The sequence below is a fragment of the Schistocerca gregaria genome, chromosome 1, assembly GCF_023897955.1.
Source record: "Schistocerca gregaria isolate iqSchGreg1 chromosome 1, iqSchGreg1.2, whole genome shotgun sequence".
In the NCBI taxonomy this organism is placed as follows: Eukaryota; Metazoa; Arthropoda; class Insecta; order Orthoptera; family Acrididae; genus Schistocerca; species Schistocerca gregaria.
Genome location: NC_064920.1, coordinates 967,203,955 through 967,428,957, shown reverse-complemented (window position 1 = coordinate 967,428,957; position 225,003 = coordinate 967,203,955). Strand labels below are relative to the sequence as shown.

Below are 225,003 nucleotides of genomic sequence, written 5' to 3'. Positions count from 1 at the left end.
CCAGTGTCCATTGCAAGCTTAATTACATTTTGACGCAAGAGACCAATCAGTGGAACGAACCAGCAGAGTGACTTGCCTAGATTGGCATTCTTCGCTCACAGTAGCCTGTTTCATCTGCACGTAAATTCCACTTAGGTTCCCAAAGTCTACTGTCAACCCACCTGAGTTCCTGTTAATGAAATGTTATACAGCTGAAGTTTCTGTTTATGTGTTTGTTCTCTCTTGACCTTGATATTAGCTATCTCTTTGTGATATCACAGGTCCTGGTTATTAATTTTTCAGCAGCACCGTTTCTCATTCCCTATGATGTAATTTATTTTGTTGTGGGTTTGAAGGCATTAAATTAATTTTATGTCAAGTTAGTCAGCTCATTAGGTGATCCACACAGGGGCCACCATTTAACAAATGTCAGATTTCTTTGCACTGTTGATAACTGTGGCACCTCTTGGGTGTGGTGGTTATGACTTTTTAGTCGTTTGGCAGTCCAACAACTCCCACCACCATAGGCTAGCTTGCAATGAAATGAAATGGTCACATAGGTTAAGTTGTGGAGATAGCAGATGGTAGACTTTGGTTCATTGGTAGAATTCTGGAGAATTGAAAGCAGTCTACAAAGGAGATTGCTTACAAATCTCTCACGTGACCAGTTATAGCAAGACGCATATAAGATGAACATCAACAAAAGCAAAATGAGGATAATGGAATGTAGTCTAATTAAATCAGATGATGCTAAGGGCATTAGACAAGGAAATGAGACACATAAAGAAGTAGATGAGTTTTGCTATTTGGTGAGCAAAATAACTGATGATGTTCGAAGTAGAGAGGATATAAAATGTAGACTGACAATGGCAAGAAAAGCGTTTCTGAAGAAGAGAAATTTAAGTGTTAGGAAGTCTTTTCTAAACGTATTTGTTGGAGTGTAGCCACGTATGGTTGTGAAACATGGACGATTAATCATTTGGACAAGAAGAGAATAGAAGCTTTCGAAATGTGGTGCTACAGAAGAATGCTGAAGATTAGATGGGTAGATCATGTAACTAATGAGGAGGTACTGAATAGAACTGGGGAGAAGAGGAGTTTGTGGCACAACTTGACTAGAAGCAGTGATTGGTTGGTAGGACATGTTCTGTGTCATCAAGGGATCACCAATTTAGTGATGGAGGGAAGTGTGGAGGGTAAAAATCATAGAGGGATACCCAGAGATGAATACACTAAGCAGATTCAGAAGGATGTAGGTTGCAGCAGTTACTCGGAGATGAAGCAGCTTGCACAGGATAGAGTAGCATGCAGAGCTGCATCCAACCAGTCTCTGGACTGAAGACCACAACAATAACAACAACAACAACATTATATGTGGGACCCGTAATAGATAGGACTAACAGGGGATATCGGATGTATACAGAGAAGGGCAGCACAAATGGTCACAGGTTTGTTTAATCTGAGGGAGAGTTTCACAGAGAAACTTAAGGAACTGAACTGGTAGACTCTTAAACATAAATGTAAACTATCCTGAGAAAGTCTGTGAACAAAATTTCAAGAACCAGCTTTAAATGATTGATCTAGGAATGTACTACAACCCCATATGTATCACTCACATAGGGATTGTTAGGAAAAGATTAGAATAATAATGCACAGAGGCATTCAAACAATCATTCTTCCCACATTCCTTACATCAATGGAACAGGAAGAAATGCTAATAACTGGTACAATGGGACATATCCTTTGCTGTGCACCTCATCGTGGTTTGCAGAGTACAGATGTAAATATAGATGTAGACTATTGCAGACTATGAATGGTTATAGACCAGGTGGATGGTTCCAGTTCTAGAATTGGTTCAGTGTTCATGGCAGTGAGAATCTTCCAAAAGAAATTTTCAGTATTGATGGTACACAACTCATACTAAATGGTTTGTAATCAGACAAGGAAACACAGAATTTACATGGACAAGGAAGTAAATTTACTGGTGGTAATTATTTAGTTTGGGTGGTGTCTGATCATAGCTTTGTGTGATTCATCTATATTCTTTGGAGTTACTGTAAAGGCACGGGTTAATCTCAACACATTTGGAAAACTGATTTTTTCTATGTAATGTGAGCCTTGAATATCATATTGGAGTATGTGATACACAGCTTTTAATATATTACTACATACACAGTATCAAGTCTTGTACTATCTTATGACCATATTTCATATTTTTTAATGTTGTATGGAAGAATTGTAAATTATGTACATATTGATGCTTAGCATCCATGTCATCAACAAAATTACACAATAATAATTTGTAATAATGTATTTGTAAGTCTATAATTTGCCACAACAGAGTCTCAAATTTAAAGGCACATTGATTGAGTTTTGCAGTGCAGTAATTTCCAATGAACTTATTGTTTTTAAAAATCCAGAATATCAGCATAGAAATATCATAACCATTTAGTAGTGCATAACGTAAAGTACAAAGTAAATTGTTGAACTAGTAAATGTTAGAAATCGAAATATATTATGTTATTTAGTAGAAAATTACAGCTTTTTAGTACTATTGTTTATAGACTCTGCATGTTACGAAACTACAATCCAAAATATATTTATATTTTCTGTGAGATTATTGTAAGGCATAAATAATTTTGTACAAAACAATAAAATACAATGTACTGTTAAGATGTTATACAAGGACCACAGCTGCGACCTCAGCAGTGGCAGTGGGAGCTGGTAGCTATTAATGTTATTTAGAAAAAGCAGTTTCTTGTAGTATGAGTTGTACAAGAGTGTACCAGATGTTCAAACAATTGAGGGCTGCAGGAATAATTCAGGTTTTAACCAAAGTTCTCGTAGTTTGTTTTCGGAAGGAAATTCAGTTTCTGATCATTTGATGAGGGAGATGAACAGTTTAAGAAATGTACTGAGTAGTAAGATAACAGAAAACAATGACAAAAGTGACAAATTTAAAAGTGAACTATGTAGTTGAATATTAGAAACACGAATGAAACTGGGTTATCAGATAACAGTAAAAATGTCAAAAATGACAAATCAATTAAAAAAACTCAGTTATAAAAATGAACAATTAAAAAATGAAACAAATGACAGTATTTCACAAATAACTAGCAAAATAAAAAATGAATTTCTGAATAATAGTGTTCAGTTTGCAGAAATTAAATTACAAATTTGAGAATTAAATGTCTCTGTCTAGCTCATTTATACAAACAGTCAAATGTTTTGGTGGTTTAGAAGTCGAGAAAAGTACTGTTGCTAATGCTGAAAGTGTTCAAGAGTTAAACAATTTTGTTTTGACAGCTTATTCATGGGAAAGACTTGTAGTACAACATGAAAGTAACTTTCTGTATAGTTATGAGATGGTAATGAAAAAAAATATATTAATTAAGAGTGTCAAAAAACCGCCAGATGGATTTATGTATGACAGAAAATCAATCAGTAATGTACACAAATTTGTCTCTGAGGGAGAACTGAAAAAAATTATCTTGACTTCATTTGATTTTATGCTGCACCGTGCACTTGATCATCATTTTATTTTGTAGTGAGATTGATGTTGTATTATGAATACTTAATATTTCTGACTATGATATAACTTTCACTGGGAAATATGAATTATTATGCTGATTGACATTAATTTTGTTATATAAGATTTTATACTAGGGGCTGGGATGCATTATGACGACTTGATGGTCCAATAATTATGTTATGAAACTTCCTGGCAGATTAAAACTGATTGCTGGACTGGGACTTGGGACTTGAAACCTGAACCTTTCCCTTTCGCAGGCAAGTGCTTTACCAAATAAACTATCCAAGCACAAGTCTCGGCCTGTTCTCACAGTCTGCTATATCTCAGCTCCTACCTCAGTCGGTAGGCCATTTGCCTGTATAGGGCAAAGGTCCTGGGTTCAAGCCCTGGTCCCGCACACAGTTTTAATATGCTATGAAGATTCATATTAGCACACTCTCCACTGAAGAGTGAAAAATTCATTCTGGAAACTATGGTATGATTCATATTTTGGTAGGGTATGAATTGAACTACTTTGCAGTTTCTTTGTTGCTGCACAATGTCTAATTTTTTGCTATGTTTAAATCTTCAGAGGAACATACACAATTTGTATGTTATTGTCTTGGTGTGCACAGGGCCTCAAGCTGTAGCACGTAGCATTAATTTGTTTTGTGCTACATTTTTCTTCTTCTAACCCTTTGACCTGTCAAAGTTGTCTCTTGCTGTCATTGCTGTCCATTCCCCAAAAGTCTGTAGTTGTCACTTAATTACATTGCAGATTACATGGCATAAGACAGTATGATCTCACAGTTATTAAAAAATTGAAATACATTATGTTTAACTAATGACTATTTTTTTGTATAAATCTAGCCGTAGGAATGCTTCAGTGTGTTGACACAATATGATCAAAAAATTGGTTAGAAGATTTACAGATAGTATGCTTAATTAATGAAAACCAACCTGTAACTTCTGAGTGTATTCCAAAATATTTGTTTCCTTTTGAAGTGATAAATATCTTTACACTGTAATTACACTTCGTATGACTTTTTAGCACATTTTGCTACTTATTTGGGTTACATTTAGATAATTATTTTGCTGTGTCTTCTAAAATTGATATATTATTGTAAAGCCAATTAATGGAAAGAAAGCTTGGGGGGATGGGGGTCAGTATCACTGGAGTCATGTGGAGAATTCTGATTATTATGGAATAATCTACACAGTAATTTTTTACAGTGTGTATTGTGAAGTCATGTTTCTTAGCTAGATTACAACTTGTTTTCACATTTCATAATATTAACAATTAAATGTTATTTCTAGGATTCTGCTAGAGTGTGTTTCTGTACATTGCTACAATATGTACATGAGAAAGACACACAAATTTTATAAACTCTGTTTCAATCTGCCATTAAAATGCTTTATAGTGAAGAACTAACTTATATGTACAATGATGGATATGGGAAAGTTTCTGAGAGAAAATGTATGTAGTAGGGATGGAAATCAACTAACAGAAAGACAAATGAGTAAAATAATGATCAGTTTTTTCTTCCTCTGTTCCTACTAAACATACTAATCAGTTACTTTATTTTGATAAGATAATCTGTACACAAAGATGCTCTAACTTCTTTTATAGCAATCATGAATCTACTCCAGATATGTAATGAGAATGCCTAAGTATTGCAGAGATGCTGTCTGGCTTAATGATTACAACTGTCAAATAATTTTGTATAAGTTTTTTCTTGTCTTTTAGATTACGCCAGTAACACCCCATGCCCCTCCCTCAAAACCCCCATCAACCTACCCTGTTTCCGCAAAGAATCAAACTCCCATATATAAAAGAGCTTCAAATGTTTGATACACAATTTCCAACTTCAATATTAGTTGTATTGTACGAAACATTTAATGTAAGGCTGTACCTCATAATGAAGGATTATGAAAGCAGTTTAAATTTTTAAATTCAGCTAATAATTACACTATACAACAAAAAACTTTTTTTCGGGTACAGAGATAAAACATGGCGGAACTAACTAATCTGGATTTGCTGAATCTGAAAATGCAGTTAGATTTTTGTCATCACCCTCCAATTTTTTGTTACAGAGGTTTTTAAATGCCTATATCTAAAAACAGAGACTAGGGTGGTCTACACTAAATTTAGACAACATATAACATACTTAATGCCATAAAACTATCTTACTCTAATGTCCTGGGCCTAATGTACATTTTTACAAGAAAAATTGCAACATCCAATCCGTCAATGATGATGTTAATGATGGAGGGTTGAGTCCTTTGTATGTCAATTTCCTTCAATGTGATATATATCCTTCATGCTTTAAAAACCAACAGTAGTCACTTAACACTGAAGGGTTCCATCTACCTTTATCATGGCTTTCCACTTGCAAAATGTACTGATGGAACCTTTCTCCATGTTCATCACTAACCGCTCCGAATTTGGTGGGGAAGAAATCTAAATGAGAATGAAGGAAATGCATTTTTAGTGACATTCTGCATCCAAGATTTTTATAGTTCTCTAAAAGAATTCCCACTAATATGTCACTGTTTTCTGCTCTTGTATTTCCTAGGAAAACTTCAACGACGTCCTTAAAAGAATGCCAGGATGCAAGTTGTAACTGACTTAATTTTTCTTCGAAGTTCTTATGATGCATTAACTTCCTAATTTGAGGCCCAAAAAAATCCCCTCTTAAAATTTGCCATCACTTTATTCAGGGAACACTTCACATAGATACATGAAACCATTAGCATTTTTGTCCATTCTCTTGACAAAATTCTTCATAAGGCCAAGTTTACTATGCGGTGGGGGAACGAAAACATTTCGAGACTCCACCAAAGGTACATATTCCACATTTGCTCTCCCTGGAGCCAATTTCTCTTGTAGTGGCCACTGTATAATGTTTATCTGTTGCACTGCTGTCCCAAAGACAAAGGAAAATGTGGAAACACTTTGTAGACCAGTTAGTAAACCAGTCATCTTGAGATCACCACATATTTTCCAATTTCCTTCCTTATATGTAATAGCTTCAGTATTCCTGATAAATTAATGTAGTTATCTATAAGCACAAACATTGTCCATCATAGGGTAATATGTCATCAGATCATTTTTACATTGCCTAATGTGAGTAATTCTTGTTTCTTCATGAAGTAAGTTCCATTCCCTAAAACATGAAGATAAAATTTCTGCATGCTCCTTGGATAAGTATAAATCATTAATTAGGTCATTCAAACCTACTTGTGTAATTAAATGTGGTCTTTGTTCTGGAAAGTTCTCTTCTTCACTTGATTGTCATTGTGCTCCCTCAGCATTTGTAGATTTGTGATTGGAATTAGGAACTTCTTCCCACACTAGTGGAGGAGTTGGAACTGGCACGTCTTTACTGTAGGGAACAGGTCTAATTGCTGAGGGCAGGTTAAGGTACTTAATATTCTTCGTATTCTTTGAGGAAAAGCCAGTTACATTAGTCAAACAGAAGTAGCAACCATCAATATAATTTTGAAGCACTCACCAGACCATTTGTATGCCACATGGTAAGTGCTCTTTTTTTTTCCTTTTAGCCATTGTGTTAGTTATGTGAGGTGCCGAATCTTTATCCTGATCTCCCAGTTGGCATGTGAAGTATAAATGATATGACGCCTTCAGTAAGTTAGAAATTGGTCATCTTTGTTTCCTTGTCATGAATTCACCACACACATGACAAAATGAATCAGGATGGTTTGTACATGCACATTTTGATTTCTACATGTTGTATTTTCAATGTCTACAAAACACTTTTCTTTCAAATGAGCTAAGCCAGATCAATTCCTGAAAAAGAAAAGAAAAATTTAAAGACTTGAAATAATATAGAAGAAAGAGTAAGCAAATGTATGTGACAGGAGGGCTTAAATACACAATGGAAAATACATTAATGTTATATATTACATTTAAAAAGTAGTTCACACTAACATTAAGAACAAAATAGGTCACTGCATTAGCTTTATCACACTCCTCTCAAACACAAAGCACTTAAAAATTATACAGTAAAATTAACTATGTTATATAACTTGCAGGTCATAACTTTTAATCCTGACATGATGTACACTTTGTGATTTCACATTTTATGTCACATTATAATATAGAATTAAGTTTTATATGTACTTTGTCTGTACCAAAACCACTATTGACCAGTGTTATATAAAATACTGAAAATTAAATTTTTGTTAGCCCTGGACAGCATTAGACAGGCAACCTGCAACTGAAATTGAGTGACATTACAGCAGTTTAGTAAGATAGAGGCTTCCCTCTCTTGAATAATACAGTATTTGTCACACATGCCACTCACAGTTGACACAAATGTATTTGTAACTTAAACGACGTAATCACGTAACTACATTAGACGAACACAAATGAAAAGGAATTTGCAAAAAAAAAAAAAAAAAAAAAAAAAAAAAAATACATTTCCTAAATTATGGCACTGAGCACATTCTATTCACACTGTACCTACATTTTTATGTAGTTAGTAATATTTTATATATTTTATCTATTTACGATTTTGTCATGCATAAAGTGTTTGATTTAACACCAATGACACCTGTACAATTTGTAGGAAAGAAAAAAGATATCTCCAATGTGGAGTTTAAGCAAGAATTCAAGTTAAAGAGACAAACACAAAGCAATGATTTAAAGATACAAGAAACAAGAAAGAAGGCGAGGAGGTTCAGCTTGTGTCAGCACAATTCTGACACTATTTTTTTCTGTTACATGCACATTCAGGCAGAATCTAATGCATAAAATTTGTGCCTGAAGTTCTAGTGTTTGTATAATGCAACAGCCTTCAAACCCACATTGGAGTATGCGATACGCAGCCTTCAGTGTCTTAATCAATACACGATACTGAGCATCGCACTATCTTATGACAACATTTCACATTTGTTATTCATTATTTAATACTTTATGGAAGGATTGTAGATTATACACCTGTTGATATGAAACACACTGTGCCAACAACAAAATTTAAAATAACCTCAAACAAAATAGTCAAATTTCCAGGAATATTATGTAACATATTTATGTTACATATGTCTACATTTCCCACTGAGTGTAGTATTACACACAAATGATTTTGTACATGTTTTCTCCATTTTAAATAATATAAAGAATTAATTATAATAACACTGTAAGTACCACATATTCTTGAAATATTATATAAATGATCACAGCTGTAACAACACAGAAGTCACAGTGCCAGTTGGTAGTTGTTAATGTTATGGCACTCAAAGGAAGCAGTTCAGCACAGTGCCAATTGTGGAAGATTGTTAATGGCAGTAAGCTGGATTGAATAAGTGAAGAAGTTACAAGGTATTTCATTTTAATAAAAGTTACACTTTGTGAACTGCGAAAAGGATATAGGATTTTCAGTAAGTGATGACAACAGGTGTCAGCTGCATTTTCTTTAATGTTTTGGCAGTTATTTGCAATATTTTGTTTACAAAATGTGTAGATGCAGTCAGCCCAGAACACATACTGCTCATCACGCCTTCCATGTGAAGCCCGGGGTTGAAGGGGAGAGGGGTGGTTTTCTTCAGTTACAAACAAAATTATTACTAAAGAGGGGTCTAGTGCAGTATTTGTTTTATCAGTAAGTAGCTTGTTTATTTACAATATGCTCCATTACACAAGATTTACTACATTACATATGCTCACTTCATGAGACACTGCGGAGGGGTTTGGTATTTAAACCATGATATTGGTGCAATGTCTGGTGGTCAGGAACTTTACACCACCACCTCTCCTCCCCTTGCCGGCGAAACACTGGTGGTAAAAATCTAATAGGGAGACTAAAATGCAATGGCTAACCAGTGCTCCAGTAGAAACAGCACCACCCTTGCTCGTAGCCAGTGCTACCGATGTAGGGCACCACTGCTCAGCCGCTACTGGAGTACTGGTTATTGTTCATGTTGTACTATCCTTGTTGATACATATCAATAAAACATGTTCCACACTACACTAATCTGACACTGCTATGTCAAACGATCACATAAAATTCCGCTTTAAAAATATATATATATATATATATATATATATATATATATATATATATATATATATATATATATATATATATATATATATTTTATAATAGGGAAAAAAAACACTTTCTGTTGAAACTGCCCATCACCTGAAAGACATGATGAGCTGTATTTGTCTGAGCTGACTACAAATTTCAAAAATTAGATTGCAAATATTTGCCAAAACCTCAAAGAAAATTCATCTGTTGATTCTGAGGGAGGGTACCTGGTATATATCAACAACCAGTTCTTAAAAATCACACTTTCCTATTCTAACAGTGGAAGATCCATGATGGAATGACAATATAATTTAAAGGACAGTTGCTAGTCACCATACATCAAAGATGCTGAGTCACAGATAGGCACAACAAAAAGACTGTCAAACAAAGCTTTCAGCCAATCTGACCCCCCCCCCCCCCCCCCCCGCCGTCCACACACACACACACACACACACACACACACACACACACACACACAAATATGCAACTCACACACATATGACCACAGTCTCTTCTTTCAGTTGTAGAAACACACCTACCAACTTTTCTGTGTTGCTCACAACTTCTCCTTGATGCTGTAATGCGTTTCCATCATCATAGTTCTGATATCTAACAATCTGTAGAAATGGAAGACTTGAGCTGCTTCAGAAATCTTGAAGCCCTAGCTATAAGCAAAACTTCAGCACAAGATGGATCTTAGTGTTGTAATGCTTGAGCACACACTCCGCTATACATTGCTAATCTTTAAGGACTCAAAGATGGGGTTTGTGGTGATTACTTTTGAATGGAACCATTCCATGGTCCCATTGTGGCAGGTTTTCAGTTTTCTTTTGACTGTCCCTTTAATTGCCATATAATGTATTATGGACTCTGCATATGATAGGTCACAAGAACATGTGAAGCTGCAATTTCCTCTCATACTTTGTACATTTGCAATCTATGATGCACAACTGTCTGCTGTTAGCTTACGATTTTAAATAATAGGTTGGTATGTAAGTTCGTAGCGTTTTTGTTTTACGTGTTGGTATTCTGGTTGCTATGGATTTATTTTCTATTGTCATTTTTTATTTGTAGTTCATTGTTGCTATTTGAGTTTACATATTATCATTTTGTTATTTGGAGATAGTAAGTAGAGATGTGGATGCTTAATGGAGTGCCAAGTGGAGAAATTGGAACATTTCCAACATACTCTTCTGTTTGAGTTCAACAGATGATGACAGCAGCAGAGACAGCCAGAAACATTTGCGCCATGCAAGGGCATAATGCCATTGACAGTGCATGGCAAGTAAATTGATTTCTCATTTTAAGGAGGATCATTTTGACATTAGTGACTCTCCATATTCAGCAAGACATCTACAGTTTGATAAAGATCGTTTAAACTCATTAATCAACTATGCTCCCTGGCAGTGTACCCAAGAAATATCAAATGTGATGACCTCTGATCATTCTACCATCGTGCAACCTTTGTGTACAATGCGGAAAGTTCAGAAATCAGGTATATGGGTACTACAAGCCAAAATCACAAAAATCAGTGGGTAATCAAATGTGCATCTCTCTTTGCTCGTCATCAATTGGCTCCTGAATAACACTGACTATTCCTATACTGTATCATTACTGGTGATGAGAAATGGTGTCTTTATGTCAACATAAGGTAATGGAAGGAATGGCTGAATCCAAACAAAGCAGCAACTCTCTGTACAAAGACCTGTGTGCATCCATAAAAGATAAGACTATGCATCTGGTGGAAGAGCAATGCTGTGGTGTACTACAAATTGCTTCCCCAAGAGGAAAATTCACTGCTGACGTTTATTGTCAACAACTGAGACATCTTGCAGATGCAGTGTAAGAACAATGATCAGGAAGACTGCATGAAGTGATGCTACTCCATGATAGCACCTACCCACATTCTGCTCGACTGACAAAAAACATTACACAGGAGTTGGGTTGAAAAGTCATTTCATATGCAAGTGGTTTGCACCTCAGATTTTCACATTTCCTGCTCTCTATCAAACAACCCTCAAGGCACTTCTTTTCTGAATTACAATACCTTCTGAAAAGGGCTCAATGAGTTCGTTACCTCAAATCCATATGATTTCTACAGTAGAGGAACTGAAAAGTTACCCCAGCATTGGTAGACCCTTGTAAATAGTGAAGGAGAATATATTACTGATGAGTAAATTATATGTTATGTGTATTTGTTGTGTTTATTAAACTTATGGAAAAATGCTACAAACTTATGCACAAAGCAAATAAACAAACAAATAAAAGGTTTTCCACCACATGCATTTCTGTAGCAAAATGTTCACTTAAAAGTGAATGAATAGTGGTGAAGGGAAGCACTGATGGTCCAGATAAAGGGTCCAGTTTTTGTACAAGATAACAGAGCTCTGGGTTTGTATGTAATAGAAATGTTCACTGTCTGGTGGTACATTTAATGCATTTGTACAGAAATGATGTGCTAAATACATTTGATACAATTGGCAGATCTGTTGAGCTTCATCGAACAGTTAGAAAGCCAAGACTGCAGGAAGGAATTGAGGACAATCTAATCTATCAGCTTTTATACCAGCTCTTGCTGCTGCTCGAACTATGGCAGAAACACTCTGGGGAATGGGGTTGAGGGAGAAGTTCGGGTTGGTTACATCAAATGACAGCCATTTTGCAGTAGTTCATTTATTCACCTAAACACATGCAAAGCTCACAAAGAACTGAACATGGCGGAACATCCCAAAGACAATGCTCAGAGTCCAAAGATGATGCTCAGAGTCTAAAGACGAACGCATATCGATGCTGATGTCGACCTCATTGGCACCACATAGTCCCCCCCCCCCCCCCCCTGCAGTATGGAGTACTCTTGAAAGGAGGCCGGGGGGGGGGGGGGGGTGACTAAGGTGTCAGCTTGGGTGGTCCGCGGGAGCTGGACCACGGTCAGCTCGCAGCGTCATTGGGGAGCTGTGTGGGTACATGTTGTGAAAGAAGGTTCGGCCACCGTACCTGGAAGTCATTGAAGCGAGCCGGGTGTCATACAGGACATGCTGGTCGTGCAGCCTGGCCAGTTGTGCAGGAGTAGAGGGTGAGGTCAGAGGAGAGCTCGATGATTGGAGCTGGAAGTCACACGATCAATTGTGTAAGTCCAACATGGAGGAATTGGTTGGAGTGTCATGAGCCACAACAGTGAGTGGCGTGGTTGTGGCCTGAAGGGGAGTAGAAGAAGGCTTGACATGAGCAGGCTTAAGTCTGATGAGAGAGACTGTAACAGCTGAATCTTTCATCTGGATGTCATATGTGTTGTCTGAGCGCCAGAGAACTCAGTACGGGCCAGTATATGGAGGTTGGAGGGGAGCATGGGCAGTGTCATCTCGCAGCATGACATACTTGCAATTGTCCAGAGATTTTGGGATGTGAACCTTAGGGCAGGAACGGCTGGTGGGCGGAGGGATATGGAGGTTGATGAAGTGGCATCTGACGCAGTCCATGAAGGAAGGTAAGTCAGACTGAGGGAGAGAAGCAGAAGGGCTCACAAGTTCGGCAGGGAGAACAATGTTCTGGCCATATACGAACTCGGCCATAGTGCGTTTGAGGTCTCCCTTATAGATCGCATGAATACCGAGCAGCACAAGGGGAAGGGCCTCTGTTCATAGAGAGTCATGGCATCGAAGAGCCACCTTGAAAGTGCGGTGCCAGCCCTCGACTAGCCCGCTACTTTGTGGGTGATATGCTGTGGTATGGACGTGCCGGATGCCGCAAATGTTACAAATCCCGCTGCGCAGAGCCGACTCAAATTGTCTGCCCTGGTCAGTTGTGATGATAGCTGGACATCCGAAACGCGATACCCATGACTCAACGAAAGCTCAAGCAACAGTTTCTGCCGTAATATTGGGGAAGGGGACAGCCTCGACCCAGCGAGTTGTTCGGTCAATAGACGAGAGAACATAACGAAAGCCATTAGAGGGGGAGGAGGAATGACAATGTCAATATGAATATGCTGGGAACGCCCAGGAGGGATCGAAAAGGCGCCGAGGGGGGGTGAAGTGTCCTTGTGTACTTTGCAGCATTGGCATGCGACGGAGGAGCGTGCCCATTGCTGGCAGTCCTTGTTGACATTTCTCCACACAAAGCGCTCCACTACGAGGCAGGTGGACAAACGAACACCGGGGTGGGCTAAATTATGCAATGTGTTGAAGACAGCTTGACGGAGCGTGGTTGGGATGAGGGGGCATAACATGCCCGTACTGTCATCACATCATATCTCACTAGAAATGCCAGGGAAGGTGGTGCGGACGAAGTGTAGTGAAGAAGTAGGAGGTTTGAGGTTAGCCAATTCAGAGAGGTCTAACAGCGAATGGACGGCGTCGACACATGAAAGAAAATCAGCAACTACATTGTCAGCAACCTTTCTGTGTCTACATCAGTGGTGAACTGAGATATGAACTCCATGTATCTGAAGTGGTGTGGAGGTGGGTCAGCTGGCGGGTTTGTAATGGCCGCAGCCAGGGGTTTGTGGTCTGTTAAAACATAGAAAGGACGTCCCTCAACATCAGTCTTAATGCTTAATTGCTTCGTAGACCGCGAGCAACTCCCTGTCAAACGCAGAATATTTCCGTTGTGTATCGGTGAGCTTGCGGGAGAAGAACTACAGAGGCGAAGTTTGGCCATCGATTGTCTGGCTAAGGACAGCGCCAATGGCAGTATCGCTCACTTCTGTGGTGAAGAAAAGCTGCACATTGGGGTGACAATGTGTGATGCTGCAGGCCTCGGCAAGAAGATTTTTGAGGGCAGTGAAAGAGTAAGTTGTAGCAGGGGTCCATGGAACGGGCCCGAGATCCAGAAGTGTTGGGCCTGCCAAGGCATCCATCAGTGGAGCCTGAATCTCCACAGCCCAAGGTAGATGTCGGTGATAATAATTAACCAACTCCAGAAAGCGCCAGAGATCTTTGAATGATTAAGGTCTGGGTAGGTTTAGTATTGTTTGTACTTTCTCAGGGGGCAGTGAAATGCCGTCGGCAGAGACCCAAAAACCAAGAAAAGTGACAGTGGGTTGATGTAACTGCAATTTGTTCTGGTTAGTCTCAATGCCTGCTGCCATGAGAGTGTTCATAATAGTTTGCACATGTTGAATGTTGTCCTTGACAGAGGAGCTGAACACAAGAAGGTCATCAAGATATGTAAAGCAGAATTTTACGTCGAATAACACTTCGTTGATAAAGCGTTGCCAGGTCTGGGTTGCGTTTTTTAGCCCGAAGGGTATGAATCGAAAATGAAATAACCCGATCGGGGTGGTGATTGCTGTCTTCTCGATGTCTTCAGATGCCATGGGGATCTGGTGGTAGACCGGTTTGCAATCAACAACGGAGAACGTGGTCGCACCTACGAGGGAACTGGTAAAGTCGGTAATGTTGTGTACGGGGTAGGTGTCCATAATTGTTCGCGCGTTTAGTCGACGGTAGTCTCCGCACATGTGCCACGACCCATCTTTCTTGAGTGTCATATGTATGGGTGGAGACCAGCTACTGGCAGAGGGTTCAGTGATGCTGGAGCTTAGTAGTTCAGAAATCTGATTTTTAAGGTCAGAGAGGCGCTCGGGACAAAGTTGATGTGGTTTACTGGAGATTGGGGTACCTGTTGTGAGGTGAAGCTTGTGAACCATGCTGTTGGTGATGACAGAAATGTTGCCGGCAGTATGGGAGGCGGTTTGTTTACATTGTGTGGTGGGTGGGGCAGGCGAGGCGTAGTCCTCATGTTCGAAGCCACACGGCGGATCCGACGGGAGCCGAGGCGGCGAAGTGTCCCAGGAGTCAATATGACAAGATGGCCACTGGCCTGAAGCAGTGGCACCATGGTCGGGTGAACTCGGTATAGCTTGTGAGCCCTTAGTGAGTCCATTGTCTGAGGGTGCAGCCTGTCGCAGCACGGTCGCGGGCAAAACGCTTGGTGCAAGTGCACTGTTTGTGTTGTCAGTGGCGGTCGCACGGTAGTGTGCAGGAGCTGAAGTTGCATAGTTTGAGGAGTTGTCCACGAGGGGCGGGGTAGGAGCCGTCAGTTCGGGAACATGTGACGCTTGTCGCACATGAGCACTTGTGTCCGGCCGAGTGTCAAACGCTGCCATGTTAGGAGGGTGTGGCCCTGCGGAACTGTCAGAACGGCACACTTACTGACCTTGCTTTGTCCTTGCTGTAGTGCCTGTAATTCCTTTGTTGCATTGGAGAGCTGGAGCTGTGTTTCGAGGAGCTGGAGGGAGAGCTCGAAGTTTTCCTAGTGTAGGCGAGCAACATGTTCAAGCTCGACAAGGCACTTGTGCGTTGTTTCTTATAATTTCATCGACAGAGACAAGCATGTATGGATGAGATGAGTCTGGACCAATGTGTCAAGTGGGGTTTTCCTCAATGGGGCACAGGGGAAGTGAGTCTTGGACAGATGATGAAACACGGTGTTTCACACTAGATCCGGTGAAAGTTTGCGGTGTCGCAAGAAGTCAGTGCCAAGTATAGGTTCATCAATTTTGCACACTATAAAGTCCACTGGAGTTTGCAGTTTGCAGATAGTGAGATGACGTGGGAAGTTGAACTCGAACATTGTAGTTTAGTTGAATTCATGGCTTGCAGTGAAGTATGATGAGGGTGGATGTTCAATGAAACTAAGGACATAGGCAGCAGGGAAACATCTGCACCTGTGTTCACTAGGAAAAAGTATCCCGACAAAATGTCTTTAATATAAAGTAGTCCGTAATTATCCGGTTGTTTCCAGACAAAATGGAGCACTGGGGGTGCCGAACCTACCTGCAATTGGCGTTTGGAAAGTAGCAGGGTGGTCTGCAGTTCCGTGCAGCCTCACCAAACAGTGTGTGGAAGTAACAGTATGGGTAGTGCAGTTGCATTTCCTGAGGAAAGTTCATTGCCAGAGGCGGTGGCCGAGGTTCGGTGGCCGCAGCAGGTTCAGTTGCAGGAGATGGAGTGCCGTGGGTGGAGCCGGTGACATCCCAGCTGCTTGTTTACTGCTTCCCAGAGGGAGCGGAACGGTCGGTACAGTATGGTCCCAGCCGCAGGGCGATGAGCCTGAGCCTGAGACTTGTCAGGTAGGCAGTGGCTGGCAAAATAGAACATTGAAGCATCGTGAAGCTTGTCAGCAATTGTCATTCTTTGCTTGACAGGTTCAGGAGACCTTTGAGCCACAGCAAAGAGGATGGGTGGAGATAGTTTATGTGACCAGATGGCGAAGAGAGCTGTGTCAGAGAATAGATCGGCGCTGACCAGGGCATGTAGCCGTCTCCAGAGCTGGGAGGGTTTATCGTTGCCTAGTTGCTTGACATGGAGCACTTGCCGTATTGCTGCTCCAGTTGAGCGTGCAAGCCAACGTAGAACTGTCTTTTTGGGTAGAGTGTACCAGGTAGATGAGTCCAGGGCATCGACCAGGTCAGCAGTCAAGTCCTCCTGGTCGTACAGGTGGGTGATGAGGCACAGACACCTGGGTGACTCGTCAAGTTTGTGATGGTCGAACACTTCATCCACAATTCTGAACCAGGTTGTTGCTCTGTCGGGATTAAACGGCGGCACCGTTGGTAAGTGTTGTAGAATGTTCAGAAGAGCAGGTTGAGTTGAGTTCGTCGGGGCACTGCCTGAATTGAGCTGTTGTTGCTTTAGTATTCCAGGACAGTGTGCCTCCAGGGGATGTGGCAACAACGGCTGTTCGGGTGGGAGTGTGAAAGTGACACGTCGTGGTTGAGTGCGATCTGTCGCGACGCAGAAGGCCGACATGCGTGAGACACCGTAATGTGTCGATTGCAGTTGTGGAAGCTCAACACGTTGTGGGTGTGTTCGGATTGACACGTCGTGGAAGACCGATGTGGATGAGGCACCGAGATGTGCCGAGAACGGTAGCGGAAGTTCGACTGGAGTCGGCGCAGGGGCGACAGGTGAGAAAAAGTTCAAAGTTTGAGAATGCGTGTTAGTCCATGGGAAGCTTGACGTATGATCAGAGCTGGGGGCACCTGTGTTGCAGGGAGGCTGCGGAGGTGCGAGCTGTCCAGAAGCACAGTGTGGGAAATGATGTCGAATGTGGGACAGAATGTGTGAATGTTCACTGTTCATAGTTACTCCACTCAAAACGGTGTGTGGATAACGTGAATGTCATTGCACCAAACACTGAGGCGTAGCAGTGGCATGGAGGTGGAGATCAGGCACAGATAACAAGTTATTGTTCCTGTTACAGGCCGAGGTATCAAAGTAGGAAGGCATGTGCTGATGCTGAACCGAGGCAGGCATGGGTGTGATCAGATGTTGAGGAGGTAGACCTGTGAAAGAAGCAGTTCTGGTCATGTGGCAGGTATCCGCGTGGTCCTGCGGCATGGCAAATCATTGTCCTGGTGGTGGTAGGTTGCCCAACAAAGCAATTGCAGATATCGGCATTGGTCCCAGTCCGTAAGAGGTAACTGCACAGTTGATGAGGGAGGGCACATTTGGTGGGAAAAAAGGCGTTTGCTAGCTGGAGTCATGTGCACTCCTAACCTCACTTATTGTTGCAGGCTCGAAAACGTCCAGCGAAATCGGCGTGATCGGCGAGTGAGAGGCATCGTGTTGCAGACCTGGCGGGTGTACATCGCCCGCAACACGATGTATGTCAATCATAAAATCTGGGGTAAAGTGCAGGGCCAAAGTCATTGTTGAAATGCTGTGTTGATATAATACGTGTGAAAATAACTGACGCAGAGGTCGCGGACACAGTAAAACGGCAAAAACGGTAGACATTACAACTTGGGATCACCAGTGAGGGAGAAGTTCGGGTTGGTTACGCCAAACAACACCCATTATGCAGCAGTTCATTTATTCACCTAAACACATGCAAGGGTCACAATGAACTGAACATGGCAGAACAGCCCAAAGACAAAGCTGAGTCCAAAGACGATGCTCAGAGTCTAAAGACGAACGCATATCGATGCTGGTGTCGACCTCATTGGTGTCACAGCCTGACAAGTCCTATTCCATTACAGGGTGGGTCACATTTCCAAAAACGCCCTCATTGCCACTGTTTTAAGTCTGCTTCTTCAACAACACAGATTCCATTATGCACAAATTATTTATGAATAAATCAGAGAAAGTAATAGTTCCCCACTCTTCTGGAAATAAATGAAATGAAAAAATCTGGAGGAGGATACCTCATAGCCACTACTGTATTCAGGAAATTTGTTGCATAACTCACAAATCAGTGCAAAAGAACACTGTTCACACATTCAACTTGGGAACACTGAAACCCGAACCACACTCTCATTGCACCCAAACATTGTTGGATCATTCACTAAAAACACATCTGATGGGCAAACCGTGAGTGTAGACAGTAGTGCATTAGGCAAACGGGCAAGTGAGTGTGGCAACCAAATGTTTGTGGTAGCTAACAATGAAGCCCAAAACACAGTCCAGGAAGAACCACGTAGTCCAATGTCTCTATCCATGGGTACACTGAAGAAGCCTATTATGCTGCATCTGGTGACCTCACCGGATGTATGCAAATGATATCAACTGAATCACTGATACATCTGGCAGAAATACAAAATGTCAATACTTGTGTTCCTAATGCGGACCATAATGGCACAATAATGTTGAATCTGAGGACTGTGGAGATTAGGGAATACATTTCATTTTAATTTTTCAGATGGTGTCATTATGGGCATTACAAAAAATGAATAAACATGGTCGTCTACAATGGTTTCACACACCTAACAATATCTCTCCTGTAACTGTGACCAAAGGACCTACTGAAATACATCAGATCATCTGGCAATTGTAATGATTATTTATCAGAATTGTAAACAAAAGGAGGATATAATAGAAAATTCAGTTGTTTCAGATCCTAAGGGTTTATCATGGTTGAATCCACAGACCACTAAGAATATATGTGTAGAGTCAACAGCGTAAAAGAAGGGTTGCCAGACCAAATAACATGTACAGGTTATGTATTCCTTACACCATTAAAATGCAGAATGAGATTTTCACTCTGCAGAGAAGTGTGCGCTGATATGAAAATTCCTGGCAGATTAAAACTGTGTGCCGGACCGAGACTCGAACTCAGGACCTTTGCCTTCTGCAGGCAAGTGCTCTACCTTCTGAGCTACCCAAGCATGACTCATGCCCCGTTCTCACAGCCAGTACCTCGCCTCCTACCTTCCAAACTTTACAGAAGGCAAAGGTCCCGAGTTCGAGTCTCGGCCCAGCACACAGTTTTAATCTGCCAGGAAGTTTCACCATTAAAGTGTTTTCTTCAAACAGACTTAGCTTAGATGAAGTTGACAATATGAGTCCTTAACATTCTTTATTCATACCGGTTGAAGGATATCCATAACACCATTATTTAATTGCACAACAGTATTTTTCATCATAAATGAAAGCAGCCATTCAAAAGTATTCAGAAAGTATTTCACACAGCAGAACGTGCACTAGACAGCCAACCAGTTGCAATAAATGGTGGTTTTCAGATAACCTTTACCATGGTTTCAACAGTATTATGCCTGTCTTCCTCAGAAGGACAACAAATTTCACATCAGCAATCAGTCAGTAAAGCTTTCTCTACATGGTATGTATCAGCAGTGGTCCGTATGTCCACAAGTAAAAGTTAAGGCCCCTAGAATCAAGAGCTTGTCACATCAATAAAACCAGTCTTTTAAAATAATCACCTTTTATTGCAACTGGTTGGCTGTCTATTGCAACTGTTGTTCTGTAACAGTTGCTGTAGTGCTGCCATGTTCAAAATATTGCATCTGAGAATGGTATAACTGCTGAAGCTGGCTGTGGTGAAGTATACATTTAAGCAACTAGAACTGTGTTTTAGTCACAGTAGTTCAGTACTTTATGTTTTGTTAATGTAGTGCCCACTGCACTGATTTTGTTGACCATGTACCTTCTGCTGTGTCTGTGGCTGTTGTCTCTATCACGATATAGCGTCCCCGTGTTAAACTGTGTAAAAAGCCATCAACAAGAATAAGAACATTGTGTATGAGGTGTACAGTATATCATGTGTTGTGCAAAATATGTGACATTACATGCATTAATCCTTGTCCCATAGATCATGAATCCGAGATTTTGTAATGCTGTGGAACATGTCATTTTCACATAAGTTTTCTTTACACAAAATAATTAATTAATTAATTCTTTTTACAGTTACTACTTCATATCTAAGAATTATTCTGTTGAGTAGAAGGAGTTGTCTTTCAGAAAATCTTTTAATTTGCTTTTAAATGTTGATTGGCTATCTGTCAGACTTTTGAAACTATTCGGAAAATGGTCAAAGATTTTTGCGGCAGCATAATTCATACCTTTCTGTGCCAAAGTGAGATTTAATCCAGAATAGTGAAGGATTATTAATGACAAATTTCATAAGAGAATATATGTATTGCAAAGGTACTGTGAATATCTCGAGTACCTTAAATAAATGTCTGCAAGGTGATCTTGTGTGGGCTCCAGCTATTATTATGATTACACACTTTTGTGCAATAAATACTTTCTCTCTTAATGACGAATTGTCCCAAAATGTGCTGCCATACGAAAGTGATGAATGAAAATAGGCATAGTAAGCTAATTTATTGACATTTTTCTCACCAAAATTGGCAATAACATTAATAGCATAAGTAGCTGAACCTAACCGTTTCAGCAGATCATCGATGTGTTTCTCCCAGTTCAATTTCTCACCAATGCACACACCCAGTAATTTTGAATATTCTGCCTTAGCAACAGACTTCTGTTCATCGTCTATATTTATCAATGTTATGCCATATACTGTACAGAATTGTATAAATTGTCTTTTCTCAAAATTTAGTGAGAGTCCAGTTGCAGAGGACCACTTAATAATTTTCTGAAAGTCATTATTTACAATTTCCTCAGCTGATTCTTGCTTGTTGGTTGTGATTACAATACTTGTATCATCAGCAAAAAGAACTAGTTTTGAATCTTCATGAATACAGAGTGGCAAGTCATTACTGTATACTTAGAATAATAGGGGACCCAAGACTAAACCCTGTAGGACACTATTCTTGATACCTCCCCAGTGAGGGGACTCTGATGATTTTTGCAGACTATTTGTACTGTTAATGTCAACCCTCTGCAATCTTCCAGTTAAGTATGAATTAAACCATTTGTGAACTGTCCCACTCATACCACAATACTTAAGATTATCTAGAAGAATTTCGTGATTCAAACAATAAAAAGCCTTTGAGAGATCACAAAATATCCCAATAGGTAATGTTTGGTTATTCAGTGCATTTAATATTTGATCAGTGAAAGCATATATAGCATTTTCTGTTGAAAAGCCCTTCTGAAAACCAAATTGACCTTCTGTTAGTACTTTCATTAGTAATACGAGAGATGCTTTTGTGTAATAATAATGATAATGATGATGATGATAATAATAATAATAATAATAATAATAATAATAATAATAATAATAATGTCAGAAAAAAAACAAAAAAGGTTAGGTAAAATCTCACAACATGAAGCGATAGAGCAATTAGATGAAAAGAAGCAGAAACTACAAGCATTGGCCAAACGACTTAGAAGATACAAAAAAATGAAAATAGAAGGAAACAAAACCAAACATTCAACACAAACCAAAAGAAATTTTACCAGACAATAGATAATACACACATTAAAATAGACAATCCACCAAACATAACAGACATGGAACACTTCTGGAGCAACATATGGTCAAACCTGGTACAACATAACAGGCATGCACGGTGGATAGAAGCAGAAACAGACAAATACAAGATGATACCACAAATGCCTGAAGTGATAGTTTTGCAACATGAAGCCACCAAAGCAATTAATTCTACTCACAATTGGAAAGCCCCTGGAAAAGATAAAATAGCAAATTTCTGGCTAAAGAAGTTCACCTCAACACATTCACATCTAACTAAATTATTTAACAGCTACATTGCAGACCCATACACATTCCCTGATACACTTACACATGGAATAACTTATATGAAACCTAAAGATCAAGCAGACACAGCAAACCCAGCTAAATACCACCCCATAACATGCCTGCCAACAATATACAAAATATTAACTTAAGTCATTAAACAGAAATTAATGACACATACAACACAGAACAAAATTATAAATGAAGAACAAAAAGGCTGTTGCAAAGGAGCACGAGGATGTAAAGAGCAACTGATAATAGATGCAGAGGTAAGATATCAAGCTAAAACTAAACAAAGGTCACTACACTACGCATACATTGATTACCGAAAAGCTTTTGATAGTGTACCCCACTCATGGTTACTACAAATATTGGAAATATACAAAGTAGATCCTAAATTGATACAGTTCCTAAACATAGTAATGAAAAATTGGAAAACCACACTTAATATCCAAAGAAATTCAAATAATATCACATCACAGCCAATACAGATTAAGCGTGGAATATACCAAGGAGACTCACTAAGTCCTTTCTGGTTCTGCCTTGCTCTGAACCCACTATCCAACATGCTCAATAATACAAATTATGGATACAATATTACTGGAACATACCCACACAAAATCACACATTTGCTATACATGGATGATCTAAAACTTCTGGCAGCAACAAATCAACAACTCAACCAATTACTAAAGATAACAGAAGTATTCAGCAATGATATAAATATGGCTTTTGGAACAGACAAATGTAAGAAAAATAGCGTAGTCAAGGGAAAACACACCAAACAAGAAGATTACATATTGGATAACCACAGCGACTGCATAGAAGCGATGGAAAAAACAGATGCCTATAAATATCTAGGATACAGACAAAAAATAGGAATAGATAATACAAATATTAAAGAAGAACTAAAAGAAAAATATAGACAAAGACTAACAAAAATACTGAAAACAGAATTGACAGCAAGAAACAAAACAAAAGCTATAAATACTTATGCTATGCCAATATTGACCTACTCATTTGGAGTAGTGAAATGGAGTAACACAGACCTAGAAGCACTCAATACACTTACACGATCACAATGTCACAAATATAGAATACATCACATACATTCAGCAACAGAAAGATTCACATTAAGCAGAAAGGAAGGAGGAAGGGGATTTATCGACATAAAAAACCTACATTATGGACATATATATCTAAAAACAAAGATGTAAATAAAATAGAAAGAAACTTCCACATGGAAAAAATATATTAAAAACATAGATTCCAAGACTTACCAAGCGGGAAAGCGCCGGCAGACAGGCACATGAACAAAACACACAAACACACACACAGAATTACTAGCTTTCGCAACCGATGGTTGCTTCTTCAGGAAGGAGAGGGAAAGACGAAAGGATGTGGGTTTTAAGGGAGAGGGTAAGGAGTCATTCCAATCCCGGGAGCGGAAAGAATTCCCTTAGGGGAAAAAAAGGACAGGTGTACACTCGCACACACACATATATCCATCCGCACATACACAGACACAAGCAGACATATTTAATATAAATAAATTTTTAATATAAAAACAAAGATGATGTGACTTACCAAACAAAAGCACTGGCAGGTCGATAGACACACAAACAAACACAAACATACACACAAAATTCGAGCTTTCACAACCAGCGGTTGCTTCGTCAGGAAAGAGGGAAGGAGAAGGAAAGATGAAAGGATGTGGGGTTTAAGGGAGAGAGTAAGGAGTCATTCCAATCCCGGGATCGGAAAGACTTACCTCAGGGGGAAAAAAGGATAGGTATATACTCGCGCGCGCACGCACACACACACACACACACACACACACACACACACACACACACACATCCAACCATACATATACAGACACAAGCAGACATATTTAAAGTCAAAGAGTTTTGGCAGAGATGTCAGTCGAGGCGGATGTGCAGAGGCAAAGATGATGTTGAATGACAGGTGAGGTATGAGTTGCGGCAACTTGAAATTACCGGAGATTGAGGCCTGGTGGATAACGAGAAGAGAGGATATATTGAAGGGCAAGTTGCCATCTCCTGAGTTTGGATAGGTTGGTGTTAGTGGGAAGCATCCAGATAACCCGGACGGTGTAACACCGGTGTTTTTAGATATATTTTTCCCACGTGGAATGTTTCCGTCTATTATATTCACTACATTATGGACAGGTAGACAATTTAAGAAAATTCTTTCTAGAATGAGCAGAAACTAGCAAAATACACAAAGCAAACACTCATATAAATACATCGGCTACACCACTGCAATTTCATAACCACTTCTACAACCCTTTAGATCACATAACATCAACAGATACAAAGAAAGTAAATTGGAAACAGAAAACACTACACGGCAAACACCTGTATCATCTAACACAGCCACACATCGATCAAGACGCATCCAACACATGGCTAAGAAAAGGCAATATATACAGTGAGACGGAAGGATTCATGAAACTTCCTGGCAGATTAAAACTGTGTGCCCGACCGAGACTCGAACTCGGGACCTTTGCCTTTCGCGGGCAAGTGCTCTACCATCTGAGCTACCGAAGCACGACTCTCGCCCGGTACTCACAGCTTTACTTCTGCCAGTATCCGTCTCCTACCTTCCAAACTTTACAGAAGCTCTCCTGCGAAACTTGCAGAACTAGCACTCCTGAAAGAAAGGATATTGCGGAGACATGGCTTAGCCACAGCCTAGGGGAGGTTTCCAGAATGAGATTTTCACTCTGCAGCGGAGTGTGCGCTGATATGAAACTTCCTGGCAGATTAAAACTGTGTGCCCGACCGAGACTCGAACTCGGGACCTTTGCCTTTCGCGGGCAAGTGCTCTACCATCTGAGCTACCGAAGCACAACTCTCGCCCGGTACTCACAGCTTTACTTCTGCCAGTATCCGTCTCCTACCTTCCAAACTTTACAGAAGCTCTCCTGCGAAACTTGCAGAACTAGCACTCCTGAAAGAAAGGATATTGCGGAGACATGGCTTAGCCACAGCCTGGGGGATGTTTCCAGAATGAGATTTTCACTCTGCAGCGGAGTGTGCGCTGATATGAAACTTCCTGGCAGATTAAAAGTCTCGGTCGGGCACACATTTTTAATCTGCCAGGAAGTTTCATATCAGCGCACACTCCGCTGCAGAGTGAAAATCTCATTCTGGAAGGATTCATGATTGCAATACAGGATGAAACAATAAACACCAGATATTACAGCAAGCATATTATTAAAGATCCCAATACCACAACAGATAAATGCAGACTTTGCAAACAACAAATAGAAACAGTAGATCACATCACAAGTGGATGTACAATACTAGCAAATACAGAATACCCCAGAAGATATGACAATGTAGCAAAAATAATACATCAACAGCTTGCCTTTCAGCATAAACTTATACAACAACACATTCCCACATACAAGTATGCACCACAAAATGTCCTGGAGAATGATGAATACAAATTATACTGGGACAGAACCATTATAACAGATAAAACAACACCAAATGACAAACCTGACATCATACTCACCAATAAAAAGAAGAAATTAACACAACTAATTGAAATATCCATACCTATTCCAACAAATATACAAAAGAAAACAGGAGAAAAAATTGAAAAATACATCCGACTGGCTGAGGAAGTCAAGGATATGTGGCATCAGGATAAAGTTGACATTATACCAATTATACTATCAACTACAGGAGTCATACTACACAATATTCACCAGTACATCAATGCAATACAGCTACATCCAAACTTAAAAATAGAACTACAGAAATCCGTAATTATTGATACATTTTCAATTACCCGAAAGTTCCTGAATGCAATATAACATATACCGTACAGTTAAAAGGAAGTCACGCTTGATCAAGGTCCGCGTCACTTTCTACTTTTGACCAGACATAACGTCTGAGATAAGAAAGAAACAATAATAATAATAATATTTACTGTGGGCTATAACAAAAAATAAGACTTGTACTGGTGTGAGCTCTGTCAAGGTGGTGTCCCCCGGAGAGGAGTATACCCTTTCTCGAGGAATATCTGAGAAGTTTCTCACAATCACCTTCTAATTCGACCTAAATGAGGATCTTGAGCCTGCTGATTCCTGAGATCAGAAAATAATTGTGGTATCTCAGTTAGGATGTTAAAACCAGAAGATCTGATGGCTGAACAACACTTCCTGGATTTGTGGGCAACCTCCTCAAACATGCTGCTGAGAACATTGGCCACGTGGTTATCTGAACCCCTGATATGGAAAACCTTGAAACGAAAGGCAGATATAAGGATCGTCCACCTTGAAAATCCTGCCTGTCTTTCTTAGGCAAGCCAAAACCCAACTTAAGGCCTGGCTATCAGTCTCTAGGTCAAATTCTCTGTGTTCATGATAAAAATTAAACTTTTCAATGGTGAACAGAATAGCCAGAGCCTCACACTCTTACACCAAATACTTAAGTTCAGGACCCACCAACCTTCGCGAGGAAAAGGCAATAAGTCGTTTCTCACCTGCATCTTCTTGTAAAAGGACTGTGGCTACCCTAGCAGTACACTTGTCGGTCTGGGAAACCAGCACATCAAAGCCTCAATAAGACCTATTGAAGATGCAAAAGATGGCCAGAAAAAGTCTGACTATACACAACAACATTATCAAGATAATTAGAAACACAGTTGAACTTTAAATCCCTCAAAAAACGGTATAAAAGCTATGAAAACATGGCAGCTCCGGTGGCCAGGCCAAAGGGTACACGTCTGAGTTCATACAAATCTCAGTCTGTACAGAAGGCTGTAACGGACTTGGAATCCTTACTCAAGGGTATGTGATAACAAGCCTTATTTAAATCAAATACACAAAAATAGGAGGCTTCAGCAAACCAAGTAAAACAGTTATGGAGACCCAGAAGGGGAAATGATTCTTTTCATTGAGGATCCTATAACGAAAAACCAGTCTAAATTCTTTGCACCGTCCCTTAGTCATCAAAAATATAGATGAGGCATATGGAGAAGCTGAAGGTTTAATCACTCCTTTACTGGCATGGTCTCGAACCTTTTGCCTTAAAATCTTCATTTTGTGTGCTGACAGATAAGGAGCCTGGCAAATTGGAAAATCATCCACTAAATGGATCTTGTATTGAATCTTGTTGGTCACCCCAACTGATCAGTTAGCACATCAGGAAACTCACTCAAATGATCACTTAACAGAATAGCATCAGGCTAACTAAGATGGCCAAGATACACCTTTGTCTGTGACATATTAATGCTAACACTACTAGTGGAACAGGGACAGAAACCGACTGTGAACATGAGTGGCATGCACCAGGTCCAGGATTATGCTAGTGCAGCCACCAACTGTGACTGCAGCCAATACCAACCTTGTCTGCAGCAAAGTCACTTATGGTGACAGACTGTGTGCTTTCTCTCACGCGTTCCTGAATCTTTATTGAATGAGTTGCAGTTATTCTATTTAGATCACGATGATCTCTTATGTTTCTTTCGTGGTGAATCTGTTTTCTGTTGTTCATATTTTTTTGTTTACTTTCTTGTAAAAATAAACTTCCATTCTCAATAATACATGGGCACCTTCTTTTTTACTGCACACATCATCCCACAACAGGATGCTTCAATTGCGACAAGGGTAAACTTTTCATGACTCCTTTTCTTCAGAACTTTGTTCCAGTGTCTGTGCTCAACACTCAACCAAATAGCCCTCTCTCCGCATTGTGCACTTCCACACACATTTGGCTGATGCGCTTCTGGTCTCTTTTCACTTAGTCTTTTATGAAGGCTTCTTCTGCACCAGAACTTTTGCTTCTGCAGCTTTTTGAGTTGCAGGGTCAGCAGTTGCTTCAGAGGGGTGCTACAGCAACAACATTACCACTTCTGCTTTGTACTAGGCACTTCCTATGAATCTCAGAGCTCCTACGTTGGCACCTCACCTGTCCTGACACTCTCCTGGCAAAGCTTGACATGTCATTATCCCCGATTCCATCCAACTTCAATGGGGTTGTGGATTCTTGGCCTGCATTCCTTGCTGCGCTGGACCACCTGACCTGCTTTTTCAGATGCTTCTAGACTGGCCGCCTTGGCCCTGGCCACCGACCTACACCTGCTCTGCCACTTTCTGCTGCGACTCCAAAGTCTAACCTGGCACCTCCCAATGTGGCGTCTACACCTGCTCTGACCCTCCCAATGCAGCTCAAGTGCCCATTCCGGTGCCTCTCAGTGCAGCTCCTGCCCCCACTCTGGAACATCCCAGTGGGGAGCATCAGTCTGCTCCTGCACCTCCACCCAATGGGGTACCCACCTGATGCAACGGTACTGGCTCTCATGCTCATGGCACCCTCCCAGAGAACCTCATTGCCATCGCCTCTGATGTCACTGGCTCCTGTGCTGCAACCAGCCCAATTGGCATCCCTCTCTCTCTAACTCCTGTCCTCCTTGTGTCCTCGGTGCCCACCCATTATGTGGCCTTTCTTGCTCTTTCGCTCCCACCATGGGTCATCCTTCTTCTGTTTTCGCAGCTAAGGGGCTTGTCTCCTCCTGATGGGTCTTCCTTCACTCGGCCTTCAGTGGGGTCCTGGACGGTGTGCTGACTCATCAGTTGTCTTTCCTCATGGCCTTCGCTGGCAGCCTCGTAGACTTCCCTGTTTTCCCATACATGGCGTGTGGAAGTTACACCACAAGGCTTGGCCACACGTTTGGGTGCCTGCATGTGCCTCTTGATGATGACTAAGTATTTTGTTTTTCCAGGCCTTCTCCCAGACATCCTTCACCTGTTTTTTCCTGCAAACCTTGAGGCCCCATGCTGAGCTTCTCCCGTCACTTACTCCAGTGCCGTTGGTACACTTGCCGCTGACTCCAGTAATGCACTCCATGCCCGCTGCTGGCCTCCCTGTGCACTCCACAGCCATCATGAACAATGCACTGGCCACTGGCACCATTCGCATGCCCACATGGGTCACTCACCATCCTCCTTCCTTTGTGTTGCTAGTGTTCCACACATCCCCGGCCATCTACATCGACTCCCAGCCGTCTGCTTTCTCTCATGCACCATGTTTTCTTCCCAACAGGCATTGTCGTGGTGCACAATATGCCCTCTTCTGATTGCCGCTCTGAGCTGTTCAGCACCGGTCGTGGCCCCAGCCACCTCCTCATCCTCAAGGATCCTCTCTTCTCAGCAGAACACTGGCCTCTTCTCTTCATTGGCAATCCTGTTGTCCAGCTTGTTTCTCCCAGTTGATTGTGGTGTCTCCTCTGTGGAGAAGAAGATTGCTGGGTTCTTTGCTGTTCTTTCACCATGGCTTCCATCTACACATTGAGATAGCAAAGCTATCTCTCTCTGGAGGGGAGTTTATAGTGTATGGCTGGTGCCTGATGACTCAGCATACATCCCGCACACCACTGCCCTGCAGATTGCTACTCTGCCAGACACCTGCAGCTGACGCAGCTCCACTGGACTGAAACATCTGCTGCAATAATAAGGGTGCCACTATCAAATGACACAGCTAGCACTATCTCACATCTGAGAAGTCATGTTACATCAGATACTTCCTTGCATCCATACAAGCTTGGCCACCAATTGTAACCGCAACTGATTCTGATCTTGCACCTTCCTGGAGCTATACTGAATGAGTGACAAGTTATTCTATTGGATCAGGATGATCTCTCATGTTTCTTTTTGTTTTCTGTTGTTCAAGTTTGCTTTTTTGTAAATATCAACTTCCTTTGCTCAGTGCTACCTGGGCACCTTCTTATTTTGAACTATGGGATACTTTACTTTCTAGTTAGATATTAAACTCAGAAATCAATCTCAGGGTATTGATCTTCTCATGAAAATTAACTATGCCTTTTGATATCCTCCAGTCCCTATCCAAGCCTAACTATAGCTGACTATTGAGCTTTTTTATGATCACGTTTGTAATGCATTTCAAGTTCTGTCGTGCCACTAGAGAAACAATAGCTCAGGATACCTTAAGTTGCACAACAGGTGTCAACAATATGCAATATTTGGAAGTGTGTAATATCAGCTGAACACTACCGTGTGGCTAAGAACACTTTTTGAGATGTTATGATAAAAGGGAAAGAGAAAAACCTGCATTGTTATTGGATTAGGAAATCAAAAAAACGAACTACAGATACGAGTTTTCACATAAGTATTTATATTATTTTGCCCAGTCTCTGAATATAGTTCTATAAGAACATGTTTGCTCCCCTAATTTATTGTAACTCAGTTGTAAAGAGCTGCTCAGACCAAACTTAAAATTAATAAAAGATTATAATTTGTTGATACCATCAGTTAGTTTCATTTACATAGAAGAAGAGAGAATTTACATTATACTCAAATAGTTATCACAGTTTATTTCCTTATTTATGCAATTGGGCATCCATGTTAGAGCATGTAATATGATACAATATAATATACACAGAAAATACTGAAAGAAAACAAAACAAAATTATAAAACATGGAACTATAAATTGTAAGAATAAAAATAGCACCAATAATAGCGACAATAATATTGGAAAATGAAGCATAACAATTTACATCATTTCACAAATGGGTAATAAAAGTGGACACAGTTGGCCATAATCCTTCAGAGCATAGGATTTGCCTAGGATCATTTGGGACAAACCATGGAAAATGCAACTAAAGTGAGCTGGATCAGCTAAAAAGCATGTATTCTCTTTATACAAATAGCTTTCACACTCTGCAATGCATTTTAGTTATTTACAATTATAAAAACAATTCTAAAGACTCATATATCAACAATATCACCATTTCAATAAAAGGCATCCTAATAACATAATTAAATGGACTTACAATATTTCTGCACTGAAAGATAATACAGGCATTCTGGTTTGTTTTATCTGGTTTATTTTACACTATATTATGAATAGTTCAGTTTCCTCTTTGTAGACACTTTAGAATTAAAAGAGATCAAGAGTACCCATATGATAGTTTGTAGGCACGACCAAGACCAGGGGAGGGGAGGAGGGGAGAGGGGTATGGAGTATATTTAATATTTTGCAAGACGAGTGGTGACTTACAAGCAACTATAAAAAGTTCCAGTTCTGACACTGTTAAAAATCTGTGTTATTTCAACTTTTAAATCATTTTCTCAAAAGAAAGATACCTGCCTATACTATATTTTGTTCCTTTCCCTGAGAGCTGGGGTTGGGGGTAGGGAGCATGCCCCTTTCTTGCCCCAGGTATGGGCACTCTTGAAGGAGACCACTCACCAAAAAATAGAAGCGAAGTGTTGAGTTGTTGATACGCACACCCAGAAGGAAGAAACTTGCTAGCTTTCGGAGTTATCCTTTGATGAGCTAGAGTAAAATACACAAACACAACCGTGTCTATGACCCTGTACGGTGTCAGTTAGACTATCAGTACCAATGCTATTTTGAGGCTGGTGAGCTGTCGTCGTGGGTATAGTGTTGGGTGGGGTGGGTGGAGGGAGAGGGAGGCAGAGGGATGGACTGTGGTGGGTGGCTAGTACCACGGAGAGGCAGCCGGTTTTCCCACTAGGAATGCAAGAGGGAGGGGTTGCAGGTATATGGGCTAGCATGACTGTAGCAGCCAGTGGGAAGTGGCACACACTGAAGATGATATGCAGATGTGAAATGGGTGAGAGGGGGGGGGGGGGGGGGACAGGACAGAGGAAGAGGAAACTGTTGGGGGGGGGGGGGGGGTGCAGAGACAGTGGGTTACCTGGGTTTGAAGCCAGGATGAGATGCAAGGATAATCCCCATCTGTGTAGTTCAGAGAGGCTAGTGGTGAAGGGAAGATCCAGATAGCTCAGGTTGTAAAGCAGCCACTGAAATTTGAGTATATTGTGCTCAGCTGCAAGTTGTGCCACTGAGTGGTTGACTTTGTTCTTGACAACTGTATGGTGATGGCCATTCATGCTGGTGGACAGCTGCCTGGGAGTCATACCAACACAAACCGTTTGCAGTAGAGATGGTATATGACCTGGCTGCTTTCACAGGTGGCCAGCCTCTGATGGGGTAGGATAGTCCTCTGACACAACTGAAGTAGGAGGAGCTGGGTGAGTGGATCGGGCAGGTCTTCCAACTTGGTCTGGCACAGGGATATGATCCTTGTGGCAACAGGCTGGGAGTGCGAGTGGCATAGGGATAGACTAGGATGATGTATAGGTTGGGTGCATGATGGAACACAACTTCAGGATGGATATGAAGGATCTTGGGTAGGATGTCCCTAATTTCAGGGCAGGATGAGAGATCATCAAACTCCTGGTGAAGGATATAATTCAACTGTTACAGTCCACAGTGATATTGGGCGATGGGGGCACTCCTTTGCAGCTGATTCTTGGGTGGTGGTGGAAGGATTAGGGGTGTGTAGGATATGGCATGATGTGGGCTAGCTTTGAGGGGTATTGCCCTATAGTGGCAAGGGAATTCTCATCACTGCAAATCATTGTCCACAGGTGGATGAGCTGAATGGGATGGATTTTTTGGTCTGAGTGGGATGGCAGCTGTCAAAATGTAAGCATTGTAGTTGGTTCATGGATTTAATGTGAACAGAGTTGTGGATGGCGCCGTCACAGAGGTGGAGGTCAATGTCCAGGAAGGTGATGCCTAGCTATCCACCAGGATGAATGGCCATTGCCCCACACTCTCCACCCAACAGTTTTCCCTTCCTCTGTCCTGTCACTCACTCCAAATTCATGTTCCCACGTCACCTTCAGCATGTGCAGCTTCCCCCACTGGCTGCTACAGTCATGCCAGCCCACATACCTATGCCACCATTCCTTCCTGCATTCCTAGCTAGCAAATCCGTGTCCTCCCACCAAGCTGCAAGCCATCCCCTCCCAGACCCTCTCCCTCTACCTCTACCCACCCCACCCAATCCTCTGACACTACCCCGAATACAACTAGTCCACCTGCTGCAAAACAGTGTTGGCACTGTTAGTCTAGCTGGCACAATGTGTGTGTGTGTGTGTGTGTGTGTGTGTGTGTGTGTGTGTGTGTGTGTGTGTGTGTGTGTGTGTGTGTGTGTATTGGGGGGGGGGGGGGGGGGGGAGTTGGTGTATTTTACTCTAGCTCATCAAAGGATAACTTCAAAGGCTAGTTTTCTTTCTTGTGTGTGTTCTTATTGACAACTCAATTCTTCTGCATTTTGGTAAGTCGTCTCCTTTAATCCTGAAGTATTTTCATTCTACTAGAAATTCCTATAAGACTTATCAGTTCTCTCTTTTTTTATTCTAACGTTTTAAACGTAAAATAGTCATCTCATCTTTCTCAGCATTGTATCACACTGACTTCATTTTTTAAATATATAGTTGCATGATTCAAAATTTCTGTTTTGTTTGCCTGTGCACACTGTGTGTCACCTGAATGAGCTCCATGTGTAATACTGGCCCCACTGCAATTAGCTGCTCAACTTCAACTTGTGTGTGTTTCCACGTCCATGTGTTGGGTAACTGTATTTATATGCTGTGTTTTAGTGTTGAAACTACTGTCAGTCCCTTTTGGTTTGTACCGTGCGTTAATTCATGATAAAGACCTACAGTTCATATCAGAATCAAATATATTTTCATTTTGAGAAAAACCAAGAAACTAATCTGCAAGGGGTTCTTCAGATCTAAGTCTTTATGATGGAGACTTAGGACTAATGTTCATTTCCTCCATGATGTAAGAATTTTGGATGACATTAAAGACTCAGCCCCAAGCTTGGTTCCTGTAGTACGGATTTATGTTTCTTTGTTGGTATGGATTGTTACCACAGACTCATCTTTCATCCTGTCCCATCTACTATATGTCAATGAATTGGACCATACAGAGACTGTATAGCTTCTGCAGCTTAATGGATATATATTTATCGATGATGGAGTTGGATGCATTGACAAAGTGGCAACAGAACTGTGGAGGCTTTTCTTGAGATTTTATGGCCCTATGTAAGGCAAGATTTTATGGCCCTATGTAAGGTGACACACTTAGAATTCATTCCACAAAATGTCGAAAAGGAGGAAGGGGAAAATATAAATAAGTACCTGTGACATATTATGTGACAGGAACCATCTTTAATGTTCTAGAAAAAGTTGGTACATAGCATGTGAATAACAAAGAAGGGTTTACATGGATTATTATGTACAATTTGGAATTTTAGTAGGGATCTGACCTCATTGCCACATAACTTAACAGGGTTAAATCCGCCAATGTCAACAACATCATTTGGAACCACAAATGGGTCATGTAGTTGTCCAACACAACTGAAGGGAATATCCATAGTTTCCTACCTGACACTTTATACTGAAACCACTATTCTTGGTACTATACTGCTCTTCAACTAAATATTAAAGATGGCCAACTGTATTAATCACAGTCTTACAAAATCTATATGCTGTAACCATTTTTCATCTGACTGATCTGAGACATTGTCAGGTTAGTTGTATGTTAATTCATTAGTTGCAAAGTCATGCAACTCTAAGGCTTCTAACGTGTACATTTTATTTCAGTTTTTGTGCTTTGCTGTGATTACTCCCAGCTGCAAAATAGTTAAATGCTTAGCAAATTTTATGTGCAGTGTTACATGAATTCTGTGCTTTTATAATATATAAAATTTTATATAATTTATTACATATTTTACACATTACTCCATTTACATTTTAAACTCAAAGCAATAGTTTCACATGTCTAAAATATGTGGTTTTTTTGTTAACATATCAATAGTACATTTAATACTAGTCAGTTCAGTGCCAATGAGTTGTCATCAAACATATCAGTGGCACAGTTCCACATATTATTGATATCTCCAGTAAAATTCTAAAATAAACACATGTACAGTTCTTATATTTTTAGAGTAATAGCAAAACTATCTACCTCTAAAAATGATCAAATCATTTCAGTTAACATTTTACAATCATTAACAAAATAATACCAATGGATTGGTGATGATCCTCTAGGAAAATGGGAATCACAAGTGTAAGTGAATGAGATGCTTTAATATAATATAGAACATCTGTTACTTAAGTTATATGTACAAGCATACAAAAGCAGATCAAAGTACAGCCATACTTTTTAGCAATACACATTAGCAATCTCAAATTCGTTGTGTGTAAGACAAAAAAAAAATCTTGGAATGCATGTCAAGGTTCTATTACATATACTTCATGTCCTCACGGGCAATGTCACAAAAGTCACCCTGTCCAGAACAGCCGATAATCATACAAGAGACCAATAATCCGACAGCCTCTCTCCACTTGGTAATGAGAGAGATGTTGGTTTTTCAAAAGTTAATATGACGTCTTTAACTTTCTTCTTCAATTCTCTTTCGAACATCTAGAAAAAGAAAAGGAAAAACATAAGGGTTAGCGCAGTCTTATCATATTAACAGAATATTTATAATAATTTTCTTGTAGTGAATGATGTACATAACTTTTACGAACTATAATAATTCTGCATTTAGATACAACATTAACCATTTTGAATATAAGGAACAACAGAATTAACACCCAAAAGCCACAAAGATTAGTTCAGAGGATGGTACACTTAACATCCACTACTGAAAATGTCAACTTTTTGTTTCTTGATTTCCCAACAATTCATATTTACCTCTCATACAATGTTGTATTCCAGACTCATTGCTTCAGAAACACCTTTTGATGAGAAAGTTTTCTTTTTCGTGCCAATCTGTAGCTTCTCTTTACTTACTTAAGGCATATTCAGCAGTCATGCTTCTTATATAAAACAGTATCTGAGCAAATGTTTCTGGATATCAGTATTTAAAGTAGAATTGATCACTAGATGATTTGAGAGGGGGACCTGCAGGAAAAAAGGAGATGGGCAGTATTGTGTTGTTTGTAGAGAAGCAGTAACAGCATGGTGGATCAGTCAAGAGAGCTCAGTTGACTATGAATGTGGACTGATCACTAGATGTCACCTGAGTAGCAAATCTATAGGGACATTTCAGCACTTCTAAAGCTGCCCCATTCGACTGTTGAAGCAACTGTGAAGCAGAAACATAAAGAAACAAACACAGCTAAACCAAGATCAGGCAGACCTCACGTATTTCTATAACAATACTCTGTGGGTCAATGGCCTGGTGCAATCTTTTACTGATGGACAAGGACTGCCGAGCATTGCTGAAGGTGGTTGTAAAAAATGGTATGAAATCAGTGGAAGGATGACTCGGGAGTTCCAAAGTGCTCCCAGCAGTCCAGCTAGCACAACTATGTGCAGGAAGTAAAACAAGGGGATATCATGATTGAGCAGCTCCTCTTCAGCCACAAACTTCATTCATCAAAGGTAAGTGACATTTCATGTAGTGGAAAGAGCAATGCCACTGGACAACGGATGACTAGAAGCAAGTGATTTGGAGTGACATATCACCCTATACCCTGTAGTAACCCAATCGAAGGATATGAGTAAGGAGAACTCAAGTGAAGTGTGCAGGAGTTGGTGTTACAATATGGAGATATATTTTTCTTGGTTAAGGAGTGGTGCCCTTATTGCACTTACAAAAGTGCTAAAAGCAATGATACACAAACACATTTTATTTTATTGTGTACTGCCTGCAGTTGAACAGTTTGAGGCAATGACCAGTTGGATCAGTATGCAAACGCACGTGTCATAAAGCAGCGTCTGTGAGACAATGACACAAAGTAGCATCTTTGAGACAACGGATTGTGGAAAATAACATTCCTCAAATGGACTGGTCTGCCTAGTGTCCCAACCTGAACTCAACGGAACATCTTGGGGGTAAGTTAGAACTTTGACTTCACTCTAAACCCCAGCATCCAACATTACTATCTTGTCTGGTTTTGGCTCAAGGAAGAATAGGCTGTGATTCCTCTACATTCAGACACCTCACTGGAAGTGACCTCAACAGGGTTCAAACCATCAAAAAGGAGAAGAGTGGACACATCTCGTATTACTGCCAACTAATAGGTGTCTGGATACTTCTGATCAGATAGGGTGTAATCTTTCAGTATTAGTGTGTCTACCCTTGTTTTGCTATTAAACAAATTATTTTCCTTCCTCCTGATCTATATTTTAATCTTTGTTTTTATTATCTTCTGTCCAAATTCTGGTGTGAATTGTCAACTGTAATCAACAGTTCTTCAAAGCCTTCCTTACTCTTAGCCAGATGGACTATGTCATCTCTGAATCATAACTGGTGCCTGATCCCCCTTTTCTCTTGAAATTTTCTCTCTTCGTTGACTGCATGCTTGACAGACAAGCCAAACAACAGTGGCAATAAGTTACCACTTTTATTCATTCTGTCTCATATATTAAATGTGCCAGCTGCAATGGGTAACATTTCTAAATCTACATAACTACTCTGCAATTCACACATAAGTGCCTGACAGAGGGTTCTTCGAACCACCTTCACACTATTTCTCTACTGTTCCACACTCTAACAGCACATAGGAAAAATGAACATTTAAGTCTTTCTGTATGGAGTAGGATTTCTCTTACTTTATTATGATGATCATTTTTCCCTTGTAGGTTGGTAACAATATTGACAGGCTTTAGAGTTACGTGATTTATGATACGATCAAAATTCAATAGATTTCTTTTTGTACTCATGAATGACTTCACACTTTTCCATATCGAAAGACAACTGCCATTTTTCACACCATTCAGATCTCACATCTAAGTCATTTTGCAACTGGTTTTGATCTTCTGAGGACTTTACTGGATAGCAAATGATAGCATCATCTGCAAAGTATCTAGGAGGGCTACTCAGATTACCTTCTAAACCATTTATGTACATTAAGAACAGCACAGGGCCTATAACACTTCCTTGGGGAATGCTGGATATCACTTCTATTTTACTTGATGATTTTTCATCAACTACTATGTACTGCAACTTTCCTGAGAGAATCCAGTTGCACCTGACAGGGGCACAATTTTATTTAGTGTCTCTTGTGATGCTACGGTGTCTAAAGTCTTCTGAAAATCTAGAAACATGTCAATAGCACTCACTACGAATCCGTGCTGACTGTGTGTCAATAGACTGTTACCTTCGAGTAATTCGTAATGTTTGAAAATCCTACTACTAATCAATGTTAGTAATATGGGTCTGTAATTCAGCATATTACTCCTATTTCCTTTCTTGAGCTTTGGTGTGACCCATGGAGTGTTCTAGTCTTTAGGCACAGATCATTTTTTTGAGTGAGTGCCTGTATATTGTTGCTAAGTAAGGGCCTATTGCATCAGCATACTCTGAAAGGAACCTTACTGATATCCTGTCTGGACAGGAAGACTTGACTTTATTGAGTGCCTTAAGCTGCTTTGCTACACAAAGGATATCTACTTTTAAATTACTCATGCTGAAAGTTATTCTTAGTCAAATTCTGGGATATTTTCTTCATTGTCTTTGTCGAAGGAATTTCTGAGAATTCCACTTTAGTGGTGCTGCTATCGGTAACATTACCACTAGCATAGTGCAGTGAAGGGATTAAGTGTTTCTTAACACTGGTGTGCTTCACCTACAACCAGAGTGTCTTTTGTTTTTTCTGTCAGATAGTGAGACAGAGTTTAACTTTGGAAGTTATTAAAAGCACCTCACATTGAAGTCCACACTAAGTTTTGAGCTTCAGTAAAAATTGCCAATACTGGAGATTTTGTGATCTTTTAAAAATTGGCATGCTTTTTTTTGGTGCTTCTGTAACTGTGTTCTCATGTTTTTCATGTACTATGGGGGATCAACATCATCTTTTATTAATTTATTTGATATAAATCTTTCAATGCCTCACATACTCTTTCTCTGAACTTAAGCCTTATTTCATCTACATTTACATAGTTAGTTGGGAAGGAGTGTAGGCTCTCTCTTACTGCTTTTTTAGATAGATACTTTTTGCATTTAGTTTTGATGGATTTGGAAGTAGCTGTGGTCAGTCTTGATACAAAGATCTTGTTGTCATTAATCATGGTATGCATCATGATGCTCCCTATTTGCTCAGGATTATTTATTGTTAAGACATCAAGTACATTTTTGCAACCATTTACACTTTGAGTGGGCTCCTGAATGAACTACTCAAAATAACTTTCAGAGAAAGCAATTTAGTGAGTTTCTGATGATGTTTCATACCTACAATTACTGATAATGTTTTATACCTACAACCAGTTTTGAATACATATTTTGACCAACAAACTAAAGCTAGATTGAAATCACCCCCAACTATAATTGTATGCATCAGATACCTATTTGCGATGAAACTTGAGTTTTCTTTGAACTATTCAGCAACTTTATCATCTGAGTTTGTGGGGTGGGGGAGTTGGTAAAAGGAACCAACTATTATTTTATTCTGGTTGGCAAGTGTAAATTCTACTCATAACTCACAGGTACTATCTACTCCAATTTCACTACAAAGTAAACTACTTCTAACAGGAACAGAGATCAGAGATGCCACCACCAACTATATTTATATTTCTACATCTACATGGATACTCCGCAAGTCACATTTAAGTGCCTGGCACAGGGTTCATTGGATCGCATTCACAATTCTCTATTATTCCAATCTCGTATAGCACGTGGAAGTAATTAACACTATATCTTTCTGTAGAAGCTCTCATTTCCCTTATTTTATCATTGTGATCGTTTCTCCCTGTGTAGGTCAGCATCAACAAAATATTTTTGCATTTGGAGGAGAAAGTTGGTATTTGGAATTTCATGAGAAGATACCACCACAACAAAAAACGCCTTTGTTTTAACACTAGAATGGTGGAGTTTCTGACATTCCTAAAATGGTGGAAAGGGATCTTTTGACTGCACATAAAATATTTTCATATTTGATTTAAACCATCACTTTTTTAGTGTTTGTTAATGCATACTTTATTCCTAATAATCACAACAGTTATTTACAATTATACATAATAATTACTAACTCATTTCAACAACAATGTTTTATACAAACTTATTGTTGCTACTGCTACCAAGTTTCTTAACTATAGATTTTAATTTATTGAGTATTCATACAACCTTCTAGACACATTTAGTATATTTGGTCCATTTTACCCTCACATGTGTTTGACGAACAGCTCTGTATTACTTTTCACTTAAGTCATTTGAAGCTGCTAGATGCACTTAGCACAGGTGATTTCTGTTTTATGCGCACATTTTCTGCACGTGGCTTTTTGACACTTTACATAGTTTTTGCAGGTCTTGTCGTCTTTGCAGAGGCTGACTTGGCACTTCCTCCACTTTCTAGGTGATTTCAGTCCCATATGCTCTTCCTTTGCCTGATGTTCTTGCTCTTGCGTTCCATTGAGTTGAGTTCATTTGCCAGTTGAAGTATGAACTTCTTCCTTTCCATTTTATTGCTCATTACTATGTTATAGATGACCCATGCATTTATTATCACCATGTCTAGTATGTTGAAGAAGACATGCACTGGCAATCTCCTACATGCAACCTTCATAGTATCTATAGTATATTTACGGGTCATTCGATCACCCACGTCCACCCCATACTTTGTTGCATTGTTGAACATCATGGTTTCAGGTTTTTTCTTTCCTTCCTCTCTTATTGCTACTTCAACATGCAGCTTACTCAGAAGAATGACATTTTTATTCTTCTTTCCTTGGTATACAGTCAAGTTGCAGTCTGTTTTGTCACTACTGTGCAGTATTGTGGTAGAGTGTATTTCAGCATTCGGCTTCCTTACTTCATTGGGGATTTCACGGCGGATCTTGCTCATTGTACCAACTGTCTGCCCAAATAGCGGAATGGTAAGCATGACGGACTGCTGTCCTAAGGGGCCCGGGTTCAATTCCCGGCTGGGTTGGGGATTTTCTCTGCTCAGGGATTGGGTGTTGTGTTGTCCACATCATCACTTAATTTCATTCCCATTCAGCGCGGAGGTCGCCCAACGTGGCCAGACCTGCCCCGTAAGAGGCCTCCCGGCCAATGACGCCAAACGCTCATTTCCATTTTCCATTGTACCAACTAATGAAGTTTTCTTTTCTTTGAGTTTTTTAGCAAGTTGAAGAGACGTAAAGAAGTTGTCAGTGGTTACATTTCTTCCTTGATATACAAATGGCTCCACGAGATGCAAGCGGTTGTTTCTCTCTATGTGTGTCCTCTTTGCTGATGTATGGGACAGCATTACATACATACTTTGTCATTACATCAACAGCCAACCAGAATTTGAGATCATATTTATCTGGTTTGTTGGACATGAACTGAGTAAACCTGCATCTTGCTTTGCTCGGTAACAGTTGCTGATCAATGGTTAAATTTTCTCCAGGGCGGTAAGAGTGAATACTATTTTCAATTAACTTTCCCCAAATTTCAGGTACAAGAGCGTTTTTGTTGGCTGAAAGGTGTTCAGCCCAGGTTGATTTTTCATCAAAACGGAGAAATCTGAGAAACTCCTGAAATCTATCCCTTGGCATAATTTCCTTGATAAAATCAGTCCCCAAGAGTGTGACCAGAGATCAGATCATCCACAAACATACCTTTTATGCCCAAGTACATCCCGAACATACGTGATGACTATCAGTTTCTCCAGTTCCTCAGGTGATAAAGTCCATTCATCGTTTTTTAGTGCTTTGAGTACTTGATTCTGTGTATTTCTTCATAAGATGCAGTATTGCTTCATCAAAAATAAGAGAGAAGGCACTGATGGCAGAACTGTCTACTTGGTGGCAAGCATAAGCAGTTGGACCTCCTCTCTCCTTCAGAACATCACAGCTGACCGCCTTCCAGAAGATGAATAATTTCCAATCTCCCACATAGTTCCGTCCCTTAAAATCATCTTGGCACTTGGTTCAAACTGTATCTGATGTGATGAAAGAGGTGATAATTGACATGTATCAGCATCTGAATCCTCTTCCATTAATTGCCCCTCGTTCACAATGTCTTCATCTTCACTTGTGTCAGGTTTATAAGCATCATATCTTCAGTGAAATCAATTTCTGATTCAGCTTCGAAATTCTCTAAGAGATGTAACACCACTTCTTCAGAAAGTCCATGTTGACGGTACATGTTCGAAAACATGTTTCACGGACAAAGACTGCTTGAGTGACACAACATAAGCTATAGCGCACTGGAATGTACACCTACCAAGTTGCAACAATGAGGAGCAACTACTCTGTGTTACTGCTCACTGTTGCTACTGTATTGTTGGATAATTTACTTGTACTCAGAAGAGAAATTACAGTGGAGTCAAATTGAGCCCTTCTGCCGTTCTACATAGACTGAATGAAATGGTGAAGAAAATTAAAATATTTTGTAAATAGTAATACATCTTCAATATAATAGAGGGAAACATTCTACATGGGAAAAATATATCTAAAAACAAAGATGATGTAACTTATCAAATGAAAGAGTGTGTGTGTGTGTGTGTGTGTGTGTGTGTGTGTGTGTGTGCGCGCGCCTACCCTCTCCCTTAAAACCCACAGCCTTTCGTCTTTCCTTCTCCTTCCCTCTTTCCCAATGAAGAAACTGTGGGTTGCGAAAGCTTGAATTTTGTGTGTGTGTTTGCGTTTGTTAGTGTCTCTATCAACATACCAATGCTTTTGTTTGCTAATACACCTTCAGAAAGAAGAGAAAAAAATAGAAAAAGTAATAAAATTTCATTAACGAAGTAAATGAACTGGATATGACAATGAAGGAAAAATGTATGTAGGGGTAATTTTGACCCCTTTTGCTGTTCTAGTGTTAATGATGTCCATCCCAAATCCTGTATTATTTCATGATAATATGAAACATGCTGCCCTTCTTTGAACTTTTTCGATGTACTCTGTCAATCCTATCTGGGAAGGATCCACAGCGCGCAGCAGTATTCTGAAAGATGATGGACAAGCGTAGTGTAGGCAGTCTCCTTAGTAGATCTGTTACATTTTCTAAGTGTTCTGCTAATAAAACACAGTTTGGTTAGCCTTCCCCATAACATTTTCTATGTGTTTCTTTCAGTTAAAGTTGATCATATTTGTAATTCCTAGGTAATTAGCTGAATTTATGACCTTTAGATTTGACTGGTTTATTGTGTAACCAAAGTTAAATGGGTTCCTTTTAGCGTTCATGTGGGTGACCTCACATTTCTTGTTATTTAGGATCAACTGCCAATTTTTGCACCATACTGATATAGTTTCTAAATTGTTTTGCAATCTGTTTTGATCTTCTGATGACTTTACTAGTTGATAAATGACAGCATCATCTGCAAACAACCTAAGACGACTGCTCAGATTGTCTCCCAAATCATTTACACTGATAAGGAACAATGCCTATAATATTAACTTGGGGAATGCCAGAAATCACTTCAGTTTTACTCTATGACTTTCCGTCAATTACTATGAACTGTGACCTCTCTGGCAGGAAATCACGAATCCAGTCACATAACTGAGACGATATTCCATTTACTACAAGCCTTATAAGTGGTACAGTGTCAAAAGCCTTCTGGAAATCCTGAAATAAGGAATCAATTTGAAATCCCTTGTCATTAACACTCAACACTTCATGCGAGTAAAGAGCTGGTTGTGTTTCACAAGAACAGTGTCTTCTAAATCCGTGTTGACTGTGTGTCAATAGATTCTTTTCTTTGAGGTAATTCATAATGTTCAAACACAATACATGTTCCAAAATCCTGCTGCATATTGATGTTAATGATATGGGCCTGTAATTTAGTGGGTTACTCCTAATACCTTTCTTGAATGTTGGTGTGACCTGTGCAACTTTCCAATCTTTGGGTAGAGATCTTTTGTCGAGCGAATGGTTGTATATGATGTTAAGTAAGGAGCTATTGCATCAGCATACTATGAAAGGAACCTAATCTCATGTTGGCAGCTGTTCTTGATTTGAATTCTGGAATACTTATTTCATCTTCTTTTGTGAAGGCATTTCGGAAGGCTGTATTTAGTAACTCTGCTTTGGCAGCACTGTCTTCAATAGTATCTCCATTGCAATCATGCAGAGAAGGCACTGATTGTGTCTTGCCACCACTAGACCACTAGCATACTTAATGTATGACCAGAATCTCTTTGGATTTTCTGCCAGGTTTCAAGACAAAGTTTCATCATGGAAACTATTATAAGCATCTCACATTGAAGTCTGTGCTAAATTTCAAGCTTCTATACAAGATCGCTAGTCTTGGAGATTATACCTCTGTTTAAATTTGGCATGTTTTTTAATGCTGTTTCTGCAACAGTGTTCCAACCCATTTTTTGCACCAAAGAGGATCAGCTCCATTGTTTGTTAATTCATTTGGTATAAATCTCTCAACTGCTGCTGATACTATCTCTTTGAATTGAAACCACATCTGGTCAACACTTTTATTGTTAATTTGGAAGGAGTGGAAATTGTCTTTCATGAAGGTGCAAGTGAATTTTTATCTGGGTTTTTGACAGGCATATTTTTTGTTTATTTTTGGAGGATTTGGGGGTTACAATATTCAATCTAGCTATGACAACCCTGTGTTCACTAATCTCTGTATTTTTTTGATGCTCGTTATTGGCTCAGGATTATTTGTTGCTAAGAGGTCAAGTGTGTCCCCACAACTGTTTACTATTCGCATGGGCTCATGAACTAACTGCTTGAAATAATTTTCAGAGAATGCATGTAGCACAATTTCAGATGGTGTTATATGCATACCTCTGGAATTAAATATGTATTTTTGCCAACATATTGAGGATAAATTAAAGTCACCACCAACTATAATTGTATGAGCTGGGTAAGTGTTTGAAATCTAACTTAAGTTTCCTTTCAACCTTTCAGAAATTGCACCATCTGAATTGGGAGGTCAGTAAAAGGATCCAATTATTATTTTATTCTGGATGCCAACAATGACCTCTGCCCATACCAACTCACAGGAACTATCTACTTCAATTTTGCGACAAGATAAACTACTTCTAACTGCAACAAACACACCAGCACCAACCGTGTTTAGCCTATCCTTTCAGAACACCATTAAGTTCTTCGCAAAAATTTTGGCTGAGCTTATCTCCGGCTTTAGCCACCTTGAGCATCACTGCTTTCTATTAGGGCATGGAGCTCTGGCATTCCCCAATACAGCTATGACAATTTACAGTTGTTATACTGATGGTTCCTGTAACTATGTTCTTCCTGTGTTTTGCCTGCACCCTTTGTAACTTAAGCCGTTTTTGTGTTTTCACGAGACCCTTTAACCTTAAAAACCACCCAGTCCATGCCACACAGCCCCTGCTACCCGTGTAGCTGTTCCCTGTGTATAGTGGCTCCTTACCTATTCAGCGGAACACGAAAGCCAACTCTCCTATGACGCAAGTCGAGGAATCTACAGCTTACACGGTCACCTGAGCCTCTGCTTCCGACCCTCCACTTGGCTCTGAACCAGAGGTCTGCAATCGGTCCTGTTGACTATGCTGCAAATGATCAGCTCTGCTTTCATCTTGCAAGCAAGACTGGCAGCCTTTACCACTTCTGTTAGCTGCTCCAAAGTGACATACATCATTGGTATCAATGTGAGCCACCACCTACAGCTGGCTGCATCCTGTGCTCTTCATGGCATCTGCGAGAACCCGTTCCACGTTTGGAATGACTCCACCCAGTATGCACACTAGCTTTCTTCCCCTTCTTGGCAGCCATGTCCAAAAGGGGCCCTATAATGAGCCTAATGTTGAAGCTCCCAAATATCAATAATCCCATCCTCTGTCATTGGCCGGATCTACAGGCTGAGAGGTTTCCTCTGAAGCATGACAGGTGACAGCATCTGGCTGAGTGGCAGTGTCAGCCACAGACAGCACATACAACCTGTTTGTCAGACTAACCAGGGAGGCCTTATGAGCGGCCTTCTGGGAAGTCTTTCATCACCTGCTTTGCCCCAGGGCAGTCTCCCACTTGATCACAAGTGTGTGGTCAATCTCAGTATGAGCAGTAACTGGGATGGCCACCGGTGAGGACTGATCGGAGGACTCGGATGAGCTGGACGTCCGTTGGATCCCCACGGCCGGACCACAACAGTAGTGCCCATCCACTGCAACTTCAATGAGTGTAAATGAAGCCATCAAAGCCTGCAGCTGAGAGTGAAGTGTCACAAACTTGACTTGCATCCACACACAACAATCACAGTCCCTGTCCATACTAAAGACCGTGGAAAACTAAACTACCCAGATAAACGGACTGTCGGTACATGCTGCAGAACTCTACTGTAGACGGAGACAAAAATGCAGGAACTGTGTCTAATAAATTAGGTTGGTACACAGAGATTCAAAAACCTAACTACCGTAGCACTCAGGTGAAATTAAATAATTTTCCCCTGATTAGGAACTTGTAATTTGTCACGAAATTGGTTTACTTTCCAACGCAAACAAAAATGCGAGAATTGTGGCTATTAGATATTAAATTAACATGCAGAAACTCAAGAAACTACACTATTTAAGCACACAGATGATACTATACTATTTGCTCCTGGCTAGGAACTTGTAAAAATCACAAAATTGGTTACTTCCCTGTTACTGTGTCTGTCTTGGCTGGTTGCTGCTGCCTAAATTCCTAAACTCTGTTGTAAAAATTTTGGCTGAACTTATTTCCACCTTTAACTGGCTTTCGGTCCCTGTAATGATTTGAGCTTCAGTGCTTTCTATTAATGCTTGGAGCTCTAGTTCTTTTCCAACACAGCTACAACAGTTAGCAATTACAATACTGATTGTTGCTACATCTATGCTCTTCCTGTGTTTCCCTGTACCCTTTGAAACTAAAGCCCTTTCTGCACTTTCCCATGACCTTCTCACATAAAAAAAAAACACCCAGTCAATTCCAAATAGCTCCCACTACCCATGCAGCTGCAGCCTCCTGTGTGTTGTGGACACCTGACCTGTTAAGCAGAACAGAAATACCACCATCCTATGGTGCAAATCAAGAAATCTGCAACCTACACAGTTGCAGAATCGTATGAGCCTCTGATCTGCACCATCCACTCGGCTCTGTACCAAAAGTCCACATAGTTGGTCCTGTCAATGTTTCTGCAAATTGTGAGTTCTGCTTTCATCTCAAAAGCAAGACTGACCGTCTTCATCACTTCAACTACCTACCTGAATCTCTTCTGACCCAAAGTGACACACACTGTTAATACCAATGTGAGATACCACCTGCAGCTGGCTACAGTCTGTGCTCCTCATGGAATCTGGAAGCACTTGTTCCACATTTGGAATGACTCCTTTGGGTATGCACACAGAGTGCACAATGAGTTTCTCCCCTTTCTTGGCAGCCATATTCCTAAGTGGCCCCATTACGTGGCTGACACTGGAGTGCTCAACTACATGTAAACCTGCCCTCTGTGAATGCCCAGATCTTTCATGCCGAGAAGCTTCCTCTGGAACATGGCAAGCGACTACATCTGGATCAGGAACTTTGTCAGCCATCGACAGCACCCGAAACCTGTTCTTCAGATGAACCACGGAGGCCCTTCCATAACCACCTTCCCCCAAAAATCTTTCGCTACCTGCCAAACCTTGAAATTCCCAGTTGACCACAGGTGAAGGGTCATTCTCAACGTGGGCAGTACCCGGGAAAGTCACAGTAGTGGACTGATTCGGGGACACATGGGATATGCTGAACGTACCTTGCATCCCCATGTTCAGCCCCCACAGAGAAGCCCAGAGGCAATAGCCTCGAGCTGCATACCTGAAGCCAGCACCACCTGCAGCTGCGAGCAAAGGTTCACCAACTTAGTTCACATCTAAACACTTCAATCACAGTCTCTATCCATCCTAAAGGCAGAGGAACTATAGGTTAATCTGTAAGTAAAAAGTGGAACTCACAAACGAAACACTATGCTCTGAAGTGCTGCTGCCTAGACAGGAGCTGTTGACCAACTAACAAGTTCTACAGTTGATACTGTCTACTGAGATGAAATGAACACCTGATACAAAACAAATGGCAGAAATATACACTACACAGTGGTTAAAGCATTAAATTGTGGTCACTAGAAACACAAATACACAAGAAATTTAATATTTTAGACTGGAATATATACAGTAAATAAAAAGATAAGTTTCTTCTTGTTAATAGAAACTCGTTATAACTCACAAACTGAACTCTGTGCTCTGAACACTGCCTCCTGGATGGGTACTACTCACCAGCTAATTCCATCACAGACAAATAATGCATAGTGTGTCATAAACATATAATGTGCAATAGAGTGTTAATCCAGGAAGGATTAACTATGGCAGTCCTTTATTAATATTCCACATTACTTGCCTGCTCCGCTAGTCATGACCAAAGCTGCTCCGCTAGTCATGACCAAAGCCATAACTCAGATATAATACATCAACAACACTTCTAGCAATGCAATTACCATAGGTTGCATTAGCCAACATTGCCAGAGATGGTGGCCAACACAGCCAGAGATGGGTATGTCTCACGAGGTGCCATGAGCCATTGTTATAAATCAACTGTAGGAGAGGATAGGAATATAGGGTTGGTAACCCATCAACAACAAAACAGTTATAAGACCCATTTACAACATTTATATTGACTGTCACAATTTTCAGTTTCTCCAGCAGCTCAAAGGCCATATTTCGCAGTAACATGGTAGATGGTACAAACCTACTGTCATTTGTCAGTCACATATTGATCACGTAAGGGCCAATACTCTAGCTCATAATAAAACTCAAAACTTGCTTGATGACATGCACAACCTTGTTTTAGCACTAATACTTCAGACTGTCATAGGCCAACTGGTTTCATAAGCCATGCTATTAATTAGAGATACAATTTTAACATCCTTACCCTGCACTAATATACAGCTCACAACTATACACCCACAATTCTGCAAATTCAGACAAGTGTTGCCCCTGTCGAGTCTGGAGGGCAGCAGGTCTGCCAGTTGCCTGTGCTTAAAGAGGCTAGTTCTCCAGCATACACTCAGTGCTGTATTTACCATGAGTGTTGTCTATAACTTCTCGCTAAGCCATTAATGAGATCTCCACTAGTGTCTTATTTTCTCTTGATTGCTCTTTGGTATTACATTTTGTGCTATGGACTAGTTTTGCTTAAAATATTCCAAAAGCAGATTTCTCCTTAACCTATGATTGTACTGCTCTATTCTTATCAAAGTTTGTCTATCTATCTATTCCAATGGAGAGTCTAATGTGTTGTTGTAACAAAATGGCTTTAGCACAAACATAAAAATAATCATCCATATTTTCATTGTAATGAGTGAGACTTAGAACTGTCTAATGGATTGTATGAACAGTGAGATACTATAGAGGAAGCCAGCTCTGTTCCAAGTGACACATACCATTCAGCCATCAATCTTGGCAACTGCAGATACATTTTTCAAGCCAAATTACCCAGTTTGATTGTAAAAACACACTGATCACTCAAGAAGTTCAGATTGACAGGAAAGGTGGCAACAGCCTATATATGTATGAAACTATAGCATACCAGAAAGAACATTACTTCATACTGTGTGATCACCACATTAGCTCTTGACACTGTACATAAGCTATCAGGAGAATTGTTTACAACAATGATTTCAACTTTTTTTTAATAGTTTGGTCCTCATTCCTCACCCATTCACCCTGTGAATGGACAGGTGGCTGCTCCTTCAGAAGGGTCCGAGCAGGCACACAGGAGGAGGGGTTTACTAGTTACTGGAAGCTCCAATGGTAGGCGCGTTATGGAGTTAGCATTCAGGGCTGGAAAGAAAGCCAATGTGCACTCGGTACGTTTGCTGGGGTGCCTCATCTGAGATGCAGAGGAAGTCCTGCCTGAGGCTATCGAGCGTGCGGGCTACACTTGTCTCCAAGTTGTGGCACACGTCAGTACCAATGACGCCTGTTGCATGGATTCCGAGACAATCCTCAGTTCATACATGTGGCTGGCAGAGGTGGTTAAGACTGCTGGCCTTGTGCGTGGGATGCAAGCAGAGCTCGCAAGTTGCAGCATTGTTCCCAGAGTTTATCGAGGTCCTTTGGTTTGGAGGCGAGTAGAAGGTCTCAACCGCTTTGTCAACTCTGGGATGGTCTTGGCTGCAGATTTCTAGACCAATGTTATTCTGTGGGGATCTGTAGGACTCCCCCTGATAGGTCAGGGGTGCACTACAGAAAGGAAGAAAGCAAATACTTGGGTAGCAGAGTACTTGTGGAGTACACGAGTGTTTTTAGGCAAGGCAGTAGTTTGAGGTGCTCTAATGAACACTCACCAATCAATATCCAGCAAGGGAAGTGAAACAGTTTTCATAATAAGACACTTCAACTGTTATAATTTTATCGGTAAGCTATTAAAGTATTCGTAATAAAGTTACCGAATTTACTGCCCTCCAGGAAAGTTCTCGCACTCAAACTATTCTTAGGACTGAGAGCTGGATGAGACCCAAACTGAAAAGCTCCGTGATATTTAGCGAGTCATGGAACATATATTGGAAAGAGAGATTAGAAGATTAGAGACCTTTGGAGGGAGGGGGGGGGGGGGGTGTTCATTACTGTTGACAAAAATAATGTCTCTAATGAGGTCGAAGTGGAGTGTGACAGTGAAGTTACCTGGCCGCAATATCAGGTGTAGGTGAAACCAAATCAATTGTTGGATGTTTTTACCACCCACACGATTCTGCTTTGAAAGTTCTAGAGTCATTCAAAGGACGTCTATGGTCAATAGCATGTGAATAACCAGATCATGCAATGCTAGTTGGAGGCAACTTTAACCTACTGAGTGTAGACCGAGATGTCAACGTATTCATTTTGTTGCAGGGGGAAGAGAGAGGGTACAGACAGACAGTCAAACGAAATAGTTACGAACGTGTCTTCTGGGAACTATCTTGACCCGACGGATCGGCATCCCACACAAAATGAAAATATCTTAGACTCTGTAGTTACAAATAGGCCAGACCTTACTGATAATGTCAGTACAGAAATGGGGATTACCGATCATGATGTCATTATAACAACTATGATTACAAAAGTTAATAAATCAGTCAATAAGGCTAGGAGAATGCTTCTGCTACATAGAGCAGATAAGCAGGTCACTTAGACAGTGAATTGGCATCACTTAATTCCAGTAAGATGGATGTAAAGGAATTATGGGAAGGTTTAAGCAGACTGTAAATCCTGGTCTGAAGAGTTATGTGCCAAGTAAGTGGATAATGGGAGGAAGAGACCCACCATTCTTTACTAATGAAATTCAGAGGAAGCTAAGGAAGCTGAGGCTACTGAACTCTCCGATCAACAGGAAGAGCACAAATGATGACACACGAAGGTTAGTAGTAGAGAAACAGCTGAAAGATTTAAAAGTACATAAATCACCATGTCTGGATGGAATCCCAGTTTACAAAGAGTATTCTATGGCACCGGCCCCTTACTTGGCTTGCATTTATCGTTAATCTCTCACCCAGCACAAAGTCCCAGGTGACTGGAAAAAGGTGCAGGTGACTCCAACATATCAGAAGGGCAAAAATTACCAATCAATTTCCCTAACTTCTGTTTGCTGCAGAATTCCTGAATGTATTCTGACTTCAAATATAATAAATTTTCTTGAGACTGAGAAGCCTATGTCCATGAATCAGCATGATTTTAGAAAGCATCGCACGTGCGAAACTCAGCTTGCCCTTTACTCACATGATATGCTGTGACCTATGGATGTAGGGCAACAGGCAGATTTCATATTTCTGAAGTGTATTGTCCTTGACAGCAAGTGTTCATCAGAGTCAAGGTATTATCAGGAGTGCCCCAGGGAAGTGTGATAGGACCACTGTTGTTCTCTACATATGTAGATGATTTGGCAGACAGGGTGGGCAGCAATCTGCTGCTGTTTACTGATGATGCCACAGTTTAAAGGTGAGTAATTGCACGAAGATACAGGAGGACTTAGACAAAATTTCCAGTTGGAGTGATGAATGGCAGCTAGCCCTACAGGTGGAAAAAATGTAAATAATTGCGGATGAGTAGGAATATCAAACCTAGATACAGTATTAGTAGTGTCCTGCTTGACACAGTCAAGTTGTTTAAATATTTGGGCATAACGTTGCTAAGGGACATGAGATGGAACGAGCATGTGAGAACTGCGGTAGGGAAGGCGAAAGGTTGATTTCAGTTTATTGGGAGAATTTTGGGAAAGAGTGGTTCACCTTTAAAGGAGACTGCAAACAGGACACTGGTGCAACCTATTCCTGAGTACTGCTTGAATGTCTGGGATGCATACCAGGTCGATGAAAGGAAGACATTGAAACAGTTCAGAGGCGAGCTGCTAGATTTTTACCACTAGATTCGAACAACAAGTAAGTGTTACAGCGATGCTTCAGGAACTCAAATGGGAACTCCTGGAAGGAAAGTGACATGCTTTTTGGAAAACACTATTGAGAACCGGCGTATGAAGCTGACTGCAAAACAATTCTATTGCCGCCAACATACATTGCATTTAAGGGCCATGAAGATAAGGTACGACAAATTAGGGCTTATATGGAGGCATATAGACAGTTGTTTTTCCCTCACTCTATTTGGGGGTGGAACAGGAAAGGAAATGACTATTGGTGGTACAGGGTACCCTCCGGCAAGCCCTGTATGGTGGCCTGCGGTGTGTGTTTGTGTGTGTGTGTGTGTGTGTGTGTGTGTGTGTGTGTGTAATGTTTTATTTATTACCATCAGCCAATTTTAACACCAGGGTCATTATTAGGGCTAGGATTTTTATGACCTAAAAAATCCTCACAATACGCATCAAAACTGTTATGTCAAAAATTTTGCAAAAATATGCACATTAACAGAAAGAATACAACCTGTTGTTGTTGTTGTCTTCAGTCCTGAGACTGGTCTGATGCAGCTCTCCATGCTACTCTATCCTGCGCAAGCTTCTTCATCTCCCAGTACCTACTGCAACCTACATCCTTCTGAATCTGTTGAGCGTATTCATCTCTTGGTCTCCCTCTATGATTTTTACCCTCCACACTTCCCTCCATCACTAAAATTGGTATTCCTTGATGCCACAGAACATGTCCTACCAACCAATCACTGCTTCTAGTCAAGTTGTGCCACAAACTCCTCTTCTCCCCAGTTCTATTCAGTACCTCCTCATTAGTTATGTGATCCACCCATCTAATCTTCAGCATTCTTCTGTAGCACGACATTTTGAAAGCTTCTATTTTCTTCTTGTCCAAACTAGTTATCGTCCATGTTTCACTTCCATACATGGCTACGCTCCATACAAATACTTTCAGAAATTACTTCCTGACACTTAAATCTATACTCGATGTTAACAAATTTCTCTTCTTCAGAAACGCTTCCCTTGCCATTGCCAGTCTACATTTTATATCCTCTCTACTTCGACCATCATCAGTTATTTTGCTCCCCAAATAGCAACATTCCTTTACTACTTTAAGTGTCTCATTTCCTAATCTCATTCCCGCAGCATCACCCGACTAAATTAGACTGCATTCCATTACCCTCGTTTTGCTTTTGTTGATGTTCATCTTATATCCTCCTTTCAAGACACTGTCCATTCCGTTCAACTGCTCTTCCAAGTCCTTTGCTGTCACTGACAGAATTACAATGTCATCGGCAAACCTCAAAGTTTTTATTTCTTCCCCATGGATTTTAATACCCAATCCGAACTTTTCTTTTGTTTCCTTTACTGCTTGCTCAATATACAGATTGAATATCGGGGATAGGTTAAAACCCTGTCTCACTCCCTTCCCAACTACTGCTTCCCTTTCGTGCCCCTCGACTCTTATAACTGCCATCTCGTTTCTGTACAAATTGTAAATAGCCTTTCCATCTTGTATTTTACTCCTGCCACCTTCAGAATTTGAAAGAGAGTATTCCAGTCAACACTGTCAAAAGCTTCCTCTAAGTCTACAAATGCTAGAAATGTAGGTTTGCCTTTCCTTAATCTAGCGTCTAAGATAAGTCGTAGGGTCAGTATTGCCTCACGTGTTCCAATATTTCTACGGAATCCGAACTGATCTTCCCCGAGATCAGTTTCTACCAGTTTTTCCATTCGTCTGTAGAGAATACACGTTAGTATTTTGCATCCGTGACTTATTAAACTGATTGTTCGGTAATTTTCACATCTGTCAGCACCTGCTTTCTTTGGGATCGAAATTATTATATTCTTCTTGAAGTCTGAGGGTATTTCGCCTGTCTCATACATCTTGCTCACCAGATGGTAGAGTTTTGTCAGGACTGGCTCTCAAGGCCGTCAGTAGTCCTAATGGAATTTGTCTACTCCCGGGGCCTTGTTTTGACTCAGGTCTTTCAGTCAAACTCTTCACGCAGTGTCGTGTCTCCCATTTCATTTTCATCTACATCCTCTTCCATTTCCATAATATTGTCCTCAAGTACATCGCCCTCCACCTTCCTGCTTTCCCTTCTTTGCTTAGAACTTGGTTTCCATCTGAGCTCTTGATATTCATACAAGTTGTTCTCTTTTCTCCAAAGGTCTCTTTTCTTTTTCTATAAGCAGTATCTATCTTACCCCTAGTGAGATAAGCCTCTACATCCTTACATTTGTCCTCTAGCCATCCCTGCTTAGCCATGTTGCACTGCCTGTTGATCTCATTTTTAAGACATTTTTATTCCTTTTTGCGTGCTTCATTTACTGCATTTTTATATTTTCTCGTTTCATTAGTTAAATTCAATCTCTCTTCTGATATCCAAGAATTTCTACTAGCAGTCATCTTTTTACCTACTTGGTCCTCTGCTGCCTTCACTATTTCACCTCTCAAAACTACCCATTTTTCTTCTACTGTATTTCTTTACCCTATTCTTGTCACTTGTTCCCTAATGCTCTGTCTGAAACACTCTACAACCTCTGGTTCTTTCAGTTTATCTGGGTCCCATCTCCTTAAATTCATGCCTTTTTGCAGTTTCTTCAGTTTTAATCTACAGTTCATAACCAATAGATTGTGTCAGAGTCCACATCTGCCCCTGGAAATGTCTTACAATTTAAAACCTGGTTCCTAAATCTCTTTCTTACCATTATGTAATCTATCTGAAACCTGTCAGTATCTCCTGGCTTTTTCCATGTATACAACCTTCTTTTATGATTCTTGAACCAAGTGTTAGCTATGATTAAGTTGTGCTCTGTGCAAAATTCTATCAGGCAGCTTCCTCTTTCATTTCTTAGCCACAATCCATGTTCACCTATTATGTTTCCTTCTCTCCTTTTTTCTACTCTCTAATTCCAGTCACCCATGACTATTAAATTTTCGTCTCCCTTCACTACCTGAATATTTCTTTTATCTCATCATACATTTCTTCAATTTCTTCGTCATCTGCAGAGCTAGTTGGCATATAAGCTTGTACTACTGTAGTAGGTGTGGGCTTCGTGTCTATCTTGGCCACAATAATGTGTTCACTATGTTGTTTGTAGTAGCTTACCCATACTCCTATTTTTTTATTCATTATTAAACCTACTCCAGCATTACCCCTATTTGATTTTGTATTTATAACCCTGTATTCACCTGATCAAAAGTCTTGTTCCTCCTGCCACCGAACTTCACTAATTCCCACTACAGTGTCGTCTATTACTAACTAAAATATTATCTGTCAGAGAGAAATGGTCATGTATTTGCAAATATGATATAACAAATTACAGTAACTTATTTAGTTTTTTCACAACAAGCATTTACATGTGTTTAAGAAACATGTTAATCTTACCAAAAATATAAGCCCAATCATCAAAATTCTAGCCACAGTCATTACGAACTGTGATGTACATTACAGCTGCCACAGTTTTAATCTTACTGAAATAATACTGACTCCACTAACCCTATAAAACTGGCTAGCAGTATCACTTCACAAACCCTAAGTAGCGATGGTTATTTGCAAAAATGAACAGCAGTTTTCTCAATAGATTGACCTTGACTATATGATTCCTGGGACTATCTTATAAATCAAATCTCTTTCCGAGACTACAACAAGTGTTAAAAGTTCTCTGTGAATTGGCTCATACTGATGGGCAGGAAAGGAGTGGGCCTTTGCTTAACAATGCTCACCCTGGATCAGTTGCTGGCATAACCTCAAATTAGATAATGTCATGATCTACTGCAGTGGCATCAATTTAACACTCACCAAATTAGATAGTACCACTGTTAGAATTTGCGTTGAAGCAACAACTTTTACATCAACCAATGCTTTATTCTTGAAACCAGTTGAAGTACCTCTTCATATCTGGCCCAAGTTCCTTGTGGATAAATTTAAAACTCTAGAGCCCCTAATTATTCAGAAACTAGCAGCTCTGCAGGAGCTTCTTCAAATAAATAACTATCCTGCTACTGAAACAAAAAGTGTGCTACTGAATAGTAGTCACTACTCAATTAGAACATTTCTCTACTAATCATTTGTCAGATGAACCAGCAATTCAGATTACATTTTCTCAGCTTCCTGTTTTGTGCTGCATCCATTTTCTCCCCAAATGTGAACATTGAACATTTGCTATATATTCAAAACTACCATGCAAATTCAGTGTGGGCTCAGGCGGCTCATTTTTCCTTGCCACTATTGATAACCTTTAGCTGGCATCTCACCAGGGGGTGTGAGTTACTCGCTTGTGTGATTATTGCTGCCTCACCTCGTCTTTAAAATTGTCCGCTAGAATTGTGTCAAAGGAGGAGCCTCCAAAGAGGGCAGTGCAGGCAGTTTTACACAGTGCAGAGCCGGGAGCAGTAGCAGTGCTTAGAGCAACAGACACATGGCGTAGAACGGCATGACATCTTTTACAGGTGGTCTTTCACTCTTCTTCACCAGGACTGGGCAGAAGACAAAGGTGTGGTTTGCTTATGTTGTGTGCAACTAGTTGATCAACTTCATGCTCCAATTTCCCACTCTGCAAGCTGATTGAACAGATGTTAGTGTTTAGTTCACTGAGTCATCATGCACGCCTTGTTATTTGGTTCTGTGATTCTAGGAGCAGTGTACTGCCCTGTCTGCTCTGGTCTTTGAAGAAACTTGTCTTCATCACTGGCCAGCATTCTCTCTCACAACATTTGCCATGGTTGATGATGTTATGGTCATGTAATGAACCCAGATGTCAGACACAGCTATATCAGGGGCTTGCATCTTGTCTTTTTTTTTTAAAATTGTGTTTGTTTTAAAATTTTTATGTATGCGAAACATCTCTTCTAAGCTTTAATATTTGTTTTCATGATGTTTTAAACGCTGATGGGCTCTCTGGCAGTTAGATGCCCCTCTTAACAATCTTCATAAGAAGGGATGGGAATTTATCTGGGGAGACAGCTCTAAGTAACCTGCAAGTATTAGTGATTCCCAATTTCGAAAAGAGATTCATTCTCCGGACTGATGTGTGTAATGCTGGGATGGCCACAGTCCTTTTGCAGGAAGATGCAGGTGAGAGACGACCTTCTGCCTTTGCCTCGCGAGTATTGGTGGGACCTGAACTTAAGTATTCAATGTATGAGTGTGAGGCTCTGGCAGTTCTGTTCACTCTTCAAAAGTTTCAATTTTATCTTGAACAGAGAATTTGACCGAGAGACTAACAACCAAGCCTTAAGTTGGGTTTTGGCTCACCTAAGGAAGACAAGCAGGACTGCACCACCATATTAGTAGTTCAGATAAGCAGGTGGCCGATGTACTCAGCTGTATATTTGAGAAGGGTGCCCACGAATCCATTTTTAAAGTCTTGAGATACCTCAATTATTTTCTGACCTCAGGAATAAGCAGGACCAAGATCCTTATTTAGGTCCTATAAGGAGATGGTCGTTAATGGGTGAGCGACTTCCCAGTTATTCCTTGAGAAAGGGTATACTTCCTCGCGAACTTGGAAAAGCCAAAAATTTATTTACCTGTTGAACTCGTGCCATCTGTATCTTGTTATTTTTGTAGTCCCTTATTAGTGGTCATCTTGGCCTCTATAAAACACCTGCTCAAGTCCATGCTCATATTACATAGATATTTGATGATTGGTTCAGGAGTGTGAATCTTGCAAAATGGTGAAGCCCAGTTCCAACACACATTAAGTCTTACTGTGCTCTGAATGGGAACAAGGTCCCATGGATAAAGTCTTCACTGATTACGTGGGTCCCCTGCCTAGAAAAAGAGCTGGAAACCATTTTATGTCATTGTTGTGGATGACTTTTCTCATTTTGTGTGGCTTTTTCTAAATTGAGGGGTTACTGCCTTGCTAGCTATTTGCCATTTAACTCAAATATTTCCCTGTTTTGGTACACAAAAGGTGCTTGTCAGTGACAATGCCCCTGCATTTGTGTCACAAGAATTTAAGCAGTTTTGTTTTGCCTTTAAGCACTTTGCGATCATCCCCTATTACCCTCAGTCTTCCTTTTCGGAGAGGGTTAATTGTAATCTTAAGGCTGCCTTAATTATTTATCATGCTAAGAATCAGAACAAATGGGACATTTCCATCCCTTGGATGAATGGTGCCTTCAGTTCAGCACAGCATGAGGATTCACTCTTGGCTGATTTGTGGAGTATAAAGGATCTAGTTCCTGACTAGATTACCCCTTGCCTGATGAAGAAAAACTGGGAAGGACATCAACCTCGCCCATCACCATCAAGCGAGATGGTATGATCAGGGAAGTAGACCCTTTTGTGACTAAGATGGGAATAAGGTTTCTGTTTGGAATTTTAGCATGGGTGGTAATCAGGGTAATGCTATCACCAGGAAGCTTGCTCCTAAGTTTGTGGGATCAAGTGCAATTGTTAAGATCCTAAGTTCCGTTAAACTGCTAGTGCACAACCTGGGGACTGGGAAAATCTTGAAGGTACATGTGAGTGACATAAAAACTAGCTAAGTAATTCGTTTCTCTCCTATTCTTATTTATATATTTAAAAAAAAAAATGTAGGGCTTTATGCTTGAGAGTGAGAGACTGAGCCATGGCGGCTCATTTCTCTTTGTCACTATCAATAACTTCTAGCTAGTGTCTCACCAGGGGGTGTAGGATACTCCCTTGTGTAGTTACCATGCCTCACCTAGTCTTCAAAAGCATCTCCTAGAATCACACCTAAGGATGAGCCTTTGAAGATCACGGCACAGGCAGTTTTTGCACAGAGTGGAGCCGGGGGCAGCAGCAGTGCTTGGAGCAACGAATATGTGGCACAAACCAATAAGATATCTTTCCCGAGTCGTCGTTCACTCTTCTTTGCCAGGACTGGGCAGAAGGCCAAGGTACGGTTTGCTTATGTTGTGTGCAACTAGTTGATCAGCTCTATACACTGATTTCTCACTCCGCAAGCTGCTTGAATATATGTTTGTGTTTACTTCACTGAGTCATCATGGATGCCTTATTTGGTTCTGTGAATTAAGTTACTCTGTGGGCTAGCATTCTCTCTCAAAAAATTTGCCATGATTAATGTTGTTATGGTTATGTAATGTTCCCAGTTTTCATGCATAGCTATAATGAGGACCTACATCTTATCTAGTTAAAAAAGAAGTTTGTTTTAAAATTTTTATGCAAAAGAACCAGTTCTGGGTTTTAATATTTGTTTTCATGATGTTTTAGAAGCTGGTGTGTTCTGGTATTACTATTATCCAGTCCTTTTAAGCATGTTGTGAGCTTCAGCTAATGGTAAGACTGTAGCAAGTTGTTTCTTATATCCCTTTCCAGAAGAAATTACAGCTCTCTTTCTGTAGTTCTCTGTCAGTGAAGTTTATTTCCTATGGTATATCAACTTATTGGAAATACTCTAAAAGTGCAATTGTTGTTAAACCATAACTTTACTTGTAGTATAATCCAGTCATAAATTTATTTTTCTTGTTTGTTAATAGCATTTACTACAATGTAGGGAGTTTGTTCCATGTCAGTACCTTCTTGCTGCGTGGGCCTGGCTTACTTGTGGTCATGTGCATGGCTCTCGAGGATTTCCTAGTGTGGTTTGCTATTTGTTTGCAGTCAAGCGTCCTGGTTGTCTTTGCTAAAGTTGAGTATCTTATTTTATTTGACTTGCACTATAAACAAAATTTTGTTTCAGCTATTGATTAAGTGGCTTCACACAGGAAATTTTGTCTTAAATACATATTGTATTATTGTTCCAAATTTTGTTGAAATTTTTTTTTTTTTTTTTTTTTGTGTAAGCCTTTTGGGTAATTCCTGTGTTATCTTTGTTAATATTTATCATTTGGGGGTCTGCCTAATGTCTTAGACTTGAAATTGCTTGAAGAAATTTATCTAGAACTGTTGTAAATATTTTAATTGGCAGGTTTATTTAAAATTGTACAATTTAAAAATTTTTAAATAGCCAATATTATGAAGATCTTATTCCTTGAATGTCTTTGAGGTTATGATTATTGTAATTTAATGGCTGTCTCATTCACCATTTTGAATGCCTCTAATGTCATATTAACTTCAATTTTTTCTACCTGTTTAAAAAAAAATGTAAATGTAAATGTTGTTGTCCAAGGATAAATGACATTAGTTACAGGGGTCTAGTCTTTCCATTTCATTTTCCTGATCCTGGTAATTCCCGATTTCAGGTGTGATTAAAAAATTCACTGACAGATAGTAAAAAAAGTTGATCAACCTTATGTGGTTAAGACTTTTTTCTGTCCTAAAGTACAAGCAGTAACAAATTACTTCATTCCTTAGATGAGGTAAGTCTTTACCGCACAGGCAATAGCATAATGTCAGCTCCCCTTTTGTCAGGCCCTTATGAGTGAATGAGCTCCTGTCATATCTAACTTGTTAAGTGTACTATCAGTGCTCAATACCCAAACAATATGGAGAAACAATGATGTTAATCTTATGTATGTAATGCAGGTGATTGAGCTTCAGTGGTATAGAACTTTGGTGAACATTCTTTGGACACTAGTGGACCAATGCAGTCAAAAAAATTAGTTTATGGACCTTTCCACAAACAATACAAGTGACACAGGTCCATTTCAAAGTACCCAGCAATATCTATAAACTTAAATGAGGGCATATAACAGAGGGAATAGTGGGAAGAAACATGACAGCACAGAAACCAACAGTCCTCAACTATTGCTACAAATTGTTTATGGTTTAAAAAACTGGACATGCAACAGACAATTCTTAATGTCCACCATAAGGATGCACTAACATCTTGACAACTTACTTGGTCGTATCTGCAGGTGGGAGACCTCAAAATCACAGGGTGATTCAAATGCTATGAGCAGTATTGTAATCTGCAGGTCACTTTATCCATGAAACTACATCCACTTGTGTTACAATATCACATCATAAAAACTGGCCACGTGCAGGTACGACTCACACACTGAGGGTTCTGTACAAACTTAATTATATATATCGACAGTTCATCCATTCTGTGAATCGAGAATCTTGACCATTTTTCCTGTTATCAACAATGATACAAGCAAGATATCAGTCCCTGGGAATCCAAGATTTTCAATAAGGTTTTAATTTTAGTGATATAAATCTGACAAAAAGTCATGCAGTGCACAGGCAGTCATTATTATAATAATCGGTAGTACTCCAGTAAGGCTGACTGAGTTGCAGTGGTACCACTGAATGTGGAACGACCAATTATTGTAATCTCAAATTTGATGACACACAACAAAAGACAAAAAAAATTTGTTTCTTGTGTTATGTGACATAGATTGCCATATCTCTTAATTGCATTGACTCAGAAGCTTCAATATTTTACTCTGACAAGGAACCATGGACCTCAATATGCGACATACATTTCAACTTGATACGTGTAGCCATTCCTGAGAAAAAGGATTTTTAACTGACAGATAGACGGCAAAGCGGTCTTATAAGGCTTCTGTTTTTATGACTAAGATACGAAACCCTAAAAAGGAACAATTTACAGGATAAGAGTGCAATTAATAAGAGATTGTAAATCATATCAGTAATTTGTGTTTTCCCACAGAGCTTCTATGTCACTTCTAGATTTCTTATCAGAAGATAACACCACGAATGAAATATTGTTCTTGTCTTATTCTTTAGCTTTTGTGCCACTCAACAGTTTAAACTAATTGTGGTTGTGACAAGATATCGCAAATTGTTAACACTTATCTGCACTTTATGTCCTTAAAATTTTTCTTATCTTCAGATGTATTACTCATGTAACACAGTAATAGATGTATTTTGTGTATGCGTAATGGCAATTAAAATATATGGAACCAAAGAGGCATAGTCAAACACTTGCAGAAATCATTCATTGTCTTAAATGTGACCTACAATCAATGGATAAAATACTAACATGAAAAAAAAAAGAAAGAGTATTCATATTTGGTGTGTGTGTGTGTGTGTGTGTGTGTGTGTGTGTGTGTGTGTGTGTGAGAGAGAGAGAGAGAGAGAGAGAGAGAGAGAGAGAGAGAGAGAACTTACATCATCTGCTGACACCTCCAACACATCTGACAGATCCCACTCCAGAGATGGTAGAGGAAAGTTGATAAACCTAGCTGCAGATGCAATGCTAGGAATATGATGTGTTTGCAGAGCCTGGATTTCCCACAATGAGCTTTCAATTGCATGGCTTTTTACTGGATCACTTTCTTCCATAATGAAGGGATCACCTGTCACTTAAATGCAAGAGAAAATGAAAAAGGAGCGAACACAACAAGTAATTATTGGATGGTAACTTACAATATAAAAGATAATATGCACTAGAACTCAGTAAAGACAGATTATGAGTCAGCTGATAAACAATAAAGCAACAGAAAACATGAAACAGAAAATGAATTTTGTTTGATTAAACACAGAATCAAATTTATGCCAAACTGATGAGTGAAAGCACAACTCTCCTTTTGTACATTTTCCATTATTTGTTATTTTACTGTGGTTCTTAAGTGTTATCACGTACACCTATCAGAGAATAGGCAATAAAACTAGTCCCATAAGTTCAGCTGGGGGGGAGGGGGGGTTGGCTGGCTCTGAGCACTATGGGACTTAACATCTATGGTCATCAGTCCCCTAGAGCTTAGAACTACTTAAACCTAACTAACCTATGGACATCACACAACACCTAGCCATCACGAGGCAGAGAAAATCCCTGACCCCGCCGGGAAACGAACCCGGGCGTGAGAAGCGAGAACGCTACCGCACGACCACGAGATGCTGGCGGGGGGGAGGGGGGGGGGGGATTTTCATGAGTAATCTAAACATGCAACAAAATAGAAACACGAACATATAAAATCAAGCAAGTTAGTAAATTTAAATATATTGGAATAACAACACATCAGTACGAATTAGAAATATTTGCAATAGATGTAAACTTTAGTAAAATGGAATGAGCATACAGTATAACTAAAATAATCTACTACAAGAATTGCATCTCTAAAAATACAAAACTAAATCATTACACCATAGTGGTAAGACCAGTATGTTTATAATCATGTGAAAGCATAACAATGAACTATAAAGTATAGAGAATATAAATACTTGGAACATGGATTATTAAAAAGTAATGGGTGTATTACAAACTACACATGGCTGGAACATGAGAATACCAAGGAGCACTATCAAAATATATAGAAAGTAGTAGAAGTAATAGCAAAGTGCAGATTAATCTTCTCTGGAAACTCTACACTGAATGAATGAGAACACAATAGGAGTAGCAACAGCAAGGATTACAGAAACAAGAAAAGAACTAAATGGAAACAATTTCGCATAACTGGAAAAAACAGAAAGCGAACAGCAGCAACTGTTTTAAGAATAATATATTAGATTTAGAACACACAAAAAATAAGCAGTTGAAAATGACATGAATAGAAGAAAGGAAAATACAACAGGGGGTAGTAGTAAAATGTGGAACGACAAAGAAAGAAGAGAAGTTGAGGTTGATATGCAATCACTGTAGGCATAGAATAGTAAGCGTTAGTGGCAATTCATGTTTCATCTGACTACTACTTTTAAATCATGAATAAGTGCAGAATTAGAAGCTAAATAGTGGAAAATCCTCAACGGAATGTAACAATATAATGAAAAGGATAGTTGCTACTCACCAGATAGCGAAGATGCTGAGTCGCAGAAAGCCACAACAAAAAGACTGTCAGAAAGTTAGCTTTCAGGCAACTAGTCCTTTGTCAAAAATAGACAAAACACACACACACACACACACACACACACACGTGCGCACGTGCGTGCGCTCGCAAAACCCAACTCTCACACACACGACCACAGTCTCTGGCAGCTGGAGCCAAACTGCAAGCAGCAGGGCATTCTCCTATTCCTCCTCCTGCCCACCCTAGTCTCCTCCTTACTCCCACATCGTTGTCTCTCCTGTAACGCTCTGGTGCTTGCAGTCTGGTTTCAGCTGCGCGCATATATATGGTGTCTATTTTTGACAATGGCCTTGTTGGGCGAAAACTGACTTTCTGGCAGTCTTTCTGATGTGCCTTTCTGTGACTCAGCATCTGCTATATGGGTAGTAGCAACTATCCTTTTCACTGAATTTGAAGTTATATTATCATCAAGACAAGTGTCCAATTTATGGATTACTGGAAACTGAATAATGAGACAGGTGCTATTTTTTTTAAAGAGTTTACTGACACATAACAGTCTGCTCTGGATATCAGTGATTCTAGTGACTGGAAGTGTGCGTGTGCATATGCGTGTGTAAGATAGTAGTCACAAAACACAACTAGTAATACTTACTGAAAAATCAGTTGTAAAGTTAATACTGGCTACTGGAAAGAATCTTCCACTCTTTTGAAACTTCCTGGCAGATTCAGATTGTGTGCTGGACTGGGACTTGATTTCTCAACCTTGCCTTCAGGGGTCAATGCCTTTACCAATGGAGACACAAAGGCACTACTCAAAACATGACATGACCTGTTGGTTATAAGTTGTGTCTGCGTACCTCAGTTGGTAAGCACACTGCTCATGAAAGGAAAGGTCCTAGGTTTGAATCACAGTCCAGCATTCAGTTATAATTTGCCTGGAAGTTCTAATAGATTGGTTTGGTTGGTTTGTTGGGGGAAGGAGACCAGACAGTGAGGTCATCGGTCTCATCAGATTAGGGAAGGACGGGGAAGGAAGTTGGCTGTGCCCTTTGAAAGGAACCACCCCGGCATTTGCCTGGAGTGATGTAGGGAAATCACGGAAAACCTAAATCAGGATGGCCAGGCGCAGGATTGAACCGCCGCCCTCCCAGATGCGAGTCCAGTGTCTAACCACTGCGCCACCTCGCTCGGTGTGAAGTTCTAATACTATGTACTTTACAAAATTTACCAGATATCTTTCCACAGAAGTTAAGTTTAGCACAATATAATGTCCAGAGAATCAACTTCTTTTTAGCTGTACTGGAGGACATACAGAGAACAATTACTAAAAAATCATATGTTTCTGCACAGCCACCTAAATTTTTTTCAGTGAAGTGTTTTGTTGTTACAATACAACACTTGAATCAAGCAAACATTAAACAGCCAAATCTCCCATATGCAAAGAAATCCCACCATAAAAGTCTAATATGGACTCCTGTAGAAGTAAACTCAATATTTTTTCTACAGAAATGATATTTTGGCAGGCAAATACTGGAAAAGTTTTGGTAAATGCTACTGATTCTATTTCTTGTTGCTATAAGGTGAGAACTTCCATAAGAATTTCCAAGAATAGCTTTGTTTCATGGCAGGTCATATATGTCATGAATCAAGTGGCTCATTAACTTTTCACGTTGACCCTAGAGCACTATTTCGAAGATCCCTCATTTTAAGTGGAAGGAAAATGAATAGAAACTGGCATTCTGATATGGCTTCAAACATTATAAGCATAACAATTGCAATTTAAAACAACATAATGCTCTTTTTTACATTCAAATTAGAATTTCTTCAGACTTTACTGTGCTTTTATTTTCAATTTTTTAACCTTAAACTCAACACTTTTTTGTTTAACCACATTACACCATGTTATTTTCTAGTTTAACTCAGAGCCAAAGTTTGACATACTTTTACACCCAAATAACTGATCATTTTCAATCCCCTACATTAGAAGACAATAATCGCCTGCAACGAGGAATCAATTTGTGAAAACCTATGAACTGCCTTGAAAACAAAGTATATTGTGTAAAAAAACTGATAAAACAAAACATTACATTTACCTTTAACTGACAAACAAAGAGTTTTCACTGTCAGCTATATTAATTATTTTGGTAGTCATGTTTGCTATGAAGCTTATACATCGACAAGTAAATTTACTATTAGTGCATCACCAGCAAGCTTCTGTTCAATCATATGATTTCTAAGTGGATTTACCCAACATTCACTGGAGACTAACAAAACAATGCATATCAATAAATGCAGCATCTAGAACAAACTCTGCTTGTATACACAATTGACTCATTTTCTGCTTTAATGCATCTTCAAGATTGATAAGAGAAAGCCACAGTGGCGAAAAGAACTGGTTTTAACAGAGTACTACTAGAACTGTGCTGATGATAACAAACTGGAAATGACTGTTTCTGAATTTACAGCTGGAATAAGAAAATGACATTGACAGTGCACTTTAAGGAACTATCTTGCTACTCATGTCACATAATTTAGGAAAGTTATTCTAAAGCTAAATCACAAAATGGAAGATGTGGATCTCAGTCTCATTTCTCTCTAATAGTATCCAATGGTCTTAGTCAAGTAATTTAGGAACAAAGGCAACAATTCACCAAGCAGTAGGTGCATTGAGTTATCGGGAGGGAAATAAAAACATTGAAACTTTGCTAGTTTCAGTTCAGTAACTTGACAGAGTGTATTGGGTGGAGTGGGCAAGTGGAAAAGGAGGGAGGGAGGGAGGGAGGGAGAGGGCTAGGAATGTGACAATGGCATTGGTACAGGTGAACTTGAGAAGTGTTCAATGACAATGAACAGGAGAGTAAGTGTGTATGTGTGTGTGTGTGTGTGTGTGTGTGTGTGTGTGTGTGTGTGTGTGTGTGTGTGTGTGTGTGTGTGGGTGGGCGCGCGCGCGCGCACACATGCATGAATGCATGCGTGCTATTCAGTGAGCTGTAATTTACATTCCTAAATTATTTACATTCTACCAGGGCTTACCATTACTGGATCAAAATCACTAGCTTCAGGGATTGTCTTGTATCATGGCATGTGTCCAATGGCAAGTAAACTCCTGTAAGTCACTTGCAACAGCTGCTTCTGCAAGTTCTTTCATATGAAGATAGCACCAGCAAGTCAATTTATGCAAATTTTATCATCTTACAGAAGTAGCTTCTGTGAGTTAATGGAAACAGTTTCTTAACATCTTGCTGCAAGTAGTTGTCGAACTTGCCAGTTGCTAGAAGTTTTTCTTCAGCTTGCAGGAGTTGCACGAATTCCTTACCAGTATGGAATTGTCAGTGTCAAAAAGGAGAATGGTGCAAAGAGAGTTGGACCAAAGCAATTGTACCACTGGAGCCCTTAAACATAAATAGCTGACCACCAAAGGCAAGGCACTGCACTGCAGAATGAATTTGTCAATTACTTTGTTTTACCAGAAGAGAAAGTGGAATGGTAGTATAGATGTCTTTAAATGTTACCTGATTTTTGTTGTTGTTGTTGTTGTTGTTGTTGTTGTTGGCAGAAACATAAATGCGATACATTTGTCACAACATTAATAAATACTGTTTGTAAAAATCAAAGGGTACAGAAAAGGTCATCTCTTGGTGATAGAGCTTGCTGCAGTTCTGCATCCTGTTTTTGAACATTTGATTGTACAACAGGAAAGAGATGTTCAAAATTAGTACATGACGTTCTCAGAAGGCTTTCACAAGCTTAGTGATATTCTCTGATTTTATTCCATTCAATAGTGTCTCTTGACAACTTAAAATATGCAGAACTCTGTATCCATTTCTTCACCCAAGCAATTCTTTTTTTCTTAATTTTTTTTCATGATTTTTCCTCAATAATAATAATGCAACACCAGTGCCGCCAGCTCTTGTTTTTAAGCATCACAATATAAACTTTCACTTGCCTATCTTACAATGCAACTCTCGTGGAAACACTTCTGCATATGCTTGCTGCAAATTCCTGGGCTTAACTTTCTGAATTGACTCGCAGAAGGAAACTTGCACAAGCTTTTGTTCTAATGTAAACACCTCAGCAAATGCCTCATAAGTTATTTGCTAATGGACACACTCCTTTATAGGCCATATTTCTTCAGTCTTTCCAGGAGGAGGAGGAGGAGGAGGAGGAGGAGCAGGAGGAGGAGCAGGAGGAGGAGGAGGAGGAGGGGGGGGGGAGGAGAACACGAGCAGTAACTTCTCATTTGTTGGACATCCAGTATAGTGTAAATAACACTATGGTTCTTGAGCTATAGTCAAAATTTACACAACCTCTGAAATTACAGGGACTGAAAAATGTGGCACAAAATAAATGATGTTTTAGCATATTGCAACAGTAAGTATAATGCATACCTTGCTGTCCTTGCGTACAGTTCACAAGTATCTGCAAGCCTGGATGGCGTATTAACAAGTTTCCCACAAATCTTAATATGATCAAAATGTCCTGTGGTGGTGCCAGAAGAGCAAGCCTTGAGAGACGTTTCACAAATGCTGCAACTAAGTTCTCTGGAAGATGTCTAAATGGAGGCCAGAAAAGTAATATAATTTTGATTAATGAAAAAATAAAAGCACTTTGTAAACAGATAAAAGAAAAGTATTATCCTAATCAAGCTCAAATCAGCACTAAAAGAAGAAAGAAACAAAACAAATTTGGCCATACTTACGTCGAACTCAGAAAAATGTCTGATAAGTAGAATAACCGAGCCTTGTATTTAGTGTGGAATATCTCTGGCTCAAATAATGAATATAGCTTCTTGTAAATGTTAGGATACTCCCTATAAAAAATAAAATTCTGTTCTCATTACAGCACACAATATCAGCAACATAAAGTTGTTATAATGTAGTCACTTACAGATTATGATGTTGTATGAGAGTAAAAATTCCTTGCAGTGCCAGTAAACTAACAGGACCACCTAATAGAGAAGAGAAAAACAAAAAAAAACAAAATTAAAGCCATTTAAAAGAAAAGAATGCATGTGTGAGGCACATGGAACCATATAAGAAACAGCTTCATCAAACAAAATTATTTCAGCCTTCCCTCTTAGATGATATTAGAAAAATATTAAAAGATAATTATTATTTGGTCCAAGAAAGACAATTTAAGCTACAGAGGTAGTATTAGTACAGAAATCTAGTAACTGCAGATTTTTCATTGTATATCAGAATTCAATGGATTAAGCACATTTCATCTGAAAGAAATTACGAGAGAAAGGATCACAAACAAAGTATGAAATGAATAAATTAAAGTGAAATGAGCAGTAAGTCTCCCAACCAACTTATCAAGATATACTATGGATAGGAATGATAATTATAAGTTACCATGCTGGCAACGGCTGATCTAATTCTGAGACAGATTTCTGCTCTATTTTGACAAAATTAGTGCTTACAGGTTTTGAGAAGTTGATCACTTTCCACAATCCGTATCAGAAAGCACTCGAAAACTGTATGCAATTTATAAACTAAGATTGTTTACATAGTATATGACATTTTTCACTTCATACTTGCTATTTTTGTACAAAACTTTCATCCGCTCTCCTGATAAAACATAAGCCAGGATGGCTGGACAGAGCATGAGCCTTCTCATTCTCCCAAATTAAAGGCCTTTGTATCAAAAAATGCATTATCTCACTTGACTATATCAAACATTCAGCAGTCTTATGCCTTATATACTTGGAAAAAGTTAGCTCAATAGCATAAAAAACAATTATAAACTAATCATTAAGTCTCTTCAGTGCTCATATCAAAATGCCAAGGAAGAGAAGGAAAAACAGTAGCACTGAATGGTCTAAGTTAAGACAAGGCCCTTAGAGTAGATGACATTCCCTCAGAATTATAGACGTTCTTAGGAAATCCAGCCATGACAAAACTAATCCAAATGATGTGCAAGATATATGATACAGGCGAAATGTGCAAGATATATGAGACAGGCAAAACACCCTCATACTTCCAGTTGAATGTAATAATGTCAATTGATATCCATATTGTTCCATAAAAACACGGGAGAACTGCCGGATGTCAGTAACGTCCTGCCACAATATTTCAGTGCAGAGTCTTCTGAGCATCTTCAGTTGAGTACCACTGTAGTAGTACATGCTGAGTTCTGCTATTTAAAGCGACGCTGAGCAGCGCATGCACAATGTCACCTCAGTATGGCTTTAAATAGCAGAGCTCAGCGCTTACTCACCACTACTACTACTACTACTACTACTACTACTACAGTGGTACTCACCTGAAGATGGCCAGAAGACTCTGAGTTGAAATATCGTGGCAGAACGTTACTGACATCCGGCAGTTTTCCTGTGTTTTTATGGAACAATCAGTACGCCGGGAAAGCATTAAACATCACAATGATATCCACGTTTTTGGAGCCCTGAAGAAGACATTTGTGTACATCAATTTGCTTTGGACAAAGAGGTGCATGCTTGGGTACAATCATGGTTCAGTAGGCAAACTGCAAGTATTTTTCCATGAAAGCACTGACGATCTTGTCTCACATTGGGATTAATGTATTAACAATTATGATGGTTACTTTTGAAATAATACACAGTTTACTTACTTTTTTCCATACATTTCATTTTCATTTAACTACACATTATACACATACCGTATGAGTAATTTTTACTTTCAGTATAAGATCCTACATGTTATTTTTCAGTTATGATCTGCTTTTGTTTTGTCATATTTTTGTATGACTGTTACAACATTGATTTGTGGCAAGAGATATGGTTTTATATTAAAATATGTTTGATAAAAATTGATTTATGTTATCTGTAATTAAAATAAAAAGGCCTTTGTCAAAAGTACACACACACACGCACACACACACACACACACCTCCGTCCACAGTCTCTGGCAGCTGAAGCCATACTACGAACAGCAGAGCATGAGAGGAGAGGCCTCTCCCATCATGCACTGCTGTTCCTAGTCATAGTCTGGTACAGCTGCCAGAAACTGTGGTCATGTTTGATTTAGTCATTACATTTAATTTTATATATTCCTGATATTTTTTTAGCTTTGTCTGTTCCATTTCTTATTTTCAGCCTGTGTTTATTTTCATCTAGTTCTGCAGATCAATGGTCAGTTTGTCTGGCTGCTATGCTGAGGACTCTGGTTTAATTCTGGGTACTCTTATGAACTTTTCATTGGGAGGAGGACTGGAATGGAGCGCACTTAGGCTCTTGAAGCCAACATAGGAGTAACATTAATGAGAAGTGATGGCTGAAAGGCCATGAAAGCCAACAACTACTGGAAGACTGTGTGCTGACATCACATCCTCCATACTGTATTAAACGATGCCATTGGTAGAATGACTTGGCAACTGGTTGGTCACTACTTGCCCATCAGGGCCAGAATGTGGAGCTTTGCTTTGATAGATTATTTTCAGTGCAAGAGCTCATTTTAAATTACTATGACAAAATGTGTTTCTCATTTTTTGAGAAATATTTCTCAAAAGGTGATAGGGTAATGAAGTTTTCTTTCTTCTTTCGCTAATGCTATTTCATCATTTTCATTTGCAAATTTGGCCTTAATTTTCTTTCTGTATATTTTATCACCTACATTGGGATTTTAAGCATTATTTGTGACTACAATTTTAATTGTATCCAATTCCGTGTTCATGTTTTCTTTGGTAAGTGGAACTTGAATGATGCGATCTACCATGGCATGAAAATAAGCTGCTTTATGTGCTAGTGGGCGACATGAATTATATATTATACAGTCACTTGTGGTTGGTTTACAAAATGTGTCAGATTTATGGTTGCTATTCTCATTAGCTATTTTTTCGCATGACAAGTTTATGCTCTTGTCTGTTTCATATTCTACAGTAAATCTGATGCTATTTTCTTATGCTTCATTTATTGGGAAAATTCATTAACTTTGTCATTATGTCCACTAGAACGAATAAAGGCATCATCACCATAATGTCAATAATAAATGACTATTTTTATTTTTTAATTTTGTCATTATTTCCATTAAAAAGAATATCAGGGTATCATCACCATAACATTGGTAATAAGTGACTATTGGCCCACTACATTTGTTCTCTGAAAAATTTATTTTGTGTGTATCTAAGAAAAAACTTGCTTGGGTTTCTGCAAGGCAGCTCCCCAATGGCAACCCATCATTCTGTTTGTATATTTCTCTTTGGAAACTGAAGTAACTTTGTGATAGTTCTATTTCTGGTTGGCTGATTTGCCAAATTCTGGTACGTTATTTCTTGTGATTTCAATATATAGAACATTTGATTAGAGACTAATGACATCTAAAGAAATGAAATTTTCTCACTTACTGGTATTTTTTCACATTTTTTGGATTTTTTATTTCTTTATAACAATTGTAATTTTCTGAATAAAATGGTATATGTATCACTTACATGGGAAGTATTTTTTTTTTTTTTTTTAAATATTGCCTATATCGGTTGAAAATGTTAAAATTTTTACATGCATTACTCCAAGATCTAACAATATTGGTAACTTTTTATATACAATGTTGTGGATCACAGTGTTATAAAGGTGAAATAATGTTGTGTGAACTGGTAGCACTGTTGAAAACAGTATCATAGAATTTTGTAGTATAAACACACATTGTATGTGGAAATGCTAATGTTTTCTTGAGGAAAAGTGATGAATAAACAGGTACATCTCTAAAAAACTAAAATGTGACACCAAAATGGGGTATTTTTAAGAAACACGGGTTTCATGACAATATATTTTCAAAGAAAGGGAAACACTGTGTTGAACATGTGGTGTGCGAAGTTACAGAACACAGCCCAAATCATCAGTATCTAGAGAAGTACCCATTAGTGCTTTGAAGAATAAAATAAAACATTGTGAAACACAGTTTTCTGAAAAAGATATGTTAAGTTATATTCCAATAGAGTTAAACATACTAACAAAGGTGCTGGGTGAATGTGTGTGTGGTGAAGCATGGGAGGGCTAGTTAGTTTACATGAAGGCAGTGACGTATCAAACGGAGTAGCCAGGAAACATATCATTGATTGTTGAGCCATGTTGGTTTGTTTTCTGCTGTTATATGTTCGCTTACTGGCGCAATCCGTTTTCCTATCACACCAGTGGGTGGTGCTTTGGTCGTCTTGTAGTTGGGCTCTTTGGTTAGAGGGAGTTGGAGGCAGCTTGTTGATGGATGATGGAACAATGAGAGAGAGGAACGAGTGATGAACTTTAAGCATGCCATTACGGAGCCTGATTAGCAGTTGTTCGTCCAAGTGGATGACTACTTGTACAGGGCCGTGTTGGTGTGGAGTGCTGTGTTCTATACTGTTTCATCCAGTTGACTATCTGGATTTGGGAGTGGCAAACTGCTGATGTGGGTGTTGTGACCATGATGATTTCTCTGGCAACCACCTGCCCTACCCTATGGTACTACTGTTTATGGATTTTGGCACCTATGCACCGGTGAAGGACTTGCTCCTGTTAGGCTGGTTTGCAGGCTGTTCTTCATCACTCCATACTCAAGGTACTAAATACACCCTCTCTGTGTGAACTCCCTTTATGGATGATGTATTTGAATGTATTTAAACTGTGTTTTTCTTTTTACTGCAATTTGTTCAGGATTTCAATTTCCTTTGTCATTATTGCTTAGGTGTGAAATTAAATGGATTGTAATATGCTCTAGGGCATCACATATATATTAAGGACCACTGATGTCGAATATCGAGCCTGACCTTTAAGGTGGCTAGTTCTCGGTTGCCAGACTTGCATGAACTGTAACATCAGGCATGGTTATGATAAGCAAATACCAATGGCGCAATGATGTTAGCTCGTTTTCTGTACTCACATTGGATGGTCTTGGTGAGATCTGGTACTTCTCCTACATGGAGGAATTTATTGTTGTATATTTTACTACTACTGTGATCTGCAAATTGTCATATCTGGGCACCACTGTTAAACAATTAATTTGTTAATCACCTTTGTTTTAATTATGCAGTCACTGTAACACTTAGATTTCGGTTGGTGTCTGGGACGAGGTTTGCATTTTGTATTCTTGTGTTGGGCCTTGAGAATTTACTTATTTTTGAGGCTCAGTCTTGCACAAGCTTCCCAAGTTGTTTGTAGGACTGTTGCTGCTGGCCCCGGTGTGTTATCCTAAAATCAACAATTCATCGGGTACGACCAGCTCACATCGTCTGTGTATGTGTGTGCAGCATGGTGTTCCGTTCCGTCTTGCGGTAGCCACTGATACAGCACGGCGTCCTCACTTGCTATGGCATCTCTCTATAAGAAAGTTCTTAATCCTTATGGCATTCGGACTTAAGTTTAAATCAAACTGTCTGCTACTGTAAGTTATCCTAGCCAAGCCTTCCCTCCACCAGACTAGCTTTGTCTTGTTATTGATGCCTTAAAATTTGCTTTGATTGGAAGATCTTTTAGTTCTTTAGTTGTGGATGGCTGAAACTGTAAATTTTACAGTTGTTGTAACCTTTCTGTTCCAAAATTGCTAGTTCCCAAAGGGGCACTACAAACATTTCATCATAAATTTTAAAATATTTTTGCCTTTCCTTTTTGAAAAACTGCTTATGGCAAAGAGACTGGTGAAATACTGAACATGTACATCTTGAAAATTTTGAAACCATTCCTATTTGAGAAAGTGCTAATGCCTAAGGGGCTTCAGATGCTGAACTTACATTCCCATTTGGAAAGTTGCTAATGTCAAAGAGCTCCTCCAGTTTGTGAAATGCTGAACCTGTAAATTTTGAAAAAAAGGGGATTATCCTTCCGTTTCTAAATTGCTAGCACCAAAAGCACCCTCAAGTTATATTAATCATAATCTTAAACTTACAATTTTTTTCTAAATTAGGTCCACCTTCCATGTTTCAAAATTACTATCTGAAGAATGATTCTCAAATTGTTATAGTAATGCTCTTTCTCTAACTGTAGAGAAGTCGCATTTGCCTGGTTGAAATTTTGTGTGTACTAAAGGGCTCTCGAGTTGTATTTTTATGAATGTTGAACTTGTTATTTTATAGAGGCATTACTTGTCCCATAAAAACATATTGCAACTAATTAAAGGGGTTATTAAATTACCTTACGTAACTTGTGTTAACTTGCCTTAAACTTCCTGTTCTGTCGGGGTTACTTTGTTGTAAGTTTGGTCTTTCTGGTTTGTTGCCCTGAAATCAATCTCAAACAGTTACTATTCATTTGTATGATACTGGGGTTTTCAGTATATCTTGTTAATAAAGGATTACGAACTACTGTGAAGCAACAAATGACTCACCCTGCACCATCCTTTCGCCTGTTAAGTTATTGTCATATCTTGGGATGTCCACTGAGATAGCAATTGTGCTAGTTGTAAACATGCTCATTCATTTTGGAATTCTGATAAGTGTACAGATAATTTTTTTAAAGTAAATTTTAGGTTTTATGGATTGAGAGCTATTTGCAAAGGACACACTACAACAGAAATGATGTGTGCTGTGATGAATAAATCATGCCCACCTTGTAAAAGCAACAAATACACAGGATTTATTGGAGCTGCTGTGGAATCTGTTGCCTGTGGGTAAATGAAGGGTGCTGCAAATGAAGCAGTTGAAATAAATGATGGTATGACTCACATACCACCAGCTTTTGATGGCACTTAGCAGAAGTATGGCTACAGCTCTAAGAATTCTGTTGCTATGGTGAACAATGTGGATACTGGAAAGGTAATAGACTTCCAGGCTGTAACAAAACATTGTAATAAATGTAAATCACAAAATGAAGAAGATGTATCTGTGACAGAAATTATGAAGGAACAAGTGGAGGTGTGGAGGCTTCTGCAGCTACTGTTTTTTTTTTTTTTATCTATGAATGGAAGGGGTATCTGTTACACTAAGTTCTTAGGTGATGAGGGCTCAGAAGAATATAACAGTGTAATAGCCACTCAGCCTTATTGTGATACGAGTGTCACAAAACAGGAATGTGTTGGTAATGTCCAGAAGAGGATGGACACCAGGTTGACAAAGCTGAAATAAAGTTTGAAAGACAAGAAACTTTCTGATGGTAAAACCATAAGAGACTGGCTGGCAGACAAAATTACAGATGGACTACAGTACGGATATCTTCTTCCACAGACTGCAACAGATGAACAAAACCAATATATTAACTTTGCCCACCCAGACCAGATTCAAGGTGCAATTACCACAATGCCCAGTACTCAAACAGTTCACACAGCCAGAAACATTTAATCACAGCAGCTGTCATGAATGTCATAAAACATATTTACAGAGACCTGGCAAATCCTGAATTATCGCAAAGTGTCTGCGAGATCAGACTCAAAATCCAAATCAATCTTTCAGTAATCTCACATGGATTCACTTACCAAATTTTTTTTTGGTAGAATGAATACACTAAAATGGGGGGTGGGGTCAGTGATGCTATCATTGCTTTTAATGGTGGCAACATTGGTATGCTGAAAGTGCTACAGCATATGGGAATTAATCCTGGAGCAAACTGCATCAGAGAAATTGAATGGATGGACAAGGTTCATACCAATACAGCACATTATGCAGCACAATTGGCCACTAAGGAGTCCAGACAGTAGAAAACAGTAAGAAACTTGGAAAAAGATGAAGAATATGATACACAGTATGGTGCAGGGTGCTCCTAAATAAGTAAAATAATTTAAAAAAAAGCATATTTTAAGTAAGAGGATGCATCTGTGATCTAGAGGTAGTGTCCTTGAGTAGTAATCAGAATGTCCTTGGTCCCAGGTTCAAAACCCACCAACACTTAAATTTCGATTAATAATCAACATTGGTGGCCGAAAACACCCCGCACAATAAGTCATCCTCATTCTGCCTATGGCCTTGTCAAAGAGGTTGGAGGAGTGGACAGTGGTTCAGGGCACTCTTTTGTGCTTGGGATGGGAAGCTGCCCATAAAGGAGGAAGAATAAGCAATGATCAATGGCATGAGGATGGAGAAGCAACAGAAACCACTGCATTAAAGACACATAATGAGTACCCACAGGGCTCGTGGCCCGTAACTGAAAAAGTGTCATGATGGTCTCGCCACTGGTAAAAGATTCCTGAATAGTTCCACATTTGGATCTCTGAGAGCAGACAGGCAAGGATGAGGTGACTGTGAGAAAAAGATCGGATAACCAATGAAAGGATAATGTGCTAAGATTTGGGGAATGGTATATCAGAAGCTTGAACATTGTAGGGAAGCTAGAAAACCTGAAAAGAGAAATGCAAAGGCTCACTTTAGATGCAGTAGAGGTCAGTAAAGTGAAACGGAAAGAAGACAAGGAGTTCTGGTCAGATGAGTATAGGGTAATATCAATTACAGTAGCAGAAAATGGTATAAAAGGAGTAGGATTCATTGTGAATAGGTAGATAGGGCAGAGAGTGTGTTACTGTGAACAGTTCAGCGATAGTGTTACTACACTCCTGGAAATGGAAAAAAAGAACTAATTGACACCGGTGTGTCAGACCCACCATACTTGCTCCGGACACTGCGAGAGGGCTGTACAAGCAATGATCACACGCACGGCACAGCGGACACACCAGGAACCGCGGTGTTGGCCGTCGAATGGCGGTAGCTGCGCAGCATTTGTGCACCGCCGCCGTCAGTGTCAGCCAGTTTGCCGTGGCATACGGAGCTCCACTGGTAGCATGCCGCGACAGCGTGGACGTGAACCGTATGTGCAGTTGACGGACTTTGAGCGAGGGCGTATAGTGGGCATGCGGGAGGCCGGGTGGACGTACCGCCGAATTGCTCAACACGTGGGGCGTGAGGTCTCCACAGTACATCGATGTTGTCACCAGTGGTCGGTGGAAGGTGCACATGCCCGTCGACCTGGGACCGGACCGCAGCGACGCACGGATGCACGCCAAGACCGTAGGATCCTACGCAGTGCCGTAGGGGACCGCACCGCCACTTCCCAGCAAATTAGGGACACTGTTGCTCCTGGCGTATCGGCGAGGACCATTCGCAACCGTCTCCATGAAGCTGGGCTACGGTCCCGCACACCGTTAGGTCGTCTTCCGCTCACGCCCCAACATCGTGCAGCCCGCCTCCAGTGGTGTCGCGACAGGCGTGAATGGAGGGACGAATGGAGACGTGTCATCTTCAGCGATGAGAGTCTCTTCTGCCTTGGTGCCCATGATGGTCGTATGCGTGTTTGGCGCCGTGCAGGTGAGCGCCACAATCAGGACTGCATACGACCGAGGCACACAGGGCCAACACCCGGCATCATGATGTGGGGAGCGATCTCCTACACTGGCCGTACACCTCTGGTGATCGTCGAGGGGACACTGAATAGTGCACGGTACATCCAAACCATCCTGGAACCCATCGTTCTACCATTCCTAGACCGGCAAGGGAACTTGCTGTTCCAACAGGACAATGCACGTCCGCATGTATCCCGTGCCACCCAACGTGCTCTAGAAGGTGTAAGTCAACTACCCTGGCCAGCAAGATCTCTGGATCTGTCCCCCATTGAGCATGTTTGGGACGGGATGAAGCGTCGTCTCACGCGGTCTGCACGTCCAGCACGAACGCTGGTCCAACTGAGGCGCCAGGTGGAAATGGAATGGCAAGCCGTTCCACAGGACTACATCCAGCATCTCTACGATCGTCTACATGGGAGAATAGCAGCCTGCATTGCTGCGAAAGGTGGATATACACTGTACTAGTGCCGACATTGTGCATGCTCTGTTGCCTGTGTCTATGTGCCTGTGGTTCTGTCAGTGTGATCATGTGATGTATCTGACCCCAGGAATGTGTCAATAAAGTTTCCCCTTCCTGGGACAATGAATTCACAGTGTTCTTATTTCAATTTCCAGGAGTGGATTATCAGAATCGACAGCAAACCAACACTGACAACAATAGTTCTGGTAGACATGCTGATGTCGCAAGTTAAAGATGGAAGAGAGAGAGAAATTATATGAGGATATTCAAGGGGTAATACAGTATGTACAGCAAGAAGAAAATCTAATTGTCGTGGGGGACTGGAATGCAGTTGTAAGGGGAAGAGTAAAAGAAAGGGTTATGGGAGAATATGGGCTTGGGACAAGGAATGAGAGAGAAGAAAGACTACTTGAGTTCTGTAATAAATTTCAGCCAGTAATAGTGAATACTCTGTCATGAACCACAAGAGGAGGAGGTATACTTGGAAAAGGCCGGGTGATACAGGAAGATTTCAGTTAGATTAAATCACGGTCAGACAGAGATCCCGAAATCAGATACTGGATTGTAAGGTGTACCAAGGAGCAGATGTAGACTCAGATCACAATGTAGTAGTGATGAAGAGTAGGCTGAAGTTAAAGAGATTAATCAGGAAGAAGCAATACACAAAGAAGTGGAATACCGAAGTACTAGGGAATGACGAGATACACTTGAAGTTCTCTAAGGCTATAAATACAACAATAAGGAATAGTTCGGAAGGCAGTAAAGTTGAAGAGGAAGGGACATCCCTAAAAAGGGCAATCACAGAAGTTGGAAAGAAAAACAAAGGCAACGTAACTGCAAAGAAACCATGGGTAACAGAAGAAATACTTCAGCTGATTGATGAAAGAAGAAAGTACAAACATGTTGAGGGGAAAATCACGAATATAGGAATACAATTTGCTAAGGAATGAAATAAATAGGAAGTGCAGGAAAGCTAAGATGAGATAGCTGCTTGAAAAATGTGAAGAAATCTAAAAAGAAATGATTGTCGGAAGGACTGATTCAGCATATGCGGAAATCAAATAACCTTCAGTGTAATTAAAAGCAAGGGTTGTAACATTAAGAGTGCAATGGAAATTCCACTTTTAAATGCAGAGGAGAGAGAGGATAGACACGTTGAAGACCTTTATAAGGGGGAAGATTTGTCTGATGTGACAGGAGAAGAAACAGGAGTCGATTTAGAAGAGATAAGGAATACAGCACTAGAATCAGAATTTAAGAGAGCCTTGGAGGGCTTAAGATCAAATAAGGTTGAAGGGTTACATAACATTCCACCAGAATTACTAAAATCATTGGGGGAAGTGGCAACAAAATGATTATTCAGGTTAGTGTGTAGAAAGTATGAGACTGATGACACACCATCTGACTTTCAGAAAAATATCATCCATCAGTTCAAAAGACTGCAAGGGCTGACAAGTGTGAGAATTAGCATAAAATCAGCTTAACAGCCTATGCAATCAAGTTGCTTACAAGAATAATATACAGAGGAATTGAAATGAAAATTGAGGATGTGTTAGAGGACAATCAGTTTGGCTTTGGGAAAGGTAAAAGCACCGGAAAGGCAATTCTGAAGTTGTGATTGATAATGAAAACAATACTAAATAAAAATCAAGACACATTCATAGGATTTGTCAACCTGCAAAAGAGTTTGACAATGTAAAGTGGTGCAAGTTACTCAAAATCCTGAGAAAAATAGGTGTAATCTATAGGGAGAGGTGGATAATACACAATACGCACAAGAGCCAAGGTGGAAAACAAGAGTGGACAACCAAGAACAAAGTGCTCAGATTAAAAATGATGTAAGACAGGGGTGTTGTCTTTCACCCCAACTGTTCAATCCATACATCAAAGAAGCAGTGATGGAAATAAAAGAAAGGTTCAGGAGTGGAATTAAAATTCAAGGTGAAATGATATCAATTATACAATTCACCAATGACATTGCTAAACTGAGTGAAAATGAAGAAGAATTATATGATCTGCTGAATGGAGTGAACAGTCTAATGAGTACGGAATAAGGATTGAGAGTAAATTGAAGAAAGACGAAAGTAATGTGAAGTAGCAGAAATGAGAACAGTGTGAAACTTAACATCAGGATTGAGGGTCACGGAGTAGATTAGCTAAAGGAAATCTGCTACCCAGGAAGCAAAATAACCAATGATGGATGGAGTAAGGAGGACACCAAAAGCACACCAGCACTGGCTTAAAGGGCATTCCTGGCCAAGAGAAGGCTACTAGTATCAAACAAAGGCCTGAATTTTAGGAAGAAATTTCTGAGAATATACATTTTGAGCACAGCATTGTATGTCAGTGAAATATGGACTGTGGGAAAACTGAAACAGAAGAGAATCAAAGCATTTGTGATGTGGTGCTACAATGGGTGGACTGATACGGTAAAGAATGAGGACGTTCTGCGCAGAATTGGAGAGGAAAGGAGTATGTGGGAAACACTGACAAGGAGAAGGGACAGGATGTTACGGCATCTGTTAAGATATGAGGGAATGACTTCCATTGTACTAGATGGAGCTGCAGAGGGCTAAAACCCTAGATGAAAACAGAGACTGGAATATGTACAGCAAATAATTGAGGTCGTAGGTTTCAAGTGCTACTCTGAGACGAAGAAGTGGGCACAGGAGAGGAATTCACGGTGGGCCACTTCAAACCAGTCAGAAGATTGATGAAAGAAAAATAGGTTTTAGTGTTTGGAAACTTGAGAAGCCATTCCTGAAAATTGCAGTTTTCCCAAAGACTCAGAAAACCACTCTGAATAGAGGATTTATATTTTCAGAGAGTAGCAACGTACATATTCTCAGTCTACTGAGCTACAAGAAAAACATAATGTTAAGCATAAAATTATTTAGGAGAAAGTACAATTTTTTTAACTATGTAATGAAAAATTGTATATCCAGAAAGCGTGGCAGAGGGGCAATGACTGTAGTTCAGTAGACTTGGAATGTAACATCTAACATCCTCTAAAAGTTTTATTTCAATTGCTTCAATAGTTTCTGAAGTACAGCCAAATGACAAAATTTAAGATTCTCGAGCTAGGGCATTCCAACTCCCCTTAATCTTGGTCCATGATTTTTCTAATTTTGTATTTCTTGGTAGATGTACAGTATTGGTTTAGAAACTAATTTTTTTAAAAAGTAGATATGCTGCAATATTTATGTAATTTGCAACAGGTCTAAAGCAAATTCCTTGTTTGTGTATTTTACACTGTGCTCTTAGTTTAAGTGCTTCTGGTTTTATCATTATACAATTATTCATTTCCTTATCAGAAAGTAGAAAATCACATTTCTCCACTGCTGTTTAATAAGTGACTGAAAATTGTTTGTTGGATCTTTCTTTATGCTCACAATCTTACCTGTTCTAAATTCTTTGTTTGTTTTTGTAATATAGTCTTTACACATAACTTCAAATATATTGCCTTTGTCTGCTTTTACTGCAAAGCATTGTGTGGTTGCAATTTCTTGTTGATGTTTTTAAAAGCAAGCACTATTATTATTATCATCATTATTATTATTTCTCAAACCTTTGTTCTGCTGTAGTTCCTTGTCAAGAAAACCTGCAGTTTTGCTACCTATGAGATTTCGTTTAACTATTGTTGTTGTTGTTGTCTTCAGTCCTGAGACTGGTTTGATGCAGCTCTCCATGCTACTCTATCCTGTGCAAGCTGCTTCATCTCCCAGTACCTATTGCAACTTACATCCTTCTGAATCTGCTTAGTGTACTCATCTCTTGGTCTCCCTCTACGATTTTTACCCTCCACGCTGCCCTCCAACGCTAAATTTGTGATCCCTTGATGCCTCAAAACATGTCCTACCAACCGATCCCTTCTTCTAGTCAAGTTGTGCCACAAACACCTCTTCTCCCCAATCCTATTCAATACCTCCTCATTAGTTACGTGATCTATCCACCTTATCTTCAGTATTCTTCTGTAGCACCACATTTCGAAAGCTTCTATTCTCTTCTTGTCCAAACTAGTTATCGTCCATGTTTCACTTCCATACATGGCTACACTCCAAACAAATACTTTCAGAAACGACTTCCTGATACATAAATCTATATTCGATGTTAACATATTTCTCTTCTTCAGAAACGCTTTCCTTGCCATTGCCAGTCTACATTTTATATCCTCTCTACTTCGACCATCATCAGTTATTTTACTTCCTAAATAGCAAAACTCCTTTACTACTTTAAGTGTCTCATTTCCTAATCTAATTCCCTCAGCATCACCCGATTTAATTTGACTACATTCCATTATCCTCGTTTTGCTTTTGTTAATGTTCATCTTATATCCTCCTTTCAAGACACTGTCCATTCTGTTCAACTGCTCTTCCAAGTCCTTTGCTGTCTCTGACAGAATTACAATGTCATCGGCGAACCTCAAAGTTTTTACTTCGTCTCCATGAATTTTAATACCTACTCCAAATTTTTCTTTTGTTTCCTTTACTGCTTGCTCAATATACAGATTGAATAACATCGGGGAGAGGCTACAACCCTGTCTCACTCCTTTCCCAACCACTGCTTCCCTTTCATGCCCCTCGACTCTTATGAGTGCCATCTGGTTTCTGTACAAATTATAAATAGCCTTTCGCTCCCTGTATTTTACCCCTGCCACCTTTAGAATTTGAAAAAGAGTATTCCAGTCAACATTGTCAAAAGCTTTCTCTAAGTCTACAAATGCTAGAAACGTAGGTTTGCCTTTTCTTAATCTTTCTTCTAAGGTAAGTCGTAAGGTCAGTATTGCCTCACGTGTTCCAACATTTCGACGGAATCCAAACTGATCCTCCCCGAGGTCTGCATCTACCAGTTTTTCCATTCGTCTGTAAAGAATTCGCGTTAGTATTTTGCAGCCGTGGCTTATTAAACTGATAGTTCTGTAATTTTCACATCTGTCAGCACCTGCTTTCTTTGGGATTGGAATTATTATATTCTTCTTGAAGTCTGAGGGTATTTCGCCTGTCTCATACATCTTGCTCACCAGCTGGTAGAGTTTTGTCATGACTGGCTCTCCCAAGGCCGTCAGTAGTTCTAATGGAATGTTGTCTACTCCGGGGGCCTTGTTTCGACTCAGGTCTTTCAGTGCTCTGTCAAACTCTTCACGCAGTATCGTATCTCCCATTTCGTCTTCATCTACATCCTCTTCTATTTCCATAATATTGTCCTCAAGTACATCGCCCTTGTATAAACCTTCTACATACTCCTTCCACCTTTCTGCCTTCCCTTCTTTGCTTAGAACTGGGTTGCCATCTGAGCTCTTGATATTCATACACGTGGTTATCTTCTCTCCAAAGGTCTCTTTAATTTTCCTGTAGGCCGTATCTATCTTTCCCCTAGTGAGATAAGCTTCTACATCCTTACATTTGTCCTCTAGCCATCCCTGTTTAGCCATTTTGCACTTCCTGTCAATCTCATTTTTGAGACGTTTGTATTCCTTTTTGCCTGCTTCATTTACTGCATTTTTATATTTTCTCCTTTCATCAATTAAATTCAATATTTCTTCTGTTACCCAAGGATTTCTAGCAGCCCTCGTCTTTGTACCTACTTTATCCTCTGCTGCCTTCACTACTACATCCCTCAGAGCTACCCATTCTTCTTCTACTGTACTTCTTTCCCCTATTCCTGTCAATTGTTCACTTATGCTCTCTCTGAAACTCTGTACAACCTCTGGTTCTTTCAGTTTATCCAGGTCCCATCTCCTTAATTTCCCACATTTTTGCAGTTTCTTCAGTTTTAATCTACAGGTCATAACCAATAGATTGTGGTCAGAGTCCACATCTGCCCCTGGAAATGTCTTACAACTTAAAACCTGGTTCCTAAATCTCTCTCTTACCATTATATAATCTATCTGATACCTTTTAGTATCTCCAGGGTTCTTCCACGTATACAACCTTCTTTCATGATTCTTAAACCAAGTGTTAGCTATGATTAAGTTGTGCTCTGTGCAAAATTCTACTAGGCGGCTTCCTCTTTCATTTCTTAGCCCCAATCCATATTCACCTACTATGTTTCCTTCTCTCCCTTTTCCTACACTCGAATTCCAGTCACCCATTACTATTAAATTTTCGTCTCCCTTCACTATCTGAATAATTTCTTTTATTTCATCGTACATTTCTTCAATTTCTTCATCATCTGCAGAGCTAGTTGGCATATAAACTTGTACTACTGTAGTAGGTGTGGGCTTCGTATCTATCTTGGCCACAATAATGCGTTCACTATGCTGTTTGTAGTAGCTTACCCGCATTCCTATTTTCCTATTCATTATTAAACCTACTCCTGCATTACCCCTATTTGATTTTGTGTTTATAACCCTGTAGTCACCTGACCAGAAGTCTTGTTCCTCCTGCCACCGAACTTCACTAATTCCCACTATATCTAACTTTAACCTATCCATTTCCCTTTTTAAATTTTCTAACCTACCTGCCCGATTAATGGATCTGACATTCCACGCTCCGATCCGTAGAACGCCAGTTTTCTTTCTCCTGATAACGACATCCTCCTGAGTAGTCCCCGCCCGGAGATCCGAATGGGGGACTATTTTACCTCCGGAATATTTTACCCAAGAGGATGCCATCATCATTTAATCATACAGTAAAGCTGCATGTCCTCGGGAAAAATTACGGCTGTAGTTTCCCCTTGCTTTCAGCCATTCGCAGTACCAGCACAGCAAGGCCGTTTTGGTTAATGTTGCAAGGCCAGATCAGTCAATCATCCAGACTGTTGCCCCTGCAACTACTGAAAAGGCTGCTGCCCCTCTTCAGGAACCACACGTTTGTCTGGCCTCTCAACAGATACCCCTCCGTTGTGGTTGCACCTACGGTACGGCCATCTGTATCGCTGAGGCACGCAAGCCTCCCCACCAACGGCAAGGTCCATGGTTCATGGGGGGGGTTTAACTATTAGTAACTTTATTTACTACATCCAATGCTACTTTACCATGGCCAATTATGAATTTAACATTAGCATTATTAAATGATGCAGATAACATATTTGGCCACTGATTAATTATTAATCAAAATGAGTGTGGGCTAAAGCTTTCCTAATTTCATATGTGCTACATAAATCTGTTTATTTGAGAAATCTTTACATTTATATTTTTCAAGAATTTCTTCTCTCAGATACCACTGTTCACTTTTTTTATTTAACAGGTTTTGCCACATTTTCAGTGGCTTTAATATTGACAACTGCATATTTAGTTATCACTTTCTTGATTATACACAGCTGTTGAATTGAATACTTTTTATGTTTGTTTAGCTTGATTTTTCTTCACTGGCACAGCACTTACGGCCTGGTTGGGTAATACCTTGAATATTAAACTTCCTGGCAGATTAAAACTGTGTGGCAGACCAAGACTCGAACTCGGGACCTTTGCCTTTCGCGGGCAAGTGCTCTACCATCTCAGCAAGAGCACTTGTGTATGCTATACTGTAGCCTCAAAATACTGTATGAAACAGATACTACTGCAATAATAATCCACCAGAGCTGCCTTTTTATATTTACCACCACACACACACACACACACACACACACACACACACACACACACACACACACACACACACACACACACACACACCTTTTTTTGTATTTGAGTGCAACTATTACAATATCAATTTATATGTCAGAGATATGGTTTGTTACTAAATTTACATCTACGACGAAAATCGATTTATATTGTATGTAAATACAATGGCTCATAAAATCCATTATTACTGACATGATACTGGTGACACCATCATCTCTTTAATGGAAATAATGACAAAATTAATTAATTTAAACAACAAATTGATAAAATGAATAACAGCATCAAATTTACCCAAATTTACCATAATCTATGAAACATACAACAGCATCAACTTCTTGGATATAAAAGTAGCTAATCGTAATGGTATCCATAAACCCGACACGCACTGCAAGCCACTCACAAGTGCCCATGTAAGACACAATTCACCATGTCACCCACTAGTATATAAAGCAGTGTATTTTCATGCTATGATAAATCGCTTCACTGGAGTTCCCCTTACTAAAGAAAGCATGACTACAGGGATGGATACAGTTAAAACTGTAGCCACAAATAATAGCTACAATGCTAATATAGTCTATCAAGTATATAGGAAGACAATTAGGACCAAAACTGCAAATGAAAATGATGAAATAACATTAGTGAAAGTTACACACTGATGACGAACACAGAACATAACATGTTAATGCCATTCTATTTGGGAGTATCTCTGTGTGTACATTCCATGTAAACTGACAATCAACACTCAACCCTGTAATCTCTGCATTTGGTATACAATCTGCAGATTTATCATTTACGCTTAAAGTTATAGAGCGTTTTCCCTCTAAGCTGAAATTCATGCTGTTTCTTTCCTTTATATGCAGTATTAATTTATTACATACCATCCGATTGTACATATCCTTGAGGTTTTCATTTGCCTTCTCAGCTAAGAATTCTGATTTTTATTAGTCTCTATAATGTTGTTGAGATCATAAAAGAGATTTCTCGTCATGTGTTACATAATCTGGAATGTCACTGATATACATTGTCCAGTCACATTAATGTGACCACTGCCTATGTTCAATGTCAGTATGAATTAAACATTTACAGATGACAGGTGGCAGCACTAGCAATGGAGAGTATGTAAAGTGTGTTAGGCGAGGGGGTAGGGGGCAAGGGGATGGGAGGGGGGGGGGGGAGGGGAGAAAGACAGGACAGGACATGGAAAACAATGCAGTCATTGTCGTAAGAGGCCAAAAGGGCATGATCATTGGCTTTTGGGCCAATGGTGGAAGCATTTCAGAAATGTCTAAATCTGTAAATTGTTTGTGTGCTGCTGTGATTGAAGGACACCACGCATGGCAAAATGTTGCTATCTAAAACTGGTGCCAAGGCAACTGTGGTGCACCATGGACCACAGATGACAGGGGTGAACAACAGCTGCAGAGATGTATATAGGCAGAGAGACATGCAACTGTTAACTGTTGAGCAGCTGACTGTCCAGATGAAAAAAAGAATAACGAACAGTGTCCCCTCAATGACCATTCAGCGAACGCTACTGTGTATCTGCATCTAAAGCAGGCACCTGGTTCATGCACCCATGCAGTATGCTGTTCACTAGTCATGAAGGCTGGAATTTGAACAGCAGTACCACAATTGGATATCCACTGAGTGGCACCAAGTGGCCTTTTCAGATGTAACATGTTTCAGGTTCAATCAAACAGAAGGCCTTTGCTTGAACGGCTTGAAATGGCTGAAAGCAATCACCCTGTAATAATTGGCCGGAAGGGTCCAGGGCTGAGGAGGATACATTATGATCTGGGCACATTTTCATGGCATTCCCTGGGTGACCTTTGCATTGCACAATGGATCACACAAATATGCGTCTATTCTTTGGGACCACATCCGCTCCTATATGCAGTTTGTTTTTCCTCAGTATGATGGCATCTACCAGCACGACAATGCACCTTCTCACACACCCTACAGTGTACGTGCATGGTTCAAAGAGCACCAGGATGAGTTTACCATACTCCTCTGCCACCAAACTACCCGGACTTACACTCAATCGAGAATATGTGGGACGAACCTGATCGGGCTGCTCACACCATTGATTCTCAACCGAGAAACTTAGTGCAGCTGTCCACAGCACAGGAGTCAGCATGGTTCTATTGCTACCTTCCTGGACCTCCCTGTTTCTCTTCCTGCACATCTCACAGTGGTGCACACTGCACACTCAGGTTTTTGGCAGGTGGTCACATTAATGCAACTGGACAGTGCATGTTAAGAACAGAATTGGCCCCAATATAGTCCCCTAATAAACAACTATATTAATATGTTTGGGGCTTAATAAATGTTTCACTAAAAATCTTGAACAATTTAAAGTGTGGGATATGTCTACCTTTTGCACCCTCTTTCCAAAATATGACTGGAACCATTCTTTTACCATTTGTGTTATACTGAGCACTTGTATTTTGTTTATTAACTGGCCAAGAGTGTCAAAAGTCTTGGACAGGTCTAAAAATAAGTATATAACACAGCCACTCTGTAGAAATCTTCACATACCACTTTTGTGAACTTTGTTACAAACAATGCTGTACTTCTGCTAACTTGGAATTCAAACTGTACTTCGATAAGATGGCTGTATTTACAGAGATAATAAATTAGTGTGCCTTTCATAACTCATTCTTCTTCTTCTTCTACTACTACTACGAGTCTGATGAGATCAGGGAACCTAGTCTGTTGTTACAATATTTTCTACCACTGCCTTTCTTTAGTATGTGTGTTCTTTAAACACACATTTATCTTTGAATCTGATGATGGTGTAACAATCAAAAACTGGTTTGTAAAATATATAATAAATATTGTAGAATACTGTACAGTGTCATACATGTTTTCATTCACAATGTATAAAATATTCTACCAAAAGTGGACAAAACAGTCAATCAATGCAATTAAATGCCTAAACTAAAATACTCATTTATTATGTTTGGGAATGGAGTTACTAAGCTGTCCATTCAGTCCTTAGGACATACACTAGTAAGTCATCTACCCCTGTTGACTTCTTATTAAAATTTTTGTATTATCTTCCCAACTGTTGATGTTGTTGTGGTCTTCAGTCCTGACACTGGTTTGATGCAGCTCTCCATGCTGCTCTATTCTGTGCAAGCTTCATCATCTCCCAGTACCTACTGCAACCTACATCCTTCTGAATCTGCTTAGTGTATTCATCTCTTGGTCTCCCTCTATGATTTTCACCCTCCACGCTGCCCTCCAATGCTAAATTTGTGATCCCTTGATGCCTAAGAACATGTCCTACCAACCGATCCCTTCTTCTAGTCAAGTTGAGCCACAAACTCCTCTTCTCCCCAATCCTATTCAATACCTCATCATTAGTTATGTGGTCTACCCATCTAATCTTCAGCATTTTTCTCTTGCACCACATTTCAAAAGCTTCTATTCTATTCTTGTCCAAAGTAGGTATAGTCCATGTTTCACTTCCATACATGGCTACACTCCATACAAATACTTTCAGAAACGCTTCCTGACACTTAAATCAGTACTCGATGTTAACAAATTTCTCTTCTTCAGAAACGCTTTCCTTGCCATTGCCAGTCTACATTTTATATCCTCTCTACTTCGACCATCATCAGTTATTTTGCTCCCCAAATAGCAAAACTCCTTTACTACTTTAAGTGTCTCATTTCCTAATCTAATTCCCTCAGCATGACCCGACTTAATTCGACTACATTCCATTATCTTCATTTTACTTTTGTTGGTGTTCATCTTATATCCTCCTTTCAAGACACTGTTTATTCCGTTCAACTGCTCTTCCAAGATCTTTGCTTTCACTGACAGAATTACAATGTCATCGGCGAACCTCAAAGTTTTTATTTCTTCTCCATGGGTTTTAATACCTACTCCGAAATTTTCTTTTGTTTCCTTTACTGCTTGCTCAATATACAGATTGAATAGCATCGGGGAGAGGCTACAACCCTGTCTCACTCCCTTCGCAACTACTGCTTCCCTTTCATGTCCCTTCCCAACTACTTGCTCTCATTGTACCAGCTGCATAATTCATTTTCAATGCTACACCTATTTTAGTGACATTTACCTGCAGCTTCTTTGGCATAGCAGAAAAATGGTCATTATTCAGATTTGCTAGTTCTTGCATATTTTCTACCAATCTGGTACCATTTTTTTTAATTTTTATGTAACTGTACTTGGTTCTGCTTTTTTTGGTTTCTTGTTTTATTACGTCTCATACTACTTTATTTTTATTTTGTGCACTATACATAATTCATTTTTACTTATTTACTTATTTATTTATTTATTGCAGCAAGCAGTACCTTACTGTACAATTTTTGTAACTGTCAGTATAATTTAGGAACTATTGATTACACATTCTATTTTTTTTTAATGTCGGAGGCATATGAGAGTTTCAGAGGACTTTCTAATACCAGCAGTTATCCATTTACTCTCGTCTGTGGCGTGAAACAAACAATGGAAAATCCAGGACAGATTGTGACAACCTTATGTTAAATTGATACAGCCAGTATCATTATAAAATGATCATTGGACAAAAAAATTACTAATACTATTTTAGCAAAATTTTCTGCAAGATTGACTCACTTTTTTCTTCAAGAAGTTTCAGAATATCCAGTTTTAATATGCAAATTATATATAAAAAACAAGCCAATTTGCATCTATTTCTGTCCTATAAATTTTCCTCAAAAACATTAAACATTCATTTTTTTCTGCTACTTCATTTTCGCTCAATCGAGAATATGTGGGACAAACCTGAACGGGATAGTGGATTTAGTGAAGTTCGGTGGCAGGAGGAACGAGACTTTTGCTCAGGTGAATACAGGGTTATAAATACAAAATCAAATAGGGGCAATGCAGGAGTAGGTTTAATAATGAATAAAAAAATAGGAGTATGGGTAAGCTACTACAAACAGCATAGTGAACGCATTATTGTGGCCAAGATAGATATGAAGCCTATGCCTACTACAGTAGTACAAGTTTATATGCCAACTAGTTCTGGAGATGATGAAGAAATTGATAAAATATGTGATGAGATAAAGGAAATTATTCAGGTAGTGAAGGGAGACGAAAATTTTATAGTCATGGGTGACTGGAATTCGGAAGTAGGAAAAGGGAGACAAGGAAACATAGGAAGTGAATATGGATTGGGGGTAAGAAATGAAAGAGGAAGCCGTCTGGTAGAATTCTGCACAGAGCATAACCTAATTATAGCTAGCACTTGGTTCAAGAAACATAAAAGAAAGTTGTATACATGGAAGAATCCTGGAGATATTAGAAGGTATCAGATAGATTATATAATGCTAAGACAGATATTCAGGAACCAGGTTTTAAATTGTAAGACATTTCCAGGGCAGATGTGGATTCTGACCACAATCTATCGGTTACGAACAGTAGATTAAAACTGAAGAAACTGCAAAGAGGTGAGAATTTAAGGAGATGGGACCTGGATAAACTGAAAGAACCAAAGGTTGTACGAAGTTTCAGGGAGAGCATAAGGAAACAATTGACAGAAATGGGAGAAATAAATACAATAGAAGAAGAGTGGGTAGCTCTGAGGGATGAAATAGTGATCAAGTATGTAAAAGGACGAGGGCTAATAGAAATCCCTGGGTAACAGAAGAAATATTGAATTTAATTGATGAAAGGAGAAAATATAAAAATGCAGTGAATGAAGCAGGCAAAAAGGAATACAAACATCCCAAAAATAAGATCAACAGGAAGTGCAGAATGGCTAAGCAGGGATGGCTAGAGGACAAAGGTAAGGAAGTAGAGGCTTATCTCACCAGGTGCAAGACAGATACTGCCTACAGGAAAATTAAAGATACCTTTGGAGAAAAGAGAGCCACTTTTATTAATATCAAGAGCTCAGATGGAAACCCAGTTCTAAGCAAAGAAGGGAAAGCAGAAAGTTGGAAGGGGTATATAGAGGGTCTATAAAAGGGCAATTTACTTGAGGACAATATTATGGAAATGGAAGGGGATGTAGATGAAAATAAAATGGGAGACACGATACCGCGTGAAGAGTTTGAGAGAGCACTGAAAGACCTGAGTCGAAACAAGGCCCTGGGAGTAGACAACATTTCATTAGAACTACTGACAGCCTTGAGAGAGCCAGTCCTGACAAAACTCTACCATCTTGTGAGGAAGATGTATGAGACATGCGAAATTCCCTCAGACTTCAAGAAGAATATAATAATTCCAATCCCAAAGAAAGCAGGTGTTGACAGATTTGAAAACATCAAACTATCAGTTTAATAAGTCACAGCTGTAAAATACTAATGCAAATTCTTTACAGACGAATGGAAAAACTGGTAGAAGCCGACCACGGGGAAGATCAGTTTGGATTCTGTAGAAATATTGGAACACGTGAGGCAATACTGACCCTACAACTTATCTTAGAAGATAGATTAAGGAAAGACAAACCTACGTTTCTAGCATTTGTAGACTTAGTGAAAGCTTTTGACAATGTTGACTGGAATACTCTCTTTCAAATTCCGAAGGTGGCAGGGGTAAAATACAGGGACGGAAAGGCTATTTACAATTTGTACAGAAAGCAGATGGCAGTTATAAGAGTTGAGGGATATGAAAAGGAAGCAGTGGTTGGGAAGGGAGTGAGACAGGGTTGTAGCCTCTCCCTGATGCTATTCAATCTGTATATTGAGCAAGCAGTAAAGGAAACAATAGAAAAGTTTGGATTGGGTATTAAAATCCATGGGGAAGAAATAAAAACTTTGAGGTTCGCCGATGACATTGTAATGGAGAGTGTCTTGAAAGGAGGGTATAAGATGAACATCAACAAAAGTAAAATAAAGATAATGGAATGTAGACGAATTAAGTTGGGTGATGCTGAGGGAATTAAATTAGGAAATTAGACACTTCAAGTAGTAAAGGAGTTTTGCTATTTGGGGAGCAAAATAACTGATGATGGCGGAAGTAGAGAGGATATAAAATGTAGACTGGCAATGGAAAGGAAAGCGTTTCTGAAGAAGAGAAATTTGTTAACATCGAATATTGATTTAAGTGTCAGGAAGTAATTTTTGAAAGTATTTGTATGGAGTGTAGCCATGTATGGAAGTGAAACATGGAGGATAAATACTTTAGACAAGAAGAGAATAGAAGCTTTTGAAATTTGGTGCTACAGAAGAATGCTGGAGAAGAGGAGTTTGTGGCACAACTTGACAAGAAGGGACCGGTTGGTAGGACATGTTCTGAGGCATCAAGGGATCACAAATTTAGCATTGGAGGGCAGCATGGAGGGTAAAAATCGTAGAGGGAGACCAATAGATGAATGCAGTAAGTGGATTCAGAAGGATGTAGGCTGCAGTAGGTACTGGAAGATGAAGAAGCTTGCCCAGGATAGAGTAGAATGGTGTGCTGCATCAAACCAATCTCAGGACTGAAGACCACAACAACAACAACAACTTTATTTTTGTGTTCACAGAGTAAATTTAAGAGTATGCTTTAACAGATTCTTTTGAAAGGGGGATGTAACACAACTGTGAGCAAAGTAGTACTTGCAAGTAAATACCTGTAGGAAATACATGAGATACTACCTGGAAATGACATAGATTTGTATTCTGTCACTTCTTTGTAGCTCCATTTCTCTTTTGGTCTGTTGTCACACAGAATACAATTTTTTCCCTGGGGTGTGCTTCAGATACGAATTATTTATTTGTGGATGTATGAAATTATAAATGGCCATAAAATAATTTGTAGTTATTCAAAGTAATGAATGGCGTACTAACAACATTGCACAACTCACTTTATGCCCTCTGCATGAAAATAGAGGATTATGACTAATATTCTTCTGTTAAATTCTGATCTGTTTTTAGGTTTTCTCTATTACATACAGTTTCTTCTGGATATCAGATTTTTTTTTCTCTGGTACGGAAATAAGCTTTAATTTAATTGAAGGAAGTTTCAGTTCACATACAACATGGAATCTTTCTTCTAAACAAGTACTTCGATCTCTGTGTTTCTCCATATAGTGTTAGCCATCACACAGAAGTCACAATTGTGTTTCGTGCTGCCGCCTGGTAAGTTTTCCTGCAATTTCAAAGACAGAGAGTTGGTGCTACACTGCAATGGCAGTTCCTACTGTACTCCATGTTGTCATTATGTGAAGTTTGTGATATAAGAGTATATTTTGACAGAAACGTCTGCACAATGTCTAGACAAATATGTTTTATTACATTTGTGGGGAATATACAGTGTAGATTCAAAGGGATAACCTTACTTCCTTAGTTAAGAAGGCACATAAGTTGTATTTTGACTGTAGAGTTGGGAACCACAATAAGCCTTTTGCTCCGCATCTTTGTTGTAACACTTGTGCATGTAACTTGTGTGTATGCTGCAGAGTTCTTAAGCATCAGTGCCATTTATGGTATCAATGGTGTAGCACATCAGAAGGATCATGCCATTACTGCTATTTCTGCTTGACCAAAGTGAGAGTATTCTGCAAAATCAAAACAAGCTATTCAGTATCCATACCTGCCCTCAGCCATATGCAGCCAGTTCCTCATAATTCTTCTCCACCTCCTAAGCCACCAAGTGAGCAGTGAGAATGAAACAGCAGCAGCAACAGCAGCAGCAGCAACCAGCACAGCACTTACTGGCCCAGATTAGAGTGTAGCTACCACAATCAACATCACCTCATCACAATACTCAGGGTGAACTTAATGAACTCTGTAGGGACTTTAGGTTATCACACACACAACCTGACTTATTGCTTTTGCAATTGCAAAGACAGAATTTGCTCACTCAGGGTGTTAAAGCAACTTCACATACAAGGTGCCAGAGTGAGTTTGAAGCCTTTTTCTCTTCCTCCAATGAGACTGTGCTGTAGTGACATCAATAGTTTGTTTGGAGTACTATGTCATGTTTACAGCCCTGAGATTGGGGACACTTCACTGATTCTTCGAAATCAAGTTTAAAGGCAGTTGTCCTTTGTAATGGTGATAAATACCCCAGAGTTACAGTCAGATACTTGGTTATGAAGAAACAGACTTATGAAGCTATGCAAGATTTGATCATTACTTACACTATGATATGTATAACTGGAAATTGTGTGCAGATCTGAAAGGAATGGGGCTACTGGTGGGTAACCAACTAGATTACATGAAGAACTGCTGCTTCTTGTGCAAGTGGCACAACTGAAATGAGAAAGAAAAGTATGCACGTAAAGAGTGACCTAAGCAAAATGCCTGCATTCCAGGTAAAATGAGTGTGTCATATGAGATGTTGGTAAACCCTGAAGATGAATAGCGCCTACCCATTTATATTACAATGGGGTTAATGAAGATATCTGTAAAAGTGCTGGACAGAGAAGGGGAAGCTTTTGTGCACCTGAAGACAAAGTTTCCCAATATCAGTGGTGGAAGGGGAAGTGTATTTATTGGCCTCCAAATATTACAGCTTATGAAAGAAACAGAATTCACCAACTCACTGAGTGAGACTGAAACAGATGCATGAACATTTTTGTAACAATAGTGTAGCAATGGAAAAGGGGTTTATGAGGCGGTCTAACTACAGCATGTTGGCAGAATGTTATTCGTCCTTAATTAGACACACTGCAGCATATAAATACAAAAGAAAATGACCAAAAATATCCTTCTAAACTTATCATTGGGTGCAACATTTGACTCAAGGTTTCCATATTATGTATTTTTCATAAACAATAAAACCTCTTCTTTTGGAAAACAGTATGTAATAGGAAATTTTTATTCTTAAATCCTTGTGCCCGACAACCATGACAAGTGGACTACTATAATTTTATCTAGACAAAAAGTTTAAATGTGTTGTACAGTGTAATTGTAATAGGATATGATGTACCATGTATACTAGCTATTTTTATACATTAAGGATAGGAAAAATAATGTGAACACCTGTACTTACTTGGGAATCGTTTATTAATAAGAGATTGGACCCCCATTTGCCCATAATACAGCTGTGATTCTTCTTGGAACACTAGCATATAATGAACGTATAATCTCCAGTAATATGTTATGCCACTCTTCAATCAGAACCTCTTCTAACATGTGTAGTGACGAGGGAGGTGGAAATCTGCCCCGGAGTCTACACTCCAATACCGCCCACAAGGGTTTGATAATGTTCAAGTCCGGGGACAGTGTTGGCCAGAGAAGATGCTGCAGTCAGTCCAGTTGCATGCTCCTCATACCATGACTGTACTTTCCTGGCTGTGTGAAGGGACGCATTATCGTCTTTAAATATGGCATCATTGTTGGGAAACAACATCTGAATCATGGAGTGCACTTGATCACCTAAAATGTTCAGATAATCGCAGGATGTAAAACGGCTTTTGAGAGTAACAATGGAACAGCAGAACACTACGATATAGTCGCCCACACCATCAACTTCCATCTCCAGGCTTAATCACTGAAATCAAGTAATCAGGATTGCAGGCTTCTTTTGCGTTCTCCACATGAAAACCTGTCCCAATGTTGGAAATAACCAAAATGTTGATTCATCGAATGATATGACTTATTTCTACTGATCATCCATCCAGGATTTATGCCCTTACACCATGTTTTACACTACTTTGTGTTGGTTGTCGTCCCTAATGGTTTAGATATAGCAGCTCGTCCATGAATATTCACTTTATTGAGATCTCGGCAGACGTTTTCGATAGATACATGGAATCACAGATGGCTATTGAGCTCTGCAGTCACTTTAGCCGCCGTAGTTTTGTGTTGTTTTAACACAATTCATGTTAGTGTACAATGATCTCTGCCATTTAGTTTTGATTTGCACCCACTATTACGTTTACATAATGAGGTCTTTCCATGATTTGTGTAGATCATCATGACTGTTGAAACAGTTGCTCTTGAAACATTCAATAACTTGGCTGTCTTGGTTACTGATGTTCCAGCTAATCGGGCCTCCAGAATCTGTCCTCTTTGGAACTCTGTTAGGTCTTGTATTGCACATCGACCTTGGCCTCTGAATACAAATACGAAGTGTGCACTACTCATAAACAACCTGCACTGATGTGTAGTTCGTACTGAACATGCACAGTCCAGTGTGACACGTGCCTTACCTGCGTTGTTAACCATCAAACACAACCATCCCACGACTACTACTGTTTACATTATTTTGCCTATCCCCTGTATCAATAACACTTCATTTGAGCATGCAATCTCGATTACTTATATTTATATAATCAGTTAACATTTAAATCATGAAATAATAAAGTCTGATTCCAGCACATTGATCATTAGGAAGCCCTGAATACAGACATAAAAGATAAGTGGCAATGTAGGTATTGGCCCTTTTCTTAACTTATATCTTTGACTCTCAATTAAAAAAAAAACTTTATGGAGAAAGAAAGGTATGAATCAAAATCTGAGCTACGAAAGTTGTTACAAACATGGTACACATTCAGGAAAGAAAGAGTATGGGTAAGAATTTGTATATTATTGTGGTTCACTTATATATCCACTCAGACAGCACAGACAACTTATGTTTAGCAACATGCAACTCACCTTCCTCATACTGAAACAAGACAAATAGACAAACATGGAAATTGTGACAAAAATGAAGGTAGACAAGCCCATATTGCAAACAAATGGAAAATGATTTTCAGGGACAAATTCCATTCATTAACATAATTTCTTACAAGGCTAACTCCTCAAGAAAATTTATAACGAAAGCCATCAGCACTTTCATGGAATTGAAGTGAATGTCAATGGATCACTTATAAAAATTCTTCTCATCAACTGTTTAACTGACAGAGTTTGCAAAAATTGACAAAGTCCTTGGAGAAAAGTCTGAAATCTTTGGTTTTCAAACAGATTCATTATCTGTCTTGATTTGCATTAATTTTTTAAATGACTGTTATTGGTCCAACTTGAATGATCCTCACATCTGTATACAACAATAAAATAATTAATTACCAAATACTCTACAAAAATACGGAATGTTACCATACCATGCCAACATCAAATGCACCAGAATGTACCTGAATGTACTGGTTACAATGGGTTGTTCAACTATCAGAAAATTTACACACTGCATCACATAATAAAATAGTGATTTGGTAGAATCCATGTTTTAGCATAGCTCATAAGGATATTGCTGTCAGGTGGCTACTGGCACATTTGTCACACTTGAATAAAATGTATACACCCACACAGAATTAATAACAAAATTTTTTTGTTTGGTGGGAATATTGTTCTTGGAGGTGCATAATTAAAAACTGTGGTTTGTCAATGTTAAAAGACACTATAAAAATACCATAAACTATTTGTAATTTAAAAGGTGAGTGGTATCCATACACATGGTGTTGCTGTAGGCCTGTCATCATTGTGGTTTGCATCTTCATGTAAATGCTGCTTTGGTGTTTGTGCTGCGAGCGTACCAATTATCCACTAACCACCACCACACATTTTCCATCCCCTATTGTCTTGGACATCCATATGAGACAATCCTCACTGCAATAACTCCTCATAAATGTAAAAGTAGGCATTATGATTGAATTCACTCTGTTCATTCAGGATTATGTTTTGATATTGCTTTTGCGAGGTTAAATTTAAAGTTCCTCCAAGACATTAAGGAGTCACTCCTTTTGAGATCTGTGTAGGATGTCAAAATTTTGCTCAGTATTATTATTATTATTATTATTATTATTATTATTATTATTATTATTTACATGTCAAGTTCCATAGGACCAAACTGAGGAGCAAATATCCAAGGTCATGGAACATGTCAGTACATGAAATTACATGATTGAGTGCTTTAAGGTTCCCATATGTGCCCCAAATGCTGTTCTGTTGTGGCAGTATGTGTCCTCCCTGAATCTAGTTTCAAAGTTCCTTCCCATTTGTCCTATGGACTATCTTCAGCAGATATTGCATTTGACCATGTATGCATCTGAATCCTGAAACTTATTCGTACTATTACTGGTTTTATGGTCCACCGTGATAGCTAAGTGGTCAGCGCAGCAGTCTGTCATGCCAAGGCGCCCAGGAACGATTCCCGGCTGGGTCAGAGATTTTTTCTGCTCAGGGACTAGGTGTTGTGTTGTCCTCATTATCATTTCATCATCATCATTGGAAGACAACGTGAAATCACCATTGGAATCACTTCCCTAGATGCTCATGCGGTGGACCTCTCTGATGATGTAGTTGTGTCAGAGTGATCTCAGCATCAACAGGTCAAGGGCAACAGTAAGTTATTCTGGATGTGCAGCACCTGTGTACTGTAAACACCACACACCTGGTCACACAAGCACTACTTCAAGCTGTCAACATTATCTCTTGTACATTTACATGAAGAAGTATGCTAAAAATGGTATCTTTTAGATGCCTCCATTACTATACTCCATTAGTCACTAACAACAGTTTGTGTTTGTAATTTTGGGTCCAAAAGATACTCGATAGAGGAGTATTCGAACCAAACCTTTTTAGAGGTGCTTGTGGAAGAGAACAACTGTGTAGATATTGATGATTTTTGTTCTGATGGAGAGGATGAAGTAATATTATCATGTGATGATGTTAGTGACTCTGAAATTGAGTGTGATGGAACCTTACCTTCCTCTGATACTGAAAACAAGATATTTACTGGTAGAAACAAACAAACAAAATGGATGAAAACCGATATGCATAAAAAGACAGATTGTGTACCAGCAAAAAATATTGTCAAGATCATTCTAGGTCCTAAAATGGTAGTGTGAGGTAATGTACAGTAAATGTAATAATTCCATAAAATCATAAGTACTGATATGACAGATGAAACTGTGAATCTATACATTTGCAGAAAAAGTCAAGAAGAAAATTATTTTAGAGATACGGATACCACATTAACAGACTGAAACAAAATTTGTGCAGAATTAGACATTTTTTATTTGATTGGCCTCCAAAGTTGGAAAACACACAAATGAATTGGAATTTTGATCAAATGATAGAACAAGAATGATTGTTCTGAGGTACTGCATGAGTGACAAGATATTTTTACTGCTTCTCAGGTGTACTAGATTTGATGATAAAGAAATTAGCGATGTGAGACAGATAGATGAGTAGCTGTTAGGAGCTTTCTGGACGCATTTGTGAGAAATACATTCTAGGGTCTTTGCAGTTTCATACAATACATTTCCCAACAAGCCAGCTAAATATGACATAAAAATATTTGCTCTGCATTGTGTTAATTCATTTTACACTAGTGCGTCGAAAGTGTATTGTGGCAAAAAGAGACAAGAACCATTCTGTGTTTATAATAAGACATTTGATATGTAGACTAACCTAGCCGATAAAAAGGACAAATAAAAAAGTGAAAATAAATAACTGGTACACTAGCTCAATGATGGCTCTCTCTCTCTGCTGCAAAACTAAATCACTTTTGTTGTAACCCAAATAACGGATTAAAAAGAAATCCTGCCTGGGTGAGGTCACTAACAAACCTCATATTATACTAGTTTATGATATGACAAAGGGTAGAGTTGATGCCATTGATCAAATGCGCAATAATATCCAGTAACATGAATGAAAAGAAGATGGACAATAGCTATATGGTACACCTAGTTGAACGTGGCTCTTATTCAATGTGCAGATGTTTCAAACAAATCAAAAGAATGAGAAAAGGCCTTGCTGAGTTTTTCTAAAGAAAGTTTCTTCTCACATCTCATCTCATCTCATGAAAACACATTGTAACAAGAAATTTGCAATATCAAGTTTACCAGGTGATATTAGCATGTATGAGGTATGATAAAAAAGTAATGGGAATTTTTTAATTTTGTGGACTTTATAAATCATATTTTAGTTTTTTTGTTGTTGTTTTTTTTTTTTTTAAATCTTGTTGGTACAGATGTTCCTGATGTATTTTTGTCTTTTCAGCCATTTTAAATGTTAAATTTATGTTGACAGCCAAAAAAGTTATAGCTGTTCTCGAGTGCTCGACAAACTTTTATTTTCGAACAAGATTGATCAAAGAATTTGCATTAAATTTTGCCTGAAAAATGGAATCAAGTGCAACACCACATTCCAAATGTTGAATGTGCTTTTGGCAAATCTACTGTGAGTAAGACAACAATTTATGTGTAGCATAAAAGTTTCAAAGAGGATTGAGAAGACTTTAAAGATGAGGACTGTCCTGGACAGCACAGCACATTAATTACTGATGACAGCATAGAATTAGTAAAGAAATTGATTCTCGAAAATTGCCGAATCGCCATCAGAGATGTTGCTGATGATGCAGCATACCGTCTGGCTCACGCAAGCAATTTTTTGGGATGTTTTGGGCATGAAACGTGTAGCATCGAAGTCTGTTCTGAAATTCTAGAATTTTGACCAAAAACGTCATTGAATAGACATCGCTCAGGAATTGCTGAATGAAGTCGACAATGATCCACAACTTCTAAAGAAGATAGCAGCAGGTGACAAAACATGGGCATATGTGTATGAGGGCAAAAACCAAGTCCCTGTAAACTGCCTGGAGAGCCAAGACTGAAAAAAAACTTCACAAGTTCGATCACATATGAAAGTTCTTCTCAGTGTCTTCTTCGATAATAATGGTATAGTGCATCATGAGTTCCTGCCTTATGACTGTACAATCAAGAAGGTATACTACCTGGAACTTAATGTGGTTCGTGCGAAGCAATGCACAGAACTTAACGAGCTGAGGACCATAATGAAAAGCGAGTTCCAGAAGTGCTTTCAAGATTGCAAAAAGTGCTGGCACGAGTGAATTATATCTGAGGGGGGATTGCTCTGAAGGAGACAATGTTAATGATGATAAATAAATAAAGATACTTAAAAAAAATTCATGTGTATTTCAGATGATGACCTCCCACCTGCAATGTTTCAATGTTCAAGAGACACACATACAAGAGCAACTAAAGTAGAAAAAAGGTAAATGTGGAATTTGTGAAAGGGCACAAAATAGCACTATGGCAATAAGCTGCAGCTTTTGCAAAGATTTTGTTTGCAGAAATCATTCTACACAACAATTCTCTCATTCTAGGCAACAGTTCTCTGCCAAAAATGTAGTGTGCATTCATCCAAAGTCGAAGACAATTAATTTGTAAGTAAATTATTCCTATGTATGAAACTAGCATTTATAACATGTATGAATCAATTGTTGAGCATAAGCATAAATGTTACTATAAACTTCCAGCATGGTGGAATAGCTGTGGAACTTCTGTTAATCAGTGTGACAAAAACTCAGGCCAAAGTTGCAGATTAGAAAATCACTGTAATGTACTCCGAAATGGTATTTGCGAAAATGTAAAAACTCATGTCAAAAATGTGCAAATGAACAATTTGTATGTGCTGTAACTTTTTGTTTGCACATTTCTGACATGGTTTTTACATTTTCGGAAATACCATTTCTCACTATGTACAAAGATTTGAAAACATGTCTTGGCCTGAAACTAGTCATCGAGTGGATAAAAAAAAGTGAAATTTGCAACTTTGAACTGGTTTTTTGTTGTACTTAAATATTACTTGTATACATTAAATGATGTAATGGAAATTACTGCAATAAATGATGAAGCAATAGCAATAAATAGCTACTTATCATCAATGTGTACTTAATACACTACATGCCTGCTTCTGCAACACTAAAAAGCATGCATGTTCTAGGGATAATGTCACTTTTATCTCCTTTGTGTAATAAAATTGAATCATCTACATATTTCATGTAACACATGATATTTTGTAATTTTCATCAAAGAAATTGTTTTCTCAGTAGATTGCAAAAATATTGGCCAAGGTTCCAACTGAACTGTCATGCACAGTCAACCCACATTTCTGTTAAAAACAATTTACACTAGTCCAGTCACTTCACCTATTGCTATTTTTTGTATGTGAGGAGATTTTTTGGTGACTTCTATTATTTCTTTCACAGGAATGTCCTATGATGCTAGTCACACACCAACAAGCTCTGCCATCAAATTGGTAATATTAGGAATGAGTTTCAGGATTCAGGTGTGCTGAGGATTAAGTGCAATGATTACTGTAAACAGTACATAGGGCAAATGGGAAGGACCACACATACTCTCAGAACAAAACAGAATTTGGTGCGTATACAGAAACCTTACAGCACTCAATCACAAACACTGGGCAAAATTTGGAAATCATACACAGGTCCAAAAAGGGATAACTCCTTAATGTCTTGGAGGAACTTGAAAATTCCACTCGCAAAAAGCAAGATCAAAATACGATCTTGAATGAACAGACTGAATTCAATCGCAATGTCTATTTTAACATTTATGATGACTTACTACAGTGATGATTGTTGCATACGGATATCCAAGATGATAGGGGACAAGAAATGTGTGGTGGGACAGCTAGAATAATATGTGCTGCGCCTGACAATGGTGATGGGTGGGGGCCCTCCTATGTGGCCCTCTGCCTATGGTTGTCGTTGGCAGGCAACTGGCAGTCTCACAGCACAACACCAAAACAGTTATCACATGAAAAAGCAAACCATAAAGAAGAAAGTCCCACAGCAACACCATGGGAATATATCTTAATCTTGACAAGCCACAAGGATCAGCGTTGGGGCCACTCCTATTCGTTATTTATATAAATGATATGCCCTATAGTATTATGGGTAACTAAAATATTTCTGTTTGCTGATGACACTAGCTTGGTAGTAAACGATGTTTTGTGCAACATAGGCTTGGTTTCAAATAGTGCAGTTCATGACCTAAGTTCATGGCTTGCAGAAAATAAACTAACACTAAATCACAGTAGGACTCAGTTTTTACAGTTTCTAACACACAATTCAACAAGACCTGACATATTAATTTCAGATACTGGGCCTATGATTATACAAACCGAACAGTTCAAATTTCTAAGTGTTCAGATATATAGTAAACTGTCATGGAAAGCCCACGATTAGGAACTTGTTCGAAGATTTGATGCTGCCATTTTTACTATGCTAACAGTATCTGAAGCGAGTGATCATTCGACACGAAAATTAGTCTACTTTGCTTATTTTCATTCACTTATGTCATATGGTATTATATTTTGGGGTAACTGTTCCCATTCTAAAAGGATATTTTTGGCTCAGAAATGAATGGTTCAGGCAATAAGTGGTGTAAGTCCACGAGCCTCTTGTCGACCCCTGTTCATGAGTCTGGATGTTTTGACATTGGCCTCTCAACATATATATACCTTACTGTCATTTCTTGTTAACAATATTAGCTCATTCCCAAGAATAAGAGGCTTTCACTCAGTTAATACTCGGCAGAAATCAAACCTGCATTTGGACTGGACTTCCTTAAGTCTCATGCAGAAAGGTGTGCAGTATACTGCTGCAACCACTTTCAATAAGCTACCACTTGAATTCAAAAATCTTAGCAACAACCCATGCACTATCAACTCAAAACTGAAGAGTTTCCTCATGGGTCACTTCTATTCTGTCGAGGAGTTCCTTGAAAAATTAAGCAGATTCTTGTTGTATTGATGATTGCGTTTACTTAAAACTTGTGGATTGACTTTTTTCGGGTTCATTAACATTTTACTTTTATCTGTTATTAATTTTATGTTGTAATTTCATGTACTAACACGTTCCATGACCTTGGAGATTTGCTCCTAGATTTGGTCTTATGGAACTTGACATGTAAATAAAATAAATAAATTTCAATTGCGTACCTCCAAGAACACTATTCACACCAAACATCAAAATTTACTATTAATTCAGTATGGGTGTGTTATTCAAATGTGACAAATATACCATATGTCAGAAGCAACTTTATGGGCTATGCTAAAGTGTGGATTCTTCCAAGTCACTGTTTTATCATGTGGCTGCTGATAGTTGGACTCTTGTAACCAATACATTCAGGAAAGTTTCAATGCATTTGATGTTGGCATAGTATGGTAACATTTTGTATTTCATACAGTATTTGCTAATTAATTATTATATTGTTGTCTACGAATCTGAAAATGGTTCATGTTGAACCAGTACTGGTCATTTAAAAAAATTAATGCAATAAGAACAGGTAAGAAATTGTTTTAATTCACAGATATCATTCAAGAACAGCTGTTGACCTATTCATGTGCTGTGGTGAACTTATATTCTCTTCACTTCTATAGTATCGTATAACGAGGGATAGGAAAATTTTTCATCAACAATTAAGCAAAAATTCTTTGAAATCTCTGATTTATATAAACACAATGCAAAAATCAGCATTTTTTTTGTGAAATGTTACAAAATCTGGCTTTTCCCTATTTCCGGGAACAAAATGTAAATCTGAGGATAGCAGTTTACTAATATTGGTAACTGACAATTACTGAATGCTGAAAGTGGGTTTTGCTTCTTCTTGTGGATGCTAACAATTGTGTGTAATCAATGCTGACAATTGTGTATGATGACAGCTGATTTTCTGTGTAAAGAACTATGGCTTTAGGTGTGACCTCAAATGAAAATATTCAGTTTCCAACTATCACCATTCCAGTAACAGTTTTAGTTACTGCCATGAAATCTCCTGACTCTTTTGCATAGTCTGATAGCACAAAAAAGTCATATTGTTTTGACAAATTGTTAATGTGATGCATTAATTAAACTACATATTTACACAGTACACAAGTATAAATATGAAAAACACCAAATTCAGCACATTATTTATTGAATTATGTAAATCAACAAGGTATCTGATCACATTTCGACCTAACCCAGGCCCCTGTCTACCCAACAAATCATGCAGTCAACACTAACTTCATTCATTAAACAGTAAAAATAAAATTGGATACATATTGAAATAAACTTTGTTAGTGTTCTCTTTTACTGCCAGGAACACATTTGCATAATTGTGTGTGTCCAATTCTCTGAGTGGGTGAACGAACTAAAAGGTGTGGGTGTCATGTCGGGTAATTTAATAGTGAAGCTGAAGTGTTGTAATTGGTTATTTTCATTCTTATACTCACATATTACAAAAAGTGTGCAGTTCACCCTACAGATCTTCCCAGACTGCTTTGTTTGTGGTACAACCTGTCCCACAAAAATATCAGGAAATATGACTTTGCCAGGTCAAAACTTTATCTGTACTCCAAGTTACAAATGAAGACTATGGCATTATTGTGGAAAAGTTAAGTTTTGGCGATAAACCAGGAAACTTTTGAGAACTACGAAGGGACGAATACTTCAGGCAGAAGTGAAGGAAACAGTTGCACCTTCAAATTAGGCTAACAACTCTTGCTGCCACAGATCTATTAAACTGTGTTCACAGTTCTACATTTTTCTTTTAGTCACAGAATGATGATGATGAACTTTACTAAAGCTGACATGGCAGTGAGACTGTTATGCATACCTTGAATGGCAAATCTCAGCCATGTACGACTCCCTTCATAATTTAGCGAAACAGCAACTTCCCATATCAGAAGGGTATATGGGCATTGTCAAATGTCAGATGCTATGATGAAGGCAGTTTGTCTTCTGTGTTCAATTTTACACTCTGGTTAGCTGTTTCCAGACTACAGTGAAATGTTGACAGATAAGTAACATAATGTCTCAGAACAGAACTTTGCAGTTATAACAATGCTTTCTACTGAAATTGCAAATTAATACTTTCATTTAATTGATTATATCTAACATATATTACTCCTTTTTAATAATTTAAATAAATGTGATCTGTGATGTCAATAAATGCAATGAACTTGATTTGTAACATGTACTAGATTAAGTTTCTGGCTGTATTTTGTAATTTCTGTTTGAGGTATTCGTTGGCTTTCATGTACTGTTGTGAATGCAGTGGGTGATGCTATGACATGAGGACCAATGTAGAAGAGCAACCTCAAACACCATTGTCGCTGCAGGGAATCCTTTAAGCAGAAGCTTTCCACAGAAAAACACTGCTGGATATTACACAACAGAGTTGTTTGAGATCCTTTACATTGAAATGGTCTATTGCATCTGAATATGGCAATAAATTAGATTGTTACTCTCAAGTAATGACTATTTACTCAAGTAGGCTTGAGTAATACGTGTGTGGTTGTGTACTAAAGAATAAGGAGAATAAGGGTTCTGCAGAACCCTTACCAGTCATGTCGTTGTTGTGGTCTTCAGTCCTGAGACTGGTTTGATGCAGCTCTCCATGCTACTCTATCCTGTGCAAGCTTCTTCATCTCCCGGTACTTATTGCAACCTACATCCTTCTGTATCTGTTTGATGTATTCATCTCTTGGTCTCCCTCTACGATTTTTACCCTCCACGCTGCCCTCCGATACCAAATTGGTGATCCCCTGATGCCTCAGAATATGTCCTACCAACCAATCCCGTCTTCTAGTCAAGTTGTGCCACAAACTTCTCATCTCCCCAATCCTATTCAGTACTTCCTCATTAGTTATGTGATCTACCCATCTAATCTTCAGCATTCTTCTGTAGCACCACATTTCAAAAGCTTCTATTCTCTTCTTGTCCAAACTATTTATCGTCCATGTTTCACTTCCATACATGGCTACACTCCATACAAATACTTTCAGAAATGACTTCTTAGCACTTACATCTATTCTCGATGCTAACAAAATTCTCTTCTTCAGAAACACTTTCCTTGCCATTGCCAGTCTACATTTTACATCTTCTCTACTTTGGCCATCATCAGTTATTTTGCTCCCCAAATAGCAAAATTCCTTTACTACTTTAAGTGTCTCATTTCCTAATCTAATTCCCACAGCATCACCCAACTTAATTCGACTACATTCCATTATCCTCGTTTTTCTTTTGTTGATGTTCATCTTATACCCTCCTTTCAAGACACTATCCATTCCGTTCAACTGCTCTTCCAAGTCCTTTGCTGTTTCGGACAGAATTACAATGTCATCGGCAAACCTCAAAGTTTTTATTTCTTCTCCATGGATTTTAATACTTACTCCAAATTTTTCTTTTGATTCCTTCACTGCTTGCTCAATATAGAGATTGAATAACATCGGGGAGAGGCTACAACCCTGTCTCACTCATTTCCCAACCACTGCTTCCCTTTGATGTCCCTAGACACTTATAACTGCCTTTCGGTTTCTGTACAAATTGTAAATAGCTTTTCACTCCCTGTATTTTACCTCTGCCACCTTCAGAATTTGGAAGAGAGTATTCCAGTCAACATTGCAAAAAGCTTTCTCTAAGTCTACAAATGCTAGAAACGTAGGTTTGCCCTTCCTTAATCTAGCTTCTAAGATAAGTCGTAGGGTCAGTATTGCCTCACGTGTTCCGATATTTCTACGGAATCCAAACTGATCTTCCCGGAGGTCGGCATGTACCAGTTTTTCCATTCATCTGTAAAGAATTCGCGTTAGTATTTTGCAGCCGTGAGTTATTAAACTGATAGTTCGGTAATTTTCACATCTGTCAACACCTGCTTTCTTTGGGATTGAAATCATTATATTCTTCTTAAAGTCTGAGGGTATTTCGCCTGTCTCATACATCTTGCTCACCAGATGGTATAAGAAATAATAACAAATTTAGCAAAAAACAACACTGAAATTGGCAGAAAATAACACTGAAATTGGCACAAAATAACACTGAAATTGGCACAAAATAACACTGAAATTGGCACAAAATAACACTGAAATTGGCACAAAATAACACTGAAATTGGCAGAAAATAACACTGAAATTAGTCATGAAATCCAACAATATTTTCCTGTCCCTATCTATAACACATCACACAGTTGATTTCAACAACTGCTTCAAAATTTATGGCTACTAGGCTTCTAAGTAACCACTTCTCTTAAAGATGCAGGAGGAAATTGTACTTTCTGCACAGAATATGGTACCATTAACTTCCTTGTCTGAACATCCCAAAGTTATGTCCTGATCATGCCTATTCCCTCTTCCTCATCAACAAATTTCCTATCTTATCAAAGCAACAGTTTCTAATTTTGCTCATGCTAACATCTAAATAAAGAAGTCACCAGCTACCTGTAAACATTTTTTACAACTGCAGATATAATTTAAACACAGCTGCTTTCACTGAATTCTTAGTATTGTCTAACGTAAAGCAAACATAAGAGACAATTTACATTTTGTGTTGTTCCAGACCTAATTGCTTTGTGTCTAAAGAGTAGAAATACAGGTATTACAAACTTTCAAAGTGTTTTACTGTGATTTTTAACTGTAAAAAGTGTATTGGCAAGTGTGGGTGTCCCCCAACTTAGTTAAACATTCACAACACGTGCTTAGTTGTAAATAAAGGTACATACCTCAACAAATATAAATGGTGAAAGCTTACGCAAATATTGTATACATCTACTAAACAGTTTACTGGTCACTATTGAGGTAGTAAAAACTGACAGGGTTCCAGAGGGAAATCGGTGCCTTTAGGAAGAAAGGAATGTGGAGATACTTAATACGTGGACAAAATAAAACAGATGTAATGAAAACTGCACAGAAATATCTATCTGGCCACATAGAGTTATTGCTCAGACTGAAGTGCACAAACTTCACAACTACAATAAATCTAAGGGGAAAGTTTGTGTAAAGGCAAAAAATTTTCCCTGCCTAAAAAAAAAGGCTTGATTCATTCAACTTCATGGAGATAGTTAAGCAAACTGGACAAAAGGACAAAAGATTAGTCCCCCAAAAGGCATCCTGCTAATACCACATAAAACCACCTCAAGTCTTGATAGCAACTTAAATTTGGTGAGGAAAAAAGAGTCCAATAGTATTTTCCGGTAAAGCATATCTAGGTGAAGCCACACATTGATTATTAGGCCCTGTAGAACCACTAAATTGTGGGTATCTTGACTGCTACATTCACCTGTTGTTCCAAATAATACCCGTCATTTTCTATGGGATTAAGATTGAGCGATTAATTTGTGCATGTGTTTTTGTAAAACCATAAATGTATGTATGCACACTGCTGAACAAGGCTTTTATCATCTTGGAAGACAGGAGTGCCCATAACACAGTCATCATGAAGATACAAAAGAATGGGCAACACTAGAATGTTGTAATAAACACCCAGGTCCACATTCACGAAACCTGAATGACTGGGCCAGAAAACACCCTTAAAAAAAAGCACACTTCTGCCTGAACTACACACAACAAGTATTGTGGGTTAAATGCCCACTGGTGCACTCAATGCCTTGAAACATTTGAAAAGAAGGAAAAGAAAAACTAGTCCACACTTCATGCCTTCAGTCAGCTACATCCAATTTTTATGCTGTTTGGTCTACTGAACACATGCAACTTAATGTGTTGCTGTGAGCAATGGCCTTTTGAGGTATACCTGATTCCAAACACATGTTTCATGCAGTTCCATTAGCAAGTTTGCTCAGAAACTGGTTGAAATGGAGCTGCGTTCACTGACAGGTTTGAAACAGATAGTCATTGAAAAAAATGTCGTTCTGTGAAACTAAATTTGGTTACTTCACTTCAAATTAATTAACCAGATCACATGAGTTATTCATCAGGAAACGGTACACTTCAGATTTTTTTGTATACAAAACACAAAACAATAAAGACTTAATTATTAGAAAATAAATTTCTTGACGTGTCAAATGAGGTTGGTTATACCATGCACCCCCCACCCCCACCCCTCCCCCCATATACACAGTTGTCAACAGATAATATTCATTCTCATTCACATAGCTTTAACTCCACTGTCTGACACCAACTAGGATGCTAGAAGCAAAAGCACATTTCATATTAAAAGTACATTTGTATACTTACCCACATCCATAGAGTCAATAAAATAGTCTGTAAGAAGCAGTGGTTTTTCCAGATGTGGAAGGAGTTTCTCAAGCAAAACTACGAGCAAATGCCGCTGAGTTACTGGGGAGTAATTCCAGTACTCCCACTTGCTCATACAATTCCAAACTTTGTTAAGCCATTTCTGCATCAGTTGAGTTTTAGGCACAAAACAGTTCTGTTCTGAAACATGAAAAATTAATACTTCCTTTAACAAACACTTTTACATTATATAAGAAACTTCTTATTCTGACATTGTTCACTATCTCAATGTGTGAACATCTATTTGAATGGTTCTCAAGTCCTGTAATATTAATCAAAATAACATGTCAAGGGTTGAGATAACTGTAAATACCTTCTTTCCACATAACCTAGGTAATTTAATTCCACTATTCAATGAAATAATCCAAAGATAAAACATCAAGTGTGGCATTAAGGATGGAGATACTTCCTACGCAGTACTGTGAGACAGACACTGCTTTACTTACAGATGACACAATTTTATGGGAAATATCAGTAAGGGGGCAGAATATTTCCAGCACTGGAAGGCTTTAAAAACAATCCCGCACTATTGTTAATACAGAAACACTCACAAAATAATCAATAACGTTGCAACTGTAGTAGGAATTTATTTTCACGCTTAACCCATTATACTCTACTATATGGAAAGTAATCACAAGAGACAAACATGAATTAGGAGTGCCTTGTTCAAGAAAACAAGAAAGCTTCCAGTTTAACACGATTATGATACTGAAACTGATAGAGATTGAGTACTACTTTTGATGAACAATGGTGTAAGAAGGCCATGATCTCACTGAGAGAACCATCCTTGCTTTGCTTACGGCGACAGAGGGGAGCAGCAAGAAATCTACACAATGATGGCTTCATGTGGATATGATCCCCCTTCTTCCTGAACACAAATCAAATGTTTTGATCACTGTGCCACTCACAACATACAGGGTTAATTTTAAATGTTTTGCTACAATTCCTTCTCATTCTGTCTGGTAAGTCTTCCCTGTTCCCTGATCCACGGTTCTGGATGATGTTTGAAAAATCTGCCCCTTTTCTTAGACTTCTCCAGTCCTTTCCCTTCACCCCTCTTCCTTCACCTCCAACCCTTCTGCCGGAAGGAGGAGCCACTGGCTCTGAAAGCTTGCATAATTATTACTTCCTTTTAAGCACGAGTTCTGTGCCACTTGGTGAGTAGATTTTTTTATCTATTGAATTACATTATGTGTACTCCTTCAAGTTACACATACCAGAGCTTCCCTCATGATAAATAGATAGATAGATACATACATACATACATATGAATATAATAGAGGGAAACATTCCATGTGGGAAAATATATCTAAAAACAAAGATGATGTAACTTATCAAACAAAAGTGTTGGTATGTTGATAGACACACAAACACACACACACACACACACACACACACACAAACACACACACACACACACACACACACACACACACACACACACAAAATTCAGGCTTTCGCAACCAAAAGTTGCTTCATCAGGAAAGAGGAAAGGAGAAGGAAAGATGAAAGGATGTGGGTTTTAAGGGAGAGTGTAAGGAGTCATTCCAATCCCGGGAGCGGAAAGACATACCTTAGAGGGAAAAAGGGACAGGTATACACTTGTGCGCGTGCGCACACACACACACACACACACACACACACACACACACACACACACACACACAGACATATGTATTCCGTGACCTGATACAGGGCGAAGAGCTTTGCTGTAAATACTGAGCACTGTGCCGGAAGTCAATATTGAAAGACACGGGTGCCAATGATGATTGCATACCCAACCCTGTGGTCAGTCCGAGAGTCATCAGTGTATACAAAGGTACTATCGCACAGTTCCATGCGCAGGTCATGAAACTGAAGGTGACAGAGTGAGGCTGGAAGCGAATGAAGGCCAAAGTTAACATGGGCTGCATCACAAAGCCAAGTTGGTGAAGGGTTCACACCCACCAGGAAAGTTGCAGGTAGTGTGAAGTTAAGCCGCTGTATCACCAGGGTGTATACATGGTCAAGAAAAAAAGAATCCCGGATTTCCCAGTTAAAAATACACTTTCTCCTGGGTGACAGTATATTTTCCCTTATCAATCCTTTGGTTATAGTTTTATACACGGGCGTACAATTTCACGGCACTTTAGAAAATAAAACTCAGGGAAAAAGACAGGTTTTGGAAATATCTTTGATGTGCAGCAACATGTACACTTCGTATTTTCGTATTACAAAGCATACGTTGGAATTCCACCAAACACCGCAATGTTCCTTACTGAATCACTGAAATCGAGATTTCGAAGCATTTTTGTAAGCCATTCGTAGCACTGAAAAATCATGTGATCTCGCCAGCCAATGACAGCAGATATTCAGAGCAAAGAACACGTGATGTAGACAGCCAACAGCAACATCAATGTTAAGTAGCACGAACACACAAACAGGGAAAGTTAATAGTTTAAATTAGTATACATAGTGTTGCTACAAGAAAAGAAAAGATTTTACAAATAATATTGGTCTCAAGCTGCAAGAGAAACTAAGCTTTTGCATATACTGTTGATCTTTTTTGCGCGTGTCGCACTTTAAGATATATCACACAAATGTGCCAGTAAAATTTTTAATAATGACATAAATGTCTGCTCTTCAGGGTTTGAATTTCTTCTAAATGGCTCGTCATCAAAGAGTTGATTTTTAATTGAGAATCAAATGCTCTGTGATTTAATAAATTCATGGTACATTCTTGCACATAACTCAACTTACGTAAAAGGATATTTATTTTGAAAGTAATGCTTTTCAAACCACTATTCGCAATATTTTCCCGCAACCTGTTAGAAATAGGCTCGTTTCAGCAGTTGCCAGGGAGCGCAGATAACAGGCGACGCGCGCTTGCGCAGCTACCATGACATAGGAAGCCTGTATGCACGTATATGTAAAACATTGAAAGATCATACATTATGTCATAAAAGAAACAAGACATTAGAGGATACTGCAAGAGCATTGGAATTTTGTGAACCATATTAAAACATGCACATTTAAAATGCATACTTAAAGGGCACATTCATATGTCCAGATTCCCAATGAAGTAGACCTCAACCTGATATTAAGTTTTTCAGTGTAGTTTTCGGGATTTAAATTTTTTTGGAGCACCAGTACTGCATTATATCATGTTTGATTCTTTATTATGGCATAATGCCATACATGCTAGAAAATGAAAACGTGCACTTGAAATACAGCGAACAGTTGAAACTAGCCAGTACTGTGGAATTAAACATTTCATTTCAAATACATTGACTGCCTCTGCGGAAAAGGTTAACAAAAGTCAAATCTCTTAAGCAAACAGACAAAAATAACTTCATTGTTCCACAAGGCGATTAATGCTTGACTGTCAGAAAGGTGGAAATAAAATAAAATCTGAAAGTAATGACATATTTCAGCCTTCCGTAATTATGTGAATGTGTTTTAATTCACTTGATAGCTCCTGGCCACAGATACCCGTTTTGTTTTAATTTGACGTGAGAGTAAATGAAGGAGAAACATCAAAATCACTGAATGTAAACATGGGTCGCGTGGAGACTACCCTCTTTAACTCAGACTGCTCTGCACATCAGACCTGGATTTATGACATCGGTGAACCAGGTGCATTTTTCTACCCCACGTCCAAACTATATTCAGGAAAGTGAAAATTGAAATGTCCTGTGGTGCCTCTCCTGCTCCCAGTCGGCCGGTCTGATAGCCTGCCCCACTTTAAAAAAATTTCGCAATTAATAGCAGATGGGATTATCTGTAATCGAGAGAACAAGAACTCTTCAGAAAACCTGAACTCTTTATTGCTTATTAGTTAATAACTTGCTGCTTTGTGCGACATAAAATTAAATATAGGATATATAAAACCAATACTGACAAGAGATAAGCAAGAAATTACACATTTGTTCAAACTTTAGCTCCTAGCATTCTTCTCTCTCTAATCTTTCTGCAGCTTTACATGGCGTGCTTTCCTTTCTGCGAAAGAATCTATTACCTCATCAAAGTTCGTCAAACGTTTTGCTACATGAAAAGTAGAAATGCTGTTATCTAGTACTGAAAAATATGTTAATACAAATAATACTAAATGATTAATGGAAAATCTCATATAAAGATGTGAAACAAATACTAACAAAGAGAGAGAGGGGCTGGGCAGTACTTACCTCAGCTCAGTACAGCCGATAGATACACAAAAAACAGAACCGAAAATTTACGTTCCTAGCTTTCGGAACAAATGATCCTTCATCAGGGACGAGAGAGGGGAAAGAAAGGGGAGAAGGGAAAGTGGATTCAGTTACTCACAACCCAGGTTATGAAGCAACAGGGAAAGGAAAACAGGGAGGGTAGCAAGGATGGAGCCATGGTTGTCAGAGGGAAGCCAAAGATATTCTACTGTAAGTACTGTGCCAGCTTCAAACCAAAGAGGATGCATACAGAAGTAAAGAGGTATATAGTATAAAGATAAACACAACTATGTACGATGAAAAGATGAGTGAATGGCTAAAGAGGAAAGGGAAAGAGAAGAAGACTGAAGAGTAAATGGGAGTGAGGTTGTTTAATGTAGGTTCACAGTCCAGGGGGATGGCGGGATGAAAGGATGTGTTGGAGTGCAAGTTCCCATCTCAGCAGTTCAGAGGGACTGGTGTTGGGTGGGAGAAGCCAAATGGCACATACGGTGTAGTAGGTTCCTAGGTCCCTAAAATTGTGCTGGAGGGCATGCTCCGCTACTGGGTATTGGACATCTCCTAGGCGGACAGTTCGCCTGTGTCCATTCATGCGCTCAGCCAGTTTAGTTGTTGTCATACCGATGTAAAAGGCTGTGCAGTGCAGGCATGGCAGCTGATAAATGACATGTGTAGTTTCACACGTGGCCCTGCCTTGAATTGTGTATGTTTTACCAGTAGCGGGGCTGGAGTAGGTGGTTGTGGGAGGATGCATGGGACAGGTTTTGCAGCGGGATCAGTTACAGGGGTAGGAACCGCTGGGTAGAGAAGGTAGTCTGGGAATATTATAGGGTTTAACAAGGATGTTACGGAGGTTAGGGGGTGACGAAAGGCAACTCTGGGTGGTGTGGGGAGAATTTTGTCAAGGGATGATCTCATTTCAGGGGTTGACTTGAGAAAGTCATATCCGTCGCGGAGTAATTTGTTGATGTATTCGTGGCCAGGATAATACTGGGTAACAAGGGGGATGCTTCTGTGTGGTCTGGGGGTAGGAACATTGTTGTTGGACGAGGAGGAATGTATTGCTCGGGAGATCTGTTTGAGGACAAGGTCTGCAGGATAGTTGCGGGAGAGGAAAGCACTGGTCAGGTTATTGGTGTAATTGTTGAGGGATTCGTCACTGGAGCAGATACGTTTGCCATGAATACCTAGGCTGTAGGGAAGGGAGCATTTGATGTGGAATGGATGGCAGCTGTCAAAGTGAAGGTACTCTTGTTTGTTTGTGGGTTTGATGTGGACAGAGGTGTGGATGTGAGCTTCAACAAGATGAAGAAGGTCAACATCCAGGAAGGTGGCTTGGGTTTTGGAGAAGGACCAGGTGAAATTCAGATTCGAAAAGGAGTTGAGGTTATGGAGGAAATTAAGGAGTGTTTCTTCACCATGAGTCCAGACCACAAAGATGTCATCTATAAACCTATACCAGGTTAGGGGAAGCAGCTGTTGGGTCTTCAGGAAAGCCTCCTCCATGCGGCCCATGAAGAGGTTGGCATAGGACGGAGCCATCCTGGTTCCCATGGCCGTTCTCCTGATTTGTTTGTAGGTCTAGCCATCAAAAGTGAAGTAATTATGGGTGAGGATGAAGTTGGTAAGTGTGATAAGGAACGAGGTTTTTGGAAGATCTTCGGGTGGGCGTTGGGAGAGGTAGTGCTCAAGGGCAGAGAGACCATGGGTGTGTGAGATGTTTGTGTAACGGGATGTAGCATCTATGGTGACAAGAAAGGTTTCAGGTGGGAGAGGAGTGGGAATGGATTTGAGGCGTTCTAGGAAGTGGTTTGTGTCCTTGATGTAGGATGGGAGTCTACGGGTGATAGGTTGGAGGTGTTGGTCTACCAGAGCTGAGATACGTTCTGTTGGGGCTTTGAAGCCTGCTACAATGGGACGGCCAAGATGATTCTCTTTGTGGATTTTGGGTAATAGGTAGAAGGTAGGGGTATGTGGCTCAGGTGGAGTGAGTAAGTCCATGGAAGCCACTGTGAAGCCTTGTGAGGGACCTTGGATTTTTAGGATTTTCTGCAGCTCAGTCTGGATGGAGGGAATGGGATCCTGGGTAACAGCTTTGTAGGTTGAGGTGTCGGAGAGTTGACGCAGTCCTTCTGCCACATACTCCACACGATCAAGTACCACAGTTGTGGAGCCTTTATCCGCCGGGAGGATGACAATATACCGGTCTGTTTTCAGCTCCTTAATGGCACGGGATTCAGCTGGGGTGATGTTGGGGGCTGTTGGGATGTTCTTCAAGAAGGACTGGGAGGCAACACTGGATGTGAGGAATTCGTGAAATGTCTGCAAAGGATTGTTTTGTGGAAGGGGAGGATGATCCCTTTGAGAAGGCAGTCGGAACTGTTCTAGACAGGGTTCAACACTGGGTTTAGTATTTGGGGGCTGAACCTACATTAAACAACCTCACTCCCATTTACTCTTCAGTCTTCTCCTCTTTCCCTTTCCTCTTAAGCCATTCACTCATCTTTTCATCCTACATAGTTGTGTTTATCTTTATACTATATACCTCTTTACTTCTGTATGCATCCTCTTTGGTTTGAAGCTGGCACAGTACTTACAGTAGAATATCTTTGGCTTCCCTCTGAAAACCATGGCTCCATCCTTGCTACCCTCCCTGTTTTCCTTTCCCTGTTGCTTCATAACCTGGGTTGTGAGTAACTGAATCCACTTTCCCTTCTCCCCTTTCTCTCCCCTCTCTCGTCCCTGATGAAGGATCATTTGTTCCGAAAGCTAGGAACGTAAATTTTCGGTTCTGTTTTTTGTGTATCTATCGGCTGTACTGAGCTGAGGTAAGTACTGATCAGCCCCTCTATCTCTTTGTTAATACAAATAGTACTTAAAACTGATGTGGTTTCTCGAGCTGATTATGTCTATTTTGTCCCTGTCTGCTGGATAAAACAAAACAGGCCTTTCTAATATGGCAGCAATTTTGTAACACACCAAATAAACGAGACTGTATTGGCACAAATGGCAATTTTTATAAAACGACAGAATATAATCCAATAAGTACCAATATCAAATGCCTAATAGGCCTGCTACAAGCAAAAAGCTTTATGTTAGGAAATAGTTTCACATTTCATTCATACGCACCAGCTTCTCAAGCAGGAGATCGAAAAGTAGTATTACGAAATTTTTATATAAATTTGAAATTGTCTTATTCTTCCATAATTTGTGTAATATCTCCATTCCTTCCCATTCCTCGTTCTAACAAACAATCTTGTCATCACCAATTCTGTAGCAATTTCTGCTACTGTCAAAATTTGTTCACCGATTAACTTCACTAACCCTGCCAGCACCACAGGTTTAGTTATCCCGAGATTATTTCCCGGTTAGGCCTTATTAGGTGTTCGAACAACACGTTTTCCGTGTTACTAACAGAATAGAACTTACGCAGCTGCTGGCCGGGGACTGTACTACTGGTCCTTACTAGTGTAGCGATCTGGCCAAAACTTTTCTGTCAGTATTTCATTTTCGTGGATACACCGAGAAGGATATGTAATCTTTCTCACCTGTTATTCCTGTCAGTCGTTCATTTTCATTCTCGTAGTCTGAATCTACGGATTTCCCTAGTAATTGTAACAATGCTGATCTTTCGAAAACCCAATCAACCACATAATCAGACAGCAATTTGCATTCATCCGTTAGGCTTTACTCCCTTGGCTCGTATAGCACCGTCCCCTTTTGTCTGAGGAAAGTTTATTTCTAGATGCAACGAGGATTCTCCTGACAGAGACATCACGTACACTATGCTTGCATTCAAAAGCCAACTTATGATTCATTCAGGAATGAACTTAAAAGTTCAAAAATGTTCAAAAACCAACAGGGAAGCAATTCCAAATCATATGAATAATCGATAAGCAAAAGTGTGTTGGATGCTAGGTGCTTTGTGAAACAAGTTTTTTTCCTCAAGAATATGAATTTGGCACCCCCCTTTCCCACTGCAACTGCTTGCACAGCCAACAGCTACAGTCATGTTGCCAGAAGCAGGAGAATCTACTACTCAAACGTAACTCAACTGTGCATGCGCATGAGCCCACGCGTAACTGCTAAAACAGACCGAATGTAAACAGTTGCGACTTCACGCACATTGGAGGCAATTTGTTGTTATGAAGCACTGCATAGTCTTCCTATATCCTTTGACACATTTTCAATTGGCAGACGCTTGCATGAGAAATGTGTGTCGTCGTCGTATTTGTCCGACAAGGCAGAACCCACATGCACCTTCAAAACTCAGTCTTGCAATTTAAGTTATTTTCGTTTTTTTCTCTCATCTATGTTTTATTGTTGAAGTATTATTCTGCAGTAGTAGGATACAGTAATATCCTTTGTTAAAGTATCGGTTCTTACCAGACAAAATTACAAAAATTTAAATGAAAACTAAAACAATGAAAAATTCCCGGAATTCTAAAAATATCCCGGATTTTTCCTGGTTTTCTCCTGGATGAAAAAATTCCCGGGTTTTTCCCAGATCTCCCGGTTTATACACCCTGATCACGTGCCGAAAACCGACTCCAGGAGGTAACAGAGAAGAGGGATGCGCCCCATACTGGCAATCAAAGGAACCATCAAAGAAGGAGGCATAGGATGGTTGGCCATGCATGGCAGACAAACGACATGCATACCTGCTGAGGAGAAAGTCATGCAGGTAGGACGGTGGTAGTTCAGCAGCTTCAGCATACAGACTTTCAATTGGCAATCGGGCTAGTGTAAAAGGTGCCAGTGGGCAAACGGATGGTGGATAGTGTTGAGACACCGTTAGAGGGATGGACATACAGACACATAAACAAAGTACCCATAGTCGAGTTTTGAATGGACAAGGGACCAATACAAACTGAGTTGGGTGGTTCGATCGGCACCCCGGGAAGCACCATTGAGGACACGTAGGTGTAATGGATCATAAATGGTGAAAAACTTTGACTCAGGTGCAGCGAATTATTAATGCTGAGAGTAGAATAAACTGCCTGCAAGAACTGGACATTCCATGCTACGGATGCACCTCTTTGGAATAAGCAACCACAGATGTATATTTGGGGACTCTGTGTGAAGTGGTCGAATGTGTTTTACGTTGGAGAGATTTTGTTATTGTTGTGCGGCGCTATTAAGCTCCATTGTGAATGTTTAATTAGTCAAAGGCACAATAAACAAATTCAAGAAAATAATACGCATTCAAGGTGTGTATTTATCAATTTATAAAAGATTTGACAAACATTCTTCAGACATCACGTGACTTAGATCGATCGGAGGTGCAGTGTGGAAGGACAGTGCAAGCCTGTATCTTTTCACAGTCAATATTCTTCGAGAGACTATCTCTGAAGCAATAAACTTTTCATTGATAAAAAAGCTAGACACATCAATCCACACACATCATACAACATAGCACCTAGTTGTGCTGAACGATCTCCATAGCAAAATAAAAATTTTAGCAATTTCAGATGGAGCAGTTCTGACGAGTAGTATCAGTGAGACTGACGCTGCGGGACATATATCTAGATCTCCTGTGGAATTTAAAACCAAAGATTTATATTCTTCAGCTTTCAAAAGACTGAAGGTAAAACCTGAATAAAACCACTGTAAATCATAACTAAAAATACCAAAAATAAATAAGAAGCAGAGAATTTTCTTAAATAAATTAATTAATTAAAATATAATAAATAGGACACAGAGGAACCGCTTACAGCGGGCTGCCAGGTAAGGCACATGGGAGAACCAAGAGTGTTTCCTATTCAGCATGAGCCCCAGGAATTTCATATTTTCAATGAATGGCAGGGCAACAGGCCCAAAATGTAAATAAGGTGGGAGAGGCCAACTGCGCTGCCAGAGATTTATAAACATGGTTTTGTCAGTGGAAAAACAAAAGCCATTGTCAATGCTCCAGGAGGAAAGATGATCAAGACATTGCTGAAGATGCCACTCAGTGAGACAGGTCTGTAGAGAACAGCAACAATTGGAAAAATTGTCAACAAAAAGGGAGCTGGAGAAGCCTGATGGGAGACAGGCCATTATAAGGTTAACGGTGGAAGCAAAGAGGACAAAGCTCAGGATGGAGCCCTGAGGCATACCGTTTTCCTAGATAAAGGTGTCCAACAAGGCAGAACCCACATGCACCTTGAAAACTCAGTATTTTAAAAATTCCTGAAGGAAAGAGGGTAGCTGGTCATGGAAGCACCATGCGTAAAGAGTATGGAGGATACCAATTCTCCAGCAGGTGTTATAGGCCTTTTCCAAATCGAAAAACATGGCCACAGTCTGGGATTTCCACAGAAAACCATTCATGGTATGGTTGGACAAAGTAACAAGATGGTCAACTGCAAAACACCGCACTCAAAATCCACATTTGCGAGAGTCGAGCCACCATACCAGCTGGGTATGAATCATATCTTCCATCAACTTGCAAACACAGCTGGTGAGAGAAATGGGGCATGGCTCGAAGAAAGGTTTCTTTCCTTACCACGCTTAGGTATGGGTATGATGGTGGATTCACGCCAACGTCTGGGAAATTTGCCCTCTGCCCAGATGCGGTTGTATGTGTTAATCAGAAAGTGCTTGCCCGCAAGAGAAAGATGCTGCACCATCTGAATGTGGATGGTGTCTGGCCCAGAGGCGGAGGAATGGGATGAACTGAGAGCATGATCTAGCTCCCTCACAGTAAAGGCAGAATTCTAGCGCTCATGTTTCAGATAAGAGAAGGGTATCACCCTAGCTGCCTCCGCTCATTTCTGATGGAGGAGGGCAGGGCGATAGTGGGAAGAGCTCGAAATGTCCACAAAATGGTGGCCCAAGGTGTTGGAGACGGCAATAGGGTATACAATGACATTGTCTTCTACTGTCAGACCAGAAACTGGGGAATGGATCTTGGTCCCAGAGAGCCAGTGGAGGTTAGCCCACATAACAGGGGAAGGGGTGGAACTTGTAAAAGAACTAGTGAATGAAATCCAGGTAGCTCTTTTGCTATCCCGAAGAATGCAATGACACTTTGCACGCATTTGTTTATAATGAATGCAGTTTGGCATGGTAGGATGACAAGTAAAAATGCGGAGAGCACGTCCCTGTGCGCAAATTGCGTCATGGCCTGCCTCAGTCCACCAAGGGACTGGGACACAATGTGGTAAATAGGAAGAGCGAGGAATGGAACGTTCTGCAGCAGTAAGGATAACATTTGTGAGATATTCCACCTGGTCATTGCAACTTGGGAAACCTTGTTCTTCGAAGGTCGCCAAGGTCACCAGGGAGGAGTAAAGCTGCCAGTCAGCCTTAGTAAGCTGTCATTTGGGTGTGCACACACATGGGGTAGGAGTCAGCAAACATATAGCATGGGGGGAAATGTTCAGTCGAGTAGGTGTCAGAAAGAACAAGCCAATCAAGGGGAAGGGCAAGCTGGGCATTGCAGAAGGATAGGTCCAAATGGGAATAGGTGTGCGAGGAGTCAGAAAGGAAAGTGGGTGCCCCAGTGTTACGGCAGAAGAGGTTAAGTTGGTTAAGATGGTCAGCCACGAGGGCACCTCTTTGACAGGTCCTGGGAGAACCCCAAAGGGGATGATGCGCATTAAAGTCACCGCGTAGCAAAAATATGGGAGGGAGCTGTCCAATAAGCTGAAAGAAGTCTACCCTGGTGACACTGAATGATGGAGGGACATAAATGGTACAAGGGGAAAAGGTCAGTGGGAAGGAACAGGCGAACTGCCATAGCTTGAAGATGGGTAGTCAGGGAAATGGATTAACTATGAAAGTCATCCTGTACGAGCAGCATGACAACCCTATCAGGTGGAATGTGAACCTCAGGGGAAGGTCAAAATGAACCAATAAGAAATGTTAAAGCTGAAAGCAGTCGTAAGGGCACAATTTTGTTTCCTGAAGGCAGAATACAAGGAGATGCTGCAATGCTAAAACCAGCATTAAATCCTCTTTGTGGGACCAAAGGCCGCAAACATTCCATTGGAGGAGAGCCAAGATGATGAGATGTAGGGGTGTTAGCTCAGTGGCTGCCAAGTGCCAGACTGCGAAGAATCACCACTACAGGGCACAGAAGCAGGAGGATCCTGCTCCATGGGGTCTACAGAAGCATTGGCTTGCTTATGTGGTCGGTCTGTGGAGTCCAACGCTGAAAAATGGTTGGTGGTGTGCATCGGTGACACAGAGGCCGCCTGGGCTAAGTTATCACATAGCGACACCGTTGAAGAGGATCTTCAAGTCGGCAAAGAAGAAGACCGTTTGCCTTTGGTGGACTTCTTCGAGTCTTTCCGGTTAGAGGAAGATTCGGGTGGTGCTTGGCTGGAACGACGGAGGATGTCTTCATGGGAGTACTACTTCTGCCCTTTCCATTCGACCGATTGTGTAGCTGGTGGCTTCGCCTCTTGAGGCGAGAGTCTGATGGCTTGTTGCACAACTGAACAGGGAGATGGCAATGCTACCTTGACACTGGGCTTTTCACAACCTCAGAGCTGAACTGGACGTCACATGTCCGCAAGGCCATGTCCTTCATAGGTTGAGGAGTAACAAGAACAGAACTATAGGTGCCAGATGGGAGAACGCAGGGTTTGTGACTAGCCAATAACTTGCAAGTGACTGGGTAAGGCACTTTTTCCTTTAACCAGATCTCTTGGACCCCCCACTCATCAAGATACATAGGACAATCCTGAGAGGTGGCAACATGGCCGCCATTGCAGTTGATACAGCGGGGAGGAGGCTGCGGACAATCACCCTCGTGCACATCCCTACCACAGGTGATACATTTGGCTGGATGTCGACAAGACATTCTAGTGTGGTTGAAATGATGACACTGGTAGCGGCGTATAAGGTTCGGAATGTATGGCCGGACTGTGATAATTTCATAGCCTGTTTCGATCTTGGATGGAAGCACCACTCTATCAAAGGTGAGAAAAAGAGTGCGGTTGGGTACTAAGAAGGAATATACCATTTTCATTACACGATAGACGGCATTGACACTCTGATCAGATAGGTAAGATTGGTTCAGCCTCAGTTAGACCATCGAGCAGCCTAGTGTAAATGACACCACAGGAAGAATTAAAGTTCTATGGGCCTCCACGCGAACAGGGTAGCCATGGAGAAGCAAGGTGACAAGCAATTTTTGTGCTTGAGAATCAGTAGTAGTCTCCAAAAGCAAAGTGCCTTCCCATAAACAAGAGCAGGATTTCACAGGGCTGGCAATTGATTCAACATCTTTCTGAATAATAAACGGATTTACCGTGGCAAAGGACTGACCGTCTTCAGTATGTGGGACCACAAGGAACCGTGGTGCAGCAAGAAGGGTCTCTGAATCATTGGCCTCATTACCTTTACCTTTTGGAGATGTTGATTGTGAAGATGACTGAATCATTGCAAGAAAATACCCCATGATTGCCAGCGTCTCCAATGGGATGCTCCTTCCAACTGGGGGCTCCCCTTCACATGGGGGTGCATCTGCCTTAGGTGATTGTTCACACCTCCCGAACACCTGACAGAGGGACCAATTGGCAATTTCGTAAGGTTGCAGCTCAGGCAGTCACCCCTCCCTGGGCCTAGCCTGTACCACGGGGTACGTGTGAACCTTACCTGTCGACTTGGGGCTGAGAATTACGTGTTACCCAGACACTTGTTACACGTCAGATGTGTGGACCAACCTTCAGAAGCGCACATGTAGGAAGAAGAGAAAGAGGAACGTCAAACATCGAAGCGGATGAACGAGAGGAGAAGGGAAACAAAGAAAGGAAAATGGAGGGAAAATATAATGCTGAGACTGTTCTTATGTCCGTGACAGACATTGCAGAAAATTTCCAATAACACCCCAGACATGTTCCCCAAGGAAGGGGAAAGAGAATAGCAAAAGGGTAGACAAAGCTGGGGCCCTGTGGTAGCCAAGCACGAACCCGCCAGAGACTGGCGAGCCCCCTGGGTGATCCAGTGGTGGGGATAAGGAAAATGCACAGGGCAGGGAGGGGAAGGGATACCATGTTGGGGTAAGGAAATGTGTAGTGTAGCTTGTGGGAGCATACAGGGACATGGTGGGGATAGCATGGGGCTGTTAGAAGCAATAGAGTAGTTTGGGAGGAAGAAAAAGAAGAGATATTGAAAGGGAAAAGGACTAGTGGATGCGTTAGTGGAATGGAAGGCTGTGTTGTGCTGGAGTGGCAGCAGGGAAGGAGATGGGTAAGTGCAGGACAGGGACTAGTGATGGATGAGGACAGTGGGGTTATGGGAATGTAGGATATATTGCAAAACAATTTCCCACCTGTGCAGTTCAGAAAAGATGGTACTGGTAGGAAGGATCCACATGACACAGTCTTTGAAGCTGTCTCTGAACTGAAGCACATTGTATTGGACAGCATGTTCAGAAACTGGGTGGTCCAGCTGTTGCTAGGCCAGTTTGCTGGTGGCTATTCATGGAGACAGACAGCTTGTTAGTCGATCCTCCAGTCCATCTCCAACCCAAAATTTGCACCTCAACCTAAAGAATGGTCACATCAGTACCTCTGTTTGTATTCAATCTACCACCCATCCACTAGTAGTACCTCCACTTCCGAAAGCTGTCATCCATTCTGTACCGAGAAGCGCCTTGCATACAGCCTAGCCACCAGTGGTTGTTAGATCTGCAGTGACAAACGGTCTCTCCAAATACTGAGGCCTCTATAGACTGAAATTACACATCTAACCTTGTTCAGAAACAGATCTCCTGTGCCCTGTCTCTCCAGTCACCTACCACTTGTCACACACCCACCACCTGCCCACAAAGGAGTAGAACCATTGTGACTCAGTGCCGTCCAGGACTGGAGCAACTAAGCACATTCTCTGACAGGGTTTTCACTATCCCTTGTTGTGCCCTGAAATGGGCAATACCCCACCCACTATCTTTCCCACCCCTCCCACAGTTGTATTCCACCGCCCACCAAAACTACGCAATATCCTTGTCTATTATTGCTCTACCTCTGCCCCAAACCTCTTGCCTCATGGCTTGTGTCCATGCAGTAGATCAAGATGCAAGACATGCCCCATACATCCTCCCACTACCATGTACTCCAGTCCAGTCACAGGCATCTCCTATCCCATCAAAGGCAGCACTACCTGTGAAAGGGGTCATTTGATCTACAAACTAAACTGCACAATGAATAACAAGCTGTCTCTTAATGTGAATGGTCACTGACAAACTGTAGTCAAGAGACAGCTGGGCCACCCTTTGCTGAACACGCTGCCCAATACAATGTACCTCATTTCAATGACTGCTGGATCCTTCCTACTAACACCAGCTTTCCTGAGTTCTGCAGGGAGAGCTCTACCTGCAACATATTTTACAGTCCTGTAGCCCCCTGGCCTCATCTATCCCCTTCCCTGCTGCAACTCCAGCACAACATAGTGTTTCGTTCCACCAATGCATCCACTATTCCTTTTCACGTTCAATATGTCTCCTTTTCCTTCCTCTCACACCTTCCGACGGCATCTACCAGCATCTACCGTGCATGATACCTCAAGCTACACTATATGTTCCCCCACCCCACCTTGCTAGCCCTTCCTGTTCCTGCACCATGCCTTCTCCTTACCACCACCACCACCACCACCACCACCAGACTGCTGCTTACATCATGCACAGTTACAAATCAGTCTGGCTGCAGTGGCCAGAGACAGTGGTCACATGCACATTGTGCTTGTGTGACTGCGTGCGGGCTTTCTACTTCAGAAGAAGACCTTTCGGCCAAAAGCTAAAATGTATGGCAGTCTTTCTGCTGTGCCTGTTTGGGACTCAAAGTGTCTTCTCTATGGTAAGTAGCAATCTTTTTCATAAAATTGTTGCTAATGCGTGTTTTGTTACATTTACAGGCAAATAAATAAATAAAAGTAATTAAAAACAAAAGGACATTATTTTGATTAAAGATTACAATGAACACAAGACTTTTGGTGGTGCACTAGCTACAGGTGACTACATAAATAATTTATATTTTAGAGCTATGTTGTAATGCTTTAGGATATTGCTCTCTGGGCACCAAGCTTCAAATTCTCTAAGTACAAGGAAAATTGAAGAGAGCCAATCAGTAAGGTCCCCTTGTTACATCTGTTCTTTTAAAATATGGTATACCAAGTTCCTATGGTAACTGGTGCACCTCCCTGTCAAAGGAAAATACATCATACTTAATATCATTCACCTTTTAATCACATTGCAGTACGGAGTGCATATCTCGGTTGAATCTGTGTAGTTAGTTCCAGTAACTGTAACTTGTTGCTCTTCTGCTTTTATCAGTCTCTGTGTGAGGTGCACAACTCGCTGTAATTGATCCTATTGTGGCCAGGTGGTGCATTACCGAACAAAGACAATGGGCCACCACTGGTGTTACTGGTATTACATTTCGTCAGAGTTATCGACTCAGTCGGTGTCCAGCTTTTTGGCACTTCAACGTGCTTGCACATTGTGAGGGGTTGGGTCTCAAGTGGCAGCTGGACTTTGATTAGTTTAACAACAAATCATACATTTCCATATGAGATCTGTATTCTGCATTGTTTTTGGCCAGTGGTACATTACGCAGTCACAACAGCATGAATTACAGCATGTTGTGCGTCTCACATACAGAAGTAAGGAATGAAAGACACTGGCTCATCTGGATCTTGGGAGTCCAAAAAGTTTCTCAGATGTTTTCACATGGATCCAGAAAATATCCCTCCACCAATGATATCTGAACTCTATCGAAGACAGCTACACAAAACTTTCGTTGACAGACTTCACTCAATAGATTTTCCCCCTATCTCAATCATGAGAAGACCTATATTGGCACTCGTAGGTAAATTATCCTCAGGCAGCTTTTAACATGAGGCCCCTCTGACAACTTAAAACATTTCATTTAATAGAGAATTCGTAATTCCCTTTCTCTTTAAAACATGACAATGGTGCCCCACAGGGCATTCTTTGAAGTGTGCCCATTTTCCTTCCTTGCTTTTTAACTAACAACATAACATCCCCAGTGAAAAAACTATCCTCTGTACTTCAATTTGTGCATGATTTCTCTTTTTTCTGTTGTTTCTTACTTTCACACTAACACATCATCAATTGCAACTGACAATGAGCAGATTGGAAGAGTGGGTGAATAAGAAATGTTTTGAGTTCATGGTGTGATACAATGAGCAGTTTGTGATCCAAGTTGTGTTCAGATAACCATATACCTTCACACAGAGTGCATTATATATTTCAACTAGAGGTCAAAAGCAAATTCCAGTGGGGACCTGTCCCTTATTTTAGCTGATTGTGAGTTGAGTACATTAAAGCTTTCAAAATGTTATTTGCTTAAGTTTTTTGGCAGGAGGTTTTAGCATTGCAGACTGGTGAATTTCTTCTGTACTAGAATACTGAATAGTTAAGAGTACATAAAATTAGGTTACAATCCCTGCAGAATCACAGCTTTAATGTTCAACAAATTCAAAGCAGCTGTGGAACCGAACATACCGGGTGATCAAAAAGTCAGTACAAATTTGAAAACTTAATAAACCACGGAATTATGTCAATAGAGAGGTAAAAATTGACACACATGCTTGGAATGACATGAGGTTTTATTAGAAAACACACACACACACACACGTGATGATCGTGTGCTCAGCCACCACTTTCGTCATGCTTAGCCTCCCAGGTTCCCAGCCCTCAGTCTGTGTGATTATTGGCTTTGGGGTTACCTGAAGTCGCAAGTGTATCGTGATCGACCGACATCTCAAGGGTGGTGAAAGACAACATCTGACACCAATGCCTCACCATAACTCCACACATGCTTTTACAGTGCTGTTCACAACATTATTCCTAGACAACAGCTATTGTTGAGGAATGATGGTGGACATATTGAGCATTTCCTGTAAACAACATCATCTCTGCTTTGTCTTACTTTGTTATGCTAATTATCGCTATTCTGGTCAGTTGAAGCGCCATCTGTCGGACTTTTTTTGAATGTTTGTATTTTTTTGGTTCTAATAAAACATCATGTCATCCCAAGCATGTGTGTCTATCTACATTATTCCATAATTTATTCAGTTTTCAAATTTATACTGACTTTTTGATCACCTGGTACATAAATTGATTGCTATGCTCACTTGTTTGAAATCTGCAATGCTGTCAAAAATAAGAGGTAATGGATATTTGAGGACATGCAGTACTAGATAAGCAGACTTGTAGGTAATTGCTCCTCAATAAAGTAAGTGACAGAATTATAAACATGTTAAAAATTCACAAAGTCAATGTTACGAAAAAAAGGTAGTGAAAATATGCCACAGAAAAAAATTAAGCTACTAGAGCTCATCCGGATAAACAAGAATAGAGATGAATATAGAGAAGCCCGTTACATTTCCTAGCAAGACATTTTTCAACAACGTCTTCCACATATTATCTGAGAAAGGTGCATACAACTATCGACAGTCTGAAGACCTCTTTACTACAAGCAGGTATGCTTTGAGGAATATGAATAAGAGTACAGATGTAGAGGTACATGATATAATTAATGGCATTTCTGAACAGTTTGCAGGACATCTCTTCATATAATACTGATGCCGAGGTAAATGAAAACTTCTAGACTGCTTATCTTTATAAAAATAGCAGGTAAGGGTTTTAGAATTGTTAACTGAATTATAATTCTAGAAATAAGGACACAGGAAAGCAAACCTTCACTGCTGTATAGCAACAAAGTCATTTTTCCTTCCTCTTCCTTCCTTGGGATTGGAATTTTATCCAGTAATTCAATTAAGTTATTAAGAAAAATCTCGTTGGGTTTACTTTCCATAACAACTATTGAAGGAAGCACCTTCCAAGTAAACTGTAAGAAGTCTTTGCATGATGTATATTCAAGTAGCCTGGTAATTAGTTGACTGTTTGCCCTCTCATTTGACAGAAGTTTGCTGATGATAAACTGTAAAAGAAGAGCACATATTTTTAAAATTTAAACATAATTTTAAAAGTTTGGCTGCTACCCAACATTCATAATGCTCATTAAAAAAAAAAAGTTATCACTGTACTAAAATCTACCAAGAAGTAAGTCTGCTATTCATAGTGACAATTAAGTTTCACTTTTCTATATCTGAGAAGAAAGTATTTGGATAAATGAGTGTAGATAAAACAGTTAATATACAATGCGGAATGACAAAATCAGTTACACACATATTTCACAAAAATAAAATTATATAGATATCATTGACTTAATTGAACAAGGAACAGTAAAAAGATTCCAAAAAAATCTTTGTAGTATGCTGATCATGCAGTCTCCTTTTCTCTTCAAGAGAAACAGGATGAACCAAGCAATGTCTTCAGCACAGGTCTTTGGCAACCATTGTGGGAAAAATCCTGACAACACCAAAAACTTTAAAATATGTTCCACATTTTCTCATAAAATGTTTAAAATGAAGTATATGTCCCTCAGTACATCAACACACAAAAGAGGCCAGTAATATGCACACTTTGCAGCAAGGTAAAATAATGTTAAATTTGTGCCACTGAGATCAGGGAGTCATAAACAGTAAACACTTTTGATACTTTTCTTGAGCAAAAGCAAAAATCTATTGTCATGTATAGATTAAAAGAGAGCTTCCTCTTGTTATAGTGGGTGACTTCTCTTTGCCTCAAAGAATTCCTTCTCCTGATGACAAAAGAATCTCTTGATCATCAATAACTGCCTTGTCTGCAATGCTAGGTGCGCCAACTAACTCGACATGTGCTACCAAAATTTTCAGCTGATAATCTTGTTTCATTTGCTCTTGTGTTGTAAAAAATGAGTAAATCTGCACTAAAAATGGTAAGTTCATATTTCAAAAATCTGCTGAGTCTTTAGAATAAACAATTTATCAGACATGTTGGATCTTTCTGTGGACATTCATTAGTATGTACTGGCACACCATTACAATGTCAAATGAAGGACTTAATTGTTGTGGAAAGCAGTATTTTTGTAGTTTACACACACAAGTTAGGTCCTGAATGCTCCCAGAGCAACAATAGAAATCACTCTAGCTGAACAGACTATGACTTTCTCTTGTTAAAATGCTACTCTGTTGTGCTTTGCACAAATAACAAATGACCTCACTGCTCAATAACCACTTATGTAAATGGGACAGGGTTCTGTGCTTAGATTCTTCATTAAATATACAAATGAATGAATGAAAAACATTCTATAATTCATAGAGGAGGCATTGAGTAGCAGACATGCACATTTATAAGTAGAGTCTATTGGACAAAGTCCTTTGTCAGATATATAAAAACCCAGATGGCCATTAACATCTCTGGATGTGGAGGCTTATTCCATCCCGGATCTTCCATTGTTGGAAAAATTATATATTTATATGATTCAACTGTGACTGTTAAAAATGAAGAATACAGCAATCTCCCCCCCCCCCCTCCCTCCCAAAAAATATAAATGTAATCTCAAATCTGTTCTGGCACACAGACAGAAATATCAGTTTGAAGAAAGTCAAAAGATGTAATAGATGTTACCCTGTAACAAGTGTAGCAAGAAGCAGTTGTTGTAAAATCACAAAAATATTTTGCCATTCACCATGAATATAATATGAGTTGTACCTAACAACATTTACATACAATTACATGAAATGCATGGCACAGGGCACTTAGCACAATGGCATCAGGGGTCATCCTACTGGGTAGTTGCAGTTCTCTTGCAGAAGTTGTATAACACCACAACAAGTGTGCCATGATATTGGTCTTCCTGTGGGCAGTAACGAGCCACGAATGTTGTCCAACATAAATTGTGGCCTGACCTGTGTCACTTTAGCACTTCCACAACTGATGAACGAGACAGACAGACAGATCTGAAGCATACACGACAAAATGTCATTTATTGCCATTTAAAGTCATTTATTGGACTGAAGTGACTGCCTTTGTAGCTTGTAAGCTGTTGAAATGTCTACTATCTGTGCTTCATTGAATGCATTCACATTTTACAACTGCAGTCTCTGTGCCACAATGCAACACACTGAAACACTAATACTCAATCTGGGTGGAATGGGCCAGCTCATACAGTAATACAGGGCAACACTAATAGATGGAAATATCCTGGGGTTGTCGTGTATAATAGAGGTCTCAAGCTATGTAACATGGCAACTGTTATCCCCAGTATCTACACAGAGTTAAAACACCATACTTTTTCAGAAAAGTAATTCTCATTCTTTGAGAATCATATATATTACACCTTTCTATTATTTAATTTTAATGAGAGTTTCCCATGGAAATCAGAACAAGATTAGAATTTTAATTAGCATTGTTTATTACTTGTAGTAATGAAAACAAAAGTCTGCTTGAAGGAAACAATATGTCAAATATATCAGTCATCTATAATGCTTGACAGATTTTGTACTGTATGGCACAACAGATTTCCACTAGTTTTAGGTGTGAATTATAAGGGGTGATCAAAAAATGTCCACTTCAGAATCAGAACGCCAATCAGACAGAAGGTTTCATGTGCAATGAAGCAATCATCCAACCGATGCACAAGGTTGAAGATACTCATTTGGTAAAACACTGTGTCCTGCTGTGTGAAGAAAATTGTAACTGCCTGCTGCACATCTTTGTCCGACAGAAATCATCGACTCTTCAGGAATTTTTTTAACTGCATGGGGGAGATCACCCCTGTCGCACAATTCCACAACAGTGATTTTTCACAGATGTGCTCCTCCATACACATTCTTCATTCTCTACTGGATGTCTCCGATGTTTGTTCTTTAGCAGAAAATAATAATAGCACTTTGGTCCTGTATGGATGCATTTGGTAATAATGTCACCCTAATTCATGATTCTGGGTTTACCACATGCACATCAGAAAGACATGAATCACACGCTAATCCTCTGACTACTTGTCAGTGCTTATATACCCACATTAGAGTTACACTACATTGCATATACACTGCAGCAGCACCTTTAATGAAAACTTTTTGGTCACCCCTTACACAACATTTTACTTTTACTTACTTAAATACCTGAGTCAAACAAATAGACTATACAAGATCTAGTGTGAAAAGCGTAAAGAGAAAATCTTCCTAATTTCTCAGCATGACATACAAGATAAATATATATTCAGAAATAACAGTATCTCTTCACTAAGAAAGAAATTTGGGAGATTAATAGTACTTGCACAGCAAGCCACAAAAAGCAAAACAGTAGGTTTACCTTTAACCTGTTCAAAGGAAAATAGTATTCACTATTTATTGTATTCTCCAATGGGTATCTTCCTTCCAGTACAATGTAAAGTTTCACAGCACTCGACAGAGCTTGTAACTGTGCTGCAAGTTTTCCTTTCTCTATGGTCCACAACAACTTGTCGAAGTATTCCTCATATCTTTCTCGCAGCCACAATTTATATATTTGTTCTGCATCACTCTCTGCAATAAGACAGACAAATGTTAATACAGTAATTCAGAATCACTTGATGGGTGTTTAAGCATAGCCATTGCCCCCACACCTAGTCTGTAAAGATTTCCCACACCATATCCTCACACACCCCTAATCCTCCCATCACCCCCAAGAATCAGTTACAACAGAGTAGTTCCCTTGTCACCCATTATCACCCTCGATTGGAAAATCTGAACGATATCCTTCATCAGAGCTTTGATTATTAATCACGATGCCCTTAAATGGAGCATCATATCCAAAATCCTTCCCAGCATTCCCACAACCACCCAACCTACACAACATGCTAGTACATCTGTACGCCACTCCCAACCCCCTTGCCTCAAGGAACATGTCCTTGTGGAAGACCCAGGTGGAAGACCTGCCCAATTCCCCCACCCAGCACTTTCTACCAATCTGGCTACAGGCTTATCCTACCCCATCAGAGGCAGGACCACCTGTGAAAGCAGTCACTCTACTGCAATCACTCCACAGCTTTTTATGTTGGTATGATGAAACCAAGCAGCTTTCCACCAGAATGAATGGCCACTGCCAAACTATGGCAAAGAGCAGATTGGTTGGTTGGTTGTTTGGGGGAAGAGACCAAACTGCGAGGTCATCGGTCTCAGCGGATTACGGAAGAACGGGGAAGGAAGTCGGCCGTGCCCTTTCGAAGGAACCATCCTGGCATTTGCCTGGAGAGATTTAGGGAAATCACGGAAAACCTAAATCAGGATGGCCAGACGCGGGATTGAACCGTCGTCCTCCCGAATGCGAGTCCAGTGTGCTAACCACTGCGTCACGGCAAAGAGCAGAGCTGACAACTCAGTGGCACAACATGTAGCTGAGCACAAAATGCTCGATTACAAGGCAGCTTCACAAACTAGGTCTTCTGCATTCCTCCCTCCACCACCAGATTTTCTGAATTCTGCAGATGGGAGTTATCCTTGCAGTGCATCCTTCACTCCTGTAACCCTCCTGGCCTCAGTCTCTATTAACCGACTGTCCCCATACCCTCCACCCAACAGTTACCTATTTCTCTGTCCTAGCACTCTCTCCCAATTAATGTCACTATGGCATCTTCATCACGCACAACTCACCACTAGCTGGCTGCCGTGTATCACATGCCAACCTCAGACACTTGCCATTCTTCCCCCACGCTCCTGGACTCCTAGCCAGCAAACTAGCTACCTCGCCTTGAGCCACTAGCTACTCCGCTCCAACTTCTCCTCCTGCCTCCCACGTTCCTCTGCCTCTACCCACCCCACCTGATATAATATCCACTCCACCCAGACCACCTGCAAAAAGGCAGTCATGGCACTGTGCATCTAGATGGCACCATGTAGGGGCACAAATGTGTGTGTGCTTGCATGTGAGTATGTGTGGTTTTTGTGCATGTATTTGTACTCTAGCTCAAGACAGGATTGATTCCGAAAGCTAGTAAATCTTTCTTCTCTTTTTGTGTGCCTGTCAACAGCTCAATGCTTCTGCTATTTGTTGAATGGACTCCTAAACTACTTGAATGTGCCCAAGACTATTTGTGAATTATGGAAGTATTCGAGGACTTTTCTGCAAACTGTGTTAAAACTTGCAAAGAACACACAAAAAAATAACTGAAGTAGAATGATAGAGGAAACAGAAAATATTTATTTTTGTTCAAATGGACTACTGTATCAATCGCACAAGGTCACAGAATACACTTGCAACTTATTAAAAGAAAGATATCAGAATAATGAAATGCTCAATTATGAAATTACAGAGTGACAGTGATATAACAACAGGCATGCTAGCTTAAGAATTTATTTCAATTTAAAAGGGATACTGAAGTGGAATGTGCTGGCGATGGTCTATAAGTATGGACTATTTCATCATTCATCTGGAATGAATAGGAAAAAACTATGGATAAAAAAAAGGTCTGGATGGCTGGATCAAGTAAAAAAGTCTGTATTCACTTTACATTAGCAGTTTTTTCTACTTTCAGATTCATTTGAACAGTTACCATAACATAATCAAGTAGAGAAAATATTAATGCAATAAGTGTAATGCATACTCCTCCATTAATGGCAGTGAGTAACACTGCTGCAATACTATTCAGTGAACCTAAAGCATTGCTGTGAAAACAGATTATCAGGAGAAAAGCTTTCAACTTGGGTATGAAACCCTGTGGTCTGTCACTAAAAGCTCTGCTGGAAACAATTTAAAATGTAGGTTACATAGTGTTGCACTATTTTTTGAAAGGAATTTGATAATACTCATATGTCTTATATTTACTGTTTGCTGTGCCGTCTAAAAATTTCATGTTTTTAACAATCACTCTCATAGGTGGATGTATTGTACTTTGTGTACTTCAGTACATGGACAAAATGAATATCTCAACAGTATTTATCCAATATTTATTAATAATTATGCTAGTTACTGCCCAATTTTGGGAATACATTTGTCACTCAGCATACATGACTTACTAGAAAAAGATCAAGCCAATAAAATAAAAATTATTTGAAGCTATTAAGACGTGACAATACATGTCAACCACTTAAAGTGCTGTCTTTAATGCAGTGGCGGATACTTATGGGGGGGGGGGGGGCACCCCCATTGTTACCCATGCCGCCCTCATCAGTCATCCCACATGCTATTCGTTTGTTTCTCAATTCAGTCGACTCGACTGAATTGAGTTATCGAGTAGTTGTACTTTCCTATGTAGCACATGCATCATTGTATTTTAAACGTTTCTGTCTGGTAGCTAACACATACCTACGAGAAAAGCCACGGCCACTCTAGTGATCTCGATACGATATTCCGTCTGGCATTTGTTCGAGAGAAGTCATGAATATTTTACTGTTTTCTTGTACACAGAACCTTTGATACGTAGCATTATAAATATGAACTAATTGCAGATTAGGAAGCTAGTTTACATTCAGAAGCAGAAATATTTAGCACCATCTCCTTGAGTTTTTTCTGTATCTGCCACTGCTTTAATGTTTTTTGTTCGCTATCATGCACTGTCACCAACACATGTTTATTTTATGAGGAGTGACATATGATCTAACTGATCATGTTCACTTGACAATGACCAAGGTGTCAAAACTGACCTGTTGCTTGATTGTTAATAAATACAATCACGGCAGGATAAACGATCTCGTATTAGCTGCCAATGCAAGAATCCCCAACTCACTAGAGTGAAAATCTCATTTTGGTCACTAAATAAACATTCACAAACTTATTAACTAACATCACATACTCATTTTTCACCCCACATCCCGAAAAGTACCTTCATTCTACAAGCAGCAGTACTATTGTATATTGCAATTTATGATGATTATAATTTTCTCTCTTTTTCTTGTTTAGACGCTTCATCACTGAATATTTGTCTGTCTGGGAAAGTCTGTTTGAGAGCACAGGTTATACAAAGACCTAAATACATTGCTAAGGTAACATTTATAAATTACCCTGCCAATGAAGCACCCAGAAGACATGGTTGAATGTCAATGAAACTTCACCATCAGCGAATATGTAAATGATTAGAGTTGCAATTTTCTGTAACAGGTAGAGTGGCTACCAGTGTACATTAATGTTGTTTGTGTTTAGTGTTGCTGCTAGGCCTGGTCCAGTATATATGGGGCATGAACAGCATCAGATGTTGAGAGACCTCTGAGAAGGACGTGGAGGTGCCACATACCACGTGAGACAGTGTTACCAGCACCTGACAAAGTTTAAAAGGAGCCCCATTGTGTATCTCCATTTGGTCCAATGGGCAAATCCTGCAATACCCAGAATTCTGGGACATCCAGATGTGACAGACAGCCAATGTTGGACCTTATGGGTATGTGAGGGCAGGCATACTCATTATCAAGGGTCTGGTTGACAACATCTGATCAAGACAAGGGAGGATCGCTGTGCACCAAGCGCATTATAATCTCTTCTCATCTGCACCTTCCATCTCAAAGCAAGTAATAGACCCCTGGCAAAATTCTTTGTCATTCTGCACCGTCAATCAGAGACTAGCAGCAGCCGTACTATGGAATTACTGTCCAATACATAGATTGCCATTAATGTTGCAACACAAATGGTTGTGTTTGCAATGGTGTCATGACAAGAAAGCATGAATTGCTGATGAATGGCAGTGCACTGTGTTCATCGATGACGTTGTACACTACCCCACATGACCATTGCCAGCGAGGGCTGTGGCAACCTCGGAAGACGTCTCATTCGTCCATTGTCTTGGAGAGGCACAGACAGCAGTGTTACTGCCGACAAAATGTTGCGGTGAGCCACTGAGTATGAATTCTGGACATGGTTGGTAGTGATTGTGGTAATTCAGATGGCACAATCGTATGTCACATACATCTTGTATCCTTATGCGTTACCTCTCATGCAACAGTATTGTTATGTCATTTTTCAGCAGGATAATGCTTGTCCACAGACGGTACTTTCTCTGTGAACGTGATGTGGTACTCCTGTAGCCACCAAGATACCTATGTCTGTGTCCAATAGAACATGTGAGATCAGATTGGATGTCAATTACACCCCAGTTCCAATATACAGGATATCAAGGACCAAATACAACAGTTGTGGTAATGTTTTCATCAGGAGAAGATACAATGGATTTACTATGCACTTCCCAACCATACGTATTCATGGCAAAGGGAGTGTAACATAGTACTGATAAGTGGGCTCATACTGCCAAGTTCTTTGTAAATTTGACTCAATTTTGTAATCATTGACATAATATCACACATCCTCTAAATCTCGATGAAGCTTCACTTTGTTTCATAAAATACTGTAGCACCCTTTCCATACAGAAGACAAAACCTGATGGTTCCCACAGCAAAGTCCATGCAGAAAATGAAAAAAACTGTAGACACTCGATGTTGGTACATAAAAAAACACAACATACAAACTGCCATATCTCGGGCAACAATGTCATATGAATTTACAAACTTTATAATTCAGAAAAAGGTAATGTAGTTGTGCAGTGTTGGTAAATAAGTTGTACGGGTCATTACTTCTTGAACAGAACATAGTGAAGGGAATACTTTACCTCATAATATTCAGTGGGTAGTTGATGCTTCAATGCCAACATGATAATGCAGACTTTGTTTCTGCTTATGTGCTACTGAGTTCCAAGTTAGTAGCAAAGGAACCTCCCATAAATCTGCTTCAACAATGGACTGGTCATTCAGCAGCCCAATAAAAGGTTCCCCATTCAGAAAGCCATAACCCCAAACAATATTTTCATGTGGTACTTTACTGATGACAAGAGGTTTTGCTTTCCATTTCATGTAAATGTCATTGAGTTAATGAAACACACTTCAACAGCAGTCGCAAGAGTGTGATTTATATACCAAGTTCAAAAAGTTTATACTTAGGGTCAAATCATACTTTAATGGTAATGGGAGAAAACTACATTTTATACATGCTTCCTGTTTTTGCTGTCTTTGATATGAATGCAATGTAATACCCATTTATGGAGCACAACTATGTTGATTATATGCAGCATTTGTTTCATGATGTCAGAATGTAAGAAAAAAATATTCTCCGTAAAATTCATAAAAAAACTACAGAATAGGAAAAACAGTATTTGTAGCAGAATACAAAGTACCAGCACCAATTTTATTCAAGACACACAGGCTGACATATACAGTGGAATTCTGTCAAGTGTAATATCATACTACAATTTGTATTAAATTTTCTATTACACAGGAAAGATTTCTACAATTCGAGATGCAGATGTGCACGAAACAGCATCTATATTCAAAGTGTGGAGTGAATAATTTAAAATAATACAATGTGTACAACTTTGCTTTCGCCATTTTCCCCCTAACATTTGAGGCTTTAATGAAACAAATTGGTTACGCATGTATCATTCAAAGCATTTTCCATCACTGGCCACTACTTTCTCCCATCTTTCAGGCAGTGTACAAATCACGCATAAAAGAAATTGTTCATCTTTTGAAGCGATCCATGAATCGCTCCAATTTGTGACTTCTTCATGAGGTAGGAAGTGTTGGTCAGTCAGGCCACGCGATATTTATCTCAATACGTTATAGTCAGAGGGAGCAATGTCTGGAGAATACGGCAGCTGGGGTAGGACTTCCCATTTTAAAGTTTCCAAGTATGTTTTGACGTCTTTTTCAACATGGGGTCAAGCGTTGTCATGCTGCAAAATCACTTTACCATGGATCTCACTGTATTGCGGCCGTTTGTCTTTTACTGCTTTGAAATGGCTTGCTGTGTCACTACCACTAATCATGCCAATTCTTCTTGAGTTTGAAGCGAGTGGTTGGGAAGGGAGTGAGACAGGGTTGTAGCCTCTCCCCGATGTTATTCAATCTGTATATTGAGCAAGCAGTGAAGGAATCAAAAGAAAAATTCGGAGTAAGTATTAAAATCCATGGAGAAGAAATAAAAACTTTGAGGTTCGCCGATGACATTGTAATTCTGTCCGTAACAGCAAAGGACTTGGAAGAGCAGCTGAACGGAATGGACAGTGTCTTGAAAGGAGGGTATAAGATGAACATCAACAAAAGCAAAACGAGGATAATGGAATGTAGTCGAATTAAGTTGGGTGATGCTGTGGGAATTAGATTAGGAAATGAGACACTTAAAGTAGTAAAGGAATTTTGCTATTTGGGGAGCAAAATAACTGATGATGGTTGAAGTAGAGAGGATATAAAGTGTAGACTGGCATGACAAGGAAAGCGTTTCTGAAGAAGAGAAATCTGTTAACACTGAGTATAGATTTAAATGTTAGGAAGTCATTTTTGAAAGTATTTGTATGGAGTGTACCCACATATGGAAGTGCAACATGGATGAAAAATAGTTTGGACACGAATGAAATAGAAGCTCTCGAAATGTGGTGCTACAGAAGAATGCTGAAGATTAGATGGGTAGATCACATAACTAATGAGGAAGTATCGAATAGAATTAGGGAGAAGAGGAGTTTGTGGCACAACTTGACTAGAAGAAGGGATCGGTTGATAGGACATGTTCTGAGGCATCAAGGGATCGCCAATTTAGTATTGGAGGGCAGCGTGGAGGGTAAAAATCATAGAGGGAGACCAAGAGATGAATACACTAAACAGATTAAGAAAGATGTAGGTTGCAGTAGGTACTGGGAGATTAAGAAGCTTGCACAGGATAGAGTAGCATGGAGAGCTGCATCAAACCAGTCTCAGGACTGAATATAACAACAACAACAACAACATTCAGACATTAGTCAATCTGATAACATGAAAATCACAATAAATTGTGGTCAGAGTCCACATCTGCCCCTGCCAATTTAAAACCTGGTTCCTAAATCTCTTTCTTACCATTAGATAATTATCTGAAACCTTCCAGTGTCTCCAGGCATATATATATATATATATATATATATATATATATATATATATCCAGGTATATATATATATATATATATATATATATATATATATATATATATTAAAAACAAAGATTCCAAGACTTACCAAGCGGGAAAGCGCCGGCAGACAGGCACATGAACAAAACACACAAACACACACACAGAATTACGAGCTTTCGCAACTGGCAGTTGCTTCGTCAGGAAAGAGGGAAGGAGAGGGAAAAATGAAAGGATGTGGGTTTTAAGGGAGAGAGTAAGGAGTCATTCCAATCCCGGGAGCGGAAAGACTTCCCTTAGGGGAAAAAAAGGACAGGTGTACACTCGCGCGCACACACACACACACACACACACACACACACACACACACACACACACACACACATCCATCCGCACATACACAAATGTGGTGTCTGTGATGAAAAATAGTTTGGACACGAATGGAATAGAAGCTCTCGAAATGTGGTGCTACAGAAGAATGCTGAAGAATAGATGGGTAGATCACATAACTAATGAGGAAGTATCGAATAGAATTAGGGAGAAGAGGAGTTTGTGGCACAACTTGACTAGAAGAAGGGATCGGTTGATAGGACATGTTCTTAGGCATCAAGGGATCACAAATTTAGCATTGGAGGGCAGCATGGAGGGTAAAAATCGTAGAGGGCGACGAAGAGATGAATACACTAAACAGATTCAGAAGGATGTAGGTTGCAGTAGGTACTGGGAGATGAAAAACCTTGCACAGGATAGAGTAGCATGGAGAGCTGCATCAAACCAGTCTCAGGACTGAAGACAACAACAACATCATTTTGATCCTGAAAGCAAACAGCAAAGCTCACTGTGGAACTCTCCTTCAACAACAACCTCCAAAAAAGCAAAAGTGGTTGCTTTTGCTGGAAAAGTTATCATCATCTCATTCTTTGATATTCATGGAATGGTTTATCAGCATGTTGTGCCTGCACACACATCAGTAACTGGACAATACTACAGGGATGTCCTGAAAACATTGCAAGTCCATATCAGGTGTATAAGACCACATTTCCATGAAGCAGGCTGGATGTTGCACCACGAAAATGCGCAGCCACATATTGCCAATGTTGTTGCTGAATATCTTGCAAAAATAAACATGAAATGCATTCCTCACCCCCCCCCTATAGTCCGGATTTAGCCCCATGTGACTTTTTCTGTTCCCTAACATGAAGACACGCCTTCGTGGGAGGCATTATCAATCATCAGAAGCAGAGGTGAAGACTGCAGAGGCAATTCTGAAGGACCTCCCAAAAAATGGTTTCCAGTATGTATTTGAAAAATGTCAGAAATGCTGGGATAAGTGCATCACATCCATGGGAGACTACTTTGAGAAGGACCATCAAAATTATGAGGATGAGTGAAGGTATGTTGTCAAAAAAACACACATTCCACATGGCAAAAATATATTAAAAAATGCTGTGACTTACCAAACGGGAAAGCGCTGGTGGATGGACACAATGAAAAACACACAAACAAATATCAAGCTTTCGCAAAGGACTCATTCCAAATGGCGTTTACAAATGTCTGCTTGTGTGTGTGTGTGTGTGTGTGTGTGTGTGTGTGTGTGTGTGTGCGTGCGTGCGTGTGCGCGCACGTGCGTGCGTGTGCGCGCACGTGCGTGCGAGCGAGTGTACACCTGTCCTTTTTTACCCCCAATTCTTTCCGCTCCCGGGATTGGAATGACTCCTTACCCTCTCCCTTAAAACCCACATCCTTTTGTCTTTCCTCTCCTTCCCTCTTTCCTGAAGAAGCAACCGTCGGTTGTGAAAGCTAGAAATTTTGTGTGATTGTTTGTGTGTTTTATTTATTGTGCCTGTCTACCGGTGCTTTCCCGCTTGGTAAGTCTTGGAATCTTTGTTTTTAATATATTTTTCCCATGTGGAAGTTTCTTTCTATTTCTTTTACTAGGTTTTTTCTTTTATAAGACTTAATAGAGCACTTAAAAAATTGTATTTATTTCTGGGTGGTCAGAGTTTCATTGCATTTCTGAAATATTGACCACAAATGGAACGTAGCTGACAGTTATGGTGGAACTAGAGGCCAATCTCCAAATCCATGCTAACTTTGCCCACCCACAATTTTTTCCATTATTTCCTTTGCATTTTAGAAAATGTACTGTATTAATTAGTATGTAATCCTTACATAAAAGCTCTTATGTTCACTAACATAAATATCACAGAAGTTAAAAAAACAGTCACGATAATCACATCTGGATCTCAAAATCTGTCAAAGTATACACAGTTTATGGTACTGCACAATATTTGTAAAACAAAGCATAAGGTTACAGGTAGAGAGTTGCTGAATTACATGTGTTTAGCTGTCAAGGGTGCAATGCATGAAGCCATAAGTAACTACCTTAGCACAATATTATCAACAAACATTTCACAAAACTTGAAGAAATTTTGGTCGTATGTGAAGGCTGTTAGTGGCATCAGTCACTGAAGGATGAGACAGGAGCTGAAACTGAGGGAAGTGAAGAAAAGTGGAAATGCTTAACTCAGTTTTCCAATGTTCCTTCACAAAAGAACACCCAGCAGTAGTGTCCCTCTTTAATTTCCTTACCACAGCCAAGAAAAGAAAAGTAATTGTTAGAGTTGGCAAATTGAACAAAGCTCCAAGGCCTAAGGGAATCAAAATCAGAATCTATACCAAATTTGTGGCGTATTTAGCCCTCTTTTAACCATAATATACTGAAGATACCTTGTACAAAAAAAACTGTGCCCAGTAGTTAGAAGAAAACACAGGTCACACCAATCTACAAGAAGGCCAACAGAAGTGAGCCACAAAGCTAATGACAAATATCCTTGAAATCCATTTGTTACAGAATCTTAGAACACATTTTGAGCTCACATGTAATGACGTATCTCAAACGGGGATCTTCTCCATGTAATCCAGCATGGATTCTGAAATCATCAATAATGTGAAAGCTCACTCCAGCTTTTCTCATGTCACCCTGAAAGCAATGAATCAAGGTCTGTTTGTTGGTTTCTTGGAGTTAAAGGGGAAAAACAGGCAGTCCTGTGAAGCACTTTCGAACAAATTTTCTGTTAGCTGTCTCGAACAACTAGTTTTGCAGCCCACATGTAATGGAAATACTTTGGACCTTGTAGCTACCAGCAGGCCAGACCTTATAAATGGTGTCAGTGTAGAGACAGGGATTAGTGATCATGATATCATAGCAACTATGGTTATGAAAGTTAATAAATCAGTCAAGAGGACTAGGAGAGTGTTTCTGTTCGAAAGAACAGATAAGCAGTTGTTGGCATCTCACTCAGACAATGAACTACAATCATTTAGTTCCAGAAAGATGGACATAGAGGAATTACGGGCAAAGTTTAAACAGAATGTAAATTATACTCTGGGTAAGTATATGCCTAGTAAATGGATTAAGGGCAGAAAAGACCAACCATGGTTTAAAAGTGAAATTCGGAAAATGCTGAGGAAACAAAGGCTGTTCCAGTCTCGGTTCGAAAGAGGATGTGCAAATGACAACAGGAAAAAAATGGTAGAGATTTGTGGGTCTGTGAAAAGATGTATGTGCAAAGCATACAACAGCCACCACTGTCATACCGTGGCTAAAGATCTGGAGGAGGATCCAATAAAATTCTGGTTCTCTGTAAAATCACTAAGTGGGTCTAAGGCTTCCATCCAATCACTTATTGATTAGTCTGGTTTTACAGTGGAAGACACCAAAAGGAAGGCTGAAGTTTTGAAGACCACATTTAAGAAACCGTTCACACAGGCAAATCTTACAAATGTACCGTCATTTGATCACCACACAAAGTCCCATATGGATGACATAATAATAAGCATCCCTGGAACAGAGAAACAACTGAAAGAGATAAAAATAAATCAGTCACCAGGTTCCCTGGACGGAATTCCAAATTGGTTTTACAAAGAGTAGTCAATGTCACTGGCCCCCTTACTTGATATGAATTTATCGTGAATCTTTCCACCAGCATAAAAGGCCAATTGACTGGAAAGAAGTGTGAATGACTCCTGTATATGAAGGGTAAAAGAATGAACCCACAAAGTTACAGACCAAACTCCTTAAAATTGGTTTTCCGCAGAATTCTAGAGCATATTCTGAGTTTGGATGAAATAAATTTCCTAAAGATCGAAAAGCTCATGTCCATGAATCAACATGACTTTAGAAAGTATTGTTCATGCAAAACCCAGACTGCTCTTTTCTCTCAGATATACTGCTAACTATGGATGAAGGGCAACAGGTAGATTCCATATACATAGATTTCCAAAAAGCATTTAACACCGTATTCCATTGCCAACTGTTAACAAAGGTACGAGCATGCGGAACTGACTCCAAGATACATGACAGGCTTGAAGACTCCTTATATAATAGAACCTAGTATGTTGTCCTCAAGGACGAGTGTTCATTGAAGACAAGGGTAACATCACGGGTGCCCCAGGAAAGTGTGATAGGTCCGTTGCTATTTTCTATATACATAAATGATCTAGCAGGTGGGCAGCAATGTACAGTTCTTCACTGATGATGCTGTGGTGTACAAGAAGGTGTTGAAGATCAGTGACTGCAGGATGATATAAGATGACCTAGACAAAATTACTAGTTGGTGTGACGAATGGCTGCTGGCTCTAAATGTAGAAATATGTGAGTTAATGTGGATGAGTAGGGGGGGGGGGGGGGGGGGGGACTTTATTTTCAGATACAGCTTTAGTAGTGTCTTACTCGAAAAAGTCACATTGCTTAAATATCTGGGTGTAACGCTGAGAAGTGATATGAAATGGAATGAGCATGTGAGGATTGTGGTAGGGAAGGCGAATCGTCAACTTCAGTTTATTGGAAGAATTTCAGGAAAGTGTGGTTCATCTGTAGAGGAGACCGCATATCCGCATATAAGATACTAGTGTGACCATTTCAAGTGTGTGGGATCCGCACCAGGTTGGATTGAAAGAAGACTGTTAAGCAGTTCAGAGGCAAGTTGCTAGATTCAAACAGCAAGCAATTTTAACAGATACGCTTCAGGAAATCCTGGAGGCAAGAAGACATTCATTTCGAAGAACACTACTGAGAAAGTTCTAGAGGAGTGGCATTTGATGCTGGCTGCAGAGCAATCATACTGCCGCAAATGCACATTTTGATGTAGGGACCATGAAGATAGGATACAAGAAGTTAAGGTTCATACGGAGGCATATAGACAATCGTTTTTCCCTCACTCTATTTGTGAATGTAATAATAAAAAAAAATACAATTAGTGGTGGTACACAGAATCGTCTACCATGCACTATGCGGTGGCTTGCAGAGTAAGTATGTAGATGTAGAAATTGCGAGGTCATCAGCCTCTTCCTATATGTATCGAACTGTAACCAAAATACAAAAAGACACAGATAAAAGCAAGGAGATGCAGGAGAGGAGTGGGAGAGAGTAGAGTGGGTGAGGTGACCTGCCCAGAATGCAGCTGGAGGTCCCTGGGACACGGCATGCGGTGGGAGATGCACCCTCTTCATCCAACCACCAGTACCTCACCCTCCATTACCCCATAAAAACGAGCAGCTCACACAAGGTGATAATATTTTAGGATAGATAAAACATTAAAAACAACAACCATAAAAAAATAACAAGGACAAAAAGTTGAGAAGGTTATGAGCCAGGCCAGAGTCTCCAGGGCCAGAGCAGACGTGCAGTGGTCCCGCAACCCCTCAAGCAGTCAATGAGGCCTAACTGCCCCACCTCATAGGTTTGAATAGAAACCACCTTGGCAAGCAATACTTCCCATTCAGCACTGCAAGTCTAAACTTCCACTATTCCTTTCCCCCTCTGCCTTTCCATCGGGGGGGGGGGGGGGGGGGGGGGGGGGTCTTCCTCATGCATGGATCAAGGCAGTCAGAAAGATGCAGTGTTTCTTGACCCCCCCCCCCCCCCCCCCCAAAAAAAGTAATTTGACTCAGTACTGCACAAATACTTATTATCAAAAGTATGTTCATGTGGGATATCAAGTGATATTTGTGACTGGATTGAGGATTTATTGGAGGGGAGAGCATACGATGTTACGTCGGATGGAGAGTCATCAACAGATAGAAGTAACTTCAGGTGTGCCCCAGGGAAGAGTGCTAGCACCATCACTGTTTGTGTTGAATATTAATGACTTTGCAGACAATATTAATAGTAACTTCAGACTTTATGGAGATAACGAGGTACTGTCTGAGAAAAGTTGCACAAATTCAGTCAGATCTTGATAATATCCTATGACTACTATTTGTATGTAACAATTCTATTGCCCTCAGAACAATTTCATCCATCCTTTTCAATCCCCAAACTCACAGTCTGTTATCCAGAAACTTTTATAGCCACCTAAAGCTTTCATTTGTCCATTTCTCAATTTCCTAGCACCAACCTAACCCAAATGGACCCCTGCTCCATCTATCTGCACCTGTTCAGTAAAATGTCACTCCCCATAGCTAGACCCCAGTTCCACATTTTGTTTCTTAATTGCTGCCTAAGCAATGAACCACCACCCAAAAGCCTAACTATATATCCCATCCCTCCTCTCACAACAATCTTCATATCACCTTTTCCAATAATGGCAGTTCAGTACCCCTTAGATACCTGATACCGCAAAAACATATCTCCATGGCACAGGCATCCCAGAAACAACTTTGCTCCCTCTGCAAGATAATGTTACTATGCAATCCTAAACACATCTCCAAAATTGAAACCCTTACCCTCCAACACCTGGAAGAGCATTCCACAGACTACATCGATAAATTGTCCAACCTATTGACATCCCACTCCCTGCTTGGAGCACTGCTACCCATCAACACCCATTGCAAAGCTCTTCACCCACCCCTCGCAGCATCCAGGCCCTGCCTACATGACCTTTTCAATTTGCCATATCCTCTGAAACTGACTTCCAATGCCCAATGAAATCCAGAACCCAAACATGAAACACTGTTGTTAACCTTACCACCAGTAACATCAATCCTACTGAAGTTTCAGTCATAGCCAAATGCCTCACTCAGCCCCACACCCAAGTGTAATCACACTGGACTTGACAGATACCTATTCTCTTTCTCTCGATCCCGACAGTGGGAAAACATCTTTGTCACCAATCCTTCCAACTAATTATTTCAGATAATGGACCGCAATTCAGATCTGCTGTTTGGTCACGCATGCTTCGTAACCATAAAATCAAATCTGTTTTTATTTCATTGTACTCACCACATTGTAACCCGTCTGAACGGATTATGAAAGAAATCAATAAGCTTTGCAGACTTTATTGTCACAAAAAGCATCAGCATTGGGACAGATATTTACAGTTATTTCAAAACGTGCTGAATGAGATGCCTCACGACTCCACTGCTTTACCACCTGTTCTTGTACTGAAGAATAAAGAACCACCGAACAGAATCTGAGAGCTTGTACCTTTCCCGAATACACACACACTTCGACACAAAGACATAATTGATTTGGCTATTAAAAATATAAATTCTGCTGCAGACAAAAGGAGAAAATTACACGGTAAAGCAAATGCAAAGAAATTATATATTGGTCAGAAAGTTCTCATTAAAGCTCATTCATTGTCACATAAGAAGAAACACTTGAGTCACAAATTTTTTCTAGTTTACAATGAACCTTACAGAATCCGACGTATACCACATGATAATTGCGTTGAAGTTGAAACTCTTCGTATTAGGAAGAGTAAAGGTTTACACCACATTTCACATGTAAAACCATTTATTGAAAGATAATCTGCTTTTTAACTTTGTCTTTGCCATAAAGCTGTTCACATCACGTTACTAGTATACTTTGTCACACTAAGAATCTGTTAACATGCAACAATGTTTTGAAGTTAACTATCCGGTCTAGAACTTGGAGAACTTATTTAGACAGTATTTACGAGTGCATTGTTATAGTGAACAGACGTCACAGTGTTATTGTGTGTGTACATTCTTGCTTGTTAGTTGCACGATTACGTAACGGCTATGAGGCTCACATACTTAGAACATTTACCAGTACTGCTAATGACATTTTAATGCAACATTTTGGTTTACTTGAAAATACATTCTGGATTTCAAGTACTTTTTGTGAGATACCAGATGACACAGTGGTTAGTTTATGTGACAGCTACACGATTTTATCACGACGCTACTAATGAGTGACCATTTACAATGTTGCTTTTGCGGTGTTTCTGTTTTATATCTGCACAGTTTTTCTGAACTCTCCTGGAGAGTAAAACATGTTTTAGTAGTAAATTTTGTGGTATAGATACAATGAGACAGCCTTTTTCGTAGCACAATAATACGTTACATTATAGTACTTTTTCTTGATCACGGTAACTACAATATCTATACGCAAAGCATTTCACTTTCGTTTATGATGAGGTAAATACATTGACTTCAGCAGAACTTTGCTTACAGAGGACGATAACTACGACAGTTCCACAGAATTATCTTACAGCAAGACGCACATTTAGCGCTACAGCACATGCATTTGAGTGATTAATTTTGTATTTAAACCATTTATTTTTCAAGATTTTTGAATCACAAAGAAAGTTTTTTGTGATACATTTCTTTCCATTTCTGTAATCTGTAACACCTGAGGGTATAATTACATTAATCCTAAGGGGGGTACACACTTACTTTGTGTACCATGTGTCTGGCAAACACAAGGAGCCTTAGCTAATATGGTATTTACTTATACAACTTTACACATCGGTACCATATTTCTCTAACACATAAATTACACAGCTATCTGATCACTTAACTGAGAGAGACAAACATTTCTTTTTACTACGTCAGTGACAGATGTTTACGCAATTACACAGCTGGATAACTTCACACTCACGAAATTGTATTTTGTCTGTACTGTGTGAACCCTTCATATTTTTCAGAACCATTGTGATACTATGAGAGCTTTGATTGATGTATTTGGTATGGGATCAAGATTTTTAAAGTACTTTTGAGGCAGATGACACTTTTGACATGAGCAGAGAATTTTTTTAGGTTTTGAAATTATTGGAGGAAGCTACAACGTTTTTGAGAATTGACTGAGATGTTATGATATTATTACGACGACGATGTGTATTATGCTGTTGCGGTATGTTTATGATAAATAAACTGATGCTATTTGATTATGCTATGTATATGTTATGATGAAAAATTGAAGAAGTGTCTACGAATATGTGTATATGTAATAAAGGTAAGGAATAACGAGTAATGGTTAGGGACTCTGGTTTGTGAAAAAGGATGTTGGAAACCGAGAATCGTACTTTAAGTGTTATGAAATGTGTGTATATGCGTGAATGTATCACTATGCTGGTGAAAAGTTTTCTACAGAATTCTAACGCAAATTTTCAACCTGTGAAAATATTTTTATATGATACTGTCACTGTAGCAGAAACTGCTGTCTTAAGTTTTTCAGTAAGAAAGGTAAGTGACCACCTGCACGTAATGCGTCATGGGCACCCAGCTGCGCGACAACCACCTGACAAAAGAAAGCCATTAGTGTGTGCCTGTCAGAGGCACAGGTGGAGGAAAAAAAAAAAAGGGAAGCCATTATCCTCGGTATTGGCATTTCTTTGTAGAAAGCATCACAAATACGACACCTTCAAACTTGAAAACATGATTACACTGTAGAGTTCTTAATTTATGATATTTACTGAAATGAAATGATGAGAAACGTTTCATGTCTATTGTCTTGCTAGTTGAAAGATTGTTTACTGCACTATGAAACGCCATACGGCTAGCGAATGACGTTTCACGCCTTGCTTTGCCTATTTTGTTTAATATCTAGTTTATAGCTGCACTGCAGCATTGGTTACTATAAAATTTAATGGATGTACTAATATAAATATTTTATGCCTACAGATCCAGTAAATAATAACCTTATGATGCACTAAAAAAAAAAAAAAAAAAAAAAAAAAACGGAGCAGCTCAAAAAGACATTTCCCTTGACAGGAATTGCAAAAATAATTTTTTTTACGATTTGGTAACTTATCTGCTAGCGTATGTTCTCGTGATGCATCACTCTAGTGTTAAGATGTGATATAGGTATTAAACATTTTTACTGTAATATTTTTTCTGCTTCAGCTTTGTCATGTTTAGATATAAGTTATTGCATTTGCTGCTGCTTGCTTTCACAATTTCCATTTTTGTCATTGTTGTTTTTGTTAATTGTTTTGTGCTGCTGCATTCTGTCATCCATTAGTTTAGCATCTGAGCTCAGTCGCTTTAAGTTAGCTTAAGAGGGGGTAGACTATATAAGAAACTAACTATGATGAATTGGAAGGAAAGCATTGAGAAGCTATAAGAAAATGGTTTGGCCAAAAAAAGCAGTGTACAGTGGAGAAAAACTATTTTTGAAAGAGGATGTGAACAGAATACAGAAAGCAGGTTTAGATAGGACTTTTTGGGAATAATGATGAACTAAGGGAGATCTCTATGCAAAATACTGCAGTAAAACAAACCCTGTCCTTTCCTTGTGTTATCCCACTATGTGTTTGTGTATTTGTTTTCTTCCTGTCTCTGTGTGCTGTTTCATAGAATTTTTTCTCTTCTAATACTAAGCTACATTCACTATGATGAGGAATACTGTTATCCTCAAATATAATTTGTGTTAATAACATGTTATTTACTTCGTAAAGATGTTTACGCATTATTTATTCTGTTTTGTTCTAATGCTCATGTGTGAAGTTGATGTTTCAAAAGTTATTCTGATCTTTTATGTATGTACTTATATCATAATTTTTGTAACACTGATGTATTTGTTATTTCGATTCTTTTGAAAAGCCTGTATTACTGCAAAAGTTATCTGTACTGTTATGTTCTTTAATGATATATTTTGTACCTTGTTATTGTATTCTTATGTTATAAAATTGTAATTGACACCAGTTCATCAAATTAAGTAACTTGTAAGTTACATTTCACTGCACATGTTTATGTTGGTCATAGTATATGGACAGTATGTGAGAAGTAGGGACTGATAGTGTTTGCACATGTGTTAATAATGCAGTAAGGGACTGGATAACAGCATTGCTGGTTGTAAGGACATTTCAAAAACAATTTTTGTGAGTGCACAAGTGGTGGTTATGGATTTGCTATATTATCCGCAAGACTCTTCAATGGTGATTGTGCGCCTGCACAGTCAAACAGATGGCTGCTGGCCATCTCTACAAGGACTACAGTGGGTCTACACCTTTGATGACCCACCAATACCATTATTTCTACAAGGACTGCAGTGGGTCTGCACCTCTGGTGGCCCACCAATAGTAATCTCTACCAGGACTACAGTGGGTCTGCTCTGTGATGACCTACCTACCGATAGTCTTCAACGTCGACTGACTCTGCTGTGGCCCATTACCTGTCAGCATGTCAAGAGTCAGCACTGTCTTTTGTTGGAAGGACAACACTACTTCTTCAAGACTGCTTAGAAATCCACTACTTCCAAGTGCAATTTCTTTTATTGCTCAGACTTTGAAAAAAAAAACACTGCAATTTTACTGTGATGAACGATCAGGACTGTCTTTAAGGACTGAGAGAGAATTTTAGCTTCTGACCAACATTGTATTAATAAGTGTGTGCATTTGATATCTTTGTTATAGTAATTATGAAAAATTTTATCAAATCATTATTGGCCACTGCCCAAAACAATTTGTAAAAATTTTTTGTGGGGAGCATGGGGGCTATGTAAGTAGGCTGTTTAGGTTTTCTTATTGGTAACGCCGCTTAGCGCTCTGTATGAAAAATCACTGACTTTACTGTGTGAAGTCTGTGGCTGGTTTGCATTGTTGTCTGCCATTGTAGTGTTGAGCAGCGGCGGCTGGATGCTAACAGCGTAGCGTTGCGCAGTTGGAGGTGAGCCGCCAGCAGTGGTGGATGTGGGGAGAGAGATGGCGGAGTTTTGAAATTTGTAAGAATTGGTGGTGTCATGAAATGATATATATATATATTGACTATTAAGGTAAATACATTGTTTGTTCTCTATTAAAATCTTTCATTTGCTAACTTTGCCTCAGTAGTTAGTGACTTCCGTAGTTTGAATCTTTTAGTTAGCTGGCGGTAGTGGCGCTCGCTGTATTGCAGTAGTTTGAGTAACGAAGATTTTTGTGAGGTAAGTGATTTGTGAAACATATAGGTTAATGTTAGTCAGGGCCATTCTTTCGTAGGAATTTTTGGAAGTCAGATTGCGTTGCACCAAAAATATTGTGTTTCAGTTTAAGCACAGTCTTGTACAATTTTTCTAAGGGGACATTTCAGACTAAGTAAACAAAAGGCGCAGCTGCTTGGTTCAAGATTACAATGGTATAATCTACTGCACCAAAGTAATAAAATCAGTGTGTTCAGGCACAGAGAACGTGCCTTTATTTCTTATTTTTCAACTGACGAAACACTGACATTTTGCAATGACGTTGCTGGCCTGATGAAAATGCTGAACTTAACTTATATTTCACAGGAGTGGAGACTTTTCGTAGATGCATCGAAAACAAGTCTGAAGGGTGTTTTGCTCCATAACAGAAATAAAATACCCTCTGTTCCAGTAGCATACACTAGTTTGACAAAAGAGAATTACGAATTTGTACAAAGGATGTGAAATTCATTAAAATACAATGAACACAAATGGAAAATATGTGCAGATTTCAAGGTAATTGCTATGGTACAGGGAATGCAACAAGGCTACACAAAGTATGCCTGTTTTCTTTGCAAGTGGGATAGCCAAGACTGAAATTCTCACTACGTGAAAAAGAAATGGCCTAGGCGAAGGTGGAAAGTTGGAGAAAATAATATACAACGTCAAAGTCTGGTAGCTCCTGAATATATACTACTTCCACTGCTTCACATCAAACTTGGCCTGATGAAACAATTCGTGAAGGCCATGGATCCAACAGGCTGTGGGTTTGCATATCTAGCTACCAAATACTCCGTCTTTCAGCTTCAAAAATAAAGAAAGGTGTATTTGTGGGCCCACAAATCAAGGAGCTGCAGAAAGATGCAAATTTTGAAGCATGTTTAACTGATAAAGAAAAAACCGCATGGGACTGTTTCAAGATGGTGTCGGAAAACTTCCTTGGAAGAAGAAGAGCTACTAGCTACAAAGCAATGGTAAAGGATATGATCAAAGTATATCAGGATCTGGGGTGCAATATGTCTTTGAAGGTACACATGATGGACTCTCATCTGGACTACTTCCATAAAGATATTTCTCCATAGAAAGGCGCTATGAAGGGAAGTGAGTACCTTCTATGTTAGCAGATTATTGCTGGAATATCATTCGAGAGAAGAAAGATTCACAATACAAGAGAAAAAAGTCATGTGCATTACAAGGCAGTGGCTCATTATTTGTCAATTTTCTGTAATTTCTCATGTCAAATAAATGCTTTGAAGTGTATATGCAAAGGTTACCGTGTTATATGTTAGGTCCCACCCTCCTTTAATGTGATGAACTTATAACATCATAAAGATGTGCATTTGTTTGTCGAATTTCGCCTCACGTTTGCTGCACTATATCAGGAATTAAAAAGAGAAATAAAATTGTGATTACTCATAAACTATCCCTGACAGAAAAAAAACCAAAAACAGTTTTCAATTCAGCACTCAAAATACAACTAGGATCACAATATTTTTTATCAGAAATAGAAAAAAAGGTTTTTTTTTTTTTGTAGAACAGTATTATCAATCACCATGCCCTGAAATGAGGAACATCCTACCAAGATCCTTCCCACACCTCACTCACCCAAACCACACAACATCCTAGTCCATCCCTACACCATTCCCCTCTCCTAAACCGTTGCCTCTGGGATAATATACCTTTGGAAGACCCAGGTGCAAAAGCTCCCCAACCCACCCACCCTACGCTTCCTACTCCTGTCAGGCCAGAGGCTTATACTACCCCATCAGAGGTAGGACCACCTTTGAAAGCAACCTTGTCATCTACCAACTCTGCTGGTATTACTGCATAGCTTCTTATGGTGGTGGTGGTGGTGGTGGTGGTGGTGTTGTGTGTGTGTGTGTGTGTGTGTGTGTGTGTGTGTGTGTGTGTGTGTGTGTGTGTGTGTGAAGCTTATGGGTGCTCAACAGTGAGGTTATCAGTGCCCTTACACTCATCAAAACAGATGGATGTGACTAAAAACTCAAAAATTGTTCCACAATTAAAACTAACTATGCATCAGATTAAAATACAAGTAAAACTACATGGGAGGTAACAGAAAGCCACAAGCAAATGTCACTAGCTGACTATTTGGAAAAAATATGGGTGAGATAGTTACCCTGTTAATACATTAAAACCACCTCCCTAAAATCTTGGGAAAAACGTTGGACAATTCACAAGACTTTAAAACTAGAACATTTGTTTGAAAGTTACTTAAAACAGAGGGCAGATCCATCAGCAAACCAACCATGGCCCGCTGGTCAGAAAATAAAACTCAGGCCAAAAAAAAAATGTGATGCACAGAGATTTGTGCACCACACATTGGAAGGCCCTCCGCTGGAGCAAGAAGCCATGCATCATAGGGCTGTGACCTTCACAAAGACGAGTAACGAGGACCTTGTCCCATCGACATGGCTGGAAAGAGGTATGCCATGGCTGAGTTATGGATTTTACTACACAGAGCTTATTGTTTTTCACTTCCAATCACTCATCCTACCACTGATGCCAGACTCTGGAGCACAACAGCGAGACTACAGCATGCAGGGGATGGCATGCTGAAACAGCTGAGGATCATGACACAGTTCCTTGGTTGCTAGATCCGCCCTTTCATTCCTCACAATACCCATTTGCCCTGGTACCCAGCAGAAAGACACCACCTCCCCAACCATGGTAGTTTGAGCAGGGCATCCTGGATATTCTGGACTACTTTATCTGCTGGGTACATTGATTGTAGAGACTGAGGGGCACTCAGAGAATTAAAACAGACAAGAAATTTAGCAGTGGAAGAAAGTCTCATCTGCTCCAGTGTCCACAAGGTCACATACAGGGTGATTCACAAAGATATGCAAGTATTTTAGTATGTTACTCTACAAGTAAAATTTAAGAAAAAGTTCATATAAACAAAGGTCTGCAAATGTTGAGTTATGGAGTTACAGCTAATATAAGATTTTGTGTGAAATTTAGCAACTTCGCTAATATGAAACCATCACAAAACTGTACGAGGTTAAAGCAAAGCATGATTTCCATTTATTTTGTTGTTATTGGTCTGGTGAATCTAATAAAACATGTCCCAGATGTGTATCTGCAGCAGTTTTCCAGAATATCCAGAGAAGCAAAGATTATTATACAAGTAAATTTGTTTACTTTCCATTAAGAATGTAGAAACATGTATGTCATTATGGGCAACCATTGGCAAGTTGTTTCAGTTGTTTCCTGACCTTGAAACAGTTAGTTTTCTGTATCGTTCAGTGAAAGAACATAATAACGACAGTGTATTTAAGTGAAGTCACATACTAACTGTTGTAGTTTGTAGATTATTTATGAAATAGGGATGCCTCATTGGAGACTTTTTGAACATTTATTCTGAATGTATTGTGAAATTGTATGTACACTGTACAACTTCCTTAACACTGAGCTTTGTTTTTTCTGGTTTAACATGAATTCAAGTGTGCTATGGTATTAATAAAAACAGATTATCTGACACATTCATACAGTTACAGTTAATGTTATTACCATCATTTTTCCAAAATTAAATTCTCTACAACTTCTGTTGGAAACTTTATTGTCTGGAATTTAAAAAACAAATTGGGCCAAGTAGTTAATAAATTAAAATTTTTACAAAATTACGTTTTTGCTTCTCTGGATGTTGGAAAACTACTGCAGATACACGTCTGGGACATGTTTTATTAGATTCATCAGATCAATAACAACAAAATAAATGGGAATTGTGCTTTACTTTAACCTCGTACAGTTTTTTGATGGCTTCATATTAGCAAAGTTGCTAATTTCAGGAAAAATCTTTTATTAGACATAACTCTGTGACTAAATATTTGTGGGCCTATGTTAATATGAACTTTTTTATTTACTTTTACTTGTAGAATAACATATTAAAATATTTGCATATCTTCATGAATCAACCTGCATCGAAGACAGTAAAGTCATCAGGCAGTCAGACCTTGAGGACACAATCCGGCAAAAGACAGAGCAGCGAACTGAGGCCTCCTGATTAGACCCTCTGTAAAGACAGCTTCATAGTTGTGATGCTCATATAAAATGTCAGATAATATCATATGAAAAACAGAAGCAGGAGCGCAATCTCTCCTATACTGCACCAAATCTAAAATTACTCTGGGCCTCTGCCCTAACCTTGGTGGTAGACGGTTAAAAGCCTAGGTTTGACGTTGTACTTGCTCCACACCAAATGACTACAGCACATGTTGAACACAAATAAGTGGAGAAAAGGCTGACCCAATTCCCTCCTGGTGGACAGCGTCAATGATCAAATAAGAAGGCCTCACCAATCCAGACATTGTGCACCCACAGTCCAGAAGCGAATGCACATAAGTCCTGTAAAACTTGAACAGACGTACCCTGTCCGCTCCCCAAGATCTGTGACTAAGGCATTTTACAATGTTCAGTGCCTTGAGGGTTCTGTCTTTCAGGTCTCTCAGATGTGGCAGCCACGACAATCTAGAGCAAAAAATGAGTCCCAGAAACCTCACTGAGACTCAAGAATGTAGGGTAGTGTTCCTCATATGCAAGTTTGGTAAATTAAAAATATGACGAGAATGATTAAAATGAAAAAACACACACACACACACTTATCTGCAGAAAACTGAAAATCTGTCTTTGCAGCCTCCACAATATAAGCTGCAGCTGATTGCTTGCTGTTGCAATACCAGAGGAGGAAGAGAAAACAACAAAATTGTCGACAAATAAGGGGCACCGCACAAGAACCTTGCCATAGACATGAAGCTGTTTATGGCTATGGCAAAGAGGGCAGGACTTAAAAACACCGCCCTGAGGGATGCCATTCTCCTGTTTAATATGATTGGACAGTGTGTCACCAACTCGAGTCCTAAAATACTGCTAACACAGGAAAGACCATAGGAAGATGGGGAGGTGGTCATGAAAGCCCCACTGAAGCAGCTGCGTGAGAATACTGTGCCTCCAAGTAGTATCGCACACATTACTGATACTGAAGGACATGCTGATACAGTAATGGTTATGTAGGGAAGACTGATGAATGACCACCTCTAGCAAGGTCAGGTTGTCGACAGTGGACCGAAATCTCTGGAATCCACACAGAGTGGCTAAGGAGTTGTCTGGTCTCTAACAAAATGACAGACAACAGTTGAGCATTCACTCCAGGGCCTTTCCAACACAGTTCGTTAAGGTGATACTCCAGTAACTACTGATACACACGAGATCCTTTCCTGGTTTGAGGAGAGGTATCAAAACTGCCTTTCACCACGAGTTGGGGAAGTAACCTGGAGAAAGGGGAGTTGCAGGACTTAAAATTTTTGGGTCCAAAGTCCAACTTGCCCCTCTCTACATCACACGGTAGCAGTGAAGCATCTGTTGCTGGCTGGAATGGGCTGTAGTTTTTGCAAAATGCTCTGCCAGTGACTGAATGATGTCTCTGGGAGTTGTTTGGAGACACCTCTGTTTCAGGACTACTGCTATTGGTAAATGACTGCATTTATTGGAAATCCTCTGGCTGGCTCCCCAAACATTTGCAGAATAAGCAGAACCATTGACAAAGTCCAGGAATGCTTGCCATGAGCTCTTCCTAATCTCCTTAAATGTGTTGAGCCTTGGCTCTCAAGATTTGGAAGGCTATTATGTTATCTGCAGCTGGGCGGCATTTAAACCATCAAAGAACTGGATGCCTATACTGTATTGCCGAGGGCACTCATCAGTCCACCAACATATAAGTCGCCTCCTAAGATGATGTGAAGACTTCGGGATGGATAAGTCAAGAGCATGATTGATCATTCTCGTAATGTGGTCCACTCACTCTTGGATGCCGTAACGATGTTCAAACACAGCCAGCTGGCTGAAAAGATTCAGCTAGCCCTGCTGACCATCCACTGTGGTGGGTTCTGTTGAAGCAATCCTCCATCCAATACGTTAATGTGACAAGGAAAGTGGTCACTGGAATGAAGTTTGTCAATGACTTCCCACTGAAGAAAGTCTGTGAGGGCTGGAAAGCAGGGAGGTAGGTCGATGGTTGAGAATGACTCAGTAGCAGCACCCAACAGTTTAACATTCTTCTGTCCTATCAACCCACTCCCAATTAATACCTCCACACCACCATCATGTGTCACCTCCCATCATCTTCAACACCCATACATCCTGTGCCACACTTGTGCATCTGCCACCCCTCCCACACTCCTAGCCAACAAACTGGTTGTGTCTCTCCCAAACGCTAGCTATGTATCCCCAAACCATTCATCCTGCCTCTCACCTCTCTCCCCCCATCTATTCACCCACCCCTTACAACCTGCCACCTGCCAAACTGCAATCCTAGCATTGTCCATCCAGCCAGCACCATGTAGATGCCCAGTAGGTGTGTGTGTGTGTCATGAAATGGAACGATCAAATAATATTCTCTATCGTATGTAAAGCTAGTGGCAGACTGTGGCTCATTGGCAGAATACTAAGGAAATGTCATCAGCCTATGAAGGAGATAGCACACAAAACACTCAAGCAATCCATTCTAGAATACCGCTCATCTCTCATGCTCATACCATGTAGGAATAATGGGGTGGGAGATTCCACGGTAACTCATGTTACATTTTGAAATCACTGTTTTATTAGGTTGACTTGTTATCAATCTATAAACCCATATTTTCTTATGCAAATCATCATTATAAATTTAAGTGTTATTCAAGCAGGGCAGAGCATTAAAATTAAAGAATAACAATGTAATTTATGTTGTGACTCATGTTACAAATTTGGGACATCCTATTCCTAATGTGCATTTCAGGTCAAAAGTGTCCTCAAACTATTATGAGTATGGATATGGTTTTGATCACAGAAAATGCATATTAGGTTGGCATTCAAATGACAGAATTACAGATTTCTAAAAATATTTATACCATGTGAAATTTTGTAATATATTGAAAAAGGTGTGTGACTCAATGTCACGTGACTCATGTTACTTTTTGTTCGAAAAACTTTTTTCTTACTAGCAGAGAAATGAAAATATGACATTATGTGCAAAATAAGATAAACCTAACATTAACATTTCACTTTTCAAACATTATGAAAAATTATAAGAGCATGATATCTCGGAAAATAAACTGTAAATTCAATTAAAAATCAGAAAACTGAAAATGTCATCTTGCACTGATACCATCAAGTGGATTAATTTTCTTTACAATTTCAGCACATTTTACAGGCCATTTCCAATAGTAATCAGCACACTCCATTGCACTAATTAAGTAAGAATTTCCAAAAACTGCACATACTTCTCCAGCATTATATTTACTGTTATATTCTAATTTGTACCAGTCTCCAATTTTCATACTTTCTTTAGTTTCTTCAGTATGATGATCTGCAGCAGCACAATTCTTTGGAGACAGCAGACATGTTTGTAGTACTCATTTCTTGTAGTGAAAGCAGTGAATGCTTTTTATGTTTGGTACTCAGGTGCTGAAGAAAATATTTAAGCCAAATTAAGTTTTGTATCGATTCCTTGAATTTCATCAATACACACATGAAAAACCTGCATAGTTGTGATACTTGCAGCTACCTGAGCGAAAGTTGATGATCACCTACTATATATTTTTGCTTTTTTACTGCTTACCCCCAGCCGTTCTGCAACTGCACCAATTCCATCTATGGCTCCTTTACCATGGGTTGTAGCAAATAAGTTCCAATAGATTTCCACATTAAGATATGATTGAAATTGGGGTACAGCAGCAGTAACATATTTGTTTTTAAATTGTGAGGCAGGTCCATCTAACCAGGTTACTTTCACATTTTCAGGTATAGTTGACATTACATGATAATGTAAGCAATTGCAGCACTTGAGCCATGGTGTTATCCAGAGCACTATGTGGCTTATACAGAGACCAACTTGCTTTACTAGGTTGCTGATCTTGCATCTTATGCTGCCTATGTTTTCTAACTCTCTCCCTATTTTTAGCTTTTCTTTCTTCTAACAACAGGCCTTGCTTATGTTGACTCAATTGTAGAGACTTTTCTTTCTGCTTCTGCTGGATTTTTTGAGCTTCTTCCAGATGATTCTTAAATTCTTCATATTTTCTTTGACTCTTTAACTTTTCCCTCCTCTTACTCAGCCTTTCTGCTGTTGCTAAGAGCATCCTCCTCTTCTAACCTTAAAATAATAAAACTGTGACTCAGACTATGTGACTCATGATAGACATTTAATTTTCTGCTTTTACATTACTGGTTGAAATTGGGAAATTTTTAGTAGTGATATTAGTTACACATTCACACTAAGAAGTAAATTACTGAACAAGATTAAGTTACCTCTAACATCTCTCTTGGTATAAAAACTTAATTACATGAAAGTGACTCATGGTACATGAAAGTTCATGCTATTGTATTATATTATTTACCCCAACCTATAATTTACCTACTTCAGTTTTATACTCTTTATGCAATACATTAGGATATGTAACAGTAATACAAATAATGATATGCTCATTCTTACCTTCCAATTAGTTGAAATGAAGGTCCAAAATCTCCACCAATTCACACTCTCATCGCATGAAAAATATATGGCATTATAAAAATAACTGCAAATTATGGAGGGAAAGCAATAATGGATGACAAACCATTGTTGCCATACAGTAAAAAGTTCAGCCTTTTCAAAAAATTTATAAATAGTACCAAATTTTAAACTTTTACACATCGAAAGTGTGTCCTACTTTACATGAAATATCCCGGATACTAAACAGAGACAAAGAACAGCAGCACAACTGGTCACAGTTTTGTTTGACCCATGGGAGAGTGTCACAAGTTTCTAGAACCAACTTCAAAGAGATGAATTTAGAAACGTATTACAACCCACTATGAATCATTTCTATAGTGGCTGCGAAGACAAGATTGGACTAATTAAAGTGTGCACAGAGGATTTTAAGCAATCATTCTTCCTGCTCACCATGTGTGAGTGAAACAGCGGAAAAGCCCTTATATCTGGTACAACAAGATATACTCACTGCCATGCACCTCACAGTGGTTTGTAGAGTATCAATGTAGAATACTGTAATTGCTTGTTGTGCCACTGTACGAAAATGGATAATAAAGTGGTCCCTTTGCCTTTCTCATAACTGATGCAAAATATATGTAGGTCCTACTTAAGAAATACGCAACGAAAGGCTTCTCAGAGATTTGAATGCTACATAACACACTTTTTCTGGATTTATCTAGAATTTTTTACCAATGAGTATGTTAATTATGATGTAAACATAGACCACAGATTAGCCCTCATCACAAACTAAAGCAGAGGGCAGAATCAGCATTCAACCAGTCAAGCTGGACATACAATTTGGGGGTCACCAGAAGGGTCCGATACCACCCACCGGCTTTGACCCGTCACATAAGTCTGTTGTGTGTGACGTCACGACGGCACAGTGAGTGAGTGAGTGAGTGTCGCGTGTTTGTAGATGTCTTGTTGTGCTGTCGGTGGTGCTCTCTGGTGGCGAGTTCGTGGATTGCAGGTATAGTTTTGTTGTTGGTTTAGTGTGCACTTGTGATGTGTTTGTAGGTGGGGTGTGGTTGCGATTGGTGGTGCTCTCTGGTGGGGTTGGTGTGTTGTGTGTCATATAGGATTCATTGGAGTTGTTGACGTTGTCGGGTGTTGTTCTGGTGATTAGTGAAGTTCTAGTGGAATATTTTGCAGTGAGTTGATGGTTTAATTTTCAGTTATTTCTATGTTAATGTAGTATCGTATGTGGTGTGTCGCCTTTGAATTTTTTACATTACTTTCCTTATGTCGTTGTTAGCAATGGATATGACCAATAAAGTCAACAGTTTTCGGTTGTGGGGCATGATGGGCGACAGTACTACGTCGCTCATCAAATTCCTGCAACTGTTTGGACTTTTGGCCAAGCTGGTGAAATGAGCTGCATGTGGTGAATATATTAAGTTAAGAAAGTTCCGGTGTCTCGAGCCAGGGACGGCTATAAGTGGAGGTGCCGGCGTGATAACATTTGGTGCTCCATTCTATGTGTACCTGGTTCAGGAAGTCTAGGTTGGGCATGCGTGAAATTGTGTTGATGAGTTACCATTTTTGTTATCAGTCCTCTCACAGTTTTTGTGTGCATGAGGAGGGTGTGAGTGAGCAAACAGTCCTTGATTGGTATTCTTTTTGTCGTGAGGTTTGTTCAGAGTACTTAAATACAGGGGTAAGTTGGGTGGGCCTGGAGTAGTGGTTGAAATTGATGAGTCGCAGTTTGGTAGGAGGAAGTATGGGAGAGGGGTAAGCCTGTGGTTAAACGGGGGGGGGGGGGGGGGGGGGGGGGGGGGGGCTGTGGTATCGGGGGTCTGGGTCATCTCAATGTGTGTTTAGAGTTGCTGAACATCGTACAAAGAGGGAGTTAGTGGAGTTGATACAGGAGTATGTAGAACAGGGGAGCACTGTAGTTCTAATGGGTTAGCTTCTTATAGTGGGTTGAGTCGAGAGGGTTACAATTACTTAGTAGTCAATCACAATGTAGAGTTTAAGAATTATGAGAATGGGGCCTGTACAAATACTATAGAGGGGTCTGGGGGGGGGGGGGGGGGGGCTGTTAAATCTTAAATCTGTTATAGGGAGGGGGAAGAGGCAATCTTCCACTGAGGGGTATTTTATGTTTAGGGTTTCCTTAAGGGCTCTTACCAAGATGTACAGATCCCAGGTTGTGGGTTAGTTAGGTTTTGGGGGTGTGGTGGTGTTGGGGGGGCTGGCTGTGGCTCTGGGAAGGGGGAGGGGGGTGTTGGTGAGGTTTGGGGAGGTAGGTGGGTTGGTTGTGGTTTTTTGTTTTTTTGAGGAGGATTTTTTTTGGAGATTGTTTTGGGGTGAGAGTTCTCTCTTTTTTTATTGTTCATGTTTTTATCTGGTTAAATGATTTGTGGATTGTGTGTGGGTGTGGGGGGGGGGGGGGGGGGGGGAGGGGATTGCTGGTATTGGTGAGTTGTTTTTTTGTGTGTTGTTGTAGACCTGTGAGGTCAAGGGAAGTGTTCGATTCCAAATTTGGTGTTTTATTGGTTTTTGAGGTAGTGATGATTGTGGAAGTGGTTGTAGATTTGGGTTTTATGGATTGGTATTGGGAGTTTCCGTTGACCTCTTTGTACACCTGTTCCATGTACTGAGAACAACACGCAACTTATCATGGTCTGAATGTTAACATTTACATTTTTAAACATGATTTTATCTTGCCGAACCAGAAGTTTGGTAACAAAAGCCTCTTTCCCTACTAGGAGACTTCCTGTGTATTCTGAGCAGCATGGACTTAGCAAAGGACTGTCATTGTTATAGGATTTAATAAAGGACTTAAAATGACTACTGAGCCATCGGCCAGATTGGGGTTAACGGAAACGTCTGATTCCACACATCTACTTTGACCATTCACAACTACTCCCATATCGGACTATGACATCATTACGTGAACATGACAACAAACAAACATGAAAATAGATTAAAAAAACCATCAAACACATATTCCTCTAATAATATAATGACACTAACACAACAAGTGGGGGAAATTGGGGTTTTTGGGTGGGGACAAACAAAAAATAAAAACTGGTATAATAAAATGACCACAACCTTCACAAAATCAAGTAGAAACAATATCTACTGGAATCGAACACTTCCCTTGACCCATACAAAGTTATCACGAATCAGTATATTAGGCATTCATAATTTACAGTCACTTCCAAATATGGGGAAAGTATTTACCAAGGCTACCTTACCTCAATGTAATAGTGATAGAAAATCTGGTTATGGTGACAGCTTAACATTACAGGATAGACAGGAGGCTGACAATTTCGTTGGCACTGGGTGAAGCTTGTGAATGCGAATATGAAGGTTGTGGTAAAAGACTGGTTTGTTATACTGTCTGGGGTCTACACTCATCACTGACGACATTTACTAAGTATTTAATGCTACACATGATTACTATGACAAGTGATTCCTTTTTTTGTGGTTATTTCTAATTTCAGTGTGAATCTATATTAGTCAACATTCACTCCACATTTAATCGTCTTCACATTATAAATAAACAGCAGTACAGAGGGACTAAATTGAGAAATGCTGTATTATGCAGGGCTTTTATAGTGAATACTGGGGTTTTAACACTTTATAATATTTATGATATCAAACTTAGTTATAAATGATATATCAAATGAAAGAGCAACTTGAACAGTTTCACCACAAATCTTATAAATGTTCAATGTGAGCACCATTTGTCACACGGCACACATCAAGTCTATAGCCAAGTTTTTCCTAAACGTTGATAAGTATGCCTTCAGTGATTGTAGCAACAGCTGCTTCAATATGGTTTCTTAATTCAGGGAGGTCTGCTGGTAGCAGAGGCACATACACACAGTCCTTGATGAAGCCCCAAAGGAAAAAAATTGCATGGCATTAGGTCAGGTGAACGTGGAGGCCATGCATTGTGCCCCGTTTCAGCCTATCCAGCATTTGGGAAGAACTCTGTTATAGACTTGATGTGTGCCGTGTGACAAATGATGCTCACATTGAACATTTATAAGATTTGTGGTGAAACTGTGAGTTGCTCTTTCATTTGATATATCATTTATAACTGTAAGTTTGATATAATAAATATTATAAAGCGCTAAAACTCCGATATTCATTTATAAACACCCTGTATAATAGACCAATCTCTGGCAACTATTTTGAGCACATTATTTACATAATATATTGCACATAAATTACTAACAATGCAACACCGCCACAAAACTTCTCTAAACTTTCATTCTAAACCGAAGGTTCTATTATGCTGTTGCACATGTACAATGTTGAAGCAATTTCGATTCTCCACATTTTCAGTCAGCAGGATGTTTAGTTGTTATATGGCACACCACCTCAATTATCTAAACCATTCAATTATGTTGTATCTAAATGTTTATTGTTTTAAATAAACAAGTGAGCACAGAACAATTTACCACCCAGTGAAAATATTAAACCCTGAGCAAATTTGCTCTCATGCTTCTTACTAATGAACACACAGGATACTTCACAGAGGGATCAACTTCTGTCTCCTCTGATGACGTGACAGGTTCTAGCTCTTAGTGTATGCCTTTTCTCAAGTAGTGTGTAAATAACTAATGTGTCAATAAACAATGATAAGTAAGGGTACTACCACCTGTCCGTTCAGACTAATTCTGAACACTAGCTAAACTTACCATTTAGTGTAATATTCTGGGGCACATTATGCAAGTCTCCTCGTTTTAGTACTTCTGAAAATGCGAGCTCCAATGCAAGTATCGCTGCCTGTGATTTCTTCTCACTGCCCTGTAATACGAAAAACACAAATTTAAAAAATAAAATTATCACCACCTACACACAAACAACGCTCGAATCAGACATAATCTTGTACTAACATCTATTAAGGAAAGTATGTCGACGAGATTATTTGCATATTTTCTGTTCTCTAAAAAGAACAAAACTTTATTACGAAGCTCCTTCGAACACATGGTCTACGTTTTCAAAACAAACACTGACAGGCAATTCAGAGACTCTCAATCATAGTTCAATTGCACAGAGATCACACATCCCCTGCCCAAAGATATTAGAATATGAAGCCGAACTTCCATAGGCATGAATTTGAACGCCTAAATTATACACATAAGTAATGTGAAGCCACATACGAGACAGAAACTCGTGTAATATTCGAGCAAACAAAGTTGACACCGGACACAGTCGCTGATGGGAGGGACCGTAAATGGCAAATGCCTTTACGCTCACTCCCATCTGCCACCGCACCGAGTGTCAATTTTATGAACTATGGTAACATGCCTTTGGTTCACTGCCACGCCATCTGAAGCGATGCATGTTTACCAATCCATCATCTAGTTTTCTTATTGGCTGATTTTTAGTATTGCATGTTGGTTTCATCACAGTGTGCACCTGTTTAAGACTTCTCGTGTGTATTGCACACATCTGAATTGCGTTGTAAATATTTTACTCGTATTGTGGTTGCTTCCGTAATATTGGGTGAGGTAAACGATTCCAAACTTGTTTTTGTTTTATAAAAGAAGCTGCTTTCGTTGCATAGTGTTCTGTATCTGTTATGACTTACGAATCTGAGTGCGGATTGTTCTATTTAAATGCATTGCAAGTATATTACTAGTGTTCTACGCTATATTTTGTTTACGTCCACTGTCCGTACTTTTTCAAATTTAATGTAGAATTCACTGTTAGCAGCTTTTGACAGTACTGGTATTCAGCCTTATTATATCTTACTACGGAATGAGTATGTAATTCTGCTTTGAATGGTGTTGCTTTTTGCCATGAGCGCCATGCATTTCACAGTGGCTGGTGGAGTAAGGATGCAGATGTAGGTGAGTAGGCCCTACGCTTTGTTGTCTGGGTGAGTGGAGCAGTCTTTCTTGCAATCCTAAAAATGCGACAGTAATTACACAAGTGTTTTCACATTTTTTAACAGATACTTCAGTAAGTACACTTAAGCACAAGCCACTGAAAGTATCTATGGTCTCCCTTAAATCCTACAGTACGAAAAACGTGTGGTAACAAAAATTTAGAATACGATCACTCCACTTACAGTGTTTTTAAGTCTACCTATTCACACATGATACGTAACTAGTAAAAAAAAAGACACGAGTCCGTAGAATATCATGTGACAAAACAGTATCTATTTCAGAGGCGGGCAGGATTTCGGCTCGTGGGCTTTTCCTGGCGCGAGTCCCAAAGTGCTCAGCTTCGCTTCTCATTTCCCCCACTGCTCCGTCACGCTGTCAGAGCGCGAGGAGGAGGAATAGCGGAAAACTGCGAACGCTCGCAGTTAAATAGCAATGCAGTCCCACTACGTACTATTTGATCTTATAAACAAGTTTTCAGTATTATTTCATTATTTTTGGCGTACTGAAGACATAATATAATTTTCATCTGAAACGAACTGTAGGCATGAGTATTTATAGACACAGACTGTTTCAAAGAGTTTCCCACGTAGTCGTGACGTTTTAAGTTTCATAATCTAAAAAGTCTTTCACGCAAATACGTCCATCGGAATATTGTAGTACTTTTGCAGTCTCGTTATGGAGACTTGGAAACACTACCTGAGGAAAGCAATGTAGACGTCCTGGACAGTTTTGACGTGAAAATGTTTGTCATTACTATACGCTCAAACAAAGTCGACACTCAGTGCGGTGGCTGATGGGAGCGACTGTAAGGGCATTTCCCATTTACAGTCGCTCCCATCAGCCACCGTGCCGAGAGTCAACTTTGTTTGCGCATATATTACAACTGGAATTACCTTGTAGGTCAATCAGTTACATTGGCATATGCACAGGGCTGCTCTCAACAGAAACATCAAATGATCACAAAAATAGCACAGAAACCGATGTAAGATTGACATTGCCCTAAAAATTTTTATAAAACTGTTCTTGTAATTGTTGCAAGGCCACAATGAATTCTTCAGACCTCGCGTTTTGTTTAATCGTAGTCAGCTTCGGGAAGTGGAGTGTCTTTGTCAGAATATGACCATTCTACAACACTATTTTCTTTATAAATCCATTCCCTCGAATCAGAAAGAAGTCACATCCTGCTTTTTCCGATGTGGTCGAACATGTCTCAGTCGAGCTTGAAGTTTCTTCAGTGTCGTCACATATGCATCAGAATTTATGGTGGTTCCACTTGGCATGATGTTACTTACTGTGGGCAGTGTGCTGCCTAGTCCACTTAAAATTCCATTCCAGATGTTCTAATTTTCGTTCCAAAATTCCTTTTCCATCATAAATTCAACAATATCGAGTTTTAAATTGACTTTGTGGGAGTCGCCAGAAGAACACCTGTGAATGCACAAGAACACAGCATTATTCTGCAGCTACAAGCGCACAGACGATCTGCTTTGCTCTTTGATTTTTATTAGTATTCTTTGAACTATGGTCACTCCAAAAGAAATGCACACTATTTTTTAAAACCTGTGGCGACCTCATTTATCCACTGCGCCAAAAACAGCGGATGAAAGCTGCAGCTGATAGATATTTATCTTTGCCGTAGTCGGCTTGGTTACGAGATGTTTATTCTTGTTAGTTTTTGATCTGTGCTTGGAAAATAAAATGTTTTCACGAGAGCTGGTAGAAATATCAAGTGCAAGTTTCCCCCCATACCTGGTGCAACCGGTTTCAAAAGGAGGGGGGCTGATGTGGCGACGTCATTTATCCACTGATAGATATTTATCTTTGCCGTAGTCGGCTTGGTTACGATTTGTTTATTCTTATTAGTTTTTGGTCTGTGCTTGGAAAATAAAATGTTTTCTCATATCATTAAAAAAGCTGTTACTTCATAAAATATAAAGGCTCCCATAAACCCATCTTTTATTCTAATTGTTTGAAAGTTTTCAAGTGTGTAGATACATCCCTTAGGAACAATATTTTCATTTCTCCACATAATTTCCATCCCTTTCAACTGCCTTACGCCATCTTGGAACCAGTGCCTGTATACTCGCACAGTAAAATTCTGGAGCAACCTGCTGGAGCCACTGTTTGGCAGTGTGCACAAGGGAGTCATCATCTTCAAACCTTGTTCCACAAAGAGAGTGTTTCAGATTCCCAAAGAGATGATAGTTACATGGACCCAAGTCAGGACTGTAAAGTGGGTGTTTCAGTGTTGTCCATCCGAGTTTTGTGATCGCTTCCATTTTTTTTTTTTTTTTACTGCCATGTGGCCATGCATTGTCGTGCAACAGCAAAACATCCTGCTTTTCCCGATGTGGTCGAACACGTCTCAGTCAAGATTAAAGTTTCTTCAGTGTTGTCACATATGCATCAGAATTTATAGTGGTTCCACTTGGCATGATGTCCAGAAGCAAAAGTCCTTCGGAATCGAAAAACACCGCAGCCATAACTTTTCCAGCAGAAGTTGTGGTTCTGAATTTTTTTTCTTGGGTGAATGTGCATGATGCCACTCCATTGATTGGCTCTTCGTCTCTGGTAAAAAATGATGGAGCAATGTTTCATCATCTGTCACAATTCTTCCAAGAAATTTTTCTCCACCATTCTTGTACTGTTCCAAAAGTTCGCTGCATACCGTTTTTCTTGTTTCTTTGTGTGCCACTGTCAACATCCTGGGAACCCATCTGGCACAAACCTTTTTTAACGCCAAAATTTTGAGTATTCTGCAAACACTTCGTTCCCCTATCCCAACGTAGCGTCACAATTCTTTCACTGTGAAGCGTCTGTCAGCAGTCACCAATTCTTTAACTCTCTGCAAATTGTCTAGAGTGCGTGCAGGGTGTGTGTAAAACCTTGTGGGACTTAACTGCTAAGGTCATCAGTCCCTAAGCTTACACACTACTTAACCTAAATTATCCTAAAGACAAACACACACACCCATGCCCGAGGGAGGACTCCAACCTCCGCCGGGACCAGCTACACACTCCATGACTGCAGCCCCTAGACCGCTCGGTTAATCCCGCGTGGCAGTGTGTGCACTACGAGGCCTGCCGCTGCGAGGACAATCCTCAATATTTCCGTGCGCACTTTCATCACGTAACCTGCTCGCCCACCGACTAACTGCACTGCGATCGACAGCAGCATCTCCATACACCTTTTTCAACCTCTTGTGGATGTTTCCCACTGTCTCGTTTTCACAGCACAGGAATTCTATGATAGCACATTGCTCTGACGAATGTCAAGAGTAGTAGCCATCTTGAATTCATGCTGTGACGCCGCCACTCACGGAAACAGGTTGAACTAAGTTTGAAAACAAGCGGGAAGGATGTATCTACACACTGTTAAACCTTCACACATGCAGAATGAAAACTGTATTTTTACAAAAATAGTGTGCATTTGTTTTGGAGTGACCCTCATATTTGCTTGTGTTTTGAGATGATTGGTGTTCGAGCTTGAGAAAAAATAAAAAGTTATTACTTGACTACTACACTGCATCTCTTCAGCAGATCTATGCAATCTGTAATTGACCAAAGTGGTGGCCCCGTATATCAGGCTGCTCCAACCGAGCTCCAGGGAGCCGGAGCGCTCACTGCGGCAGTTCGGAGCCCGCGTGGAGGGGGAAAGCGAACTCACTGCCCCCTGGCCGCATGCAGCCACAACTGACGTAATAATCCGTGTTCAATGACAGCTATGACTAGCCGCGGGAGCCCTGTACCTCTATTGGAGGATACCTTTCTATTTATTGAGAGGAACGGTCGTCCGCAGTGTGTTGTATGTCAAAAGTATTTAATTCTGCGAAGAGGTACAACATACAACGACATTACACACGTCTTCACGCAGCGCACTTCAATCAGGTAGAAGGCGTTGCAAGCAGAGAACTGGTAGCCAGGCTTAAGAACGACATACCAGGAGACGTAAGTTTAAAAACGGTTTCGTAATACGGAGGGTATCAGAACATGCAACACAGTCCGTGTTCTGTAATGCGTTTATAATGTTCAGGTGAATGAGAGCGGAGAAAACACTAATGAATCTGCGATTCGAGCAAGCTACAGGGTCGCTCACATCATTGCGACGAGTGGCAAGCCTTTTTCGGTGGGGCCACTCGTAAAATCGTGCATGGTAGCAGTTGCAAAATGTTTGTTTCCAAGGGAGGTGAAGGCAACTGAAGGGGTTTGCCTCTCGAAGCAAACAATGCCTCGTCGAATCCTGGGAATGGTAGCGGATTTAGAGACACAGCTCAGGAAAAAGGCGGAGAGTTTTGTTGCATTTTCGCTAGAGCTTGACAAAAGCACCGACATATCGGACTGTGCTCAGCTTGAAGTCTTTGTGCATGGTGTCGACATGGAGCTGCAAGTAACTGAAGAACTCTTGGATGTGGTACCACTCGATTACACCGCAACAGAACGTGACATTTTTGAAGCTGTTTATGAATCAATGGACAATACGAATTTGCCGTGGAATAAGCTCCGTTCTGTAGTGACAGACGATGCACCACAAATGATCGGGCGTCACAAAGGTCTTGCTTCTCGTTTGAAAAATAAACTCGGGGACGAATTCGGGAAAGACATTTTGACTCTTCATTGTTTTATTTACCAAGAGGCACTGTGTACTCAAACAGTAGAGCTAGGTGGCGTAATGAAAGATGTCGCGAAGTGTGTGAATTTTGTGCGCCGTCACGGTATGAATCATCGCCAATTCCTGAAAGATATGGAAGCGGAGTATGGGGATATACCTTACCACAGTGCAGTTCGTTAGCTGAGTCAGGGAAAAGTTCTCGATGTTTTCTTTTCCATTCGTGACGAAATATCCCTTTTTCTCGAAATGAAAGAGGAAGAAATGCGTTGTCTGAAAGATATAAAATGGGTATCAGACCGGGCGTTCCTAGCTGAATACATCTGAATAATTTAAATCTGTCATTGCAGGGCAAAGGGCAGCTAATCGTTGACATGCACGACCAGATCAAAGCGTTCATGGAAAAGTTACGTTTATTTGAGAGGCAGATGAATAATGGAAATTTAACATTCTTCATTCGTCTTGTTTCTTTAAAACTACCTGAAGGTACTACTTTCTGCGATTGCCAACCAAAGTTAAAGCAGCTCATCACGTCGTTTGAAACACCATTCCGAGACCTCACTAGTTTGGAAATGGAACTTAAGGTGTTCAGCACTCCTTTTTCAGTTTCCCCCGATGACTTGTCATCGTCAGTTCAATTGTAGATTATTAATTTGCAAATTTCAATTTTGTTGAAAGAGGGGTACTACAACACGTTGGATTTGTCACGATGGTATCGTTCATTACAGCAAAAAACATATCCAAAGCTTCACAACAATGCCACTCAGATCATGTGCATGTTTGGATCTGCATATTGTTGTGAGCAGCTTTTCTCAGCAATGAAAAGAGTAAAAAGTAAGCAACGATCGTTTCTTAAGGATGCAACAACGAAGGCCATCCTCCGCATTAACGCTGTGAACACTTTGACGCCTGATATATCCGATCTTTCAATGAAAAGAAAATGTCACAAACTACAGAGGCCCAATAAATTTAGAATGCAATTTCTTGTAAAACAGTTGTTTCTTATTTATTTCCTGAACATCGTATTTCCTGGTGTAGCATGTCACCACGTCTTAGCAGTTAATAATATGAGGTTGTCGATCTTTAACACGCATCTGGCACATCAAAACGCTTGCCTTGCCGCCTGCCTCAGCCAGCAGTGCCACGAGCCGACGTTCCGGTCCACTTGAATGGTCACAGCGAGCGACACGGCTCCCTTGAGCAGGGAGCGCTCCGCGGCTCATAACGGAGCTGACGAGCTGGAACAGCCTGCCGTATATTGAATTCCGTTTTTCAGGAGCAAATACAGTATCGACCGGTGTCATCTGCCGCACAGTCGGCGCGTCCGCTCGACACACAGAGTACTACGGATCGGGGCGATATTTTGTTGAAACACATCCAAGATTTACGACGCGACATTGAAAACCAGGAAAATGCTGCTTTGAACTTTTCTATTGCACCAAGGAACAGCCATTCGGCGGATGACACCAGCAAGATCAAGATACGCCCATCGGAGTTCATTCCTGATAAACCAGAATTATGGCTTGCTATGCTCAATCTCATTTTCCAGCACCACGGCATTGTAAACAAAGATAATAAATTTGTGTTCGCTGTTAGTGCGCTCGACAGTAAAACAGCAACGATCAGCGCAGATATAATACGAGGGTCAGTCAAAAAGTAATGCCTCCTATTTTTTTTCTACGTTTAATTGTCAGGAAATTTAAATGCAATTACATAGGTTGAAAACCACAACATTCAGGATCATTTTGTCATTTTTCAATGTAATCTCCGCCCATCTCTACAGTTTTGGTCCATCTTTGAACAAGGGCATGTATCCCAGCACGGTAAAAATCACAGCTCTGCTTCCTAAGCCATTGACGCACGGATGTTTTGACGGCCTCCTCATCTTCAAAATGAATCCCACGATGAGCTTCTTTTAGTGGCCCGAACAGATGGAAGTCTGATGGTGTCAGGTCAGGGCTGTATGGGGGATGAGGCAAAACTTCCCATCCAATTTTGACAATCTCGTCAGAGGTGTGACGACTGGTGTGTGGTCTTGCGTTGTCATGCAAAAGAAGAACATCTGCCATTGATTTTGTTGGGCGAACTCGCTGAAGACGTGCTTTAAGTTTTTTGAGGGTTGTGACGTATTGAACAGAATTTATTGTGCATCCCCGCTCCAAAAAATCAACCAGAATCACACCCTCTGTATCCCAGAAAACTGTTGCCATAACTGTCCCTGCCGATCGCACAGTTTTGAATTTTTTCTTCCTCGGCGAGCTTGTGTGACGCCACTCCATTGACTGCCTCTTTGATAAGGGTTCAAAAAAATGCACCCATGTTTCGTCCCCGATCACAATTTTTTTCAGAAACTCATCTCCCTCCATACGGAAGCGCTGCAAGTGTTGGGAGGCTATTGTTTTCCTTGCCTCTTTATTCTGATCGGTTAACATTCTTGGAACCCACCGTGCACAAATTTTGAGTACCCCAATTGTTTAATAATAGTGATCACACTGCCTTTACTAAGAGAAATAATGCGACACACTTCATCTGCAGTCACCCGACGGTCACCACGAATGATGTCATCAACTTGCTGAATGTTGTGTGGAGTCACTGCACTCACCGGCCTGCCGCTCCGCTTTTCGTCAGTCAACGGTGTTTGCCCTTCAGCTTCCTTACAACGACGAACCCATCGTCTAACAGTGCTGACATCCACTGTCACAACACCATACACCTTCTTCAGTCTTTCATGCATGCGTATGGGCGTTTCACCTTCTGCATTCAAGAATTCAATCACACAACGCTGTCTCAAACGAACATCGATGTCGGCCATCTTACAAACTTCTGCTGTGCTGCCACCTGTTGACACAGAAAGTTACTACTGCAGTGGATTGCAGAAGAAGGTTTGAGGAATGGCGCCAAATTCAAATTTTTCACTTAACTTAATTTTTTTAAGTAGAAAAAAATGGGAGGCATTCCTTTTTGACCGACCCTCGTACTCCACCTGTCCTCCATGCACAAGTATACGCATTTTAAACAGTTACTCCTTGAGCGACTACATCGGCCAGTGGAACAACGTATCCAACAAGCACTGCATGGTGAAACGAGAGGAGATATGTCGCCTTCGGAATTTTAGCGGCACCTGCGAAGCTTAGTTGACGACACCGAGTTGCCAGATACAACACTGCAACATATATGGCGCGAACAGTTGCCACAGGAAAGTATCTGCTGGTAAAAACGTCGCTTCAGAAATAAGGCGACGCGATGGACATCACCTTGCACTCACCCAAATGGCAACAGTGGCCGGCGATAGGTGCCACCGGTTGCGAGATCGAGCACCATGGGCTTACCACTGCGAGATAAGAGTGTTGACTGGTGAGTAACCTTTCTTCTTTGCCTTCACTGTCCCACCGACTTTTTGTCACAGACGCTAAATCCAGCCGCGCTTATCTAATCGACTCAGGCTCAGACGTCAGTGCATTGCCTTTTGGAAGTTGCGAAGTGAAGGTTCCTCCATCTCAATCAATGCTCACAGCAGTAAACGAGACTTCAATAATGACTTATGGAAAATGCCAGAAAGATATAGACCTGTTTCTAAAATCATTTACCGTGGACTTTGGTGATTGCCATTGTGTCAGACGCAATATTGGGTGCGGATTTCTTGTTTCATTACGCAATTCAAGAAGATGTTGGTTCATCGAGCATCTGCCATGGTAAACAGAGTATTAGGGGCACCCTCGGACGAGGTTCTCTACCTACATATGATGATAGACAGGAAGAGACGCCACATGTAGCAAACTGCGAATCCGTGCCATGTGCACAGGCAGTTAAGCACAACACGGTCCATCACATCAGGACTACACCCAGTCAACCAGTATCTCAGCGCCTGCGGTGGTTAGCTCCTAATTGTACTGGTGCAGCGAAGGCAGAACTCGCACTTGGGGGACGACCGTAGATCCGACAGCCTGTGGTCATCACCATTTCATCTAGTAAAGAAGAAAGACGGGACCTGGAGACCATGTGGAGACTACCAAGCACTCAGTACCCGTATTATTCCAATCTGCTATGCAGTACCACATATTAAGGATTTTACGAGTGTGCTGGCAGGCGCTTAACCACCTGGAGAGCATGTGGAGACTACCGAGCATTCAATACCCGTACTATTCCCGACTGCTATCCAATACCACATATTAAGGATTTTACGCATGTGCTGGCAGGCGCGACCTTTTTTTGTGTCATTGATTTCCAGAAAGCATATCACCAGATACCAGTAGCGCCATCACGCCACTATTTAGCTTATTCGAATACCTCCGTATGCTTTTTGGTTTGAAAAATATGACGCAAACTTGGCGACGGTTTATCAATAAATTACTAAGACGTTTACCGTTGTGCATGTCAGGATGTGGCTGATGTGGAAGTGGGGTCTAAAACATAACAAGTGTTAATTTTTCAACTCCGGTCGGCAAACTGCCTCCCGTTTATTGAGAAAACATCTACTGATGACCTAGCCAGGGTACATTATGTGAGTTTAGCGTCCCTAAGGCGCAAACGGATTGAGCCGGGGCTCGAAAAGTGCACGGAGGCAACCGGCCATTGCGTCTGATCTCGTCGGGGACCTGTCAGTAAAAGAGAGCGATCCACACGAATCGTTCGCGCAGCTCGGCGCGGTGGGCGCTCACACGTGATCTCCTGGACCTTTCTGATTTGCTGCTGTAGGAGCTCTGCCTAGGCAAGCGACGCTTCCCTAAGCGTCACCCCGTCAGCAGAAAGGTTGTTTGTTCGTCGAGCACGTGAACAAGCCGTGGTATATAAAAAGGGACTTTCTTTTTATATTGTTGTAAAACCACTCCAGTATACATAGATATTTTTGTAAAACTTAGATTCACCCCACCCCCATTTTTGCAAATATTAGCACAACCGACCAAGGGAGCAAATTGTTTTCTTTTATCAACGAGCAACAACTAATTTTCACCATAAAACCTCGCTCCCGCAGAAGGGGAAGGAGATGCACAGGTGCTGACAGATTGAGTATGGGAGTCCTTTATTTCCAACTAAAGAAAAGTTGGGGATGGCGGGAAGGAGGGACATGGTGGTAGCTGCTTATTGTGTAGGCAGGTACTGAAACACTCCCCCAGGGATTGTATCAGTAAAGTTTGCAGGGGTGGGATTCAGTAGCAAATAAACTAAGGTTTCCTACATTCAGTGGTCACCTCTAGTATCTTTACCTAGTAGTTTACATGATTAGATACATTGATACATGATAACAATAATAGTAAATCAACATTAGACAATACAAACTTTATTTCAGTTAAAGAGTGTATTTCACTATGGTAGACCATGCCTGACATGACTCTTGTCGAAATTCACCCTTGGGCTGTGCCTTGGGGACAGTTGGTTGTGTTGACTTAATGTGTCTACAATACGCTTTTCTATACAGGCACCAGAGAATGGCTCCTGCGACAATCAGAGTTAGTCAGGGCACTAGGCAGAGTAACTATATACAATTGTTTCTGTGTCCGCCAGGTAGCTATGTGAGCAACAGCTCGATCTACATCTACATCTACATCTACATCCGTACTCCGCAAGCCACCTGACGGTGTGTGGCGGAGGGTACCCTGAGTACCTCTATCGGTTCTCCCTTCTATTCCAGTCTCGTATTGTACGTGGAAAGAAGGATTGTCGGTATGCTTCTGTGTGGGCTCTAATCTCTCTGATTTTATCCTCATGGTCTCTTCGCGAAATATACGTAGGAGGGAGCAATATACTGCTTGACTCTTCGGTGAAGGTATGTTCTCGAAACTTCAACAAAAGCCCGTACCGAGCTACTGAGCGTCTCTCCTGCAGAGTCTTCCACTGGAGTTTATCTATCATCTCCGTAACGCTTTCGCAATTACTAAATGATCCTGTAACGAAGCGCGCTGCTCTCCGTTGGATCTTCTCTATCTCTTCTATCAACCCTACCTGGTGCGGATCCCACACTGCTGAGCAGTATTCAAGCATTGGGCGAACAAGCGTACTGTAACCTACTTCCTTTGTTGTCGGATTGCATTTCCTTAGGATTCTTCCAATGAATCTCAGTCTGGCATCTGCTTTACCGACGATCAACTTTATATGATCATTCCATTTTAAATCACTCCTAATGCGTACTCCCAGATAATTTATGGAATTAACTGCTTCCAGTTGCTGACCTGCTATTTTGTAGCTAAATGATAAGGGACCTATCTTTCTATGTATTCGCATCACATTACACTTCGCTACATTGAGATTCAATTGCCATTCCGTGCACCATGCGTCAATTCGCTGCAGATCCTCCTGCATTTCAGTACAATTTTCCATTGTTGCAACCTCTCGATACACCACAGCATCATCTGCAAAAAGCCTCAGTGAACTTCCGATGTCATCCACCAGGTCATTTATGTATATTGTGAATAGCAACGGTCCTATGACACTCCCCTGCGGCACACCTGAAATCACTCTTACTTCGGAAGACTTCTCTCCATTGAGAATGACTGCGACGGGTCAGGCTCTTATCGCGCAGTTTCCTTTCCCTGAAAGAAAATCCACCTACCTCGTTTCTTAGGTAGTTGCTGCACTCGCCTCTCCTGATAGCAGCTACTGGAAAAATTGCAGAAAAGCAGTGTTGAAGAAACTGCAATTTAATAGCCGCTCACCGGAGGCCGCGATACATGTTTGCTGAAATACAATCTATGAGCAATCTTCCTAAATAAATTGAGTTATTGGAATGGTAGTAATTGTTTACTCAAACGAGAACGCGAAGTTGGTAATTCTATTTAAGCTCTTTATTGTCTTTAAGCCTGATCATCAGCCCGCTAATCTACGTTTGAAGAAAGTTCAGTTCACAATTCTATCCACACTCAAACCCCGCCAGAATTAGCTTTCAAAGTTACGGAATTTACTTAACTGCAACACAGACGATTTTCTAACATACACGTTTGCAGTCGATGTTCAATAATAGTTCGTTTTTTAACGTTAATGCTCGCCATAAGCACTTAGTAAAAGTTTACGAAGTACCGCCACGCTTTTAATTATTAAAGTTACTCGCGTCTTTCGCGGAACGAAAAGTCACAACTCGCTCAAACTCACACTACGCGTTACTGGACTCATCCAGTCTCAAATCGCACAGTACCGAACCGATGAAGCCGTTTTATGACTTCATTTTACACATTATTCGCGAGGACACATCAAGCATGTCTCTTCTCGATCACAGTTCCTTCGCGACTCCTCATCCACTCGCGACTCACTCTCCTCGTCTGCTAACCGTCCTCGCATCTCATTGGCTCACACATCACACAGCCAATCAGAATTAACTCTTTGGGTGCGCCTCGCGCCAAAATCTAGCACGCACCAGTCATGACTTCTGAATCATTTACGTCATGATTTCTTGTTACACAAAATTTACTGTATAATTTAACAAACCGAAAGGAAAACTAGACTTTACTTTATTTCCAGAAATTATTTAAATACTTGCGAACGTTCTGGCTGCTTGTACAATACCATACACTCTTGGACATTCGACATTCACTAAGATGGGGAACCACTGGCGACTCTGTTCCCACGGTTACATCGTCTGAACACTTGCGAGTTCCAACCTAGATTTTATACACTTGCAAAGAATGGCGAATGTCCCTCTTTCATTCACTCAGGCACACTCATTCACTCTCACCTACTCATATAAAATAACTGTTCACAAAAATTCAAAACATTTATGGTTTTAACAAAGTTATAGGTGAATTTCTAAAAGTAAAATTCTCAAAATAAATACAAAAGCACGGAAGGTGATTTTGTTTCATAGTTGGATGGTCACTGAAGGTGATCTATACATAATGGTATTTATTTAGACTCGAAAATTGTAGAAATTTGCGTTTTCTGTAAGATTTTTCTAATTTCCAAAATATGCAGGTTTCAAAGCTCAAATTTGGATGACTTATTTTTATTCATAACAGAAACTAGTATATTAACTTTTAATTTCCTCAGGTTCCTCAGTTAGAAGTTATTAAAGATGAAAGTTCCACGTTATACACGCGGCTAGTTAGCGCACAGGTCTTACATTCTCACGGTACAGACATGCCATATGGTCGTGACGTCAGACGAACGGACACCGGTAATCTGCCCGCTACAGCACATATGCTAATCTGATGGCTACTTTACAGTCTGTCTACATTTCACAGTAAATATTTGATAGAAAACTGTGCGCTCGCACTAGTTGCGACGCCACACACCTCCTGAGGAAACTAAATTTTTTCATTCATGACAAACTTTTAGTTTTCTAAAAAAATTTCTATTAAAGATTTACTCAAACAGCTATTTAACATTTATAGTTCCTGTACATCAATCATCCACTTATACCTAGGGCTGACGACCTACAAAACATCTTATATCTAAACATGCACTTTTATCATCATTCAAAAAAAAAAATTTTTCAGATTACAAAATTCTATTTACAAATTCCTGAAAGAGAAAACAAACCTAAATACTATCTTGATGTACGTCACACGCACACTAACACTACTATCGCTATGGTGAGCGTCACTTTTTTACCACTTACACTTAAGATTTTGATAGCACTCGTAGTTCGACCGGGTCCTGCTTGGGAGGTCCATTTCAAGTCTCGTGCTACCACCTCTGTTTACTTCGGCGCACCTGAAACATCAGCTGGCCTCAGTTCCCTTTCTAACTGCTACGTCTTAACCTACAGCAGCGATAAATGGCGCTATCTGCTTGACTCTAAAGTCTCATATTTTTGATAAAATTTACTTTACAGTATGTACAATTTTCAAAATTTTTTTTTTTCTATTTTTTTTTTTTTTTTTTTTTTAAATGAAAAGTGAATTGACTTTCCTAATGCAGTACCGAAGTGGCACATTTACTCTTTAATTACTTCTTCATCTCATAATCAAACAAGTTATGGTTACATAAGAAATACTAAGAAAAACAATTCCTACAAATAGTTCACAAATACATAATAAATCTCCGCCAGCACTGGTGACTCTCCAGTTCCTGTACAATACACAACAATATAAAATATACACAAAATTATCAATATTACAATTCTGTCTCCAGGCAATCTCCTGTAGTCCTGTATCATAAATTAAACACTGAAAAATACATATTTACTTATTCATTTATCAACACTACAATCCTTATACTAATCTCTACGACAAACTTGGGGAGCTTTGTGTGTCTCTGGTCAAAAATGGAATCGATGTCATGGGTACTTTCCTCATCTCACATATCTGGAGTTACTTCAATTTCTTGTCAACATCAGGTTTTCTCTAGTCACATTCGGGTTTAATTTACAACTCTCATACTCATACTTCACACACTCAGGTTAGTATTTGTTAAAGCGTTTCCTACTAATCTGCGAAACCTCGTTACCCATACTTTCTAACATACATCCACCTCCTGAGTTACCAACGTCGCCTCAGCTCTGTTTACATTCGTAGCCTCACTTCCTTTTGTTTACAAACATCTCCTCTGTTTACCAACAAACGCCACCTCTGGTTACCAACATTAAGCTTTTTATTTACTCACCTTCGTAGCCTCACTTTTTCCTAATATCGAGCTAGCCAAACACTATGCTCATTCTTTCTCCTTTTCTCACATATTTCTCTTCATTTGACAGTCAGTCCTGCTGCACTGTCCCTTTAACTTAACTTCCTTTACCCCTTTGACAGTCAACCTTGTTGCACTGTACCTTTACTCATTTTACCACTAAATCACCTCCTGAGGCTCTGACTTCATTGAACAGACAGTTTTGCTGTACTGCTCCATTTCCTTTCCTAAACATTAGCTTAATGCTACGTCTTAACATATCGTTCTGTTACTTAACAAACAGCTTCAATGTTCGTCACCATATTTTCTGAGGCTCTTACATTTCTTAGTTATTTTACCTTTCTAAGGGCATTACTCACACCTTAGGCCAAACATTTACTTTACTGAGACTTATTACTTATCTGAGGTATCTTAATCCTTTTTGATTTTCTCTTACACTCATTCCTTACGCTTAACCTATACTGCACTGAGGTTCTTTCCTACTCATTACTTAAACACTTTATCACTTAAAAACTACGATAGAGAAGAAGGAAAGACGATAGAATTTTAGTTCTGAATGAAAGAAGAGGTAGGTTGACAATACGGAAAAGAAAGTGGAAGAAATATTGTCAAACGACTCGAGACCTAGTGCTCGTCACGCACTTAGCTCTGCAAAGAGTGCAAAGCTCTCTGAGGTATCTACTCACTCCTGGCCACGTCTCTCTTTTGAACATATCTTTTCAAATCCACAATGTTCCTAAGCCCTAACACCTTATGTGATTTCACAAACTCCAGTCTATAAGCATTTGGGTGAGGCTTCTCTACGATTCTAAATGGGCCCACGTACTCATCGGTAAACTTCTTTGTTTCTGACGTAAGTTTCTTAGATCTTTCCCTAGTTTTCACTAGCACTAGATCCCCTACCTGAAAACTAGTGGGATCAGCTCTTGCGTCATGCCTTCTCTTTCTTTCCAGGGCCTTCTTTCTTATATTAATACGTGCCAGTCTCTCCTTCTCTTCGATGGCTATGTCTGTGAGATTTGGAAACTCGACCAGGTCGAATAAAATATTATTCGGCCTAATGTCACACATTAGCTCTACTGGTGCATATCCTGTGGCTTCATGCTTCAGATGGTTTATTACTTCTTCGAAGTATTCAATATAATTGGCCCAAGCGGAGTGTTTTTTATGACAATATGTTCTACACAATCTGTTTAACTCCTTCATAATTCGCTCACACATGTTCCCTTGAGGAAAGTACGCGGAGATTTTTATGTGATCGATACCTCTCTGTTGTAAACATTCACTAAATTTCTTAGTGATAAACTGGGGCCCATTGTCTGACAATATTGCCTTTGGCACTCCTATCTTCCCAAAATAGTCCTTCTCCAACTTATTCACTAATACTTTAGAGTTGGCTTTCTTAATTGGGTAAAATTTTACGTACTTAGTAAACCCATCCACCATCACAAACACATATTCACATCCCCCTCTAGACACTGGTAGTGGACCAAATAAATCTACAGCTACTAAATCCAGCCGATTTTGTGGTTCTACTGAATACATCTGTCCTTGGATAGTTCTATTGTTGGCCCTAACTTTCTGGCAACGATCACAGGATTCTAATCGCTGTTGCACCCTTCTCCACATATTATCAAAAATTACCACTTCACTTAACTTAGCTATACATTTACGAGCGCCATAATGCCCATACTTACAATGTACATAGTCTATAAGTGCATCTACATGTTGCTCCGGAAAACATATTTTCCAATTCTCCTCACTGTCTTTCCTGCGCCTAAATAAGACATCTTTATGCACTTTATAGTAGACCAGTAATTTTGGGTAGTCTGGATGACCTAATCTACTCTTTACTAATTTAATGTTGTCATCCTGGTTCTGTTCCCTCCGTAGGTTCTTACAAATGCGCTTAATTAAGCCATCGTCCTGGAGCTGCATGATGGCCAACATTACTTCATTATTATCGGTATTTCTTAAAGATTTCCCTTCTTGTCCTGTATCTTTCACACTTCTTGATAAGGCGTCCGCCACGATGTTCTCGGAACCCTTAATGTATATCATCTTATAATTAAATTGCTGTAAATACAGGGACCACCTTCTTAATCTAGCATGTTTTAGCTGACATGAGTCTAAATATGTAAGGGCACCATGGTCTGTGTAGATCCAAATTTCATGTCCTAAAAGGTACTTTTCAAATTTTTGCAGGCCGAAAATAACAGCTAATGCTTCAAGTTCAGATATAATATAATTTTTCTCGGATTGTTGCAATGACCTGCTCGCAAAGGCTATGGTCTTGTGGACTTCCTCTTCTCCTTCTTTTTCCAACTGAAATAGTTCAGTTGCGACGCCACATGACGTGCTGCGTTCTGTTATCTAGGAACTCCTCAATCCAATCACACAATTGATCTGATAGTCCGTATGCTCTTACTTTGTTCATTAAACGACTATGGGGAACTGTGTCAAACGCCTTGCGGAAGTCAAGAAACACGGCATCTACCTGTGAACCCGTGTCTAAGGCCCTCTGAGTCTCGTGGACGAATAGCGCGAGCTGGGTTTCACACGATCGTCTTTTTCGAAACCCATGCTGATTCCTACAGAGTAGATTTCTAGTCTCCAGAAAAGACATTATACTCGAACATAATACGTGTTCCAAAATTCTACAACTGATCGACGTTAGAGATATAGGTCTATAGTTCTGCACATCTGTTCGACGTCCCTTCTTGAGAACGGGGATGACCTGTGCCCTTTTCCAATCCTTTGGAACGCTTCGCTCTTCTAGAGACCTACGGTACACCGCTGCAAGAAGGGGGGCAAGTTCCTTCGCGTACTCTGTGTAAAATCGAACTGGTATCCCATCAGGACCAGCGGCCTTTCCTCTTTTGAGCGATTTTAATTGTTTCTCTATCCCTCTGTCATCTACTTCGATATCTACCATTTTGTCAACTGTGCGACAATCTAGAGAAGGAAGCACAGTGCAGTCTTCCTCTGTGAAACAGCTTTGGAAGAAGACATTTAGTAATTCGGCCTTTAGTCTGTCATCCTCTGTTTCAGTACCATTTTGGTCACAGAGTGTCTGGACATTTTGTTTTGATCCACCTACCGCTTTGACATAGGACCAAAATTTCTTAGGATTTTCTGCCAAGTCAGTACATAGAACGTTACTTTCGAATTCATTGAAAGCCTCTCGCATAGCCCTCCTCACACTACATTTCGCTTCGCGTAATTTTTGTTTGTCTGCAAGGCTTTGGCTATGTTTATGTTTGCTGTGAAGTTCCCTTTGCTTCCGCAGCAGTTTTCTAACTCGGTTGTTGTACCACGGTGGCTCTTTTCCATCTCTTACGATCTTGCTTGGCACATACTCATCTAACGCATATTGTACCATGGTTTTGAACTTTGTCCACTGATCCTCAACACTATCTGCACTTGAGACAAAACGTTTGTGTTGAGCCGTCAGGTACTCTGTAATCTGCTTTTTGTCACTTTTGCTAAACAGAAAAATCTTCCTACCTTTTTTAATATTTCTATTTACGGCTGAAATCATCGACGCAGTAACCGCTTTATGATCGCTGATTCCCTGTTCTGCATTAACTGATTCAAATAGTTGGGGGCTGTTTGTCACCAGAAGGTCTAATATATTATCGCCACGAGTCGGTTTTCTGTTTAACTGCTCAAGGTAGTTTTCAGATAAAGCACTTAAAAATATTTCACTGGATTCTTTGTCCCTGCCACCCGTTATGAACGTTTGAGTCTCCCAGTCTATATACGGCAAATTAAAATCTCCACCCAGAACTATAACATGGTGGGGAAATCTACTCGAAATATTTTCCAAATTATTCTTCAGGTGCTGAGCCACAACAGCTGCTGAGCCCGGGGGCCTATAGAGACATCCAATTACCATGTCTGAGCCTGCTTTAACCGTGACCTTCACCCAAATCATTTCACAATTCGAATCTCCGTCAATTTCCTTCGATACTATTGCACTTCTTATCGCTATAAACACGTCTCCCCCTTCACTGTCCAGCCTATCTCTGCGGTATACATTCCAATCAGAGTTTAGGATTTCATTACTGTTTACGTCTGGTTTCAGCCAACTTTCTGTTCCTAATACTATATGGGCGTTGTGACCGTTTATTAATGAGAGCAGTTCTGGGACCTTTCTATAGACGCTTCTGCAGTTTACTATTAGCACATTAATATTGTTATTCCTTGTTGCATTTTGCCTACTCCTGCCTTGCCGCGTCTCAGGAGGCGTCTTGTCGGGCCTAGGGAGGGAATTCTCTAACCTAAAAAAACCCCATGTGCACTCCACACGTACTCCGCTACCCTCGTAGCCGCTTCCGGCGTGTAGTGCACGCCTGAGCTATTCAGGGGGACCCTACATTTCTCCACCCGATAGCGGAGGTCGAGAGGGCGATTTGGCCCTTTTCGTGAGCTAGTAATTCGTCAATTGACTGAAGTAATCGAGGATCAGACTCGTTGGGTAGCCTGGGTACAACGTAGTGCTTCGCATACTTCAATGATGTCCTGGTCTTTTCGGCATCCAAGAAATTGCACGAGCTGCATTTAAAGAATGTTTACCAATGCATTAAAGCATATAGCATTTCGGTCAATGAATTGAAGTGTTTGCTTCGGTGACATCCGGTGCCATTCTTGGGATACTCAGTGACAGCAGCTGGCATCAGTCCACTACAAGATAAACTTACCATTATCGAAGAGATGGCTCACCCCATTGATTATCATCAACTATGCCGGTTCCTTGGAGCATTTAATATCTACAGACAACATCTGCCTAATGCAGTGGCCGTCCAGGCACTTTCGACATCAGCACTAGTCGGCAAGGAAGCAGTGGGCAAACGACCTTTGCAATGGACACCAGAGATGTTGATGGCATTTGATAAGACCAAGGCATGTCTACGTCATGCTGACACACCCAGTTCCTAAGGCGATACTGGCAATTGTTGTGGATGCTAGTCAGCAAGCCATTGACACAGCTCTACACCAGCATGTCGAAGGCCACTGGCAGCCCCTGGGCTTCTTCTCCCATAAGCTTGCATCATCACAAGTGAAATGGAGCACTTACGATAGGGAATTGCTGGCAATTTATGAAGCTGTCAGGCATATCTGGCAGCAAATGGAAGCCAGGCCATTCACGATTTTACCAGACCACAAGCCGATTACTTTCGTCTTCAGCAGGAACAAGGATGGATGTTCACCATGACAATTTAGACAACTTGAATTCATCGCCCAATTCACGACAGACCTGCAGCATATAAAAGAAGCTGAGAACGTCATGGCGCATTTCCTGCCTCGGTAGGAATCGATCTCGCAGGATACTGACTACAAGAAGCTGGTTACTGCACAAGAGACAGACCAATAACTCCCCGAATTCCGTTTCTACAGTACATCCAGGTTTCGTCTGCGGCATATACAACCTGCTGGTGAATATTTGCGAGTTTGGTGCGATGCGTCACTGGGAAAACCGAGACCTTTTGTACCTAAGAAATTGGGACAGCAATTATTTGACAGCATCAATGGGCTGGCTCATCCGAGAACAAATGCCAACGTGAAGCTGATGATGGACAGATTTGTGTGGCCCAACATAAAGAAGGTCTGCCTTAGTCGGGCAAAAACGTGCTTAGATTGCCAGAGGGCCAAGGTTGGACGACACGTGCACAATGCAGTGGGAGACTTCCCACTTACAATGCAACGTTTCACACATGTGCACCTGAACATCGTGGGATCTCTATTGCCATCAGAAGGATACGTCACCTCCTCACTGCAGTGGACTGCTTCACCAGATGGGTGGAGGCGGTTTCATTATCGTACATTTCCGTGGAAATGGTGGCACGGTATTTCTTTCGTCATGGATTGCTCATTTAGGCTGCCCCTGACATGTCACCATAGACCAAGGGCGTAAATTTGAATCGACGCTGTTATCAGAATTGGCCAACCTCTGCGGTTTTCACCATGATTGTACAACGGCTTTTCACCTAGCAAGCAATGTAATGGTGGAACGTTGGCACACAATGTTAACAGCCACTTTAATGTGCCATGCACAGTCTTGGTCATCAGCGTTGCCACTGGTTTTGTTGGGACTTCATACAGCATTAAAAGTAGATTTAGGAGTATCCACTGCAGAATTGGTTTATGGTGTCCTCGTAAGACTACCTGCAGAATTCTTCACCAATCAAATTGGAGCATGATAGACTGAATTGCCTTATGTACTGCAAATGGTGCGCGAACATATGGCCACACTTCGCCCATCTGCTGTCTCAAGACATAGGGCAATAACAATGTTCGTGTACAATGACCTATAGTCATATACACATGTGATGCTATGGATAGACGCCATCAAGTTACCGCTCCAGCCCCCATAGTCTGGGCCCTACAGGATTCTCTCCCAGGATGAACGTCCTGTATGTATAGATCAAAATGGGACGACCCAAGTGGTATCATTGGAACGTTTCCAACTGCACATATGTAACCGACCAAAGAAGATGTACACGCTGAACATAATGTGTCACCTTCCACACTACTGGACACGAATGACACTGTCTCAGTGCCACAAGAGGAAATAGGGCTGTCACTGTCAGCACCGGGGGCTGAAGAAGTTCAAGCAGTGCCTTCAGTACACATGAGACCTGGACGTAGGGTGAAATATAAATACCCCTACATTCCAAGAGTTCTGCCCTACAATGGGGGGCGGGGGGGGGGGCTGTGTGGGAGTCGCCAGAAGAACAACTGTGAATGCATAAGAAACACAGCATTAATCTGTGGCGAAGAGCGCACAGACGATATGCTTTACTCTTTGATTTTTATTAGTATTATTTGCATTTACTTGTGTTTTGAGTTGATTGGTGTTGCAGCTTGAGAAAAAATAAAAAGTTATTGCTTGACTACTACACTGCATCTCTTCAGCAGATGGAGATAAGCTGTAATTTACCAAAACTTAATCAACACTTTGCAGTAATATATGAAGTCTCCATACTCTTCCGCTGAAAACAATTACAACTGACAATGCGACTTCAGAAATTTTACAGCTTGAACGACCAATTTCTTCAAGTGCTCCAGGCCTGCATATCTAGCACAAAGTGCATTTTATATAAAGAACAATGCATCATGTCTGTCAATCGTTGAAATTTTTTGCTCTTGCTTTGTCAGCTAAACCTTTTAATTCTTTCTTCATAGTATTGTAGTGTCATTTCATAGCAAATATGCAGTATCTGTCGTTATGCGAAATGAGAATTCTCATCCCTCCCTTATGTCATTCGCATTCATTTTAAGGGACAGCAACGCGAGATTTCTAGACTTCCTCTTTTTACACAAATAGCCCTTGGACCTTTGCATGTCCGGCATAGCATGAACAAATAGCGAAGGTTAAACAGCGCTGACAGCAATAGTCTGCTAAACTCAGAGAGTTGTACCTACCGAGAAATTCCGCACCATAATGCTAAACGATATGTCACGCTGCTCCAGGTACCTCTGAGAAACAATAAAAACGAAGATGAGAGACAGGCAGGGCTGTGGCACACCAGCACCCCACACATGAGACATGCATGAAGTTTGCCCTGCTGTGACCAGCCCTGTTCTATTTCACGTGAAACAAAAACAAATATTGTATCATTTATCCCACCCAATCTTGTAGATGAGAGCAAAAATTAATTAGAATTCGACCAACACAGTTACATTGCAGTTCAAAAGAGTGTAGCATGCACTAGAAGGTCATAATGAGGAACATAATTTCCGTTTGATAACAGGTATAAGGTCGAAATTGTAATACACATGTACTTCACCACCAGACTACCAGACCCATCCATAAAGTATGTTGTTGTTGTGGGCTTCAGTCCTGAGACTGGTTTGATGCAGCTCTCCATGCTCCTCTATCCTGTGCAAGCTTTTTCATCTCCCAGTACCTACTACAACCTACATCCCTCTGAATCTACTTAGTGTATTCATCTCTTGGTCTCCCTCTACGATTTTCACCTTCTACGCTGCCCTTCAATACTAAATTGGTGATTCCTTGATGCCTCAGAACATAACCTACCAACCGATCCCTTCTTCTGGTCAAGTTGTGCCACAAGCTCCTCTTCAGTTATTTTGCTCCCCAAATAGCAAAACTCCTTTACTACTTTAAGTGTCTCATTTCCTAATCTATTTCCCTCAGCATCACCCGACTTAATTCGACTACATTCCATTATCCTCGTTTTGCTTTTGTTGATGTTCATCTTATACCCTCCTTTCAAGACACTATGCATTTCATTCAACTGCTCTTCCAAGTTCTTTACTGTCTCTGACGGAATTACAATGTCATCGGTGAACCTCAAAGTTTTTATTTCTTCTCCATGGATTTTAATACATACTCCGAATTTTTCTTTTGTTTCCTTCACTGCTTGCTCAATATACAGATTGAATAACATCAAGGAGAGGCTACAACCCTGTCTTACTCTCTTCCCAACCACTGCTTCCCTTTCATGTCCCCTGACTCTTGTATTATCTTATATTATCATGTAGTACTCTCCGTGCCGTATTTCTCCTTGTCAAAGTTCACTGCCACATCACTTGCAGTGTTGCTGTCATTCACTGTTTCCACGCCATAAAGGCCCTTACACACGTTCAGAGAAGGTGCCAAAATTTACCATGTTTGCCAATATTTAACAGCATACAGTACTGTCTGACATGTTGGTCAAGCTTAAATCGTGTTTGCTGTGTTTGTGAGAAATTTTGATTGACAGAAAGTTTGATAAGATGGCGGTCGCTGTTTGAGTCGACGTTATGCTGAGTATGTTTAGTGAAATCAATTTATCTGACTGTACTGAGAGTTTCAAAAAGCGTGGAAACTACGATCAAAGATAAAAACACAATAGCACCTGCAGTTACCAAAATAGAAGTGGTGTCGCATCTTTCCCAGCCTTATATTAGACAGGAAGAGGTTAAGGAGAAAAATCAACATTTTCTTCTCCAGTTCTTATACTGGTGATGTGAGCTATTTGTTCCAATGTAGTGATATTTTAACTAACTGTAATTAGAACACCAAGTAGAAGAGAATAAATTTTCGAGTGTTTGTGTCATCTTTTCCAGTTTAAGGACAAAGTAATACCAAACAAGTTATAAAACGTTTCTCTGTCCATCCATGGTAAGTTGATGTAATCATCAAGGCCTGAGTGTCATTTCTTTTAAGAGGTTTTCATGTGTACATTTATTTCTCATTTTATACCACTCCCTGGGCCAGCGTTTTGTTTTCTTCTTCTTCTTTAAACACAGTGTCAGAGTCAGTGTTTTAGAAATGCTTTACCTGCATTTGTAGCGTGTTCCCACTATAGTCAAAATACGGCATACACAAAAAGAATCTGCTGCAGAATTAAGGTTACATTGGAAAGTTTTATTGGTATGTGTACAAGCTTGTTTGACACAACTGTGGCTAGATAAGAGCGAATTCGAGAAATGAGTTTCATATTCTACAAGGGCCTTAACGAGATGTTAAAAACTTCATCGCCCAGTCGAAGAACGCTGATGTAATCATTGGGTTCAGAGAGTAATATTTTCTTTAGCAGATTTTAATGGTTAAATCTCTCTCTCGTTTTAAGTCATTCCTTGGATCGGCATCTTGTTTTCTTCTCTCATTCTTCTTATTCTTCCTATTCTTCTTTAAACACAGTGCCCAAGACAAGGCCAGAAATGCTTTTTTTCATATGTAGCCATTATCACTACTGCCAAAATACTCACGGAAATGAACAATGTCAGCTTCGAAATATGTGTACTGATTTGTTTGACAAATCAATGGCTACACGAAGACGAAGTTGATAAACAAATTTGCTCGTTTATCAAGGCCTGAACACAGGCCTTGCACTTCTCATATTTTGATGTTCTGTGATTCCTACCAGCTCATGGCATGCCACGAATTCTATGTGCTTGCATAGCTTTCAGTATGATGTCAGCTGAAATCACATTGATGGTTATCAATGTTTTATAGATCAGATTATGGCATTCGAGCTGTGACAAGAGCTAAATTCTAGGAAGATGAAAGCTAAATGTTGTATCCGAAAATAAATTTCGCACAGGGATAAATTATGGACCACAAACACTTTTATAACACTGGAAGTAAAAGTGCTGTGTGCTACAGGAAACCAACAGACAGTTGCCAAGAAAAACTTACACATGTGCACATCCCCACCACATCTTTGACATGCACAAATAAGTAGTTCAAAGTTTTCCATAAAGACCAGTCCACATGTAGTATTCTGTCTGTACACATCACATCTGCCCATGTGGACAGAAGATTTGTGCAATTTGAGTCATGTGCAAACCTGGAATTTGAAGGTTTGAGAAAAATTGCTCAAATCTGTGGGTGCAAATATCATCCATGCCGATAAAACGTAGGATTTGGATAGGAAAACACAGCAAATCTGATGCAAAAAAAGTGTTTGAAGAAGGAAGGTTAGAGTTTAATGTCCCACCGACAGTGAGGTCATTAAAGATGTATTAGAGAATGGTGAGGAAGGAATTAAATGATTTAGGGAAATTACAGAAAATCGAAATCTGGATGGTCAGGTGGGAATTTAAACCTTTGCCCTCCTGAATGCGAGCTTTAGTTGAAAGTTCAGTAATACTGTGACTACGCTACCCCATTTTACGCAAATCCGGAGTTGCTCAATTTGTCTGATTGAGTACCATGCACCTCTATCCTCTCTGCCCTCACAGAGTTTGGCTTATGATAGGTTTATATGTGTTCTTTGCAGATCCGTTTTATCCATGGAGATTGATAGATTCTAATTATGCAATACAAACAAAGCACAACTGATTGATTTGTATCAGACAAGAAAAGGACACCAGTGGCTTTGGATGAAGACATAATGTTTTGAAACGTCATGCAAAATTTAAAGTTCATTAATTTGCAAAAAAAGTTTAATCTACTAGAATCAACAATCAGAATAATTATGCAAGGTAAAGAAAACAGGCTCAAAGCTGTAAAAACGCTCAATCTTTGAATTCAAGTATATTGGTATTATTTTCAGATGGAAGCAATGTTAAAATATTGGTGTAATACTCAAGTAAGAGTGAAAAATTGTCCTGTTGATCAGAACACATTGTGCTCTGTAGCTAATTTAATTTTTGAGAGACTGAAGAAGAAGTTGGAGTGGTTGCCAAAGATGAAAAGTTTAAAGCTAGTAATGGCTGATTTACCCATATCACAAGTCACTGTAATTGGCATAGCATCACAGAAAGTGCCAAGGTGGCAAGCTCTCGTAAATACACTGTGTCGCTCTATCCAGAGAAACTCAAGGTAATGGTAGAAGATAGAAAAATATACCGGCCACACCATATTCAACTGGTTTGTTCTGGAAGAAGAGACCTAAAAGAACTTTTATTGTGCATGAAGAGAAAACCTTTGCAGGTTTTAATGCCATCAAAGATCGATTAATAGTGATGCATGGTACGAATGCTACTGGTCAAATTAAAACTTTTCTTAGTTTTTTCCTCAGAAAATCCGAGATTTAAAAAACACGTCTAAAGGTGGGTTGCCAATGATTTGGAAATATAATGCTAAAGCTTGGGTAACAACTTCGCTTATTGAGGAAATAACGTCGTGTGGCGTGGGCCTCCCGTCGGGTAGACCGCTCGCCTGGTGCAAGGCTTTCGATTTGACGCCACTTCGGCGACTTGCGCGTCGATGGGGATGAAATGATGATAATTAGGACAACACAACAGCCAGTCCCTGAGCGGAGAAAATCTCTGACCCACCCGGGAATCGAACACGGGCTTTTAGGATTGACAGTCTGTTGCACTGACCGCTCAGCTACTGGGGCGGACGCTTATTGGTGACAATATTAATCAAAAATTACCAGGTCATCCTAATGCTGCTTGAATTAATTTCTAATTATATGTGAAAGTTTTATTTTTACCACCAGATACAACCAGCTTGCTTCAACTGAAGAGCAGAAAGCCATTAAAACGTTTAATGTTTACTGTAGGAGCTGATTTTTTGCACATCTGTATGAAGCTATAAGACAAAACACCAAGCAATTTAATGTTTTAGAAACTATGTGAATTCTTGGAATGAAACTTCCCAAAAAAACTTTAAATAGCATCTGGAAACAAACTGTGTCCATTTTTTTCACCATTAGAACCCAGGGGAAATCAGCACCAAATCCTGATTAAACCGATAATGTGACTGAAGAAGTGGTCAATTTAAATTTAGAATTGGATTGCGATGATGTTCAAGAACTGCTAGGTTCACACAGTCAGGAGCTGACAGTTGATGAGTTTATAGAAATGCATGAGAAAGAGCAAAACAATAAACAACCAGATTTTTTAGATCCAATTCAATCAAAGGATAAAATGACAGTTGCAAAGTTGACAGAAGGCCTCAGTACAATTGAAAAAGGATTACAAATTTTAGAAAAAATGGACTTCAAAGAAATGTGCATATCTCCTACAAAATGAGGAATAAAAAATTTATTAATGTGCCATGAGAAAATTTTGTGTAGGAAGAAAAAAAGGATTTCTCAGATGAGATTGTTAGACTTGTGAAGCCTTCTGTTCACAATAACTTCAGTTTATATTGTTTCAATGCATACTACGGTACTGTAATATAAATTGTCGTATTACTAGATATTTTATTAAACATTTTTCCTCTAAATTACATTTTTTTAGTCTCTAGTCCCAACTGAACATAATTTGTATGTATTTATAAGCAAAATTGGACCCCAACGTACGTGAATTCGATTTACAAGGTTGTTGCTTGGTCCCACCTATCGTGTAAGTTGTGGTATTGCTGTATAATAACCCTCATTTGTACCTATAAGAAGTAATTCTGCACATTCCCAAGAAATTCGACACATCTGGATATGTAGCCAATAATGTTTATGGTATAACACCTCAGAAGAAGAAGGTTATTGGCCTGACAAATGACGAGGTGAATGGCTCGCAGATTGTGGAGTTCGTGAGGCTCAGACCCATAATGTATGCATACAGTAGAGATACAAATGTCACCCAAAGTTGACCTAAGAAGCCTATATTCACGCATAGAATGGTAAATATCAGTATTATGCTACTACTTAGCTGAGACTCAACTTCTAGTAGCTGTTATGGCTGCTCTCAGACACGGTCAAATGATACCTGGTGGAAAAGATTGGGAAGACAGCCTGTAGACAGTGACTGCTGTTGGTGCTGCTTTTGTGGTTCAAGCAACAGCACAGCATGGGACATCTGGGTGTGTTCGTCCAGCATCGAGTCATAGTCCATAACAATAATAAAACCTAGGTATAGTCAAACACACACACACACACACACACACATAATGACAATAATAACTAGAGGTTGATGGAGAAAATACTTACTGATAGTCTTCTTCTGCCAACTGATCATTGTTAGTGCAGGTGGAACAACATACTGCACAAATTTACAGACAGCAAATGACGGCCTGGAATCTCACTGACTGGGGTAGAGTAGCCTTCAGTGATGAGTCGTACTTCGAAACGAGCCCTGACGTTCAGCGAAGACATGTCTGGAGACGCTCTGGACAGCAGTGTTGCCCACCATACAGCCTGACAACTAGGACTATTGGTATGGCGTGCGATTTATTTTCATAGTAGGACCCCTTTGCTTGTTATCCACGGCATCCTTACAGCACAGCAATACATCAACGATATTCTGCGCCTTGTTATGTTTCCCTTCATGGCAAGCCATCTTGGGCTTACATTTAAGCAAGATAATACCCGCCTGCACACGGCGAGAGTTTGTACTGCTTGTCTTCGTTCTTGCAAAACCCAACATAAGCCAACAAGGTCACCGGATCTCTCCTCAGTTTAGAAAGTCTGGAGCTTTATGGGCAGGGCCCTGCAACCAGTACAGGATGTTGACCATCTAACGCGCTAATTGAATAGAATTTGGCATGTAATCCTTTAGGAGGACATCCAACAACTCCGTCAATGAATGATAAGCCGAATAACTAGTTGCACAAGAGCCAGAGCTGGACCAATGTTTTACTGACTTGGTCAATTTGTGAAGCTCTTTCTTATGAATAAATCACCAAATTTTTCTGAAACTCAGATCATTTATTTTCATGTACGTGTGCACCACATCTACCGATTTCCATCTCACTTGGATAATTCCTTCGTGGTGCGTCGTTCTTTTCTGTCTTATAGCATAAATTATTTTCCTCATATTTATTTCGTCAACACTCGTTGATAGCAATCTTGATACATCAAACTTTACCCTTTTCCACAGACCTGTAATTTTGTGGCAACTTGGTATTCAGTGTATGGGTGTGTCAGTTATACCGCAATTCTGGCGTTATGCAGGACCAGTTTAAGGTCCAAGTGACACGAGCCGCCACTTTGGGCACCGAGCTAAGAGGGGCGCCAGAAGCGCAGCTGTAAGACTGCCATACAGCACATATCACAATTAGTAGCGGCCGCTTAGGGTGCAAACCTGAGAGGGGCACCAAGATCCAAGATTTGTATACATTGTAGATCACAATTCATAACGAAAACCTGACGTGGGTGAAAGTGTTAGAGGGGAAAGGGGACAGGAGTTTGAATGCCAAACGGTAAGTTGCTTGTGTGGGAAAATTATCTCGAACTGCCCCGAAAGACTGGATGACTACTCGGTTTCATTTTGTGGCGTCACAATGCTGTTTGGATTAGATCATTTATAAACATGTATGCCAGTGAGCATGTATGTGAGCTGATGGATTTGTTGGTAAGATTTGCCCATGTCGTCTTGAACATGGAGTTTTCTTCTAAATGTTTCCATTGTTGTTTTTGACCTATAATACATTTCATTAGCAAGCACTCCATCTTCAGGCCACAATTGGCCCATCGGGACCATCCGACCGCCGTGTCATCCTCAGTGGAGATGCGGATAGTAGGGGTGTTTGGTCAGCACACCGTTCTCCCAGTCATTAACATTTCATTAGGAATCTTCTCTAATACATATGTTGCAGTTTGTAATGCCCGACATACAGCTCCTGACATCTGTCAGTAATATATGTTTCTCTGTCACGATTTCTGAGGTATTCTTTAGTAAATCTGATCGTCTTGCAGGCAGTTTCAGTGTATTTAATAGATTTTTCACGACAAGGGATGAAGACTTTGTCTCACAGTCTATTAAACCTAGACCACCTTCTGTAGGTGATTTCGTCAGCAGATCCCTTGGCTACAAGGAAAAATACACCCTTCCAAATGAACCAATCTATGTATTTTAGTTGTTGTTGTTGTTGTGGTCTTCAGTCCTGAGACTGGTTTGATGCAGCTCTCCATGCTACTCTATCCTGTGCAAGCTTCTTCATCTCCCAGTACCTACTGCAACCTACATCCTTCTGAATTTGCTTAGTGTATTCATCTCTTGGTCTCCCTCTACGATTTTTACCCTTCACACTGCCCTCCAATGCTAAATTGGTGATCCCTTGATGCCTCAGAACATGTCCTACCAACCGATCCCTTCTTCTGGTCAAGTTGTGCCACAAGCTCCTCCTCTCCCCAATCCTATTCAATACCTCCTCATTAGTTATGTGATCTACCCATCTAATCTTCAGCGTTCTTCTGTAGCACCACATTTCGAAAGCTTCTATTCTCTTCTTGTCTAAGCTATCTATTTCTCTTCTTCAGAAATGCTTTCCTTCCCATTGCCAGTCTACTTTTTATATCCTCTCTACTTCTACCATCATCAGTTCCACCATCATCAGTTATTTTGCTCCCCAAATAGCAAAACTCCTTTACTACTTTAAGTGTCTCATTTCCTAATCTAATACCCTCAGCGTCACCCGACTTAATTCGACTACACTCCATTATCCTCGTTTTCCTTTTATTAATTTCAGCTTATATCCTTTCAGGACACTGTCCATTCCATTCAACTGCTCTTCCAAGTCCTTTGCTGTCTCTGACAGAATTACAATGTCATCGGCGAACCTCAAAGTTTTTATTTCTTCTCCATGGACTTTGATACCTACTCCGAAATTTTCTTTTGTTTCCTTTACTGCTTGGTCAATATACAGATTGAATAACATTGGGGAGAGGTTACAACCCTGTATCACTCCCTTCCCAACCACTGCTTCCCTTCCATGTCCCTTGACTCTTATAACAGCCATCTGGTTTCTGTACAAATTGTAAATAGCCTTTCGCTCCTTGTATTTTGCCCCTGCCACCTTTAGAATTTGAAAGAGAGTATTCCAGTCAACATTGTCAAAAGCCTTCTCTAAGTCTACAAATGCTAGAAACGTAGGTTTGCCTTTCCTTAATCTTTCTTCTAAGATAAGTCGTAAGGTCAGTATTGCCTCACGTGTTCCAGTGTTTCTACGGAATCCAAACTGATCTTCCCCGAGGTCGGCTTCTACTAGTTTTTCCATTCGTCTGTAAAGAATTCGTGTTAATATTTTGCAGCTGTGGCTTATTAAACTGATTGTTCGGTAATTTTCACATCTGTCAACAGCTGCTTACTTTGGGATTGGAATTATTATATTCTTCTTGAAATCTGAGGGTATTTCGCCTGTCTCATACATCTTGCTCACCAGATGGTAGAGTTTTGTCAGTTCTGGCTCTCCCAAGGCCGTCAGTAGTTCCAGTGGAATGTTGTCTACTCCGGTGGCCTTGTTTCGACTCAGGTCTTTCAGTGCCCTGTCAAACTCTTCACGCAGTATCGTATCTCCCATTTCATCTTCATCTACATCCTCTTTCATTTCCATAATATTGACAGCAAGTACATCGGCCTTGTGTAGACCCTCTATATACTCCTTCCACCTTTCTGCTTTCCCCTCTTTGCTTAAACTGGGTTTCTATCTGAGCTCTTGATATTCATACAAGTGGCTCTCTCTTCTCCAAAGGTCTCTTTAATTTTCCTGTAGGCAGTATCTATCTTACCCCTAGTGAGATAAGCCTCCACATCCTTACATTTGTCCTCTAGCCATGCCTGCTTAGCCATTTTGCATTTCCTGACGATCTCATTTTTGAGACGTTTGTATTCCTTTTTGCCTGCTTCATTTACTGCATTTTTATATTTTCTCCTTTCATCAATTAAATTCAATATTTCTTCTGTTACCCAAGGATTTCTACTAGCCCTCGTCTTTTTACCTATTTGATCCTCTGCTGCCTTCCCTACTTCATCCCTCAAAGCTACCCATTCTTCTTCTACTGTATTTCTTTCCCCCATTCCTGTCAATTGTTCCCTTATGCTCTCCCTAAAACTCTGTACAACCTCTGGTTCTTTCAATTTATCCAGGTCCCATCTCCTTAATTTCCCACCTTTTTGCAGATTCTTCAGTTTTAATCTACAGGTCATAACCAATAGATTGTGGTCAGAGTCCACATCTGCCCTGGGAATGTCTTACAATTTAAATCCTGGTTCCTAAATCTCTGTCTTACCATTATATAATCTATTTGGTACCTTTTAGTATCTCCAGGGTTCTTCCATGTATACAACCTTCTTTCATGATTCTTAAACCAAGTGTTAGCTATGATTAAGTTGTGCTCTGTGCAAAATTCTACCAGGCGGCTTCCTCTTTCATTTCTTAGTCCCAGTCTATATTCACCTACTATGTTTCCTTCTCTGCCTTTTCCTACACTCGAATTCCAGTCACCCATGACTATTAAATTTTCGTCTCCCTTCACTATCCGAATAATTTCTTTTATTTCATCATACATTTCTTCAATTTCTTCGTCATCTGCAGAGCTGGTTGGCATATAAACTTGTACTACTATAGTAGGCGTGGGCTTCGTATCTATCTTGGCCACAATAATGCGTTCACTATGTTGTTTGTAGTAGCTTAACCGCATTCCTATTTTCCTATTCATTATTAAACCTACTCCTGCATTACCCCTATTTGATTTTGAGTTTATAAACCTGTAGTCACCTGACCAGAAGTCTTGTTCCTCCTGCCACCGAATTTCACTAATTCCCACTATATCTAACTTTAACCTATCCATTTCCCTTTTTAAATTTTCTAATCTACCTGCCCGATTAAGGGATCTGACATTCCACCCTCCGATCCGTAGAACGCCAGTTTTCTTTCTCCTGATAACGACATCCTCTTGAGTAGTCCCCGCCCGGAGATCCGAATGGGGGACTATTTTACCTCCGGAATATTTTACCCAAGAGGACGCCATCATCATTTAATCATACAGTAAAGCTGCATGCCGTCGGGAAAAATTACGGGCGTAGTTTCCCCTTGCTTTCAGCCGTTCGCAGTACCAGCACAGCAAGGCCGTTTTGGTTATTGTTACAAGGCCAGATCAGTCAGTCATCCAGACTGTTGCCCTTGCAACTACTGAAAAGGCTGCTGCCCCTCTTCAGGAACCACACGTTTGTCTGGCCTCTCAACAGATACCCCTCCGTTGTGGTTGTACCTACAGTACAACTATCTGTATCACTGAGGCACGCAAGCCTCCCCACCAACGGCAAGGTCCATGCCATGGTTCATGGGGGGGAGTTATTTTTGCTATATATTTTCTATCAGTGGGTATGACATGTGCAACATGCAACAAGTTGGACAGGGACCATGTGTTAGTGCATTGAGTCCATTGAATGATGTTCAGTTTCTCTATTCGCTCTTAGAGTTACTCTTAATTTTTGTACCATTTCCTTGTAATTGACGTCAATTAGGTCGTTTGTGTCTTGCAGCTAGTTTCACAACCATCACTTCCATTTCAACACATTCATTAAAACAATTTAGCAAGGGATGTGGATTTTCATTGAGTTATATTTCATCACACTTTCATTGAGTTGTGTTCCATCATTGTTCATAGTTCCTCACAGTGCTATCTCGTAAACATCCATGCTGTCCAAGGTTTTGGAGGATGTCTTGGGGTTATGCAGGTATTATGAAAATATCATCAGCGTAGACATTGATGGTGAACTATCGTGTACCATTGTGTAGTCCTGATATGTCCGACAGGATACTGCACTGAGGATGCTTCCACGAGATATCTATTTATTTGCAGTTTGGAAACCATTTCATACACATTTGGTAGCTGTAAATCGATTGTTGCTCATGGAAATGTGAAATGCTACAACAAACTCCTTAGGTACTGATGCCTGACTTTAACGAAAACTTTCTCTAAACCTGTGTTCAGTAGCCCTAATGTTTGCATTCATGAAGCTGCCATGAGTAGAAGGCTATGTCTCTTAAGGAACAAATTTCATTTATGATGCTTTTATTGTGTACACTTGGTTCAAATGGCTGAGCACTATGGACTTCTGAGGTCATCAGTCGCATAAAACTTAGAACTACTTAAACCTAACTAGCCTAAGGACATCACACACATCCATGCCCGAAGCAGGATTCGAAACTGCGACCGCAGCGGTCGCGAGGTTCCAGATTGTAGCGCCTAGAACCGCTCTGTCACCCCGGCCGGCCATACTTCTTCGGTGGTATCTTAAAGTGTTTGAGAACTCTCTCTTACTAAACCATTCTCTCAAATGCTGTAAGCGTCTTTTTTAATCTCGACTGTATGACACGTGATATGAATTTCGAGTCTGCTTATAACACCTTTATCGGTCTGAAGTCCATTATTCTTTGTGGCTTATTTTTCTCGGGGACGAGCACGGTAATTCCAAGTTCATTTCCAGAATGTAAGTATTTACAGCGTTGTTTCTCCCTCTCTACTTCTGAGAACTCGTTCTTTATGATTGGGCAGAAAGTTCTATAAAATTCATAGGAGGTACCGTTTACTCCTAGGCTCCTGTGATTTGGCATGACTTTTATTATGCCTCCAGTTTCTTCTTCAGGTACAGGTTCTGACAGCGTAATAACACTTTCATGTGATATATATATATATATATATATATATATATATATATATATATATATATATATATATATATGAGCGCATAAGCTCTTCTAACAGCAGATCTGTTTTTTTATAATCAGATGGTCATGCTCCATAAAGACTTTGGAAATGATCTCCTCCCGGCTAACATATTCATTCCCCAAATGAGATTTTCACTCTGCAGTGGAGTGTGCGCTGATATGAAACTTCTTGGCAGATTAAAACTGTCCGTCGGCCAAGACCATATGACTGTCCCTGCTACTGCCTTGGACATACACTCCTGGAAATGGAAAAAAGAACACATTGACACCGGTGTGTCAGACCCACCATACTTGCTCCCGACACTGCGAGAGGGCTGTACAAGCATTGATCACACGCATGGCACAGCGGACACACCAGGAACCGCGGTGTTGGCCGTCGAGTGGCGCTAGCTGCGCAGCAATTGTGCACCGCCGGCGTCAGTGTCAGCCAGTTTGCTGTGGCATACGGAGCTCCATCGCAGTCTTTAACACTGGTAGCATGCCGCGACAGCGTGGACGTGAACCGTATGTGCAGTTGACGGACTTTGAGCGAGGGCGTATAGTGGGCATGCGGGAGGCCTGGTGGACGTACCGCCGAATTGCTCAACACGTGGGGCGTGAGGGCTCCACAGTACATCGATGTTGTCGCCAGTGGTCGGCGGAAGGTGCACGTGCCCGTCGACCTGGGACCGGACCGCAGCGACGCACGGATGCACGCCAAGACCGTAGGATCCTACGCAGTGCCGTAGGGGACCGCACCGCCACTTCCCAGCAAATTAGGGACACTGTTGCTCCTGGGATATCGGCGAGCACCATTCCCAACCGTCTCCATGAAGCTGGGCTACGGTCCCGCACACCGTTAGGCCGTCTTCCGCTCACGCCCCAACATCATGCAGCCCGCCTCAAGTGGTGTCGCGACAGGCGTGAATGGAGGGACGAATGGAGACGTGTCGTCTTCAGCGATGAGAGTCGCTTCTGCCTTGGTGCCAATGATGGTCGTATGCGTGTTTGGCGCCGTGCAGGTGAGCGCCACAATCAGGACTGCATACGACCGAGGCACACAGGGCCAACACCCGGCCTCATGGTGTGGGGAGCGATCTCCTACACTGGCTGTACACCTCTGGTGATCGTCGAGGGGACACTGAATAGTGCACGGTACATCCAAACCGTCATCGAACCCATCGTTCTACCATTCCTAGACCGGCAAGGGAACTTGCTGTTCCAACAGGACAATGCACGTCCGCATGTATCCCGTGCCACCCAACGTGCTCTAGAAGGTGTAAGTCAACTACCCTGGCCAGCAAGATCTCCGGATCTGTCCCCCATTGAGCATGTTTGGGACTGGATGAAGCGTCGTCTTACGCGGTCTGCACGTCCAGCACGAACGCTGGTCCAACTGAGGCGCCAGGTGGAAATGGCATGGCAAGCCGTTCCACAGGACTACATCCAGCATCTCTACGATCGTCTCCATGGGAGAATAGCAGCCTGCATTGCTGCGAAAGGTGGATATACACTGTACTAGTGCCGACATTGTGCATGCTCTGTTGCCTGTGTCTATGTGCCTGTGGTTCTGTCAGTGTGATCATGTGATGTATCTGACCCCAGGAATGTGTCAATAAAGTTTCCCCTTCCTGGGACAATGAATTCACGGTGTTCTTATTTCAGTTTCCATGAGTGTATAATTCTAAATACAGCCCCCCCCCCCCCTGACGTATGTCGTAGACTCTCCCCAGTTCAAAAAAATCAAATTTAGGAAATACGAGACAGGTATGTTGTTGACCACATATCTCGAATTTCTCACGAAATGTGGATTCGTTTCTTTTATACGAAGTTATTTTCTAAGACAGAAGACATTGGAGCATACATGCGTTTCCAAATCGGTAAAGTATCTTTACTTGTGAAAATATTGTACAACGGTGTGGCAAAGGCTATATTTCCTCTTAATGTTCCGTCATCAAGCGAAAAAAAATTCTTTTTGTCAGCTGTTACGTCCTGCACCACAGGACTTGAACATTAAAATCATTTTTGCCTCACGACGGACTGCTGAGACGATGCTCTACCTCTGCCACAGGATGCCTCCTCACTTTCTAACTCTATTAAGATAACCAATGACTCGTCGTCTACAAAGTCTCTTCAGGTAGACAATTAGCTGCAAAGAGGAGTTGTAAATATCAGATTATTACTTCATATCACTTTATAAATTCGATAATATAGCTGATTTCATTACGACGGCCATCTCTCCCTGAGTATGTGGGAGATTGAAATTTCGTTAAAAGATCTCATTGCAACGATAAAACTCCTGTTTACCTCTCCAATTCGCAAATGATATCCGTGGCACTCTCGCCCTCACTCCCACCAACCCGACGACACATCATTGACATTAAATTGATTGATTAATTAATTAAATTGATCATGAGAGTCCCTTTACATTGTGTTCATTATTTTCCTGTAGTCGAGTTACACTCTCTAGTAACAGTAACAGACGCGTCTGTGGCTTCTTTAGGGGCTTCCCACAGCTTAAGTAGTCCGTTCCTCCGATACCAAACTTTGTGGTAACCGTCGTCAAATAGCTGAAGATATCCAACGCTAATTATGTTATGTATGTCGGCCTTGTCATCCTGGTGGAAATAAGTCACTTAAAATTCCGGAATACTGCCCGAACTAATCCTGCTGAGACCTGCCGGTCTATGGGGGGCAGTTGGATGTTTCACTCTCTTCTCCACTCCTGCAACGACTCCACCCCGTCCCTAGCGCCGCCACTGCGTCGCATGCGAACAGCTGCGACCGCACCCACTATGTCGCAAACCTCTGCCTGCATGTCGGGGCTGTAACGCAACCAACGTGCTGGACAGCTGTTAATGATTTCAGACTCGCAAAAGTTCTCCTGTCTTTCTCAGAAGGACTGGGCGCTTAAATGTCGCTGGGGTAAATACCAAGACGTTGAACAATATGCTTCCTCTCTACCCAACTGCAAGCCGAAGTGTTCTGAAATGTGTTTCCGAAATATACCAGAAAGGCTGATCCAGTGAACAGTAGTAAAATACCTGTTCCATCTGAAATGTATACAAGCCTGCAGACCTGGGCTTTTCTCAGAATACAGCCCGATAGAAGCGTTCCTATTGGCTCCCGCGAAATTAATGGTTGGGTGTTTCAAAACTCAAATGAGAATCCCTGCAGGGAAAGCGATGTTCTCACTCAGAACCGACATTTGAAGCTGACTGCAGAAGGATTCTACTACCGCCAACATACATTTCGCGTAAGGACCACGAAGAGGAGAGACGAGAAATTAACAGTCAGACGGAGGCACACAGATAGCCTTTTTTTTCCTCGCTCTACTTGCGAGATAAGTAAGACAGGAAATGACTAGTAGTGGTACAGGGAACCCTCCGCCATGCACCATACGATGTTTTACGAAGTACGCATACAGATGTAGATGTAAATTTAGTCTACCTGTTAAAGGTGTCAGTCCCCCCATTTATAGATACACAAAACTCACAGAAGATTATTGTCTCTCGAGAAAACAGAAGACGTAACTTTTGCCACTGATTGTCTTTCGGTAGAAACCTTCATATTATCCCCTAATTTTGTCATTGCAGTCACTTCGCGAGACGTATGTGGGAGGTTTTAATATGTTAGTCCAAAACACTTATAAGAAGCGGCATAGAGCTCACATTTCAACTCCCCTTTCGTCAGAATATCGCTTATGTGCCATATTCTCACGAATCTTCCAGTCTTCGATTCATAGCATTTGAATCCACTTGATTTCTACGAGTAAGAGATGTCCCCTGCCAAGTCACAGACCCCTGCTAATCCTCTTGAAATCCAATCACGTCCCAGCAGCACTATTCCATTAGTTCGAAGACTGTCCAGCCTTCCATCCGTCACTGACGAAGTAGAGTTGAACTGAGGTTATATGAGACTGCTGATGGTGATTCGTCTGTCGGATGGCGACATTAAGCTTGGCGACCCCCCTGGTGCTATTGGCCCGGATTAGTCTATGTCCCGTCACCGGCTTTTCACCCTCTCCCTTCACTCATCATCGTCATCATCATCATCATCATCATCATCATCATCATACAACACAAACATTACATTACCCTGCACTCCATACACACAATACATACATGTAGTATTACAGATATAATGGAGCATGTTGTAATGTATAAACAAAAAAGTACATTCTGCACATCTTTATTTCTGAGTGTGCAGTTTCTATACACGACTTTCCTTTATACTAGGCCCCACAATTTTCTGCGGCATTGTATTAGCTTTGGTAAGGTGGCAGACTGACAATCTTGTGGCACATTTCTGTTGCTGAGCTGCCGAGTTCATATTGATTAAGGTGCTTGTGGCGCCTGCATTCCTCTAACATCCCCATTTTTGAGTAGTTGCCTGAAATTGAAATACTTTTCTCTTCCAATCGCTGTGCAGTTTCTTTCTTCTCTATACTTGAATTAAGAATTTACTCCTTTTTCCTTGAACGAAAACTGGCGTTATCCAAGACGACCACACGACCTCTTCTGAATCACGTAATAAATCTGAAAACTTGTGTTTAAACACATCGCTATTCATTTCTTCGTGATAATCACCGGATTTGCAGTATGTAAGTAATAGCTTTGCGCTTTCGATACAGCCATATTCAGAGGATCCGGCATGACAAACAATGAAGTCTGTTTCCTTTGACAGTCGGTACCTTCTCTCCTCCACTTCCTTTCGAATCCTGCCAGATATTCTTTTTGATGTGATTTTGTTTGTGCTAGGCCTCATCGGGTAAATAATAAGCTATGGTGATTTTCTTTCCTGACGTTGTTTCTTTTTCGCAGAAAAGTAGCTGTAGCTACTACAATATCGGATCTCTCCATCAGAATGCGTCGTCCATTGTTGCATTTTCTACCTAAACCCCAAAGACTTCTTCCACTCGAATGGAAAGCTCTTGTGCAAGCAGTCTCGTCATTTAAAAGATCTTTTATCTTCTAATATACTACGATAACAACGCCTTCCTGGAAAATAAAACGAATGACAGTTCTTCTTCCACTAATATCTTTTCTTGGAGACTGAAACTTCATTTCTTGACAGTGATTTCCATTGCCCCTTGTTCTGCAATTAACTCTCTGTATGATTCGTAATGAAACACTCACATCTTTGCTGTTTCAGTCAGCGGTGCCTTTCAGATTTCGTCTCTTCTGGCATTATCTTTAAGATGGCGAAGAAATGCATATACCTTTTTTGGTTCTGTGTGTCTTGAAACGCAGTCATATTAACACGCAGACGCAATACTACCCAATGACAATCACTGCTCTCCCCGCAAACGTACGCTTCCATTCACTACAAACCTATGTGAATGCTTGGTAGTGGGTAGCAACAAAGTTGTGAAGACTTGTTGGAAACCTACTGAGACGTCACTCAATGGGGCACGTCTGCTGGCTGCGCAAATTCCTAACCAATGTCAATGTCAACATGGGAAGCCCAAAGTACAAAAAGCTGGGCTATGTGAGAGGGAAGCCAAAGACAGCCGATTTAGCGCTTTGGCAGCAGCGTGGAGGAGACAGAACGCTCTACTGTAATGAGGCTAAATATTGTTGATGTTGTTGTTGTGGTTTTCAATCCAGAGACTGGTTTGATGCATCTCTCCATGCTACTCTACCCTGTGCAAGCTTCTTCATCTCCCAGTACCTACTGCAATCTATATCCTTCTGAGTCTGTTTGGTGTATTCAACTCTTGGTCTCCCTCTACGATGTTTACCCACTAAGTTGGTGATCCCTTGATGCCTCAGAACATGTCCTACCAACCGATCCCTTCTTCTAGTCAAGTTGTGCCACAAATTTCTCTTCTCCCAATTTCTATTCAGTACCTCCTCATTAAGCTAAATATAGTAACTTCATAAAGAGATGTCATAAGAACGCCTTTCAGGATACAGACTTCCCATAAAGGAACGCCCTGAAACCTTGAAGTTAAATACTGTCGTGGCAGACTCTGAAAACGAGAGTACATTCGGTTGCCAGTTTGGGAGCGGATCACATCATCTCTTGCAACAAAATCTCTGCTCTCCTCAAGCTCATTCTCATAGTCAGGCCATTACGTCTGCATCATGAGTACTGATGGAAGACTGGCTCTATTATGTTGTGGGCTGCTCTGCTGAATTCAACAATGTGTACAAGCAGTCGCAAACTTGGAGTCTATTGCTACAAGCTAGAGCTGTCCAACTAGGGAGCGGACTTCTGGTCTGCAATCCGCAGTCTTGCTGGTCACAATGGTGACTGACTGAAGATGGAGGCCGGACTGATCTTCCATAGATGAAGAACCAATCTATCCATCTGCAAGCCGTTCAACTTAGGCGCTGGGCGCCTGTGTAGCCACTACTGAGGCAGTACAAGTACCGCCTTAAGGCTGTGTGCTGAGACCCCCCCCCCCCCCCCCCGCACTATTCAATGACGACTGTTCAAAGGACGGCGCCGAGCGAAATATTATCAGATCTTTCAATTGTTGAGATAAATTTTTTTAAGATAAATGATCCATTTTATCGTTACAAGAAGCTAATGAGGCCTTTGTTGCATTTGTTACATGTCCGTGAGATTGGGACTAATAAAAACTTGAAGGAGCAAATTAGAATTAAACTCCGGCTACACATAAGATGCGCCGGGAATGCAGATTTTTGCGGTTAATGTAGGAAGCTGCTACGCTGTATGCTTATATGGCCGCGCATGGCGCCGTCTTTCTGGCAGTAGATTATCTCTTTTCCTTCCACTTAATATCCCTTACGAAAAGTGCATTTCTATAGGAAAGACGAAAATTTGTATAAAGTCAACATTAGGGTGCAAAATAAATCATTCAAATTCTGTAAAGCCGTATCTGAAAATAATTAGGAGCATTAATGACTACCCATATAAATCTGCTTTAATTGAAAAGTACCTATACAAACAAAATCTTTTTTTTTTCTTTTCATAATTTTGTTAAACACTGTTCACAATGGAGTCAAAGGAAATGGCCATTGTTGTAAACTCATTACGAAATACTATATGCCAAGACGTCAGAAACCCAAGTATGGAAACATTTGGAAGTAACGAGCCAACTCGTAAACTGCCCGATGGCTACCAAAACAACCAAGTTGGCGTCTCACTATATATGGTTACACTGGTAATATAACTAATCATCATGTCACTTTTATGACGATCGATGAGACAATTTTTCAGTTCTCACCGGGACACATTTTTTCAAATAGTGAAGCTAAAGCGCGCGACAGCGAAAATTCCTTCGATTATTTGCTCACGACGTTACGAACGCAAGAGCAGGAAACAGTTCGAAAAGGCAATGTAAATACTAGTGACACCCACAATTTGACACAATTCATGCAACTAATAACACAACAGCTTACCAGGCAACAGAAGTTTCAAGAAATTGTAACACAGCAACTTAAGAGTGTAACACATCAGTTCACAAGACATCAGGAAAATATAGGACAACAGTTTATACAGCAAAATCAGGCATTTAATTATTTCAAGATTAGTAATAGTCAACAATTCAGTGAAGTGAGCAAAACTATACGCACTGAGTTAATCCAACGCACTATCCGGGAAGTTGACAGAACTCGGTAAAAAACTAAAACAAGAAATAATTACCGACTTGTCCCGCAGAATAAATACGTTAAAGGAAAAGGTAACATCCATATATTGTAAACAGGAACAACTTGCAGGTGAGTTGCAAAACCTCAGTGAAGCATATTCAGGAGACGCAATCCCAAGTGGATGCGTCGGTAAAAAATATGTGACGAACGCAGTCAGCGAGCTGCAAGACGTACGCAAAAACCTACTACAGAAATACACAAGTTGAGTCTAAGAGGAGATCAGTTAAGTTTACAGTCAGAATTTGTCACGAAACAGAGAGTTAAGTTATGTGCAGATGTAAAGGAAATAACTGAAATGGCTGAAGATTTGTGGCTGGATAAGGGCAGCACCCTTGCTGAAAAAGCAGTTTCAGAATGCAAAAATGTAAGTATATACTGTAGAAGAAGCTCTAAAGGAGAAAGAAAGTCAACTCCTAGTTAAAATAGACTTGGCTTTAAAGAAAGATGAAAGGTTACGAGGCAGTGTTGCTAAAACTACTGATATTCCAAAACAATATATGAAGAAAGCAAACCTATACTTTTAGAGAAGTTAGATACCTTCACTGGTTACCCACAATACGGGGTTAGCCCGTCGAAGGAAAATGGCGAAGGTTGCACAATGCAACACAACAGTTGCTGGCAGTTGCATTTGTCGAGCAAGCGCAGTTGCCATGCGCCACCCCACAAGCGAACACAGACACTCATGTCACTAACGGTGCGGCGTGTTTGTCAATATTACTAGTAGATGAGCGATCACTTAGGCATCGACAATTTCCGATATTTGCTTTTCAAAGGAAGAGAACACACCCTGTGGAATTTATCAGAGCGTTTCGAAATGTTTTACCTCGTACCTGGACCGAAGCCCAGAAAATTAGATTTGTTGCTGGATACACACAGGGTGACGTTCTGCTATGGGCTACGGACATGGTGGAACGTTGCCACTATTATGAACAATTTGAGAGAGCATTCCTGGATAACTATTGGTCGAAGGGCGTAGAAGAGAGGCTCAGACTTGAAATATTCAACCCAGCTACGTCCGATAGCAAGTATGAAAGCTTAAGGGGTCATTTTGAAAAATATTTGAATAAAACCAGATACTAGGCGAACCCGGTATCTCAAGAAGACATGCTGAAAATGCTGCCCACATTCAGGAAAAACTGATTACCATCCTGGAACGCGACACTCAATACTTTCTATGTGCACTCGACTCAATAGATTTAATATAGGAAGAGAGACCAGAACAGCCGAAGCCTGTTAATGCGCCGATAGCGACACAGAGATTCACGGACCAACAAGTAAACAACGGATGTGAGTGCAACACGAATGGCAAAGTTACGCCACAAACACCTATGGTAATAGTAACGGTAAACACAACGGCAATGGACAAAGCTGTAAATACAAGTGTGAATATAAAAGAAATGGGCAAAAATTTAGATAAAACAAAATGGGCGAGTAGCTTATGGCCAGCCTGTACAATATGGGCAGACACAAGCTACCGACAATAATGTGCCTATCGCTTGGCAAACTCATAACAATAAAAGACAACGGAATAGCCCACAGACAACGGAATTCGGCCAGCAAAGTAACACATATGCCGAATAACACGCAGAGCCAAACAGAATTTCAGTCAAAAGCCTCTCAGCACACCAATTGGCGTAACCCAACACCAGTGGTCAACATAGTGGAAGTTACGCCTAACCTAGAGATTGATGCCACTGTGACGCTGGAAAACCAACCGGTCACTGGAGGCTCCCGTTCTGTGACCTTGAAGGGGAGTGGGGACACGAGCTTGATCGAGACTTGCTTTATCAGACACGATCATGGTAATGATGTGAGAGACGATCAAGGTAATGAGGTTACGCAGAAAATCTTGATAGAGAACAAGATACAAGCTACCATTAAAGCCAAAATATTTGACCTTGAAGTATCCATTGTGCTTGACGCAGGTGCTATGACTAATTTGATGTCACAGGGATTCTTTCAAGAGTTGAAGAAACGGGGACGTATAGCCACACTGCCAGTGCAAAATAGCTAGGTAACATAGCAGTGTAACATTGCTAGCTACAAACTGCCACTGGTCAGAAATGGAAAGGAGTCAAAATACAAGCCTTAATTCCTGTACAATTAGGACAGTTTTCCGTACGATGCAATCTTTTGATAGTAGAGATATTAATAGTTGATTGTTTAATCGTTATGGATACAGTTAAGACATACCAAGTACAAACTGATATAGGAAAAAGCCAATGTCATTTCACTGTAAATTACCAATTATTTGTAATAGAAATAATCAGGGGAAGTACTAATAGGTGTAAGACTGAAGTTACTCACGACTTTGAAGTTCAATTGGTAAATCTCATAGTTATGTTTGTCAACACATACAATAACGAACAGTCATCAGCAAAAAAAAAAAAATAAATAAATAAATAAACATCGTCGCAGTAAGCACAAATGTTAAGTGAATCAAAGTGCTTGTCTAAAGAACAGCGAGTGGGACTTACGGAACTGATACTTGCTTATACAGATGTATTTGAAAAATGACCAGATATTATTAAGGAAGTGTATCCTCACAAATAGAGGCTTATCTCACTAGGGGTAAGATACACTCCTGGAAATTGAAATAAGAACACTGTGAATTCATTGTCCCAGGAAGGGGAAACTTTATTGACACATTCCTGGGGTCAGATACATCACATGATCACACTGACAGAACCACAGGCACATAGACACAGGCAACAGAGCATGCACAATGTCGGCACTAGTACAGTGTATATCCACCTTTCGCAGCAATGCAGGCTGCTATTCTCCCATGGAGACGATCGTAGAGATGCTGGATGTAGTCCTGTGGAACGGCTTGCCATGCCATTTCCACCTGGCGCCTCAGTTGGACCAGCGTTCGTGCTGGACGTGCAGACCGCCTAAGACGACGCTTCATCCAGTCCCAAACATGCTCAATGGGGGACAGATCCGGAGATCTTGCTGGCCAGGGTAGTTGACTTACACCTTCTAGAGCACGTTGGGTGGCACGGGATACATGCGGACGTGCATTGTCCTGTTGGAACAGCAAGTTCCCTTGCCGGTCTAGGAATGGTAGAACGATGGGTTCGATGACGGTTTGGATGTACCGTGCACTATTCAGTGTCCCCTCGACGATCACCAGAGGTGTACAGCCAGTGTAGGAGATCGCTCCCCACACCATGAGGCCGGGTGTTGGCCCTGTGTGCCTCGGTCGTATGCAGTCCTGATTGTGGCGCTCACCTGCACGGCGCCAAACACGCATACGACCATCATTGGCACCAAGGCAGAAGCGACTCTCATCGCTGAAGACGACACGTCTCCATTCGTCCCTCCATTCACGCCTGTCGCGACACCACTTGAGGCGGGCTGCACGATGTTGGGGCGTGAGCGGAAGACGGCCTAACGGTGTGCGGGACCGTAGCCCAGCTTCATGGAGACGGTTGGGAATGGTCCTCGCCGATACCCCAGGAGCAACAGTGTCTTTAATTTGCTGGGAAGTGGCGGTGCGGTCCCCTACGGTCTTGGCGTGCATCCGTGCGTCGCTGCGGTCTGGTCCCAGGTCGACGGGCACGTGCACCTTCCGCCGACCACTGGCGACAACATCGATGTACTGTGGAGACCTCACGCCCCACGTGTTGAGCAATTCGGCGGTACGTCCACCCGGCCTCCCGCATGCCCACTATATGCCCTCGCTCAAAGTCCGTCAACTGCACATACGGTTCACGTCCACGCTGTCGCGGCATGCTACCAGTGTTAAAGACTGCGATGGAGCTCCGTATGCCAAGGTAAACTGGCTGACACTGACGCCGGCGGTGCACAATTGCTGCGCAGCTAGCGCCACTCGACGGCCAACACCGCGGTTCCTGGTGTGTCCGCTGTGCCATGCGTGTGATCATTGCTTGTACAGCCCTCTCGCAGTGTCCGGAGCAAGTATGGTGGGTCTGACACACCGGTGTCAATGTGTTCTTTTTTCCATTTCCAGCAGTGTAGATACAGCCTACAGGAAAATTAAAGAGACCTTTGGATTCCGTAGAAATGTTGGAACACGTGAGGCAATACTGAGCCTACGACTTATCTTAGAAGAAAGATTAAAGAAAGGCAAACCTACGTTTCTAGCATTTGTAGACCTAGAGAATGCTTTTGACAACATTGACTGGAATACTCTCTTTCAAATTCTGAAGGTGGCGGGGGTAAAATACAGGGAGCGAAAGGCTAGTTACAATTTGTACAGAAACCAGATGGCTGTTATAAGAGTCGAGGGACATGAAAGGGAAGCAGTGGTTGGGAAGGGAGTGAGACAGGGTTGTAGCCTCTCCCCGATGTTATTCAATCTGTATATTGAGCAATCAGTAAAGGAAACAAAAGAAAAATTCGGAGTAGGTATTAAAATCCAGGGAGAAGAAATCAAAACTTTGAGGTTCGCCGATGACATTGTAATTCTGTCAGAGACAGCAAAGGACTTGGAAGAGCAGTTGAACGGATTGGACAGTATCTTGAAAGGAGGATATAAGATGAACATTAACAAAAGCAAAACGAGGATAGTGAAATGTAGTCTAATTAAGTCGGGTTATGCTGAAGGAATTAGATTAGGAAATGGGACACTTGAAGTAGTTAAGGAGTTTTGCTATTTTGGGAGCAAAGTAACTGATGATGGTAGAAGTAGACAGGATATAAAATGTAGTCTGGCAATGGCAAGGAAAGCGTTTCTGAAGAAGAGAAATTTGTTATCATCGAGTATAGATTTAAGTGTCAGGAAGTCGTTTCTGAAAGTATTTGTATGGAGTATAGCCATGTATGAAAGTGAAACATGGACGATAAATAGTTTGGACAAGAAGAGAATAGAAGCTTTCGAAATGTGGTGCTACAGAAGAATGCTGAAGATTATGTGGGTAGATCACGTAACGAATGAGGAGGTATTGAATAGGATTGGGGAGAAGAGAAGTTTGTGGCACAACTTGACTGGAAGAAGGGATCGGTTGGTAGGACATGACCTGAGGCATCAAGGGATCACAAACTTAGCATTGGAGGGCAGCGTGGAGGGTAAAAATCGTAGAGGGAGACCAAGAGATGAATACACTAAGCAGATTCAGAAGGATGTAGGCTGCAGTAGGTACTGGGAGATTAAGGAGCTTGCACAGGATAGATTAGCATGGAGAGCTGCATCAAACCAGTCTCAGGACTGAAGACCACAACAACAACATCCTCACAAAACTTTTTGCTCTACCTCATACCCTATACCATGGACAAAGAGGGAAGCAATAGGAAAAGAGATTAACAGGATGCTTGAATGGGGCACAATACAACCATCATTTTCCCCTTATTGTAGTCCTATCTTGGCTGTGAGTAAGCCAGATGGCAAGTGCGCTTGGTCCTCATGCACGTAACATTAATAAGATTACTGTACCAGTTCGAACACGTCCAGCCAATTTAGAGGAATAGCTTATGAAATTCCACAGGTGCTAAATTTCGCACTATAATCGACCTCCAATCTTCATATTGGCAAATAAAACTACTTTTGAGTAAGGTAACAGTATACGTGAACGACCTTTTAGTCACTACAACCACTTGGGTAGAACATTTAAGATTAATTGAACAAATATTGAGCCGTTTTTCTGACTATGGAGTAACAGCAAATCTCAAGAAATCTAATTTCGGATAAGAAAAGTTAATTTTTTAGCATACATAATCTCTTCGGGAGGCATACTGTCAGATCCTAAAAAAACTGGATGCCCTGTTCCTCGAAACAAGAGACAATTAAAGGCTATTTTGTTCTTGGGAACGCAGTTATGACCAGCAACGAGACGTAACTGAGCACATTAATGCCTTTCCGTGTAATTTCCTCAACCCTGCAATGTGTAGATCCTTCCTGGAGAATACTAGAGAGGCGAGGCCACACGTAATTATTTAAGCACCGAGTAGAATCATAATCTGTTGTAGCGACTATCGCTTACTTCTTTAATTCTTTGAACTTGATAAATATGCTCCGACAAGAAGTCTCTGTAAATTGAAATGAAATGTGTGTCAGTTTAGGCCATAAGGAAAAACGAATCTATTGTTGTATGAATGTTATGTGCAGAATGTAAAACTAAATGAGAGTAAAAAGTTTACTCATCTAATCGGAATTGAACAATGTAACAAAATTTTAATTTAACAAAATTTACTAAAACAAAAGACAATCAGACTGCAATGGATATACGAAGCGAAAATGGCATGTCGGCAAATGAATAAGAGCAGTTTATTCTTGTAGTTGTATTTTTCTTGTTACATGTATAGTATGTGGAAAGGAAACTACAGAAATTTTGTGTAATGCAACAGTATGAAAGAGGGTCAAAACCAAAGCGCAAAAACATACGAAACCTGCCTGCAAAGTATTAAGTATGCGTGTATGATATGTGGGTGTGCACGTGATGAACTAAAAATGATAATACTTCGTGTAACATGAAGTTTCTGTGCTCGACAACGACGTAGAAAGGCAAGAGCCCTTACCTTGGCGGATGTCGGATGTACGGCCGGTGTCCCCACTAAGTGCGAGCGACGAGTTGAAATACACTCCTCGGGCTACTGATATGGAAACGAGTGTCACAGCATCGAAGATTTCACAAAGGATCACGCCGCTGAACACGAATTTGTGCAGTGAAGACTATGTGAACGCATGGCACGAGCTCTCTGGCTTAGTAGTAAACGCGTGAAAACGAGCAGGAGCGGTAAAGGACTTCGATCTGCGCACGCATGCTTCTCAAGCTAAAGACGGAGCAGATACTGACTGACAATAATGGGGCTATGCGCTTACAGCAAGCACTTTGTTGTGAAGGAAAACTTACGTGTGTGTGTGTTAAAGGGAGCTGACATGCCTATATAAATTGGTAACCATATAGGATAACTCCAGTGGCCGAAAAATAAAGGCTATGGCCACACCAGCTGGGGTTATCAACCCATAAAAAGAGAAATAAGCTCAGAAACTGTGCACCTCTGTATGACGTCAGTGCACAGTGGGGGGCAATTTTAATGTAACATATTATTGTTTTTTTCTTTTCTTTTCTCTCTCATTCTTTTTGTACCAGCAATTGTAATGAGTCAAATAAAACAAGGACAGATACACTCTTCAATTTTTTAATCTCTATATATTCATCATCTGCCGCCCGTGGTCTCGAGGTAGCTTTCACGCTTCCCGAGCACGGGGTCGCGGGTTCGATTCCCAGCGGGGTCAAGGATTTTCACCTGCCCCGAGATGACTGACAGTTGTTCTGTCATCATCTTCATCATCATTCATCCCCATTACGGTCGGAGGAAGGCAATGGCAAACCACCTCCATTAAGACCCTGCCTAGTACGGCGATGTGGGTCTCCCGCGTTGTTACCCTACGCTCTGTCAAACAGCATGGGAATTCATTTCCATATATGCATCTGTCTGTCTCTGTAAGTTGTAGCTACGCCGAGTTAATATTGTTAATAAATGTATATTCCAATGGTACATTAAAAGGTCTAATAGAAACTGATTGAGACAGAAAAGGTTATTCGTACATTCACGACGACCGACTATTCATCATTCCGTGACGTGCCAAGAGTCCTGCATCAAGAGGATCGAAGCAGACAAGAATGACTTGCATGAGCAGAAGAGGGGCTATACAGAAACATTATTGTCATACCAAGCTGTATGCACACTGGCGTTAACGAGAAAAGAAGTACGCAAATTTAAATGTATTGAATATGAATATTGAGGGTCTGCTGATATTAACACCAGCTTAAGTTCACTCAGGATATGTGTACCTTACAATTTTTTTTAAATTATTATTTCAAAATTTTTTTTTAGTTTATTTAAACAGAAATCATTAATCAGTTTTCATTATATATTACATATTATTCCCCCATCACTATTCAGTATCTCACAATCGGATTGACGAGATGAACAAATATTTTCATTAACGCATAGGTGAAAAATTACCGACAGTTGTGTGTGACATAAGGTTGCCAAATGTCCAGGACTCTCACGGTTTCGTATTAAAAAGAATGAGCATCCCAAAAGTTGCTTTCGGGACACAGTCTAGTCCCGGTTTTGTGATACCGAAGAAATACTCTCATACTGTCCATTTCTTCGCAAATGCTAGCATGGATTTGTACACACATCAAAAAAAGTTTTACATCACCCCAGTTCCCAGAACTCCTGAAGATAGACATTGACTGTGGATATTGTACCACAGATGCAGTTCCTTTGACTGTTCAGAGATGTCACTAACCCTGCTCAAAGATGTAAATAATCATGCATGAGCAGCGCCTATTAGACAGAGGTGGTCCGACAGCCTATCAGTTCCAGTGATTCCACCAGGAAGGAGGTACATGGCTCGTGTTGTCTGTAGTTCAACTATGCCTAGACGGTCCATAACGCGGTTAGATCGTTCCCGCATTATTACTTTGTGCTAGGAAGAGCTCTCAACAAGGGAAGTGTCCAGGCGTCTCAGAGTGGACCAAAGCGATATTGCTCGGACACGAATGAGATACAGAGAGACAGGAACTGTCGATGCCATGCCTCGTTCAGAACGCCCAAGGGCTACTACTGCAGTGGATGACCGCTACCTACGAATTATGGCTCGGAGGAACCCTGTCAGCAAAGCCACCATCTTGAATAATGCTTTTCGTGCAGTCACAGGATGTCGCGTTACGACTCAAACTTTGCGCAATAGGCTGCATGATGCGCAGCTTCACTCCTGACATCCATGCCGAAGTCCATATTTGCAACCACAACACCATGCAGCGCGGCAAAGGTGGGCCCAACAACATGCCGAATGGACCGCTCAGGATTGGCATCACGTTCTCTTCACCAATGAGTGTTGCATATGCCTCCAACCAGGCAGTTGTCAGAGACGTGTTTGGAGGTAACCCCTGTCATGCTGAAAGCCTTTGACACACTGCCCAGTGAGTGTAGCAAGGTGGAGGTTCCCTGCTGTTTTGGGATGGCATTGAGTATGGCCGACGTACGCCGCTGGTGGTCATGGAAGGCACTGTAATGGCTGTTCGGTACGTGGATGCCATCCTCCGACCAATATTTCAACCATATCTGCAGCATATTGGCGAGGCACTCGTCTTCATGGACGACAATTGGCGCCCCCTTCGTGCTCATCTTGTGAATGACTTCCTTCATGGTAACGACATCGCTCGACTAGAGTGGCCAGCATGTTCTCCAGACATGAACCCTACTGAACATGCCTAGGAGCGATCGATAAGGGCTGTTTAAGGACGATCTGACCCACCAGTCATTCTGAGGGATCTACGCCGAATCGCCGTTGAGGAGAGGGACAATCTGGACTAACAATGTCTTGATGAACTTGTGCATAGTATGCCACGACGAATGCAGGCATGCATCAATGCAACAGGACGTGTTACTGAGTATTAGAGGTACCAGTGTGTACAGCAATCTGGACCACCACCTCTGAAGGTCTCGAGGTATGGTGGTACAACAGGCACTGTATGATTTTCATGAGCAGTAAAAACGGCAGAAATAACGTTTATGTTGATGTCTATTCGAATTTTCTGTACAGGTTCCAGAACTATCCGAACCGAGGTGATGCAAAACTTTTTTTTGATGTGTGTATTATCAGAAACAGTTATTTATATTTCAAAAGAATATTGCATGTTGATATTCAAAATGAGTAAGCAGGAATGTGAGGAAAATCAGTCAGTAAACGTTGGGTTCGACCAAAGTTTATGTTTGGAATCATTAACTGTAGACACTAACAATCCGTTAGTAGGAACAGGAGTTATTATTGGTACTCCAGTAGTAGGGAAAAGTGCAGCCATGAATAATTCACAAATAAAAGCAGTCAGAGTTCACAAGACTGTAGAAAATGTTCAGGGACCTAAGTACAAAAATCGAAAGCTCACAGTCCCAATTAGAAAAACATGTAATGTATGAACTGGAAGCAACAAAAAGTGAACTTAAAATCAGTATAAGAAACCTGACCGAAAAGAAGATGAAACAGGCTATCTCGGATCTAAAAGATCAGATAACAGGAAACAGTATGTAGGTCATGTAGATAAGAGCGGGACCACATACACTGAAATCCACGGTCGAGTCTGAGCAAAAACAGCTTAATATTCGTGTGGAAACAGTAGAAAATAACTAGGAGATGTAGAGTCAAATTTGACACTTGAAATTTCGAACAAGATAAGGAATTGGAGAATATTATCACTATTGTTATACAAGAAAATTCTCAATTGAGAACAGAAGTAGTTCACACAAAAGGGTTTTTTGAGGAAAAAGTTAAAAATTTTAAAACTAACACTTACCAGCAAATTTCGGCAATTAATAGTCATGTTAGTAATGTCAAAGAAGATGTTAATAACAATATGGAGAATTTTGACAAAAAATTCGTAGAGTTTCAGGAGGGGATAAGCAAAGAAGTTTCTATGGCAGTTGTGGTGGTGCATGTGGGATTTGCCCATAAAAAGCTTCCTTAGGGATGCAGAACTGCATCGTACACGATTTATTCAAAACTGTAACGAAAACTTTACATATCACATGACCAATACGTTCAAAATATTTTTTTTAAATCTGCTAGATGGAGAAGCACTTCTGTGGGCCAAACAGAATACTGAAATCACATTTAATAATTTAGAAAAGATATTTTTAACCAAATTTTGGTATCAACAGAACAAACAAGAATTGAAAGTGAATTTCTGAATGGTCCAGTGTATAGGTACAGTGATGGTACTATGACATCGTTATGTGAAAAGCGAAAGATAATTCATCTTAATAACACAAATTTATGCACTGAAATGTAGATTACCGAAAAGAGTTCAATGAGGACTGTTCTGTAGGCCAGACAAGTCTTTCGAACAATTCCTCAAGTATGTGGACAATCTAAACAGAACTTTCGAAAGAAATTTCAGTTAGAATAATTATGGAGCTCCACCACATGGAGGATGTGATCAGAACTTCAGTGGTGGAAACCAGGGGAGGAGAAATTATGGTGACAACATTAAGCTGAAAACAGACAAAATTTTAGTGACACTGATAGAGACAAAAACTGGAGTCATGATTCTGACAACAGAAATAGGACATGGGGTGAATGGGTGGGGGCAACAACAGACAAAATGAAAACCAAAGTCCAGGTGATGACAGGAATAGAACTTTAAATGATTAGACATCCCATTGGAAGCCTGGGGCATGATACTTGAACCAAAACCAGGCTTGGCATGATTTGATAAGACATGATGATGATGGACCTGTGTCTCATACACAGAATTATTTTAGACCACCAGTTAGTAGAGGTAGCCATAGTACATACCAGAGAAACAAGATTCAGTTCAATAAATGGTTCCAGGATGTATTGAGGAAAGGTACAGACAGTAATAATGAATACAAACATGAATCAGTACAAGAAATAATTTCACATGAGGAGACCATTGCAAACTTCTATGATCAGAGTAAGAATTTACGTTCTGAAGAAGACACTAATGTAGAGAGTGATTTTGATGAATTTGGTCTGTGTAGGATAATGAATAGTTCAGAAAAGTTTGTAGGACATCATGGTGTTGTTAATGATGTTACTGGAGGATCACATGATATTGTGTAAGTAGTAGATGATGTATTAATGGTGAATAAAGATGATGATGGGAATGTGGTATGTGAGAGTTGTTATGATAGCTATAATGATGATAATAGTAGTAAAGAAGAGTTTGATAGAGGACTGGATGGAACGTCATATGTTTAAGTTAAGGAAGACGTAATTAATGATTATGAGATAGGTAGCAATGATAGACATTCCGAAAAATCTTCAACTTGAGGATCAAATTCTTCCAGTGCAGCTCAGTAATACATCCATTGATGCAGGGGTCAATAGTAAAGACAGTATGTCTGAGGAGATACTGGAAATGGTTTGGAATAAATGCACTGAAGGACCAAGAAAACTGGTACACCTGCTTAATATCATGTTGGGACCCGACTAACACGCAGAAGTTCCATCTGGACTCGACCAATGTCTGAAGAGAATTGACACCATGAATTCTGCAGGGCTGTCCATAAATCTGTAAGAGTACTAGGGGCTGGAGATCTCTTCTGAACAGCACGTTGCAAGGCATCCCAGATATGCTCAATAATGTTCATGTCTGGGGAGTTTGGCGGTCAGCAGAAGTGTTGAACCTCAGAAGAGAGTTCCTGGAACCACTCAGTAGCAATTCTGGATTTGCGGGTGTTGCACTGTCCTGCTGGAATTGCCGAAGCCATCAGAATGTATAATGGGCATGAATGGATGCAGATGATCAGACATTACGCTCACGTATGTGTCATCTGTCAGAGTCATATCTAGACATATCAGGGGTCCATATCACTCCACCTACACACACCCCACACCATTACAGAGCCTCCACCAGTTTGAACAGTCCCTTGCTGACATGCAGGGTCCATGGTTTCATGAGGTTGTCTCCATGCCTGTACGCATCCATCGATACAATTTGAAACGAGATTCGTCCGACCAACCGATATGTTTCCAGTCATCAACAGTGCAATGTCGGTGTTGACAGGCTCAGGCGAGGCATAAAAGATTGTGTCACGCAGTCATCAAGGGTACACAAATGGGCCTCTTGCTCTGAAAGTCCATATGTTGATGGCCTAGCATTGAAATCTGTAGCAATTTCCAGAAGGTTTGCACTTTTGTCACGTTGAACGATTCTCTTCCGCTGTCGTTGGTCCCATTCATGCAGTGAAATGGTCATGCGGGAAAATCCCCACTTCATTGTTACCTCGGAGATGCTGTGTCCCATCACTTGTGTGCTGTCTGCAACACCACATTCTTGATAACATGCCATTGTAGCAGCAGTAGAAGATCTAACAATTGCACCAGATAATTATTGTCTTATAAAGACTTTGCCAACCACAGCGCCATATTCTGCCTGTTTACATATTTCTGTTTTGAATACACTTGCCTAAGTTAGTTTCTTTGGCGCTTCAGTGTATAAGGAATACAGCGACAACAATAAAATAAAAAATAAAATAAAAGCAATTTTTGAAAACTCTCATATCTTTAAGCATGTAAATTCAGACCAAGATGACACTTTAACTACTGACCAACTTATATCTGAGAATTGCCACAATGTAGAGGGATCTGATGTGTCTTTGAGCGAAATAAAAATGGAAAGGGAAAATGCTGTAAAGGATCAGGATTTCAGAGATGTAGTAGAAGATGTGTTACATGAAAACCAGGAAAACAAAGAAACTGAAACCTATGTAAGTCCTTATATTCACATTAAGACTGAAGGTAGGAAAGGATATAACTTGATGGACACAGATACTCCTATATGTAACATACCAAGGAAATTAGGAGACAAAATAAAACAAAGTACAGATTCCATAGAATTACCAATTTTTCACATTAAAATAAGAGGAGTCACTGGCTGGGTTAGCGAAATTATAAATAGACAACTATTATTATCTTTCTCTATAAAAAAAATATGCCATTCACACAGTTGCGGCAGCGTAGTTTCTTTCTGTACTTTTATCAGGACCTACCTCTGAACTCGTTGCAGCAGATCACCGGTAGGAGAGCCAAGCAAAACCTATCGTATTGCAACTCGCACAAGGCTATATTCAATGCAACTATTCTAAAAATCGGGAAGAGGTCTTAATTTTGGATGAAAGGTGGAAATACTGGCAAAACTTAAGTATATTCTGAAGTTGAGAATTATAAGTACACTACCAAGCCCATGCTAATCCTAACACAGTCATGCACAAATCCTTTCATTCACTTTAGCAATATTATGGTAATGTACTTCCTGAAATCTGAACAGCTACTAAGCAAGGATTGTTCTTAAATGAAAATACTCACTATACTGTTAAGCTTATCGTGTATAAAGCACTCCAGTTTTTATAATGTTACTTAAAAACCGTCTTGATTGCAAATATTTTTATTCATATGACCGGTTTCGGTTCATTCAGAACCATCTTCGGATCTGATATTTCAGTTACAGTTTTATGTGACGTAGCATGTGAAAACTGCTGGATTTGGATGGGTTACTCCTGTAACTGAAATATCATATCTGAAGATGGTTCTGAATGAACCGAAACCGGTCATATGAATAAAAATATTTGCAATCAAGACGGTTTTTAAGTAACATTATAAAATCACTGATTGCTGTTGTCCCATAAGACATTATGTCTGTTTTTGCTCCAGTTTTTAGTCATCAATCTGCTCAATATTCCACGCGCAGTTACAGTCGTTTCCAATACACAAAATTACTTAAAAAATCCATACTTTCTAAAAAAAAAACACTTTGTAAGAAATATGCCTTCACTTGAAAACACTTTTGAGGCATGTAGCACAACTAAACCGGAAAATTATAACTTCTTTCAGAGCTCATGCTACACACAACCATACAATTGAAAGGCTGGGCTCCGACTGCTTTGACTGTTGTAAGCAGTCTCTATCTCCCACCGAGAAGACGCACGAAGAATACTCCATTCTGATTGGTCAGTTTTCTTTAAGGTCAATAGAAAAATATTATTCTCCCGCGTTAGTCGGCGCTTTTCATGACTAACCAATTGCACTTTTTCCCAAAACAAATATTTAACATGCAGATATTTTATTTATACTTTACATTATTAACTATTTTCATTTGCACTCGAATTAGCTTTCCTTTTACCAATAACTTACTTAACATATTATGATGCAAAATTCTCTATCGTCTGCATTCATATTGTGTTAAAAATCTCTCACCCTAGTTCGTGCAGCGTTTGTCAGTATAACAACGATCTACATATTTACTTTAGACCACATTCACACATCATTCACACTATTAAAAACATATGCAAAACTGTATGAACATAAATAAATAAAAAGCTTTCATGAAATAAACAGAACAATTCACAAAAACATTCTCTTGACCTGTTTCTTGAATGTCTCTGTCCATACTGTACTTTTGTGGATGAAAATTGGAACTACATAGTCGAGTGAACCTTCTTCAGGTCATCTTTCACTGTGCATGCATGAGTCATCCTCCCGATACACAGGCTCCAGGCAGGAGCGATATAAAGGCGCCACACCTCACAGTCCTGAATGAAAAGGTGTTGTTATGTAAGAATTGAATACTGAAGACAGGAGCAAGTTTTGATTGGGTGAACCAGAAATTTATATTTACATAATCCAAAATGGGAATAAGTTCAGTAGCAAATTTATTGATTCAAAATTGTACAGACATGGGTATTCAAATTCGATAAGTGAGTTTTTGCAAGTGACAGGGAATACTGAAGAAGATGATAGGGAAGAGTATGATGATGAAGAATACAGTAGTCTAGTTGAAGCTAAATTACAAGAGGCTGAGTCATTAAGTCCTGATCAAAAAACTGAAATGAGGGAACTTGGAGTTGGGATTATTATGACATATTCGATGAAAGACATGGTCAGGTAAGGAATTATGAGTGTAGATTCACATTGAAGCTACATGATCCTGTTTTTATAAAGGTGAATGGGGTATCCATCTGTAGAAGAAAAGCTGTGGAACGGATATTATACAAAATAGAAGACTAGAATGTTGTGGAAAAAAGCATTAGCAGTGATTTCTAAATGTGATGGTAGTGCCAGGCTAATGTTATATTCGAGAGACCTGCAAAAATTTCTAGAAAAAGAAGCAGATCATCCTGAGAATATTGACAAGCTTCTACATAAATTCGAAAATATGAAGTTTATGGCTAATTTGGACCTCACCTCTGGCTTTCATCAGGTAGCGCTGGAACCAAATTCAAGAAAAAAGCTGTATTTTTGTATGGGGGATATGCCACTAGTACTATGCAGTATTTTTCCAGTTGCAGAGTGTATTTGGGCTTTGTTTTGTTTTAGGAAAGGAATTTCTAGCTAAATTAAGGATTTATGTTTATGACAT

The 225,003-nt window shown here is 40.2% G+C and overlaps 1 protein-coding gene and 1 long non-coding RNA gene across 2 annotated transcripts; both read right to left on the bottom strand.

Annotated features, from left to right (window-relative positions):
* Window positions 1-6,185: 6,185 nt before the first annotated feature.
* LOC126276560 (uncharacterized) lies at window positions 6,186-7,295 on the bottom strand. Its single transcript, XR_007550607.1, has 3 exons — window positions 7,006-7,295; window positions 6,732-6,898; window positions 6,186-6,657 (listed from the first exon to the last, which is right to left on the bottom strand). It is a non-coding gene; the product is annotated as an uncharacterized LOC126276560 (long non-coding RNA).
* A 27,179-nt stretch (window positions 7,296-34,474) lies between these two features.
* Window positions 34,475-166,972, bottom strand: LOC126276491 (nucleolar complex protein 4 homolog A-like). The gene is made up of 10 exons (XM_049977280.1): window positions 166,586-166,972; window positions 166,388-166,496; window positions 133,500-133,711; window positions 129,999-130,242; window positions 111,102-111,302; window positions 69,117-69,177; window positions 68,929-69,039; window positions 68,618-68,781; window positions 62,614-62,807; window positions 34,475-35,754 (listed from the first exon to the last, which is right to left on the bottom strand). Exons 1-10 carry the CDS (start codon window positions 166,676-166,678, stop codon window positions 35,638-35,640), a joined length of 1,506 nt encoding a protein of 501 aa, XP_049833237.1. The 5' UTR covers window positions 166,679-166,972; the 3' UTR covers window positions 34,475-35,637.
* Window positions 166,973-225,003: the final 58,031 nt, after the last annotated feature.

Bases quoted from the DNA above. Each gene is read 5' to 3' on its own strand.
- LOC126276491 (XM_049977280.1), bottom strand. From the start codon at position 166,678: ATGTGTTCGAAGGAGCTTCGTAATAAAGTTTTGTTCTTTTTAGAGAAC. The intron at 111,303-129,998 runs GTTTGCTTTCCT...TTCATGTTTCAG, and splicing joins GTTGCTATACAGCAGTGAAG to AACAGAACTGTTTTGTGCCT. The intron at 35,755-62,613 runs GTAAGTTCTCTC...TTCTTTTTCTAG, and splicing joins TGGAGGTGTCAGCAGATGAT to ATGTTCGAAAGAGAATTGAA.